Source organism: Argopecten irradians, chromosome 9 (assembly GCF_041381155.1).
Source record: "Argopecten irradians isolate NY chromosome 9, Ai_NY, whole genome shotgun sequence".
Taxonomy (NCBI): Eukaryota; Metazoa; Mollusca; class Bivalvia; order Pectinida; family Pectinidae; genus Argopecten; species Argopecten irradians.
In genome coordinates this window covers 29,304,955-29,514,888 of record NC_091142.1, presented here as the reverse complement: position 1 = coordinate 29,514,888, position 209,934 = coordinate 29,304,955, and the positions used below count along the sequence as shown (strand labels likewise).

The window sequence follows — 209,934 nt, the reverse complement described above, 5'->3', positions numbered from 1 at the left end:
ATGAACATTGCCCTTGAAAATTTCATTTTGTATTGCGTTTCGGGAAAGGCATTTCGCGAGAAATTGGGAACAATTTTTTGTCGGAGAAACAACTAAACGAATGAATGAATTGATTCATCTGCTTCTCTGTAATTATCGTTAAAGAACAATACATACTGTGTCGTGCAAGTTATGTAATGGCTAACTTGTAACGTGAAGTCCTGTGTTTCTCAGTTGTATTTACGCGGAGGCTTTAGATTAATTATTCTCTCAGTCATAACTATATACTGTATATAACGTCCTAATTACGCATAGGAAAATGAATAGTTATTAAAATGTTGAACTCCTACAGTCGTATTTTGAGAAATTGAACGTAACCATTTCTCCTTCGAGACGGACAACACACAGAATCAATGAAATGACACTTTTCGAGGAGCTGTGTCCCTGGTGGCAACAAGTCGTTTTGAAAATTATCCCTTAGTTTCAAAATGGATGCCCTTTGTGTCACATGCGAGAACAATGTATACGACAGTTATATCTGAGGCTTTCCGAGTGGGTATATATCCATTCTGAAGCAATTTTCGTCGTTTTCCTTAAAAATATAACATTTCTCTTGCAAACACGTGACATAACTATCAATAATATCCGCAACGGCAGAGAATAATGCAATATGTCCATTTGCTGTGGACTGACACTATATAACCTTACCAACCAAAAAGGGAGTTAATGAGATCATAATTCTCCAATAACTCCCGTTGGTGTAGTAATATATTTAACATATACTGTGACGTCGTTCTGAACTCGTTGTGCATTTTTGTGCGTACTTGCATGCTACCTGAAGAAAAACCCCAATTGTTCTATGTTCTTTGCAACAAAATTTGTTGTTATGTTCTAAAAATGTTGAATATCCTAAAGATTGAACATATTGATTAAAATGTTGAAAGTGTACTGATGATTTTATGTTTATTTTCGCTTATTTTTTAACGTCGGGGGTCTGATGACGTCGGAGGTACAAATGACGTCACAAGAAGAGGATCAACTGACGGGGGCAGCGGGGACTTTGATTTAAGGAATATATTTTTATTTTGTGTAAATTAGGGGTTATATAATTTACACGTTATATTACAAGTGTTACAAAAGGCCTGGTCGGTTGTACAGATAGCCAGATCGATGTGACTAGAGTTGATACAACCATCATGGCTCTCTGTAAACTGATCAGGCTCCGCCTACATGGATGCATTGCGTAATTTACTTAAAATATTAGCATTCATAGTTATGGACTAAATTGTAACTAATTCTTTATTCAGTTACCTTTGAAAATATGTAAATAAAGTAATATTCATTCACCCACTATGATGAAACGAGAATACTAAGTGAGCAAATAAACCAACAATATACAGTTGTTTCATGCCTTTGCAGTCAACAGTCAAAACTCTTTTCACGAGGTGTTGGGACCAACCCTATGAAATTTGTCCCGAGGCCGGAGACCGAGGGAAAGAGTTTTGGCTGTTGACTGAAAAGGCATGAAACAACTGTTTTGTTACCTTTTGCTATCTTAAATTTATCACAACATCTGTTGAGAAATACTTTCGCTGAAAGAATACCGGTGTTTGGTCCGGCGTGCAGGTGTTTATGACGTCAACAATTAATCATGACGTCAACAATATAAAGCGCATGCAAACGTTCCGTGCAGGTCAACAGTCAAACTATTGACCGGTCAATAGTATACAGTTGTACCGGCCTCTGGAAACAGTTCATCTGGTTGGTCCCAATACCTAGGAAACAAAACAGCTGTTTCATGCCTTTGCAGTCAACAGCCAAAACTCTTTTCCCGAGGTGTTGGGACCAACCCTATGAACTGTGTCCGGAGACCGAGGGGAAAGAGTTTTTACTGTTGAGTGAAAAGACATGAAACAATTTTTTTGTTACCTAAACCACAATATTCTTATCACTAAGCTTCTGGTGAGAAAGACTTTCGCCGAAAGAATATCGGTATTTGGGTCGATCCGGCGCGCCGGTGTTTATGACGTCAACAATAAACGCACGCAAACGTTCCGCCCCGGTCAACAGACAAACTATTGACCAGTCAATAGGCGAAATTACTTCACATTTATTTTGTTACAAGAACCGCAATCTTATACTTATCACTTGTCTTCTGATGACAAAGACTTTCACCGAAAGAATACCGGCATTTGGGTCGATTCGGCGCGCCGGTGTTTATGACGTCAACAATTAATTATGACGTCACAATAAACGCATGCAAACGTTCCGCGCCGGTCAAGAGTCAAACTATTGATCGGTCAATATATAGAGATGCTCCACCGCCAACAGAGCATAAATGATACTCATCATTTGAACAATATTTGGTGTTTAATCGTGTTTGTTTGTTTGTTTGTTTGTTTGTTTGATTTATTTACGTCCTATTAACAGCTATGGTCATGTAAGGACGGCCTCCCATGTATGCGGTGTGTTGCGTGTATGTTGTGCGAGGTGAGTGTACTGGGAGACTGCGGTATGTTCGTGTTGTGTATTCTTGTATAGTGGAACTGTTGCCCTTTTTATAGTGCTATATCACTGAAGCATGCCGCCGAAGACACCAAGCAACACACCCCACCCGGTCACATTATACTGACAACGGGCGAACCAGTCGTCCCACTTCCTGTATGCTGAACGCTAAGCAGGAGCAGAAACTACCACTTTTATAGACTTTGGTGTGTCTCGGCCAGGGGACAGAACCCAGAGCCTTCCTCACAGGGGCGAACGCTCAACTCAAGGCCAAAAGTGAGGCGGTGCCAAGGAAGGCGGAAGAAGAGAAAAGATAAGCTCCTAAATTAAGTCGCCTTTTACGATCATGCAATAGGGGCAGCAGGTACAATTCTAACGCCCTACCTGTATGTCAAGTTAACACAAAATTAATATGAAATAATTTCTTTTGCTTTTTGTGCATGCGCAATCAGTACTTCATTCCATATAGGGCATAGTGCCACGGATTTTTTTCGGGATGCAATTAATTATTATTTATGTTTTTAACTTGAAGTAAAATTAGAAGGTCAAATTTTTCAATGGCTTAATGGTGTCAAGTAAGTAACTTTTGTAACTGAAGAAAAATACTAAATCGTCTGCTCCTGTTTTGATAGTGAAAAAATACCATTTGTCAGCGGTGGAACATCTTTAACAGTCGATTTTAACATTTCTTTGGACCGCTGGACGGAACACTTCATTTATTGACATTTTTGTCAATAGATTTTACAAAATATAGAAATGATTGTACGCCTGAGTTCGCGGTGCGTGTTTTGGGAGACTGTGGTATGTTGTGTCTTCTTGTAGTGCTATATCACTGAAGCATTCCACCGAAGACACCAAGCACCACACCCCACGCGATTACATTGTACTGAAAACGGGCGAACCTGTCACCCTACTCCCTGTCTAAGATGCTGAGCGTTAAGCAGGAACAGAAGCTTCCACTTTTATAGACTTTGGTGTGTCTCGAGCTCGGCCCGGGAACAGAACCAATAGCCTACCTCACATGGGCGAGAGCTCGAACAGAAAGCCAAAATTGAGGCGGTGTCAAGTGTCGAAAGTAAGACGTTAGGAAGAACACATCCTCGATATTCCAGGGGTTCCGATCACTTACGATCTCTACATCACTGGACTATCTCATAGTGAAACTGAAGGCAGCTCAGAGTAAAAAATCTGAACCAATCACGGGCTAGCAAAAATTTCCTTTCAAGACTACGGAGAGAGCGATGCCCAACATTAAAGCCACACTTTAGTTAGGAAGAAGAGATAATATAAGATCTTAATCTATTCGCCTTTTACGATCATTTCAGAGTACATCATGTACGTCCTGCCACAGGGCTGAAATCAAGACGGGTTGGGTAAATGCAAATTTCATAACGACAGATGAAACCCACTTCATTATGTGCAGGGGCGGATTTAGGTTTTGAGGTTAGAGGGGGCGTGGGACAAAGCAAATCAGGCGAGGGGTCTGGGGGCCGCCTAGGCCCCCAGAAGCTCTCGAATAAATGGTGCAAAATCCTGCATTCTGAGGATTTCATGAACACATTTTCCAGAAAATAATTGAAGCCATTTAAGGATGTTTATTTATAGTTTTCGTGTCAAGTGTCATATTTTTTATTTGAAGTTTTGATTTATTTTTTTTACTTACAGAATTGCAACATCAAAATCTTAATATTTATATGGACATAAAGCGAAGAAGGGCGGGGGTCTGGGTGGGGGCCGCCTAGGCCCCCAGAAGCCCTCGAATAAATGTACACTTTTTCCAAAAAATAATTGAAGCCATGTAAAAATGTTCGTTTATTATTTTTGACGTCTAATGTCAGATTTTGAATATAAAGTTACAGAATTGCACTGCCTAAAATCAGAATATCTTTTCATAGAGGCACGAAGCAAAGAAAAGGATGGGGGTCTGGGGGCCGCCTAAAACGAATATACGTACCCGGCCTACTATGCCTTTAGGCCGGGTACGAATTGGTCCCTATGTATCGTAGTGGAGCACTGCCTCCGAAAATCACTCGGGCACAGTTTTTCATACTTTTTTGAAGGTTTTGAAGTAATAGGGAACAATTGTAGCTCTAAAGAAGACACAATTTTCAGTCTAAAAGTCTTTTGAGCTACAATATTGCAGCTAGGGGTCGCCTATTGAAGGTTATAGGACTAATGAAAGTGTATGTGAACTTTTTAACGATATAAGCTTTTATTTTTATACATTATCTGTCAGATTAGATAATTCATTTTCCCTAACTTACACACAATCTTCATAATTCGTGTATTGGACAACGAAAGAAAAGAAGGCTAGTGGTCTTGTCTATGGCCATACGGTGCCAGGAACCATTGCTATCATCCTGTTTTCTAATAGGGAGCCTTTTGTCATGTGCATTAATTTTTTTAACATCGTTTGCCTATCTTGTAACATTATCGTTAAGATATGTTTTTATTGAAACAAAAAACGAAGGCATCTGGCCATGGGGTGCAGCCAGACCGTAGAAGCTCTCATTTTCTGTCGCATTCCACTTTTTTCTTTACACACATTTTCTTAGGACAAATAAAATGCTTCTAGAAGCATTCGGCGTCAGTAGTGATCTTGTAACTGGCGTTTTGAAAGTACGCACACATTTGTGAATTGATAGTCGGATTTAATACAGGACTTTAATGCTGATTCAAAAATGTGAAATATATCATTTACAACCTGGAAAACGAAGGGCATGGTATATAGTCAACCAGCGAAGACTCATGGCCAGCTACAATTCCTTCCACCCACCCCCTCCCCCTTTTCTTTTATTGCTAAGGATATCGAGATATAACCTGTCAATATTGAATATTAATGACAATAAATTATCTAATATATTGGGATTTTATCGGGTTTTTTTTTTTTTTGAAAAAGTTAATACTTGAAGGGATTTACATTGTACCTTTTAAGCGATGGAGATAAAACCTTAACTTACACGAAAAAAAAATATAATTATTCCATTGTGCCTGGATACAAGTATGTTCATGCATGTATGTACCACAAAGTCGAATACATTTAGATTTTAAAATGATAACATCAAACGGTAAAGGTAGGAAATGGAGTTTTCTGTCTAATTCTCACTCTTTATCTAATTCCTTAATTTTTTCCCTTTCTCCCTCTTTTTTTTCTTTCTTCCTTCTTTTCCTTCCTTCCCCTCTTTCTTTTTCCCTTCTTTTTCCTTTTTCTTTTTTTTCTCTCTCCTATTTTAGGGGGGGCGTACGCCGGGTCCGCCCCCCCTTGGATCCGCGCCTGATGTGTTCCGTTAACTCTACTGTACAGTGAGAACAATTTTCTTATATAGACAAAGATGTAATTAATACTTCTAATAATCTACATCTTCTACAGGATTTATGACTCTTTATTAAAAAGTCATTTGAACTGAGACACAAGTCTCACCCATGCAGCAAAATTAAATAGGTAGATACATGTAGATAACAATAAATTCATCTAATTTTGAACGTTTCAGCGCTTAGAATGCATTCATGACCACGTTCGGAACTTATCGAGAATTACTAGAATTCAAGGAGATATCCGAGAATGACTGATGTGCAATACGCATGCGTAATGTATTTGCAATGCGAAACGAAAGTGGATTATGGTTCTCTAAGTAAAGCGGACTTATATTTTGACCTTTTAGGATGTTGGCGTTAGTCTGGCATTACTAGTTGGGTATGTACTCATATTTGAGTATTAAGTCGTTTTCCTGATCAATATTCTTGTTGCATGGTAATCATTTGAACTCGTATTTGCATGGACTATTTGACAGCGATCAGCAGGCAAGATTACACATAGTGACATACGAGGTGTACTACGCTTGTATCATAAATAACATATGACAGTCAGTTTTCGGTAGGTGTCTGTAGGCAATAGGGCTCTGGTAACTGTTTGTATGTAATACGATCTTCAATTTATGATTTATAAACCATGTATAAATAGTTTTCGCGAACTGTCGCAAAAACACTTGACAGATGTAAACATGTCACCACGCAAAGCACAGGGCCTCGTTACTAATGATGATATATATAAGATAGGTCACGTCTGTTTACATACATTACACGTGTAATGTATGTAAACAGACGTGACCTATCATCATTAGTAACGAGGCCCTGTGCGCCAAGGGAGGTACCGATGCAAATCGCCTGTTGTTAGAACAGATGCTGGAAAGGAACTTTCCATCGACCATAAATACATAATTTAGCACTACATTAGTCTATTATGATATATAAGGGTAGATTCACAAGAAAAAATACTTCTCAGCACCATCTATGTATGTTATATAGACCTGATTATGTATACATACATTGAATATTGATAAATGAATATTTACATTTACCTTTCCTCATTGCTATATAATTTTACCAATCAGGATATTGTTCTACATTTTCATTTACGCAGAAGTTGCCGCGCAAGAACACACACACTAGAATACTGGCATCTGCAAGTAGTATGAATCATTAAAAAATATCTGTACAAAAATTGCAGGTTACACACCAATAAACAACAAAAAATATAAATTATTTCTTAGTGTAAGATCAATGATTGTTTTCAACAGGAAGTGAAAATTCTTCTCAATATGACAAATTGTAAAAAAATGATGAAAAAACAATGATGCATGCATCACATTGAATTGCTGTTACATCATTATATAAGTGTTGTAAAAATAATAGAGACAATACAAAACTAAAAAAAATCATAGAGATGTTAAGGTATGTTGAATATGAAAAGGAAAGAGGAGACAAAATAATAAATAATTGTTAGGGACTAATATATATGTACCATTATAGCCTAAGCAATTTATAATTGAAAATCAATCTGTTTACACTTAACTGATTTAATTTGATCATCTGTGTCAAAATTTCCAACATTAGAAAATGCATATATAAATTACGATTGTAGGAGAGGAGAAAATGTAGCGGGCAGACCAGGATTTGAACCCGGGACCCTCAGAACACTAGCCGAATGCTATACCGACTGAGCTACCTGGTCACAGATGATCGATCCAGTCCAATCCCGCTACACTCCATCCTCCTTTCTCGAAGTCTTCGCCCTCTAAGACATACGAGACCCTTCCAAACAACACCACCGTTGGTTATTTAGTTGGGCACCAATTCTGTACAAGAGAGCAGAAAATGTAGCGGCTAAACCGGGATTCGAACCCGGGACCCTCCGAATGCTATACCGACTGAGCTACCTGGTCACCGTTGACTGACCCAGTCCAATCCCGCTACACGATTATTATCAACGTATAGACACAATTTTGCACAACCTGTATTTTTAGATGTTTTTTGACAATATATTCAACATTCTATTTTCTTCCTGAACACTGACCATCAGCTCCACAAGCTATAACCTTTAGTTACTTTTAACTTCACTATCAACTCCTAGTAAAGTCACATTTTATGTGCAAATTTTATATGTGGAACACATGTAATTGAATCAGCAGATTGTATGAATAACTAATTGCATCTACAGTGTAATAGTACTTCTAAATGTAATTTGAATCAGGTTTGGTGTCTTGAAGTCTTTAATACATATTGTCCATTTCCCAATTTCTTTTGTTTTCTAACAATGTTAGCACCTTTTAGATTTTGTTCAGATATACTGTGTTTGCCGTAATAAGAGCACAGGGCACTTAAATAATTGTGACAAAGGGGGGGCGCTTATTTAAATTCACCAAAATCTTTCCGTACTCATGTTACATGAATCTTTTACAGTGAACATGTACATGCCTTTTATCCTGTGAGACGCATTATTATGCTGTGATTCACATGTAAAAGACTGGCAAGTTCATGTAATATGGGATGCAATGCTGAAGTTAGAGGCATCACATGTTGTAAAATATATTGTTAAATTCAGAAGATGGGGGTAGAGGGGGGGCATTTTTACAACTTCAACTCTTCTTCAGAAAAGGGAAGGGGTGCTAATCATGGTAAATACAGTGATTACATTTGTATGTTTATGTTACTAGTGAAAAACAGGAGTTACCAGTGTTATTGCAAATTTCCATAAATATATTTTTAGGATATTCCTTTCCCAACAGTTCCACAGAGTCATGGAGGAGAGTTCTTCCCCAGTACCAGAGCATGATGATGCAGCTGATGATCGAAATTTAACAGTTCATGGCAGACAAGGAGATGTACAAGGGGCAACATCATCCAATATACACCATCCACAAACTGGTAAGTTTCATGTACAGTCCCAGCAATTTGATTAACAGAATTGTCCATATTTGGAATTTGTTGCCCAAGGAGACAATGAACTCTACTTCTGTAAATTGCTTCAAAACAAATCTAAATAAGGCATGGCATCATCACCCAATTAAATTCACATAGGAATAGTGACATTCAAAGTTATAGTAAAAAAAATCGGGTTGGTAGGTCGGGAGGATTTTTTTCCCCTCTAAAATAATGGCCGGAACCGGAGATTAAGATCCAAATCCCGCCTTTTAATTTTTAAATTTTTAAAGGGGGGAAAAAATTAGGGTCTGGGGTTAAAAATTCGGGTTGGTTGGGTAACCCTAAAAAGACATATATTCTTTATTTTTGACCTAAGGACTAAGCTAGATATGTTACATCATTCCTCTGAAAGGATAGTACTATATTCAACAGTTACAAAACCACACAAGATAGAAAAGAAGAGGTAGAATTTAATTTGTTACAGTGTTTTAATCATAAGTACACTGTTATACAATGTACAAATAAATTTATTAGTTCCTCTGCCTGTCTGTCCAGATGATAACTTGAGAACGAATCGATGAATTTTTATCAAACTTCACACAATGGAAGCAAATGAGAACATACAGCTTGGGATAGAATTTGGGGTCAAAAGGTCAACTACAAAGGTCAATGTATCTAAACAAACTAAAAATAATAGTTTCCGGACGCTAACTTAAGAACACGTCAGCATTATTTGTTCGAACTTCATAAAATGATAGCATAGGAGGTGACAGAGCTTGGAAATGAGTTTGGGGTCAAAAGGTTAACTACAAAAATCACTCTTACTAGAAATAGATTGTTTCATAAATTTTAGTTGCTGGACAATAATTTGAGAACACATTGATCAGCAGAATTTGTTCAAACTTCATACAATGATAGCATAACTAAGCAATAATAATAACTTGCCATAGATTAGAAAATGCAATTGACGGCAGTAGACGTGTGTTGCTGCAACACTAACTGTAAGCTTGTAAGAAGTCAATTTCTAAGTACGTGTTTGTGTACATTATACATTAGTGAAGAAGGAAGAACCATCAATACATCTCGGCATCAAGTGACACTTCGCTTTCAACGATGTGAATTCAGCAAATATTGAGTGAATGAGGCATATTGACAAGTTGTATGTAACTTTAACACAAGTAATCTTCTTGTTTGTTGTGCTCTAATGTCTGTTACAAGCTTCAACAGGTTAGCATTTTGTGAAAACTGTTCGTGAGTCAAATATTACATTTTGCCCTTAATTCTGTGAATGACTTTAGGACCTGAAGAAATCACTTTAGGACCTGAAGAAATCACGCTATTATTGTGTGGTGCTTAATGATGACTATAACCCTGAAGGCCTACAGGGTAGGGTCACAGGGACTTGGCACAAATTTCCAACCAACAGTCAATATATACATATCTTTGATACTATAATACATATATTTTGGTAGTTGGTTGGAAATTCATGCCAAGTCCCTGTGTACAGCTACAGGGCTGCCATATTATGGGAACATATCGGGTCTGTGATTTGGTTTTAGTTTTATTAGTTTAACGTCCTATTAACAGCCAGGCTCATTAAAGGACTTGCCAGGTTTGTTTGTGGAGGAAAGTCGGAGTACCCGGTGAAAAACCACTGACCTTGCAACTGCTTCACATGGGATTCAAATTCGCAACCTATTCACGGTGGCCAAGTGGTAATATGTCGGGACTCCTAACATCACATTTATTTGACAAGAGTGAAATGGTTTTTTTTTTTTTTTTCAGTGGTTAATATTGCGGAGATATCTAACCAAGTGTTTCAGAAATCCTCCAGTGTTAAGAAAGTTCAAATGACCTTCAACTTTGACCATGCAGAAAACATGGTATTTGGAGAAGGTGGCAGTATCATCAATGGGGCAGGTATGTTAGATGATATCGGTAGATTTTGAAAATAGATTACTCTATATTTAAATATGCCATCTGATAATTGTAATTCAACATTACATGGACTAAATATGCAAAACAATGAATTAAAGAAGCTCCACCGCCAACAGAGCATAAACATTAACCATTATTTGAACACTAAATGACATTTAATCTTGTATATATGTGTCTGATTAACATAAAAATACATGAAAAATAATCTAATTTTGCTTTTGATACATGTGCAATCGGTACTTCATTCCATAAAGGACTTAGTGCAATGGATTTTTTTCGGGACATAACTAATTTTTATCATCATTATGTTAAGGTAAAATAAGAACATCAAACTTTTCAATGATGCTAATGATTTAAAGTAAGTAACTTTTGTAACTGAAGAATAATACACATTCGTCTGTTCTTGTTTTTGATAGACTAAAAAATACTGCTCGTCAGCGGTGGAGCATCTTTAAGTTTTATTTCTTCAGTATGGAATTTATTTCAGAAACACAGATTTTAGAGTTCAGATAATTCTTCTGTTAATTTCACTTTTATTGAAGACTGATGAATTGAATCCACATGTATTGTATAATGTATTATACTAGTGAAGAACGATGTAATTTACCAATCCAGAATTATCTATCTAAATTCTTGTTGTTTAAAAATATTGGTCTGTCTATTATCAAATGGTCTTATGTGTTAGCTACTAGCTAGTTTGCCAATTTCATTGACCCATGTTGCTACTTGTATTCACAGAAAGAAAAAATGTGGATTTACCAAAACAGTGCTGCTTGATAGGTATGTGTAACAACCAGTATGTACCATTGTCCACTAAGCTATTTGTCGATTTGTCTTGCTTTTAGACTTTGTCCTTTGTGATGGCATATTTTACATAGATGTACTTTGAACATGGCTCGTACATGTTGTTATTAGTTTTTCTGGCAAAATTATCCCATTGATTTGGTTAATGGTATGATATTATAGCTCCATCTGAAATAATCTTAACCTTAAATGGGACTCGCACATAAAAAAACAACACTACAAAAGATAATTCCACACTGGGCTTCTTACGAAGAAGCATCAAAATAGGGTCAGCATCATTAGTTAAGGCCGAGGCATACAAGTCACTAGCACGCCAATCTCTAGAATATACATGTACAGTGTGGAACCCTTACAACCCTGAGTGGGGTTGTGGAGGAGGTTGAAGGGGTTGGGGTGGGGAAGGGAAGTACTTGATTTCATGATAAATGCATATCATATGATTTTGGTTTTGTTGGTTGGTTATTTTTATCTAAGGATTGTCTCCCTGTATACGGTGTGTTATGTTCGTGAATGCATGTTTTGTGAGGCAGTGGTATATTTTGGTGTTTAATGATAAATGTATTTACTATGTAATATTATGCACTCTATAGGAAATTTCAGTCTTTTCTGAACTTTTGAAAATAGCTGCAGTTTGTCTCTTGTTCAGCAGAATTAGAAGCTACTGGCAAGCTAGGATTAATCTTTATTAAATGTTTTTAGGGGTTTAATTTGGTACATCAATATTTGATTAGAAAGTTTTGATTGAAAGGTACACTGTGAATGTACAACTAAGTCATTCTTGTTGAAATTTGGCGGTTTTGAAGTAAATTTAATTTGTGTCATTTAAGAGTTTGTCATATAAAAGTTCTTTGTTTACTTTTGATGCATACAATTTTTAGCCCACCATCTCATGATGGTGGGCTATTCAAATCGTCTTTCGTTCGTGGTCCGTCCGTCCGTCTTAAAAATTCTTGTTACCACTTTTCTCAGAAAATACTTAAGGGGTCTTTTTCAAATTTGATATGTTGGTTCCCCTAGGGCCCTAGTTGTGCATATAACAATATGGGACCAATCTGTCAACAAGATGGCCGACCGGCCACCATCTTGGATTTGGATAGGTAGGGCCCTAGATGTGCATATTACATTTTGGGACCGATCGGTCAACAAGATGGCTGCCTGGTAGCCATCTTGAATTTTGATAGTTAGAGTTTGTTACCCCTATTTCTTTAAAAGTAATGAAGGGATCTCTCTAAAATTTCATATGTAGGTTCCCCTGCCGCCTTCTTGGATTTTGATAGTTACTGCTATTTCTCAAGAAAGCACTGAAGGGATATCTTTCAAATCCATAATTAGGTTCTCTCTGGACCCTAGTTGTGGATAGTACCTTTTGGGACTGATCGGTCAACAAGATGGCCTTGAAGTTTTCTACCTCTGTTTCTCAGAAAGTACTGAAGCGATCTGTCTCAAATTTTATATGTAGCATGTTTGAAAAAGTTTGAGAAGTAGGATAAAGATCCCTCTTTCCGTTGTCAGACATAGATAATTCTTTGGTGTGCGCCAAGATCCCTTTGGGATCTCTTGTTTTTACATGTTTATAATTTATTTGTAGATCAAACAAAAGCATGGGTTACAGACCAAAAAGAAAAACTTCCATATGTGCCTACCAAAGCCATCACAATTGCAAAAGAGAAAATTCTGAAGAACAAAGTCTTAATCATTAAAGGAAATTCAGGTGACGGCAAGACTCGGTTAGCTGTGGAACTCCTTCATTGGCTGATGAACAAAGGGGACATGAATGGCCCACAAAACGAGGTGACTAAATGTCCAGTTAAAGAACCTATTTCTCTCACAAAACTGATGGCGTGGGACAAAACAATCTCACTGAATTCTAGCTTAGCTATATTAATGGATGACATGTTTGGCTATGGCAGGGACGTTCAGAAGGAGATTGACTGGTGGAAAAAGCGGGAAAGTTTTATTTTGCCTTGCTTGCAAGGAAAAATGGAGGAAAGAGCCAACTGCTTGATCATCACGATGCGAAATGATGTCTTCAAGGAGCACAGATCTTTGTTCGATAGTCAGGGTTTATTCACTCAAGAAAATGTCATAGATTTGAGCTCTCCTGAATTACAGCTGGAGGTTGAAAAGAAAAATATTTTACAAATGTACACTGCTGCATTGAGAAATTTCCAACGGTTTTCTGAAGCAGAAATGATGGACATTTTAAGAATGTCTCCAGGCATTGGATTTCCTGAATGTTGTCGTGTGTTTGCCTCTTCTCCAGAATTACAACAGGAGAGAGTGAACTTCTTCAAACACCCACTGAAATACATGAGAGATGTGATCAAAAGAAAATTTCACGAGGAGCAACAAAGAGCGCTTCTCTATCTGTTTCTATCCCATGGACGATGTCCTGCAAAATGTCTTGATTTAGAAAATGAAAACATTGATAAAATTACAATCGAAAAAGTTTTTAGTATGTCAATGACGACAGAAAACCAAGGGAGTGTGCGGGGTCTTGGATCACAACTCAAATGCATTAGGAATGGCCTGGAATCTTTGTTCGGTTCATTTGTACGGAAGGAGAAAGGCATGTACTATTTTTTCCACGATTCTATCCATGATGCTGTAGCCTTACTTTATGGTGAGCTAACGCCACAGGGGTTTCTGAAGAATTGCAACACTGAGTGTTTACGTTACATAGTGACATCAGAAAACAGTGAAACATTGTGCAAGATGGTTGTCGAAGAGGACATTTACGACTGTGTGTATCAACGAATATTCCTGGAACTAAAAATAGGGGACTGGACAAAATACAGTGTTTTAGCCTCTCTTTCACCATGGAATGATGCTCAGTTTTTGTCAGGATTTTTCCAATGGCTTGATGAACAAACTGATGTGCCTGAAAATCACCGCTTTCAAAGAAAACCAGGAAGTGGTGACTGTGACAGTGCATTTGAACAAGAAGTGCCCGAAGATGAAAAAAATAGTTTCCTTGTTGTGGCTGCAAAGGTTAATGCTTGTAATTTACTGAAACGACTGGTTGACAGAAATTTTGCCTCTGCCAGGCAGCTGAAGGAAGCTTTGGAACAAGCACTTAGCTCAGGAAGTGAAGAGAGTGTAACTGCCCTACTGGATGTCGGGGTCATACCTGATGAAACGTCATGTTTCTCTGCAGTCGAAGGAGGAAAGATAAATCTCCTGCAGAAGTTAGATCACTATGGCATCATCCCAACATCACGGGCAGAAATTTCAAGGTCACGCTATCAGTTGGAGGATGTTAATGTGTTGCATGAAGCCTGCTTGTTTCAGAATAATGAAATGGTCAGTTTCTTATTGGAGACATATCCATCTCTGTTGCTGGAAGATGGTCGCTATAGTTACAGTAGCCTTCATTTCGTCGCTAGGACTGGAAACACTTCACTGTACAAGCAGGTTGAGCCACTTGTTTTACAAGGTTTCTCTGGACCAGACCTTCAGTACATCGAGTCTCTCTTAGATGATGATGGTAAAACTTTGCTTCATGTTGCTTGTGCCTCAGGAAGCTTAGAACTTTGTGAACATCTGTGCGTGAAATATTCCTCCCTTTTGTCCTCAAAAGACAAATACAGACGCCACAGTTTACATTTCTCAGCCATGTCTGGGAATTTGGAATGCTTCAAATACATATTAGCTCTCGCCTTGAAAGATAAGAGCAAGAAGGAATGCCAGAGTTACATGTCTGCCTTGGTGGACATTAAGTACTGGAGAACGGTGTTACACGTGGCTTGTGAATCCGGCTGTAGATATCTGTGTTCTTACATCTGTGTAGAACACCCTCACCTGGTGTCACAGACGGACAGAAATGGCCTCCATTGTCTTCATTTTGCAGCAGTGGCATCCGATGTAGCCTGCTTTGAAGCTTTGGCCAAGTTTGTTCTCTGCAACAAGTCCGAGTCTGAGAGTAGGAAATTTATGGAGAACCTGGTAACAAATGATCAAAGGACTGTTCTACAAATTGCTTGTCAGTCTGGGAATCGTGACCTCGCAGTGTATCTATGTAAGATGTACCCATCCTTGCTATCAGTTCGGGATAAAAATGGCCGCCACTGTCTACATTACACGACTGAGGCTGGTAATCTAGAATTCTACAAATACATTGAGTCTTTAGTCCTCGCAGGTATGAGTCACTCGGAGCGCAAGCATTTCATGGAGAGTGTCACTAGTCTATATAACGGCACAGTTCTTCATAGGGCCTGTTGGTTCGGCAGCAAAGACATTTGCATATATTTGTGTGAAAAATATCCATCGCTCTTGTCAATAAAAGACAAGTTTGGCATGCACTGTATCCATTACACAACGTTGTCGTGGAATCTAGACTGTTACAGGGCCATCGAGGCTTTAGTCATACAAGAGGAATCGAACAAGGGAAACAAAAACTATTTGGAAACCTTGGTAACAGATCGCGGCGTGTCTGTCATAGATTTGGTCAAGGGTGACGTTGAAGACTACAAGAAAGATTTACATGATTATGTGATGAATTCATCCAATTGTGTCTCGATTCCTAACAAGAGCAGTCCAACTAGTGTTAGAACTAGACGATTTTCATCTCTGGACTCAAAACCTAAAGAGAAACCTGTCTAGTGTTAAAACCAGATTATTTTCATCTCTAGGTTCTCCATAGTATCAAGATGTAAAGAGAAACCTGTCTAGTGTTAAAACTAGACGATTTTCATCTCTGGGTTCTCCATAGTATCAAGATGTAAAGAGAAACCTGTCTAGTGTTAAAACCAGACGATTTTCATCTCTGGGTTCTTCATAGTATCAAGATATAAAGAGAAACCTGTCTAGTGTTAAAACTAGACGATTTTCATCTCTAGGCTCTTCAAAGTATCAAAATGTTAAGAGAAACCCGTCTTGTTTTACAACTAGACACTTTTCATTTCTACATGAGCACTTCATATATAGTTTTGAAACGTAAAAAGCAAACGTCTAGCGTTAAATCAACACAATTTTATCATGGAGAGCAATTTGTACCTGTCAAGAACTAGACAATTTTCATCTTTGTGCACCTCATACATGTACAATCAAAATATATACAAAGAGCAACTCATTTAGTGTTAGAACAAGACAATGTCTTCCTACCTCTCACACTAGACAATAAATCACTACTGCCATAGTTTACTGCTCAGATTAATTATATCACTGCATTTGTTCTCCTATTTCATCATTGATTTTAACCTGTCTAGTACAAGTTTGTTTTCATTTCGGTGCTCCTCATAGTATCAAAACATTTAGAACAACCCTCGTAGTTGGCAGTTCAATATTTACATATTTCTTCCATAATGACTTACTGCCAAAAAGCTGATTCAGCTGATTGTTCAGTACTGTGTTTAAGGCTCTTTTTGATAAAGTGTTTGACATATGAAATATTGTTTGCACTACTAGACTTAGTATTAAACCATTAGTCTACCTGTAAAATTATAGGCACCTGACATGCACCTCTGATCTAGTGAGAAGTGTTATGGTAACATGAGCTTTATCAGCTCACTCTCCCTGTTATGTGGTCAATTTCAGGAAACCTGGATATTCATGGATTCAAAAGTTTCATAAAAGGTACATTTTTCCCAACAACTTTATTTTTATGAAACAAATCTGCAGATGTAGTTTTTCTACAAGTTTTTAAAATTTTATTTTGATATTTTTGTATGTGTTTGCTCAAATTTTATTCATGTATTCAGTCAAGTAGTGTATGTACTCTTGAGAAGTTTTATGCTTTATGATGTTTACTGCAAAACATAAATGTATGTTGTTTATTGGTCTCGGAGAACCAAAAATATCTATTTACATAAATATATAGATATATATAAATCTCTATATTATAAAATTGTAACTATATATATATATATGTACATTGTGTATGCAACAGCAGTTTAATATCAGAGTTACTTGCCTTTGTTTCACTCCATCTCATCTCACTATCAGTAATTGATGCACCTGATCTGGTTTTGGAAAAATAGAATATCCTACCCCTACTATATGAACACCTACTACATGAATATATAGTAGGCTACCCCTACTACTACCCCTACTATATGAACATATAGTAGGCTACCCTTACTACTACCCCTACTATATGAACATATAGTAGGCTACCCCTACTACTACCCCTACTATATGAACATATAGTAGGCTACCCTTACTACTTCCCCTACTATATGAACATATAGTAGGCTACCCTACTACTCCCTACTATATAACATATAGTAGGCTACCCCTACTACTACCCCTACTATATGAACATATAGTAGGCTACCCCTACTACCCCTACTATATGAACATATAGTAGGCTACCCCTACTACTACCCCTACTATATGAACATATAGTAGGCTACCCTTACTACTACACCCTACTATATGAACATATAGTAGGCTACCCTACTACTACCCCTACTATATGAACATATAGTAGGCTACCCTACTACTACCCCTACTATATGAACATATAGTAGGCTACCCTACCCTACCCTACTATATGAACATATAGCTACCCCTACTACATATAGTAGCTACCCTACACTACCCTACTATATGAACATATAGTAGGCTACCCTTACTACTACCCCTACTATATGAACATATAGTAGGCTACCCCTACCACTACCCCTACTATATGAACATATAGTAGGCTACCCTTACTACTTCCCCTACTATATGAACATATAGTAGGCTACCCCTACTACTTCCCCTACTGTATGAACATATAGTAGGCTACCCTACTACTACCCCTACTATATGAACATATAGTAGGCTACCCACACTACCCTACTATATGAACATATAGTAGGCTACCCTACCTACCTACTACATACCCCTACATATATGAACATATAGTAGGCTACCCTACTATCCCTACTAACATACTACCCTACTACTACCCTACTATATGAACATATAGTAGGCTACCCTACACCACTATGACATAGTAGGTACCCCTACTATATGAACATATAGTAGGCTACCCCTACTCTACCCCACTATATGAACATATAGTAGGCTACCCTACACTACCCCTACTATATGAACATATAGTAGGCTACCCCTACTACTACCCCTACTATATGAACATATAGTAGGCTACCCCTACACTACCCCTACTATATGAACATATAGTAGGCTACCCTACCACTACCCCTACTATATGAATTATAGTAGGCTACCCCTACTACTACCCCTACTATATGAACATATAGTAGGCTACCCTTACTACTACCCCTACTATATGAACATATAGTAGGCTACCCTTACTACTACCCCTACTATATGAACATATAGTAGGCTACCCTTACTACTACCCCTACTATATGAACATATAGTAGGCTACCCTTACTACTACCCCTACTATATGAACATATAGTAGGCTACCCTTACTACTACCCCTACTATATGAACATATAGAAGACTTCCCTTACTACTACCCCTACTATATGAACATATAGAAGACTTCCCTTACTACTACCCCTACTATATGAACATATAGAAGACTTTCCTTATGAACATATAGAAGACTTCCCTTACTACTACCCCTACTATATGAACATATAGAAGACTTCCCTTACTACTACCCCTACTATATGAACATATAGAAGACTTTCCTTACTACTACCCCTACTATACGAACATATTGTTGGGGTAGGTTATTATATTTTTATCAAACCAGAAGCAGACGCCTGTGATTGATGTAAGTGAAATTGAAGTGAAAGGAAATAACTCTGAAAGATCTCTCATGAGATTCTGAAAGAATTCAGCTGCTGCTGATGTAGATATTTTTTATATTCTATTGATATATTTTCCTATGCATTTTGTTGTAAGTGTTCATTGCAAATACTGTATACAATTAGGGGTGCTTCCACGGGAATTTTTAATAATGCACTTCTCTTATGATTACTGCCAGTTAGTGATAAAGTTTATCAGCATTTAACTTTAAACTTACTATTTAAGCATTAATTATCCCCCGCCCAACGAAGTTTGCGGGGGTATTTTCGTTGGGCGGGGGGTATACAAATGGGTTCCGTCCGTCCGTCCGTCCGTACGAATGGTTTCCGGAGCATAACTCTAAAACAGGTAGAGATATTTCCACGAAACTTCATACACACATTGTTCTTATGGTCTAGTAGTGCCTGTTGCTATTTTTAGGTTTTCATTTTTGCACTTTTTCCGTAACCATGGAAACATTGCTGAAAATATATTTTTGTAGCAGGTTCGTTTCCGGAGCATAACTCTAAAACCAGAAGAGATATTTCCACGAAACTTCATAGACACATTAGTCTTATGGTCTAGTAGTGCCTTTTGCTATTTTAAGGTTTCCACTTTTTGTACTTTTTTCTGTAACCATGGAAACATTGCTGAAAATGGCAGATTTTTGTGTAAGAATCGTTTCCGGAGCACAACTCTAAAACCAGCAGAAATATTTCTATGAAACTTCATAGACACATTGTTCTTATGGTCTAGTAGTGTCTTTGTTATTTTTAGGTTTTCACTTTTGTGCTTTTTTCTGTAACCATAGAAACATTGCTGAAAATATCATATTTTTGTAGCAGGTTCATTTCCGGAGCATAACTCTAAAACCAGCAGAGATATTTCCACGAAACTTCATAGACACATTCTTTTTATGGTCTAGTAGTACCTTTTGCTATTTTTAGGTTTTCATTTTTTGCACTTTTTCCGTTACCATGGAAACATTGCTGAAAATATCATGGTAAATGGCAAAACTCCACCCATCTTTGTGTATATAGTCTAATATAAATGTCAAGGCTGTATACCTGATTCAACAATTTCAGCCCCGCTCTATTTGAATTATACTCCATCTTTCTTTAGCTCAACTTCCTTTTTCCTGTTTTTTTTTCATACACATAAGTCTCCACAATCAAACTTGCTTCAGCTTTGATATCTCCATTGGCGGGGGATCTGAATGACTATGTCCTTGTTATATTTAGTTTACATCATCCTAATTATTATTGTCATCATCAATAATCTTCATTAATATTGAAAATGATGCTAATGAGGATAATCTCTTTTTAGCCCACATCATCAGATGAGATGGTGGGCTATTCAAATCGCTTTTTGTCCGTGGTCCGTCGTCCATCCGTTAACAATTCTTGTTATCGCTATTTCTCACAAAGGACTGTAGGGATCTGTCTCAAATTTCATTTGTAGGTTCCCCCAGGGACATAGTTATGTACATTGCGTTTTGGGACCGATCTGTCAACAAGATGGCCGCCAGGCAGCCATCTTGGACTTTGATAGTTAAAGTTTGTTATCGTTATTTCTCTGAAAGTACTGAAGGGATCTGACACAAATTTCATATGTAGGTTCCCCTAGGGACTAAGTTATGCATATTGCATTTTGAGACCGATCGGTCTACAAGATGGCCGCCAGGCAGCCATCTTGGTTTTTCATAGTTAAAGTTTGTTATTGTTATTTCTCAGAAAATACTGAAGGGATCTATCTTAAATTTCATATGTAGGTTCCCCAAGGGACCTAGTTAGGCATATTGCAATTTGGGACGATTGATCAACAAGATGGCCGCCAAGGAGCCATCTTGTATTTTGATAGTTGAAGTTTGTTACTGCTATTTCTCAGAAATTACTGAAGCGATCCGTCTCAAAGTTTATATGTAGTATGTTTGAAAAAGTTTGAAAAGTAGAGAAAAGATCCATCTTTCCATTGTCAGACATAGATAATTCTTTGGTGGGCGCCAGGATCCCTCTGGTATCTCTTGTTGTTAAGATATACCGGGCATATGAGGCCAAAAAATGTTTGTTTAGGGTTACATTGGCAAAAAAATAGGGTCGGTAGGTCGGGAGGAATTTTTTGTTAGTGTCTTTCACTCAAGAATAATTGCCGGAGTCTGAGATCGAAATCCCGACTTTTTATTTTTTTTTCGTAGAAAAGCGGGGGGAAATAGGGTCGGGGGGGGGGGGGGGGTAAAAAATTGGGTCGGTCGGGTAACCCAAACCAGACATATTTTTTTTTTTGCCTGATATTATCAACCATATTGGCATTAGATATATTTATGCTACTGAAATGTCATTGCAATTTACTTTGTTACTTACATATTTGTGCCATTGAACCTTGCTGTAGATTCTCAACTTTAGGGCATTAGTTATGATATTATATAGTGATCTGAACGTCAAAATTCCCCATCATCTGGCATCATGACTTATCTATTGTCAATTTGACATGTATTTGGACATACTTTAATTTAAATAGTCTGCACATGTGTTGAGTGATTTCTTTAGATACTGTATTTAACCCAATAAGCTCTGAGGGCACTGCAGGAATTGAAAAAATGATGTTAATATACCCAAATTGCTACACAAATTAAGCCATAAATCACTTTGCAAAAGAAAGAAATTAATGTAAGTCAAATTGGGGTCCCATAAAGGGGGAAAGGAGCATATAGGGATGAGAGCGCTTACTGGGTCGAATGCTGTAGAATACCTTTCAATTTGTGTTCTTAAAGATGCTCCACCGCCGACAGAGCATAAATGATATTCATCATTTGAACAATAATTGGTGTTTAATCGTGTATATATATGCCTAATTAACACAAAAACTAACATAAAATAATTTGTTTTGCCTTTGGTGCATGCGCAATCATTACTTCATTCTATATAAGATATAGTGCCACGGATTTTTTTCGGGATGCAATTAATTATTTTTCATATTTTAACTTGAAGTAAAATTAGAAGCTCAAACTTTTCAATGGTGGTAATGGTGTAAAGTAATTTTTTTAACTGAAGAAAAATACAAAATCGTCTGCTCCTGTTTTTGATAGTGTAAAAATAACATTTGTCAGCGGTGGAGCATCTTTAAAAAAAGATTTTATTACATTGTATACATTTCATATTATTATGCAGTAATTTTGAAATTCTTCAGGTGGTATAATAAAAGTCAAATTTCATTTGGTGCCAGAGTGGACGACATGGATTATGTATTTCCATGGTATATAAATTTCTATTTCTACTGTAATTGTTGATTTTTAGCAATTTTGGAAACATGTTGATCTTGTTAAGAAAATAAAGTTTATGATTATAATCAAGACGAATTGATTCATATCTCTTATAATTACTGTTTCAACCGCAATGTCATTTATAGCGACAAGAACCTGCCGTTACAGATTAAAATAACAATTTAAATGTGTAGCATCCAAGTGATACTTGAGGGATCTTGGCATCCACAACTGCCAGATCTTCATTATTCAAATGAAAGAGGGATTTTTTCTCTGCTTTATTCTTCTTTAGGTACCCGTTAAATGTTGAATAAAAAAATCTGTTACCTTTAAGTGATCGAGATCGGGTTATCTCAGTCGAGGGCTAAGATTTTGTAACATAATCCCAATCGAGGCGTTAGCCAAGGTTGGGATGTTACAAAATCTTAGCCCGTGTGTAAAGTGTAAGTCGAAATTATAGCCTCTGATTGTCCATGAATCAAATGTCGTTCCACGACAATTTCTTGTGATGGGCGCCTTTCCAATAGTCTTTTTTTATGTAATTATGTAGCTTAATAAAATTATTCCATTGTATGAACTTACCTCTGAAATAGATGTCTCCTCCTGGTTTGATGTCCTCATTTTTAGCCGTTGTCACTCCAAGTATGTGTCTACCCACAGCTACTGTCCCTACAATGTCTCTGTGCTGAATTTGTGATTCAGCCTCTTTCATAATCCTCTTTGATAACCATTTACGGCCTGTCCTAATAATTACCTTTGCATCTCTCACCTTGACATCCCGATTGTCTCTCAGCATGAGTAACTGTCTGACCGTACTTACATTGAACTTCATGAGATGTTTAAGGGAATTACAGCTTACTTCCAGATCTGTACAGTTCATTGCTGCTTTGTGGGACGGACAGCCATCTCCTAATGTCTTGTATTTCCTAGTAAGCTACTCCTGTCGATTATGTCCAGGCATTTCACATGCTGCTTCTAAATGTTGTTCACATTTACAGTATCGCTGAGTGAGTCGTCAATGTAATTTCCTAGGGACCTGGCTTCTCGTTATGTCTTGAATGTGTGACTTCAACCGGTCAAAGAAGCTTTGCGTGAGATATCGTGTCTTCTCATTCGATACCGTTCAAATGTAAATGGAACCATAAGCATTTGCTAGATCTAGCCAAATGACAGCAAACTTTCCTTTCTTCTTCTTTGCTTCTTTGATTTTCCACGTTCTACGTACTCTGACACGCCTGGGCCCCTCCATTAGGTACAGAGATGTCGATGTAATCGGACATTTACTTCGCCAATACTGCTAAACATTTCTTTCCTCGTCTCCAGAATATCCTCATGAACTTCCATGGTCGCTTCGTCAACGTCGGGCAATTTCCATTGACTCTGTAAGATATGCCACTGGGACCTGGGAGTTACGCAGTTCTTGCTTTCCTGATGTTCTGCTTCGTCTGGCCGAATGTTCTCCGGTTCCTCATCCCTCTTCGGATCGCTGTGCATACCGTGCAGATGCTTCTCGACCTCCTCCCTCTATGCTCCAGACCCTTTGCTGCCAAGCAGCTGTTATGTAAGTTAAAATAGTTTGGTTGTAAATCTTGCGCGTGCTCTATCTCTATTTTGTATCGTCTACTGCTGTCACCCCAAGTGTTTCAACCTTTCTCTGATATTTCTGTGAAGTTCTTGCTATTCATGTCATTCTTCTTTAGTTGCAAGTCTGGGTATTTTGCAAGCTGTCCCAGATCTTGTCTCATATCTGTTATTCCCTGCTGTCTCCTATCCTGTCTTCCTATCGACTCCTCCTGCCAAAGATGCGTTGAGGATTGCATCTACATCCACACCAGACTTCTCATGTTCCGCTTTGTTTCCACTTGACGGTATGTTGACTGATGGTTTCACGTCCTTTATCTGACACATGGACGTTGTGGTCACTATGGTTTGATTCCTCCTCAGTCTCATCAGGTTTCCCTGGGCGTTATATCTTCCGTTCATTTTCACTACTACAATATAATGTGATTGCTATGTCTCCCAGTTCTTGGTCGATCCGGTGTTTTATCCATTGTGTTGTGTCCTCTATCCGCGTCGTCCTAGTCACATCCGTCATCCACACTTTCCTAGTGGGGTTTACTAGACTTACTTATGGATCTTGGATGGTACTTGTGTCGCCAAAAGTACATCAAAAGAATCGAATTATGGTACACTAGCTGTAGTTAATTGTGTGGCTTTGAAGTCGGGCGTCTCTTTCTCTCATCTTCAAATGAAGTTTCTATACAGGTATGTACTTCATTTTTTTTCTCTATTGTTTTACTATGAGATAGTTCAGGGGTGGATAAATGCTATCAGTGATAGTAACCCCTAGAGCATCGAGGACTCGATCTAAACCTACATAGGTGTGCTCGGACTAGGGTGATCGATCAGGTCCTAGCCTGGAACCTATATTGCAACACTTGTTCTGGTAGTAATTTCTGTTCATACACATCTCATGTTACTGCTGTTGCCTTCTCCATTGCTCATCTCTCTTCTTCCACAGCCGCATTGATGCCACCTCGGTCTTAACATAGCATTTTTCCGAAATTAAAATTGCCAAAAACTGAATGTTTTGAAACATGATCGAAAAAGACTACTTTAATCAAGAAGTAGAAGTTGTGATCATTGAAATAATAAACAGAGGTAAATTTTTATATAAAACCATTCTTGGTAAAACTGTATTCTTTTTTTAACCGAAAGTCATTGGCGCTAATAATAACATAACGCTTAAAATAACAATTCTGAAACGCGACATGTATACAAATGTATATGAAACACTAAAGCATCTAGCGAGAAAATAGAAAGTAGTGATGGTCTATTGTTATTTTTTCGTCTTTCAAAAAGTTTAAGTATTTGTGTCCTATAATTTTACATACATGCAGAGACTTAGATATAATAGTATCTAAGTCTCTGATACATGTAATCTTATCATCATTAAGTGTATAAGATATTCCTTTTTAGTTTGGCCTGTTTGTTTTCTTTATGCTGTTAATAAGCACGGGGTCTACATATATTTTATATGCCAGAAATGCTAGTAATAGTTAGCTACAATAGTCCCTATTGATAAGGGCCGATATGATTATTATATCTGCATATTTAGTGTGGAAGTATCCGCTTTTTACCATTTAACTTAAAGAAACGTTATATCACACATGTAAAGTGAGAAAAACACTTCAAAGGCAACAGCTTTTAGACATATAGGCTTATATATTCATGTATTCGTTACAGCTGGGGGTAATCGAACCGCAAACAGGTGGTCCGCGATTGGTTCTATTTTAGCGACGTGGCCGTCTGTGTGGTTAGCACGCTCAGTGCCATAAACGCTACCGACTAAAACATTTACACGATCGATATTTGTTGAGGGACCACATCGACCATCGACGAAAAGATGGTGAACGGGAAGCTAGCAGCGGTGTTACTGCTGCCAATTTTCTTTGCATTATGTTTATCTGAAGGGGAATCAAAAACCAGGACAGCATATGTAGAGGTACTGTATCTAAAATTTACATGAGAAACGATCTTGGATCGCATTTAGGCCTACTTGTAAATGTTTGTAAGAATGTTGCATGCCCCACTACACTGCACGAAGTCCAACATCTGAACATATATACGCATACTTCAGTACAATACATGCTGTTCAGTAGGCTTTCAGTACATAGAGAAGGCCCTGTTCGAGATACAATAATACTTCAGTCTACTATACGACATGGATAGAATGGGTTGTCTGCGCAAAGCGCTAGTTCAGCAACAACGAGGAAGATCGTTTCCGCTATACAGTAATAACACAGGGACCCGATACATTCCCAACACCTTCACATTGTTCTTTGATAGTCTTATCACTGCTATATGACTGCTTAATTATCCGTGACACCACGGGGGTTTGTAATGATAACATTAATGAAAATAACAATAATCCAAACAAATGTTTCTGGTCAACAATATATTTATGAACCAAACTTGTGTAAATGTGTGCCAAGTTCCTGTGTGCTATTGATTACTTGAATGTGATTTTCTTTTATATTTCAGAGTTGCAGTGGATGACGTTTGAACCGTTTTCCTGCAGTTAAAAGATTTGTCTATGAATTTGTGGACAAAGGATTATAGTATCCTTTAAAATTTGGGTATTTTTAGATACCATCAAATTTAAAATAATACTTTTAATGTAATTATGTATTATGCTTAGCCATTCACTTCACGTTAACACATTTTTTTCTTTTTATATATCAAATACTAGTGTTTCAATCATTTCCTAAATGGAAACATAATAACTAATAGTCAAAGGGTGTTTGGTTTGTTGATCCTGACAACTATTCTCTTGTTAAGCTATGATGAGACTAGGTTTTCACAACAATTGAACATGTTATATTTAAAGATGTACCACTGCCGACAGAGCATAAATACTTCTAGTTGGAACAATATAATTGATTTTTATTAATGTTCATATGTTTGTCTAATTAATACATATAAAATCATTTCTTTTCTCTTTGTTGTTTGCACAATCAGTACCTTATTCCATAAAGGACATACTCCCACATAGTGCTTTTTTTTCGGGATACAAGTAATTAATTTAAATGCTTTTAATCTGAAGTAAAATTAGAACCTCAAGCTTTTCAATGGTGTTAAAAATGTAAAGTAATCAACTTTTGTTACTGAAGGAAAATGCTAATTTTTCTGCTTGTTTAGATAAAATTTACAATTTGTTGGAGATGTAGCACCATTAACCTTTAAGTAAATTGATTTATTGAAGTATTACTTATTCCTTAATGAAACTCTAGCACAGATGTCGAGTTCAAGAAGAAATCTGGAGCTCCGCCTGTGTTGATCATCTTGGAGGATGGCAACGAAGTAGAGGTATGAAAAATAATTACTTTGTAAATGGCATGTTAGTTTGGGCAATTCTAAAGCCCTTCTGGGATAAATGATCTTTTTTCATTTACCGTTAAGTTATTTTTATATTAGTCACATATCACACACTGTTTATTTAAAACACCATCTTAGTGTTAGCTTTGATTTCAGGTGCTAAAATCCATGGGTTCTGATCATGTAGGATCTTACACCCCTGGACTATCTCATAGTAAAACTGAATGCAACAGAACAGAATCTGTAACATAGTCATTTGATGTACATCAAAAGAGCCATATAACGGTACGCTGACGTTTACTGTGTGGCTTTTAAGTAGGGCGTTGCTCTCTCTGCAGTCTTCAAAAAAAATTTTGGCAGGCCTGTGATTGGTTCAGATTTGTTCCCCTGAGCTGCCTTCAGTTTTACTATGAGATAATACAGGGGTGTAGAGATCGTAAGTGATCAGAACCCCTGGGGTGTTGAGGACGTTTTAACTTATTACAGGTTCTTTTCTTGTAGGCAGATATATGATTGTGATGTCATTACTTTGTGAGCAAAACTCGAGTTGTTTTCTCTGAAAAGTTTCACATTTAAAATGCTATCTTGCATACTTATGATGTCAAAACATGTGTCATTTAATCACTTATTTTTTTTCCAGAAAATAAATCTGGAGCAGTATGACTTGGAAGGCTGCCATAAGCTCATGGAAGAAAAAGGTTTCAAGCGAAAGGTTGAAGTTAAAGAAGATTTATAAATACATAGAACCGGTTCATTTATTCAATACACACTACCTGCTCTGGTAGCACTGTTTTATTTTAACGGAAAATGTATTTTTAAAAATATGTAATATTCAAGATTTCCAGAGATATTGGTATTATGTTTAAGAAATCCATTAATAAGAAGTGTGTCTTTGTAATTTAGTCCTTTATGAAAACAAACCTTGAGAGCATACCTGACAAAAGTAGAATTAATTTGTTAAAAATATTAGGAAAAAAAGAGTGCCATGCATTTAATACACCATTCATGTAACTAATATTCAATCATGCAGTTTTTACTTCAAATATGTTTCGTTTCGAATCATGGAAAAATTTTATGAAACAAATGTGTTCTTGTTAAACAAATATTCCTTAACCTGACTAAAAGATCAATATATTAAATTTGTTTAAAATTCTAAAGTTTGATGGAGTGTGGAAGAAGATAATAAAAATAAAATATATGAATGAATAGGTCTGTTATCTTGTGATTGATAACTGAGGACTTTCATAATAATTTCCTTTGTAATGAAAACGACGATGAAATATTACCCTGGTACAATTACATGTATATTGGGTCATCATGAAAAAAAACTTTTGTCAATTTGAGTGACTCGAGATTATCTTTAAATACAATATAAGAAAATGGAATTAGTTGAAGCAGATGCACATATACATACTTTTAATACAACTGATAAGTAAAATTGAATTGCTATGAGTTGACTTATATTGTAGTTGTCCTCCACTGATTACTTCGATGACAGTATCAGTTTTGTCTTGTACATTCCTCATCTATATGAAATTAAAATTTTTACCAACATCTTACCAGTTATTTTAATAAGAGATTATAAGAATTTTTATGATATATACATGTATTTATAATTAATACGCAAGGTACATGTGCAATAAAAACAGGTTTTCTGACAGAAATATGCAGGTTTGACAATTGTTTGGTAAAAGGATGTGTGTGTGTGAAGTATGCTTGAGAACTAGACAGGTGAAACTATTTCTTATTTAACTGATATTTATTACTAAGATTAATGTAAAATGTTTTCATATCACCAAGATTCTTCAGACAACATGTTTAGTGAAGTTATCCATGTGGACAAGATTTTATGAAGTTAGAAACAAAAACTTCTGCTGTTTCTAATGGATGGTCAACACTTGATCCTCATGGTAGGACTAGCTGAAACATTGTTGTGTGTAGTCTCAGGGCAATGTGATATATATTTTATAAATAGAGAAACTCGAATAAAATTTGTGATAATAATTATTGTTGGTTTTTTTAGTCACCTGCCAATAAGGCAAGTGAGCATATGGTGCTGCGTGTCGTTCTTTTTCCAGCCTGTTAAAACTTTTCCTTTCAAATTACGACTTCTTAGAGGCCAAGAGACCCATGATTAGGCCTGTATTACCATATGCTAGGTCTAGAAATATTTTTAGGGGCGAAAATCAATGTAGCATACATGGATTAAGTGTAAACAAATGAAGTTTAATATAATTCAAAGTCACAAGGAACTGGCTTGTAAAATATAATTTATCTAAATTTATGGTCACGTGGGTTAAACGAGACATTTCCTTCACAAGTTGCTCACCTGCTACGTTGATCATCATAGTGTTTGCTACAGACCAAAGATAGAACCAGGCCTCTTTGTATACCAGTAAAGTAAAAGTTCCTTACAAAATTAACAAACTTGTGAATGAAGGTCAAGGTCATCAAACTCTGCATGTGACAGGCCTAAAATTAGGTCTCAGGGCTCAAATGAAGGTCAATGTCATCTGTTTGAACAAACCTGGAAGCACTTAATTCCAGCATATGCCCATTATAAGGTTTTTGGGCTCCATGAGTTTTGAATTGTTCAAAGAAAAATGTTGGCAAACAGGCAGATGCTGTACCACTTTCCCACCAATTAACAAGAGGCCCAGAGGGCCTGTATCGCTCACCTGGTTTGTAATGTAAAGTTATATTCTAAATACAGGTTCATTGTTTCTTTTCTGAAGGAATTTGAATATTAACATCAAATTTCCCTATTGGGCCCCACCCCTCCTGCCCCCAGGGAGTCAGAGCCAAAATTAATACAAGTTCTGTTCCCCTTCCCCCAAGGATGTTTGTGGCCAAATTTGGTTACAATCCATGAAGAACTCTAGGACAAGTAGCGATTTATAGGATTTACCTCTAATTCCCCTATTGGGCCCTGCCTCTCCTGCCCCCAAGGGGTCAGAGCCAAAATTTATATAGATTTTGTTCCCCTTCTCCCAAGGATGTTTGTGGCCAAATTTGGTTATAATCCATGCAGAACTTTAGGACAAGTAGCGATTTATAGGATTTACCTCTAATTCCCCTATTGGGCACCGCCCCTCCTGCCCCCGGAGGGTCAGAGCCAAAATTTATACAAGTTCTGTTCCCCTTCCCCCAAGGATGTTTGTGGCCAAATTTGGTTACAATCCATGCAGAACTCTAGGACAAGAAGCGATATATAGGATTTACCTCTAATTCCCCTATTGGGCCCTGCCTCTCCTGCCCCCAAGGGGTCAGAGCCAAAATTTATATAGATTTTGTTCCCCTTCTCCCAAGGATGTTTGTGGCCAAATTTGGTTATAATCCATGCAGAACTTTAGGACAAGTAGCGATTTATAGGATTTACCTCTAATTCCCCTATTGGGCACCGCCCCTCCTGCCCCCGGAGGGTCAGAGCCAAAATTTATACAAGTTCTGTTCCCCTTCCCCCAAGGAGGTTTGCGGCCAAATTTGGTTACAATCCATGCAGAACTCTAGGACAAGAAGCGATATATAGGATTTACCTCTAATTCCCCTATTGGGCCCTGCCTCTCCTGCCCCCAAGGGGTCAGAGCCAAAATTTATATAGATTTTGTTCCCCTTCTCCCAAGGATGTTTGTGGCCAAATTTGGTTATAATCCATGCAGAACTTTAGGACAAGTAGCGATTTATAGGATTTACCTCTAATTCCCCTATTGGGCACCGCCCCTCCTGCCCCCAAGGGGTCAGAGCCAAAATTTATATAGACTTTGTTCCCCTTCTCCCAAGGATGTTTGTGGCCAAATTTGGTTATATTCCATGCAGAACTTTAGGACAAGTAGCGATTTATAGGATTTACCTCTAATTCCCCTATTGGGCACCGCCCACTCCTGCCCACGGGGGGTCAGAGCCAAAATTTATACAGGTTCTGTTCCCCTTCCCCCAAGGATGTTTGTGGCCAAATTTGGTTACAATCCATGCAGAACTTTAGGACAAGTAGCGATTTATAGGATTTACCTCTAATTCCCCTATTGGGCACCGCCCCTCCTGCCCCCGGGGGGTCAGAGCCAAAATTTATACAAGTTCTGTTCCCCTTCCCCCAAGGATGTTTGTGGCCAAATTTGGTTATAATCCATGCAGAACTCTAGGACAAGTAGCGATTTATAGGATTTACCTCAAATTCCCCTATTGGGCCCCGCCCCTCCTGCCCCAGGGGGGTCAGAGCCAAAATTTATACAAATTCTGTTCCCCTTCTCCCAAAGATGTTTGTGGCCAAATTTGGTTATAATCCATGCAGAACTCTAGGACAAGTAGCGATTTATAGGATTTACCTTTAATTCCCCTATTGGGCCCCGCCCCTCCTGCCCCAGGGGGGTCAGGGTCACCATTTATGCAAAATCTGATCCCCTTGCCCTAAGGAAGATTCTGACCCAATTTGATTATAATCTAAGCAGAACTCTAGGACAAGTAGCGATTTATAGGATTTACCTCTATTTCCCCTATTGGGCCCTGCCCCTCCTGCCCCAGGGGGGTCAGGGTCATCATTTATGCAAAATCTGATCCACTTCTCCTAAGGAAGTTTCTGACCAAATTTGGTTATAATTTATGCAGAACTCTAGGACAAGTAGCGATTTAAAGGAAATGTTGACAGACGGACGACGGACGGACGCCGCGCCATGACATAAGCTCACCGGCCCTTTGGGCCAGGTGAGCTAATAAACCACTTCATTTTCACGTATACAATTTTTCCCATCCAAGTTATTTTCAGCACATTCGTGATCAAGAGCTCTTGCTGACAAACGTACATTCACATGTTAATTCACATTCAAGCTCTGGTGAAATAAGACCAAAATTTGAACATCGTAAAAATACAATGGTTTGAAGAAACCCGAGTAGTCTGAGATATGTAGATATTACGAAAGACAAGCTCTTTATATCTTAAAATGACATCATATTTTATGACGTCACAATGCAAGATTTCTATATTTTGGGTATGACATGATATTTTGGAATCTTACATCAACCTGGGATGACGTCACAATGTATAGTTTGGAATTTTCCGGTGGATAATGTATTGTATCGAGACAGGAAACAGCAGTTTCAGCCAACCAGGAGCGAGTGAACACACAGCCATATAATAATACATATATGATTATGCCAAAAAAAAAAAATGTCTGTTTAGGGTTACAAAAAAAATAGGGTCGGTAGGTTGGGGATTTTTTTTTAAGTGTCTTTCACTCTTAAGAAATGGCCAGAACTGGAGTCTGAGATCGCAATCCCGACTTTTCTTCTTTTTTTTTTTTTCGTAGAGAAGTGGAAAAAAACAAATCAGGGTCCAGGGTAAAAAATTAGGATTGGTCGGGTAACCATAAACAGACATGTTTTTTTTTGCCTTATATTTAGGTGACTTTGTTATCAATTTGGTCCTTCAAATCTGTTTTGATCAAGTGTAAAAATACCAGCATGTTTTGTGGATACAAAAACTATTTAACACAGAATGGAAAAACAATAATATTTATTTTTTCTTCTTTCCTCCACCTTTGCCTCCTTTCTTTTTTTGCATTTTCAATTCTTGTTTTTTCTTTTTCATGTCCTTTTTCATACGGCCATCTACCACTTTATATGGCCCCTGCACACCAGCTGGTCGACGAACCCTTTTACCAGACGCACCTTTCTTAGCTACCACATATGTCACCTCTTTTTTCTTCGCACTCAGCAGACCAGCTTTCTTATAAACCCTGTAACAAATGGACCACATGTTTCATTTCTACCTAGGAAATGTCATGGTAAATTAAGTTTTACTGATTATCTGAGGCAATAAGTGGATATTTTTCATTACTGTATATTGATATCGGTGGATTTCTTGTTTAAACACATAATTTTTTTGAGCGAATATGTATATCCTCCTTAAGCAGTTTAAAAGCGAGAAACTAATGACTTTGATCCTGTAATTGTTTCATTTCTCTTTGGTCAATTCCGTAGTAAAATCATGTCAGACAGTGATCTGAGGAAACAAGGGAACAATTCTGTTGTCAATTAAAGTTGTATGGTCTGTGACATGCTGTATTTTTTGGCATAGAAAAGTATGTAAAGTTTTCTACATATTTTTCTCTGCCTCTCTAAGCTTTAAACTTTCCATATTTACCGACTTTTGTAAAATTTGTACCAGTATTTGCAAAGTTATGAAACTAATTAATTTAGATATTGGTTTTTAACGTGTACACGTTTAAACTAGCTTGGAAGTCTCTGAACTGTTCCAATCTGTACGAGTATTGCTGGTGTTGGCCATGGATATGACTCGGGAGGTTCTGATCTATACGGGTATCGCCGATGTCGGTAACGTGATGCAGCTCGGTTTTCTGATATTATCCGAAAGTTTGAAACATGGCGTTGACTCTGGCGGTTCTTATAAAGCGTGTGATATTTCATGCGACATTTACCACTATGTCAATAATATATTGGTGCTTTTATGGATATAAACCATCACATGAAACCAGCTATACAAAGCTAAGCTACAGATTTATTTTTTATGTAGTAAGGGTAACTCTAGTATACTACATGTTTTAGCACTATTAGAAGCAATCATTTCTCTTTGAGAGAAATATTAACCTCCCTATAACTTACTGTTTGATCTGCTGCCACCGGTCCCTGTCTGTAATGTCTGCCGTGTCGGATATAACCTCTGCCTTCTTCCTCGCTCGATCTAGACGTCTCATTTCCTGTAAACAGATATCATTAAACACATTCACTAATAACATCAGTTTGAATAGGAAAGAACTCAACATTCTAGTGTATTGTTCATCCTAATATATTTATACTTATGCTCTCTTGATCTCACACAAATAAATTATTAAAGTGAACAGTCGGGCAAGGATGGCTAAAGTCGGTAAAAATGGTGTGAATGTATCCAGTATAATTTCTTATGAAATGGAAAAATAAAATCTCTCGTCAAAATCTGTCTGCGTACGAAGAATTTAATTTAAAGTATGGGAATTCTAAACCGTCCTCCCGGCTCACTATGTCCGTGGTTACATTTCCACGCAGCCTCGCTTTCAATGCTTTCAACTTTTCTTTACTTTAATGGTCAGAACTGGGAAACTAAGCAGAACTTGACCGTCGTATTGTGAGAACTTTTGGAAGGCCAATGAACGCATTTAGACTGGTTTTCTTTGCCCGACTATTCACTTTAAAGTAGCTGCGGCAGAAAAATTGATGTCCCTCTTTGGGTCAAACCCAAGACCTTGAAACACCAGTTTTACAACATCAATTGAGCTACCTGGTGGCCAACAATCCACAATGGTCCAGAACTTTTATTTATGTACCTGGTAATAAGTTAGGAGGACTCAAATTTCATTGTATCACAGCACTCTTATATAGTAGTGTTGCTGTAAATAAACTAATTTTTGGCTGCAACTTTATTTTTGATTTTCATGGCCAATAAATTTTTCACAGCAATTTAATTAGCAATTTATAGTTAAAATATTCTATTGTCCTTAAATGTTAATTTATTTTTTTGGCAGTGATTTATTTTCGCTAAATCTAATCACCTACATAATATGTAATTAAAAGTTTAAATGCATATGGAAATTAGTTGATTTACAGTAGTTGTTTCTGTATCTAAAGATTTCACAACAGGATCAACTACAAAATAATTCTTCATGGAAAATGAGTTTCTCAATACAAATGTTAATAACAATGGCACATTACCTTCTTCTTTTTCCTGGCTTTGGCCTGAGCTATCTTTTTGATAGGTCGGGCGTCTATGGACCTCATCTTCATCAAATACTCCTGGACATCCCCCTGTTAGAATGAAATCATCACAGATTGTAATTCAATCTAGAATGGGACAAAACGCTATTCTAGTAAACTATTAGCTAGGGCTGCAACGATACACCAGTACTCCGATACGATACGTATCACGATACATGCCTCTTGATATGATTATTTTCGATACGATACGTTTGTTCTCTGTCATCTTGCATTTCCAACAGTTCTTTTTTATAGATGCTTTAATAAGCCATATGTCAAAGAGACTAATTAAAAAGGGGAGCATTTTTTATGTTTGATGACAACAAAAACATCAATAACTCAAATTACAATATAAAAGGTTAAAAAAAAGAGAGAAAAAAGGTAAATACCTGTTGCCAATTAAACAAACAAAAATAAAACTATAGTTCATATATTTGTATAGCTTGACATATTTTTAAAACAATAATGAACTTATTTAAATTGATTGAACATGTTTCAAAATTGTAAATAATTATCATTATATTATGGACTTATTCTCATGAAAACTAGGCCAAAAGTACCGATAAAATTAAGTTTAAGAACAAACAAGAGGCCCATGGGCCTTAACGGTCATCTGACTCATGGCACAAAACAACAAAGTCACAGTATAAAGTATTGGTTAACGATTAATATAAACAATACAAGGAACTCCTTAGTTGAATATGTAAGTTTCTGAAAAAGGTAAATGTCATTTGTTGAACAAACTTGGTAGCCCTTCATCCAAATATGGTCGAAACCCATTCAAGGATTAATATAAGGAGGAGTCAGATTTTAAAGCCAAATTTCAGCAAAGCTCCCATTTTGGACCTCGGTCATACTATCCCCATGGGTCTTACCTCGGTCCTTTATAAAATATGATTGTCCTTACCTAAAGTTCTACCTTCTGAATCAATTAAAACCACTATAGACCAATTTTCATTGAGATTGGAGACTGAAACCTTAAAACAGGAAGTGGGCCAACGGCCATCTTGGAATATCAAAATCTTTACGAAAATGTTTGCATGTTGTTTGGCATCAATTAAAACCCCTATAGACCAATTTTCATTGAGAACGGAGACTGAAACCTTAAAACAGGAGTGGGCCAACGACCATCTTGGAATACCAAAATCTTTACGAAAATGTTTGCATGTTGTTCGGCATCAATTAAAACCCCCATAGACCAATTTTCATTGAGATCGGAGACTGAAACCTTAAAACAAGAGTGGGCCAACGGCCATCTTGGAATACCAAAATCTTTACGAAAATGTTTGCATGTTGTTCGGCATCAATTAAAACCCCTGTAGACCAATTTTCATTGAGATCGGAGACTGAAACCTTAAAACAGGAAGTGGGCCAGCGGCCATCTTGGAATACCAAAATCTTTACGAAAATGTTTGCATGTTGTTCGGCATCAATTAAAACCCCTATAGACCAATTTTCATTGAGATCGGAGACTGAAACCTTAAAACAGGAAGTGGGCCAGCGACCATCTTGGAATATCAAAATCTTTACAAAAAATGTTTGCATGTTGTTCGGCATCAATTAAAACCCCTATAGACCAATTTTCATTGAGATCGGAGACTGAAACCTTAAAACAGGAAGTGGGCCAGCTAAAATTAAGAAAATTTGCCCTTTTGGGGCCCCACCCCTCAGTTCCTAGGGTTCAGACCAGACTCATTTATATAAAATATAATGTGTTTCCCCAATGATGTTTCACACCAAATATGGATAAAATTCATCCAAGGATACCAAAGGAAGTCTCTCCATTGAAATAAAACATAAGGTTTTCTAATGTACTTTTACAGTGCAGCCCCACTCCTTTTTGCTGAAGGTGACAGGGCTCTGAAAAGTTTGGATTTAGAAAGAACTTTAACTCCATAGTTAAAGATACCTTTGAAACTGGTAATTCACGCTTTGTATGTTTAGCTTCGTCCTTCAAAAACCATTCGGGCAAATTTTCATCATCAAACATGTATCTGAAGAAAAAAAAAAATAAAATCAAGTAAAAATAAATAATCTATTCTCCACATTGGTTTATAAGAAAACATTTAGTAATTAAAAAATGCCAGTCTTTCAGCTGAAAGCAACTACTTCACATGGCCAGTCTCGGCCAACCAGGAAATACAGTTGTACTTAATTTCTGATAAATTTTTGATAAAGCCTAATTACATTCTAAATATTTCTGTGATGCATTTTCACAACCTTCTTGTACTAATTTTCAGCAATGAATCCAAGTTTCTTGACACATCAAAGTGAGACTAATTGAGAAGTGATGGAATGAGAAGGTCATTACCAAGTCTTCAATCTTTGAAAAAACTTTGACATTATTATCCTTATCTAAGACATCCATCGTCATTCATGTCTCGTTTCCATTTCTTTGAGGTAAAACTTTGACATTATAATCCTTACCAGTGATATCCACCGTCGATGATGTTTCGTTATTATTTCTTTAAGATAAAACTTTGACATTATAATCCTTACCTGTGATATCCACCGTCGATGATGTCTCGTTTGCGTTTCCGTGACTGAACCATAGCAGCCCCAATGGCCAGTCCAGTAGGATCTAGATAACCTAAACAATTAAATGGTAAAACCATCAAAGTTTTAATACATTTTCATACTGAAGAAGTAGAGATAAATCTTTACTGCAGTACAAATGTTTTGATCAGTGTTGTTCATACATAAAGCTTATCAATATTGCAAGGACGCTTCTTTCATGAAGTGATTGCAAAAATTTGATGTGTGAAATAATTAGAGGATAATATATACCTTTATAGCCTTAATGCAAAGTTGTTCTTCACCAAAATTTAATTTAAGTAAATTTTTGGTAAAACGTTCTGTAAGAAGGGGACTGACTACATCTGGTACAGAAACACAGTGTAGCTAATTATCCTTCTCTATAATATAGGCACAAGTTTTACTCTTACACACAAAAATGTGTCAAAGAAAAAGAACTAATGCCAGTTAAAGTGGTATCAAAATGAATGGAAAGACCAAATGCATGCCTTTCCTTATAACAGATAGTCTTACATCATATTACTGTATATGTACTGATTTTAGTGGTATTCTTATTTTACCACCTTTCGCTCTCACGCATATGTCATTGTGCTAATTCAAATACAGTACCAACCCTTGTCTGAGATGTCATTTTGTGTAGTGTTTGCACAAATCATATAAGATTGTGTTAAGAATTCAGGACCGTTTTGTTCAAAAGGTTTTTAAATAATGATCAATTAATTTCAATTTATCTTCAATTTCAGTTTTAAATGAAATCTTCCATTCTTTAAATGAGAAATGAAAAATTCTTTGATCATGTGATTAAGTTAATTATCTTTTGAACAACCAGGCCCTGAGCGTTATAATTTGAGTATGCTAATTTGATACATGTTCAGTAATACCTTTGATTTTTTTAAAGACAATTTTGACCAACAGCAAAATTAGCATCACATTACAACACTTTCTAAGAATGAAATACTAATCTGTGTTATTGTAAGTTATTTGTTTACCTGCAGGAACTTCCTCAAAGCCAGACGAGGAAGAGTTTTTCTGATTGGATGACTTTTTCATCTTGGCTGTATCAAAATCACTTTCATCACTGTCACTGTCACTTTCATCACTGTCATCATTTTCATCATCACTTTCATCATTTTTATCGTCTGTAACTTCTGAATCAGAATCCTGGTTTTCATCTACACCGCTATCATCTTCTTCTTCACTGTCGTCTTTTTTTACAGTCTTTTTTGTTTTCTTTTCTGTACTTTCTTCTTTTCTTCCTGAAATCAAATAATTTAAAGTTGAAATATTTTGTATTGATGTTGAAAGAAGAAAAATACTTTCAAAGAATTGCATATGGAAATGTTATACATATTTGGTATTCATAATGTTTTTGCAAAACATTTCACTTCAGAGAAGAACAGTTTCTTCTTAATGAATACCTGAAAACGATATTAAGCAACTTAAGTTTCCATTTATCTTTTTCATCCTGGGGTTATAAATATGCGTGTAAAAATACTTGAATGCATGGAGTATAAAGACTTGTAAATTGTGTACATCTAAACAAGACTGCTTGAAAATGTCTTTTTGTCTATGGTACACCAATTCTGGGGCCATGGCGGCCAAGTAGTTAAGATGTCCTGACACATAATCACTACAGTTGATTGGTGGTTTTTTTATGATGGCATTTCGGCTTTACTCCATTTCCTAAACCCAGCACATCACTATACAGTCATACCTGTATATAAAGACCACCCAAGGACAAGAGACAAATATCTATAAAGATCACCCAAGGACAAGAGAAAATTAGTCTCTATATACAGGTCAAATTGTGCTATAAATGGCTAATTGGGACCCTAAGAATGTGGTCATAATAAGCAGATAGTCGTTATACAGAGGTGATTGTTAAGGCAGGTTTCAGTGTATGTGAGCACTTCACCCATGATAGAGTTTGTCACCAAAAGATCAATTTACCTGTGATAGTTCCACCTCGTCGTTTGTAGTCCTCCATCATTTTCTCTATTTCTAAATCCTCATTGTCTTCATCGTCTAACCCCGCAAATGATTCCTACAGATGTAAAATTACAAAATCTAAAATTGAACAAATATTATCAAAACCATTTATCAAATAAATGATATAATTACTTAGTAATTTTTTAACATACAGGAAAACTTCAGTTTTATCAAATAATATGTAATCTGCCTTTTATCCACTGTATTTGCTACAGATTAATTATTATGTAATGTCACAAGAGTGATATGACAACTTGATCTGAATTAGACAAGGGTCGGTTTTGACAAGTTATACTGTACATAAAGTGAAAAGTTTGCACTTTGAATTGAAGAAATAAGCCTTCAATATCAGGTCATCAATGTTATTTCAAAAATCCAAACCTGGCTCTCCCTCTGCCGCATGTATTATAATAAGCAGAAAATTACCGCTGGATACACCAGTTGTATACATCAGGTTCTGTCTGGATCAATGCCTTCAGATCAAACTGGGATCCCAGTCATTCTACATAAAAGTGTAAACCAACTTCCTTTCACGGCCATTAATTATGTAATTACCATGTCAAAACAAGTTTGTAAAGATTAATATTCGCAGATTTAACAACTGAATGACAATTTCTACCAACATAAATGATGTCGATATTAATAATTCTGGGAGATCAACTTTTGCGAATTTACAAAATTCGCAAAATTCGCGAAAGTAAATTACTCATGAAAGAAAGTTGGTTTACAGTATACCAATATGAGCTGACGAGGCTGTTTATTGTCACCCATTATATTTGGATACAATAAGTAGTCATGTAGGCAGTAAACCAATAACAATAAGGATGCTATACCTTGTTGAACCAAGAGTTGAGTTTACGCTCCACCTGTGTTGAGGTTTTCTCCAGGCTTACTATCAGTGGATTAGCGTCCTTCTTAACCTGCTCATCATCTTCAAACTCCATATCCCTTTAATCAGTAGAAATCATATTTAAAACTTTTCCTTGTACATGTTTAAAATGAATATTTATTATCCATCTCTGCCACCAGAGACTATCAACCTATGATATTGCAGGTATGTTTATGTTATGAGTGAAAACGTGAAATTAAGTTGCCATGGAAATTAAGTCGCCATGGAAATTAAGTCAGTTTTAATACATTAAGTACTCACTCTTCCTCAGCATCATCCACATCGTCCACATCATCTAAATCCTCGAGATCAGGTTCTTCTAGGTTTTCATCATCCTCCGATGAAGAATACAATTCATCAAGATGATCATGACCATCTCGGTCATAGGTCTTTCGTTTCTGGTGTGGTGTTGTTTCCGAGTCTGCCTGTAGCTCTTCCAATACAAATTCATCAGCAAAATGGTTCTCACCTGCCTCCACTTTGTCTAGTTGCTGTTAAAAATAAGAGAATGAATTTATTGAGTAGAAACTAGCGTCAGTTTTTGCATCCATTTCAAACAAAAATGATAATATTCATAACGTAAACTACTTTATTTTCGTATAATTTTGCAAGAGAGCTGAAACGCTAATTAAAATGTTTAAAACATAATCACAAAATGTTAATGTACTACATTGCCATCAATGTTGAAATTAATGTAGTAGACATGAAATATGGTATTGTGTCTTTACATATTACAGAGTTAGCTCCCTTGCCGGTAGGTATCTATTGTGACGTCATTATTTTGTGAGCAAAATTCACGTTGTTTTCTCCGTAAAGTTTGACGTTACGCTGGCAAACACATGACGTCATAATCAATACCTAGCCGCAATTACAGAATATAAAACAGTGGTTTTCAGTAGTTTACAGAATATCTGATATAACTGTGCGAGAGCAGTGTGCCACTAGCCGGGCTCTTACCCCAGACTTACTAGTCCACCGCTCTACCGACTGAAATAAAGGGAAATTCCCTCTGGCGCGAAGCTAGAAGGCGACCGTATTATTGTGTACAATTCAAACCTGCTACAAAGATGTCAAATTCAACATGTGGGGATTTCAACTTGCAGACAATCTTCATAATTGATACTTGCACACTATGGGATGATTATCTGAGATTTGTATAGACCAAAGATTCCAGATAGTTTACTGCTTATATTTACATTATTAACCCATTTTGCATTAAAATTGTTTAAGTTTGACCAAGAAACCCGTTTATCAATGAAGATGTACTCAACAAGATGGAACAGTCATTTCGACGGTGATCAGTAGAAGTGTTTAGGGTGTCATTTACACTCACATAGAGTTCACACAATTTTTTATAACAAAATGTTCACTGACCGCCTTGTTTTTCATTTTGTTGAGATTGAAGAGTCCAACGTCGTCTGTGAAGTCATGTTTATCTCCGGGAATCACCATCTTCATGTCCATCTTCTGTCTTAGTCGTGCTTTCTCTCGGCGTACCTTCTTCAGTTTCCTGGAGAAAACATGGAGGTTGTATGGTTCAAAGGAATAAACTTACTTAAAACAAAAAGTTGGCCTCATAGATTGAATTTGGATTTATTTCCAGAAATTTTATTTGACTAGAACATCTTTATATCTGTTTACCACTCTGGGGAATCAATACATAAATTAGTATTTGATCTTTCGCTATTAAACATTTTAATACTATACTGATATCACTAACTTCATTTGAGTGGGATTGAGTAAACATTAATCTCAAAATCTTGGTTCTCACCTTATAACAATGTTAACTAATTAATATGACATCCTTTATTGCCTTAGACCATATTGTTACCTCTCAATTTATGACCTCAACAAGAAAATGACCTTCCACCTTTTTGAACAGGACATGACCTAAAATCTTAAGAACCCAAACCAGAATATGATCTCTTTCCTTCTAAGACCATATTACAACCTATGACCTTGAAACTTTGATTAGATTAGGAACCTCACCTTATTGATGACTTTGACCCAGTTTTGACATTTTATCTCTTTGATAACTTTGATCAGATTAAGATCTTCACCATTTTATTACATTGATAAGTTTATTATTCTCATGTTTTATGACCTTAATAAGATAATTATAATTCTCACCTTTTAAGGACCTTCCTCTCCTCATCCTTGGCTTTTGCCAGCTGAGCCTCAATCTGAGCTTCTTCGTCTTCACTCTCCTCCACAACCTCCTCTCTATAAATATAAGGAGAAGTCTGATGATTTCTCTCACATTAATGTTTCAGTAAATATATCCATAGGATCTTATATACATTTGTATGTGTTATGACATCACAATGGATTTCATGCCCGGCACAGCCAATAAAAATCAATAAAAGTTATATTACACCAGTGACATAATATCAGAATGCAAAATATATTACATGGGGAAAAGTCACTGGATATCAGGAGGTTCATGTGATAAAAAGATACATCTGCTGTAAGGACTGATCTGATTAATTCCCCAGCATTTGTGTTTTAATAAGGTATTAAAATATTGATGTAAAGTATTGTCCAAAATTGATATTTCATTGAATACTGATATACATAAAAGAGCATAGTACTTACTTTGTTTCCTTGCTTTTCTTAGATTCCTCCTCCTTCCCCAAACTTTTTCTAACTTGAGTTCGCCATCGGATCAGCGACCTGTACAAAAGCAAATGCATTACATATATACAACTGTATATCTATAAATGTCTTTAAGACAAACATTCCCCTGCCTCCCTATACCGAAGCAGTAGGGGATAAAATCTGACAGTTTGACCCGACTCATATAATCGTGTGTCTGGTTGAACGAGACTACAAGTTTTAACAGTCATTTGCTTATACAATGTACATGAATTTACATTTTCACTTCAGTCCCACTATGTAACCTTACCAAGCGCAGTTTGCATTCATATAGTCTATGAATTTCAAGCCCTTATTATGACGTCATTATCATTGTGACACCACAATTGTCGTTCCATCCAAGACGATAACAAATGATTAATTTATTATAGATGCAAAATCCTTTGGGATTTCATCATAAAATTGTAACCAAATGTAAATATAAGCATTGAATGTCTTTCAGTAGGCATTCATAACCAATATGAATGTCAACTGAAAGACTTTCAATGCTTAATTCAATTGCTAATTCTAGAATTTTTAATAAATTACACCATGTGAAAATGAGTCTTACCTGATATCCTTTTTGCCGAGCACCTTTAAGTCTCCGAGGCATTCTTTGATTTCCTTAGTTGTCTCTGGTAATTTAGAAATGTTGTCGTCATCTAATACTATCTGTAGAGGAAAAATACATACATGTACTAACAGTTTTGCTATTATTTCCATTACGGTAAACAACTTTTCAATATAACGGTGTATATATCAGAACAAGCAAATCAATAGTTAATAAAAGAAATAAGTCTAGTTGCTGTTAAGAATAAGAATAGGAGAAAGTTTTCAGTATTAATGTAAATATGTTTATGTTAGTTTTTTCCATGCATTTCAAACAAAAATGATGATATTCATATATTACAGATAATTTCAAATTCACCAAATTATGGAGATATCACTTTCTACTGTATCTACTGTATCGTTTGAGAGACAATCCTTGGTATACCTACAGCATTGGACTGGGCCATCAAGTCTAGATAGTTGTCACTATCAATGAAGTTTGATGCTTTTAGTGTGTGATACAGGGTATAGTCTCCTTCTGCATAACCGTCCCTCTGTCTGTTAGGAAAGATTTTATTTCATTAACACAATTTACACCATTTATTTAAAACCCAATGACGTTTCTAACACAGACCTTAACTCTTAAATTTTAATAATTTTTTTAAAGTTTTGATGTTTTTGTAGAGTCACAAAAGTTATTAGCTTACCGTTAATTCTACACTTAAAATCACTTCCAGAACAACTTTAAACAGATAAATTAAATCTTAATTTCCATTACGTAGGCAGTCTCATATTTTCCAGCTTCGTCCTAAATACTATGCAGTAGTTGACTATCATTACACCATGTGGCATATACCAGGTAGTTACAAGCTCTCTACTTATGGGTCGTGAGTTTGAGTCCATGCAGGGCAGATGCCATCTATTGACTGCTGGTTGGTACTTTTTTTTTAACAAGTACTATGACTTTCCTCTAAGGCTTTAACATATAAACCTAGCATATCCTGTAATGACTATGGCTGTTAATAGGATGCTAATCAATTCTTCAATGTCACATGGTTACATACTAACACTACACAGGTTGTCTCCCTTTGTTAGTACTTACCGTCTCTTTTTCTCTGGGTGTATCAGGTTAATCATCTGCTTGGGCTCCGAATCAACCTCCTTAAACACAAACTTGGGGTCTAAAAATTTGGGATCAATTTTGTCGGGAGCCAAGAACTTTTCACAAACGACAAAGATTTCTGCTGACTCATTACGGGATGCTTGTGGTTTGGTGGCATGAACCTTCTGAAAGAGTTGCTGAAACACCCATAATAGGGAGTTGTAGTCTTTGGATCTGAACACTTTTGTGACAAACCATCCACCTTTCTTCAGGAATTCTGTGGCCAGCTTAAGTGACTGTAGTGTGAGTTGAGCTATAAATGAAAATTATTGCCAAAATATTAATAATTTTTCATTTTTCAATTACCCTTCTCAATATTCTCCATCTAAACATATCAAAACAGACACAATGCTACTGTTTTAAACTTCCCTGTCATTTACAGTAAAAACACTTTTTTTTTTTTTATAATTTCTAACATAAATGCTAACATCAATTTTACAAACAAATTGATTGGAATTATGAATTAAAATTGGTCGTTGTAAAAATATTCTTATTGTTGCATACTTTACAGATTTTAAACAATTTACAACAGTTTTTTTCTAATATTTATCAAATAAAGAATAGTAATATCATTTTACCTTGTTGAAAGGCATCATGGAGCCAATTCTTTCCAACATTTCCTGCACCATCGTGAATCACAGAGTCAGCCTTCCAGGTCTGCAGTTCCTTCTTCAATGACTGTATCACATAATTATAATACATTCAAACAACACAAGAGCAATGAAAACACTTAATAAGCTACCCGTCTGAATTATTTCCTAGAGATTTTGAATTATGATATGGACCCATATAAGTACCAAATATTATGTTTTAATATCTGATAAAGTAATGGAGAGCCTAGGAAATCTAGGTCAAACGTAAAATGTAGGTCATAGTGTCCTAACTTTGGTTCAGAAAACACCGTCTCACCTAGATGGACCAATATACCTAGAATGAATTTTCAGTATCTTATAGAATAGGAGACACAGTGCAGAAAAGTCTTCAAAATAGCGGCTAAAGTTCAAAATATAGGTCACAGTAACCTGGCTTTGGTATGTGACAGTGTCTCATCTAGTCTCATCCAGGTGTGTCAAGTACCAATGCCTTAATAGTCTATGGAGCGGCCTACAGCTGCTAGGTATGTGGAAGGAACATGGTCATATAACTGAACCACTTTTTTCACTTGAATAATGTCAATGTCTTTACTTACCTGTCTACATTTTTCTGTTGTGATGTCTTCCACAAGGGTTTTACAGTTTCTGATTGGACGAATGGGCACCAAATCAACACCTGTAAAAAATAAAGCAATTGTTTAATTTTTGGCTTATTTCATACTTACCAACAGCAATTCTGTAATTGTAATTGTAGTAAAACGACCCATTTTTGAGCTTCATAGTGTTCTGGTTCATTTTTACGATCAAGAATTTTTTGATACAAAAATGTTGATACTTTTAAAACCCAACCATGAAGGATACTTCTAGATAAGTTTCAATTATTTCTGATTAGCAATTCAGATAGAAGAAAGCAACTGTTAAGTGAGAAGGAGTCGCTCTATGGTTTTCCAGAACAATGAATTCTTTTCTTCATCAAAATACTACAGAAATGATTCAAATTAGTATAATCTACTTATTGTATCCGACCCAATAAGTGACATCATAATCACCAGAAGGTTGGACTAATCGACAGTAAATCCTACTCTACCCACATCATTTCGAAATATCTAAGCCCTTGAATGCGGTATATATGTTTGTTACAATTGTGGTGTACCTACCAATGATAAGACTTGAGACGGGTGCATTTTCTGCCACTACCTGCAGCCAACCTCCTGGTGCAGCACACAAGTCTATGACCACTCGTGACTTCTGAAGGAACTCATACTTCCTGTTCAACTGGATAAGCTTGAAAGCAGACCTGGCTCTGTAACCTGTCAACAAAAAACAAAATCCTTGTAAAGATTCCATGTCATGAATGCTATTAGCCTATCTCCGGTGAAAGAATATGCAAGATATGTAAAAATTGTTACAAATTGAAGGCTAGAGAACCTCACATCTTTGTAAAAAATATTATTTGAGTCAAGTACTATAAAAATATCTTACAAATCAATACAAGAGGACCAGAGGGCCTGTATCGCTCACCTGGTTTGTAATGCCAAGTAATGTTCTGAATACAGGTTTATTGTTTCTTTTCTGAAGGAATTTGAATATTTACCTCTAAATCCCTTATTGGGCCCTACCCCTCCTGCCCCCAGGGGGTCAGAGCCAAAGTTTATACAAGTTCTGTTCCCCTTCTCCCAAGGATGTTTGAGGCCAAATTTGGTCACAATCCATGCAGAACTCTAGGACAAGTAGCGATTTATAGGATTTACCTCTATTACCCCTATTGGGCCCCGCCCCTCCTGCCCCCGGGGGGGGGGGTCAGCGCCAAAATTTATACAAGTTCTATTCCCCTTCCCCAAGGATGTTTCTGGCCAAATTTGGTCACAATCCATGCAGAACTCTAGAACAAGTAGCGATTCATAGGATTTACCTCTATTACCCCTATTGGGCCCCGCCCCTCCTGCCCCCGGGGGGGGTCAGAGCAGAAATTTATGCAAGTTCTGTTCCCCTTCCCCCAAGGATGTTTCTGGCCAAATTTGGTTACAATCCATGCAGAACTCGAGGACAAGTAGCGATTTATGGGATTTACCTTTATTTCCCCTATTGGGCCCCACCCCTCCTGCCCCCGGAGGGGTCAGAGCCAAAATTTATACAAGTTCTGTTCCCCTTCCCCCAAGAATGTTTGTGGCCAAATTTGGTTACAATCCATGCAGAACTATATGGCTAGTAGCGATTTATAGGATTTACCTTTATTTCCCCTATAGGGCCCTGCCCCTCCTGCCCCCGCGGGGTCAGAGCCAAAATTTATACAAGTTCTGTTCCCCTTCCCCCCCAGGATGTTTCTGGCCAAATTTGGTTACAATCCATGCAGAACTCTAGGACAAGTAGCGATTTATGGGATTTACCTTTATTTCCCCTATTGGGCCCCGCCCCTCCTGCCCCCAGGGGCTCAGAGCCAAAATTTATACCAGTTCTGTTCCCCTTCCCCCAAGGATGCTTGTGGCCAAATTTGGTTACAATCCATGCAGAACTCTATGACTAGTAGCGATTTAAAGGAAATGTTGACGGACAGACGGACGGACGACGGACGGACGCCGCGCCTTCGGGTGGCAGTGTACAGTAGATTTGAAAAATTCAGCAAAATTAAGTGCAGGTTTTAATTATGTACACACAGCTTTTTAACCTTAAATGACATCTATATCAAAGTATATATATTTTAAATCTACACAACATTTGCTATTGTTATGCAGAGTTCATTTTTGGACAAGTCTGCTTTTTGTGGTGTTGTGAGCCTGTAAAAACCATGGTAACCAAATTTGTTTTTTTGAAAAAATGCAAAAAATTGGGATTTTCAACCCAAAATTACACCCCCTCTAGGAGAATTTTTTTTCTTGAACACAGTTTAAAACCAAGCATCACTGCCGTGATAGTGGAACTGAGCCTATTTCGACATAGGTATATCATTAAACTTTTGAGCAACCTTACCTCGTACCCCGGCTATCAATTTCTGCTGCTACAGTATTGAGTTTTTCCATCTTAGACGCACATTCGGATATCCTCTAAACCACTAATCTCGAACCCATTTTGGGGAATTTCTTTATGCAAATGTGAAGCTTGCATATAATTCTCTAGATTGAATTCACCAATTTTAGGACATTTTATGCATATAATAAAACATGGGCTTTCTGCTTGATAAAAATCTCACCCATGGCCATTCGGTCTTACTGTACACTGCTACCTCGGGCCAGGTGAGCAAATAATGCTAGTAGATCTAAAGAGATTATTTATGTGTATACTATTTTTGCTGATATGTCATTTTGTTAGGCTTACTGACTGGAAAATCTGGTATACTAGATTTAATTCATATACAACATTTATTTTTTTGGAATCCAACTTGGATGCAGTTTGATTGATTGACCAATTATCATTTTGACGTAACACAGCCAAATTACCCCCCCCCCCCCCCCCCACCCCCCACCCCCCCACACACACACCTTTCCTAAATAAGTTATGCATTGACTGCTAATAAGTAATAAGATGTAAAAAGAAATAAGAAACGTGATTGTATTTTCATGATACATACCGGTTTCCTTTGCCAAATGGTAGAACTTATCCTTCCTCGACTTTCCTGTCTTCGATTTCTTTCCCATCTTGGACAATCGTCCACTTTACAAAACTTATTTTGATTTCAACATGCCCATGTGGTTCCCAATGTGCTATTGCGTAGTACGTCACTTCCGTCTTCACGAGGAATTCTAAAATAAAAACGTGATATTTTTCCGGAAAAAACCTGTTCATGATTGTCACTCTAGATTCGTAATACACACTAACTGAGTGGATCATTCGAACTGAATTTATTTGTAAAGAGAAGAAATTGCTTTTGTCATTCGGAAGAAATTTTTAGGTAATTAGAAGTGTTCTCGAAATTATTGGCAAATGGTCACCTTATATGGGAAGGGAAGTAACTCTACCATCAAACTTGAAACAAATACTATTATAATATTTACATTAGAATTAAAAATAATTGACCAAAACCCTACCGATAACACCGGTATTCGTTATTTTGTAAAAGACAATTAATAACGAAACGAAGAATCATTCATATCAACTCCTTTAATACATTAGGATTTTGTCCGTCTAAAATATACCGGACCTTGTTTAGTAAAGCCACATTAACTTCCGGTTAAGTTGACGAGCACCTGCTGAAGAAAAATTGTCGTCGTGTTTTCATCATGGACAGAGATGGTAATTTAATTAGCAGGATTATGCGAATTGTAGTAAACAACATACCTATATGCCTGTCAGTTATCTTAAAAATAGAGTAGTGATATGTCAATGCAGTCGTCTTTTTAAATTTAGCCGCTTGGTACTCAGATCTGGATTTTACATCATTGATAGGCCTACATGAAGTCTGTTAGAGGGTTATAAAAAAGCATTTTAAACGTAGCTGAATTGCATCTGTAGAGAATGAAATATAGTCTTGCTCGCAGTGTTAATTTAACTTACTTTCGGAATATCAGCAATATGTATTGTAGTGAGAACATTGGGGTCCAGATACTATTATTGCATCAGAAATAAAATACCATATTAACCCATGTTTATATAATTGGTAACTATATCCATTGAAATATGAACTGCCTGGTAGCTCAGAAGTCCGCATATTGTCCATCTGTCAAGGATAAGAAAGTATTTAAATCCTACTATCACCTTCAGGTTATAATTAATATGTTTCCTGATCATGGTCCCCTTTGAAAAATACCCATAGTCTGTAGATGCTGTAATATAAATTGGAATATGATATATGTGATCACATTCATAAATTGATTTTTTTGGTGCCAAAATTCATATGTTTGTTCAATCACAGGAGTTTGATGTTCTGTCAATAATATATAGTAAATACCCCTATATACTATATAATTTTGTTTTTATACAGTATATAGGGGTGTTTTTTTTTTATATATTTACAATATATATTATTGGCTGAACATCAAACTCCTGTGGTTCAATCTTAAAAGTATACAGATACCATTATAACTTACTGCTGTAGGTCATTGCACTTCACCCATTCCTTAAACCACCAATTGCAATATGAAAGTGCAATTTGAACCAAAGACCGATGAAGTAGATTGATGGAAAATAAATAGATAAGTTTTAAGTTTAAATCAGCCAATCAAATTTTGTCACGCAATAAATAATTCCATATTTTACATTAAACATGATGTATTTGGGATTTTATAGTTTTAATGACATTTGAAACATTTTCAAACTCTGAAAAGTCTGTTATTAGCCCTCTTTATAATGCTAAAATAACAAATAGCAATTTTTAGTGTAAATTCTTTTTTTTTTTTTTTTTTGGAATTCATCTTTTTTGCTCAAATTTGAAACAATTACATTCTATTGGTAAGGGGCTCATGCTTGACCTTAAAGAGTTCTTAGAAAAAGACTGGTAACAAGAAATAGACTAACCATTAACTTAGAAATATTGATTTTTCTGTCCAGGTATCCTGTCCTACTTCAGTGAACTAGTCCGTGCAGACCCGGACATGTCTGCTGCTGTGGCTGCCATCAAGACACTCTTACACTTCCTGGAGGTCAACAAAGGTGTGATGACCCTAACAACTAAAACACAATTGAAATACATCAAGGTTTTAGGACCAATACTTAACCTCTGACTACATGTCAATGTTGTTAGGATTGCTGTATATGCCAAGAGTGCTGTATATTGTTTAATAGTATGTACTTAGTGTGTAATAGGATGTGGGTTATCACTAGATATCAGATTATTTTTAGATGAAATTCTATTCCCTTGTTGGCTTGTTAGCTATACACCTGTAACAGTATTATAGAAATTCTAATTTTGTCGAATGATTTCCTTAGTCTGACTGTTTATAAGATGTAATTTCACACAGGAAATGTATATGTTTTTAACTGCAGTAGTTCCTTTTACAATGATTTCACAATCTTTACTTTATTTTCAAATATAAAAACAAAAAAGACATAAAATTAAAAAGGAATATAAACAACAGAAAGATGAATAAAAAGTGAATGTTTCAGAAGATAAATGGTGTGTATATTTTTACAGTGGACACATTGGCAGAAATGCGTGATCGTATGAAGGATGCCATACTGACCCTCACAGAAACTGATAGTAGTACAACCTCAATATCTTCTGCTGGAGAACTCTTCTTACGCTTCATCACACTCGCCAGTGTCACCACACTAGAACACTCCGTACGTTAAATCATCAAAAATAATAAGAGATGCAACTCTTGAGCCAGGCACTGAATGGTATATTCTAGGTTTATCTGGTGCAGATGATTGCCGACATGTTTCGGCCTTAGAGGCACAGGGCAAAATCAGGGCACAGCTTACATGATGTACAAATAGTAAAATATGATAGTTCTGTAAGTTAGTCAACATTTGGTTTGGTACAATCAAACAATATACATATAATTGGATCAAGAACAATTGATTTACAGTACATAGAAAAAAGTGAATAAAAATGATGTGATTTGTTTGTAACAGAGTACAGATACATGTATAATAATGTACAGTTAAACCTGCCTTATCGACTCTGTATAATGACCAACTGATTATTAAGACCACTTTTTGAGGGTCCCAAATGGCCATTTATAACACAATTTGACCTCTGTATATAGGTCACTTGGCTACAGAGACCACTTGTCCTTGTCACTTGTGTGGTCTTTATAGACAGGTTTTACTGTATTACCAATTTGGAAGGTAAATCATTTGGTATTTGTGCGAATTTAGAAGTCATTGATTATACAATGTAAATAATGAATTCTAGTAAAATGTAATAGGGCTTAATGCTTATAGATATGGTATCTTTATTTTATAGACAATGCAGGAATGTCAAAGAATTCTAGTCAAAAGAGGAAACCTGTTCCTGAAGAAAGTATCAGATTCTCGACAAAAGATAGCAAGACAAGCACATCCCTTTATACGAGATGGTGCAGTAAGTAATACAGATTTGATGACTCAGTTACTCCACATAGCATATGATATGAAACTTATATGATAACAATGGTAAATATTAAGTTCTGAAATAAACACATTTAACTCTGAGACATCTTTAATGTTTTTATAATACTATTTACTTTCAAATGACAAGATTCAACTCTTAATTCTATGTCAGAATAACACAAATGTTACATAATGTTAATACTGTATATGAATATCTTGTTTTGAACTTCTTCATTTTGTAGACAATCCTGACTCACTCCAAGTCCAGAGTGGTATTACAAGTGTTGAAGGAGGCAGCAGAGGCAAAGAAACGCTTCAATGTATATATCACAGAATCTCTACCTGACAATTCAGGGTAAAAACATTTCTTATACATAGTTAAGGTTATATGTAACCTAACAAAAGTTATCTCCCTTACACTACATCACTATCACAGAATCTCTACCTGACAATTCAGGGTAAAAACATTTCTTATACATAGTTAAAGTTATATGTAACCTAACAAAAGTTATCTCCCTTACACTACATACTTCCATAGAATCTCTACCTGACAATTCAGGATACAGTAAAAACATTTCTTATTCATAGTTAAGGTTATATGTAACTTAAGAAAAGTTATCTCCCTTCAGGTTACAATAAGATTCTTTTACATGCTAGCCAATACACTACATCACTATCACAGAATCTCTACCTGACAATTCAGGGTAAAAACATTTCTTATACATAGTTTAACCAGTGCCATTTAGCTGAAACTTACATGAAATGATCCTGACATGGTCCCTACAAAGTGTTGTTATTTTTCGGGTTGATCCGAAATCAAGATGGCCGCCACAGCCGCCATCTTGAAAACACATTTTGAACTTTTTCTCAAGTTCTACTGGTGCGATTTGGCTGAAACTTGCATGAAATGATCCCGACATGGTCTCGACATAAGTGTTGTTATTTTTTGGGTCGATCCAAAATCGAAGATGGCTACAATGACACTATATCTAATTAATTTCCTATATGTTAAGGCCTTGGGCTCTTGTTTGAAATAAAATTTGTTGAAAGAAATTGAAAATGATCCTGACATGGTCCTGACAATAAGATTCTTTACACCTATATAATTAATTTTACTAATGCCAAGGTAGTCAGATGACCGTTAAGGCCCTTTGGGCCTCTTGTTATTTTTTTTTCATAATTTTTATAATTTAGAATTCACATATTCTTTCTTGGAAAACTTAAGGTAAAGGAATTTGAATACATTATTTGGTTATTTCATTGTAAACGAAATATCTATCTTAACTTTTTGTCTTTGATAAAAGCATTTATTAAACATATGTATATTATGTATATACTTCCTCGCACAGAAGTTATCTCCATTCATAATGCATCATAGAATCTCTTTGATACCAGTCTTTGTTAAATTATTTCCAGGAATCCATTTCATAAATACAAAAGATAGTTAATTACTTTATGGTCAATTGTAAATTGTGAAAAAACAGGTTTTTATTGTTAAATATTCATAGAGATGTTGGCTTTTCCTTCCCTATATCTATTTGAATTAATTAATGGTAATGATATAGACTTTTTAACATATTTCTTTTCTCAACAGTCGTGAGGTATCAAAGGAGCTGATAGATATGGGTATTCCAACAACAGTGGTTCTAGACGCAGCTGTTGGGTAAGTATCGAGTATAGATCTCTAATGTAGTGGAACAAAGCATAAAATTCATCAATATTGGCAAATTTCATGCTACTGAATCAGACATCAGATGGCTTGTGAGCTACCAAATGTACCAATCTATATCATCAGTTGGCTATATTTTAGATAGCAGTTTGACCATTTTGTATTGCCTTGCCTGTAAGAGTAAATATTAAGTATACATTAGTGTAAAAAAACCTGTTTTTACACATTGAACCCAGACGAACATTCATTGCCATTGTGAAGATGATATGTAGCTTCGCTATGTTTATTAGGGTCCCGTAAACTCAATCTTTTTTACACTAATGGCTGCTTAAGATGATAAAGATGATAAATACCACTTACTTACCATTGAGACAATAAAAATGGTTGACAGTCCATCCCAAATACAGCTGCTTGATGACTTAGATTGATACCACTGAGCTATATTTGGCATAAATATCATTTAAATAGTATAATCTTTCTACATTTAGGCACTTGTTTTCTCAGTAATTATAGAAAGCAAAGTTTTGAATTTGAATTTAGAATTATTTAATGATAAAGCAAGTTAGAATTTATTTAATGATAATGATAAAGCAAGTTTGAGTTTAAGTGAACATAACATTTGAACTTGATTTGACAGATATGTGATGGAGAAGGTGGACATGGTTCTAGTTGGAGCAGAAGGCGTAGTGGAAAGTGGCGGTATCATCAATAAGGTACAGTAATAAAGGAGTCGTAAGGTCTGTAGTAGCGGAGTCACAGGGTCTTAACAAGTAGTGGTATTTAAATAGGAGAAATCTCCCCAGTGGTAGCATTCGAAGTTCTGACTTGGGATTCAAGAGATTGTAAACTTGCTTCCACAGTTACTAAATTTTGCTGTTTCTGTTTCAAATCAATTGTGCGGAAATTAATTGTGGATTCAAAATATCATTTAAAATGATATCTTTCAATATTTTTAAAGTAAATAATTTGCGGATATGAATGGGAATCATTCATGTATCACATGATACCCAATAACATTTGTTTCTATTGGTAGTGGGATGATGTCAAACGATGACATCCCACGCCAACGTTATTTCAGTGGGAAGATTACAAATAGTTACGTTCCATCACCACTGGAGACACTTGTCCCACACAAACGCTATCGAGTATCACATGGTACATGAATTAGTCCAATTGTTGCACTTTGATTACAAAAGACAGTTGGTAACTGAAAATCTGCAAACCCTAATTAAACTTAGTGTTGATTTACTAAGCATTCATGAATAGGTACCTAATGAAAATTTTGATCAAAACAAATAGATAACTTAAACAGGTTTTAGCTTTAGTTTTAAGCTTTAGTTAATGACGATATTTTCACAGAGATTTGTAAAGATATTATATAGCCAATTTATACTGTCATCAGATGATAGGCTTATCAAAGAGTCATTTATCTCTGGTTCTTATGGTGATTGGTATTCTATATTACAAGTGTTAAGCATTATTGCTTCGAAGACAAGAATAGGTCCTCAGTAATACATGCTAAATGTATTAAATTTTGAGACTTTAAAATAAAAAAGTTAAAGACTTCAAATTTAATTAGTATTTGGATTAATCTTAAGATTTTGCTGTAATTTCTCAGAAAATATTTTTACAGATACAGCCTTTTATAGAAATATTATTCCATTTTCAGATTGGTACATACACACTAGCGATTTCTGCGAAAGCTATGAACAAGCCAGTTTATGTGGTTGCAGAGAGTTTTAAATTCACCCGTCTTTTTCCGCTAAATCAATGTGATGTGCCTAATCAATTTAAGGTTGGTATATCTATGTGACACAGTAATCAGCAGTCGAAATGTTTTTTTTTTCTTTCCCTGGCTTGTGGATGACAAATGTAGATTACCTGTGTAAATTGTTCAGAAAATTTAATTGAAACAATAGGGTAACTTAATATTTTTCATGACTGCTTCATAAATACCTTCCTGATATCCAGGGGGCCAGGTAATCCTATAAGACTTTTTCATTTGCTGATATGAATGATAGGGATATATTAACCCAGTCACAAAATCTTGTAAAATCCTAGGCTTGTGATCCGAAGGTTAGAACATCCCTTTCCTTCATACCCACATAATTATCGCAAATTCTTTTCGCTCGTAAAATTCAATCGTGCACGAAAATGTTTTTATTTACAGTCACTGTAAATCATTTGTTTAGGTTTTGCTGCAATGTAATCTGAAGATTTCTCGCCAGATAATGTTGTCTTTAGACCGAAAGTTATACTTGATAATAGACTGGGTATGTTTTATTCCTTCTAAACTATGTTTAGATGTTGCTTCAAAAGTTGTGAACATTTGAGCACCATGTTATGTAAAACTTTTTCTTGTTGTACAGTACCATGCCAGTACCCTACGGACGACGTCAGACCTATCTAAGGAGCACCCCCTGGTGGACTACACACCTCCATCCTATATCACACTACTCTTCACAGACCTCGGAGTCCTCACTCCCTCCGCCATCTCAGACGAACTCATCAAACTCTACTGCTGATATAAAAAGTTTTCTCAAAGACATTTCCCACTCAGATTCTATGAACTCACAATAAAAATAGAAAGATTAAAGTTCATAGACATTATTTTTCAAAAACATTTCTTTTTTCGGTTAAAAAAAATATAAATTCATTGTTCAGTACTTGTATGTATTGAATTTTGACTCTTGTTGTTGAATTATAAATATGAAATAGAATAAATGTGCTTTTCTCATTTGATTCCGAAGAAATATTTATTGCTTGTTTTCATCGACATGTCAAATGTAAATAAAATTTAACAAAAATGGTACTTGGCAGTTGAAATAATTCATTTTATACAGTTTAAAAATGAGTTGGGAAAAATTTGGTTTAATATTTAAGAACAGCAAATTTTGCAGAATGGATGGAGTGTTTGTAAAGGTTGTTTAGTTTGAAATGGTATCTAGTCAAAACTAGTTTATCAACAAGTAGAAGATAGGCATATCCATTGCTACCTATAAAATCCAACTTGTACAAACTGACCTTCCCTTTGAACAGTGTAACTTGTACAAACTGACCTTCCCTTTGAACAGTGTAACTTGTACAAACTGACCTTCCCTTTGAACAGTGCAACTTGTACAAACTGACCTTTCCTTTGAACAGTGTAACTTTACCCAGGTCGTTTTGGGATCTTGAAATCCCTGTATTACGTGACATTTTCCTCCTTAATTTATAGTAATTAAAACTTGTATACAAGTAATCTGTAAACCTGACTTCACAGACTAATTGGCATCCAGTTGAGAAAAGTTGCACTGTAATCTCAAATACTCCAATAGGCACTGCATTCCGTTTCTTTTGATGTGTTCTGATAGTTACATTTCAACTAAATTTTCTTATGAATTGATCACACAATAATTATTTCTTTATGTATATGTGCCTATATTATACCAAAGATTAGCATTTAAACTCTATAGACAAAATTCCCTGTCTTTGTGATAGTCATCAGATGGTGGGCTATTCAAATCGCCTTTCGTCCGTGGTCCGTCGTCTGTCCGTCCGTCCTTCCGTCCGTCCGTCCGTCCTTCCGTCCGTCCGTCCGTCCGTTAACAATTCTTGTTACCGCTATTTCTCAGAAAGTACAGAAGGGATCTTTCTCAAATTTCACATGTAGGTTCCCCTAGGGCCCTAGTTGTGCATATTGCATTTTGGGACCAATCGGTCAACAAGATGGCCGACTGGCGGCCATCTTGGATTTTGATAGTTAAAGTTTGTTACCGCTATTTCTCAGAAAGTTTTGAAGGGATCTTTCTCAAATTTCACATGTAGGTTCCCCTAGGGCCCTAGTTGTGCATATTGCATTTTGGGACCAATCGGTCAACAAGATGGCCGACTGGCGGCCATCTTGGATTTTGATAGTTAAAGTTTGTTACCGCTATTTCTCAGAAAGTTTTGAAGGGATCTTTCTCAAATTTCATATGTTGGTTCTCCTAGGGCCCTAGTTGTGCATATTGCATTTTGGGACCAATTGGTCAACAAGATGGCCGACTGGCGGCCATCTTGGATTTTGATAGTTAAAGTTTGTTACCGCTATTTCTCAGAAAGTTTTGAAGGGATCTTTCTCAAATTTCATATGTTGGTTCTCCTAGGCCCTAGTTGTGCATATTGCATTTTGGGACCAATCAGTCAACAAGATGGCCGACCGACTGACGGCCATCTTGGATTTTGATAGTTAAAGTTTGTTAACACTATTTCCCAGAAAGTACTGAAGGAATCTTTCTCAAATTTCATATGTAGGTTCCCCTACGACCCTAGTTGTGCATATTGCATTTTGGGACAGATCGGTCAGCAAGATGATCGACAGGTAGCCATCTTGAATTTTGATAATTGAAGTTTGTTACTGCTACATATCTCAGAAAGTACTGAAAGGATCTTTCTCAAGGTTCATATATAGTATGTAGTAAAAGTTTGAAAAGCAGGGAAAAGATCCCTCTTTCTGTTGTCAGACATAGATTATTCTTTGGTGGGCGCCAAAATTCCCTGTCTTTGTGATAGTGATGGAAACTAAAGGTGGTTATGTCTGTAATCAGATCTTACTTAAACACAAATCCTTATTCTCACTCCACTTTGTAGAGCATCTGACAACATTTCATCAAAGGTCACATTCTGGTGACCTTTTATACTCTCATTATGTTAGTTCAAATGCGTGTTTGCACTCTGGCTACAATAAAATACACCACATTTCATAACAGCACCTGTATGCATTAAGTTATGTTGTGCTCTTTGGGCAAAATTACTACATTCTTGAAAATGATTCTGAAGCTCTTAACAAAGTTATCATCCCTGTCTGAACAGTCAGGAGAATGTGACCCAGATGGGGTGTTGTCAGATCCTCTGAAACTGGTTAGGAATTAGGGATTTTGATTGGTTCGTAATCTGAACAAAGGCTAACACAATTCTCAATCATACAGCACTATTTATTATTTCATAGATGTATTAAAGTGAGTGCATCTTCGGTACTGGTTTTCGGAGGATCACAGAAGAATACAAGCATCCAACAAATAATAATGTGATTTACATCTGTAAATCTATGATCACAATCATCAAATTACAGTTTCATATCGGTATACTTTAACAATAAGAACTACAGTGAAGCTGGTTATTTTAGTGGTGATAATATTTTCATGGGATATTGTCATACAATACATACCCTGAAAGAATGATCGCAAAAATTTGATAAAGCTGAAATTTAACATTTCTCATTTTCAGTTGAAATTGGGAAAATTTGACCCTGGTAAATATAACAGCAAACAGTAATTTGTTACTACATGTGTATAACATCAATGAAAACACTGAAATCTACCATAGAGTTAATGTAGTCTTAAATTATGTTCAACACAATCTTAGTTCTATAACAGATGGAAATGTGGCTAGTAAGTAAAATCTGGATGTTCAAGAGAGAGAGAGAGAGGGAGAGAGAAAGAGGGAGAGGAGCAAGAAGATATATTTATGTGGCAGGTAATTTATTCATTATTCAAAATGCACATGGAGTAACGGATATCTAAATTTCAAAACAAACATAACAGCATGCTTTTCCCCCCAAGGAATAGTGATAGAAATATACTATTGGTTGTAGAAGACAGATACACGGAAGTCCAGTAAAATAGTCTTATTAATAACATTGTCATAACAAGATCAACGAGGAAAACTTTAACATAATGTTCCTTAATTAACTCATTCACCCCTGAAGACGACTTGGACTCTTCTGATTCAAATGGTGGAACAGTTCATTATTAATATACAGGGTTGATGAGTTAGTATGTAGTAGAAACTGACTTACAGGAACATGTGATATAAGTATTGATTGATTTAAACATATTTTTATTGTTCAACATAACAACAGGGATAAGGCACAAGTTATCTCAACTTAGAAACGCCTTCTCCCAGAATTACATTGTGTATATACAGATCTACAATAATATACACTTTAACCAATTAGATTTTCTAGAGTTAGATATTTGATACATATTGTATTATAAAATCACCAAGGTAACAAACTTTTCGATGTTTGGCTGGATTTACAAATGAGTGGTAAAATAATTTTTAGGTACTGATATCAGTTATTGTTATTATTATTAATTAATGAGATTTTCAATCTTGCATACAGAACTTAACTTGATTTGCCTGCTTCTACTTCTCTAGTATAACTTCCCATACTCAATTTGAAACTCTTCTGCTTCTGGAAGTTCTTCCATCTATAAACTGGATTATTTTCTTAGAAGAGTGCAAATTGAGTTAACTTTGAGACTATGAAAAATACTTGTATTCTGCACTATACTTTCAGCACCTTGTTGATTGTTGCCTGAACAATCACACATTTTCAGCACTAAGCTGTACAAAAGATACATGACATGACATAACACGTCAAGGTCAATTCAAGATAACACATTATCAATAACAAAACAAGTACACAACACAGAAACAGAATCACATTGTGTTTGTCCTTGGCCCAATAATCAAATCGACTACAAAGGTTTTGTTAGAAGGCTCGTCACAAGGTTTTCCTTTCTTTGTGCATAGTGAGATAGAAGGCTTTCTTTTGGGCTCACAACTAAGCTTCTATATCATTGTTTATGGTGAGAGATACTGTTAAGAGCCATTTGTGACCCAGGACAAAGCTTCCGTAATGTAGATCTCATGTTGTCATTTAGAGTTCATGACTAAGCTTCTATTGCCTAGTGGTTCAAAAGAGCAAGAGCTTGTGGAGAGAGCTCATGTCTAAGATTATATTGCCTTGTGGGCTTTTGTGATAATGGGCTTTTTAGCCTTGTCTTATATGAAGAAGGCCCATGTTCTGGGGCTTGAGACTAAGCTTCCATTGCCTTGTGGATGGTGAGAGCCAGAGCTTGTGTTGAGGGCTCGGGACAAATCTCTATTGCCTGCAGGACATTGGCCATGGCTTCTTCATACTGACCAGACTTCAGGAGTGACCTACAGAAACCCAAAGAAAACATGTTCAGAGTCATCAGAATATACTGCTGTTTGAGGCCAGCAAAGCTCACCTTTGGCAGCTTACTAGCTTAACCATGTAATGAAATCCTCAAAACCCTGTGTTTTCCCCCCTTAAATATGATTGCCCATACCCATGGTATGTGATTCAATGTAAATGCATAAATCAAAGTGAGTTGTAAAGGAAGTACAATTTTACATTGGGCCTCAAAAATTTTCAATCAAGTACACATACACATAATAATCCTATATTAATGTAAAATTCGATGTAAGTAGCTATAGACTACAGTATTTCATAATTTGTACCAAAACCTTAGCCAACAACACCTCTGACATAGTAGTATGTCATAGTAAAACTGAAGGCTCTATGTGTGACAGCTGTGTATAAGACAGAGTAGTTAGGTCATTTTGTGGATATCAAACAGTGAAACACTTGTTTGTGTTTAAAGTTCAGTGTCACTCCATTATAATCTTCCAAAAAAATCTTTGTTGGCCTGTGATTGGTTTTTTTCTCTCCTAAAATGCATTCAGTTTTGCTACGACATTTAGTCCAGGGATGGAATTATTAACAGTTATATCAACCCCTGGAGAAACAACAACCTGAGGACCAAAACCGAAAACACACCTGCCTGACTGGACCAATTCCTTATACATGACCTTCATATCCTCTGAAAGACTGTCTAACGCTGAAATAGAATGAACAAGAATTACACATAACTATCCCACTTTGTGAATAATATTAGTCCATCTGATAAAAGACAAATAGGACAAAAAATTCTCTCTAAAATAGTAGGAACTATTATAGCGAGTAAACATAACATGTTGGTTATTTTTGCTATATACATGATTTTATTGGAATCTGTTAATTCAAAACACTAGGGAAATAATTGCTACATTATCATACCATCATCAGCTCTCAACTGATTATACTCAACATTAACAAGACGCCGTTAAAACTTTTATTGATCTGAATTATTACAAATAGCTTCAGTTAAACTTTGAACTTCATATCCTCAAACTTGAAAATCATGTTTGATTAAAAAATATTTTGATGGTCCGGTCAAAATTTTTATTATCCTCGGATTATTAAATGTTTTACCATAGTCCAGCCAACTTGGAATTCAGGTTTTAATGAACATTTACTATATATTTCATTACACCAAAGGACTGAGAATTCACCTGATTTTCTTTTCGAGTCTTTCCTTTCCTCTTCCTCACTCGTCTCAGCCTCTTCACTGTAGTCACTTTCATCCCTACTTTCATCTCCACTCTCATCATCATCTTCATCATTGATGAAACTATTCTTTTCATCATCCTCAGAGTTCTCTCCCTCCTCATCACTTTCATCATCTGATTCTAATGCCTTTATTCTTTTCCTAGGTTTCTTACTTTCAAAGTTTATATCATCCTCGTCTGAATGTTCCTCCTCCAAACTTTGAGGACTTGCTGTTTTATGAGACACACCTCTCCCTCTAACAGGTGAGTTTTCATCATCAGATTCAACAACTGGTCCTTTTTTACTCACAAGAGGAGAATTGTCTAGAGAACTTTCGTCCCCTTCTTCTTCATCAGATTCAACAATTGGTCCTTTTTTACTGACAAAGGGAGAATTTTCTAACGAACTTTCATCATCCTCTTCATCGTCAGATTTAACAATTGGTCCTTTTTTACTGACAAAGGGAGAATTTTCTAAAGAACTTTCATCATCAGATTTGTCTGCCTCTTCATCACCTAAGTCATCCACTACCTCTTCTTTGTCTAGTAATGGAGAATTTACTACTGCGTTACCATCATCACAGATACTATCAGACTCATTTCTCGGTTTACATGGGGACTCATCCTCATCAGAATCACCAACGACCTCATCCCGACCTACATAAGGAGAATTTTCTATCGTGTTTGACACATCCGGTGTCTGTCCAGTAATCTCCCCCTCTTCCTCGTCACTAGAATTCACTACCATTGTCATACACGCCCGTGGTATCTTGGCTGTATGAGAATCAGGTGAGTCTCCAACAAATGTCATATAGAGATTATCCCTGCCTGCTCCACCTCCATCTGATGACTGTGGAGACGCTTCATGCTCTGATGAACTAGGGGAATTGTTCTGTACATCCGGACTATCGGTGGACAACGCAGAGAAAATGGTAGTGTTTAATGATGAATGTTTCCGCACCTTTGGAGTATTTGATTCCGTCCTAAATAATGACGACAAAGGCTTGGGTTCCACTTTTACTATTGGCCGAGATGCATCTGGTGATATGAAAATCTCCTCATTGACAACGGGGCTGTACTTGCTAGACTTTGGTGTCCGTGACAACCAGGGACTGTGGGATACGCTCTTCCTCTTATCATTCCGTCTCTTCGGTGTCGTCATCGCCATGGTAACAGGGCTATTTTCTTGTGAATCGTCAAACATCACAGGCTCACGTTTAACATCGGTATCAACCTCCATTTTGACAGCTATAGGATCATCCTCAGGATTTTCTGGATCCTCTGTACATTCTTTGTCATCTGATTTTTGTGATTTCTCTATTGAAATTCCTTCACTGTCCGAGTCAATTTCCACGATATCGTGGTTCTCTTCTGGCGGTTCTGTTATCTACAAGTACATATAATACATATTTGGTCAGTTTCTATATATTTCCATTTGCTCGGGACTGTCACTATAAAACCTTATCAACAAAAAAGGGAACTTATGAGATTATAATTCTCCTATAATTCCTGTTAGTGTAGTCAACAACGTCATGATGTAATGATGCAATGCGTGTTTTTTTGGCATACTTGCATGCTACCTGAATAAAAAAAAACAATTGCTCTATGCTATTTGCAACAACTTGTGTAGTTATGATTTTAAAATGTTGAATATCCTAAAGATGGAACATATTGATTAAAATGTTGAAAGTGTACTGATAATTTTATGTATATTTCCATGGACTTTTTTTTTTTACCACGAATGACGTCGGAGGTACTTATGACGTCACAAGAAGAGGCTCCACTGATGGGGGCAGTGGGGACTTTGCTGGATAAGATGGTATATTTAGATTACTATATGAAAATTATGAAAATTGAAATATCAACATATCTATCATTGGTACCTTTGGCTATGCTAGAACACTCAATGTATGTTACACACCAATGCATGTCAAAAATATGAAAGATTATTTGGAAGATTAGTTCAATCTAAATATATCACTTCAATAATAGGTTTATAACGTGTATTATCATCATCAACAATCTCAACACTGTAGATAAACATTCTTTTGCGGCTACTAATTTTTAAGATCCCTATTTCAAAACAAGTTCGTGAAGATCAACATTTGCAAATTTAAAAATAAAAATTATTATCAATATAAATACTTTAGATATTCATTCACCGAAATAAACTTTTCCTAATTAACTTGGATCATAAAATTCGTGAAAGTAAATCACAAACGAAGGAAAGTTGATATACAGTATTATTATATGACTGATGCTTTTGCTGTCTTTTGATTGGCCGATACGCTTCTCAGAAGTATTCATCAACTACAATATCAACCCCGAAATCGGCAGCGAAAAGAGGTTTTCAGACTTAGTCCAGATACCTCTCGCGAGTCCAGTAACCTGTGTCAAAAATAGATCAAGGAAAACTCCCTTGAGATGTGACGTCATAATCACTTTTGACCCAAATATAGAGTAACCGGAGTTTCCCTCATTCAATGACATCGGGATAGTCTATTGTGACGTCATTATTATAGACGGCAACATATATGGCGGAAGGCAGCAAGTTTACTGCGTTCAACGGCGATCAACAGAAATGAACTGCAAATTTCAATTTATGGAAAACGTTCAAGAATGCCAGACGGGCTGCAGTTGATACAATATTCCGGTTCTATCAGTCTACACCGGTAGCAAGAAGCAAGAAGCGTTAGCAAGAAGCATTTGAATATTTACCATTAATACTACATGCAACTACTTTTGTAAACAGAAAGTTTTCAAATACCATCCTGTTTTTGTAGTTAATTTTTTTTGAAGAACCGGGTAAATATATGGAATGTCATACAATAAAAGAGTTATCGACCTATTTTCAGATGGATACAGTGAGTTATCAACCCTCCTGCCTCGGGATATATCACTTACTCAGGTTGATAAATCACCGTATCCACCTGAAAATGGGTCGATAATTGTATAACGTTACACCTAAGTAATAATATCTGTCTTCTTTTATACCTGTATTGACATGTCTCCTAATTTCTCTTCAATGTCCTTGACCTCAAGGTCATCTGTGGATTCATCTAGGACTATAGGATCATCACTCTCACCAGTACTATGGATGGACTTGTCAGGTGATTCAACCGTGGTCAAATCAACAGGCTCAGCTTTATCTAAAACACAAGGAATGGTCTATCAGAACTTAATATTCAGAGATTGTTTTCATAAACCATTTATACATGCTCTCCTTTATTGGTTTAACTCATTCACCCTAAAAATTCATAATGAACTATTCCAGCCTTTGAATCAGAGGAGGTCAAATGTGTCTCCAGTGGTGAATAAGTTAAATGTGAAGAACAGTTTCATCACCTAGTATAATTTCAACAGTTTGCATGTGTAAACATTTTGTAATGTTGATATTTTAATGATAGACATATCTTTTAGCGCCACATTTAGAAAAACTATTGCAAGTGGGAGAAATTTCTAGGGTAAAATCCAAATTTACAGTATTTGAATCAACGAGACAATCCCAAATCTAGACCACAATGACCTCATAATTCTATTGTACTAAACATTGTCTATATCTGATTCTGGTATAATACAAGTCGTATAGTATTGGGAAATCATGACAAATAAATCACTGTCAATCTGAACGAATATACATGTATATGAACAAGGAATTTGTAATTAACACTGTCTGAAAATGTGTAATTAAGTTGCTATGGAAATAAGTTGGTTTACAAGGACTACTGCAAATGTATTGGTCAGTTGCTTAACTAGATGATGACAGTATCCTTTGCTTGAATATCAAAATTCAGGAGTTAAAATAATAAAAATTTTAACTTTGGTAAAGAGTGACTCCTTCATGATGATGATGTTCCGATAACAGTTGTCAAATCTCGACGTTTAAAATCTAAAATGTATCAGATGTGTCTAAGTATAACTTTTAACCTACATTTCCTCTCAGGTTCTTCGTCTCCGGGGAGTGGATAGAATTGTCTTTCACTCGGCCCAAAGTTAAACTGGGGCAGTTCTCGCTGTATTGGTGCTGCTCTTGGATATTTTGAGAAACGTTCTTCCAAGGTTGATCCTTCACCAAGCTCAGACTCCATTTGTAGCAACTGTTGCGCTTTTTGAACCTTTAGAGAAAGAACAAATCTTAACAATAAATCATTACAAAAAAATATAATATTGTCAGAATGTTCCCCAAATCTTGCTGTATTGGATTCATCAATGCTGTCATATATAATATTACCTCCCCTTATCCTGTGTTGTATGTGATTATCTCCCCTTAATACATGTGTTATGTGATTATCTTCCCTCACCTGGTGGTTTAAAGGATGAAATAAAGATAGCATTCATTCATTATTTCTATCTCTCTTTACCCTCTTTAGTATATGATTTCCTCCCTTTACTCTGTGTTCTATTTGATTATATCTAGGGCTGCCGCGGTTAACCAGTATATTGGGGTATTGCAATGCACCACCAAAAACCATTGTACCGCCGCCATTTTCGAATACCTACATGTGTCAAAACAACACTGCAAGCTGATCAGCCCTTTGAAGTTTAAACACGATCGTACGCTTATTTTGTCAGGACAATTGTACATAAATTTGTTCATTAATTATGTTCAAAAGTGCAAATAATTGCAGACACTATCATGTTTAGTTATTGCATTATTAGGTTGCGATCGTCTGAAGCCTAGCTTTTTCACAAACAGACTCGTGTTTTTTAAAACAAGAACCTCACATTTGAACATTTTTGTTACTCAACAACACGGTTGAAATCGATGTAACACTACATAACATAGCGCTGTATGTTTGTATAATGTAAAGGGTGTTTTTATTATGGAATATATACAAAATAGACACCACATATGTTAAGGTAAAAATATTGCAAAACATATCACAATACAGCTGTTGTGTATCACAATATATCGTGGTACGCTTCTGCCGTATCGCGGCAGCCCTAATTATATCCCTTACCAAATGCTTTTTGTATTTAACTAACCCTACCCTGTACTGTATGTTACCTCCCTTTACTCCATGTTTTATATGATTATCTCCCTTCATGATGGTGTTTATCTCCCCTTACCCTGTGCTCTATGTAGTCATTGCCTCTGAGATGAGATTTGGACGGTGGTTCCTCCTGGTCCTCTAATTGATCATCCATAGACTCGCTAGCTTTGTTGAACATCAGGTCATGGTCACTGAGTCCAAACAGGTCTGCAACATTTATATAAATGCAAGTGCCTTGTGAGATGTCTTACTGACAGAGAGGAGGAAATCAATACAAGTGTCTTGTGAAATGTCTTAATGGCAGAGAGGAGGAAATCAATACAAATGTCTTCTGAATTGTCTTAATGGCAGAGAGGAAGAAAGCAATGCAAGTGTCTTGTGAAATGTCTTAATGGCAGAGAGGAAGAAAGCAATGCAAGTGTCTTGTGAAATGTCTTAATGGCAGAGAGGAAGAAAGCAATGCAAGTGTCTTGTGAAATGTCTTAGTGACAGAGAGGAGGAAAGCAATGCAAGTGTCTTGTGAAATGTCTTAGTGACAGAGAGGAGGAAAGCAATGCAAGTGTCTTGTGAAATGTCTTAGTGACAGAGAGGAGGAAAGCAATGCAAGTGTGTCTTGTGAAATGTCTTAGTGACAGAGAGGAGGAAAGCAATGCAAGTGTCTTGTGAAATGTCTTAGTGACAGAGAGGAGGAAAGCAATGCAAGTGTCTTGTGAAATGTCTTATGACAGAGCAATGCAAGTGTCTTGTGAAATGTCTTAGTGACAGAGAGGAGGAAAGCAATGCAAGTGTCTTGTGAAATATCTTAGTGACAGAGAGGAGGAAAGCAATGCAAGTGTCTTGTGAAATGTCTTAGTGACAGAGAGGAGGAAAGCAATGCAAGTGTCTTGTGAAATGTCTTAGTGACAGAGAGGAGGAAAGCAATGCAAGTGTCTTGTGAAATATCTTAGTGACAGAGAGGAGGAAAGCAATGCAAGTGTCTTGTGAAATGTCTTAATTGCAGAGAGGAGAAAAGCAATACAAGTGTCTTCTGAATTGCCAAAATACGGAGGGTTGACAAGTATGTAATGTGATATTATCAAAACAATATTCAGATTAAAATGTTATCATTAAAACCATTAAGACTTTGAATCCAGAAAACAAATCAGATCAGGAATAAAAAAAGTGTCTTGTGAAATGTCTTAATTGCAGAGAGGAGGAAAGCAATGCAAGTGTCTTGTGAAATGTCTTACTAACAGAGAGGAGGAAAGCAATACAAGTGTCTTGTGAAATGTCTTACTAACAGAGAGTAGGAAAGCAATGCAAGTGTCTTGTGAAATGTCTTAGTGACAGAGAGGAAGAAAGCAATGCAAGTGTCTTGTGAAATGTCTTACTGACAGAGAGAAGGAAAGCAATGCAAGTGTCTTGTGAGATGTCTTACTAACAGAGAGGAGGAAAGCAATGCAAGTGTCTTGTGAAATGTCTTACTGACAGAGAAGGAAAGCAATGCAAGTGTCTTGTGAAATATCTTAGTGACAGAGAGGAGGAAAGCAATGCAAGTGTCTTGTGAAATGTCTTAGTGACAGAGAGGAGGAAAGCAATGCAAGTGTCTTGTGAAATGTCTTAGGCAGAGAGGAGGAAAGCAATCAAGTGTCTTGTGAAATGTCTTAGTGACAGAGAGGAGGAAAGCAATGCAAGTGTCTTGTGAAATGTCTTAGTGACAGAGAGGAGAAGCAATGCAAGTGTCTTGTGAAATGTCTTATGACAGAGAGAGTGTCTTGTGAGGAAAGCAATGCAAGTGTCTTGTGAAATGTCTTAGTGACAGAGAGGAGGAAAGCAATGCAAGTGTCTTGTGAAATGTCTTAGTGACAGAGAGGAGGAAAGCAATGCAAGTGTCTTGTGAAATGTCTTAGTGACAGAGAGGAGGAAAGCAATGCAAGTGTCTTGTGAAATGTCTTAGTGACAGAGAGGAGGAAAGCAATGCAAGTGTCTTGTGAAATGTCTTAGTGACAGAGTGTAATGTTATATGAGTGCCTATGTAAGTGTCTTTACTCATTCATAGAGTTGAGGAAGGTGATGAAGGGGAAGGGGCAGAGTGAATAGGGCAGATGTGTCTTGATTTTCAAAATTTACTTACCCAGAGAGTGGAGGAATGCGATGTGTGTATCAAGTGAGGTGTCTGAGATACGACTTCCATGATGCATCTCCTGAAGTTGGACCTGAGTCTTGGAGTGGCGAGGATTGTCTAGGATGAAGAGTTCCTTCAACTCCTGTTTTGTGAAGTACCTGAAATGTAAACCCAATTTTTAAATTGCTATACAATATATAAATATTGCTGCATTATATATTGTTTGAATACCACAAGAGCAATATACCCAGAGCTTTTTCGTTTCCAAAATGATTTTGGAATTGAATGTGATGACATATTTTATAGAAAATTATACAATTAATTCAGAATGAGGCAAATAATTGAAAATAATTTTAAAATTCCACTGTGCTTGATTAGGGTACAAATTCTTCTACACAATTCTAATTAACTTATTTAGTACAAAGATTGATATAAAATTTCACATATGTCTCTTAATCTAACTCATCAAATTTTACCCAAGCCAGAGGAACAATGCACATATTCTAACACAAAATTGGGAAACTGTGGGTAAAGATGCTCCACCGTTGACAAATGGTATTTTTTCACTATCAAAAACAGGAGCAGACGATTTAGTATTTTTCTTCAGTTGCAAAAGTTACTTACTTTACACCATTACCACCATTGAAAAGTTTGAGCTTCTAATTTTACTTTAAGTTAAAAATATGAAAAATAATTAATTGCATCCCGAAAAAATTCTGTGTCACTATATCCTATATGGGATGAAGTAATAATTGTGCATGCACCAAAGGCAAAAGACATTATTTTATACTATTTTTTTGTGTTAATTAGACATATATATACACGATTAAACACCAATTATTGTTCAAATGATTAATATAATTTATGCTCTGTTGGCGGTGGAGCATCTTTACTTGTATGAAACATTTACACAATAAAGAGGTGAATCAATAAGACTAGTGACCTTGCTATGGAATTTACGCCTTTTTTTTTTTACTGTGGTAGTGTGTAACATTAAAGCACTGGCCGTGCACTTAAGTGCAGCAATGTAATTTGCTTCTATGAGAGAAATTCCCAAAAATTACTTATAATAATTATCTTATATAAAATCTCTGAAGGCTTCATACAAAATTTGTAATTCAAAGTTTTTTTTTTATTATTTGAGTTTTCTTCTCCCTCCTCCACAAAAAATGTGTGAAAACCATATGACAAACTTCTAAATTAAGAAAAAATACTAAGACATTTGTTAAAACAAATGGTGACAAAATATTCATTTAGAAAACAGTATAAAAAAAATAAAACAAGAGATCCAAGACGGATCTTGGCGCCCACCAAAGAATGATATATGTCTAACAATGGCAAGTGGGATCTTTTCTTTGCTTTTCAAACTTTTACTACATACTACACGTGAAATTTGAGAAAGACCCTTTCAGTACTTTCTGAGATATATAGCAGTAACAAACAATTATCAAAATCCAAGATGGCTTAATGTTGGTCCCAAATGCAATATGCAAAACTAAGGTCCTAGCGGAAATTACACATGAAAGTTCTGGGGGGCTTGGACCATATAATTCACAATTTTGGTTGACCTTTGGCCAGGGATGGTTTATGCAAAATTTCGACAAATTTGGTTCAGCAGCTTTGGAAAAGAATTCAAAAATGTTATTTGTTTATCGCCATATATATGACGGACGTCAGACATTGATATAAAAAAGGTGATTAGAATAAGATTGAACAAATTTAATATGCATTTATGGCCTCAGTTTCAGTGTCATATGAAGATTTACCTGAACCTACATATCACACTACCATTTGTGACATAAATGGTTTATCATACTGAAAATAATGAGCAATTGATTTAGAAAATATTTCTTAAATTTGTGATGAGTAAAGATTGTCGTATGATGCTTTGTCTGTCATTTTTGTACAATTGGAAGGGGAGATGACTCCATGTGAATGATGGGGCACATGCCCCATGGAAATACGGTCGTAATTATTTGATATGTTTCAATTAATCACAGACACTGTTATAAACATGAGGTATAATAATATTTGCTATACCATCGACAATTTTTTTTTTTTCCCACAAACACACATAGAGCGAAAATACCATTTGTCAGCAGTGGAGCATCTTTAATCATATACAAAACAGGTTGGTTTATAGTGGTTATTATAATTTAACTGTATGTCATTACAAACAGATTCTAAGCCTTATATTACAATGCCTTCCCCTTTTTTTCCCATCCTATGTTATTCCAACTCCATGCAGTAACATATATTCTCTGTACAATGCTATCATTTACAGACTCTTCCCCAGTCCACACCTTCACAACCAACAGATGGTAGAATTATCCCAGCTCAGGCCCCACATTGTCAGCATGCCTATCAACCAATCACTGACCACCTGGCTAGCTAATTAACATATCTCTGATATGTGTCACTAATTACATACATTATAGATGTCAATTAGCTGATCTATGGTCACAACAGACAAATACATTGTCTTAAATCCTAAACAGTCAAAAAAATAGGTCTGTTAGGATTGACTGAAAAAAATCTGGTTTAAACAATCACCTGTAATATTATTTTCAGAATTTTATTCTTTTTTTTTTTTTTTGATTTCCTCATAGACAAATTAAAGTTCAAAAGAAGATTAAAGGCAAAGATCAAATTAAAGAAATGGCATCCCCATGTCATGTCTGTTTATTTAAAAAAAACAACAACAACAACAACAAAAAAAACAACAAAAAACAAAAAAGGAAACTTATGAAATTCACTCAGGTAAATGCTAATATTTTTTTTACATATGCTTATTTAAAATATTTAATTAAATATCCTAACAAATGATAATACTAAAATGTCTTTATTAAATGCAGAAATTAATTTATATTCATTCTGATGATAATTCATGATGTATTATTTTAGTAACCTTCCAAAATATTATTTTCAAATTCAAAAAATTCTCCTTCACTCATTACATCTTAATAGTAAATTATCCTCAAACTTTTTTGATATACTCCATATTTGTTTTCTTAATTTGAATTCCATTTATTTTTCAATGGATAAATGTCTTGTTAAGTAAGTATTAAAACATGATTTTTGTAATTCCCACGAACGTAATTGTCTAAACGCCGTCTAAGCCGGGTATAGACATGAACAGTGGCTGGCTAATTATAATCTGATTACATCACCAGGAATTAAGAGTCAGGTAATCCCTTTAACTTAAGACCAGATTACAAAACGTTAGGCAAGCTACTTATCTCGAGAATTATCTCCCTTACATAACCTGTTAACCTATAGGCATCTGTAGATTTGTGTTTTAGTAAACATATTTGTCCTTGGATATTTTTTGGCACAAACACACAAAAAAGGAAAGCTTAAATAAATCTAATTACTTGATTTTTTTTCCATATTATCTATGAGTTTGAAATAAATTTCTTCTCTTTGATCAGCAGAGGAATATAACCTAGTCGTATATTTTAAATTGAACTAAAAAAAATATCAGAAACTTCTTAATATAAATTGTTCTTCTTGAAGACTTCTCCTTAATTAAAATTATTTACATAAAAACAATGTATAACAAAAACAATTTTATTGAAACTTTGCAATCCTGTTCAATGTACACAAAACAAACCTTTATCTGCCATGTACAATGTATTTTACTAGAAAAAAAAATCTAAGAAAAGGGAAATCTGGATGACAGAATAATTTTCAATTTATTATCATTCAAAATTTTTCATAGCGAATGAAAGTTTGTTGTTTGACAATTTACGTCAAAGGTCTTAATCAAACATCTATATGTCAGATGCCAACAAAATCCTTTATAGAAAAAAAATAAAGTTAACAAGGTGCTATAAAAATTAAAGTACCGTAGATGGCCACTTTTCTTGTGTAACAATTAAAACCCCAATAGCAAAATGTATAGTAATGCAGTTAGTTAAGCTTATATATTTGATATCAGAAACATTTGCATAAAATGCATCTAAGGATAGTAGAAGCTACAATGTTATTATAGACTTGTGGAGTTTAAGGTAAATCTGATACCAAGTTGATGTATCTTTGTAGACAGTAGATATAGTGCTTCACAATATATTTACCAAGCCAAGCATTGTCAGGTATGGCAAGCATGGGTAACAAGGGGAAATTAAGGGAACAAATTCGTTAAATGTTAAAAACAACAATAAATCTTCCCTTGTAGAATTTGGATAATTTAAAAATATGAATTACAATATCTAAAAAAAAATAAAAGAAATATTTTTTTCTAATTTTTGATGGCATAACATTACATTTTGTATCAGAAATTGGATACATTTTTTTGATAGTAAACAATTACCCCTGAGTAGCCCCCCAATCTCCTAAAGTAGACATGCTCTTGTTTTGACTGCCTTACTAATATAGCTGTAGGGGGTCCACACTGTATGCATAGAAACTGACCCCTAATAACTCTGGCCAGCTTGACCAATAACAAATACCCTGGGGATTAGAATCAGGGGTGGCCCAAGCTTGCATAGGGTGGCAGCACAAGCTCTGGTCCTATAAGCCAACACCAGCCTGGCAGGGTAGAGCCTTAATCAACCCCTTTGTTTCTTCAACTCCCTTTCACGGGTTTGGCTGATAGGGTTTAAGGGTGAAAAGTGGAGATCAGAGAGCTGAAAGTAAGAAGCTATTGTTCTTGGCATTCCTGGAACACAATGACACTAATTTACCAGTTTAAGAAGTAAAGAAGTTGTTGCTTGGACTTGTTGATGCCAGCCAAGCACCTAGAAAACAGAGGGACAGCAAAACCTTTCCACACAAAAGCCAGCACTCCTGTGGTAAGTCACACCACTACAACTCTACACAGAGGGAGCAGACTTTGACCACTTTACAAGCTAAAGGTAGGACACTTTAATTTCATCTATGATATAGTTTGTCTAAAACATATATCAAAGAAAAGAACTTTGAATTATATACTTTATATGCATCTGTCAACATAAATAATTTTTGAATTATAATGTTATTATAAACATCTGTTTCTTCTTTGTTATCAAGCAAATAGTTTTATTTATCTTTGAATATCAACTAAAATATTTCAAGGAAAATTTCTCTTTCACATTTTGAAATTGTTAACCTGATGAAAGTCTACTTTGAAACCCTCTATGAAGATATTAAAGGTTGATTTTTGCATATTTTGACCTGTTCTTTCTGATGGTATAGTCGGATTTTTTTCACATTTTGAATATTAAAGAATTTGGACTTGCTAAAATGGCCTAAATTGGGGGTTCAAAATCAGGAGTCTCTCCAAAATACGGAGGGTTGACAAGTATGTAATGTGATATTATCAAAACAATATTCAGCTTAAAATGTTATCATTAAAATCATTAAGACTTTGAATCCAGAAAACAAATCAGATCAGGAATACAAAAAATTATTCAAGGATTTTTTAAAAACAAATTATTTCTTACTTCCAATATTATATATTTTATTTTAAATAATGTTATTGTCATATGACATGTACCTAATATGTCTTAAAATGGTCTTCAAATTCTTGGTTAAAATCACAATTCATACAGATCAAGTAAATATTCTCAGTGAATAACCAACTTCTCAAACATTTTTGGAATTTCCTTCAATCATTATCTTTTGATCAACCTGTTAGAATTGATGTTAGTAAGAATGTATAACTAGGGGCAGTCTATTGACAAAGGTAAAGAAAACTAGATCAATTCATGTAAGAACATGTGAAAGGCCTAGGGCTCCTCTCCATGTGACATGCTTGTGATGTCTTTGTTACGACTAGGCCCCTTGTGTCCCTAAGAAAACACCTGTAGGTCTGCTATTTACCTAGATTATGTAACATGGCCCCTTGCGAGTGGGAGCTTAAGGGGCTGTCGCTAAAATGTTGAGAAACCATGTATAAATTTATATACAGTTCATTCTTGTGTTTCCCGCTATTAAACTTTTACATAGATTTAATTTAATGTTCAGATATATATAATTGAGTAATTGAATTGTATAGGTTAATGAAAAGTAGAATAACAAAATATCCTATGTTTTGCTTCAATTTCAACAATGTTCTGATACCTTAGTAGATCTAAGGAATTCCAATGATTTTATTGAAATTTGATTTAGGAAATTCTGATGCTTTTATTGGATCAATAAGTTTATGAGGCCATCAAATTATTTTAGGAATATAATTATTTATATAATACTCCAACCAGTTACACTGATATCTGCATGCTTTTGACATTGATGATCTGAGGTCAGCCGGTATAAAGATGGTGACTGATAAAATAGAAATTCTGCACCAACTTGATGCCAGGCTGATATCTGTTCTGCTTTCACCAACTGATGGAATTTAAATATATCAACTACAAAAGAACAGCAGATATGTAATACATTTTTTTTTCATAAAAGAAATTCAATAAATTTACTCTACAATTAAAGTTAATGATATATATCATATAACAAGAAAAAGATTTTAAATTGCCAAGTAAACAGCTTAACAATTATTCATGCCAAGAAATTACATTTAAAATTTGTTTTAGAATTTATGCATAAGGAAATGTAGATTCATATTTTTTAAAATAGAAAACTTGTAAGTTAAATAGTCAGTGTTGTGATTTCTGGGCAATAAATCTTCTTGATTATCTCCCCTTCTGGGGCCTCACTTCAGGACAAGGTTGACAAAGGAGATTGTGTAATCTATCTATAGGGACATAGGTAATTGGTTGTCATGGTTACAAACAGGTATGTAAACAACCGACCCAAATCACACCTTTTCCAAGTGAACAAATTACTGGCCATGTTAGCCTTCAGGGGAGACAACTGCCCACCAGTAAAAAACAAGTTTAGGGACAAAAGGCCGAGATAGTGGGTGATAAATTAATTACAGGTAAACCTGCATACCTGGTCATGTCTTTGTTAATTATGTATAGGTAGAGCACACCTGGACAGACTCCTTTATTACCAAAACAACATAGATAAGCTTTACATAGATCCTAAAGACAAATTCCTGGATTTGTTGTAAAGTCAATTTAGTAGTAGGTTTATTTGACAATGCAGGGACAATGAAGCTGTTTACAAAATGCCATTTTCTTGATAAAAATCTGATTCCGGAAAATTCCTGGACATTGTTGTTAGGCTTACTAGTCAGTAGTCACCTCTCCTAGGATAAGCAACCCGTTAACAAACTGGATTTGTTGGAACAACTCGATTTTCTGATCAGTTACATTTTGTTTGAGCATCGTACCAACATATCCTGGGCACTCACATCTGAGCTAAAGAAGTCGGATAAAATAACAGGTATGTAATACAAGGTTAAATTTAATTTTCTATATTTCAGTTGTTATTTTTACGCGAGTTTCCTTAATTCGCTTTTAAGTTTTGTTTTTGTGCTGTTTATTTTTAAATTAACAAACAATTAGACTAAATATTATGAAAGTCTCTGTATCTCGTTTGGTGAAGTTTATTTGATTGGATTACTGCACCAATGTGATGCCGGAGGGCTGTCATAGTAACAAAGACATCATGGAGTTATTCCTCGACATTTTTTAGACTATCAAGTTTATTATTTATTTCTTTTTGAAGCATTGACTTTACAGTTGTAGATTAGAATATGCAAAACAACTTTTTCTCTGCTGCTTTTAATTATTGTACATAAAATTCAACAAGGTCTTGCAATTTAAAATTTTTTTTGCACATAATGGTTGACGTACAGATCACACAACTGTACCCTTAATGAAAAAAATATTCCTAATTAGCCAGTTAAAACCCCTGGGATCTTCTTGTGTGCTGAACATAAAGAAATCTGCACCAATAAGATGCCAGGTGATTTTAAATGGCAAATCAGAGACAGAATCATCAAAACACTGTCTGACAGGGATAATTCTGTATCAGGATGTAAATGGTAAATAATATTGAATTTTATCCCATTTGTAACAAGTCAAAGGTCATGGACAGGTGCTGACCCCTGGTATCTGTAATGTGCATGTAATTACACAGAAAACAAGCACTTACAAATGCTGGGGGCTAACATCAGTGTAAAATACTGACTAACATCGTTCATTGCATCAGACAATTACCATATTACTTTTCAAGGATTATTTAGAGTGTTTATTTTCTACTTATTTGTCAGCAACTCTGCTTAAGTTCAATGCAAACCTCCTTTAATCACTTTAGTTGGACCATTGAAAACTTGAAAAGGGTGTTTGAGTTTTGGAATTAAGAATGGAATTAAACAGGGTCTGTGTGTAATATAAGTTCAAGAAGACACTTACAAAGTTCAAATTCGTGTGCCTTTTCTTTTTCTCTAAATATTTATTTTTTAAACATGTGAATTTTAAATATACTATCAATTCTGTCTCTCAGGTCTGATACTGTCTGTTGTTTCTCATTATTTGTAATGTGGTAGTGTAATAAATAAAACTAGCACTTACAAATGCTGGGGAATGTTGTCAGTTACAACAGAAGACCTGATTGGGGCAGGGGGAGGGTTGAAGGAGGGAGGCACACACAGCAAGGGTGTCAAGATACTTCCACAGTGATTCATTATAGCCCACCATATAAACACAGACAATGAGATAAGATTACATAGGCCCAGACATAACAGTTCCCTGCTGGGCCCTAGTATCAGATTTGGGCTTGTGTAACCTAGCAACAAGCACTTATTGATGCTGGGGTCTGTGTTGAGAACTCACCTTCTGCTGTCTTTACTTTATTAGACAAAATCTACTTTCAACTTCAAATGTTATATTTCAGTAAAATTTAGCAAATCCAATTTTCATCTTTTTCACTTCCCAGAAAATTCAATATAGTTTGGGCAAGTAAGGCCAAACAAAATTAATTCTTAGTTTCTCAGGCTTCGCCGCATCGACATTTAGCCCCCGCTAAAACGTTTTTATGCGCCATAACTTAAAAATTAAAATCGAGACCGCCGCATCGAACGCACCCCAAATTTCCATTCGAACTCGCCCGAAATTTCCATCCGGAAATTGGCTCCAATTTTAGTATGCACCTTTCATTTCCGGTAAAAAAATGGCTGCCGATGTCAGCATTTGCTCAAAACGGAATGTTTCCTCCCAGGATTATGTATTTTCAACTGGTTTTCTTTGGATATAGTGACGATTGAGATATTTAAAAGCTGTTCTTAAAGACTGAGTAAGAATTTACATTTTCTACACGTGTTTTCATTGATTTTCATGTCCTTCAAGTGAGAAAAAAATAAAATGTTATCTGCCGCATTTGTTTTCAGAGAAATAAAAAATAAAAAAATATTCCCGCTGCCCGCACTGACTTTTTAAAAAAGTGGCCTGAGAAACTAATAATTAATTTTTTTTGGCCTAATGCTGGTTTAGTAATTTTTTTGTCGAATTCCCTTACTATTTCTTACCAAATAAGTAATATTCAATATGGATTAAAAAGGCAATCAGTAGAGATATCCTTATTTAATGGACGTTGGGCCATATTTTTTCGATCCCTATATTAATTCTCTTGACTATCACAGTGCAGTGAGAGAAGACTCTGAGAATCTACATGGAATGAAAGACCCACCACCTTCCCAGGATGTGTAATGTTCTGGTGAGATTAGCCATACTAGCACTTACATATGCTGGGGACTTAATGGGTAACAAACGACAAGGGAAACCATTCATGTCACAGAATCTGTAACTATGGAAACCACTCATGTCACAGAATCTGAGACTATGGAAACCTCTCATGTCACGGAATCAGTAACTATGGAACTATGGAAACCACTCATGTCACAAAATCTGTAACTATGGAAACCACTCATGTCACGGAATCTGTAACTATGGAAACCCCTCATGTCACGGAATCAGTACACCATTTTTGTTTTCCCAATGAAGATTCTGTAAAGCAGATGAATTAGAATTTTTCTTCAGTTACAAAAGGGACTTGATCTACACTATTACCACCAGTCTTCTTATTTCACTTTAAGATAAAAATATAAATTGTGTCTCAAACAAGAGGCCCATGGGCCTTAACAGTCACCTTATATTTGATAGAAAGTAGTTATGTAATTTACAAGCCAACTGATGTCTTTTGTTCACAAAATAGGAACATACATCTAATAGGTCTAAATACAAAAATTCATTAAGCTTGGTGCATATTTACTCATATTACTGTGTTCACAAGGTTCAATAATTATTATTGCAAAGGGCAATAACTCCGTAAATAAGTTTGATTGAATCAAGCTTATTTTCAAACTTGTCAAGATATTTCCTATGATAGTCTATAAGCAAAGTTTCATTTAGCACGGATCATATTTATGATGAGTTATCATATTCACAAGATTCAATAGTTATAATTGCAATGGGCAATAATTCTGTAAGTTACTATCTAATTAGGTCAATTTTGGGAACTGTCCAAGATCTTTCCAATTTTAGTCTAAATACAAAGTTTCATGAAGCTAAGTGCATATTTATTCAAATAATCGTATTCACAAGGTCGGGTCCAATTACAATAATTAGTGCAAAGGCCAATAACTCCGTAAATTATCGTCGGATCAAGCTGATTTTCAAAATCCTCGGAGATATTTCTAATGTTAGTTTACATTCAAAATTTCATTAAGCTCGGTTTATATTTACTAAAGTTGTCGCGTTCCCAAGGTCCAATATTAATCATAATTGTGAAGGGCAATTGCTTCGTAAATTACTGTTGAATCCAGCTGTTTTTCAAACTCATCCAAGATCTTTCCAATGTAAGTCTACATACAAAGTTTCATTAAGCTCAGTTCATATTTATTAAAGTTATCACATTTACAAGGTCCAATAATAATTATTAGTGCAAAGGACAATAACTCCGTAAATTGCTGTCAAATCAAACTGATTCTCAACTCGTCCGAGATCTTTCCAATGTTAGTCTACATACAAAGTTTCATTAAGCTCAGATTATATTTACTAAAGTTATTGCGTTCACAAGGTCTAGTAGTAATTATTAGTACAAAGGGCAATAACACCGTAAATTGCTGTCAAATCAAACTGATTTTCGAACTCGTCCGAGATCTTTCCAATGTTTGTCTACAGACAAAGTTTCATTAAGCTAAGTTTATATTTACTAAAGTTATTGCGTTCACAAGGTCTAGTAGTAATTATTAGTGCAAAGGGCAATAACTCCATAACTTATGGTTGAATCACGCTGATTTTCAAACTCGGCTGAGATATTTCTTATGTTAGTCTACAAACAAAATTTCACTAAGCTCGCTTTATATTTACTATTAAGTTATCACATTCACAAGGTCCAACATTAATTATATGTGCAAAGGGCAATAACTCTGTAAATTACTCTTGAATCAAGCTGGTTTTTTTACGAATTCATCCGAGACCTTTCCAATGTTGGTCTACATACAAAATTTCATTAAGCTCGGTTTATATCTACTAAAGTTATCGCGTTCACAAGGAAATGTTAACAGACGGCGCACAAAAGAATATCACAATAGGTCACCATGACCTATGGTCAGGTGACCTAAAAAGTCCATGACACTATGTCTTTTAAATCATGGAATGAATTACTCATGGTACATTCTACAAGATAATAGATATAATTAATTGTGGAGAGGTTCAATTACCCCTTTGTAACTTGTGTAAAAAAGTTTTGTTGAGTAAGTATATAGTTGCTATGGATTTTTCATGTTATCCTTATGGATGTTTACATGTAAGGGATTTTCGGTGTTGTACAACTGTCATTGTGTGTTGCCCAGTGCTTATTCATTTGTAAGAGCCTTTACCAGTAGTTTATCAGGAACATTCTAGCTACATTTATGAGCATTTTGGGTTGTCCTTTATGGTTAACTATAAGGGTTTTTGGTGTTGGCCTGTAGTTTGTGATGGGTTATTTTGTGTTGCCCTATGCTTACCTGTAAGGGTTTTTGGCGTTGCCTGTAGTCTGTCGGGTGATGGAATCTTTAAACACCTGTCGTCTGTAGATTTTCTCCTCAACTGTTCCACATGTGATGAGGCGGTAGATGACCACATTCTTATCCTGTCCAATACGAAACACTCTATCTACAGCCTGAGCATCTGTCGCAGGATTCCAACTTGGATCAACTAAACAAGGAATATCACAATTAGAGAACAAGTTGGTCATATCTTCAGTTACTAAATTCTTATCATTATATGAAAATCTTTTCAAACACTTTTGATACTTTGATATTAAAGGCATAAAATGCTACTTATGTTATGACGGTATTAATACAATAATGAACAAGTACTGACAGAGTTATTATTCAAATCCTTTATGCTTCATCATAAAATGATGAAAAGTTTACAAAATGAGTGGTTTTTTTTTTGTTTTTTTTTTACATCTTTATCGGCACATCTTTTCTATTAAGCTGACATTTGCATGTAAAGAGATTACATGACTGTCATGCCATATATCAGATTGTGTTAGATACAAATCCTCTATATACTGACTTACATATGATTACACGGTCTGCTGCTGTTAGAGTCAGCCCCACACCACCAACCTGAAATAAGGTGAACAACATTAACATTAAATTAAATCAAAGCTGGATCAACTCAAAAATAAAACTGTAAGCCAATGACAAATTCTTCCTGCTATCCATTTTTGGGACCAGGGCAACCAGATTACATGTAATTTTTGAAAAGACAAAATATGATCACCAAATATGCAATGACTCATAATTTTTTTTCTTTCGTATTCATTTTATGCAACAAAAAGAAATCTGATATCTGGAAATATTTGTCATCCATTAAAACCCCTATGCAGCAATTTTCAGCTAAATCGGAAAATATCTAAATTTTTACCAATCTGAAGCCTATGCTATGTTTCCATGGTAACCTATGACACCATGTGATGTGTACAATAATAGGCATCTGCATGTTATATCACTTGACTAAGTTAACAAAATTGATCCAAAGACTATATATATAAATAAATTATTGACCTTTTTACAACCAGTGTGTAGTGACCTAGTTACCAAACTTTAAAGAGGACGAGATTGGGGGCGATGATAACTTCAATTTTCATTTCAACACAACATACAAAATATTAGTTGGCACAACATCTAAGAGGAATCAGGAACTTGGGAAAGTGAAAAAGAAATATTTACAGACAACAGAATTGGACCATAGACCAAAGTTAATGATCAAACCTGGGTGGTGAGTAAGAAAAGATTGTAACTGGTGTCGGTTTGAAACTTCTGGATTCTCTGGTCCCTCTCACAGATATGGGTCACTGTTCCATCCAGTCTCATTATCTTGTGGCCCTGTCAGCAAAAGTATTCAATACATTAACTACACATCAACTTAACATCACACCTTCTAAATGCATGTAATCAAAATCTTAAGAGAAGCTCAAGTGGACAAGGTGATGGTTTATTATGGATAAACATTCCACTTGATTTTAAAAAAATTATTACAAAATATTTATCTACACTACTAGACTTTCTAGTCTAGATGCATAATGCTAAAATGGGGGTTTTGAGATCTCAAAACGATGTGTTAAGTACAGTTTACCTTCAATTAGTCCCACCTTCTGGTGATTGTGACATCATCAAATTCACATCATAAGATGACGTCACAATCAGCAGAAGGTAAATTGTACTTTACCCACATTATTTTTTTATCTCTAAACCCCCGTTTTAGCATCTAAACTAGAAAGTTTAGCTGTGTAGATTAAATTTTTTTTGACAGTAAATCATACTTTATCCATGTCATTTTGGGATCTTGAAACCCCCGTATTAAAAATTGCCCTACCCTGTTTGTGGTGACCTTCTCTATTATATCCAGTATCTTGCGCGACTGTGAGAAGATCAGGGTGCGATGACCTTCGGCTTTCAGCTGTGTAAGTAGCTGGACGATGAAGATTAATTTTCCAGACTCATTGATCAAAATTTCGTCGTCAATGTTATGAATTTCTGTCGCAGCACTACTCAAACCTTCTTCTGATTCAAGCAGAGAACTGTCCATCCTTAAAATATTCAAATCCATAGAAAATGCAAATGTAATTGCTTTTATTAACTTAAAGTGTCATTCAACTGCCTATTTAAACAATCTTTTTATATCCAAATATTACTAAAAACCAAACTGAAAAATTCTGAATATGTTAAAGTGAGTATCCTTTAATCATTGTATCAGAACAAGCTAAGTAATGAAAAGTTGAGGACAAAAGAACTAAATCAAAGTACTGAAAGTACTAAATGGCTCGGTCTCGAAGATAGTAGGAATCTATTTATAAGGTCAACACTACTGTAGTTTTGTACAATAAGAAATAAATTTGGCTGGTGTTCCTTCCAGTTTGGACTTTTGAAGATTCCTTGGACACAAAGGTGTAAAATAAGAGACACATACTAAAATCTTGGAAGCCCATTCTAATATTTCCTATGATGTTATATGTCAAATGATTTTATAACACCTTTAGCATTTTCCTTGTTAATTTGATGTTAATGAAAATATCCATTCTGAATGGCTACTGTCATCAAGTTCCTGGTACCACAGTATCAGTTAACAAGTATTGTTTTGCAGCAGAGAAAGACAAGAGGCAAACTTTTCTATGTCAAAATGTCTTAAATATAGAATATGTCTGTCCTCTAGAAGACTTATCAATATCACCATGTGATTTTTGAATAAATTGGTCAATTGGTCTACTTTTAACAAGTTTTGTAATTATTCTTTTGTAAAACAGCAAGTTGATTGATATACTAAGTATCCGAACTTCAATTCAAACCGGATAACTTGTTAGCTCAGCATAGACCATGAAATTGTTTGTACACTTTCTTAACTTCAGGATTGTTTTACAAAATTACAAATGAATTTTTCTACAATTTTTTATTTTCAAATCCCCATACCTCTGATGAGTATAATAAAACTGTCATTACAAGTGAATCAAATATTTTCAGTTTAAGATGAACAGGAAGAGATACATTCCTTTATTTCTTATAAATAGCAAACACCGATTTAATTGTTTGTTCAGCAGGTTTATTTCCTTTCTTTAAAAACGCTACCATTAACATTATTTTCTGTACCTAGATATGTAAACAATTCTTATAAATCTAATTCTGTATTCCATAACATCAACTGGTGTTGTTGTACCGATTTACGTCTTGAGAATATCACAATTTTTATCATATGATATTAAGTTCTAATTTCCATGTTATGCAATATTGTTAAAATTCATGTAACATTTGTTGTAGACCATCAGATATTTCTGATATCATAACAGTGTTATTGGCAAATAATATGATAAAAAGTTTGGGATATATTTCAATATCATATACCGTAAAAACTGGTATAATTTGCGCAGGTACTTTTTAGGGCTGAAAATGCTTAAAAAATCTACTATCAGTATATTTAGCGCATCAAAAAATGGGGAAAAACAATGTCCAGGGAATCCCAAAACCGATGTATGAAGGTGACAATTTCAATGCAAAATATTCCCCATAAATGCTTGACAACTTGCACAAAAAATGTTGTATTTAGAAGAAATAACATATGAAAACCGCATTGTGTTTATTTTCTTTTATTTGCCACCGTAACCTGAAACTGAAATATCTAGCAGATGTCCAAAACATCGGCGGTCTGGTCCGCCGTACTCCGTGCACATGTCAATGTTTTAAGATATTACACATGAATAGTAATCAGGAATATTTGAAAAGAGTAGAATCAATTCACTTAAATTGGCACAATAAGTAATAAGTGTGTTTGAGATCATTAACAATCAACAGCAATCAGCTAGCAACAATCACAGTGTGCATAATTTGTCAAGATTTGTAAGACAAAATATTTTTTTCCACCAGGTAAGATTCTAAGTCATAAAGGTAGATTGAAAATAGGAAGGGAGATAAAATAACCAGATAAATATTTGTAGCGGGATCAGACTGGGTTGATTATCGGTGATCAGGTACATGTAGCTCAGTCGGAAGAGCTACATTTTCTTCTCTCCTGTTACAGAATTGGCACCCAACTAAATAACCAACGGCTGTGGTGTTTGAAAGGGTCTCGTATGTATTCAAAAAAGCAGGGAGGAGTGTAGCGGGACTGGACTGGGTCGATTATCGATGACCAGGTAGTTCAGTCGGTAGAGCACTCAGCTAGTGTTCGGAGAGTCCCGGGATCGAATCCCGGTCTTGCCGCTACATTTTCTCCTCTCCTGTTACATATGGTACCATACTGTGCATGTAGATATTCAAGGTAAATCAACAATGTTCGCTGATCTTGCAGAATTGCCTTACAGTGTTATAATGCATGTAGTAAATGTATGTCTCATTGGTGTGATTGATTTAAAGGCAGTTCATGTGGTGACCGAAAAAAAAGGTAAAATCAATACTTTCAGAGTGATCAGGGAACATTGATAGTCAAGGCGGGGAAAACATAAGACGACCTGTGTTATACAAATTAATGTTTAATTGATTTTCATTAAATTGTCTCGAAGGTGATGATTAGTGTGTTATGAACGATAAGCTTAATATGTTTTTGACAAAAAATATAAACAGCTAATGTCATATTGTGTTTTAAATTTAAATAATCTTTTATTTATTCATTTCATTTCAAGCATGTACATGTCATAGAATATAAACAAATATCAGGTATATGCTTAAATCATATCACAGTTAAATTCTTAATAAGGAATTTGAAGATGATGATAGTAATTATTTTCGGATTGAAAAGGATTACAATATTAAGCTTCCACAGTTGAAAATTACTTCTTTTTGTTCACACAATTCTTCTCCTAGACTGTTTCCAGTTGAAATGATACATGCATGCTGACATTCTGTAAAACATAAGGAAACAATAAATGTATTAACAGAGTAATTACTGAAAAGGCTAATATCATATAATTAAACATTTTACTCATAAATAGCAATACCAGCATAGAGGAAATATTATTGAAGTTTAATTCCCGCTGTTCTTCATTCCTCCTGTTCTTACAAATAAGAGTTTTGTCCTACATAAATTGATTGTAATATAGCAGTTGTTATATAATGTGCACAAAGAAGTATAAATATACACACGTATCATATGCATGGGTACAGCGGTAAATTAATAAGTTATACAGAAAATGATGGTGCTGATCATGAAAAGCGTAATGTCTATTTTGTTGAGTAAAAAGTTAAAAAAAAACTAACATTGTTCACACCCTAAGATGTAATCGCACTAAAAACAGTGATCATGTGGGCTTTTGTGTGATTGCATTTGTAAGACTGTGCCAGGTGGTAGAGATTAGTTCCGCTCGAGTGATCACACAATGCAAGTGAGAGTCGGGAATATGTTTATGTAAGTTTTAATTGCTAATCTCTGATGCTTGTTGGTAAAATATAACTCAGGATAATTGCTAAACAATTAACAGTTTTCTCTACATTTTTACAGATTGAAACAGCTTTTGAAGTGCCGTTTTACGGAAGAATTATGAAAAAGAAATCGACATTTTCATTGATCTAGTAGTTCAAAAAATATCACTTCGAGTTATATGAACATTCCATATATGATTTATGTCATTCGGCCAAAAATTTACTTTGTATTACCTAGTTTAATGAATATGCTGTATGTATATGATCAGAACGTCAAGCTCCTGTGGTGAAAATAACTAAAATGTTTTAAAAGTATGGTTTAATGGAAATCTCTGAACGTGCTTTAGTATATAGATATAATCTGATATTTATACATGTGCTTATGAAATTATCGATAATTATGGATGTGGTAAATATTCATACCTTATTAACTGCCGTTAGTTTTAAGATTACGCCACCTTGGACATTTACAAAATGTTCACCGTCTGTCACGTGCTATTTTATCAGTAGACCAAGTTTGTCCAAAATTTTGTTAGAGTTGTCTTTCTTCCATTGTAGTAAATCCATGTGCCATAACACAGCCGTGATAAATGCATCTTCATTTCGCCATGAAATGTATTTGCTCCGAGACAAATTTGATTCAAATTACAAAATTATGGTATCAATTTTGATGTTCGAGGTGAAATATTGATTTCATTTTTTCCGTTGCGGGATGACTGTCGCTAATAGGGAGTAAACGTCTGGGGGGAACCAGCTTCGGAGCGAAGCATTTTTGGGACGAAACGTCTTCATTCATTGTAAACACCATTTTGGGGACGAAAAGTCTAGATACTTTGTAAACAATTCAGGTGAAAATTTTCAAACAGAAGATCTTTTGGATAGTGTATATAGTAAGGATATGAAAGTTGTAATATACTATTCCTATTTCAACGTTACAGATATGCTTATTTCAGTAACTTTCATATTCAAAATTTGCTATTTAAAATTCCTGGTAAAATCAAAGTTGTTGAATACACTGCCGCTAGGAGCGCTAGTATCTGCGAGCAATTTCTAAGCCAATCATATTGAGGAAATTGACTGTAAGAGAATTTTGCAACCACGATCACAATGGCGAGGTGACCCTCGAATTAAAAAATGGAGGAAATTACTTCCACTCACATGGATGATTGATGATGATTTAAATACTTACGCTTCTTCTCCGTCCAGCCCTAACTGTGCACATGCTCGCTTAGACAGAAGACGTGGATGGTCAGTAATCTTCTTTAGGACAGTCAGAGCTACCAGTGGGGATTTCTTTGTCATCAGTAGCTACATGTCGACAATTTAAAGTTATATAAATTTTTATATACCTGTTATGTATTATTAAGTAGAGCTTTGTTAACACTTAACTATCTTCAACTGATAAAAAGAAAAGAGGGCTTATTGGCAAGAGGAGGCTTATTATTGGTAAATTACGGTACTATGGATATGTTCTAATTCTTTATTTCTTTTACAAGGATTGCAAACAGCCCTAGGGCCACTAGATGCTTACTACGGATATCACTGACAGTCCTCTTCAACTGAGTGCAGCTTATCTATTACAGTCCAATCTGTCTATAAAAGACCATCCTATGGATAGAGGAAATATAGTCTTTCTAGCCACATGGTTATTGTCCAGAGATTGAATCGTGTTAAAATTGGTTGTTTGGGACCTAGAAAAGTGGACGTTATTATGCAGGTGGGCTTCATACAGAGGTGGTCACTAAGACAGGTTTTACTGTTTTATTTTAATTGATAGTCCAATTGATCAATATTTATTGTGGTTGACCTCCTACATTGACCGAATAAAAATAACACGACAATTGACATGAGTGACTCACCTCTTTCACGGAGTCTAATGAGAGGAAATCCTGGTAGATCTGTTGCTGGGTTCGTGTTAGAAACAGCCACACAATGAAGTCATTTTTCCTTGTCATAGTCGGCATTCTGGAACAAAACATAAAGGTAAACAATTTGCAATACTGTATGAGATGAAAGTGTCATTCATTGAGTCAGCAAAATTTCAGTTACTTTGATTTGAGACTTTTACCATAAATATAGGAATATTTTTTGATATTAAAACAGACTACATAACTCACTAAAGTGAAATAAGAAATGATAAGTTCAGAAAATATGTAAATAATCTATCTTTTGTAAAGTTTTATAATCCTTATAAAATAGAAATATTGAAATATTCTATTTTTTGATTTTCAAAATACATCTGGAGTAATAATGTTCCAATCATTTCTCTTTCTCACAAAAATGCCTTTAATATTAAACATTGTTATTATAATGAATAAAAGAACTTTTAAAATATGTAATTAACTAATTCACCCCTGAAGACACATTTAGACTCTTCCAATCAAAGACTAGACCAGTCCATTATGAAATTTCAGGGGTGAATGAGCTAAAGAATTCACTATGAACTGCAGTGCAGCATGTCCTCCATACTTAATTTGTTTGCGCTCCTGGCCGCTTTCATCTTCTGAAGATTTATCATCAAGTGTTTTTTCTTTCTTTGCCACCTCTGCCTTTGTACGTCGGAGGAAATATGGCGCAATGATCTTCTTCAGACTGTCGGCCATCATCATTCCGAGTTTTCTCTCTCCAGCTGTTGCATCACGCTCTCTCGCCTGTACAGAACAGAAACATTTTCAAGTAGGGATAAATATCAACCTGAGGAATGTTTAATCTTCTAATTCAAAATTGTAATGAACACTAACAGATTTTGTTGTTCAACAATAAATTATGTTCACAGTAGTAAGCTATTGGACAAGTAGTGATGGCTCTGTGTGTTATTATATTTTTTATCTTTAATTTCGAGATAATGCAATGCCGTTTTAAGTGTAATTAAGTTCTATAGAAAAGACAACATAATCCATACAAACTCAAGCCAGAATCACAATTCTATTTGTAGTATAAGCTAGCGCCTTTAATAATTTTTATACTGTGTAGCTGGTTATGTACACATTTCAAAACTTAAACTTTGGAGTGAAAGAAAGTTCTATAGAAAAGACAACATAATCCATACAAACTCAAGCCAGAATCACAATTCTATTTGTAGTATAAGCTAGCGCCTTTAATAATTTTTATACTGTGTAGCTGGTTATGTACACATTTCAAAACTTAAACTTTGGAGTGAAAGAAAATTTGAGCGGATAAACATTTTCAGAATTTGCAATAAGTGCATATATGATACAACCATTTCTCAACATTTTGTGATCATAGAAATGTGCCACAAAATCGTGAAGATATCATTCCAGCCAAAATGTCTAACTAGCTATATGACATGCACATCTGTATACCATACCCTTGTAATAGGAGTATCATATTCCATCTTGAAAGTTCTAGCTGTTCCCAATAGTGTTCCTTTGTGAACAAAATCAAAAAGGGCCCATAACTCCTGATAAAATAAAATAAGCATTTAAATCAAAATTAAATGATATCTAGGTCTTCAACTCAAACATGAAAAATTTAGAAAATATTATACTTTTCTAAAAGGATTATGTTTTTTTTGTTAAACAAATTATTTTCTTAAAAAGGCATTAACATTTCATAGAAAGGCGTTAACAGTTATTGACCAGAATAAAATGAGCACCTTGAGATTATTTTGCACTGGTGTTCCTGTCAGTACGATCCTGTTCTTGGCGCCGATGGCATGCACTCCCTTAGTGGTCTTTGTAGGATTCTTTATCTTATGACCTTCATCTAGGATCATATAGTCCTAGAATAGAGAAATGTTCAAAATTCATCACACAATCATGTATTCCAAGAATACTGAAAAATCCAAAGAAATTTTGCATAACTTTCATGGCCTTTTTTATAGGTAGATAAGTATCAAAGATAGTAGAAAAAAATGGTAGTTTCTAACTCAATGATAAAAATAAAAATTAAGGCTACATTTCTTACCCATTGAAACTCCCTTCCTTCCTTTTGACCGAGTTGCTCGAAGCTAGTGACCACCAGTCCGTAAGAGGTCAGACAGACCCCTCCTCGTCTCTGGACCTTAGCTAGGGCACGCTCCTTCTCGCGTTTACTACTCCCATGGAACAATGTCACTCGTATACCAGGTGCCCTGTATCACACCACCAAAATGGTTTTAATTTATTAAGCTATTTCCCCAAATCATCAACACAGAATCCATCAAAGACAATAATTCTTTTGGATAGCTCTTACATTAACCAGATTAATAGTTTTTGGAAACATTTATGCAAGGTTTTAGTTCTATAATAGATAGAGACATTTGAACATATAGAGCGTACGATTTCACTAACATTAAACAATGTACTTACACATTACATAGACATTATATAGACATTACATTGACATTATATAGACATTACATTGACATTATATAGACATTACATTGACATTATATAGACATTACATTGACATTATATAGACATAACATTGACATTATATTGACATTTATTCATTGGAATAGGAATTGAATTTTCCCAATGATCAAAGAAAATCCATTTCTCGAAACCAGTCCTCAGTTATAATTAAGTTTTAAACAATCATATGCCGTTATTGTTTGAAAAATTGATTCAAATATGGATTCATTATCAATTTTGAACAACATGCATTTCATTCAGATATCTTTTATTTCATTTCTGCAACATTACGTGTGTACATACCAGAGAATAGCCCTTACCATTTTTTGAATTCCTTCTCCCAGTTACTGATTAAAGACACAGGCATTACGATGAGAACTGCGTGAACCTTGTCCATGTCAAACAATCCTGACAGGAACGCTATCATCTGTATGGTCTTTCCCAGACTGAAATGTGTACAGAAATCAACAACTGTAAAACTTCCACTTTTGTCTCTTAACATATTTTTCCAGGCATTTGACACTATTTTAATTCAATGGTACAATAACTACTTTCTTGTGGCTATATTTGCTTAGTTATCACTTGTACTATTAGGTAGGGTGATAGAATTATAACTTCTGTCCCTTATTTCATGATGCAATTTTCCCTTTCATTTCTAATACTGTTAAGATACTTATTTTAGCAGTAGTTTTATTTTAGCACTTTTCCTGCTTATTCGTGTATAGTGCTAAATTATGTAAAATGGTATTTCCCGTATTGAACAACCAAATTGTGCTCATTTATATCTGTGCCAATTAAAAAACATTTTTACGTATTTGCACTAAATTTTGAATGTTCTAAAATAAGTAAGTTTACAGAATTCTTCCCCAATACAATATATCCCTTGACAGTGTTATATTTTTCACACCAATTAGAAACATATTGGGTTCTGACAAATACCATGTTTTGACTTGTAGTTGCTTTTCTCATTTATACATATATATAAAATGTATTCTATTGGAAAAAAGAAGTCATCATTTTATTACCAAATTCAAGTCCTATACACTACATTTGATAGTTTTCTAAGGTTTAGCCAGGGTTATTTTACCATTTTACAAACAAGCCTTACCCCATGTCATCACCTAGGATACCGCCCTTGCGTTTTTTGTGTAATGACCAGAACCAGAGAACCCCAGCTTTCTGATGGTCATACAGTTTGTTATAGAGATCTTTGTACAGGTAGAATTCATTCCCTACCAACACCATCCCATTATCATCTTCCTCCTCAGACTCTTCCTCATCGCCATACTGTTCTAGGTAGGCCTGAAATCATAAAACATATCACCGTACTGTACTAGGTAGGCCTGAAATCATAAAACACATCACCGTACTGTTCTAGGTAGGCCTGAAATCATAAAACATGTCACCGTACTGTTCTAGGTAGGCCTGAAATCATAGAACACATCACCGTACTGTTCTAGGTAGGCCTGAAATCATAGAACACATCACCGTACTGTTCTAGGTAGGCCTGAAATCACAGAACATGTCACCGTACTGTTCTAGGTAGGCCTGAAATCATAAAACACATCACTCTACTGTTCTAGGTAGGCCTGAAATCACAGAACACATCGTCATACTGTACCAGGTAGGCCTGAAATCATAAAACATGTCACTGTACTGTTCTAGGTAGGCCTGAAATCACAGAACATGTCACTGTACTGTTCTAGGTAGGCCTGAAATCACAGAACATACCACCATACTGTTTTAGGTAGGCCTGAAATCATAGAACACATCTTCTACTGAGTTTTACACATTGTCATGTATGATCCTTTGTAGATTTGAAGTAATTAAGTTAGACTTGAATTCATCAAGTTAGATATAAGTTTTTTTTAGATCTGTAACATCTGTAGCATACCTCCATCTTTTGTATACGTCGGACCAGTTTGTCCTTGTGGTGGATCTTCAGTGCCCGCTTGTTCATTTCCAGAGCCATTCTAACCTGTCCATCAGCTGCCAGCTGTGAAGCTTTCGTGACCAGGCGATTAAATTTCACCTGCTCATCATGTGTCAATTCCTCTTCACTCATATGACGAGGCTTCACATTTTCTGTTCAGATGATGACAATGACAAGATCAGCACATTTATGAGAAAATGTATAATTTTTTTCTATCTCAAACAATACGAATAGAAATTTGGCATTTTTGAAATAACAGAATCCATATCATGAAGTTAATGTAGTGTCTCATTAAAAAAATAAAACACACCAACAATGAATGAGATATTCTTCATTATTCTTTCATATAATTTTTTTCAGAATTAATAGTTAAAAAGTATTCATTTGAGATTTTATTTTTACAGTACACATCTATTTCAAGAAAGCATGTGAATCGAAACATGTGCGCTCAGTCTAAAAAACATAAACAGCACCTAGTAGTTTCCTTTGTGTATCACCTACTAATATGTAAATGAAGCCCTTACCTGTAAATGCATATGGGGCTTAATTATTTTAGCATGAAAACATGTCAACTCCACTAAGCTGTCATTTAGATGTTTCTCAAAATAAAATATCCACACAAGTGAATTGAAATCCAAACAAAAATATATCCATATATCTCCACGTATAGTATAATTAAAAATGTAATTGTAATTAATTGCAATTAATTACATTTTTTCAAGTAATTGAAAGTAATTTGTAATTAAGAAATATTTCAATTACATGTAATTGTAATTGTAATTAATTACATTATAAAAATGTGTAATTAACAATTACATTTCAATTACTTTTCAATTACATTTATATATTTACTAATGTCTAAATAATTACCAAGATTAATGAATGTATGACATTTATTTGGCTATGTAGAAATTTAAACAGGTAACATATGTGAGACCTGTTTTACCTGTAGTTTACCCCTCAAGCAATATACAAGCTAGGTGTGAGGTGTGAAGTTGTGAACACAAAGCCTGTGATTACAACTCACAAAGGTCTTGCTTATATGACACCTGTTGATCACCTAATTAGCAAATCTAATGAAGGCAAAAATATTGATGATAGCTCAGATTTGTCTTCACTGCCCCTGCCAAGAAAATTTTAACAGAAGACTTTAGTGAAGATTGCAGAGAAATATTGTGACCCATTAAAGTTCTGGAAAGATTATTCTTGCAAATTTCTAAATTCGTCTTTTTTAGCTAGCAACTACTTAGCTATACCAGCCACTTCAGCTCCAGTAGAGAGATTGTTTAGTGTTAATTGCTGGCAAAGTATTCCGACCAGACAGATACAGACTGTCTGATGATGATTTTGAGATGCTAATGATGATAAAATGCAATAAAAAATATCAATACCTGGTACATAAAGCTGACGCATTTGACAATATTACTGCTAGGTCCAATAAAAATCTACAATCCAAACAAAAATATATCCATATATCTCCACGTATAGTATCATACTCTATGTGGTCGATTGGAAAAACATGCCGGTCACATGCACATGACCACCTGTTATATATAAACTACTAAGGACACACGTACACATGTACATGTAAACCTAGTGTATATTGATGTGTTTTATTAGCTTGTTAGACATATTTTGGGATCTAGCTGACAATATTACTTCAAAGAAACCTTGTCAGGTGAGTGCAGTGTTAAATTTCAGTTTGGTAATGTAATCTGCAGTATCAGGGCATCATGTGTGAGACAAGATATGTTTAGAATGATGTATGTGTGTCAGGTTCCGTGCTTTATATAGGGGGTTGGCCAGTAGAATGTAACTAAGCAGAGCAAAAACAAACTGGTTACCACTTCTTTGGATATAATTGCAAGATCAGCAAATAACTGGGGATCTTAGAAGCAAGTGATTTCTATAATAAATTGATGAAAGAAATTTATACACAAGTCAGAACCATTTTTTGTGTCTAATAATTTCATATCTACATAAAATGTTAATAATATAAAATAAATGTATTTCTTTTAAAAAATACAAAACCAAAAGCCATCGTTATTTGTGTACTATGTATGCATATAGCCACGTATCCCACTCTTAATCTGTCGTACGGCAAATTATGTTTCAAAATGCCAACCAAGGATCAATATCATCTACGTTCTTGGCATAAAAAAACTATGATAACAAATAGTTGTGAACATTTTAAGAACTAATATAATTGTTATTTTGTATATTGTGTGTTTTCTTCAACAAGTCTTTGCTTTCTGACTTACAGACGTGTGTAACAACCACATGCCCGTTCATGTCTAACTTCGTGCACAATGTCAAACACGTGTAAATGGCATGTGCCGTAGCCTTTATATCTTATACCACCGACGATAAATTCGAATAGATTCACATACATTTAAAATACTTATAAATTATCTCACTTTATTGTATCCGAAACTCAGAGCGATATATATTCTGCATGCGAGACCAGTAAGGTAATCGACAGCATACGTACATCTACCCAAACTCAAACTGCATGTTTAAAAGCGTGTGGCTAAAAATATATTGCATTACAACACTGAAGTTTGATCTCCTATAGAAAACCAATGAACCATTACATGACTGCATGTACCCTTGTGAAAGGTGTTCAGGTAAACTCCCGTGGCTATGACCTGGCAGCCGTCATTATGACAACACACACTAGTGTTATTCGTCATTTGGCAGTGTGTATTTTAAACATAGCTGTAGCTGGCCTTGGATTTTCTTGGCACATGGCAACAATTGTCCGGATTATTGCGGAATTTATTAACGAAAAATTACATTCCGTTCCCAAAATAGAGATTCGATTTCAGAATACGCATTTCCGGACTAGTGAGTATAAATAATGTTAAGGAAATCCGTTCCCTGACATTTCCGTCCGGATTGCGAGACCAGTAAGGTAATCGACAGCATACGTACCTCTACCAAACTCAAACTGCATGTTTAAAAGCGTGTGGCTAAAAATATATTGCATTACAACACTGAAGTTTGATCTCCTATAGAAAACCAATGAACCATTACATGACTGCATGTACCCTTGTGAAAGGTGTTCAGGTAAACTCCCGTGGCTATGACCTGGCAGCCGTCATTATGACAACACACACTAGTGTTATTCGTCATTTGGCAGTGTGTATTTTAAACATAGCTGTAGCTGGCCTTGGATTTTCTTGGCACATGGCAACAATTGTCCGGATTATTGCGGAATTTATTAACGAAAAATTACATTCCGTTCCCAAAATAGAGATTCGATTTCAGAATACGCATTTCCGGACTAGTGAGTATAAAGAATGTTAAGGAAATCCGTTCCCTGACATTTCCGTCTGGATTGTAAGTTTTCCGAACTATCAGCGTCCGTATTATTGCGGGTCCGCTGTATTACAGTATTGTTTCACATTTATTAATTTTACATTCCCAATATTCATGTTGATTGATCATCTAACTCCTGTAGATTTGTATACAAACCCTTCGTATCAGCATCTTCTATTGCACGAGATGACAGGCTATTTTTGAAATCGGGTTCATCTTTGAGCTTGATGCTATTCAATGTATTGCAAGCATCCTTCAGAGCGGTCTCCATTCTTCTTACAGCTGGGGTATCACTCACAATAAGAGTCTATAAATAATAAACACTGATAAAAGAATTATCAATCAACTATTCTGCAAAAGATAACGTATTACAACATAAACAATGCAGATCTAGCTATATAGAGGGACCTGATTTTCAAACTTTGACTAACAAACAATAAGATCGCAGCCTGTCAGCAAAATGTCATTAAGAGCCAGCACATTACAGCAGGACGACTACAAAAAGATTTACTAAGCCTGCTTTTCAGTAGGCCTAGATGTCAAAACTTTTTTTTTAATTTCATTTGAAAACTTTTTGATATCCGACCCTGACAAACGTGGATCTCGCAGTCCGTATAAGCAGTCAAATTATGAACGAGAGTAGACATGAAGGCATGTCGTTACTCATTTAATTGTGATATTGTTGCAGTCGACGCTGGTCGATGGGGTGGAAAGATGAACAGATGAATTTGCACGTTTGTCACATTTCCTCTAAGTTTTGATTTGTGCTGTTTTATCCAATTATGAAAACAGAGTATCGATAATGCAAAAATAGATTAACCTACCTTTGTCTTTGCGTATAACAAACAGATCAGAACAGCATAATATTGTGATTTTTTTCAGTCTTTGAAAATTCCGCCATTATTCTCATGATGTCATGTGGAATTTATCACCGAAAAGCTAGAAAGAAACCCTCTGTACGATTCAAACATCTGTGTGATCTTTCGTCATTCGAACTCTTCTGCGTATGAAGATACGATTAGCCTTCGACGAAAATAAAAGTGATGAGTGCTGAAATGCTGAGATAATCACATGAACTGCGAAGTTTCTTGTGACATTCTTAAGTGATAAACTAATGTTGTTCTTTTCACATATGATTTCTCATGTCCGATTCAATGATTTCTCAGTTTGAGATTACGGAGTCCAACGAAGTGGACTTCGAAAACTTTATCTTGGTGAGAGTAAAACATTACAGAGCCGATCACAAATATCGGTTCAGTTACAAACGAACATCAACTCAATGCCACACTACAGTGGACTTCGAAAAACTTCACTATCTTGGTGAGTTTGTCACCGAGTAAAAAGCATTACAGAGAAGCGATCGACATATATAAAAAAAAAAAAAAATCTATATCTGGGTTTTTGACGGCGTGGCATTTCTGGGCCTATCTTTTATATGATACCAAGGTGCTTTTATGAGGAAATCCACAGAAAATTGCACATCACATATTTTATGTTTGATTTTTTGTTGTTACTGTAAGAAATTGAAGCTTGGCGATTTATTGTTACTGTAAGAAATTGAAGCTTGGCGATTTAATTATTTCCTTATACAGTTATACGTGACATGCTATTTCACCACCTAGTTTATATTCAAACAGAACGAATTTGTTTGATTTAATTTGTCTGCGTTGGATCTTGTAACCGTTTGTGTAAAACTGACAGACATGTCGATACAGACTGGGGAAGAGAGCTACAAATTCATATTCCTGTTGTTATGTTGTCATATTCATGCAGGCACAAAATGTGAGAGGAGCAGAAAAATGAATGGCGAAAGTTTGGACATGGATCTTTAGCTCAGGTCTAGCATTCTACCAATTGAATAATGAATTTCTAGTGAAAAAAACCCAAACTTCATATGAAAAGATGTCAAAGGTCGGAAACATATATATGTTTCTGGAAAGGTGTAAAAAGAGCTAAGCTCTTTCGAAGCTCTGTTCCGGTAACATGTATATAAGCAGTTCTTCCAAAAATATTGAGATCAATGACCTGCATGCATGGATGGCTAAAATTTTTTGGTACTGCCGGTTTAACCTGTTCCGGTTGTGCGTTGCTCTGGTATTGCTCTCCCCAGTAAATATATACATTGTATTATTTAACTAATGCAAATGCATAACAGGAGTAATTAAACATTTTTTATCATTTTTTAAATGCTATGGAATGCAGTCAAAATATCCACCAAGCGAAGATGAGCACAAGGAATCATGATGTCACTTCATGTCGGCAAATGGCGGGAAATCATAGGATTTGCATACGCGGCACTCCAGGCCTTGCATGGTCACAGAGAAATCCAAATTTTTGAGTTCATTTCTTTAAGTTTATGCTAGACATTTATTATATCATATACTTAAGCTTCTTTAGTTTAAAGTACATTTTTATTTCTAGATTATGTCTACTACATGAAATAAAAAATAAAATAAACAAGTAGAGCTTCGCTCTTCCCATGCGGTGCAAGATTCATATTATCTTTTCCGCTACAACAATAACTATCAATTAAATTTTGTTAGCAGTTCAGAACCACTACTTTTTTATAACTGGTTGCCTACACTAGTAAGTGTAGCTGTCAGCTTAAAGGTTTGTGATATATATGTACTGGCAATAAATATGTGATGTCATATACCAGGACATGCATAAACCTGTGACCTCAAATATAAGATACATGTAAATGTATGATTTTAATGATAACTATATACAATTAAAAATCAACACAATGAGTGGAATGACTGGTTTAATTTGCTCATTATCAGTACACGTATAATATGAACGGGTGGGGTTTGTTTTATGTCTTTCAGCAGCATGCTTCTGTGATATAGCACTGTAAAATGTTCAAACAGTACAATTGTCACATTTAAAATGGGAAGGAATTTCACTATCATAAGGACACACAACACGTATACATGTATATCATAAAGCCTCCTAAAACATATAGATATTCACACATACAATGCATTGCAGCTTTAAAACTTGATGTTTTATTTTAAGTATCCATTAAAACAGATGTTAGTTTAATTGATGTTTCAGCTCCTGATTATTCCTTGGATGAAGAATTCCAGCAGAAGTCTAAGAAAACTTATGCTGAATCTTTATCCTGCTCCTTACAAGAGAGGAAGGACAACCCGCAAACAACAGAAGATTTGATCAAAGAGTGCCAAGGAAATAGAAAGTTCACAGAATATACAATAGAGACATATTATTATGGTATGCTAATTTAATAATTTTATAGCTTATTTAAATCTTTTTTGAATTATATTGTTGTAATGGCTCGGGACAAGTTGTGTTTCACAGGAGTTTGTTCAACTCTCTCTATTATATGATATATTTGGTAGTTTTTCTTCACAATGTCTTCATGATCTATCTGTAATGTTTCATATTAGTTTTTATCTCCATTCATAGAAGTAGGATAAGTACAAAGGTTTTTTGTGATATAGATTTGTTTTCAATGAATTATAAAAAAATATCAATAATAGACATATATGTCTTACAGAAGATATGGAGGAAAGCAAAGAAGAAAAGACTAATATGCACTATAACAGAACCAGTCAAGATCGTGATTCACCTAACATGCATAAACAAATGGAAAGAAAATCTTGCTCCAGAGAGCCAGAATTAACAAGATCTAGAGAAGGATCAGAGTCCTCTACAACGTCCATGGGAGGAGCTAACAAAATGGGGCCAAAGGAGGCATATTTCAGACCAATCCGGTCCTACATGGATGAAGGGCCGGGGCCAGCTCCCTCTCCGCCAAGGTCTTATGGAGAGGAGGGGCCAGGTCCAGCCCCTTCTCCGACCAGTGGTGGATCATCTCGGCCTAGTAGTGGTAGGAAAAGCCACAGTCCCTCGGCCCGTTACCCGGCAACCATACACTACTACTCTGGTAACCCTGCTGTGGAGTGTGTTAAAGGTGTACTACATCTGTATAAAGACAAGTGAGCTTCAGAATTTCTCTTTACGTTAACTTACTCATTCACCCCTGAAGACACATCCAGGTTCTTCTAAATCATAAACTAGACCAGTCCATTATGAAATTTCAGGGATAAATGATTAAACTCATGAAAATTTATCTTTGAAAATGAAATTTACCATGTATCAATTCAAGATATTCAATATTTGAATACAGCTACAGTCCAATCTTGTTACTTTGAAGTCTGCTGGACCACATTAACACTTCGAGTTGTATCCATTATTTGAGCTACTGTAAATTAAACCACTTTACTTTTGTGAGATACAAAATTTCGCATAATTTTGTGACATAGCATGAACACAAATTCTAATGCTTATCATAGTAAAATATTTGTAAAAGTGTATACATGTACTTGTAACAGAGCACATGATTTGATACAAAGACAATCACTGCCTCTGCCAGGATTCGAACTCGGGACCTGTGGGTTACTAGTCTGGACGCTCAACCGATCAAGCTAAAGAGAAGTTCTCCCTAGCTGAGCGGTATATTGCAGCTAGTATTCACCAGGGTTACGTACTTCCCTCTCAAGGACAGAACTCGTCCTCAAGTTTCCGGGGGTTAACAGCAATACCGATACCTGTGGGGCATGGCTGATTTTTTCCCGAGTCCCTACATGGGCACCAAAATGTAGCCGAGCACATGATTTAATACAAACATAATCACTGCCTCTGCCAGGATTCGAACTCGGGACCTCTGGGTTACTAGCTTTATATATATAGTCTGATGCTAAACCGATCTAGCTAAAGAGAAGTTCTCTCTAGCCGAGCGGTATATTGCAGCTAGTATTCACCAGCTTTAAAAGTGTATACATGAATATCATATGAATGTACTATTGTCAGTAAGAGCCCTTGATCATGAATTTATGTATCATGAATATGTTCAATGCGCAAAAAAAAGTGTTAAAAAATAGGTTTTGCTACATACTCCCCTCTCAAGGACAGAACTCGTCCTTGAGTTTCCAGGGGGTAACAGCGATACCTGTTAAAAAATAGGTTTTCTTGAAAGCATGTATGTGGTGAAAAGTTAAGTTGAGAGATAACAAATTTACTGAATAAAACAGAATTTTCAAGTTTTGTGAGTCTGTATTAACAGGGTTCTGCTTTATCTTGTTAGAACCTAGCTGATGGTGCAATATGAAAATGGTCCTTTTATAGATTACAGAAACTTTAATCAACTTCAGATTTAAAAGAAAATCTCTGATTCATTTCCTTATCATTAAACTTACTTCTGGTCATTATATATATATCAATGATAAGTAACCCTAAGATTATTTATTGCAGTAAGCCAACGCCTGTCAAGGGAGATCACCCACGAAGTGAGTTGATATGCATGCTGTCTGTTCCAGGGGCCTACACTGTCCATGATCTTCTCAAATTCACAGCTCCAGTCAGGTAAGGTTAAAGTTAAAGTGGGGGGGGGGGGGTACATCATGAAAAAGATCTTACCTGTAACATAAAGAAATTAATTATTAAAATATATGTTAAAATTTAAAATTATCATGATTTGATCTAAAAAGGAGAAAAACCTATTTTATTTTTTAGCGGTTTAAATTATCGCGATATGGATTTAAGGGTATATATAGTTTAACCAATTTTAAATATTTCACAATCCTAACAATGTCCCTCGAAATTGGGAAAATATCATACCTGTGAAAATATCCAGCAATACGGTAAACGTATATTTTTTTTTTTTTTTTTCCTATTTTGACTTTTCTTATTCCATATACATGTTCGGACATAAGTTATGGGATATAGTTACATAATTTAAAAAAAAATATGTTCTGATGCCCATTTTGCTCCATTTGTTTGTCATAAGATATTATTATACTAAATGTCTTTGAAATATGATGATGAATACAATGATAATTATAGATAGCAAATTTATTACTTTGTCCTCTGTTGTCAAAATAACCGGTATGCATTAAAATTTTATTGCACCAAATTAAGAATGTTTGCATTAATCAAATTATGATTAATTTGCAGTGAAGGAATAGAGTATATGAGAGTTATACGAGATCCAAGTCCAAACCAGTTTATGGTACTGGTCAAGTTCAGGAGTCAGGTCTGTATACAGTGTATCGTAAAAATTTGTGCACCACTGTCAATTACGCAGGTACTTTTTGGGAGTCCCAAAATCAATGTATGAAGGTGACAATTTTCAATGTTGAACATCCCTTAAAAATGCTTGAAAACAGGAAGAAGTGATGATGTTAAGAGGAAATAACAAAAATTAGAATTGCACAATGAAAGATTCTTTTAAGAGTCCATCTGTTAAATGTATATTGAAATAAACTTTACTTCTTCGTGTTGATTTACTAATTTTGATTCAATTTTAATGAAATTAATTATGGCTTGAATATGGAAATGTGCTTGAGTCAGAATATAACCAAAATGTGCTAAGGCTGTTAGTCCACAAATCTTAACCCCTCTGTCTGTGTAGCCCCATATTTGTTGTTTGAAGTTCTGAATGTGTTACACCTAAGTTGCTTGAATTGATGTAAAAAATTAAAATTTTGAAAAACAAAATGTCTATGTAAACATGTTGTGACAGATTCATACACTATTCACATTACTTAAGCATTTACTTTTGATAATCTTGAAATAAGTACTCTCATAACCATGAAACAGAATGATCTACTTTTGTCATTGTGTGTACCACTTAATATAGAGGGGCGTGGTATCTGAATGATGAAGATGTTCCAACATATTACAACAAGTCCTCTACCTCTTGGGTCACAATTTTGAATCCTATATCGGGCAGTTGCCAGGTACTTAATTCTGGTTGATGGTTTTTGTCCGTGTTCTCTGACTTTCCTTTACAATCATCTAAACCTGGCATGTCCTCATGTCCAAATGTTTTTGTTGACAGGACCAGGCAGATGAGTTTTTCACTACCTACAATAACTCCCCTTATAACTCCATAGAGCCTGATATCTGTCATCTGATCTACGTCGCCCGAGTCGAGACCATAAAGGATACAGAGGTAAGATATAGCTGAATTATACAGTGAACCACAATAATCTAAATGTTGATAGTCTGGAAAATTCACAATCTTGATAGAAATATTGGGAAATATATTTTATTATTGACTACATAATTTGAATATGACACCATGAAAAATTAGCATTCTGGACAGCTTTGGTTGAGAACACAAGTGTTTGGATTATCTAGGGTCCACTGTATTCCTTTATAAAAAGTTAATCTGATAGTTATTCATGAAATGTATTCAACTTTAATGGATCATCTTTAATATTCCAAGGGTTACTATCACTGTCGTAAATTCCACCCCTAGACTATGTCCCAACCCTAGACTATGTCCCACCCCTAGACTATGTCATAGAAAAACTGAAAGGATTACAATCAACCACAGTGTACCATTATTCTATGTCTTTGATGTCCATCAAAGGATTAACTACCTGTCACATCTGTGGATGCACACTGAGCCTTCAGTTTTGCTGTAACATAGTACAGGGGTAGATATAATGACCGTAATGATAATAACCTCTGGATTATCATGGACAGGATTGATTGAAATAATGTACATAATAATCGTGGTCCCGACAAAGTGTTGTCTTTTCAAAACAAAGCTAAAAGACACAATTTATTTGCTTAAAATCTGTACAAACTATAGAGATGTTATTTTTTTGACTTTATGATAAAGAAATGCTATGTGTAGTACTAAAAGGAAAATGAAAGTTTAAGAATCCAGTAAGAAACTCCATTAATCATTAGTGTCTAGTTTTCTATCTGTATTTTCCTTTTTTTGTGTACAGGGTGCATGTCTTCCTACACCTGGTATCACTGAACTGCCCTGCTGTCCTGTCTGCCTGGAGAGAATGGTAAGTATGTCGTAAATCATCTAGTGTGAGGCCAGAGCTCTTAAGATCCAATATGATATCGCATGTTGTTTGCCCTTTGGGTGAATGTAGCTGAAAAAAATGTTGAATTAACACAATCGACCTGCCGTGATGATGGTATGTTTAATCAGGTTGTATTGTATATAGAGGATTTTGCTTCGTGGCTATGTAATATGAAGTTTAGCTTTCAAGTGTCCAAATGGCATATTAAATTATTTGATGTCTAAATGAGTTTACCAGTAATTAATTTCATGTAACATGGCCTCCAGTATAAGATTCTATTTATTACATACATGTGACTCTTTCAATTTTGTTGCTCCATAAGAGTGGCAAAATCAGATTCAGACATTTCTGTCTATGGCAATAATCGTGCATCTTCATATTTAGATTGTGATGTCATATTACCTGTGACATCACAATAGTGTTATCACATTTGTGTCTTACGATATTTATGACATGACCTTGGTCTTTTTTGTTGTGACTATTATTTGAAGTATGTTGTTCAACCTGAAGATATTTGTCTTCGTTTTCTTATGTCAAAACCTGCTAATCAGTAATACATTTTAATTAACGAGGATGTGTTGACTATCATAGGACGAGTCTGTAGATGGGATCCTGACAATCCTCTGTAACCACGCCTTCCACACAAAGTGTTTAGAGCAGTGGGGAGACACAAGGTAAGTTTTACATCCTCAATGCTCCAGGGGTTACTATCATTCTCATTGTATCCACCCTGGACTACTTTTTACACAACTAGAGATCTACCATTCTCCATACTCCAGGGGTTACTATCATTCTCATTGTATCCACCCTGGACTACTTTTTACACTACTAGAGATCTACCATTCTCAATACTCCAGGGGTTACTATCATTCTCATTGTGTCCACCCTAGACTACTTTTTACACAACTACAGATCTACCATTCTCGATACTCCAGGGGTTACTATCATTCTCATTGTGTCCACCCTGGACTACTTTTTACACAACTACAGATCTACCATTCTTGATACTCCAGGGGTTACTATCATTCTCATTGTGTCCACCCTGGACTACTTTTTACACAACTAGAGATCTACCATTCTCGATACTCCAGGGGTTACTATCATTCCTATTGTATCCACACTGGACTACTTTTTACACAACTACAGATCTACCATTCTTGATACTCCAGGGGTTACTATCATTCTCATTGTGTCCACCTGGACTACTTTTTACACAACTAGAGATCTACCATTCTCGATACTCCAGGGGTTACTATCATTCCTATTGTATCCACACTGGACTACTTTTTACACAACTAGAGATCTACCATTCTCGATACTCCAGGGGTTACTATCATTCTCATTGTATCCACCCTGGACTACTTTTTACACAACTAGAGATCTACCATTCTCGATACTCCAGGGGTTACTATCATTCTCATTGTATCCACCCTGGACTACTTTTTACACAACTAGAGATCTACCATTCTCCATACTCCAGGGGTTACTATCATTCTCATTGTGTCCACCCTGGACTACTTTTTACACAACTAGAGATCTACCATTCTCCATACTCCAGGGGTTACTATCATTCTCATTGTATCCACCCTGGACTACTTTTTACACAACTAGAGATCTACCATTCTCGATACTCCAGGGGTTACTATCATTCTCATTGTATCCACCCTGGACTACTTTTTACACAACTAGAGATCTACCATTCTCGATACTCCAGGGGTTACTATCATTCTCATTGTATCCACCCTGGACTACTTTTTACACTACTAGAGATCTACCATTCTCGATACTCCAGGGGTTACTATCATTCTCATTGTATCCACCCTGGACTACTTTTTACACACATTCTAGAGACTACTTTTACCTATTCTCGATACTCCAGGGGTTACTATCATTCTCATTGTATCCACCCTGGACTACTTTTTACACAACTAGAGATCTACCATTCTTGATACTCCAGGGGTTACTATCATTCTCATTGTATCCACCCTGGACTACTTTTTACACAACTAGAGATCTACCATTCTCCATACTCCAGGGGTTACTATCATTCTCATTGTTCCACCCTGGACTTCTTTTTACACAACTACAGATCTCTCATCTCATTACTCCACGGTTTACACAACTAGAGATCTACCATTCTCGATACTCCAGGGGTTACTATCATTCTCATTGTATCCACCCTGGACTACTTTTTACACAACTAGAGATCTACCATTCTCGATACTCCAGGGGTTACTATCATTCTCATTGTATCCACCCTGGACTACTTTTTACACAACTAGAGATCTACCATTCTCGATACTCCAGGGGTTACTATCATTCTCATTGTATCCACCCTGGACTACTTTTTACACAACTAGAGATCTACCATTCTCAATACTCCAGGGGTTACTATCATTCTAGAGATCTACATCTTCATTCCAGGGTTACTATCTTCATTGTATCCACCCTGGACTACTTTTTACACAACTAGAGATCTACCATTCTCGATACTCCAGGGGTTACTATCATTCTCATTGTGTCCACCCCTGGACTACTTTTTACACAACAAGATCTACCATCTCAATACTCCAGGGTTACTATCATTCCATGTGTCCCCACTACTACACATAAATCTACCATCTCATACTCCAGGGGTTACTATCATTCTTTTGTATCCACCCTGGACTACTTTTTACACAACTAGAGATCTACCATCCTCCAGGGGTTACTACATCCATTGTTCCACCCTGGATACTTTTTATAGATCTATTCCTCATTGTATATCCACCCCCTGGACTACTTTTTACACAACTAGAGATCTACCATCCTCCATACTCCAGGGGTTACTATCATTCTCATTGTGTCCACCCCTGGACTACTTTTACACAACTAGAGATCTACCATCCTCTATACTCCAGGGGTTACTATCATTCCTATTGTATCCACCCTGGACTACTTTTTACACAACTAGAGATCTACCATCCTCTATACTCCAGGGGTTACTATCATTCCTATTGTATCCACCCTGGACTACTTTTTACACAACTAGAGATCTACCATCCTCTATACTCCAGGGGTTACTATCATTCTCATTGTATCCACCCTGGACTACTTTTTACACAACTAGAGATCTACCATTCTCGATACTCCAGGGGTTACTATCATTCTCATTGTATCCACCCTGGACTACTTTTTACACTACTAGAGATCTACCATTTTGATGCTCCGGGAGTTACTATCATTCTCATTTTAACCACCCCTGGACTACTCTCAATGTCTTTTCACATGACTAGAAATTTCTCATCCTCAATACTCCAGAGGTTACTATCATTCTCATTGTATCTGCTCCTGGATTATGTCATAGCAAAACTTGAAGCATTTCAAGAGGCAAAAAATTACCAAACACAGGCCTACAGGGAAAATTACATAGAGCTAAGCGCAAAATTCAAAGCCACACAGTGTACCATTATTTAATTCTTTTGATGTACCTCAAGGGAACAAACTATCTGTCACATCTGTTGTCACACACTGAGACTTCTGTTATTACATATTTCATGGCTTGATATATAACGACAGTGATGGTAATGCCTGGAGGTCATGGATTAAGATTTCAAGATGTGATATTTCAAATTTTAAATAGAACTTTGTACTGTGATTTCATCACTGAAGTTTTCTAGTTGTTAGATTGATTTATCAAGTAATAACAGAGATAAACATATTGACATTGTGCTGAATATTGATTATGTTTGAGAACATTGCAGTACATTTTCATTCAAAGGAGGTGTTGCATATAGGGTGAAAATCCGCCCACGATAAATTTTTGATTTTTGAATTTAAATTAGTTAATTGCGTTAATACACATATGTCTATAATACTTAAAACCCGATTGGACTATTATTATTACTACAGCGCCCCCTACATTAACACTGGTAAATTTAAAGCATATTGGGCCTTTTACCTGGCATAAGTCATAGTAAAAACACTGAAATCGCGTTTTCGTTGTGATTGAAAATACCACATAAAAATGCCTTTTTAACGACATATCACACTTGGTTGTATCCAATATCATCCTATCACAAATCGAACAATATCAAATATGACAGAAAATACGACTTTTTGAAGTTTTTTATTTTTCGTTTGAGCGACAGAATAAGTAAGGCACTACTCGAGTACCCTAAAATTTTGATGTTTAAAATTATATTCAGATTATCATCGTTTCACCATAAACAGCTCAAGTTGATGAATCACTGGATATGCCACGTTTTTTTAGATTAATTTCCCCTACCCCCTGTTTTTTTCCATAATATCAAAGTACTGAGAGTACACTGTCATATATTATCGACTTTACTGTAAGAGTAGAACGTGATGATGAGGTGTGTATTTCGACCAAACCTTGAAATTATCATCATAAACTCGTGTTTATAATATTTTTCGGAAATTCTACTTATCCGTTTTGAAGGGTGGGACACATAATACTGACAGTTGTGATTTAACATATACACAATGACATGTTGCATTCCAGAAACTGTATAAGCATTAAGGTAATAAAGATCAAATACGACAGTATGTGTCCTTTGCCCACGGTTAAAGGGAACAATCAGTGTTGCCATCGTCTCATGAAGGGCGTTAGAATTGCACCTGCTATACCAATTGCATGATCGTAAAAGGTGACAAAATTTGGTACCTTTTTTGCTGGCGTCAATCAGACATCAGACGAGGCTCTATGTCTCAGTTTACCTTTAGTAGCCTATAGGTATCGCGAAATAATACTAACAAAACATTTACCAGGTACTGATAATATAAGTATAAGCTTTTTTAGCCCACCATCATCAGATGGTGGGCTATTCAAATCGCCTTTCGTCCGTGGTCCGTCGTCCGTCCGTCCGTCCGTCCTTCCGTCCGTCCGTCCGTCCGTCCGTTAACAATTCTTGTTACCGCTATTTCTCTAAAAGTACTGAAGGGATCTTTCTCAAATTTCATATGTAGGTTCCCCTAGGACCCTAGTTGTGCATATTGTATTTTGGGACTGATCGGTCAACAAGATGGCCGCCAGGCAGCCATCTTGGATTTTGATAGTTAAAGTTTGTTACCGCTATTTCTCAGAAAGTACTGAAGGGATCTTTCTCAAATTTCATATGTAGGTTACCCTAGGACCCTAGTTGTGCATATTGCATTTTGGGACTGATCGGTCAACAAGATGGCCGACCAGCCGCCATCTTGGATTTTGATAGTTAAAGTTTGTTACGGCTAATTCTCAGAAAGTACTGAAGGGATCTTTCTCAAATTTCATATGTAGGTTCCCCTAGGACCCTAGTAGTGCATATTGCATTTTGGGACTGATCGGTCAACAAGATGGCCGCCAGGTAGCCATCTTGGATTTTGATAGTTAAAGTTTGTTACCGCTATTTCTCAGAAAGCACTGAAGGGATCTTTCTCAAATTTCATATGTAGGTTCCCCTAGGACCCTAGTTGTGCATATTGTATTTTGGGACTGATCGGTCATCAAGATGGCTGCCAGGCAGCCATCTTGGATTTTGATAGTTAAAGTTTGTTACCGCTATTTCTCATAAAGTATTGAAGGGATCTTTCTCAAATTTCATATGTAGGTTCCCGTAGGACCCTAGTTCTGCATATTACATTTTGGGACTGATCGGTCAACAAGATGGCCGCCAGGTAGCCATCTTGGATTTTGATAGTTAATGTTTGTTACCGCTATTTCTCAGAAAGCACTGAAGGGATCTTTCTCAAATTTCATATGTAGGTTCCCCTAGGACCCCAGTTGTGCATATTGCATTTTGGGACTGATCGGTCAACAAGATGGCCGCCAGGTAGCCATCTTGGATTTTGATAGTTAAAGTTTGTTACCGCTATTTCTCAGAAAACACTGAAGGGATCTTTCTCAAATTTCATATGTAGGTTCCCCTAGGACCCCAGTTGTGCATATTGCATTTTGGGACTGATCGGTCAACAAGATGGCCGACCGGTGGCCATCTTGGATTTTGATAGTTAAAGTTTGTTACCGCTATTTCTCAGAAAGTATTGAAGGGATTGTTCTCAAATATCATATGTAGGTTCCTCTAGGACCCTAGTTCTGCCTATTGCATTTTGCGACCACCATCTTGGATTTTGATAGTTTAAAGTTTGAAAAGTAGAAAAAAGAAGTGTAAGTTTGAAAAGCAGAGAAAAGATCCCTCTTTCATTTGTCAGACATAGATCAATCTTTGGTGGGCGCCAAGATCCCTCTGGGATCTCTTGTCTCATCCAACATCCTTCATGAAAGTGCATCCTTCAATGGCCATTGCTTTCTAGCAGCTTCATTTTGCTAGAGATTTTCGTCTAACTTCTTAGAACAAAAGGAGACCGTAATACGCATATCAATTAGTTTAAATCATAATATGTCGGTCAATGTTGATATTACTATTTAAAAAAAATACTATTGTTACTAAATTAATTCTGGGGAAAAATCTCTTGGTTCTGTCCTTTGGTGGGGCAACACCGTAGAATATATCAAATGACATACACCGGATGCCGTCCTTAAATGACTATAGCTGTAGTAGTACGTCAGTAAAAATCAGCGAATCAACCAGTTTGCTTTCGCGGTAGACCGATTCCTGCATTCTTGACTCTATAAAATCGTTTTTAATGTTTGTTTGATTAAATCAACGTCCTATTAACAGCCAGGGTCATGTAAGGACGGCATCCATGTATGCAGTGTCTCGCGTGTATGAAGTGCCTGGTATGTGATATGGGATACTGCATTATATTCATGTTGTGTCTTCTTCTATAGTGGAACTCTTGTCCTTTTCATAGTGCTATATCACTGAAACATGCCGCCGAAGACACCAAGCAACACATCCCACCCAGTCACATTATACTGATAACAGGCGAACCAGTCGTCCTACTCGCTTAATGCTGAACGCTAAGCAGGGTGTGTCTCGGCAAGGAGACAGAGCCCAGAGCCTACCTCACAATCGAAGACATAACGTGAGAAGGTGTCAAGGGTGACGTTAGGAAGTATAAAGTAAGTTAGGAAGAAGAGATGCTAAGATACGATTCTGAATTTGGTCGCCTTATAAGATCATGCAATAAGGACAGCGGGTACAATTCTAACGCCCATTAGTTCATTTTAATGTCATGAGGTCATCTAACCCGAAGGGTCAGGATGACCTATAGTCACCATGCTTCATCCATTATCGTGCGCTGTTTGCATTTCGTCCTTCGTAAACTTGTCACCCAAACGACTTCTTCTCAATATCCGAAAGGCCCAAAGAAACTGATATTAGGCATGTAGAATGCTGGAAGGACTACCAAGTTTGTGGAAATGAATTACCTTGACCTTCATTCAAGGTCACAGAAGTCAAAAAAGCTAAATCTTTAAACGATTTCTTGTGAATAACTAAGATGCCTAGATACCTGATAAGGCCTGTAGTATGCTGGCATGAAAGGCTACCAAGTTCATTTAAGGTTACAAGGGTCAAATAGGCTAAAAACTTTAAACGACTTATTGTGAATAACTAAGAGGCATTGGAATCTGATATTGGGACTGTAGAATGCTAGCATGAAGGACTACCAAGTTTGTTCAAATGAATGACCTTGACCTACATTATGGTTACATGGGTCAAATAGACTAAAATCTTTAAACGAGTTCCTGTGAATAATTAAGAGGACTAGAGACCTGGTATTGTACATGTAGCATGTTGGGATGAAGGGCAAATGTTCTTAAATCATCTTGCCCGATAGGTCAGGGTGACATAGTGATCGTACTTGGTGCGCCGTCCGTCGTGCATACACTTTTCATTCAAACGACTTCTTCTCAATAACTGAAAGGCATCGAAACATGATGTTAGACCTAACGTATTCTTGAATAAAGGGCTACAAAACTGTTTGTCAAATGAATGACCTTAACGTTAATTCAAGATCACAGGGTCCAAATTGGCAAACATAAACGACTTCTTGACAATAACTAAGACACCTTGCAGTATTCTGGAATAAAGAGTTTCAGACAGGTCTAATGTATGAAAATCTTAAAACAGCTTTTCAATAGGTGAAATGCCTAAAGAACTCAGATAGTGGGTCCGTACTACTCCACATAATTTGTTTACTTGACCTACTTTCATGGTAACATTTTTTTAAAAATATATCAGACACCAAGTACGTCTATTGAAGAGCTCCTAGCGTGCAATATCCAATGTGTTGCCCCCAAAAAGTTACTCAATTTCAGTCCACTGGATTCTTTTTTCATTACTGTATATAGTTTGACCATGTTTTATTGTGTGAATAATAGTCAGACATGAGGTGTTTGGCTTAAGAATGAAATCCTAGTTATCCATGACATGTTTATGACATATCAAAACAACGGTATATTCTTTTGAGAAATATCAAAGGTCAACATATAATATATTACACCGGTATACGTTTTGCTTAATGATGCATTTGCTTATCAATTTGTAAATAAACCCATGACGACAAAAATAGGAAATACTTCTGACAAGTGGTGTAGGAAATATATGTGATATTGACCTTATTTTGCTTGATTGTCTAGTCAAATATATGACCCTAAAATTAACATTTTGTGAATAGTCCTATATGATATATACGCAAAACTAGGTCAAAGGTCAATACATGTCAGTTCGACCGAACTTTGGTACACCAACTTACATGGGATACGTTTTACTCAAGTAATATTCATGATAGAGCCGAGAGAAGGACAGTTTTCGTTTTACATTTTTAAGTTTCAGTACTCTCAGTACTTTGATATTGGGTAAGAAATAAAGGGGGTAGACGTAAAAAAGTGCTAAAAAGTCGGCATATCCAGTGATTCATCGACACAATATTTTCATGCTTCAATGAATGATATATGAAGATATTTTTGATTGCTAAAATTTTAGGGTACTCGGGGTTTGTCATTGTTATCTAAGGAATTAATTAAAAACTAATGAAATGAAATTGCTCTATTTTCAAGAAAAAATAAGAGCAAAACAGGAAATTGCAAGAAAACCCCAACAGATATGATGAAGCATTGTATATCGTTAAAAAGATAATACAAAATGCTATGTTATTACACCAAAATAATTTATCTTTGGCTTTTGTATGCCTTAATATGATACATTAAAGGCGCACAAGTAGGAATCGGACGTAAAACTTATAAAAGGTGGCGCTGTATTCGCAAGATTAATCTATTCATGGAATAAGTACTGTTCCGATATGTATTATGTGCCGATTGATGTATTTGCACCAAAAAATTAAAAATCGATCGTGGGCGGCCATGCAACACCTCCTTTCACAAAAATAAAAATTCTTTGACTCATTTCGTAAATCGCATTTTATAACCATGCACTCACTTTTGATAAGATCTAATATATATGTGTATCTCTATATTAATTATGGTATACAGAATGAGTTTTCCTTTCCAGCTGTCCTGTATGCAGATATAGCCAGACTCCAGAGGAATCGGCCAACCATAGGTGTATGAAGTGTTCTTCACAAGAAGTAAGATTATCACTTTATATTCTCTCAGTATTACAAGCTGTTGGAGGAAATGCTAGATACATGTATAAGAGTTATTGATAGTTATTCTTATAGTTATGAATAAATATTTGTTTTGTTACCTGATTTTCTTACAAGTTGTCTGTACCTATACAACAAAAACATTTAGAATTGATCCTTGGAAAACATTATTTATTGGACTAAATTTGAATGACTTGAAGTTAAATTCATATAACCAGTATGATGGTTTGATTGTCACCATAGTGACATTTGCTGATGTAGTGTTAGAAAGTTTCAATCCTGACCTTAATGACCTTGACCTTGCTGTTACAGAGTCTGTGGATATGTCTGATTTGTGGTCACATCGGATGTGGACGATATGTTGGTCTCCATGCTTACAAGTCAGTATTCTCAATACCCTGGACTAATTCTCTGTATTTAGTACTGTTGTCTCATCTCATTTCTCTGTGGTCCATTGTCTTCCAATAAATTTCTCTTATTGTATTTCGCAAAAAAACATTATCATATGTTCAATAAGCTGGACATCATCAGGTCATTACCTGTATTTCCATGGCCTACCAACAAACGGAAGGCATATAGTGTTACCCAATGGCCATGGCTGTCACTTCTTATCCTATTTATATATGTAGATAGGGACAATTATATATCTTACTGATATTTTTAGTCTTTTTAGCTCCCTACTTTCGATAAAAAATTGTTATAACTAAAGATGAGTGGAGTGAAGAAGTAATCCTATCCATGTAGACAAAATTTCCGAGACAATCCCCCACATTATCACGACAAACAGAAAACAAACATAGTCCCAGGATATAGAATTAACATTACAAGATGACAAAGGAGACAAATATTCTATTCATGTAAAATGCTATAAACTTTTAGGCAAGTGCTGGTCGAATGCAGAAACTGGGGAGTTTTTGTCGTAGTTTTCAATTAAGGAATAAGAATAATGATCTTCATTTTTTCTTGACACAGACACTTTCAGGAGACACAACACACCTACTCCATGCAGCTTGGCCACAACCAAGTATGGGACTACGCTGGGGACAACTACGTCCATCGTCTGGTGCAGAGTAAGGGTGACGGAAAACTTGTCCAAGTAGGGGAAGGCGGGAGTAGTCAGGTCCAGGGGGAGAAACTTGATTCCCTGAGTTTAGAGGTTGGTGTTTGGCAGTATTTATTTGCCCAATATATATATAAATGCATGTAGAAAGGGGAGTCTTTATTTGGCCGCCAGATACAAAATCTGTTCAGTGTAGGAGCCTGTGTAATATCTGCTATTAAGTCAATGTCTAGCTCCAGGATCATGACTTAGGTATAGACTGAGCCATTCAGAATTGACCTAGACTTAAGTATAGACTTAGCCAATCAGAATCGATGTAACTTTTTGTAACATCATCTTTGATTGGCTAAGTCTAAACTTAAGACAGTTTTGGACTTCAAATTGTTTCATGATCCTGAGACCATGCTATAAAACTTAATATGGCCATGTCTGGTGAGCAATCAAGTCTATACTGTGAAATCATTAATTTTCGTAGGGGTTTAATTTTCGTGGATTTTGTTTTTTGACCAAAATCAAAGAATTTACATCCCCACGAAAATATATATACCTATACCAATGTCATGTAAGTTTATGCGTTCATTGTAGGATGATTATTACCTCACTACATGAGGTCTATTTCAGGGACAAGCATGACAAGTTCAAAGTTGGAAAATATTGTTCGAACAAAGATAGTTTTCAGAATTTCATAGACTTCATCTACATGAACAAACAAATAATTGATTGAGTATATCATGACTCCATCAATGTGACACGATAATTGTTTGTTGGACACATCTGTAAAAACACTGGCTGAGTACCGACTCTAGCTTGTGATTGTAAATGTGTTGTGTGGTAGAGCTTAGTTCCGCTTGAGAGAAACAATACAGGTGACAGTGTCAACTGTGTATTTTAACGGTAATGTGTAAGGTCTTCTCCACGAATTTAAGTGCCAACGAAATTGTAAAATTTTAGAATTCACGAAAATTGAGCACAACGAAAATAAATGATTTCACAGTAGATAAGTTCCTACTATAGTATGTTCATAAGCTAATTAAAGGGATTCAATATATACTGGTACATGTCCTACATAAAACTTTTAACATTTTGTTTGTTTTCAGTATACCTACTTACTTACAAGTCAGTTAGAGTCACAACGTTTCTATTTTGAAGAGAAGATGAATTTTGTGGAACAGGAGGCTCTTGAAAGGGTAAGACTTTCGGAAATAATAAACATCATTGAGTGGAAATTATATATGTAACAATATTAATCTATTCAAAGATACTACACTGCTGACGAATATTTTTTCTCTATCAAAAACAGAAGTAAGCATTAGCATTTTTTCTTCAGTTATAAATGTTACTTTACACCATTACCATCATTGAAAAGTTTGAGCTTCTGTTTTTACTTCAAGATAAAATTTTTCACTGATTGCTCATGCTCCAAAAGCAAAATAAACTATTTCATATGCATTTTTGTGTTAATTAGACACATATATACACGATTAAACATAAGTTATTGTTCAAATGATTATGTATAAGTATTGTTTATGCTCTGTCGGCAGAATAGCATCGTTAAATAAATATTATCTCAAAAACACAAATGACAAAGGAAGACAAATGTTCTGATCCACATAACAGGGGATGATATGTTGACAGAGTATAAACAGAGTATAGAATGGCACCAGTATCACTATTATGACTTTGGATCAAAATCTCAAAAGTTAACTTATATTTGAAACATTTTCGTGGCAATTCACTTTTGTGATTTCTCATTGTCTGTGAAATACGTGAGAGGACTATGTATGGTTTGGCCCCTTATGGGCCCCCAAATTTAGCAAATTTTCAACTTAGTGTTATGGAATTAAGCTGCTGTATCTGAAATAGTTAGTACATTTCTGATTCATCTAAGCGTATAATTTTCTATTATTATTGCTTTAGTTGCCATGGTAACCATTCAAAATATGTAGAAATTAAGCGAATGTGGAAACTTGGTCATTTTTTGCCAATTTTTTTTTGTAGTTTTTCTCTAAAGAAACAATAGAGCGCAATGTTAAAGTGAACAGTCGGGCAAGGATGGCTAAAGTCGGTAAAAATGGTGTGAATATATCCAGTATAACTCTTATGAAATGGAAAAATAAAATCTCTCTTCAAAATCTGTCTGCGTACGAAGAAATTAATTTAAAGTATGCGAATTCTAAAACGTCCTCCCGGCTCACTATGTTAGTGGTTACATTTCCACGCAGCCTCGCTTTCAATGCTTTCAACTTTTCTTTACTTTAATGGTCAGAACTGGGAAACTAAGCAGAACTTGACAGTCGTATTAATATGTGAGAACTTTTGGAAGGCCAATGAACGCATTTCGACTGGTTTTCTTTGACCGACTATTCACTTTAAACAAAGTCAATATTTACTGAGAATACATCGGCACTTAAGATACATCTTCAGGAGAAATATAAAGTTTGTTCAAGGATGCGCTCTATGATTTCTAGATGAAAAACTACAAAAAAGGCAAAAAAATGATCAAATTTTCACATTCACTTAATTTATGCATATCTCAGATGGTAACCATAGCAACAACAACTGCAATGATACATTACTATCATACTAATTGTATCAGAAATGTACACGAGATTTGAAATTAATCAATTTAATCATCAAAGAACAGGTTTGAAAATTAAACTGATTTTGGGCCCCAAAAGGGCCAAAACCATACATAGTCCTTTATTTCTCGTGGAAATCAGGTGGTTTTCAATTTGCAGATCTGCAATCCAATACATCATTGAGTCAATACACCTGTATTTGTATAATTGACTAGTGCATATATATTGTTTGAACAGAAGAATTGACTAGAAGAATAAACTTAACTTTTCAGATCCAGCAGCTTGAGAAGCGGCACCAGGAAAATTTCAATGAGTACCAACAGGTCCAACAAATGTTGTCAGAAACTCGCAAGGAAAAACAGGGGCTGGAGAAAAAGTCTTCAAATGTAAGATATTTAGTCAAGGAGAGATAAACACAAAACATACACTATAAGCATATCAACACGTCTTGTTGATTTATTTCCATTTTGTGAGGGATTAATGGTATTTTTTACTCCAAACGTAGATCCTATAGCTTACTTGATAGAACTTTGACCTAGTAAATTGTTTATCTCCTTCATCACACTTTTCACTGCTATATTTGCTATTAAGCACCAGTTACCAGGATTGCTGTTTGGTATGAACACCCTAAAAGGGATCCACTCTGATGTTTCATTTGATCTTGCACCATAGAAAACAAGTTTACCATGCTTTGTGGTCTACAATATTCGTCAGTGGAGTTTATACTTTAAGCTTGAGTAGATTTTGAATAATGTACAAAAGGTTAGATATTCAGATATTTTTATTGGGACTCTTAGCTCTATTGAAGACTGCTTTAAATTTCCATCTTACAGGTTCACATGTTTAGGGAGTTATAGACTTTTTATATGTTGTTATTTTATGTAATTTCACAGCTTCATAGCAGACTAACAAAGACCCTAAAGGAGTTACAGGAAGAGCGGGAAATGAATAAATGCTTACAGGAAAATCAGGGAGCCTGGCAGAAACGTGTGGAAATGCTGGAGGGTCAGGTCCGAACATTGTCTGTGGACAAGGAAAAGGTAGATTGGCATCAAATGGAGACTTATTGGGTATATGTGTGGGGTAGAAAGGGAAAAGATATGAGGAGAGGGGTAACAGTTTTAGGTTTTAGGGTTGGAGAAGGTAGGAAAGGAGTGTTTGAAGGACAGAAAGGAGGAAGACCATTGAGGTAATGGATGTGTTAATTAGAGAGGAATACAAGTCTGTGGGAGGCACAGTATACGATGCTTATTGGGGTTAGGGAGTTTGGGTTATAGGAGAAGTGTTAGAAGGTCATGTATAAGAGGATCTTTATGGTTAGGGATTCAGGGTTAGGGCTAAGGTAGTTAGGGGAAAGTGTAAGGGGACCCTGTGGTGGGCAAGGGACTTATAGGAGAGGTGTTAGAAGGGCATGTGTAAGAAGGTTGATGAGTTAAGGGAATGGGATAAGAGGTAGGTTAGTTAGGAGAGGTATGGTAGTGGGGTAGATACAAAAGGGGTGGATGTGTTTGGGGAGGGGTTATTGGGGTCAAAGGAGAAAAGTGTTCGGTGTTGGGATAGGGGTGGTAAGAGCAGGGGTTAAGATGTTAGGGGCAGAAGTGTTGTAAGGGATCGGGTAGAGAGCTGGGTTCTAAGGGAATTTTGCGATTAAACTACATACATGTTCGTGAAAGTTTCTCTCTGTGAATGTAAAAGTACACATTACCGATAGTAATAGACAATATTCCAGTCAATTTTCAAATCCATGAAAGTTAATCTTTGCAAAATTGTTTTGCCATTGGAATCAAGTAGTAGTCATGAATGAAAGTTGGTTTTCAGATGAGTATTCAGGAGTGTGTGGGATAGTTGTTTGGAGGCTTGGATGTGTAAGGAAATGTGTAATTTTTGTTTTCTTATTATGCCCCGCTTTCTCCGAAAATGGGGATATTAATTTGGGTTTGTCCGTTTGTTTGTCCGTCCGTCCGTCTGTAACACTTTGTTTCCGTGCAATAACTGTAACAAATGTAAACCGATTTTCTTTAAACTTGGTGACAAGGTTAAATGCCTTAAGGGCTCGGCCAATTTGATTGCGACTGTTGATTGACCTTATTTAGTGGAGTTATGGCCCTTTGAATCACTAAAAACATCATTTTCTGCCATTTCCATGCAATAAGTGTAACAAATGTAAACCGATTTTCTTCAAACTTAGCAACAAGATTAAATGCCTTAAGGACTCGGCCAAGTTCAATCGCCACTTGCGATTGACCTTATTTAGCAGAGTTATGGCCCTTTGATTTAATAAAAAAAAAGTCATTTTCTGCCATTTCCCTACAATAGCTCTAATAAATATTAATTAATTTTCTTCAAACTTGGTAACAAGGTCAAATGCCTTAAGGGCTTGGCCAAGTTTGATTGCCACGGCATGTTTCAACCAAGGTTAAACCTAACCTCAATAATGTTTACCAACAATATGTCCTGAAAGCGGGGGATGGAAATTCTGCGAATTTGCTTGTTATTATTGTTTATTTTTGTAATTTGAGAAGCTGGGGAGAATTTATGGTGTTAGTATCATGATTGTGATTATACAAATTCTTAGCAATTATTGTACAGGTAATCATTATTACTCTTCCTCTTCTAGGAGATCAAAGAACTGAGAGATCAGTTACGAGACGTGATGTTTTATCTGGAGGCACAGCAAAAACTGGCCTCGACCACAGCTGTATCACAGGAGGAGATACAAGAGGGCCATGTTGTTGTCGGGGCGACAGGATCAAATTCTTCCCCTTCACACAAAAGAGGTAGAAAGAAGGACAGATAACTGTGATTTAAGGCATAATTGTGATATTTGTGATAATGGAAAACATTCTTATTGACACTTAATGCTAGCTAGTTTAATTTTCACACTGCCTGATATATATGTCTAAACCTGTTCTTGTCTATGGATTGACAAATTAAGTTTGGGCATTGTTTTAAAAGCTTTTTACACCAAGACACAGAAATATTATTGATCTGAGGTAAAGAGAATGATAATGTGCTATATTGTAGCGGATGATAAAGACAAGTTGTTCATCTTAATACGCTATGTGTTCTAATGTGCATTAGGCAAGGTGCTTGTTATTATCTTGCCAAGCGAAAAAAGCAGAAATATTTCAGTGCTTTAAATACTTTAAAAAGAAAAGCCTTGTGTATAAGATAATGTTAATGTAGTTGTTGGTAGTGTATATAATTCAGTGTAATATGTTAAAACCGGATGTCATCAGGACCAGCATTTTGATCAGTATAGACTCGTTTCAGGATTATACAGGTTTTAATTACTACAGTAACTGTATAATTAAGAAGGAAAATGAGATACAGTTACGCTGAAGTAGACAGGGCCCCGATTAGACATTGGCCAGTTATGACAAATTACACTGGATATCTAAACAGTATTGTTTGTACGCAGATTGTAAAATAGCTCATCAGGAAAATCGAAACATTAAACAGTTTCTATGATAATTGAATCATATTTAATTTGTAGTTTTCTCAAACATTTCATTTTCTATCAAGAATTCTAAGCTGAAAATTGATGTATGTTAAAGTCCATGTGGCCTCAGTAATAATAGAATTTTCTGTATATGTCTTATTAGAATCAGTGTGTGTGCAATCTGGTAAAGAATAAGCCAATGGGAATATTAAGATACTTAGTGATTTCTACTTACAGAATAAGCCTAAGGGAGGTTTTGGAATACTGTTGAGAAATAACTAGTTATCTGGTTGATATAAGCTTAATTTCATAGTTGATCTTAAAATGCTAGTAATTTGTCTTCTAGTTTTATATTAGGTACTAAAATCAATGCTATAAACTTATATTGTATTTTACATTGATTGTAAAACAAATTATCCAACTTCGCAAATCACTTTCGATGGACCTTATGTAAGCACACAAGTGTGTTAGATTGGGAGGTAACAAAGAGCTTAGAGAAAACCAAGGTGATCGGGCAGCTGTCCTTTGACCTTTCTTTTTAAGTTCGTGCTTGGTGAAAGGTGGTTCAAACACTACACTACCCGATCACCCTAATGCTATGTATATGATATGGTACAAAGTTTGTTAATCTGAAAGTTTACAACCAAACTAATGAATGGAGATCTGATTAAAAAAAAACTTAGTACATTTGTATGTTTCTAAATCTGAATCATAATACATGTTACTATTTTGTTGAAGAGCTTAACGTTGTTGAATTTACCAAAGATGATGAATTAGTATGTTGATGTGAAGTGCTATTAATGTGTCTGAAGTTTGTGTGGAAGGTCTTGTACAGGGGCTAAATCAAGACAGATTTGTTTGTAAATACTGTATATTTATAGGTATTCTGTATTTGCATGTTGCTGAGTTATCTGCCCTTGTTGGTAGGAATTTTATATAATTATAAACATTTTTTAAGAACATCCAAAATGACATCAAATAAAGTAAACATGTAAATGCTAAACGTTCCTTTCTACTACGGGAAGCAATTAGCATTTTGCGTCTAAATAATGTCTTCTCTTCAAACAGGGACGCTTATCTTATTGTTTTAGAAATTGTTCAGACAATAACGTGTGTACTCGAGTGTGATGAGGTATATCGCTAAACAATCACCAGGTGTGAATTTAGGGTACACACGCCAATCCACCTGTCACAGCATCACGGGGGTTTGTGATTTCGGGCACCCTAATTGGCACGCGCGGGTAGTTGCTGGTATTTGACGCAGGTATGGTTTCCCGAAACATCAAAAATGTGTTGCCGATGTGTTTTTATAGTTGAGCAAAAATGAGCAAAAATTAGCTTGCGTATCTATATAACGTTTTTATAACATTAAAGGAAGTAATTTATTGTTTTTAGACGGAAAGAATATTGTTTGTTTTTGATTTCCACGTATTGTTCCTTCTTCATATCCAATCAAAATTCACGTGAAAATATAATTTCTCTATAAGATAATTGACTTGTGCTAATTTTTTCATACCACATATGACCATGGTTCGCGGGAGGAAAATTATTGTGTTTGTGAGTATAAAGTCATATATATCGGCAAAAACATTTTCACCTTTGCACAAAATCTATGACAAGAGTTATACCAACAATCAGGAGCGGATATCTCTGTAACAATGTTGTACTGACGGAATACTTAATATGGATGTGATATTTCTTCTATTATTGTTACATTGTTTGCATCACGCGTCTGGTAATATTGTCTGCCTTCTAATCTTGTTCCTTTTGTAGTTGATATATGCATTATTTTATTGGACAATCTTCTACTAAAACTGTCTGTTATTTCTACCTCCCTCTCCCTTTATCACCCAGACTTTGTGTTGTAGTTAAATATTAGTGTATCATTTAAGCTCACCTAGTCCAAATGTTGAGAGCTATCTTTTGAATCGGCCAACCCTATGTTAATTTAAGGCATAACACCCTTGGAAAACGAAGATGTATTGTATTACATGTTACCTTTGTGGCACATTCCAAACGGGGAAAAAAGGATGTGTGATTCAAATGAGAGATTTTTTTTACATTAATAAAAAGCATTATTTAAAGTATTGTTACATGACTGATAAACATGATTGTAGGTATGAAGTATAAGTATGAAAAGTAAGATTTCCTGATTTGTGCCAATAGTACACAGGTTAAAATATGTAGAGGCAAAGGATACCTCATTTTGTTATCGACTAGTTTCGCCTTCACTGAGGCTTCATCAGGCAAGTAAAGACGGGCCCACTTGATATTAAAAGATGAACCAATGAGGTCTCCTTTCCCAATCTCTCCCAGGGTTCATTGCGGTCCCCACATTCACTCCTGTCAACGAACTGGCTGTCTGTTGACCTCAGGTCAGGGTATATTACGTCAGTCACGGTATATTACATCATCATGATTGTTTAATACATTACGCCCCTTTATATATATATATTACGTCAAAGTCATTGTTGTATGTAAATTGTGACTTTTTACTTACAGGTAAATCTAGTGTTTCCACAGAAGAATCCATTACTGTTTGGTTTAATTTGAATGATCAAATTACATTATGTCAGAACTGACAGTCATTTACAGGAAAATGAAACAAAAGGAAACTTATAATATGTATTAAAGAATTTATATGCGTCCAAAATACGTTTTTTAAAGTGAACAGTCGGGCAAGGATGGCTAAAGTCGGTAAAAATGGTGTGAATGTATCCAGTATAATTTCTTATGAAATGGAAAAATAAAATCTCTCGTCAAAATCTGTCTGCGTACGAAGAAATTAATTTAAAGTATGGAAATTCTAAAACGTCCTCCCGGCTCACTATGTCCGTGGTTACATTTCCACGCAGCCTCGCTTTCAATGCTTTCAACTTTTCTTTACTTTAAAGGTCAGAACTGGGAAACTAAGCAGAACTTGACCGTCGTATTGATATGTGAGAACTTTTGGAAGGCCAATGAATGCATTTAGACTGGTTTTCTTTGCCCGACTATTCACTTTAAGAATCTTGAAATTTCACTGGGCCGTTTACAGAGGTGAATTGTAGGGACCGTAATGCACCCTGGGAGAGATTGCTCCTTTGCCTGTTATGATTGTACCTACTTATTTTGCTTAACTCTTTACTCCAATCATCCTACATATCACTGGATATCCAGCCTAGAGAACCAGGAACCCATTACCCCATCAACCAATAAAACTACCAGTGTTGACTCTATCCCCCACTTTTTTTTTTTGGTTGTATACAAGTTGTGATATCACAGATTACAGACCAATCACTGCGTTTCAAATGGGTGTTGGTAAGACAAACCTTTACCACAGTTTCGTTTCAAGGTAATTATTTTATTTGAGTGAGGTATAAAAGTGGTGTAGGTGGAATTGTAGTATCTGTAAGTGTTGTTCACAGTCTGGTTTTTTCCCTGTCTGTTACTTATTGATGTATTGAACTTTTATAAAATAAATAAAATGTCAAAGCTTCCATTGCTTTCATGAGTTATTATTTATCATATTGTAAACTACTGTAAACTAACTATTTTTACACTTTCGATTTACTTTTGCACATTTCAACCTGACTATAATTGCTAATGTTTATCTCCCTGAATCAAAATGATTATGTTGTCTCATATGGTAAGAAAATTTGTGTGAACTGGTTTTAAAATGAGAACCTAAAATTTCTTTGCTGTCAACAAAGGTTGATTTTACAGTATGTGAGGTTTTTTTGAGTTATCGAAATAGAGTAACCTCACGCCTTTTCCTCTTTAGACTACACAGAGTGGTTATTTAAAACTGCCTCAAATCAACTATACCTAATTCCCAGGTCCCTTTGTCATAAGATATACGACATACAGCTCAAATGAATTAACATCTGATTCCTGTCTTGTATAACTTGCACCTCCTTGTAAAAGAGACCTGTCACTCCGTATTTGATTCCCATGTCCCTGTGCTGTACAACTTTGATTTTCTCCCTTGTTTTAGAAATCAGACAGTCTGTATTTGATTCCTAATTCCCCATAATGAACAATACTGTTGATTGCCTCCCCCTGTTGAAGAAATTTGACAGTCTGTATTTGATTCCCATTTCCCCATACTGAACAATACTGTTGATTGCCTCCCCCTGTTGAAGAAATTTGACAGTCTGTATTTGATTCCCATGTCTCTGCTCTGTATACCTCTGTTTATTGCCTCCCCTTGTTAAAGAAATCTGACAATCTGAAATCAGACATTCTGTATTTGATCCCTATATCCCTGTGCTGAACAATTCTGTTGATTGCCTCCCCTTGTTAAAGAAATCTGACAGCTGCATTTTGTTCCTATGTCTCTGTGCTGTATACCTCTGTTTATTGCCTCCCCTTGTTAAAGAAATCTGACAATCTGTATTTTTGATCCCCTTGTCTCTGTTCTGTATACCTCTGTTGCTTGTCTCCCCTTGTAAAAAAGACTTGATAGTCTGTATCCCTTTGCTGTACATTTCTGTTGATTGTCTCCCCTTGTTATAGAGACCTGACAGTCTCTATTTGATCCCCTTGTCTCTGTGCTGTACTACTGGGTTGATTGTCTCCCCTTGTTCAAGAGACTTGACAGTTAGTATTTGATTCCCATGCCACTTTGCTGTACAATAGAGACCTGGCAATCTGTATTTGATCCCTTGTCCTTTTGCTGTACAACTATGTTGATTGTCTATGTCCCTGTGCTGAACATTTCTGTTGATTGTCTCCCCTTGTTAATGAGACTCTGCAGTCTGAACATATTTTCATGTCTGTGCTATACGACTCAGTAGATTGTCTCCCCTTGTTAAGGACACCCGGTAGTATATATGCGATTCCCATGTTCCTGTGCTATACAACTCCGTTGATTGTTGCTCCCTGTTAAAGAGACTCGACAGTCTGTGTATGATTTGGGTCGATGTTGATTCATTTACGTCGTAATTGCTTACTCTACTTTACAAATAACAAAAACGGTCAGTGACCAGTCTATAGTGGCTATAACAGCCTATTTAGCCCGGCCGGACATATATATTGATGTCGGGGATTACTGGTAACAAAAGCCTAACCCTGTCAGGGAGTTTGGGGGTCTGTACTCGGATTGAGACAAGCTATAACGATTCTGGTTGCTTCATGTCATGACAGCTTTGTTACCAGGGTTTTGTACATTGCTTGTTCTTTAGTTGTCCCTTACAGCAAAGTCACAGACAAACGGACAACTTTTACAAAATGCAAAAGCACACGTACTCCGCGCACAGATCACACACTCTCCGTGCACAGAACACATGCACATACTCTGCGCACAGAACACACATACTACGCGCGGAAACCACAAATACTCCGCGCCCAAAACCCACAAATTACGTGCACAGAACAAACATACTCCGCGCACAAAACACACATTTTTCGTGCACAGAACACCACACACTCCGCACGCAAAACACACATACTCCCGTCCGTGCACAGAACACACATACTCCGTGCATAACATACACTTTACTCCGGCCACAAAATATACATTCTACATGCACAGAACACACCAACTCCGCGCCCAAAACACACATTCTTAGTGCACAAAACACACACATTCCGCACCCAAAACACGCGCATTCTTCGTGCACAGAACACATATACTCTGCACACGAAACACACACTTACCACGGCCACAAAATATACATTCTACATGCACAGAACACACCAACTCCGCGCCCAAAACACATATTCTTGTGCACAGAACACATATACTCTGCGCATAAAACACACTTACCCCGGCCATAAAATATACATACTACATGCACAGAACACACCAACTCTGCGCCCAAAACACACACACTAATGTAATTTGCGCACACTTTTACTTTTTAAACATTCGTACTCTTCGCACACCTTTACACACGTCTTCAAAATATCTACACACACCTTTACAAAACATTGTACTCATGGCATCATCAAAAATATATCCTAATTTCATGCACTCTTCTACAAAACGCACACCTTTACAAAACACATAATGTAACCAAAACACATACTGCATGCACACATTTACAAAATTGAAAAAATCAGGCACACAGTCAACGTCAAACTACCAGAAGCCTCAACATCAGACACACAATCAACGTCAAACTAACAGGAGTCTTAACATCAGACACACAATCAACGTCAAACTAACAGGAGCCTCAACATCAGACACACAGTCAACGTCAAACTAACAGGAGCCTCAACATCAGGCACACAGTCAACGTCAAACTAACAGGAGCCTCAACATCAGGCACACAGTCAACGTCAAACTAACAGGAGCCTCAACATCAGACACACAGTCAACGTCAAACTAACAGGAGCCTCAACATCAGACACACAGTCAACGTCAAACTAACAGGAGCCTCAACATCAGACACACAGTTAACGTCAAACTAACAGGAGCCTCAACATCAGACACACAGTCAACGTCAAACTAACAGGAGCCTCAACATCAGGCACACAGTCAACGTCAAACTAACAGGAGCCTCAACATCAGACACACAGTCAACGTCAAACTAACAGGAGCCTCAACATCAGGCACACAGTCAACGTCAAACTAACAAGGAGCCTCAACATCAGCACACAGTAACGTCAAACTAACAGGAGTCTCAACATCAGGCACACAGTTAACGTCAAACTAACAGGTGTCTCAACATCAGACACACAGTCAACGTCAAACTAGCAGGAGTCTCAACATCAGGCACACAGTCAAACTAACGTCAACACTAACGCAAACTAAGGAGCCTCAACATCAGACACACAGTCAACGTCAAACTAACAGGAGCCTCAACATCAGGCACACAGTCAACGTCAAACTAACAGGAGCCTCAACATCAGGCACACAGTTAACGTCAAACTAACAGGAGCCTCAACATCAGGCACACAGTCAACGTCAAACTAACAGGAGCCTCAACATCAGGCACACAGTCAACGTCAAACTAACAGGAGCCTCAACATCAGGCACACAGTCAACGTCAAACTAACAGGAGCCTCAACATCAGGCACACAGTCAACGTCAAACTAACAGGAGCCTCAACATCAGGACACACACAGTTAACGTCAAACTAACAGGAGCCTCAACATCAGACACACAGTCAACGTCAAACTAACAGGAGCCTCAACATCAGGCACACAGTCAACGTCAAACTAACAGGAGCCTCAACATCAGACACACAATCAACGTCAAACTAACAGGAGCCTCAACATCAGACACACAGTCAACGTCAAACTAACAGGAGCCTCAACATCAGACACACAGTCAACGTCAAACTAACAGGAGCCTCAACATCAGGACACACAGTTAACGTCAAACTAACAGGAGCCTCAACATCAGACACACAGTTAACGTCAAACTAACAGGAGCCTCAACATCAGACACGTACACAGTTAACGTCAAACTAACAGGAGCCTCAACATCAGGCACACAGTTAACGTCAACTAACAGGTCAAATCAGACACACAGTCAACAAACTAACAGGAGCCTCAACATCAGGCACACAATCAAACGTCAAACTAACAGGAGCTCAAATCTAACACACAGTTAACGTCAAATAACAGGAGTCTCAACATCAGGCACACAATCAACGTCAAACTAACAGGTAGCCTCAACATCAGGCATACAGTCAACGTCACAACTAACAGGAGCCTCAACATCAGGCACACAATCAACGTCAAACTGACAGGAGCCATCAACATCAGGCACACAGTTAACGTCAAACTAACAGGAGCCTCAACATCAGACACACAGTCAACGTCAAACTAACAGGAGCCTCAACATCAGGCACACAATCAACGTCAAACTAACAGGAGCCTCAACATCAGGCACACAGTTAACGTCAAACTAACAGGAGCCTCAACATCAGGCACACAGTTAACGTCAAACTAACAGGAGCCTCAATATCAGACACACAACAGTTAACGTCAAACTAACAGGAGCCTCAACATCAGGCACACAGTCAACTTCAAACTAACAGGAGCCTCAACATCAGGCACACACATCAACGTCAAACTAACAGGAGCCTCAACATCAGGCACACAGTTAACGTCAAAACTAACAGGAGCCTCAACATCAGGCATACAGTCAACGTCAAACTAACAGGAGCCTCAACATCAGGCACACAGTTAACGTCAAACTGACAGGACCTCAACATCAGGCACACAGAAAACGTCAAAATAACAGGAGCCTCAACATCAGACACACAGTTAACGTCAAACTAACAGGAGCCTCAACATCAGACACACAGTTAACGTCAAACTAACAGGAGCCTCAACATCAGGCACACAGTTAATGTCAAACTAACAGGAGCCTCAACATCAGGCACACAATCAACGTCAAACTAACAGGAACCTCAACATCAGGCACACACTTAACGTCAAACTAACAGGAGCCTCAACATCAGGCACACAGTTAATGTCAAACTAACAGGAGCCTCAACATCAGGCACACAATCAACGTCAAACTACCTGGAGCCTTAACATCAGGCACACACAGTCAACGTCAAACTAACAGGAGTCTTAACATCAGACACACAGTCAACGTTAAACTAACAGGAGCCTCAACATCAGACACACAGTTAACGTCAAACTAACAGGAGCCTCAACATCAGACACACAGTTTACACCAAACTAACAGGTGCCCTCAACATCAGACACACAGTTTACACCAAACTAACAGGAGCCTCAACATCAGACACACAGTTTACACCAAACTAACAGGAGCCTCAACATCAGGCACACAGTTAACGTGAAACTAACAGGAGCCTCAACATCAGGCACACAGTCAACGTCAAACTAACAGGAGCCTCAACATCAGACACACAGTTAACGTCAAACTAACAGGAGCCTCAACATCAGACACACAGTTAACGTCAAACTAACAGGAGCCTCATCATCAGGCACACAGTCAACGTCAAACTAACAGGAGCCTCAACATCAGACACACAGTTAACGTCAAACTAACAGGAGCCTCAACATCAGGCACACAGTCAACGTCAAACTAACAGGAGCCTCAACATCAGGCACACAGTTAATGTCAAACTAACAGGAGCCTCAACATCAGGCACACAGTCAACGTCAAACTACCTGGAGCCTCAACATCAGGCACACAGTCAACGTCAAACTAACAGGAGTCTTAACATCAGACACACAGTCAACGTCAAACTAACAGGAGCCTCAACATCAGACACACAGTTAACGTCAAACTAACAGGCGCCTCAACATCAGACACACAGTTTACACTAAACCTAACAGGAGCCTCAACATCAGACACACAGTTTACACCAAACTAACAGGTGCCTCAACATCAGACACACAGTTTACACCAAACTAACAGGTGCCTCAACATCAGACACACAGTTTACACCAAACTAACAGGAGCCTCAACATCAGGCACACAGTTAACGTCAAACTAACAGGAGCCTCAACATCAGGCACACAGTCAACGTCAAACTAACAGGAGCCTCAACATCAGGCACACAGTTAACGTCAAACTTACAGGAGCCTCAACATCAGACACACAGTTAACGTCAAAACTAACAGGAGCCTCAACATCAGGCACACAGTTAACGTCAAACTAACAGGAGCCTCAACATCAGGCACACAGTTAACGTCAAACTAACAGGAGCCTCAACATCAGGCACACAGTCAACGTCAAACTAACAGGAGCCTCAACATCAGGCACACACTCAAACGTCAAACTAACAGGAGCCTCAACATCAGGCACACAGACAACGTCAAACTAACAGAAGCTCCTCAACATCAGGTACATAGTTATTGTCAAACTAACAGGAGCCTCAACATCAGACACACAGTCAACGTCAAACTAACAGGAGCCTCAACATCAGACACACAGTCAACATCAAACTAACAGGAGCCTCAACATCAGGCACACACTCAACGTCAAACTAACAGGAGCCTCAACATCAGGCACACAGTTAATGTCAAACTAACAGGAGCCTCAACATCAGGCACACAATCAACGTCAAACTAACCTGGAGCCTTAACATCAGGCACACAGTCAACGTCAAACTAACAGGAGTCTTAACATCAGACACACAGTCAACGTTAAAACTAACAGGAGCCTCAACATCAGGACACACAGTTAACGTCAAACTAACAGGAGCCTCAACATCAGACACACAGTTTACACCAAACTAACAGGTGCCCTCAACGTCAGACACACAGTTTACACCAAACTAACAGGAGCCTCAACATCAGACACACAGTTTACACCAAACTAACAGGAGCCTCAACATCAGGCACACAGTTAACGTCAAACTAACAGGAGCCTGAACATCAGGCACACAGTCAACGTCAAACTAACAGGAGCCTCAACATCAGACACACAGTTAACGTGAAACTAACAGGAGCCTCAACATCAGACACACAGTTAACGTCAAACTAACAGAGCCTCATCATCAGGCACACAGTCAACGTCAAACTAACAGGAGCCTCAACATCAGACACACAGTTAACGTCAAATATAACAGGAGCCTCAACATCAGGCACACACTCAACGTCAAACTAACAGGAGCCATCAACATCAGGCACACAGTTAATGTCAAACTAACAGGAGCCTCAACATCAGGCACACCAGTCAACGTCAAACTACCTGGAGCCTTAACATCAGGCACACAGTCAACGTCAAACTAACAGGAGTCTTAACATCAGACACACAGTCAACGTCATACTAACAGGAGCCTCAACATCAGACACACAGTTAACGTCAAACTAACAGGCGCCTCAACATCAGACACACAGTTTACACTAAACTAACAGGAGCCTCAACATCAGACACACAGTTTACACCAAACTAACAGGTGCCTCAACATCAGACACACAGTTTACACCAAACTAACAGGAGCCTCAACATCAGACACACAGTTTACACCAAACTAACAGGAGCCTCAACATCAGGCACACAGTTAACGTCAAACTAACAGGAGCCTGAACATCAGGCACACACAGTCAACGTCAAACTAACAGGAGCCTCAACATCAGACACACAGTTAACGTCAAACTAACAGGAGCCTCAACATCAGACACACAGTTAACGTCAAACTAACAGGAGCCTCAACATCAGGCACACAGTCAACGTCAAACTAACAGGAGCCTCAACATCAGGCACACAGTCAACGTCAAACTAACAGGAGCCTCAACATCAGGCACACAGTCAACGTCAAACTAACAGGAGCCTCAACATCAGGCACACACTCAACGTCAAACTAACAGGAGTCTTAAAATCAGACACACAGACAACGTCAAACTAACAGAAGCCTCAACATCAGGTACATAGTTATTGTCAAACTAACAGAAGCATCAACATCAGGCACACAGTCAACGTCAAACTAACAGGAGTCTTAACATCAGACACACAGTTAACGTCAAACAAACAGGAGCCTCAACATCAGACACGCAGTTAACGTCAAACTAACAAGAGTCTCAATAACAGAAATAGTGGAGACACCATGACTAAAGGAAATTTACCAACATTGGAGACCACAGGAGACACCAAACCACACAGTCTTTGATTCTAGGGGTAACTATCACTGTCGTCCTATCAACTCCTGGAGTATGTCATAGCAAATGAAGGCCCTGTAAAGGACAACAGATGACATAGTTAATTTGGACCGTAGATGCAATCGAATAATGGTACACTATGTGGTTGACACTATGGCTTTGAAGTTGAACGTTGTCACTGTAACCTGCAAACGAAGTCTCTGCAGGCTTGTCATTGGTAAGGTTTTTCTTCTGAAATGTCTTTCAGATTTACCAATGGAAAAGTCCATTGCTGGATATAACGAGAGTGATTAGTAATATAAACCCCGAAATATAGATGGAGCAACACAAACCTCAACAAAAGAATCACTTGTAACTCCACAACCATTATTATCAGCAGTGGAAACACTAAATTAGCAGAACTAATCACCAGGCGATATGTAGCGTGTACCAAGCCGATGTCGTAGCAACTGTCGTAGCATACATACCGTATTTGACCCAATAAGCGCCCAGGCCTCTTGGGGAAAAAGAAATAAATAAGGGAACTTTTGGACTAGCCTTTCATGAAGTCATTGTACAGAGTAAGCAATAAATCGTTTTGCAAAAGAAATCGATAAAGAAATCCACACTTTTTATATTTTCAGTCTGAATTTGATTCAAGGTAAATGAAATTGACGTCTAAATGGGGGAGAGGGACGCTTATAGGGAAGGGGGCGCTTATTGGGTCAAATACGATAATACAAAATGCAAAATCAGGTGCTGTACCCATATGGTCCTTCAATAGCTGAAACAACTAAAGCAAGAGCTGGTATGGTATTCTCTTGTAAAGGCAACACAAATAAGAAGACATATATAGGAATTGAAGAAACGGTATGAAAATAAATATCACGGAAATCAGAAGGAATCACTATCAGAAAAATGTTGTCCATAGCCAGAGAAAATAAGGGAATACCTAAATGATCGGAAGGAGGGCAATAAGGTAAAGTAGTTGTTTGATACTTCATTGACAATTTGGGATGGTTCCACGTTGACGTATCAACTTACAAACTGTCAATTGCGCTCTATCTTCAGAGTTCTGACCCTTCAACGGAAAAAGAAGACAAATGTAGATTTCCGTGACATGATCCTGGCATCATTTTCATCTTTACGTATGCATGTTTGTAAAAAAAGAAATGTTAGGATATGGATAATAGCTATGTCCGCACTTCTTCAGTATTTTGAAAATTTTAACCATATCGCCAATGCCTTGTGATATTTCGCCACAGGATCACATTTGAAAACGGTTACAAACGAAAATGCCACACCGGCCTTAGATATAATCAACATTGATAATTTCTTTTAAATATTTCGTTGTTTATATATTTTGTACCGAAAAAAAATATGATTTAAATGCAGAATGCATACATGTAAATTGATAGTTTGGAACTTAAATAAGCGTAGCTTGCTATTAATAAAATCTTGTTGATTTAATTGGTCTGTTTATCATCTTGAAAATAAAAGAATTGTCAAATAATGTGTTTATTTTCCTACTTCCTATATGTTGTTTGCATTTAGATTTAATTGAACTGAATTGTTTCCTACTTTCATCTTTTGTGGGATGATAAGGCAAAAAAAATGTCTGTTCAGGGTTACCCCACCCACCGACCCTTTTTTTTGACAATATAACCCTAAACAGACATTTTTTGGCCTTACACATCATCGATCATTTCACATCAGTAAAGAATCTTGTATTTCGATTGGTTAAAACGACGTCACATGATATACATCATATATATATATAGTAATATTGATCGTCGGAAACCCTCGAGTCACCACTCCATCGTCACAAACGATGGAACATTGACTCGTAGCCACTCCATCGTCACAAACGATGAAACATTGACTCGTGGCCACTCCATCGTCACAAATGATGGAACATTGACTCGTGGCCACTCCATCGCCACAAACGATAAAAACATTGACTCGTGGCAACTCCATCGTCACAAACAATAGAACATTGGCTCGTGGCCACTCCATCGTCACAAACGATGGAACATTGACTCGTGGCCACTCCATCGTCACAAACGATAAAACATTGACTCGTGGCAACTCCATCGTCACAAACAATAGAACATTGGCTCGTGGCCACTCCATCGTCACAAACGATGGAACATTGACTCGTGGCCACTCCATCGTCACAAACGATGAAACATTGACTCGTGGCCACTCCATCGTCACAAACGATGGAACATTGACTCGTGGCCACTCCATCGTCACAAACGATAAAACATTGACTCGTGGCAACTCCATCGTCACAAACAATGGAACATTGGCTCGTGGCCACTCCATCGTCACAAACGATAGAACATTGGCTCGTGGCCACTCCATCGTCTCAAACGATAGAAACATTGACTCGTGGCCACTCCATCGTCACAAACGATGGTACATTGACTCGTGGCCACTCCATCGTCACAAACAATGGAACATTGACTCGTGGCCACTCCATCGTCACAAAAATATGGAACATTGACTCGTGGCCACTCCATCGTCACAAACAATGGAACATTGACTCGTGGCCACTCCATCGTCACAAACGATAAAACATTGACTCGTGGCAACTCCATCGTCACAAACAATGGAACATTGGCTCGTGGCCACTCCATCGTCACAAACGATAGAACATTGGCTCGTGGCCATTCCATCGTCACAAACGATAGAACATTGGCTCGTGGCCACTCCATCGTCACAAACGTGTGGGATTGGACGATAGAGTTATCGTTCTTTGCATCTAACGTGACCAGCAATATGATACACTGGTTGCCTGCCGTAGTTTTTCTACTCTCCGTTAGGCTTCACAGCCTATCGGAAAGTACTAAGGCAGGCAATCTAGCAACATGACGGCACGAAATCTCCTAGAGTGCATTGCGGTTACCCTTCATCGCAATGCACTCTGGGAGAAATTGCAAAACTGGTTCAATTTGGTTGGAATCGAGGAGTGTGATTTTCAGTTCAGCTCTGATTATCACAAAGAATCGGCAAGTGTTCATTTTGATTCTTTGAAATAAATGGACCCTAACAAAATAATTAGTTATTCGATGTATGAAAGTGGCCGTTCATGTCAAAAAAACTACATGTTTAACACGTTTACATTTAACGCGTTAAATGTAAAAAACGTTTTAACGCGTTAAATATTTTTTTTTATGTTTAACGCGTTAAAAGTTGTACTTCTTGTTTAAACGCGTTAAACTTTCATTTTTAATACAACGCGTGTAGCGTTTGTTTTATTGCTATCCGGTTTGTAGGACTTGCCCTACAATGATATCTAATGGTGACCTCTTGAACCATTTCATTCATAAACTCCCATTCATAAATTCCCTATTCATTGAATAATAATCCTTTGGACCAATCAGTAGTCATGGGAAGACTGCCTTCTGATTGGTAGAATACACAGAGTGTGTATAGAATACACAGAGTGTTATATAATACACAGCACTATCTAGGTCAACTCCCTGACTGATGTGCCTGCTGGTGACTCCTCTGTCCAACTTACATGTTGGACTTACTATCTAAGGCTTATAGACCTGAAAGTACCTGAGAGTTATAAAGTAAACTAATCAGATGTTCTTTCTGTGTACCATAAATAATGTTTATAAATGATTGTTAAAACAGATCTTAGGTAAAGGCTTATAAGCTGCCCTCATGTGTGCATGGTGTACCAAAATAAGGATGCATTTTTAATGAAGACTTTTTTGTTTTCTTTTGTAATTTGATTTCATGTAGGAACTTTAATTAAGAAAAATGTCATACAAAACATTTGTATTTTCTGTGATCAGTTGAATGTTCTTAAAATAATTGATATCAAAGTCTTTCTAATATGGTTTATATATTTTGATTTTGGAAATTCATTTGAATTCATTCTATTTGTCTGTTTCTACTGCGTTGTATTTGCAGTACGTTGAGTACTTTGATTATTTTATCGTTCCGACCAATCAAAATTAACGTTGTTAAATCCAAAAGAATAAAAAATGGCGGACGCAAGTTTGTCTCTTGATGTTAACCTTACCTCTGTATTAAATCATCTCGCGACGACTGGGGATCGGGTCGACTGGAAACGGGACCGGTGTTACCAACACATTGTTCCAGTACACGGCACCTATGATATGTGATGGGGTCAAGAACATGGGTAACGTCAAGCACATCGGTGACGTCAAGCACATGTGTAACGTCAAGCATATAGGTAACGTCAAACACATGGGTGACGTCAAGCACATTGGTAACGTCAAGCACATGGGTAACGTCAAGCACATGGGTGACGTCAAGTACATGGGTAACGTCAAGCACATGGGTGACGTCAAGCACATGGGTAACGTCAAGCACATGGGTAACGTCAAACACATGGGTGACGGGTCAAGCACATGGGTAACGTCAAACACATGGATGACGTCAAGTACATGGGTGACGTCAAGTACATGGGTAACGTCAAGCATATGGGTAACGTCAAGCACATGGGTGACGTAAACACATGGGTGACGTCAAGCACATGGGTGACGTCAAGCACATGGGTGACGTCAAGCACATCGATAACGTCAAACACATTTTACCTCGTCTGTGTGCAGACACAAGAATATTTCTGATTGGTCGTCAATTTTAACGCGTTTAATGTTAACGTGATAGAATAATCATTGACGTGATAAAAAACATTTTAACGCGTTAAATGCTAAAAAGAAACATTTTACGTGAGAAATGCAGTTTTAACGCGTTAAAAGTGTGATTAACGCGTTAAATGATAACGCGTTAAAATTTGTCGTTTTTGACATGAACGGCCTTTCATATCAATGAAACATAATGAAGTATACTTGAGTGAGTTCAGAACTATTGATTTGTAGTGCGATATCACAAGGAGACGCGCATGCCTATGATGTGTATTCGTGCAGTAACATACTGTCACCCAGAAAGGTGGATGTATTTCAACGACCTTAAATGTTCTAGGAAAACTGTTTTGCTACGTCAACGGTTATTTCCTGCGCACAGGTCATGCATCAGGAAAGCCTTGCCATTTCACTGTATGAGGGGTTAAATTGGGAAAATCTCTCCCTACATATTGGTTGTGTATAAAGCTTGACAACAAAACGGAGTTGGAACCGAATAGATGTGTTTGTGTTGTATACAGAGAATCAAGACAAGTAGCGCGAGTTTCCCAATCCAACCACTCGTACATAACATTGGAACAAGTAATCACTAAGCAAACAGGAAATAATCAGTAAATTATATCCGCTTTCTTCTAACGAAGAATCATTGTGATAAAGTCTTCAAATGGTTGCAATTTTGAAAAAACAATAGTAGCACGTGTTACGTTCACAGTTCCTAATACATTTCAAGTCTAAATGACCCATATACATTACAAACCGGAACCGGAAGTTGATACACTTTACCGTTAAATAATAAACGAAGTACTTTCAGCATCGTTATTATTTTCCTTTGTGACCTATTTTTCCTCGTTTTTGATGTCTTTTAAATATAGATACTACTCGTAGCATCAGTCTTTCGGGGACCCGGAATTATTGGCAATTTGGCGTGTTGTGTAGAACTAGTTTCAAAGAAAATCTCCCGTCGAAGGCTGCTCAGAACGTTGGTTTGTAAATATAAATTGTCACGATAAATTTAACTGTTGATTTCTAACATTAATCTGACACCCATTTTGAAGACTTAGGACCACACCAACCCATTTTTGAAGAAGGGAGAGATTTAAAGATTAGTGGACGGATGAAGAAATGGAAGATGGGCTTGATGTGAGTGGGTGGATTGACCGATGGATGGGTGGTTTAGGGAGGGAGAGAGATAGATAGAGTAGTGGTGGAGGTAGCCTGGAGGTCCTACCCATAATTCCTAGCAGTGGGTTAGAAATTATGGGTATGGCCTCCAGGCTATGGATGGAGGGAGAAACGGATAATGGAATGGAATTGGTGTGTGGGTGGACAATCGGAACTCCTCGGGAAATAACAATTACCATTTGAAAAACCCGATGAGTTCAGGATAGTTGTGGGTGGATTGATAGATGGGGTTTTATTAGAAAAGGGGAAAAGTGCATCGTCTGTATAACGCGAGTGTGATTTGATTATACAATACGGAGGTGTTTATTGGTAGATCAAGACTCTACTTAGGAATACCGAAATCTAAATACCACAAAATGGCATTTAATACTTAAAATATAGTTTGATACTCCTCACTCCCCTGTTGATACTAGAGTTGATACACCGATACTTACGGCCATTGTTCTGGTTTATCGACACACAACAACACGTACATTGTCACAAAAACGGATACTTTGTGTAAAACAATGGTCAATTTCTCCTTAAAACTCCTGATACTCTCCCGTGTGAATTATAATCAATGTACACTCCACATTATACCACAGTTACCACATGGATCTGAGAAGAAATAGTTACAATGTATATCAATTTGGACCAACTAGAGTGCCCATGGACCATTTTTAGACGTTTTAGGGGTCTTCATAAAAAATCGGTAAAATCATATTCTACATAGTATTCATGATATATTATAATATCTACATGTTGATCTAGACCCCTAAAACTTCTAAAATAAATTGATATACATTGTAAACTCAAACTAAATCTCAGATCCCTGCGATAGGGACATGACAATTAGAGTTACAATTTACATAATTGGACTTACTCTGGTATCGTGCTAGGGATGATTGGTAAAATATGGTCAATATAGCAACCATACATAAACTGTATGTAGGTATGGTTTTTTTTACCAATTTTGATCTAGACCCCTAAAACGTATACTATCATCTATGGACACAAGGATACATCCAAGTGGTTCACATAACTAACTGACTACCCTGGCACTGAAAAAAGAGTCTTGTTAATTCCAAATGTGGACTCTCACGGCCATCTTGGACTTATCAGACCTTGGCAACACTTGGCCAGTGTAGTAATAGTAGTGTTATACCTATGACGATGTTTTGTATTAAAGTTATGTCCCTTGCCCCTGCTCCCTTGTACGAGAACCCCGGAATAAAGATATGGGCGCACAAGGTTGCTAGAAACGTGTTTACGTTATCTTTAGTTATAATAATCCTGCCTATCGTCGTCGATGTGTTTTCCGACGGTACAGGAAACCATTACATGGTGTCAGAAGACTACGAACCATGGCTCTTTCCGGAATAACACCACCGTCAATGGACTGGGACTCAAACAATTTGCCGGAAGCGTGGAAAAAGTTTGAACAACACGTGAGTTTGATTTTCACTGGGCCACTCAGCGGTAAGAATGAAGAATCCAAGATTTCATATCTATTACTTTGGGTAGGCCAGAAGGGCCGATATATATATATAATACTTGGACACTAACTGCTGAAGAGAGAAAAAAGATATACATTTTCTATAAGAAATTTGGCGAATACGTGCAACCCAAACAAAACCCTGTTTTCGCGCGGTACAAATTTAACAACGTAACTCAAGGTCAGCTATCATTTGACCAGTTTACGACTAAGTTAAAACTTTTGTCAACAGAGTGCTCCTTTGCAGATCAAAATATCTGTGATGAACTTATTCGTGACAGAATAGGTTTTGGAGTTAATTCTCCAAAAGTGAGAGAAGATTTCATCAAATTGGGTGACAAACTAACTTTATCAAAAGCCATTGAAATTGGTCAGACTTATGAATATGCTCAAGAGCAGCTAAAAACAATGTCTGAATCATCAAGCAGTGCAATACATGGTGTATATTCATCATCTCGTAAAGATAAACGTGAAACAACGCCAGCACACACAAACAGCCCTAGAAGGGATCAACGTAACCAGAACAACTGAAAGAAAAAAAAACATTGGAATAGACCGAAAACACAGAGTGAACAGCAACGCGAATGTAGAAACTGTGGAAGAGGACACGCGCGTACAGAGACATGTCCTGCCAAAGGGAGACAGTGCCTGAAATGTAAAAAATTCAATCACTTTGCCAATAAGTGTAGGTCTGTAAGTGAAATCAATGTAGATGGTGATGAGTCTGCTGAATCTTCAGATTTCTATGTTGACACTATTACTTCTGATACTAAATCAGACCAAGCATTTGTGGTAGTCAAGGTAGGCCCCAACCAGTGTCCCATAAAGTTTAAACTAGACACAGGTGCTCAGGTAAATGTCTTGCCTAAGGGTGATTTTGATAAAATTTCCCCTACCCCAACCCTTGCGAAACCTACAAAGCGTTTGTCCGCATATGGCGGAAGCCCATTACAGAGTTTAGGGCAATGTGTATTAAAATGTCAGTACAAGGATCGTTCAATCTTGTCGTGTTTTCAAGTTGTTGATGTACAATCTACCCCAATTTTTGGTTTTAACTCATGTTTAGACCTTAAACTTATCAAGCTTGTGTATTCACTAGAGAATAAAGATGAACCTGTCCAACCCAATACACCCCAACCAAGTAGCCATTATAACAAACCACTTGACAAGTCTCGAGTGCTTTCTGAATACAGTGACGTATTCAAAGGTATCGGTTGTTTACCAGGCGAACACGAAACCGTATTGATTCTAAGGCAACGCCTGTGGTGCACCCACCGCGTAAAGTTCCTTTCGCGCTCCGCGATAAATTCAAAAAGGAACTAAACCGAATGGAATCGTCTGAGGTCATAGCCAAAGTTAACGAGCCGACTCCGTGGGTCAACTCGATCGTTGTAGTAGAAAAAACCTCAGGCAAACTTCGAGTATGCCTAGACCCACAGGACCTGAATCGAGCTATCACGCGTCCTCATTACCCGATGAAGACTCTAGAGCAGATCTTACCTGATCTCACAGGTGCAAAGTATTTCACGAAACTAGATGCTCGATCCGGCTATTGGGCTATAAAGCTTAGTACTCCGTCGTCTTTCCTTACCACATTTAACACCCCATACGGACGATACCGATTTTTGAGAATGCCCTTTGGTGTTAAATCCGCCCAAGACGTTTTTCAGCGTGTCATAGACGAGAGTTATGAAGGCTAAGATGGTGTCGCAGCCATAGTAGATGATATTCAAGTGTATGGTAAGACTGTAGAAGAGCATGACGCCAACCTCCGCGCCGTTCTAGAACGCTCTCGTAAGGTCGGAATAAAGCTTAACGATGACAAGCTTGAGGTTAGACAGATTGAAGTTCAGTATTTTGGTCATTTGTTGACGTCCGAAGGACTCAAACCTGATCCTGCCAAAATCGAGTCGATCAGGAACATGGAGCCTACTCGCGACAAAGCTGAATTGGAGACTATACTTGGCATGGTCAATTACCTAGCTAAATTTGCACCAAATTTGTCAGAAGTCACAAATCCGCTACGTCAGCTACTACCAAAAAATGTAGAGTTTGTTTGGGACGATGCCCAAAACAAGGCTTTTGAAGAAGTCAAGGAGTTGATTACTAAGACTCCAGGTCCCGTTTTGACCTATTATGATGCTAATGAGCCTGTAACGCTACAGGTTGACGCCTCCAAATATGGTCTAGGTGCTACCATTTTGCAGAAAGGGAGACCCGTCGCGTTCACTTCCAAGTCGCTTACGCCTACTGAGGTGAATTACGCCCAAATAGAAAAAGAGATGTATGCCATACTCTTCGGATGCAAACGTTTTCACCAATATATTTACGGAAGACTAGTGGATGTGGAATCGGACCACAAACCACTGGAGTCCATTTTTAAGAAGCCGCTAGGTGTCGCGCCGGCTAGACTTCAGCGCATGATGCTACAACTTCAAAAGTATGACTTAGCAGTCCGACATGTTCCTGGAAAGGATATTCCCGTCGCGGATACTCTATCGCGGAAATTTCTACCTAATACATACCCAAGCCTTTCAGAAGGCATGGAGGTTCATGTGCATATGGTTATGTTGAACCTATCGGTCAGTAGCAGCCGTCTTAGCGAGATCAAACGCGTATGTGATTCAGATCCTCAGATGAAAACGCTCTCCAAGATAATAAGTAATGGTTGGCCGGACAGAAGGAAGGACTGTCCAGAGTCTGTCATGGAATTTTGGAATTATCGCGATGAACTTACCACAGTAGATGGTTTGTTGTTCAAAGGTCAAAAGATGATTATACCGAAAGAGATGAGATCTACCATGCTTGAAATAATACATGCTGGACACATGGGTGTTGAAAAATGCCGTAGTATTGCTAGAGATGTATTGTTTTAGCCAAATATAAACAAAGATATTTCTGATATGGTGCTCAATTGTGACACTTGTGCATCAATGCGCAATTCGAATCCAAAAGAACCGCTCTTGTCTCGCGAACTGCCATCTCGACCATGGCAAACTGTAGCAACAGATTTATTCTCATGGAATGACCAAGACTTTGTAGTCGTAGTCGATTATTATAGTCGTTTTTTCGAAGTCAGCAAACTCTCCAGTACAAAGAGTTGTACTGTGATCGCAAAGATGAAGGAGATATTCAGTCGATTTGGTATACCAGATTTAGTCATTTCCGACAATGGTCCACAGTATTCGTCTGAGAAATTCTCCGAATTCGCGAAGTCCTGGGACTTCGACCACCAAATTTCGAGCCCTTTATATCCGAAAGCCAACGGTTTAGCCGAAAAGACTGTACAAACCGTCAAACGGATGTTCTCCAAAGCACGGTCTGATGGGAAAGATCCACTATTATCTATCCTAGAATACCGTACGACACCCTTGGATTCAGGGTTCTCCCCTTCACAGTTGCTTATGGGTCGCCGCCTACGATCCATTCTACCGTCTACACCTACACAGCTCAAACCGATGTTTGTCGATCATGCAAAGTTTCAGAAAACGCATCAAATGATGAAGGAACGTCAGAAACTACAGTATGACAAAGGTTCGAAACCTTTATCTGATCTCGATATAGGAGAAGCTGTTCGAATCAAACGCCATACTCATTGGGAACCTGCTACTGTGATCAAACAGAACGACGCTCGTTCATATACAGTAGGCACACCTGATCGTGGTGTTTACCGTCGTAGCCGACAACACCTCCTTAAGACCAATGAGAAAACCGTAGTTAAGTTTTCTACTGAGACACCAAGCGTAGCTGATACTTCTAAAATCCAGAACCCAATTTCCGATGACCCTAAACCTGAAACACTCCCTAAATCAGATCCTATAGAACCCTCAAAAACTCCAAACACCCATTTGGAATCCAAATCCCCCATGCGACCTACACAGAAACCGGAAGATTCAGCTCTCCAATACGTTACGCGATCTGATCGCACTGTTATTAAAAAGGTGCTTGAATCTATGTGAAAGGAAAAAGACAGTTAGATCAGTGATGTGAATTTATTGACAGTATCCATCTTCGCATGGAAATGAACTGAACTGTTCCAAGGATTTTATTAATTTTATGTTCCGAAATACCAATAAGGTACCAAATACGTGTGAAAATATTTTATTTTCTGCAATTCCAGTTGAATGATAGACAATTAATTTTGTTTGTACTATGAACTTTATTACATGAGTGTTGAGTTCAATTGATTGATATATTGAATTGATTGATGTATGTAACTACAGTGAATTTCATATTCAGTAATGCGGATTTTATGTATATCAAATGTTTATTTCCATCAAATACTATTCACAATTTCACCATAAGATTTAATAAATAGTTTCAGCAAAGAATAGTTATAAGTGACAATGGGCAATGAACTTTAATGATGATACCACTGATTATGATATCATGGACATTGAGTGAAATGGACATCGTTCTTAAGGAGGGAGATGTAGTAATAGTAGTGTTATACCTATGACGATGTTTTGTATAAGAGTTATGTCCCTTGCCCCTGCTCCCTTGTACAAGAACCCCGGAATAAAGAGATGGACGCACAAGGTTGCTAGAAACGTGTTTACGTTATCTTTAGTTATAATAATCCTGCCTATCGTCGTCGATGTGCTGTCCGACGGTACAGGAAACCATTACAGTCAGGACCATCTTAGGATGGACATTCTAGGCAAGTTCACCAGTGGAGCTTTAGAGAAAGTTTGAAATAGGTATTATCCTGAAAAACTGCGAATGCATAATCACGTTTTCAAAATGGTCGCCGTAGCTCCCATGACAACGCTTTTTTCGGTGCCAGGAAAAATAGATTTGTTGACAGTTCTTCCTTTGATTTCATCTCTAACAAACGAACTGGAAATCCTGTTTGAAATAGGTATTTTAAGATGGCGATTATATCAACTATCTTGGATTTGGGAAGACCGACTAAACATTCTATAGCCCCTCATACAAAAAAAAAAAAAACCCAAAAAAAACCAACAACTTTTTATCATGAATGCTGTATTTGACATGGAGTGTTTGAAAACCTAACATGAAATTAGATTTAGAGGCGAACTGTTGACAATATAACCTAGTTATATGTCCCACAAACACGTTTCTCTATGTTCCAATTGAACTATAATTCAATTTCAGATGGTTTCAGCTGTGTATTTCAGTTGCTATGGCGGAGAATGGCGGAGACTTTTCTTCTCAAACCCCTAGGCATTTGACTTGAAAATTTTTTTAGACTTATATGAGAATTTTAGTTTTTCGTCCAGTAGAGTTTATAGAACTTAACATGGAAGTCTTGGCATTAACAGGAATTAATTGGGTAGAAAGAACAACAGGGACTTGGCATGAGTCAGTTCCAACCAACAGAAAGGACACAAGGTACATGTGAACGTAGGTGTCAGTTCTCACTAACGTTACCCGGGAGAAGGTTTCGTTCTGTATATAGACCGGAAATATCGACAGTGAAAAACAGTTGGCTATAAGAATTAATTCCCTCCCACGTTTAAACGCCTAGCCACTCTTCATTTTGTCAAGCCCTTTTCGAATTATGACATAAACTGAAAAGAAGATGCTCCACATTATCAAAATTTTCTATTCCGTACGATATCACATTGGATAATTATCGATACAGAAAATAAACTAAACATTAGATTTTAATAAAGGACTAAACAACCGTAATTTAAGCATTCGTAATTATGGCCAGATACTTATACTAAAACTAATTTTCGACACACTATAAACTCAAACAAATATAATGTTTCCCTGTATCCGGTGGTTTGGTTAAACACTGCTTCAAAATGCCAGACAAAGAAGCTGACAATAATTTTAACTGTGTCATATTTCATATCCTAGCCACGATGTCATTACGGATATATGTCCTGTGCGATATTGTTTGATCTATTGTTACCAAGGAAACACGCTGATTACCACGAAAACACGCTGCTATTAACATCCCCGATAATGACTGGTGTTTGGTAAATTTCGTTAAAAAAATTCAGTCTCATATAAAGGAGTTCTGCTATACTTTGTTCAGAACGTTTAATAAAACGTTTTTATTACAAAAAAACCAACCTCATTATAAAAGTGACATAAACTATAGGTGTCGGTTCCTCATTACAACCTATCATTAGGTAAAGCTAGTTAAAGAGGACACATAATCGTGACTCCGTGAGGACAGAGGCCGCTTTTAATCCCCTTTGTCGGTCAGGGTATTTATCACTCTGAAACTGACCTTATATAATCGGAAACACAAGTTACCAATGGCGGAGGATTAACTATGGTAGCTAGACCCCTTATATAAGTGATCTACGTAAATTAGCAAAATTTATATTTGAGGCCATGAAAATACGATCCCGCCTCCAATAATTTCAGTACAGTTATATTAATGTTGTATACTTAACCTGTAAGTTATGTAGCCTTTATATAATACACATTTTGATTTCAATGTATAGTACATTTGTATCTTGTCTATGATATTGTACTAATTACTATGTGATTGTATATATATGAATATGTGCGTATTTTGCACAATTCCAATAAGTTGTAAACTGAAGGAAAATAAAGAATTGAATTGAATATATAAATTATTCCCTTCCTTTACAAAATAAATAAATAAGGCGAGGTATTATCTTGCCCTTGGGTCATAATTGACACAACAGGGTCTTCAATGAAGCCATTAATAACTTTAATATTCATTTAAATTCTAATTTTAGCAGAAGTTGCTAGCCCTTTGAGCAAAATAGCAAACACGCTAGTTTGGGTGATATTCAGACCATAGTTTATTGCGCATTACATAATCATAAAATGTATATATATAACTATACAGTTATTTTTAAAGATCAAACTTAAACTATGATCCTCAAAATCACCCAAACCACGACAGCCATCCTTGCCTTGAATCTTGACATCCAGTCAAAAACACTACTTGTGGAGCATCGCCCATTGGTTCTATCACGCCGTATTTTTAGTTGAAATTTATTCTAGCTAAATATGGTCAATAAATTGAAAGTTAAATTTTATTTTAAATATAACTATGTTCAGAAAATAAACGTTTCTCAAATAATTCTCAAATTCTGTAAGAGTAAGAATTGTGTAATTCCAAAACCAGTTTGGCAGTAAGCTGTAAACAGTTCTACATATTTACCTCAGAATATTCATTCTACATTTAAATGTCTTGATATTTTTTTTTTAACTTAAGATCCACCGCCGACAGAGCATAAATGATATTCATCATTTGAACAATAATTGGTGTTTAATCGTTATATATATGTCTAATTAACACATAAAACAACATAAAATAATTTATTCCGCCTTTGGTGCATGCGCAATCAGTACCTCATTCTATATAGGATATAGTGCTACGGAATTTTTTCGGGACACAATTAATTATTTTTCATATCTTTAACTTGAAGTAAAATAAGAAGCTAAACTTTTCAATGTTGGTAATAGTGCAAAGTAAGTAACTTTTGTAACTGAAGAAAAATACTAAATCGTCTGCTCCTAATTTTGATAGTGAAAAAATACCATTTGTCGGCGGTGGAGCATCTTTAACATTCCTAATAGAGAATATTTCAACACACTGTCTGAAAATTAGCATTTGATTTATTTTAATTAATTTGTTCAAAAGGTGATAATAAGTGTAGTATTAACAGTGCAATAACTTCAAAAGCGACACTACGAAATAATCAATGTCGTTTTAAATTCCCATTAAAAAAATTGAAAGCCATTTGGGAAACGTGGTGAGCCTTTTCCATTTGAAATTCTTTTTACGTGGAGACTGGTTGATGTTAGTATAATTGTACTTGTTGGAGTTGTGTTTTTGTTGTACTGTCATCGTATCTTTGTTCAATAAAATATTAAACCAAAATATTAAACCATATTTTTATACCAAATGCTTTATCATAGACAATTTCAAGTTGCTGAACTTCGTTTAATACGATATGGATGAAACTAATATAAGCTCTTTGCTATATAACTCAAGTTTGAAACTCAATGGAAATGTCACAAGCATTTTCTGAATGTAACAGCTGATATGAAGCAACCAGGATGATCTGAACAAGAACCTAGTTGTATGAACTGAGAGTCGTCTACAGAAATAGAGTATACATGTATATGTTTTTGATGAACGTGATATATCTACAATAAGATTTTTAATTTGTAGCAAGTTCGATAGATTTTTTTTTCGCTGGGGGCGGATTACCAACGCACCGGAGGAGTGACAGATCATTCAGAGAAACCCGAAACACAGACTCCTTTAATTAGATTCGTTAAAACTTTGAAGCAGTTACTAATTGAAATATGTTTCAAATATCGACATCATTACCATAAACAAATCAAAATATTTTCTTCTTGTACCCTCTCTCTCCCCCCAAATAAAAAAACCAACAACCAACAACAACAACCACAACAACAAAAACTGATGCTGTCATCGATCAAAAGTAAATAAATATACCTTCCCCCCCCCCCTCGCATAGAGAGATCATGTCATGGTAACGACCGTGACATACTTAAAGAGGATTGGCACACGGCAGACGCTCGATTCAAGTATAATCGCGAGACAGATACGTCAGCATCGCCTGCCATTTAATCAGTACTGGATTATTGATACAGTTGTAAATGTCGTCGGCTGATAATGTTTGACTTGGAAAACGTCACAAATGGACATCGGTCAAGTAACACTATGATGTTAATACGAGTAAAGTAGAAGTTCGTTTCGCCAATTGATCTGAGCAGCGCGGTATTGTATTAGGAAGGTTGCAGCGTGCCAAGAATAGCATCCTTAATGTAGAAAGTCGCCAAAAATACGAACCGAAAAGCGGATGGTAGAATCAGGATTCATGTCATTTAAATTATGGATTGATTCCGAAATGTTGTATAGAATTCGTTACACAAGCGACCATTTGTCACAACATTCAGTATATAAATGTGTATTATGAAGTTAGTTTACTTGAGATATTCGGAATAACTTTTTTATTTTATAATATAGATTACTCACTTGCTTATTTGGGAGTATCGTAAAAGAATTGTTACGGCGTTGTTTTGCTGAACATCTTATCAACAACAGGGCTATTTATTTAGGGACGATCTGATATGTATGCGTCGGGGGAGCTTGTGAGAAATTGTATTTTGAGAAACAATAGATTATTCCTTATGTAACTTTTTGTGATACCGATATTAGCTACCTATACTATAAGGCTACCTTTGTGAAACATTTTACCGGGGATAACCCTGACGTGTTTACATTATATTGGCAAGGTAACGACGAGATTAAGATCCCAGATTTACTCGCCTGTTACGATCATGTAGTGGGACAGCATATACAATTCTAACATCATATATTTAATGTAGGTGTTGATTGAGATTCTCATGAACCTGTAAAATCGGAATATGCTTAGTTGATAGATGATACTATTTTTTAATATGGCCTAATTTCTCCGTCACCCAGGCCATGGGACTCTGGAATGTAACCATCTTAGGTAAGTCAAGTCAAGATCCAAATGCAGTACTTCACATCAATCTCAAATAAAAGGAAAGTTTTCAGCAAAATCAACTAGATGTTACCTACTTCTTCATTTTGTTATCTGTTTTCTGAACTGAAGTTCACAAATCCTTTGTTAACACCATGAGCCTAGAAAAAAATCGGCTGATCTAAATAGCAAACATTATGCAGCTGACCTTTAGGCATCGTTATGCAAAATGTTTTGTCTATCACTGAATGGCCGTAAGACGTCCAAAATTGATACAGAAATGGTTAGTGATGTCGATAATATATTAGTCAAAACCACTTAGTTGAATAACAACAAATATAATACAAATGTTACGTTTTATGCATAGGTCGAATTGCCAGAAAATAGAATACAAAAAATCGCTCCTACAATTATCTCTTCTAGAGTGAAATGCTGTACTAAAACTCAATGACATGGATGCGATATTATTAAAATATCAACCTGTTTTCAGCTGGATACGGTGTTTTATCAACCGGAGGAAGTAGTATAACACGAATTTGAAATTTCTATATTTTGGTACGACCTAGAGAAGTCCGCTAAACCTGCCTATATTATTACGCTTTTTCATTTCTTTTGCCTAAGATAAAAACTATATATTAGGGGAAAAAGCCCAATAACATAGGCATGTTTAGCGGACTAGACCTAGAGGTTCTAAAACTTTATATAAAATTGGAATTAAAAAAAAAAAAAAAAAAAAAACGTGCATATTGTTGGGTCGATTAGTCCCTGTAGTATGTTTTGTGTTAAAGAGAGAGGGAGAGGAGCCCTGAGACACAGGAAATAATGTGCAGGTGTTATACCAACATTAACTCATCAAGAAAATGGATTGAATGATTCTTGGATTGGATGATTAATGTTACCCATCAGGTTGTAGCCTACAGTCAATATCCGTTCTATGGTAAACTCGTCACATGTTTATTGACAGCTTTTGGAGAAACTAATAAGTGTTGCCTCGAGTATAATAAAAATAACAATTATAGGATTTTATCAGAAATTTTATTTCCAGACCGGCTCTCAACATTTTTTTTCGAAATCTGCAGCGAAAAAAAATCGAAAGCAGATTGTTGAAGAGGAGTTGTTTTCATGTTCTAAAGAACGAGAGACATTGCTTGGATCTGGTGATGATTTAGAGAAAATAGAGGAATATCGGTTTTATTTCAAGAAGTTATGCAAGCAGTGTTAGCTATACATATTTAGCATAAATCCGAAATTAAACAAAAGAAAACACAGGTAGCTGTATTGTTACCTTTTGGATTGTTTTTTTTGGGTTGATAGAAACATAAACATCTTTTGATTCAGCAGTACTTCATTTTAAGTAAATTGATGGAGAGGTTGACCTTGTCTATGGCATTGATTTCTCGACTTTTATTTTTAACATACATATAATTAAACCTATATTTAAAATACATCAAAGGGACAAAGTAAATGTCAATATGAATAAATACTGTTTAAACTTAAATACCAATATACATTATGGTTTGTTGACCAAATGGGGTTGATGGGTGTTGTAGTTGTATAGGGGTATCGTTTATAGAAGGTTTGACTCTACAAACCTCGGAAGTTACTATCATAAATACAGTGGAACTCGGTTAATACGAACTCGAAGAGACCGAGATAAAACTTCGAGTTATCCGAGTGTGCGAATTAAGTAACATTATGTACTGTATTCTCTTGCTCCTCACTTATCTTCAATCTCGTCTGATTTTTTCTCGATTTGTACATTAATTATTTGTAAATACTAATGATACCTTGTTTAAAAAATAATAAAATCACGGTTAAATCAATGAATTGCTGCGGTACCGGTCAAGATTGAAACAGATAATGTACACTTGTATAGTCAAACCTGTCTATAATGACCACCGAAGGACCGGCAAAAATGGTTTTAATAGCAAAATCGTCTTTATACACACGTCAAATTGTGTTGCAATTCACCATTTGAGACCCATGAGAAAGTGGTCTTATTAACCAAGTGTCTTTATACAGAGGTGGTCGCTAAGTTAAGTTTGACTGTATATTGTTTGTTTCATGTGTCTTTGGTTAACAGCTAGCCATTTAGCCATTTTCTTAATGTTCAAGTAACATTTTACCTTTTCTGGTTTCAACATTGAGAATTTTGGATCATTGTTAATTCACTGAGGACAAATTGTCTGAAAGGCGCAGCATATAATCACATGGAATACAAAATAAATAAAAAAAAGAAAAATGACAAAATAAAAATGAAATAAAATAAAATAAGATATCTGTTCTGTTTCCTTTACACAACTTGCTGCCATGCTCTCATTAAAAAGAGTGATACATGTCGGAGAAAATTATACCATATTGTTGAAGATATTAACTAGCTGCGGAAACATGCATTTTATCACAATTAGCATCGGATAATCGATTCTATCGCCAAATTTGATATGGGCACTTCATCTTGAATGAAGGAGATCGTCGTAACGATCCCTTTGTGGCCGACAAATCTGTTTTAATTTTGTCGTTCTGAATTTGCAAGCAATTAACCTGAACAGCATGCAAATCTTCACGACGTAGGGATTTAATTGAAGCCAACGACCACCATTGGAGTCGTATTTAGTGATTAGTGTGGGAAGGAAACAAACGTAATGGTTTATTATATTCAAGGTATCACTTTAGATACTAGTAAAATTCCACTTTCTAAATTGAATTTTATTGCACATGCTTAATCTATTTAGTGATTAAGTTATAAAGTATGATTACGTAGTTCTATCTCGTGTAGTTTACTGCAGCTATTTTTCAATAGGCGTTTGATCCATTTTCAGTACGTTATCTCTTGTTATCAGTGCTAAACATATCCTCATGCATCGTTACAGTTATATGTGCGCTATCTGGGTGAAAAATTTGACATGCTATTCTTCAGTAATCTATTAAAAAACATCAGATTTGACGAATGAAGTTGTGAAAATCATTCAAAAGCACGGACAAACATGCATGATGCCGTACAACCACAAGTTACAATACATAATTTATGCATCTTTAGATGAAACCATACCTGCAAAATCACTGATATCACTCAAAACGTGAAATGAAATGATAGGCCAAAACTTGGCTTCATGGTTTGATCGTGTGTACCTCTTCTTTTGGTCTGTAGACGTAAATATCATGATTTTTGGCATTACTAAAATTCATTATTTGAACTCTTATTTGACTATGCATTATAAGTATTGTAATTATCAAAATGTTGGTACGTTTTAGTAATGAATAACATATTAAAAACTCTTCTTGATTCGTGAGTATGAAAATTACGGCAGATATAACTTTAACACAATGCCAGGTTACGTTTGAATATCCCACTAAAGCTAAACAGTACTTGCTCAATAAAGTCACACATACCTGATAATGAATACAGAGATGAGAGAATACTGGCGTGGTGTCGCCACAGCACTAAGATCGCCCACATCACATCTGAAAACGAAATGTCTTCATGAGATCACATTGGTTGGTTAATGGTTGATTTTGCTTTTTAAGGAGTTTCACAGGACATGTCATATGATTTGAGTTCTTTCCAGATATTCGTAAAATCAAATAAAAAACAAGGCATATTTTCAACTGAGATACCTTCATTTATGTACAATTTCAATTATTTCTACGCTTTTGGAAACAAGATGTAGATAAAGAATATAGATTCAAAGCATCGAGTTTACAACTTGTTATAACCAATTCAACATCTCTGACACTAGTCTGACTTAAAATTAAAACTCAAGAGTAGTTAACATTTTCCCCCATAATATTATCTTGCTTTAGAAATAACAATAGTCCGGTACCATTGGGCGTAAAAAAGGCTTCGGTGTGCATTTCGTGAAGAAATATCAAGGCATATGCCATTTTGTTAAGAACAACCGTGGACATCTAAAAAACAATGCATTGTTCCTTGGAGTCGCGACCAGTGGTCAGTATGACGTCATAAAAATGGCCGATGACCCCAATATCCGTATCACAGAAGAACGAAAATAAAATGTATTTTCTGGTTACATTTATCATAAATATAATTTTAACTTGTTTTATATAGTCAATAATTGTATGGTGTTACTCGTATGCATACAGTTTTAAGATATATCCCGACATTTATTGCATTTTTTGAATAATAACGCCCGACTCCTTGCTAAAAATGAGGTGAAGGTAATGTATTTCCACTATATTCAAAAGATAAAGCACTTTATGATGATTTTAATTTATTATATAGACCACTGATAACTTCCAAACATATCAAAATCATAAAAAAACATGTTGGAAATAAAACCGATTTTTAGATATTTTTTGTTTGAAGTAGATATTATCGAGCTTTATTGTTTCCGGATCCGATGGCCATTTTCTTTAAGTCATTTTCGTACCATCCTAGACTTCCGGTCAAGTTGTTAGCGGTCTACGTTTGGACAAATATGACAATTTTATGTGGTTTTGATAGTTTCTATTAATACATATCTTGTTCTACTGTTACAACAATGTATAAGCAACGAACATTCATGAGTAGAATACGAAATTCCATTTCTGACAAGGCGTTCAGAATACAGGAATCTAAATAAGAGGCTCGTCACAAATCTGTTACCTACTGGAAAATCACGTTTGATGCTCTCAATAATAGCATTTATATTTGAAAAACATTTTTTGTAGTATCGAAGTGTATGTTCATATGCTTAAATATATATTATGGACATGGCGTCAAATTCTTATAATATGACTGCTGAACGTATGGGATTGACGCTAACTAACTGTTATATTTGTGATTTTACAAGTCGCAAAATGAATTTGAATATTAAGAGCTATAATCTATCAAGCATATAGAATAGCTAAGGAAACTATGTGCATGATATTTATGAGCAGCAAGGAAAACAGAGAAATAAGTAAAGAATTCAACCATTAATTGCCTTTTTATATTTTAAGGTGTTTAAGAACATTTTTACAGCTTCATTTTAACGAGTGTATTAAAACAAATGTCTTTTGTACTCGCTTGTAATAGATTCACAATAAACTCCAAATTAAATTACAGAATATATCATTCACCTCTAGGCAACACTCGATTCTGGAAATTACCACTTTTTGGTGGGTGTATTTCGTCTCTTGTCCTATATTCAATAACCCTTATCTGCCCTTACGAATTCTTATCGAGATCAGTTGTATGGAGTCGCTTACAAACAGTTACTGCTGGGCATATCAGCTTGGATTTGTTAACAAAGACAATAGTCATAAAAAATATGTCACATCTACTCTATACTTGGCTGATATTACTGCTGGACCTATCAGCTGTGTTGTCATCTCAAACATTTATTGTATTTTCATTTTTTTGTATCATTGACACACACTGTTTTTATTGTTAGAGATTTATTAGAGGACATGTCAATAAAAGGCCAGAACTTGGCAGCACTGTATAAAACATACCGGCTTTCTCACCTCTTCCTCTCGCCATTACATCTGGTTTTCATGTGCGATGTGATGCCATTGATATTAAATCTCAGTATTGGAACCAAATTCATACATACATATGTTTACCAAATAAATGGCCCATAAGAGCAGTACGTTTTATTATGTGTTTAAATTATAAGTACTTAACTTATAAAAAATAAGAATCGAACAATAAACTGAATATCATAACATGTGAACGAACACGAATAGCATCTATACATTGTATAAACATACAACATTTTAAGAGGCCGAAATCGCACAAACAAATGAAAATAGTTGTTGCAGATTTTACCTTGTAAATCCAACCTTCATATGTTTTAAATCTAAAACTGAAATAAGAACTGAACATTATAAACGTGTCTGTTCTGCAACTGATTTCTTATTTAAAAATCCTACTCAATAAAATATCGGTAACCACTTGGTTTGATTACCGTTAACGTCATATCAACAGCTTTGGATGTTAAATTTTAAGTTATTTCTACGTTTTGGGAAACAAGATGTAACAGAAATGATAAATGGCAGAGCAGATAAGAATAACAACTTATACACAGAATTATGTTAACAACTTGTTATCTCAAACATCTCTGGCGGAAATAAAGTCACTCAGATTTATCATTGAAACTCGAAAATTATGTACAGAATATTTATGATGTTGCTTCAAAAATAACAAAGACGACTAGTAACTGTGGATTTCTCACTTTTATCATGTCCTTTTTATGTTTTAACACGTTCGATAATACATATCATGTACTTTATTTTATAGTTGTAATGGAACGAATGTAATAAAACAAATGTCTAAAGTACAGGACTGATATATGTTTACAATGAACTTCACACTAAACTATAGAACACATCCTTCATTTTTCATCCTTTCAATTTTGTTCGACCATTAAAGAGTTCACTTGAATCATTCTTTGAACTGAAATCCAAACTTACCATAATAAAACACAAATATTGATTGGATGGTATGTAACGTAATCGTCGTTGGCACCTTGAAGCGGTATAGCTTTAATCATGTCGTTGAAGTGCTACTGAACTGGGGCTATTAACGCCTCCTATCATATAAAGTTAGGTCTTCAGCAGTTCTGAAATGATAAGCAGTTGTGTAATAAAACAACAATCATCGACGAGTTCCTCGTTCCCAGTGAATTGTAGTACTCGTGATATCATTATCATTGACAAATTCCTCAGCAGTGAAATAGTTGTGTTGGTGATATCAATGGAGAGTCCTGGAACTAATAAACAGTAGTAATATTGTTTGGACCAGTCATGAAAGGATAAAACATTTGTTTTGTTTCCGTATGCATCACTGCCGAATAACATCTCTGTGGTATTTAAGCATCATTTACGTGTTTCTGAATGGCTTTTGATTTGGTTTATTAGTTTTATCGTCCATTTACAGCTAAGATTATTTCAGGACAGCCCCCCTGTGTACAATGTGTTGTGTATTTTTATACCTGTGTGTTTTAGTTAGCTGTTGTAAATTACAGCGGTGTCTTTTTGTAATAGTGGGTTATGGCCCTTTTTATAGTGCTGTCTCGCTGGAGCTTACCGTCAACGACATCCGTCCGGTCACATTACACTGAAAACAGTCGAACCAATCGTCCCACTCCCTTGATGCTGACAGGTTATGAGGAGCAGATGATTTTTATTCGTTTTGAAACATTATGACGAATTTTAATCCTGAATAGCATAGGTGCAAGACCCGAATTGTATTTATAGCCATATTTGAACACTGTTGACATATTTTATATGTGTAATACACGATAACAGGTTTTGAATTTAAGTATTATTTTGGTTTGATACATGAAGACAATACTGACAAACCAAAGATTTAGACTTTGTCTTTACTCTCAGCAGAATTGTTCGACTGGAAGACAAAATTGTGATGTAGATATATTCCGTATTTGCAAATTACAGAATTATCTGCCCTTGCTGTTATGTATTGATTGTGACGTCATGTATTTGCGAACGTAAGGCCAACTTTTGAGAAAAAACGAAATTTCACTGATAAAATGACGTCACAATAAGGTACCTTCCCCCAAGGGAGGTAACTCTGTAATATGCATATTAATCAAAATGAAGCAATTCGAAGTGCAGAGTTTCAAGGTTGATCTGTAATGTTAGCAGCAGACCGCGTTGTACATGACACTGGTAATTGATTGCTTACTGAAAGCACACCAAGAGATAAGATTTTCCGGAATGTTGGCTGTCGTCTGCTTCAGTGATGATACAACCGCCATTTAATCGTAATGTCGAGCCGATTTAACTAACACCTCGTATTGCAGTGCTCAAATCAATAAATAGAAAAGCGTTGTGTACGTGGTCAAAATTTCTCCTTCAGTGGTGTCTCAAAATCCCATTTGATTGAGAGTAAGTTAGAACCAAACTGAGACTAAGATCCCCTTTCTTGTGTTTAAGACTTAACCGTCTAGGCCCGTTAGTCCAAATATTAAACAGTATTAAGTTCTATAGTTCGGAGGCCAATTATTCTGAAAGACACATCAGTTCAAATCCAACAATTAATGTAAATACTCGATTGTCCAGAGGTTCGTTAGTCCGTATGTCTAACGGTTCGGAGTGACCTCTCGACTACCATCAAATGGTTCTTGCTCATCATGAATATAGCGGGTAGTAATTTTAAAACTACAATCACGGGACAAAATATTTTTGCTTATATTAGTAAGAAAGCAAAGATCAGTGCAATAAGGCGTTATTGATGATAAATAAACTTAATCATATATGTTTTCAATGTAACGTATATTCATTTTCAAAAAAGTACAAAAATAATATATAGATTTAAAATATAAAATGAATCGTGTTAGCCATATACGGAGGATGCTTACATGTTAACAGTTTATCTAAGTTCTCCTACTTTGTATGTTTATTCTTTCTCACACAATTAGATATAAGCGGCTTATGTCAAGGTCATCAATACGATGGCTGGGTAATGATGATAAATGATTTAGAGGAACATTCTTCCTAAGAGGGAGACGTCAACATGAAGTTCATTCAATTGTATGGCGGGCGTTAACAAAAGGTGAATATGAACGGTGGCGGAGAAGGCTCTGAATATGTACACAATCCCATAGACTTGTCACCGACGTGGTGATATTAAAGATACTGTTATTAAATAAATATAGACGCGTCTGGCCGTGTAATTTGATAAATATTTACGTCGAAATTGTTACATACATCCATGGTTATTTTCAATAAAGGACTGTAACAGAACTTTATCTATTTATTACCATCGTGAAAGTAAATTTGATAAAATTCTGCAGAGGCAATATGACAGTTTATATCACTTATCGCCTTCAAATTGGATTCCATGCTCTGTGATGGTTTGAAATATTGTCAAGGACGTACGTTGTTAACTTCTGCTGCTGTCTGTTCTAGAAATAACCATTTAATAAGGTAAGTACACGTTTGACTACTACGACAAAATCCCTCTCTTTATATTTCGACGCATTACTGTATATTGTCAAAAAACATTTCGTTTTACTGTACCGTTATTATACATAGCCATTACGAAGATTCTCGTTCACTGGTTGACCAATTTCTTTGAGAATCATCTCTAGCGCACTCTATTATCGATCAATCGAAACCGTTTATTACGATTTTAAAGAAGGCCAGTAGATATGCAAAAGGGTCAGAGTTGATACGTTTGAGAAAGTTTTTTTTACCTTTATCAGTATGGCAAACATCTGTCGCTGATAAAGTATAAAACAATCATCCTAATATTCCAGGATACCTGAATTTAAATACCATTTACTTTTGCATGTAGCGTATGCAACATCAAGTTCGCTAGCCAAGGGTATTAGTCTGATTCTCTTTCTACTACCCTTGGCATATCTCACTTCAGAACGGCTGGTCCCGCACTGCGCCACCTGCTGGATCACCGCAGTTGCGCCCATTCCATTTACGTAATATGTAACCCATCAAAAAGCTCGTATCATTGTTGTATGGTTGAAAAAATGGCAGCGCCCTATGAAACACGTTTGTTGTTTGCGACGGAATAAATATACCAAAGATGAACATGTGTGTGAGTCTGTTTATTAGTAAGTTCGGACACAAGTTTTTGTGTTTCATGCAGACGTTCTGCAATGTGCAATTTTGTAATGAGATCGCAATATATCTTTTAATTGTTTAATTTATGAAACATAAACCACACACGTAATTTCCAATCTGTTTGGAGAGCAATGTCTCCAAGACGTTCATTTAGCTGGTATAAAACATCTAATTGATGAAATATATAGTAATATAACTTCGCTAGGAGTTGATGTTGAAAGGCATGACATGTCTGATGCCTCATTATACAAATGTAGGCCACTATACTATCGCTTCAGTTCAGTTTTGTTGACATATCAAAGCTGCGTTTTCATTGGTCGCCTGAACCTAGCCGCATCCAATCAGAATTTGAAAGCAAAACACCTGTTCTGAAGTGTGATATGCCAAGTGTAGCAGGAAGAGAATCGGTCTTAATACCCTTGGCTAGCGAAGTTCATGCAACATAGACTGACAAAAGCGAGCTTTTCTCTTATGAGAAAACTCTTGTCAAATATTGCATTCATTCATTCAGTAAATTATCAAAGGTATGATACCTAGGACTTTTTATGAAAAAATGTTAAAAAGAAAAGAAAACTATCACCAGCCCATGCCGATAAATATAATATTTATAGAAGTTACCTGATGACATTTTTGTAGCCTAAAACAGATTGGATTACTCTTCCAATACAAGTTTTATTGATGTTTTGCTGTAGGATCTTTACAAATCTGTCGCAGTTCATTTACTACGCAATAGCTCTTTGTGATAAAATCAACGGACAATCTGTCATATTTACTTTATTGTGTAATGCATCACCAGGGGAAACATCACTCTTCACTAGAATTTGATCAGAGTCTCTAGAGGTCTGTTTCAGATTGTAATAACAATTTTAAATGTCCCCTAACGATCATGAACAATATACCCTGAATCTGTTGTCCCAATCTCTCCCAGGGTTCATTGCGGTCTCCACATTCAGAAGACCACAATGAACTCTGGGAAGGATTCACCGAAAAGTAGTATCTAAGTATCATCAGTTTCTGTGTCATTTCTTTGCATGAATTCCATTTTCCCAAACATTAAAGTTCTCTACGTTATCAATCTATCTCATCTATTTTTATGACAGAAAATACAATCAAATTTTGCAAACCGCATTTGAATTCGTGTAACAAATTCTCACAAAATTTTGCAAATAAAATTTATTTCATATCCCGATAAAAGAAAAGAAAAAAAATCACACCGATGCTTATAATAATTTTGTCAGAATTCCTGTTAAAACGAAACATGGGTAAATGTACGATTCCATTTTTTTCTATGGGATTGTGATTCCAACGATCAATACACATTTTTTTCTATGGGATTGTGATGTAACGATAACATCAGACCTTCGCGCAATTCTCGGATTTTTTCTTCAGAGAAACAAAATCGGTCAATCAAAAATTAGGATTTAGTATGAAAACAAAGAAAATAGTATTAACTTGTTACAAATAATACTTAAGCTGGTCTTTACCGAGTTCTGTAAAATAGCGCAACAAACAGAATAGTAACAATCACGGTCTATATAAATTAAAATAGAAACACATTATCGAAATGGTGTCTGCGCACAAACTAAATACATGTATTTAAACAACTCATTCCCATAAAACGTGGTCCGAAATGCCTTTGGCAATTAAACATGTTGGCTTTGGATGTTTTAATAACGGAACACGTTTAACAATAATCTAGAAAGAAAAAGACATCTGTCAATTTTCCTTCGATTATTTATCTTGTGTGACTAATGGATAAAGTATTGCGAACGTTATATTTTCTTTGACAAGGTATCAAACAATTGTATTTATTCATCTTCAGTCCTGTCACAAAAAACTATAAGAAGGATTTGAATGAACATGGGGGCCACCATATTGAAATACATGGTGACATTTTAATCTAATATTAAATCTATAAATTTCAACATATACATTGCATTGCCATAGCATAACAAACCCTTATAACACATAAGGAAATTTATAACACATAAGAAAATCAAATACAAAAAAAAAAAAACAATTACACAAAATAAAACCAAAAGCTTGCCTGGGGGCTGCCAAATTCCACCAAAAAACCCGCAAGTGAAATATGCAGATTTCCCCCACGTAGCTGCCTGCTGGCAAATAGCCACACTTTGGTTTCCTCCAAAGAGGATGGCCTTGTATTCTACCTAACGGATGGTGTAATTAAATGTCACTACACCTACATTAACATACTTATCTATCTTATCTATATACGGATACTTAGATCAGAATAGAATCCCCAAATTAACTGCCACAAATCGGGTTTATAAGGCGTATAAATGTACAAAAACGTTCTCTGTTTTAGGCGATGGCGGGCGACGGTGTAGCTAGTGTGAACTAAAGACTTTTACCGGAAATTAAATGTCACATTAGACTAGTTTCGTGCTGCTACAAGACTAGTGTTAAAGATTTATATTATACATACGCATGAAGGTTATCGCCAACTGGTGTAAACGACAAAACTGATTCATTTGTGTCGAACTCCATCCCAGTCATAGAGCTGAATATCTGGATTCGATATATAGATTACTATATTAAATTATAGGACCGTTGCATCCTCCCATGCGAAAAATTACATTTCTGGTCATATGTCAAGCTGATCTCTCTCCGTCGACAGGCGGTAGAATCACATCTCTGACCTTAAAACAAAAATGTTTGTATTACTAATATTTAAATAAGACGTTAACACAGATGACGTTAACCTTGTCGACTTTCACAATAATCTAACTTTTACAGCAATGCCGTTGTCTTCACAAACGTTTACTTCACTTACGTTTTCATCACAAGCATTTTATTCATTGACGTTTTTCATCACAAGCGTTCTATTCATTGATGTTTTTTATCACAAGCGTTCTATTCATTGATGTTTTTCATCACAAGCGTTCTATTCATTGACGTTTTTTATCACAAGCGTTCTATTCATTGATGTTTTTTATCACAAGCGTTCTATTCATTGACGTTTTTCATCACAAGCGTTCTATTCATTGATGTTTTTCATCACAAGCGTTCTATTTACTGATGTTTTTCATCACAAACGTTTACGTCACTGAAGCTTTCATCACAAGCTTTTAAGTCACTGCCATTTTCATTCGAAACGTTAACACTGACGTTAACTGGCATTAATTTCTCTGACATTTATTTACATCACAAAGAGTTTCATCAAGACGTTTAATTAAATCACTGCCACTAAAAAGTATACTTAATATCGTTTACGTTACTAATTACGTTTCATCACTATTATCATTTTGATTTTTCCTAATTTGTTTTCAGCGACGTTTGTTATTTCTTTGAATTGGATTTATTTTGATTTTGTTGGTTTTTAAAAAAAAAAAAACTTTATGTAAACATGCAAACACTTTGAAATATTATGATGATGGTGCACCTTTTATCATGTAGTTATTGGAGATGTTTGCTTGAAAAAAGTTGATAGTTTATAAACGTAACAGACAAACAAGATTAGTAACAATAGGTTTACTTTGTTTCTACGAGGAGAAAAGGAAGCTTATATTGATTAGACAGAGCACGTTGTGTTCTTTTGTTCCTCTAACCCTGTAACAAATACCGTGTGTCAGCATACAACATCAGGATACAGATTATATCCGACATCCGTGAAATGTAACCAAACCAAGTATTCGATTTCGTAATTCTCTTAAGGAATTTGAAACAAAAGACACAATGCACCTTTAAAATTCAGCATGAGATAAAAGTGGGATATGTTGCTTGGTTGAGTAAATCAACCTTTCAATACCCAAGGTCATTTACGGACAACTTCCCGTGTTTGCTGTGCGTTGTGTGTGTATTGTGGGAGACAACTTCCCGTGTTTGCTGTGCGTTGTGTGTGTATTGTGGGAGACAACTTCCCGTGTTTGCTGTGCGTTGTGTGTGTATTGTGGGAGACAACTTCCCGTGTTTGCTGTGCGTTGTGTGAGACAACTTGTGTGTGTGTGTTGTGGGAGACAACTTCCCGTGTTTGCTGTGCGTTGTGTGTGTATTGTGGGAGACAACTTCCCGTGTTTGCTGTGCGTTGTGTGTGTATTGTGGGAGACAACTTCCCGTGTTTGCTGTGCGTTGTGTGTGTATTGTGGGAGACAACTTCCCGTGTTTGCTGTGCGTTGTGTGTGTATTGTGCGTTGTGTGTGTGTATTGTGGGAGACAACTTCCCGTGTTTGCTGTGCGTTGTGTGTGTATTGTGGGAGACAACTTCCCGTGTTTGCTGTGCGTTGTGTGTGTATTGTGGGAGACAACTTCCCGTGTTTGCTGTGCGTTGTGTGTGTATTGTGTGATTGTGGGAGACAACTTCCCGTGTTTGCTGTGCGTTGTGTGTGTATTGTGGGAGACTACAGTGTGTTTTGGTTACGCCTGTTTGTAATTATGAAGCTTTATATTTTATAGTCCTATATCACCGAACATCACATCAGTCACATTACACTGACAAAGGACAAACCAGTCGTCTCACTCCCTTTAGTCTAAATGCTTATCAGGAGCATAAACTATAACTTTTATCGAAATGTCACTAAACCTTGACATACTGTGCCTGTCGTGACTACTTCTCGGGGCGATTTATTTTCACTTTTCAAAAAGGTTTTACTGTACCTTCGCAATTAACTTCAACGATTTTATTATATTTATTTAGTTTATTCTATTTATTTAGTTTTTATCTATTTATTAAATTCTATATGTTTATGATATTTCTACGCTTTTCACACCTTTTTCGTCAGTGATATATGAATGGCCTGCTGAATAAAACCAAACCAAAGTTTTATGGCAAAAACCTTTAATCAATAACAACCTTTCGGCGTCAACCGCTGTCTCCTAGTTCAAAAACATGGCATCAACAAAAAATCCTAACGCTAGCAGATAAGTCAGAGTTGGAGAAAACCTTATATCTCTATCATTTATCACTTATTCCATTAAACAAGGGAAGTATGCAACTTTTATCTTTCAAAATTTCTGTCGACAATTTTTTTGCAATAACAAAATAAATCTCCGAGAAAATAAACCTATTCACTGTTTCTTAGGGTAAGAACTGCCTGCCTGTAGGACGCACTTAACTAGGATCTAATACAAGGTTTAGTTCTTTCTACCAGTTTCTGAGGTTTTAGATTAATAACGCTGATCTTATTGGGTTTTTTTCTAGATAGAACTTTTCTAGTATTCCTGTCATATATGTATATATATATAATATTGTGCAGTTTGACGAATGTGATCTTAATGAAAATCTGATATCTTAAAATAGGTTATGTGTCTTTATTCCTGCGGCATCTTTTTCCGTACAAATTCTCGGTACATTCAGCTTTTAATACTGCCTTTCCTAGTAAAAGTAGAACATGCCACATGTACTTATATTGATCCCCTGACTCTGGCTATCTGTTGTAAACACACGGGGACAAATCTATTCCATAACATATGAGATAAGATATCATAACATAGATATGCATAAAAGTGCAGGAAGCAAGAAACCCAATGAAAAATTCATCAAATAAGCTTCGTCCTTAAAACGTTTGCTATCAAATGTTTCTGACATGAACTATATGCTGAAAGCTTTTGGATTTACAGAGAATTCTAGGGTACATGCTGATAGCTAGAGACAGGCAGATGCAAACTGGATGATAATAGTAATATAAAATCAAAGTACTCAAAGTACTGCAAATACAACGCAGCAGAAATAGAAAAATAGAATGAAATCAAATCAATTTCCAAAATCAAAATATATAAACCATATTATAAAGACTTTAATATCAAATATTTCAAGAACATTCAACTGATCATAGAAAATACATATGTTTTGTTTGACATATTTCTTTATTAAAGTTCCTACATGAAAATTACAAAGAAAACAAATCTTCATTAAAATGAGTTTTTTTTTTTTATAATTTTTTTATTTTTCAAATTTTGTACATGTATATAACATTAACAACGAGACAACACCCACACATCACACTATACACACAAACACACACACACTCACACATACACACATACAACTCACATACCCTGATACATACATACACCCTCACACTTTCTTACTAGAATATTTAAATCATACATGATGTGTTTAGTATAATTACATATAATTTTTGTCTTTTTGTTTTTATTTTCATTCCCTCCACACACACTTTTATTCATGGGGGAGACAAGATGTTACATTTACAGGAGAGAAGTTAGGAAAGGAAAGAACAGTCAGAAACGGGATGGATGGGAGGGGAAAAGGAGATAGGAAAGGGATGGGTTGGAGGGTAAGAAGTGGGGAGAGGTGGGGAATATGTGTTGCCAATAATGAAATGGAATAATTAACAAGAGATTATTCATTAAAGAATTATAATTATATATTGAATAAATGTGACAATAATCTGGAACAGACAACAGTGTACCAGTATCATATACTTGTACTGTACGTAAATCATATATAAGAAATATCAATGTAAGTACTGGTGTAAATAGTAACAGCTAATGAAATAATGTTTGCAAGTATAATTATTGACTGCTAACAACGAAGGAAGAAGGGGGAAAAAGGAAGATCTACCTATGTCAGGTATCATCAGACAATGTCTAATTCAGGTCTAATGTAATTAATTTTTGCCATTTCTTAAAATGAGTTTTTATCCTTAATATACTCTTGTTTCTTATGTTGCACATACACTTATTTTGCTTAAACCATGCACATATGAGGGCAGCCTTATAAGTTATTTTGCCTTTACCTCAGATCTGCATTTAACATTTATTTAAAAATATTTTTTAAAGTACACAAAAAGGGCATATGATTAGTTTACTTTAAAACTCTTATGTCTATAAGCCTTAGATAGTAAGTTCAATTTGAATTATCATTAACAGAGATTATGTAAGTTGGACAGAGGAGTCACCAGCAGGCAACAGTTGACCTAGATGGGCTGTGTATTATATAACACTCTGTGTATTCTATACACACTCTGTGTATTCTACCAATCAGAAGGCAGTCTTCCCATGACTACTGATTGGTCCAAAGGAATATTATTCAATGAATAGGGAATTTATGAATGGAAGCTTAGGAATGAAATGGTTCAAGAGGTCACCACTAGATGTCATTGTAGGGCAAGTCCTCCTACTCAGTCCTACACATCAATAGTAAACCGGATAGCATTTATACAAACGCTAGTCGCGTTGTATTAAAAAGCGACTTATTAGGCTTATTAGGCCTAAACGACAAAAATACAAAACGTCAACTTCATAGTCGACTCAAAGAGTAAATATAAAGAAGGTTATATACGTATCTTAGCATTATCTTAGCAGAACGTTTATGAACGAAAGGTCAAAACAACTATTTTAGAGGAAGGGATGAATTCTAATGGATACATTTATATTATATTGTAAAAAAGGATCAGGCAAAATTTATTACAAACCCTCTTCTATTGACTGACCTTGTCAATACTGATAGGCATTATCAATATATTTAAGTGCGTATCTGGAAATACTCGATCAGCATATAGCTGGCTACCACATAATATATATTTTTAATTTACCTCAGTATTGAGTTTTTTTCGAGATGAGTTTCATTCTGAATGAACACATTTGTGATTCAATTCATCACATACCTACAACGGCTTACATTTGTGATTCAATTCATCACATACCTACAAAGGCTTACATTAAAAAAAAACTCATCGTCAGAATGTGTTGCAAAAATCCAGTGAAGGTTGCCATTTTGTCACGATATACTCAAATCCTCATAACCACGTCTTTGACGTTAATTCCTCAAATCAAAATGAAATAAAAACGCAGTTATATTACACAAGCTACATGTGCAAAAATATCACACAGGCAACAAGTCACTGGAAATCTAGCGAATTATGTGAAAAGTAAATAGTGTTTTCACAGAAAATATGAGACTATCGACATGAAATCATCGAATGATTTCCTGCTACAAACAATATAGGGTGAGCTGTTTTATGCATTTTGTAATTTTAATTTGCTGTATAAAACTCTGTGGAAAACCATATGAAACTCCCAACGACTTTCGGATAATGATAGGTGACAGGATTCTTCGCTACATCAGTATCTAGCGAGTGAAGGTTGAGTTGTTTTATGCATTCTTGTAATTGGAAACTCAATTCGTTATATAAAATTCACATGGGCACTATAACCTTTTCAGCTATAAAATGTATAATAAGCACGTCTATTGCTATCTGTATTCATCGCTGGACAAAGATTGAAAAATATAAGTCAAAAATTACGAAACGAGTGTTTAAGAATGGCAATATAGATCCTCATGGCAAACGAACAATTCCTCCAAGAGTCGTTAACCGGCGATGAAGAAATTGAGACCAACCACATAATAATATCATTCCGCGACAGAAATTGCTGAATGTTTGGTTAGCATACTGTGCGAGACAAGACAATTCATGCTGAATTATTCTGATGCAAAACATCATATTTTCACCAATATTTACAGAAAATATCTGTTGCTGTAATATTAAAGAAAACAAAAGCATAAATGTTTTCGAAGTTATTGTATAATTGTGGTTACCATAGAAACATCTTTTGTACTATACACCAAGCTTTGGGTGTTTCAGACCAATCAAGCATCAATGGTTAGGTGTATTGTTCAGCATAGTGACTTTGCCCTCAGTAGAAAACGCCGAAACTGCATATTGGAACAAGCGTCCTGTACTGCTTTGTTAGGTTAGAGATTGGGTTGGGACGCAAATAAAAGCTAGACAATCTGATCTTCGGTGGGTAATTAAGCCGAGGGAACCATCTTGAATTTCTATAATGAATATACAGAAAAGAAAATTGGATTTCTGTGTAAAGTAGCTGTATACCATATATGTTCCAATTACTTGGTAACAATTACCGAGGAACGTTCGTGTTTGCGTTATTTGGACGATTAAATGATGTAAACATTCCTAGTTATAGTAATACAGATGTCATCTTGAAGATAAATCTTTCACTGTAACTACTGTTTCTAAATGACCTGTGGTTAAAAAAAATAAAAATAAAAATGAACAAAAAAGGTTTAAATAGATTCATGTATTAAAAAAAAACTGCGCTTATAAATTGATAAATGTTTTTGCTGAGGTACTGATTGCAAATTAAAGAATATTGCATTGGTTTACAGGGATTATATATATAGTAGGACTGTAACGCGTAAGATGACTTTGTCAGGTATGCAGGTTATGTTAGCTTGTTTAATGCCGAAAAACACATTGCATTAGGATAAGTTCTACCATTATCAATCTGAATTGGAATAATCTGTCGTTGTTTTCAATTTAGATTCTATGTAAATTGTTCTCCTCTCTGGACATAATTATCATTTATGCCTCGTTTGGACACATAGACTAACAGTTGATTCTTTATGACTCAATATCATAATCAAACCTTCAATATTAAACCATGCATATGACCAGAAGAAAATCTGCCTAACAAATTCCTAAGAGATGATAATTTTTAAATCAATTTCTTCGTTTAATGGTTTTCACCTCATTTAAAACTCAATTTCTAAATTCGTTGATGCAAATCAGTGAAGGACCTGGCAGAAGAAAATAATTATATGAATTAACGGCAAGCTGTCGTTTTCGGGTTTCCTCTAAAGTGTATTCCAGAGCCATTGATGAACGAATTCCTAGAAACAGCTAGAAAAAAAAGAACCACACGACATGTTCTCCATTCATATGGTATAAATATCCTTTATGATAATTAATTGTTGTTGATTTTTCCCCAGACATTAATCACCATTATCAACAGCGGGGCTCAATATGTTTAAATACAGGAGCTGTTTCATATCAAAATGTCTTTAAATTATGATTAGCACCCGCTGTCAGCAAAAGTTAATATTATTGGTGGCCCGCTGTCACTATACAACTAAATTATGATTTCAGATTGGAATTTGTTTATTAAAGTGTAACATATTGATACACACACAGAAAAACTAATTTTACTTTACATCATAAAATTGCATAAATATCCAGCCATAACTAGCTTAAGAGACATTATTTGTTACAATTTGACTTTTTCAAGACAAATAAAACCAAACTTTGTCTTCGTTAGTACATCAAACATATATTTTTGCGACAACAAACATGATACGCATTATGAATGGTCAAAAGCCTTACATTACGATTGGTAAGTATAACATTGAAATTTGATTGTTCCCATATCTTAGCTTGTGATTGGCCAATAATAAAGGTTAATTCTAATTGAAGCTTTGTCAATATGCCATGGATTTGAATAATAATTGGTTAACAGTGAGCCTTTAAGATGTCATTTCGATTTGTCATCTCTCTTTTTCTCTCAGAAAATATTAAGCCAACGTATTAACAAATCAAAAAGCGAGAATACATCTGTTCATGTTATTTTACATAATGTGGTGATACAGTCCCTATTACTATTTGTTATGTGATGTTTTATGTTTGACAAACATAGATGTTACTTTAAAATCTCATTTTGTAACCAAGAGAGAATTAGGATTTCAAATATGACATTCCTAAACGGTCTACATTTGTTTCGTAATATATGCCATGACCCATTGATAAACATTGGATGAGTATAACAAAACATAACCAAATTATTGACCTTGGGTTGAAATTAACCAAGAATTATTTAAAAAAAATATAATTACAGTTTTACACCTATGCCAGTATTATCACCCTGTATGATACGAGGGTACTAAGCTAGTATTTGAGTTACCTTGACTTATATATGGATGTATATTCATCATATACAGATTAATTAATGTTAATTAGATTTCTGGTATAAAGTACACGTGATAGCGGCCCTGTCATCGACCTTCATGAAATCCTCTTTACCATGACTGAGTTAATCGTAACCACTATACAAAATGTCTGTTATTTGTGGTAATACTGATGTTGTTCCATGAATTAGGAGTGACATTTAATTGTCCAGGTTATGTTATTTAAGGCCTACACATCATTACATCATGTCATAAATTGGACAAGAATTCGTATGTGTTAAGGGTTTGTCCTTGAGTGGTTGTGTAATGTTAAACAAGAATTCAGACGTATAATATGTGTTTGAATTCTTCGTCAACTTTATATGCTCAGTTTCCTACGTAAGCATAAACAAAGCTATTATATTTCAATGTATTTATAAATGTATTTATGTATGACATTTTTATTGTGTAAAAGATACTAAATCGTTTTTTCTTATTCTCTACGTTTCAATCTTATCTCTGCTTATCTTACACTCTTAGGATTCCGAAATTTGATTTTGTAATATTTAAGTTTAATTTCTCCACACAAGAAATACGTACAAAACTGAAACATTAAGATATAGTGTTTTTTTTTTATTTGTTTCGCTCTTGTATGGCTTCGTTCTGATTCGCATGAGTAAATATTTGTAACATTTTTCAAAAAATGACTTTAGATGAAAAATGAAGATGGTTTCACATCGTCCCCTTACACCATTGCATGAATATATATATATATTTTTTGCAGTAAAGAGACAATTTAATACATACGTCATATATTGTACCTTAAATTTAGTCGCCTATTAATCGTATCACTTCTGAACGATAAACATTAGAACCATAAAACATTTAAACATTGAGGAAACAAATCTGTTCATAAATTCTATTAGGAATGATTCCTGTCTGATATTCTACATGACGCTTTTATCCTGCCAGATACAATATATTTGCATCAGAAAGATCTCAATGCTTTATGTTGGTCCTATTTGGCTGAGATAGAGAACGACAGCGTTTGACTGATGGGACACCATTTATCAAGGTCTCGCGTATGTTTATAAGTAGCCCAGAACAAGAGCTCTCCCAGAAGATACATTTCTATGGGTCGGTTTCAGCTCGCCTAGGAAAACGCACTCATCTACATGCATAACTCAATCAAAGCAATGTATTTCCATCCGCAGTATCGTGTACAATACTTTCAGAAAAAATAACACGGGCTTATTATTGTGATATATCTATCTAAGATTACATCCTCTCTCATCCATATAGAGGCTTAGCTGTTGACGCTGACCTATATCGAATCCCATTGGGTCATGGCTTGATGTACGTATTGCCATTCCATACGACTATTTATTTCGGTTTATACAGAAAACAGTGGGTTGGGTATTTTAATTGTAATATCATTAGTGCTACGTTACTTCCCCTTTTGGTTTAGTTTATAATATCTAGGTGTTACTAACAGCCAGGGTCATTTTAGAGCGACATCTCGTGGATACAGTTTGTTGCGTTTGTGAGGAGCATGTTCTGGGAGACTGCGGTATATTTGTGTTGTGTCTTCTTATATAGTGGAACTCTTGCCCATTTTTTGTATTGCTATATCACTGAAGCATGTTCCCAGAAGACACCAAACAACATACCCAACCCGGTCACATAATACCGACAATGGGCGAACCAGTCAATCGTCCCACTCCCTTATTGCTAAGCGCTGAGCAGGAACGGAAATTACCACTTTTATATATTATCATGTGTCTCGGTCAGAGGACAGAACCATGATCCTTCCTCACAAGGACGAGGGCTCAACCGAAGGTTAAAAGTGAGCTGATGTCAAGGCAGAGGTTTGGAAGTAGAAAGTAAGTTAAGAAGAAGGGAAAAGATAAGAACCTAAATTAAGTCGCCACTAGGGGCAGCAGGTACAATTCTAACGCCCCGCCTATAGGGCGTTTACGTCCCCCGTTTGTGTTTAACCCATACCATACCATACCATATCTTTGAAAAAAAATTATGACGAAGTTTAGAGATCAGAATTTACATCAAAAGTTATACATATTTTATTTGGAACCACATTGACTCAATGTTCTACATCCAATCATTTCAAATCTTATTTCTCAATTGGTGTGGTCCATATTTTGAAGAATTTGATTCCAAAGCTTCACATACTAGATACCGATTTGATACTGAGTATATGGCTTTGCAGTTTAAGCTTTTAAAAATGCGACCCGTCAGTGCTAGAATTATTCAATTGTTGCTAGGCATTTCTGAGGAAAGACAACAAATCGTTTTATAGATTATTGCTTTTGATTCCTTTCGACTGCCGTCAGATGGCGCCACAACATCATCGAGGGAAGCGAACAGTAATCCCAAAATGTCATTCAACACATGAAAAATCTATCCTGCTTACTTCCTAGATGTCATGCTCTTAAAAAAATAATGGCGATGACTTTTCATCTAAGGTTGGTTTGGTTCATTGTGTTACTATCATAACCAAAACATATGACAACGAATTTAATGAAAATTAATCCTAATTCTATCATGTTAGGTTATGGGACTTTTGAGAATGTAGTTTTCTTTCCCTCTTCGTGAGTCTACATTTTTTTTGTCGGTCATACTTTTAAATACGTCATCATTATCCTTTGCTTATTAATCAGCATTAGAAATTAAAAAAAATAAAATGAAATGAAAATATGAAATGATCAATGATGTATTGATATTATTGTGACATTGTCTAAACCGATACGGTATCCAACGATTTCTTGATTAAAAATGGCGACTAATATTGATAAGGAATCCACCACACGGTATGATTAACAAAATGACCACTCATAAAGAAAATGGAGAATGGCTTATCAATTAGTGAATTGCCGTTCCCTTTTAGCACTAGGACCTATGCTAGTGCTATGATAAGTATAATGTGTCTGTGTTGTTATTAGTAAAATACCTCATCAATCTAACGATGGACTATTGTTTACGGATACTACTGTCAAGTAATTTTACTAATGGATGTTTTTCTTATTCATCCAAAACAAATCATCATAAAGTGAAAAGAAAGCATTAATATAAAAGTACATTTTACAGAAATCAAACCATCCAATAAAATTATTTATTTTGCAAGGGAGGTGGGGGTAAATTATATTGAGCAGTTCATTGACTTTGATGTCGTAATGACCTATGCACACCAAGTTTCGTGTTACAAAATATCGATGTTTGTGTTGCATTCATTTTACTTAACTACTGGTCAAATGTTGTCCAGACATTGGTCGCTTAACTAAATGTCCACTTAGCCGGTCGTCTGGGTCGAAATCTGGTCAATGGTGCGGACATAAGATATACGAGCAGAGCTGCAAATGGCTATCAGGCCAGAACGAAGTAATGTATTGGTATATGATATAGCAAACATGATACTGTAACATAAAACAGAAAAACAATATTTGTGACGTCAAAAATGACAGTATGGCGTATTGTTCTGCAAATAGATCAAAGGACTTGCATGCCCTATTGCATGGTCAAACAATGATATTTCTTTTATAGAGTGTTATTTCTTACATATAGTTGATTGATTGAAACCATCTCTAAGACTGAAACAGATTTACGGCCAAGCATTGATCTACCGAATAAAAAGATATGATAGTGGACGGTTTCCCCTGTGCATAATGTGTTGTCGAAAGTTACTACGTATCTGTTTTGGGAGACAGCCGTAGGTTCCAGATATGTTATATGTAATTGGAGAACTAGTTTTTATTTTCTATATTTTCGAACGCATTCAAGTATTAGCCGTGGTGGAATGAGGAAAACAAAACATAAGGATTAATTCGTGTTGATATTGAGGCATGAAGAGTGGCATGGTATTCATTATATCACCTATATATCGTTTTTATAATTGATTCATCGAATGACATGTAATAACAACCAAACGAAGGACTTTTTTTATTTGTATAAGAATGCACGTATTGTAAACAGGTACAATTTTAACACACTACCTGCAGACAGTTGAAGACGCAAATTGTTCACATCACATTCACACTCATTCGCGTACTCATACACGATCAACCGTCCTTGTAATAACAGAAGAAAACAAACCGAGTTTAAAACAGTTACATGAAGAGAAACTGTTTGAACAACAAGTTGCCGAAATAAAGCTGAATGGGTAGTTGTATGTTTTCGAACAGTGAAAAATATCACCATAGATACTTCATTGAGCATTCGTGAAACCAAATGAACTTCACTTTAGAAACTTAAAATGTATATGCTTCAATACACACCATTCAATAATGCGTTTTTCAGTGGCAGGTATCTATAACATCTTTTACCAACTAGTTTTAACAGTTTTCTAAACAAACGAAGTAATATCCCTTTGAATTTCAAATTAATTAGCACACTAAATACACCGCCTAGCCTATCCCTTATTGGAAACATTCTCAGAATACGTTTCCAGAAATCGTTAGCATCCGTCGCGAACCATTGCGTTCGTACCCTTTAACTACAATATATCTCTTCATTATCAAAGTCTCACGGGAATAGAGACACTGGAATAACCGTACTTATAGCTTGGTTTTAATGCATTTTCCCCTCATAAGTACCATTACGTATTGGCGCGTGACAGCGTGTAACGATGAGTGTAAACAAACCATCAAATTAACGGAATGCCTTTCGTCACAGTTTCGTGTGTTAGTCACGACTTCCGGTCTGTGTTGTGCCTAACGTTTTGCGTTTTGCGATGGAGTTGATTCTTGTATTGACTTGCACCAACTTGGCAGTTTTGATTCGAAGCGCGGACGTTAAACCTATAACAGAAATATCATCATGATCGAGTCGTACATCTAGAAAAGCGATACTTGATGTATGTGTCTAGATTAATGTTTTCGCTTACAACGGTTCATTCTGGAATCAATGCTTGTCATTAGACTTATATGTTATTGATCAGTTACAACATTTGTATATTGGCTTTTCTGTCCCATGGCCGATGTAGGACGATCTCTTTATACATATTAGATCTCGTTCAGCATCTGTAAAAGACCGTGGTTCCCCTAAAATCAACATACATTTGCCTCCAGTATGCATCTTACACAGTAGTCGTCCTGTAATGACATTGATAGTTAAATCACTGATCTTTCGAACAAATGTCTAATGCTTACATAATTACATATCTATTAACCTGATGAGGGAATTTATATAAAATTGAAAAAAAAATAATAATAATAATAAAAAATAAAAAAAAAAACCAAAAAAAGTCATTCATGGACAAAAACAACCTGCGGTCCTTTTGTGTTAAAGTAGATTCTGATCTTAGAGAACATTGAGTAACTAATCGACGTTGTACAAGTCCGCGATCAATTATTATGGTGTGTTGCTATCACAGTGATTTGAGGATTCAAAAACAGATATTGCCGTTTTAAGAACATGAAACTTGTTGGAAAACGGATTTTACTAAAGGCAAATCTCCGACATATGTTTAGGTTCATAATCGCCATTCGCATCGTTTAGGATGTAGAAAAACAAATACAATTTACTCTTCTGCTAAATGGACCGACATTTTCTAAAAACTTTCTGCGTGTAGATATATTTATAAATGCAAATCATCGATTGCGTGTCTCCTTATTTTTGACAGGACACGAAGAGAAACGTTTGATCTCTGCGTGACTAAATATCGGAGGTCAATATCCATCTTTGATCGTTGCATGTCGTTTGTTGACACAGATACAGGAAGCTGTCTAATAAACAAATAGGATGACGGTTTATGTATCGCGTGGCAAACGGTCTTTAGGTGCCATCACCGCACGTACTTATCCGCAAATAAAATTCACACTTTCATTCCTTAACGAGAGATCCGTCCGTAATGACCATCTGACCATTGACTCCTGGGAACGGCGGTTTTACAAACGCCATATTTTATTCCGGCCGAAATAAACAGGAAAAGCAGATTTGTATTAACATATTATGCACAACATCCATAACTCAGACTGACCGCTCTATATCTGTCATATTCAATTCGTAATTTACATAGAATACTGTCGATTAACAATTTTCTCTCCTATCTGTTGATGTCCGAAAAGCATGCCCTGTCAGCAGTCGGCGGCTGTTTATCCGTCCGGAAATATTAAGATAGATGCGACTTGTCATATTAGTTATACCTCTGAGGTTTCCTGTTATCGCCCCTCGCCATTTAACGAGACACTGAGAACTAATTTGATATTGGAGGAAACTCGATAGAGTGGGGATGGTAATATTGGCATCCTATCTCTGTCATATGTATTTCTGTTGGTGTCGAACACTTTAACGTTTTGGTCCAGCATATATACGAATATCATCGTGACTGTCCAATATTTCTGGTTCATGCCCAGCGGAAGCGGAGTAGGACCTGCTATAGATTGTCAATGCTAATATGCATGGATGGCAATTTGGTTCATAGATTTCCCCCCAAAATGACACCATTCAGTGAATTCTAGACATGGTTTCAGAAAACCGAGTGACACACAGGAAGAGCAAGATGCAATTTTCGTGGTGTTTCATGTGTAGAATTATCCTTAAACCTATATTTTAATACAAAATTTTGCTCTTTTAGTACATTGTCATATTGCCAGCCGTTGTTGGTTCAACCTATCAGACGACGTTTGCTTACAAAACCACTGTAAAATTCTACCAATTTATATTTAATAAAATTGTAGTCTCGCTCAACCAGCCAGAGTCTTCATATTGGTTTTTGAAGTCAAAACGAGACTTATCGCGATAAGACCAAAGCATTTGATTGGCTAACGGGTATACATCCTAATCAAAATTGCTGCGCCCATACAGCTGCTTCTGTTGTAAATTCCTACAATTTAGTTAATAAATGTTGGGTATTCAAAACAACAAAATCCTTACTGAATATATAATCAATTTTTGAGAGTGATTTTTTCCAGAAATTTATTTTCCTTCTATATACATGTTGTATTTGTAGTATTTGTAAATAACACATGGTGTAGTCTGCTTTCACTTGTTCTGCAACCATTATGTTTCCTTACAATGGTAAATCGGAGCACAGTACTTCGCTCTCGCGCAAGAAAATGTTCAATATCACAGCAGATCTGTTTACAATCGTTTAAAATAACGACAGAGACTAGGCAGAAAATTGTTCACGCTAGTTTTCTGCCTTTAACTACTTATATCATGCATATTCGATAATTCAATCAAACATATTCCCTTTTGTTGATTTTAGCATGTCAACGTGAACGTTAACAATGGACCTACATATTAAGGTCATACTGAAAGTAGTCCCGTCAAATATGGAACAAAATCACATAGCAATCGTATTAACGGATACAGCTCAAATTCATCCTGTAATAGATATCGGTCAGTGTTCGCTGCAATTACAGGATAAAACAGATATAATGGACCCCAAACCATTTATATGAGCGATTTACAAAATAAATTTGGCTTCCTTTTACAAGTAGACAAAAGTAAATCAGGGTTAGAGCTATAGTCTGACGTCACAATCGTGGCTGTAATATCACCAGAGTTCGTTTATTGGTTCCGTGCTAGCTGTATCGAGAACTATGTGATGGATTGAAGTAAGACGGGTTTTGCATATTGACGATCGTATACGCTAAAGAAATTGGGACTGATTTTCGAAAGAAGATGGAGAGCCAACTGCCTTGGGAATTTGTTTTTAATTGCTTTCACTCATTGTAATAGTTTCTGTCAGTGAAAGGCGATTACTAATGACAATATCAATTTGGAAGTCAGATGTTAATGTTGAACAAACACTACCCAAATATATGAAATCACAAAAATGAAAGTAAAATAATACACATGTTTAAGCTAGATGGGACAGGTCGTTCATAGGAAATACTATCTAAGCAAACCGTTTGACTGTGTTCGTTGTCAGTAAACAAAACATGCACATGGAGAAAACCAGTTATTTTATTGGCTAGAAAATTTAAAAAGATAAGATAGTAATTGCTATAAAATGTATCAATAAGTTTACTTTGAAGAATGGTATGGCCCTGTTCACTCTTCAACACTGTATGTATTGAAGCAAAAAGAACTATCGTGATATTCACAAAGAAATGTCATTTTAGATCTTCATCACTATTTCCTTAAGAGTTCGGGACAGCCAGGCGATATGCTTCAAGTGATGTGTATGGTATATTTCCTAAAGCTAACACTTTGTAGTTTAAGCTATGTCGTAATGATAAGTATTAAGTCCAACATTTCATGTTATTTTTTTTAATTTGAAACGTATTTTTTTTGTAACAATGAATTGAGTATTATATTAAACATTGTATTAATAATTCTCTCAAAGTCACACATTTCTTATAAAGCAAGGTCGGATATAAAACACAATTGACCTATGGTCAAATATCGATTGAATATCTTGGAAATAAACTGGACATCAGTAATGATAATTACAGTGTATGTAGCTAACCTTTATCAATACAAAGGGAACGCAGTAAGTGTGAAGCTTGGCATCGAATTTCACTGTATATTGGCCTGAACAATCGGATAGAAGGAAATCTATTAAGTGAGACCAGTCAGGCATTTTGATGCGATGGTCATTTTGCGAACTTGAATTTTTGTGTTTTTACATTGATGAAGATTCTATTGAAAGCCAAAGTATTCCGGAAAAACCCCTACGCTCTATGATCCATATCTGACCAATGCGTCTGTGTAACAAGACTCAACAAATTAATATGTTGTTTTCATGAAGCTTCACGAAATCATTGATGATAGATGAATATGGTGACCCTATTTCTACAAGTTTTGTTGCGTTTAAATACTTTATAAGTAATATGTTGCAAGAATATGCCAGCAAATCCGTTTCGACATTGCGAATATTATTTGCTGATAAAAGTGATAGCACTGATTCAAATTATGTTCAAATAAAGGGAATGGTTTGTATATTCTTCACTGAACAATACAGAACGAGAAATAAATATTGGTAGATAAAATATATACGAGCATATTCTTGATACTCCAGGGGTTACTCTCACTGTCGTCATATACAACCTCTGAGTGGTAAACCCAAGGCTCTATCTGGGATCAGGTACTTTGGTCCTTTGATGTACATAAAAAGAATCGTATAACGGTACATTGTGGTTGACTTTGTGGCTTTGAAGTTTGGCCTCGCTCTATGTAATCTTCAAAAGAAGTTTCTGCAGGCATATAATTTGTAAGGCTTTTTCTCCTGAACTGCGTTCAGTTTTAATATGATATAATCCAGTGATGGATATAACAACAGTGAAAGTAACCCTTTGAATATGGTGAATGCAACGCGATGTGCTTTAGTTGGAATCACACATATGCACAAAGTTTTTATGGACAGGAATACACGATAGTGATATCTTCACCGCTATAAAGAAAGGAATGCTTACATAATATATTTGATGAGAAAAAAGAACAGAATGAAATTTAATATCAACCTTATATGATATCTAAGATTTTGACTAGAATTTAAACTTGAAAAGACAAAAGCTAAATTGATAGCAAAGCAAAGTTCGAATAACGAATAACTGTCTAACTTTACTTTTGCCGGATACGTTAGACAGTTAACGATGCTCCACCGCTGACAAATGGTATTTTTTCACTATCAAAAACAGGAGCAGACGATTAAATATTTTTCTTCAGTTACAAAAGTTACTTACTTTATACCATTACCACCGTTAAATGTTTGAGCTTCTAATTTTAATTCAAATTAAAAATATGAAAAATAATTAATTGCATCCCGAAAAAATTCCGTAGCACTATATCCTATATGGAATTAACTACTGATTGCGCATGTACCAAAGGCAAAATAAAATATTTTATATTATTTTTTGTTTTAATTAGGCACATATATACACGATTAAACACCAATTTTTGTTCAAATGAAGAATATCATTTATTCTCTGTCAGCGGTGGAGCATCTTTAAGTAAAGACAGACATTTCTGCACGTATGCAACAGTTGTATGCAACTGTGTTACTGATTTAAAAGTGATTTGCATGACAACATTCACACACATTTAATTGACGCGTAAATAGAGTGTCGGGTAACAAATTACTACTTGTAAACATTTCGAAATGACATAAGCATGTCTGGGTTTTATCCATCCTATTGTACTTACGTACGCTCATATATCAATTGTCGTAAGTAACTCTTCGCCTCTTTAAGCCTATTCGTTATTCAAACGTCACCTGTTTTGACGGATGCAGAGAAATTAAATATAATCATTTTTTGGTAATTCCTTGGGATGGCTATACTTTTTTTCGGAGATTTCATGTAAGTATTGAAAGCACAGATCTTTATAAATCATCTTAGAGTTTTACTTTCGATCATAACTGATTTTACTCATACCAAATCGTCGCATAACGAATAACAGTCTAACTTTACTTTGCTTAAATAGATAAGAAAACAATTTTAAATAAAATTAGTTAGATAAAAAAATGTAACAAAAGTTCAACATCGAATCTTCAATGGAGCTATAGTTCCGATATAACCCGGGACCTTTAACATTGATCTGTGAGAACATTGTCTCCTTATCACCGGTTTGTAATGTACATGCTGTACATGTTCATAGCTCACTCAAGGGAGTCGTAGTTGAAAAAATAATCTGTTCAAAGTTTTATCTCCCCAAGATACCAGTTTGATGTTTTTGGAAATGTCACAATGCTATCGCCTACCAATATATTCAGGTTTTCTTCAAAGTACATTTCTTTATATCTAAACTCTCGTTTCGCGACATTTTGCGTGATATCATGTTTATTGCAGTTTTTTTTAATATCGATCAGTGGCCGACTTGTTCAAATGATATGGATGCTTTCTGAAGGCCAAGTCATTGTTAACATTTATTGTATAAAAAAACAACAAAAACTTATATTTATCATAATAAAACGATTAAATGTATTCTATTGGATACACGTCTAGGTTTTGCTATTTTGAGAAAAAAATCATTGCGGACAAGCCGACAATCGCTTAATGTGGAGATTTCCATTCTTATCTGTAAAATAAGGAGCTTTTAAACATAAAAAATGTTTGAGTTCAACTATAATAAAACTAACCATATAAAACAGTAAAGCCAGTTTCAATGCACAAAAAGTACATGTTGGAGATTTCAAGTTAGTGCTTACTTATGCCTAAAACAACAACATTCCCTTCTTCTTTAGGCGTCAGGACGTTACTTGATGTACTTGATATTGTTCGGTGAAGTGAATGAAATTGTATTGACATGAGTTTGATTGATAGGATTGTAGATGGGGTTAAATGTACTTTTTACCGTCACAACGTCGTGGTGAATTTTGTTTGTGCATGAAATATAAGTTGTAATATAAATAGTACGTTTCTGGTCCAAATATAGAATTCTATATCTTTTATTGATTATGATAATGCAAGTATTTAGGTGTATATGCACTGTGCGTTACAAATTAGTTCTTGGATTGTTGAATAATCCGAACAAATTATGATGAATATTTCAAATTTTGAAAATTTTAATCACAACGTTGATTCATTTATTGTACATTGTCACCACATGTGTCGCACAGACTAGAGATGTATACAGTATCAGCGAACTTTTAACATCAGTTCTAAGTTAAACTTTTTCAATGTGTCACCGATGCCTTGATAAAATGGTTGATACCATTTTACACATCAGTTGCTCCTACGAACTGACTGTCGGAAAAAACATGATTTTCTATGTTTAGTTCTCAAACAATTTGGTGCAGACTGTTTCCATTCGATGGAAACTATGGAAGATGATTTTTTTCTGAGGGTCATTCCTCAGTGTGAAATTCCCAGATGATCACCATATGGGTAAAGTACACTCTTCCTCTACTGTGCTGACTACATCAGAAAGGCATTTAGTGATTTTTCAATTACCAAATCGCGTGTTCTGGGCTCACTCAATTGAGCTGGGACGAGTTATCTAAATGTCAACTATTTTGTATACATCTTTTTCATGACAATACTGTATTTTGTCAAATACTCAATAATATTTTAACCGAGGATAGAATATCCCTATCCTTCATATCTACATATGAATGTATTGTTTCTCTTACACCTCGACGTTTTATTGCAATTTTATAACTAGGATATCCCGCCGTGACGTCACAAGGCTGAATTGCATTAGTACCTATGTAATACATTCTCAGGAAACATGAGCGCATTGCATCAGACCAGCCAGTTTTACACACTGTAATGACAATCTCTGACCACAGTTCAATCTTCTGGCCTAAACTACTTGATTAGCCGGAGATACTACTTGATTAGCCGGAGAGACTCCTTGATTAGCCGGAGAGACTCCTTGATTAGCCGGAGAGACTCCCTATTTTATGCCTGAATCAACCGTAAATCCCGTTCATCAGCTCCACGATCACACATAAGGTGTTAAATAAGGAGATAAGACTTCATACCAGTGTAGTCAGGGAACCCACCGTAATCACCAGTGGTCGGTCTAGACTGAAATACACTCACCAGTCACGTGGCTCGGTACTCTCCAGTCCCAACACTTTATATTGACTAAGAGTTGAATTTAAATGCGACGTTCATTAGTCGTGTTTAGATAAGGTAACCATAGATGACCGGATGGAACGATGGATCAATTAACTGCATGCATCATCTGTTGTCGCACACACAGTCTTCATTTTGTTACGACAAAATCTATGGGTATGTATAACTACAAAGATAGTAAACCCTAGAAAATCGAAGATGCACATATTTCAGACAAATGTTAACATCGACAGATTTCGTCTAAAAAGCAGTAAAATGTTCTTGTGAAATGATATTAAAAAGCGAAACATTGTGCTTTAGCAGATATATAGAAATTTTCACGGTGAACTATACGGACAAATTTCAGAAAAACAATTTGCTAAAAAATATGAAAAGGTATTAAATGAATGGTTTGAATATTTTTACCATACAATTGAATTTCATTCCAAACAACTTGCCATATTGTATTCTTCACTCACAAACTCATAAAATAAAGCATAAATTCTCTATTCGTACATTATTTCAAAAGTCATCTGAAAAATCACTTGTTTTGAATTTTGATATTAATCTTTATCACAAAGACTAGTAATTTAAGACTTCCGGCGCGTAACCATGGTTACAGAAATGCATTGATATATCATCCCCGCTGTAGATTAGTCCCACCACAGGGACATCCATACCTAATATTTGACTAGACATCTGATCAGCAACAAAATGTAAACCTACACTCAATCTACCGTATTGCAATATATTGCAACATGCCGGGCAGCTAATACGTTTATTACTACTAAGACATCCACAACCATATCAATGACCACAGGAGCCTAACATGTGGTTTTATCCTTTATTTATACCAAGGTGTCTTCTTATCTTTTAATAATTTAAGTCAAGAATTCAGCCCTATCGCTTCAGTGAACTAACTGACAAAAGAAATTTTGATGACAGTAAAATGTTAATTGAAGCACGCCAGAATAACAATAATAATGACAAAAAAACTTTCAAAATAATCATAGATCCAGTTTAATGAAGCCTGCTGCCTTCAATGATATTTTTTGAAAAGCTGAAAGCCAATATTATGATTTGGTTCTGATAGCCATTAAGAAAAGATGATAAACACCTTCAAATATAACGAAAACCGATAATAATAGAAACACCATGTCGGTTGAAAAAAGAAACAGATATGAAAAAACATATATCATATATGCTTTGGGATGCATGTGTAAATTAGACTGCGAATAGAACCGCACGTCCAGGAAGAATTTGCCGTCTCTAATTCAATGACGAATACTAACACCATTATATTAAGGAGCATATTCGGTAGCGGTGATGACCGTCGGACATCGAGCAAAAGTTCCAGGGTTGTCTCTGCTACTGCGGATCAATGATTATTCCCAATGAACGTAGAAAACAATGATTTATTATCCAACTCTTTATTATAAACAAAAAAACAAAAAACAAAAAACAAAAACAACAAGAAGAAACCCCCCCCCCCCCCAAAAAACAAAACAAAACAAACAACCCCAACGCCCCCCCCCCCCCTCAAAAAAAACTCCAACCCCAAATAGAAAAAAAAAAAAGAAACAACCAAACAAACATATCAAGAATATATCAGGAACAGTGCTAATATATTTTATAGCTTAATTAACAACAATGAAGTGATTAGGTCAACTGTGACTCGAAATGAGGGGAAATTTCTACGCAAGATGTTTGGCGCATGTAAGCAACAGTTGTATGCAACTGTGTTGATTTAAAAGTGAGTTGCATGAAAACATTCACACACACTTAATTGACGCGTAAATAGAGTGTCAGGTAACAAATTACTACTTGTAAACATTTCGAAATGACATAAGCATGTCTGGGTTTTATCCATCCTATTGTACTTACGTACGCTCATATATCAATTGTCGTAAGTAACTCTTCGCCTCTTTAAGCCTACATGTTGAAGTGGTGTCTGGCTTGGTTCTGTCTATCTTCTCTCTACATTACTTTGTCTGATGGCTGACAGTAACTGGGTTTGATGGAGTATTGTAAGGTGTTGTAAGGCATTATATAGATACAATGTCTTCTCTCTACTTGTAATTTCTCTGTATGTCTTCAAGTAATACTCTTATTACATCTACGACGACATAAAAACATACCTTTTCTTAACGAAGACAAGTTTTTTTTTAGAAAAATCAGATTAAATGACCACGCTTAAGGTCTTTGAGATGGTAAACACTTAAAAGAATAGTCGACATGTTCGCTTATATAAATGTTGTGCATCTCTTTCCATAGAAAGCAATGTCTGTTATTTGAATTATATAAAATTGATATAAATTTCTCACATACCTCACAGGATTATCCCGCGTTTGCCAGGGCAAAGATTACTTGGTCTTTTACCGGGGTAGGGAAAAGATATCTCACACGCGCTTGACAATGACGTCATCAATACATACGGATCCTATTGTCGAGGACGTCATTAATCGTCGAAGCTATAAGCATAATTCCTTATCTGATTATTTTAAAAATATGGGATACAAATAATCAAACATGGGTCTGTCAAGTGGACAGTAATATCTCAACCCTCGTGAAAGATTTTGGCCACCAAACCTCGGGTTGACCAGCAAAAATATTTTACTCGGGTTGAGATATCCCTTTTCACTTGACAGACCCGTGTAAGATTATATTAATTTTCTCTTTGAAAACTGTTTCTGTTTTTCGAATAATATCAGAAATTTATTGCAACTTTTGAGTAATTTCGTTCTCATTATTAAAGAGTCTTTAGTACGCTTGAGTTGATTCTTATCCTATACATACATATACATGTAGAATATACATACAATAAAATTTGAAAAAAAAAACAATAAAATTTGAAAAAAAAAATCGATTTTATGCATAATTACATTAATGTGCAATTTGATCGATGTAGATATTGTAATGACTTAAAAGTGCAATAAAATTGAAAATGGAATTCCTTTTGTCTTTTCTGTCATCACACTTGATAGTGCTCGTGAGTGACATTAAATCGTATACTGTTCCTGTTCTCTTTATATTTGATTAGAAACTGAATATGTATAACAGAATGCGCCAGGTTGCGGGTTTTTTAGAATGGCAGAAATGTCACAGCATCAATTCAACTTTAGACCAGATTTCCAGCTATGGGGTAAATAATCTTTGTTTGACTTTATTCATACTTAACCAGACACTTCCAAACCATTGAAGAAGAGTCAACTTCAATGTATCTCTCCAATCATCATAGTCCCCAGAATATACACAAGCCATTTTTGTAAAAGTTAGTGGGGAGGTCGTCTGTGAATGTCTATATGTTATCCCCCTATACCGACCACCATGTTAAGTTAGTGGGGAGGTCGTCTGTGAATGTCTATATGTTATCCCCCTATACCGACCACCATGTTAAGTTAGTGGGGAGGTCGTCTGTGAATGTCTATATGTTATCCCCCTATACCGACCACCATGTTAAGTTAGTGGGGAGGTCGTCTGTGAATGTCTATATGTTATCCCCCTATACCGACCACCATGTTAAGTTAGTGGGGAGGTCGTCTGTGAATGTCTATATGTTATCCCCCTGTACCGACCACCATGTTAAGTTAGTGGGGAGGTCGTCTGTGAATGTCTATATGTTATCCCCCTGTACCGACCACCATGTTAAGTTAGTGGGGAGGTCGTCTGTGAATGTCTATATGTTATCCCCCTATACCGACCACCATGTTAAGTTAGTGGGGAGGTCGTCTGTGAATGTCTATATGTTATCTCCCTGTACCGACCACCATGTTAAGTTAGTGGGGAGGTCGTCTGTGAATGTCTATATGTTATCCCCCTATACCGACCACCATGTTAAGTTAGTGGGGAGGTCGTCTGTGAATGTCTATATGTTATCCCCCTATACCGACCACCATGTTAAGTTAGTGGGGAGGTCGTCTGTGAATGTCTATATGTTATCCCCCTATACCGACCACCATGTTAAGTTAGTGGGGAGGTCGTCTGTGAATGTCTATATGTTATCCCCCTATACCGACCACCATGTTAAGTTAGTGGGGAGGTCGTCTGTGAATGTCTATATGTTATCCCCCTATACCGAACCACCATGTTAAGTTAGTGGGGAGGTCGTCTGTGAATGTCTATATGTTATCCCCCTATACCGACCACCATGTTAAGTTAGTGGGGAGGTCGTCTGTGAATGTCTATATGTTATCCCCCTATACCGACCACCATGTTAAGTTAGTGGGGAGGTCGTCTGTGAATGTCTATATGTTATCCCCCTATACCGACCACCATGTTAAGTTAGTGGGGAGGTCGTCTGTGAATGTCTATATGTTATCCCCCTATACCGACCACCATGTTAAGTTAGTGGGGAGGTCGTCTGTGAATGTCTATATGTTATCCCCCTATACCGACCACCATGTTAAGTTAGTGGGGAGGTCGTCTGTGAATGTCTATATGTTATCCCCCTATACCGACCACCATGTTAAGTTAGTGGGGAGGTCGTCTGTGAATGTCTATATGTTATCTCCCTGTACCGACCACCATGTTAAGTTAGTGGGGAGGTCGTCTGTGAATGTCTATATGTTATCCCCCTATACCGACCACCATGTTAAGTTAGTGGGGAGGTCGTCTGTGAATGTCTATATGTTATCCCCCTATACCGACCACCATGTTAAGTTAGTGGGGAGGTCGTCTGTGAATGTCTATATGTTATCCCCCTATACCGACCACCATGTTAAGTTAGTGGGGAGGTCGTCTGTGAATGTCTATATGTTATCCCCCTATACCGACCACCATGTTAAGTTAGTGGGGAGGTCGTCTGTGAATGTCTATATGTTATCCCCCTATACCGACCACCATGTTAAGTTAGTGGGGAGGTCGTCTGTGAATGTCTATATGTTATCCCCCTATACCGACCACCATGTTAAGTTAGTGGGGAGGTCGTCTGTGAATGTCTATATGTTATCCCCCTATACCGACCACCATGTTAAGTTAGTGGGGAGGTCGTCTGTGAATGTCTATATGTTATCCCCCTATACCGACCACCATGTTAAGTTAGTGGGGAGGTCGTCTGTGAATGTCTATATGTTATCCCCCTATACCGACCACCATGTTAAGTTAGTGGGGAGGTCGTCTGTGAATGTCTATATGTTATCCCCCTATACCGACCACCATGTTAAGTTAGTGGGGAGGTCGTCTGTGAATGTCTATATGTTATCCCCCTATACCGACCACCATGTTTAAGTTAGTGGGGAGGTCGTCTGTGAATGTCTATATGTTATCCCCCTATACCGACCACCATGTTAAGTTAGTGGGGAGGTCGTCTGTGAATGTCTATATGTTATCCCCCTATACCGACCACCATGTTAAGTTAGTGGGGAGGTCGTCTGTGAATGTCTATATGTTATCCCCCTATACCGACCACCATGTTAAGTTAGTGGGGAGGTCGTCTGTGAATGTCTATATGTTATCCCCCTATACCGACCACCATGTTAAGTTAGTGGGGAGGTCGTCTGTGAATGTCTATATGTTATCCCCCTATACCGACCACCATGTTAAGTTAGTGGGGAGGTCGTCTGTGAATGTCTATATGTTATCCCCCTATACCGACCACCATGTTAAGTTAGTGGGGAGGTCGTCTGTGAATGTCTATATGTTATCCCCCTATACCGACCACCATGTTAAGTTAGTGGGGAGGTCGTCTGTGAATGTCTATATGTTATCCCCCTGTACCGACCACCATGTTAAGTTAGTGGGGAGGTCGTCTGTGAATGTCTATATGTTATCCCCCTATACCGACCACCATGTTAAGTTAGTGGGGAGGTCGTCTGTGAATGTCTATATGTTATCCCCCTATACCGACCACCATGTTAAGTTAGTGGGGAGGTCGTCTGTGAATGTCTATATGTTATCCCCCTATACCGACCACCATGTTAAGTTAGTGGGGAGGTCGTCTGTGAATGTCTATATGTTATCCCCCTATACCGACCACCATGTTAAGTTAGTGGGGAGGTCGTCTGTGAATGTCTATATGTTATCCCCCTATACCGACCACCATGTTAAGTTAGTGGGGAGGTCGTCTGTGAATGTCTATATGTTATCCCCCTATACCGACCACCATGTTAAGTTAGTGGGGAGGTCGTCTGTGAATGTCTATATGTTATCCCCCTATACCGACCACCATGTTAAGTTAGTGGGGAGGTCGTCTGTGAATGTCTATATGTTATCCCCCTATACCGACCACCATGTTAAGTTAGTGGGGAGGTCGTCTGTGAATGTCTATATGTTATCCCCCTGTACCGACCACCATGTTAAGTTAGTGGGGAGGTCGTCTGTGAATGTCTATATGTTATCCCCCTATACCGACCACCATGTTAAGTTAGTGGGGAGGTCGTCTGTGAATGTCTATATGTTATCCCCCTATACCGACCACCATGTTAAGTTAGTGGGGAGGTCGTCTGTGAATGTCTATATGTATCCCCTTACGACCACATGTTAAGTTGTGATGTCTATATGTTATCCCCCTATACCGACCACCATGTTAAGTTAGTGGGGAGGTCGTCTGTGAATGTCTATATGTTATCCCCCTATACCGACCACCATGTTAAGTTAGTGGGGAGGTCGTCTGTGAATGTCTATATGTTATCCCCCTATACCGACCACCATGTTAAGTTAGTGGGGAGGTCGTCTGTGAATGTCTATATGTTATCCCCCTGTACCGACCACCATGTTAAGTTAGTGGGGAGGTCGTCTGTGAATGTCTATATGTTATCCCCCTATACCGACCACCATGTTAAGTTAGTGGGGAGGTCGTCTGTGAATGTCTATATGTTATCCCCCTATACCGACCACCATGTTAAGTTAGTGGGGAGGTCGTCTGTGAATGTCTATATGTTATCCCCCTATACCGACCACCATGTTAAGTTAGTGGGGAGGTCGTCTGTGAATGTCTATATGTTATCCCCCTATACCGACCACCATGTTAAGTTAGTGGGGAGGTCGTCTGTGAATGTCTATATGTTATCCCCCTATACCGACCACCATGTTAAGTTAGTGGGGAGGTCGTCTGTGAATGTCTATATGTTATCCCCCTATACCGACCACCATGTTAAGTTAGTGGGGAGGTCGTCTGTGAATGTCTATATGTTATCCCCCTATACCGACCACCATGTTAAGTTAGTGGGGAGGTCGTCTGTGAATGTCTATATGTTATCCCCCTATACCGACCACCATGTTAAGTTAGTGGGGAGGTCGTCTGTGAATGTCTATATGTTATCCCCCTGTACCGACCACCATGTTAAGTTAGTGGGGAGGTCGTCTGTGAATGTCTATATGTTATCCCCCTGTACCGACCACCATGTTAAGTTAGTGGGGAGGTCGTCTGTGAATGTCTATATGTTATCCCCCTATACCGACCACCATGTTAAGTTAGTGGGGAGGTCGTCTGTGAATGTCTATATGTTATCCCCCTGTACCGACCACCATGTTAAGTTAGTGGGGAGGTCGTCTGTGAATGTCTATATGTTATCCCCCTATACCGACCACCATGTTAAGTTAGTGGGGAGGTCGTCTGTGAATGTCTATATGTTATCCCCCTATACCGACCACCATGTTAAGTTAGTGGGGAGGTCGTCTGTGTGAATGTCTATATGTTATCCCCCTATACCGACCACCATGTTAAGTTAGTGGGGAGGTCGTCTGTGAATGTCTATATGTTATCCCCCTATACCGACCACCATGTTAAGTTAGTGGGGAGGTCGTCTGTGAATGTCTATATGTTATCCCCCTATACCGACCACCATGTTAAGTTAGTGGGGAGGTCGTCTGTGAATGTCTATATGTTATCCCCCTATACCGACCACCATGTTAAGTTAGTGGGGAGGTCGTCTGTGAATGTCTATATGTTATCCCCCTATACCGACCACCATGTTAAGTTAGTGGGGAGGTCGTCTGTGAATGTCTATATGTTATCCCCCTATACCGACCACCATGTTAAGTTAGTGGGGAGGTCGTCTGTGAATGTCTATATGTTATCCCCCTATACCGACCACCATGTTAAGTTAGTGGGGAGGTCGTCTGTGAATGTCTATATGTTATCCCCCTGTACCGACCACCATGTTAAGTTAGTGGGGAGGTCGTCTGTGAATGTCTATATGTTATCCCCCTATACCGACCACCATGTTAAGTTAGTGGGGAGGTCGTCTGTGAATGTCTATATGTTATCCCCCTATACCGACCACCATGTTAAGTTAGTGGGGAGGTCGTCTGTGAATGTCTATATGTTATCCCCCTATACCGACCACCATGTTAAGTTAGTGGGGAGGTCGTCTGTGAATGTCTATATGTTATCCCCCTATACCGACCACCATGTTAAGTTAGTGGGGAGGTCGTCTGTGAATGTCTATATGTTATCCCCCTATACCGACCACCATGTTAAGTTAGTGGGGAGGTCGTCTGTGAATGTCTATATGTTATCCCCCTATACCGACCACCATGTTAAGTTAGTGGGGAGGTCGTCTGTGAATGTCTATATGTTATCCCCCTATACCGACCACCATGTTAAGTTAGTGGGGAGGTCGTCTGTGAATGTCTATATGTTATCCCCCTGTACCGACCACCATGTTAAGTTAGTGGGGAGGTCGTCTGTGAATGTCTATATGTTATCCCCCTATACCGACCACCATGTTAAGTTAGTGGGGAGGTCGTCTGTGAATGTCTATATGTTATCCCCCTATACCGACCACCATGTTAAGTTAGTGGGGAGGTCGTCTGTGAATGTCTATATGTTATCCCCCTATACCGACCACCATGTTAAGTTAGTGGGGAGGTCGTCTGTGAATGTCTATATGTTATCCCCCTATACCGACCACCATGTTAAGTTAGTGGGGAGGTCGTCTGTGAATGTCTATATGTTATCCCCCTATACCGACCACCATGTTAAGTTAGTGGGGAGGTCGTCTGTGAATGTCTATATGTTATCCCCCTATACCGACCACCATGTTAAGTTAGTGGGGAGGTCGTCTGTGAATGTCTATATGTTATCCCCCTATACCGACCACCATGTTAAGTTAGTGGGGAGGTCGTCTGTGAATGTCTATATGTTATCCCCCTATACCGACCACCATGTTAAGTTAGTGGGGAGGTCGTCTGTGAATGTCTATATGTTATCCCCCTATACCGACCACCATGTTAAGTTAGTGGGGAGGTCGTCTGTGAATGTCTATATGTTATCCCCCTATACCGACCACCATGTTAAGTTAGTGGGGAGGTCGTCTGTGAATGTCTATATGTTATCCCCCTATACGACCACCATGTTAAGTTAGTGGGGAGGTCGTCTGTGAATGTCTATATGTTATCCCCCTATACCGACCACCATGTTAAGTTAGTGGGGAGGTCGTCTGTGAATGTCTATATGTTATCCCCCTATACCGACCACCATGTTAAGTTAGTGGGGAGGTCGTCTGTGAATGTCTATATGTTATCCCCTATACCTATACCGACCACCATGTTAAGTTAGTGGGGAGGTCGTCTGTGAATGTCTATATGTTATCCCCCTATACCGACCACCACCATGTTAAGTTAGTGGGGAGGTCGTCTGTGAATGTCTATATGTTATCCCCCTATACCGACCACCATGTTAAGTTAGTGGGGAGGTCGTCTGTGAATGTCTATATGTTATCCCCCTATACCGACCACCATGTTAAGTTAGTGGGGAGGTCGTCTGTGAATGTCTATATGTTATCCCCCTATACCGACCACCATGTTAAGTTAGTGGGGAGGTCGTCTGTGAATGTCTATATGTTATCCCCCTATACCGACCACCATGTTAAGTTAGTGGGGAGGTCGTCTGTGAATGTCTATATGTTATCCCCCTATACCGACCACCATGTTAAGTTAGTGGGGAGGTCGTCTGTGAATGTCTATATGTTATCCCCCTATACCGACCACCATGTTAAGTTAGTGGGGAGGTCGTCTGTGAATGTCTATATGTTATCCCCCTATACCGACCACCATGTTAAGTTAGTGGGGAGGTCGTCTGTGAATGTCTATATGTTATCCCCCTATACCGACCACCATGTTAAGTTAGTGGGGAGGTCGTCTGTGAATGTCTATATGTTATCCCCCTATACCGACCACCATGTTAAGTTAGTGGGGAGGTCGTCTGTGAATGTCTATATGTTATCCCCCTATACCGACCACCATGTTAAGTTAGTGGGGAGGTCGTCTGTGAATGTCTATATGTTATCCCCCTATACCGACCACCATGTTAAGTTAGTGGGGAGGTCGTCTGTGAATGTCTATATGTTATCCCCCTATACCGACCACCATGTTAAGTTAGTGGGGAGGTCGTCTGTGAATGTCTATATGTTATCCCCCTATACCGACCACCATGTTAAGTTAGTGGGGAGGTCGTCTGTGAATGTCTATATGTTATCCCCCTATACCGACCACCATGTTAAGTTAGTGGGGAGGTCGTCTGTGAATGTCTATATGTTATCCCCCTATACCGACCACCATGTTAAGTTAGTGGGGAGGTCGTCTGTGAATGTCTATATGTTATCCCCCTATACCGACCACCATGTTAAGTTAGTGGGGAGGTCGTCTGTGAATGTCTATATGTTATCCCCCTATACCGACCACCATGTTAAGTTAGTGGGGAGGTCGTCTGTGAATGTCTATATGTTATCCCCCTATACCGACCACCATGTTAAGTTAGTGGGGAGGTCGTCTGTGAATGTCTATATGTTATCCCCCTATACCGACCACCATGTTAAGTTAGTGGGGAGGTCGTCTGTGAATGTCTATATGTTATCCCCCTATACCGACCACCATGTTAAGTTAGTGGGGAGGTCGTCTGTGAATGTCTATATGTTATCCCCCTATACCGACCACCATGTTAAGTTAGTGGGGAGGTCGTCTGTGAATGTCTATATGTTATCCCCCTATACCGACCACCATGTTAAGTTAGTGGGGAGGTCGTCTGTGAATGTCTATATGTTATCCCCCTATACCGACCACCATGTTAAGTTAGTGGGGAGGTCGTCTGTGAATGTCTATATGTTATCCCCCTATACCGACCACCATGTTAAGTTAGTGGGGAGGTCGTCTGTGAATGTCTATATGTTATCCCCCTATACCGACCACCATGTTAAGTTAGTGGGGAGGTCGTCTGTGAATGTCTATATGTTATCCCCCTATACCGACCACCATGTTAAGTTAGTGGGGAGGTCGTCTGTGAATGTCTATATGTTATCCCCCTGTACCGACCACCATGTTAAGTTAGTGGGGAGGTCGTCTGTGAATGTCTATATGTTATCCCCCTATACCGACCACCATGTTAAGTTAGTGGGGAGGTCGTCTGTGAATGTCTATATGTTATCTTCCTGTACCGACCACCATGTTAAGTTAGTGGGGAGGTCGTCTGTGAATGTCTATATGTTATCCCCCTTACCGACCACCATGTTAAGTTAGTGGGGAGGTCGTCTGTGAATGTCTATATGTTATCCCCTTACCGACCACCATGTTAAGTTAGTGGGGAGGTCGTCTGTGAATGTCTATATGTTATCCCCCTATACCGACCACCATGTTAAGTTAGTGGGGAGGTCGTCTGTGAATGTCTATATGTTATCCCCCTGTACCGACCACCATGTTAAGTTAGTGGGGAGGTCGTCTGTGAATGTCTATATGTTATCCCCCTGTACCGACCACCATGTTAAGTTAGTGGGGAGGTCGTCTGTGAATGTCTATATGTTATCCCCCTATACCGACCACCATGTTAAGTTAGTGGGGAGGTCGTCTGTGAATGTCTATATGTTATCCCCCTATACCGACCACCATGTTAAGTTAGTGGGGAGGTCGTCTGTGAATGTCTATATGTTATCCCCCTATACCGACCACCATGTTAAGTTAGTGGGGAGGTCGTCTGTGAATGTCTATATGTTATCCCCCTATACCGACCACCATGTTAAGTTAGTGGGGAGGTCGTCTGTGAATGTCTATATGTTATCCCCCTATACCGACCACCATGTTAAGTTAGTGGGGAGGTCGTCTGTGAATGTCTATATGTTATCCCCCTATACCGACCACCATGTTAAGTTAGTGGGGAGGTCGTCTGTGAATGTCTATATGTTATCCCCCTATACCGACCACCATGTTAAGTTAGTGGGGAGGTCGTCTGTGAATGTCTATATGTTATCCCCCTATACCGACCACCATGTTAAGTTAGTGGGGAGGTCGTCTGTGAATGTCTATATGTTATCCCCCTATACCGACCACCATGTTAAGTTAGTGGGGAGGTCGTCTGTGAATGTCTATATGTTATCCCCCTATACCGACCACCATGTTAAGTTAGTGGGGAGGTCGTCTGTGAATGTCTATATGTTATCCCCCTATACCGACCACCATGTTAAGTTAGTGGGGAGGTCGTCTGTGAATGTCTATATGTTATCCCCCTATACCGACCACCATGTTAAGTTAGTGGGGAGGTCGTCTGTGAATGTCTATATGTTATCCCCCTATACCGACCACCATGTTAAGTTAGTGGGGAGGTCGTCTGTGAATGTCTATATGTTATCCCCCTATACCGACCACCATGTTAAGTTAGTGGGGAGGTCGTCTGTGAATGTCTATATGTTATCCCCCTGTACCGACCACCATGTTAAGTTAGTGGGGAGGTCGTCTGTGAATGTCTATATGTTATCCCCCTATACCGACCACCATGTTAAGTTAGTGGGGAGGTCGTCTGTGAATGTCTATATGTTATCCCCCTATACCGACCACCATGTTAAGTTAGTGGGGAGGTCGTCTGTGAATGTCTATATGTTATCCCCCTATACCGACCACCATGTTAAGTTAGTGGGGAGGTCGTCTGTGAATGTCTATATGTTATCCCCCTATACCGACCACCATGTTAAGTTAGTGGGGAGGTCGTCTGTGAATGTCTATATGTTATCCCCCTATACCGACCACCATGTTAAGTTAGTGGGGAGGTCGTCTGTGAATGTCTATATGTTATCCCCCTATACCGACCACCATGTTAAGTTAGTGGGGAGGTCGTCTGTGAATGTCTATATGTTATCCCCCTATACCGACCACCATGTTAAGTTAGTGGGGAGGTCGTCTGTGAATGTCTATATGTTATCCCCCTATACCGACCACCATGTTAAGTTAGTGGGGAGGTCGTCTGTGAATGTCTATATGTTATCCCCCTATACCGACCACCATGTTAAGTTAGTGGGGAGGTCGTCTGTGAATGTCTATATGTTATCCCCCTATACCGACCACCATGTTAAGTTAGTGGGGAGGTCGTCTGTGAATGTCTATATGTTATCCCCCTATACCGACCACCATGTTAAGTTAGTGGGGAGGTCGTCTGTGAATGTCTATATGTTATCCCCCTATACCGACCACCATGTTAAGTTAGTGGGGAGGTCGTCTGTGAATGTCTATATGTTATCCCCCTATACCGACCACCATGTTAAGTTAGTGGGGAGGTCGTCTGTGAATGTCTATATGTTATCCCCCTATACCGACCACCATGTTAAGTTAGTGGGGAGGTCGTCTGTGAATGTCTATATGTTATCCCCCTATACCGACCACCATGTTAAGTTAGTGGGGAGGTCGTCTGTGAATGTCTATATGTTATCCCCCTATACCGACCACCATGTTAAGTTAGTGGGGAGGTCGTCTGTGAATGTCTATATGTTATCCCCCTATACCGACCACCATGTTAAGTTAGTGGGGAGGTCGTCTGTGAATGTCTATATGTTATCCCCCTATACCGACCACCATGTTAAGTTAGTGGGGAGGTCGTCTGTGAATGTCTATATGTTATCCCCCTATACCGACCACCATGTTAAGTTAGTGGGGAGGTCGTCTGTGAATGTCTATATGTTATCCCCCTATACCGACCACCATGTTAAGTTAGTGGGGAGGTCGTCTGTGAATGTCTATATGTTATCCCCCTGTACCGACCACCATGTTAAGTTAGTGGGGAGGTCGTCTGTGAATGTCTATATGTTATCCCCCTATACCGACCACCATGTTAAAGTTAGTGGGGAGGTCGTCTGTGAATGTCTATATGTTATCCCCCTATACCGACCACCATGTTAAGTTAGTGGGGAGGTCGTCTGTGAATGTCTATATGTTATCCCCCTATACCGACCACCATGTTAAGTTAGTGGGGAGGTCGTCTGTGAATGTCTATATGTTATCCCCCTATACCGACCACCATGTTAAGTTAGTGGGGAGGTCGTCTGTGAATGTCTATATGTTATCCCCCTATACCGACCACCATGTTAAGTTAGTGGGGAGGTCGTCTGTGAATGTCTATATGTTATCCCCCTATACCGACCACCATGTTAAGTTAGTGGGGAGGTCGTCTGTGAATGTCTATATGTTATCCCCCTATACCGACCACCATGTTAAGTTAGTGGGGAGGTCGTCTGTGAATGTCTATATGTTATCCCCCTATACCGACCACCATGTTAAGTTAGTGGGGAGGTCGTCTGTGAATGTCTATATGTTATCCCCCTATACCGACCACCATGTTAAGTTAGTGGGGAGGTCGTCTGTGAATGTCTATATGTTATCCCCCTATACCGACCACCATGTTAAGTTAGTGGGGAGGTCGTCTGTGAATGTCTATATGTTATCCCCCTATACCGACCACCATGTTAAGTTAGTGGGGAGGTCGTCTGTGAATGTCTATATGTTATCCCCCTATACCGACCACCATGTTAAGTTAGTGGGGAGGTCGTCTGTGAATGTCTATATGTTATCCCCCTATACCGACCACCATGTTAAGTTAGTGGGGAGGTCGTCTGTGAATGTCTATATGTTATCCCCCTGTACCGACCACCATGTTAAGTTAGTGGGGAGGTCGTCTGTGAATGTCTATATGTTATCCCCCTATACCGACCACCATGTTAAGTTAGTGGGGGAGGTCGTCTGTGAATGTCTATATGTTATCCCCCTATACCGACCACCATGTTAAGTTAGTGGGGAGGTCGTCTGTGAATGTCTATATGTTATCCCCCTATACCGACCACCATGTTAAGTTAGTGGGGAGGTCGTCTGTGAATGTCTATATGTTATCCCCCTATACCGACCACCATGTTAAGTTAGTGGGGAGGTCGTCTGTGAATGTCTATATGTTATCCCCCTATACCGACCACCATGTTAAGTTAGTGGGGAGGTCGTCTGTGAATGTCTATATGTTATCCCCCTATACCGACCACCATGTTAAGTTAGTGGGGAGGTCGTCTGTGAATGTCTATATGTTATCCCCCTATACCGACCACCATGTTAAGTTAGTGGGGAGGTCGTCTGTGAATGTCTATATGTTATCCCCCTGTACCGACCACCATGTTAAGTTAGTGGGGAGGTCGTCTGTGAATGTCTATATGTTATCCCCCTTTACCGACCACCATGTTAAGTTAGTGGGGAGGTCGTCTGTGAATGTCTATATGTTATCCCCCTATACCGACCACCATGTTAAGTTAGTGGGGAGGTCGTCTGTGAATGTCTATATGTTATCCCCCTATACCGACCACCATGTTAAGTTAGTGGGGAGGTCGTCTGTGAATGTCTATATGTTATCCCCCTATACCGACCACCATGTTAAGTTAGTGGGGAGGTCGTCTGTGAATGTCTATATGTTATCCCCCTGTACCGACCACCATGTTAAGTTAGTGGGGAGGTCGTCTGTGAATGTCTATATGTTATCCCCCTGTACCGACCACCATGTTAAGTTAGTGGGGAGGTCGTCTGTGAATGTCTATATGTTATCCCCCTATACCGACCACCATGTTAAGTTAGTGGGGAGGTCGTCTGTGAATGTCTATATGTTATCCCCCTATACCGACCACCATGTTAAGTTTGTGGGGAGGTCGTCTGTGAATGTCTATATGTTATCCCCCTATACCGACCACCATGTTAAGTTAGTGGGGAGGTCGTCTGTGAATGTCTATATGTTATCCCCCTATACCGACCACCATGTTAAGTTAGTGGGGAGGTCGTCTGTGAATGTCTATATGTTATCCCCCTATACCGACCACCATGTTAAGTTAGTGGGGAGGTCGTCTGTGAATGTCTATATGTTATCCCCCTATACCGACCACCATGTTAAGTTAGTGGGGAGGTCGTCTGTGAATGTCTATATGTTATCCCCCTGTACCGACCACCATGTTAAGTTAGTGGGGAGGTCGTCTGTGAATGTCTATATGTTATCCCCCTATACCGACCACCATGTTAAGTTAGTGGGGAGGTCGTCTGTGAATGTCTATATGTTATCCCCCTATACCGACCACCATGTTAAGTTAGTGGGGAGGTCGTCTGTGAATGTCTATATGTTATCCCCCTTACCGACCACCATGTTAAGTTAGTGGGGAGGTCGTCTGTGAATGTCTATATGTTATCCCCCTGTACCGACCACCATGTTAAGTTAGTGGGGAGGTCGTCTGTGAATGTCTATATGTTATCCCCCTATACCGACCACCATGTTAAGTTAGTGGGGAGGTCGTCTGTGAATGTCTATATGTTATCCCCCTGTACCGACCACCATGTTAAGTTAGTGGGGAGGTCGTCTGTGAATGTCTATATGTTATCCCCCTATACCGACCACCATGTTAAGTTAGTGGGGAGGTCGTCTGTGAATGTCTATATGTTATCCCCCTGTACCGACCACCATGTTAATTGGTTTCCTTTTAAAATTGCCCTCATCGTTTTAGTATAGCGGTACCAATTCGCAGCGACCATGACATAAAGCGAATATTCCAGTGCATTATATCATAAAAGTGTGTGTCGTTATTTATTTTTTAACATACTAGTGACCTAATTTAAATGGAAACGAGATTTGTTCTATTGCTTTTCACGCACCAGAATTACAATAATTATAATTTATGGTTTTTTTTTCTTAAGTAATCTTTTACACCTACTTCCAAAGTCATTTTCCTGCCCTGCAGGTTGGTAATTTAAATTGTACGTATTGTTTCCATAGTATGATCGTAAAAAGCGACTAAATCTATATATTATTTTTTTTCTCTAACGGATTCTTTTTAACTCTTGACAGTGTCTTATTTTTGACAATGAGTTGAATGTTCGTTATGTGAGGAAGGCCCTGGGTTCTGTCCCCTGGCCGAGACACACCAGAGTCTATAAAAGTAGATAGTTTTTAAAGGCAATAGGGAAGACTGGTTTACCCGTTGTCAGTATAATGTGACCGGGTGGGGTGTGTAAATTGGTGTCTTTGGTGGCATGCTTCAGGGGGATAGCACTACTAAAAGGACAAGAGTTCCTCTATTACAAGGAACCACAGCACGAACATACCACATCCCCAAAACATTGCTTTTATACACACACACACACAAATTCACAAATTCATATACACACGAAAAAAAAAAAAAAAAACAGGGTAGACCTTCCTTAAATTCTGTTGTTAATAACATCTTTATTTTTAGTTAATCCCCCCGACAGGTAATACATTGAGATGTGATAGTCAGGTACATAGCTTTCTATCACTCTTGGCTTACGTTCCTTTAGCGATGTTTGTTGTAAACCAACCGACCAACCTCAAAGGAGCGACCGACAGAGACCAAATGTATATTGGCCAGTCTCACCGACCTATTCACACTATTGACCCAACCAACCGACCTTCTTAAACGACCGACCGACTGACCCAAACATCTACTGACCCATCCATGTTAATTCAGGAATTATATTTACGTCATGTAGTTTAAAATTTTTTTTAAAATTTCCAAATAGAATAAATCCTGTTAAACTATAAAGCTGTATAAATACATGATATGTAAACCAAGAATATAAAACAAAGCACGTCAATATCATTTTGATACAACTATAGGCAAACAGTCCCCCAAACTCTTAGTCAAGTTTTACTTCGAGCAATAATGACAGGTTGTTGGTCTATTAACGTAAACGATATTCCATAACAAGTGCCGCAACGATGAGAAAGAGCGACAGAAATGGTCTATGATGTTCTTACCGGTTTGTTTTACATCGTCGATAATGGAACAAAGAACGAACCAAAGCCCATCTCAAATCCCAGGGGAGGCTTGCTCGCCAGCCATTCTGTTCGCAACATAGACATGTTGTCATTTATAAGCTGTAAATCATTTATACCATTATAGAAGACCGGTCATTAGTCAAATGAACATTTAGTAGAATGTCTCAATTGTTCTCACGTTGAATTGGTCTACTTAATGGAAATATTAATTTCCATATTACCTATTTATATCCATGTATTTGTAAGACAAATACCTATATAAACAAAACGATAGAACGACAGTATAATATTACATCTAGCTTTTTGCATCAAACTATCTACATGAACAACCCTGCTAACACAATTGTGATTATTTTCTTATAATTCTTTTATTATATATATTCATATGCTTCATATTTTCTTCATCAGTGAGGTAGTATGATATAAAGTCAGGAGTTTCATATTATGTGGAGGCACATAACGGATATACCGCAGCCTCCCTAAACGTACACACATGAGAGACCCTGACTGCTAATGGGACGTTAATCTAATGCACCGAATCAAACTTTATACGGAGCCTGATCCTTACCTTCAGTTGAGAAAGTAACCAGCGATGAGGAGGTTTGGCTCTGTAAACTGACAAAAATATTGCAACGATCTAATTTGATTTGATAAACGTGTTGTTGAAAGCCGCTAAATAAATATTGTTACGTTAGACTTACGTCAGAATTAGGCTAAAAAGAGGCTAATTAATGAAACATAAGAAGTTTATGGTAGTAGCCCTATAGATATTTTCAGTCGAAAATCGTGATCCCGAAATACTAAGGGTAGCCGAATATAGTTCAATCAAACCGAAATTCGACTGAATGTTTCGTGAATCAATAAAGTACAATCAATAACGCAATCACTGGCAAACGTGATGCCTCGAAAATGTATAATTATTACGGATTCCATTAAGGGATACTTCAGCGTTTTTTTTTAAATCGGAGACCATATATTATAGTAACCCGAGGCCATCGATTGAAAAATTGAAGTACCTCCCTAGGCCATCGATTGAAAAATTGAAGTACCTCCCTCTCGTGGTATTAGTTTCGATTAAAACGCCATCATAGTCGTTACCATATCGGTGTTGAGGACAAAGGAGGGATTACGTCCGGTGAGATGATAGTAACGCAAGCTTTTATCTTAAAGATGCTCAACTGCTGACAAATAGTATTTTTCTCTAACTTTTTTTCTAAAAACATGAGCAGACGAATTAGCATTTTCTTTAGTTACAAAAGTTACACCATTACCACCATTGAAAAGTTTAAGCTTCATTTAATTCAATATAAAAATATGAAAAATAGCTAATTGCGCCCCGGAAGATTTCCGTGGCATTATGTCCTATATGGAATTAATAACTGATTGTGCATGCACCAAAAGCAAATATATTATTTTATATGTATTTTTGTGTTAATTAGATACATATAAGCACGATTATACACCAATTATTGTTCAAATGGTGGGTATCGTTTATGGTCTCTCGGCGTATCCAATACAACCAGTTATTGTCAATTTCATAAGTGTAGATTTCGCTTTACATGAAATAAAATGTCGGCAAGCAAATAGACATCAACTAATATTTCAATTATGAGAAATACAAGTATTAATGAAGAGCAAAGGTAAAAAAGTGACAAATAAAACGATTTCTTCGGATCCGTTTGATTTCATTTTGTAAATAAAATAATAAAGCTGATTTGGACATTGATGTACCCGCACATGTATCAAGTTACAATTACCGGTTTCTATGGACATTTATTTATATTATGAGTGAGGAACAATGTTAATTAGGCGCCTTAAACAGCTGATCTATTACTGAAATGGCGTCACAGAGTTTTACTTGACCGACATATTTGTTAATCGTGGTAATCTCGATGACATTCTTCTCAAACAATTAAGCAAGGACGACCATATCATGTTTAGCAGCTGACAAAATGAGAAGCATTGGGTCTAGAGTTTAATCATTGAAGCAATAAATCGTCTCTCAATTCCCTCATCAAATGTCAATAAAGCTGCGGATGCATTTCAGACCAAGCCCTATTTGTGAGTCGTTTTCATCTTATCTAAACTAAGTGGAAACAGACGCAGGGACATTGAGGCTATTGCATAAGGATTTAACAAAAATCGAATGCAAGGCTTCAATTTGCTAAAAAGAATTGAATTGAAGAAAATGATTAATTTCTTTTTATGCTGTTTTTCATGAATTTTATTACATGCTTAAGGAAATAATAGAAAAAATAGCACTTAAACAAAAAAGACGAGGGCATTCATTGGTTTCAGATATTGAATTCTTTTGTTTTTAAAGATTAAAGCATATAATGAAAGTCTCATATCCATATAAATACTACATTATCTTATGTTTAAGCGAGCAGAGAATTTCTAAACTGAAATCTGTAGAGTAATATTATATCTAAAAGACATAACTTACAAATCATGTAGCAATCAAATGATCACTATGTGTAACCCAGCAAGAACACTTAGTAATATCCTTGGGCAAAGCATTTTCTCCGATCGTTTTATTCAATTTTATTTCTGTACTTCAAAATATAAAGCCTTATAGCAATAGGGAATTCATTGAAGGACAAACTGTTTTAACCAATCTGCAAATTTTAACTACATCTGATACTTATTGTGGTGACAGATGAGTATCTTAACCTGTATAGACAAGATGACAGTGATTTTATGAGACGCTTCTGTCGAACAAGGTATCAAACAACACGAGGTAAATAGGAAAGTAGAAGTATCGAAACCGGAGGTTTATTTCAAATAACAACGGTCAATACCTTGTTACCGGTTTGGTTATGAATTGTTCCATTAGAAAAAAAGTAAAACGAACGTATGCTAAGTTTAATTGTATATGCAGCGGAATTGGACTTGGTCGATCACCGGCGCCCAACATGGCGCCCAACAAAATACCCATGGTGGCATAAGGGCTTCGAATGTCTTCAAGTGTAAAAGTATGAGAATGAGGGAGGAGTGTAGCGGGATTGGAATGGGTCAATCGGCGGTGACTAGGTAGCTGAATCGGTAATCCATCCAGCTAGTGTTCAGAGGTCCCGAGTTTGAACCTGGGATTGTCGCTACATTCTTTCCTCTCCGGATACCAAATTGAATTCAAACAATGCGAGTATGATTAGCAGGGATATGCGAACTTGTCATTTGGTGGTTTTGAGCCGATGTCTTATAGAAAGAAGGGATGAATGTGGTAGAATTAGACTGAATTGATCATCGGTGACCAGGTACACTGTAGAACAATCGGTAGATCATCTGACTAATATTCGGTGGTCCCGGGTTCGATCTCGGGTCTGGCCGCTGCAGTGTCTCATCTCGTGCTTCATACATATTATATAATCTGTATATCGTCATCGAAATGGCAGTTGTAAGTTCTGTGTTTGTGAATTGCTTTACTGCTTTTGACATGTATTTTATGTGAAAATTAAAGGGTATTACCGGTATTAAGTCATACCTATGTATGTAAACCTACATTTGCAATTATCGATTTAACCTGTGTGCCAAGTTCTTGAAGTCTTTATGCTTTGTTAGAGCTACGCTATTGATGTAATTTTATTGTATTCATTGAAGGATGTTTGGGGATATCAGAGAAAAAGATGTTTATAAAGTTACATCAAACGGAAATGCAAGATTCAGAACAATTTTCATTTTGGTATGTCAATTAACAATATATAAGCAAATGAATCTGGGTAAAAAATGAGTCGTCGATAGTTTCGTCAATCGAAAAAGACAAGGGTCAAAAGTTACTTTTACAAGATCGATAACGAGTAAGGCCACCGTCTGTGGTTATTCAAGATTGGTATCGGCGTAGCATAGATCCCGTTAGATTTGTGAAAATTGCATGTGGAATGATGTACCGAAGCCGCCTGGAAAGCATCGAGGGTTCACCAATGATTACCTAAAATTCTATACTGGTAACTACCGACACTTTTCATGCAGAATAAATATGTACAGTTTCTTTTTACCATTAGTATATGTATAAATTTGTCATCCTCCACACGCCAATTTGTCCCACGGATGCCGGGACTCAATCAATTAATATATACATGCAATACATTCATAGATGCATTTTACTGATATAAGCTAGGCTTTAGCTTCGCGTTGTAAATGCTATAGACCCACTGCCTATGGAAACATGCTAGATGCATCCCATTTTAATCAAATACATATAATTCATTCTGTTTCCATGTTTTTGATAACAAGCTTAACCTCGATATGCCCTTGACAGCATCGAATCCATTTCTTGCCAAGATGTATCACATCTAATCAGCGAGGAATATACAGCTTTAGAGTGGCTTTTTATGCTCGATATGAACGCCAAATAGATTGCCGAGCCTAATTAGTAACCGGTCTATGAAGGATATGTCTGGAAAGTGCTCCTACCATGTGATGCGTATTCTAGCAGGCGGAGTTCTGTTGGGGGTAAAGCTTCCAACGGTTGGCATGGTCAACTGTCTACGAAAAGTTCAGAATTTAAAAATGCATTTGATATGTTTCTTAAAAAAAATCTACGATTTCTGCCAGTTATTGTCGACATTGCAAGTTTGATGTAGAAATTTAGGGTACAGAAGTGAAAAAAATAAGTAAATAAAAACAACAAAATGCTAAGAAAATAAGAAAAATAAAACGCTTCAACATGTATGCTACATTGCATAAAAATGATATCTAACTGAGACGGGTTTTAACTTCTTTTTCAATATTTCTATTTCTCTATTTCTTTTTGAATACATGACATGTTGGTAACTTGATACATTGCTGGTAAAAATGAATGAAGTATTTGTTACCGATGCGCTGTAGAATAGTTTAATTGATAGTATGTCAGACAAAGCTATCGTTATCTAATTCACACCATTTCAAAATATCAGCTACTTTAAATTCATTGAAAAATTATTAAAGTTATATAAACCAATTAAGATATGAATTCAAATATGATCAATGATACATAATAGGTTAAAGATGCTCCACCGCTGACAAATGGTATTTTACACTATCAAAAACAGGAGCAAACGATTTCGTATTTTTCTAAAATTCCGTAGCACTATATCCTATATGGAATGAAGTAATGATTGCGCATGCACCAAAGGCGAAATAAATTATTTCATGTTATTTTTGTGTTAATTAGGCATTTTCATCAGTTAACGTTATTGCATTAAGTGTTTGAAGACACTGGCAGGATATAAGCGTATTAGTAATAGAGTATTAAGTTCGATAAATTTAGTTACATTTTCAGATCCAATGGGTTGACAATACTATTGTGTTATCCGACTAAACTGGAAGTAGGGACACAAAGCATACAATTGCTGTGACCAAAATGGCATGTTTGTCGCCGAGACAATCACTTCTAGCCTAAGATGTATGATCTGTATATATTAATTACACATCGTTTTTTTCCTAGAAAGAAATTTATAAACACATAAGTCAATAGACAAAAGGCAATCTCATTATTCATTACCGACACGACCCGGACAAGGGCATGCTGGACGTTGTTAGTGCACGAAGGGTTATTCAAAGACATTTTTACACTTTTCCGAGATTTTCTACCGAGTGTTAAACTGGCCACCAGTATTAAAACATCACTAAAAGGCTTGAATATTTTTGTCTCTACTATAAGTATAAAACTCTGCAGAGAAAAGTTTATCAACTTAGGATTTGGTGGTCAGTGTGACCGGGTATTCTCTATTTACAAATTACAGATTTATCTGCCCTTGCGGGTAGGCATTGATTGTGACGTCACGTGCTTACGAGCGTAACGTTAACGTCATACTTTTCGGAGAAAACGACGTCACAATGAATACCTACCGACAAGAAAGCTTTTTTTTCTGTAATATGTAAAGAGTGAATATTTGAAGGCTGGTTCGTTGTTTGATTATCTTTATCGTCAACTGCTTTGGTCAATGCTTGACAGTTTTCGCTCTTATATATACAATGCACCTCCTGGTGGATTCGACCTTTTTGTAATGCTGTCATATCTGAATATAAGAAGAGATTACGGTTTTTGAAAGAAGGTAAATAATTTCAAAAAAGATAACGAAATTAAGATGCAACCTATCTGGACATTCTGCGAAACACAACCTTCCGTGAATAATGTCAAATATATCGAACTTATGGAAAGTCGAAGCATTTGAAGCATCTAATTACCGTTCATCTTTTGATTTTGCTTGGATACATTTAGTAGTTTGTTGTGAGGCGGAGCATTTTGTTCGTTGGTAGATTGCTTGCATTTAGTTATTTGTTTTAGTTCTCAGCTATTTCATTACTTAGGTTGCGAAGTGGTTTCTTGATTCTCAAGCCAAATAAAAACTATTTTTTATTTGTAAGCCAATTTTCGGCTGTTATTTCGTTATTTAAATAGTTCTTTTGATCAACAATTTTCGCTGCATCACAGGAAATTTATAATTTAACTTTCTCAATAAGTTTACAATAAATCCTGGAAGAAATCTATGAAATGATTGAGGCAATTTCAATTTCTGCCTTTACTTTTCCAGGCTACATAACATTGAATATATTTAAGCGAAGGAAAGTTGACCAAACTTTTCAGCTGTTTGAGATATTTAAGGAAAGAGGGTATTTGAAATACAATTCATTCCACACAATTCTGTATGAAAATAGTAAAATCTATCAGTTATGGTATTTAGATTTAGTTTAGCGGAGAAATTCCTCCCTCGTAAAATTGATTTGAACTGTTTAAGATTGATGTACAGTTAAATACATTATACAATGTTTTTGACAGCCAACAATGATAAATTAAAGTGCTACGAATAGAAAGCAGATTTACAAGTTTTTTTTATAAATCATGAAATCCCATAATACAGCGAGTCCCTTGTTAAGATTATAGATGAAGGATGAGTTTGATTTGCATAAACCCAATACCATGAATGAATGTCTGATCTGAATTCATGCATCATCTCCTAAATAGGGGAGAACATGATGGAGTGATTCCTGGTTGGTCTGGCCGAGATTGCGGAAGCTTCTTGGTGGCAGTGTTGGTACAGTTTTCTGATATCTATGAATTCTTTCTGTCATTTTAAACACATATGTTACGACATTGATATATTCTGTATTTGCATATTACAGAGTTGTATGCCCTTGTGCGTGGGTATTGATTGTGACGTCAGATGTTTGCGAGCGTAACGTCTTAACTTTCGGAGAAAACGACGTTAATTGCGCTCACAAAATAAAGACGTAAAATTCGACATCGACGCCTACTCCCATGGGAGCTAACTCTTGAATATGCAAAATGGAATGCTCATGTGTTGACTTCACAACATAGATATCTTGACACAAATACGCCACATTAAAACATTCACACAACAGAAAATACATAGTATGTACTGTTGTCGATTGGTCGTTATGGTGAAGCTATATCGTAAACGTTATATTTTTTCTATCAACTATAATGTGATGGCAGAAGAGCATAACAATACAATATTAAATGTTACACTTATAAGTTTAAGTAATGAAAACGTGTTTACAATTAGTATTATAACGATTAAGAAAATTACTAGAACATGAATGAGAACACAGAAAAAGTAGTATCTTGGATGGTGCAGACTAAGTATAGCGGTGAGATGGCTTGGCCTTTAATAGTTTATGTAATATCCTCACTGCCTTTCATATGATTTTCCTATATTTTAGCACATAATAATTGAAAGTATTATATACCAAATTTCTTTCGTGGCTACTAAATTTCGCAATTTCAGTTTCAAAACTATTACGCGGAGTTTAATTTTCGTGGAATGAAATTTTATTAGAATTTCTTTTCAATAACATTTATTGGCGGAGATAAACATTCGCGAATTCACGAAGGGAAGATGGTTTACTGGTATTTATTCTGTATTTTAAGAGTCTATATAGAAGTATGTGTATCACTATATAGATAAGCCGACGGCGGTAATGTAATAAAGAGAAGGACTTGAAACTATCGTCGGCCCTTTCTTTAATACCGTCACCTTAGGCTAAAGATAAGTTGGTAGCTGATAGAAGGTGATGGTGGATAAAATTTTACTATCAGAAGGGACATCTTCCATCTTTGACCGGGCAGTTGTAATTACCGACAGTTTCCATTTATAGATCTAAGGTCGATGTGTACTTGTACTCCTAAGATTGACTGAATCTTCTTTTGTTAGCGCACACAAAGGAAGGCTCCCCAGATCTGGCACCAATTTATCACAGGAGCGCTAAGGCGCTGTTATTAGCAAAGTCTGTAACATGTGCGTGTAAAAATCTGATTTGGAGAACAAAACAGATTCGGATGCTGTATTTGTTCGATGCTATGTCCTCAATCAGGTAAGTCGGTTACATTTAGCATCACGATGTTTTTTCATAGCGTATCGATTTCAGATATCAGGGCTCAGTTTCATGAACATCGCTTAATATAAAGAAATTATTTCACTAGCTTAAATTGCCCATAGGAGAGCATTATAGAAGTTAAGTAACGTTCTTTAACTTAAGATTTTCTCCTGACCTTTTGTAATGTTTCCTATGGTAAATTTTAAGTTAAGTTCGTGAAACAGGGCCCAGGGTTTATATATTTAACGTCAACGCTTTACATAAGGTGAACAAAACCATTTGGCACTGTCTATCGATATAAACTACATACTAAATCAAAGGAAAATGATCTTACATAGAAGCATATTAACATCAATAGTAGTTCATTGGTTACCAATGTCATCCGTATTTTAAGACTATAATTGCAATCAAGTGAACCTATAAATGTACATTAAAATGTATTTCGGTTTTCATGGTTTCCTTTCCAAATCAATAGGAGATCAACTTAAGAGAAATTTAAGTTGTTATGGTCTAGATAGTTAATTGTGGAGATAAACATTCACGAATTTATCTCGATCACGAAAGTAACCTTTGTTAGCCGTATCCTTATTTAAGAATATAAATTCAATCATGGCAGATAGACTTACAGAAAAGTTGAAAAATTCGTTTATCATTGATAATTGCGCATACTATTGTTTTAACACATTACAACATGACGAATAAAATGACGAGATACCATGGCACATGATATCACGTTATAGACATTATATAGAACACTTTGTTAAAACGAAGTATTGCATTATCTTTCCGAAATGATTTTTGTTTTTTTAAACGAGAATTTAGTAGTGTATCAAAGTCATTAGCTTTACGTTAAAAGTACATCTAACACCAACTTCTGAACAATTAAATCAAAATAAATCAAATGTTAATTTTCATAAAGCGGGTCGTATTATGTTTCACGCCGTCGTTCGGATTACTGAGCGTTAATTGACTATTGTTTGCCAGACGGCAAAATAGCGAAATGAATCTTCACTGGTGACATAGATAACGTAGGAAAACTTGTATTAGTATGATGTTGGTACCTTATGTTTGACCATCGATATACGTTTTCTTACGTTATACAATATAATGTTATTGTTTTTAAGTAACTTTTTATTTTGTTTCTGAATGGTAGTGGGCCTATCAATGTACATTAAAATGTATTAAACTTTTTACGGTTATCTAAATTTCAGTGTTTACTTTCCAAATCAATTGGAGATTAACTTTAGAGATATATTAATTGTAATGGCATAGATAATTATTTGTGGAGATAAACTTTCGTGAATTTATCTTTATCACGAAAGAAAACTTTGTTTGCCGTATGTGGTAAAAAGATTAATAAGATAATTGGTGGAAACAGGGAAACATATTAGGATAGATGTTTCATAGTTTGAGTCTGAGTTAAGCTTGTACTTCTTATGCATTTTTCATACAATTAATAAAACAACCGCCGATTCTTGTAGTAGGCTTTCTGTGTTGAAACGGATTTTAGGTTTTAGGGAAGTGGTATAATAATGACATTCCATGCAAACAGGAAAGGCGTTACACTAACCCAGAACGCGGTTCGGTAATAGCTCTTGTTATAGACTACAAACACTTGTCAGATAATGAAACTGTATGTTGACTGTAAAAAATCAATTCTCCTGAAGTATGAAGATGACTTTGTGTTAACGTTTTGACGACACATAATGTATCCTCGAGAGTTAGATAAAGGATATCAGTTATTGGTACTATCGATTAATAATACACTTATATTTCACTACCGACTCCAAGTATTGACTCTTTTTTTAATGAAGTGTTTTCCGGTTTTGATGGTTGCCTTATATTTGTAGAAGAATAGGGAAATACACCTATGATTCCTGTCGAGTGCCCCGACTAGGAATCGAACCCGGGTCTCCATCACATGATGCTTCACACAAAAGGATGACGTTATTCAAAGAAACTAATGAGATAACAATCAATGCGTTCTCATTAGAGCAAGAAAAGCTGCACTTTCTAAAAACGAACTAGGTTGCAAAACTCTCTTCTGATCTTATATTGCATTGCTGTTTCTGTAGATGATAATGCGTCTATTGGACTATTTCTTCATAGCGGTTTCGTGTTGAATAAAATTTGATAGAAAAAGCATAATACTAATACTCCAAATCAATGCA

The 209,934-nt window shown here is 36.6% G+C and overlaps 5 protein-coding genes and 1 long non-coding RNA gene across 11 annotated transcripts; 4 read left to right on the top strand and 2 right to left on the bottom strand.

Moving 5' to 3' along the window:
• Window positions 1-6,050: 6,050 nt before the first annotated feature.
• Window positions 6,051-17,620, top strand: LOC138332015 (uncharacterized). 6 transcript variants are annotated; one of them, XM_069279933.1, is made up of 6 exons: window positions 6,051-6,178; window positions 7,406-7,752; window positions 8,550-8,688; window positions 10,471-10,605; window positions 11,362-11,403; window positions 13,016-17,620. In XM_069279933.1, the coding sequence occupies exons 3-6, from the start codon at window positions 8,562-8,564 to the stop codon at window positions 16,027-16,029; spliced, it is 3,318 nt and encodes a 1,105-aa protein (XP_069136034.1). In that variant the 5' UTR covers window positions 6,051-6,178; window positions 7,406-7,752; window positions 8,550-8,561; the 3' UTR covers window positions 16,030-17,620. The 6 variants fall into 6 exon arrangements, with proteins under 6 accessions (XP_069136034.1, XP_069136035.1, XP_069136037.1 ...); XM_069279934.1 differs by having other exon boundaries at window positions 8,531-8,688; XM_069279936.1 differs by lacking the exon at window positions 7,406-7,752 and having other exon boundaries at window positions 6,070-6,178.
• A 6,325-nt stretch (window positions 17,621-23,945) lies between these two features.
• LOC138332014 (uncharacterized) lies at window positions 23,946-29,281 on the top strand. Its single transcript, XR_011209756.1, has 5 exons — window positions 23,946-23,960; window positions 25,646-25,904; window positions 26,444-26,520; window positions 27,193-27,268; window positions 27,918-29,281. It is a non-coding gene; the product is annotated as an uncharacterized lncRNA (long non-coding RNA).
• Window positions 29,282-32,766: 3,485 nt separating this feature from the next.
• LOC138332012 (pre-rRNA 2'-O-ribose RNA methyltransferase FTSJ3-like) lies at window positions 32,767-49,109 on the bottom strand. The gene is made up of 19 exons (XM_069279928.1): window positions 48,934-49,109; window positions 46,526-46,678; window positions 45,965-46,044; window positions 45,354-45,453; window positions 44,716-45,028; window positions 44,063-44,171; window positions 43,636-43,736; window positions 43,026-43,103; window positions 42,561-42,653; window positions 41,805-41,940; window positions 40,692-40,921; window positions 40,375-40,489; window positions 39,503-39,596; window positions 38,542-38,808; window positions 37,517-37,607; window positions 36,927-37,011; window positions 34,976-35,068; window positions 33,893-33,987; window positions 32,767-33,006 (listed from the first exon to the last, which is right to left on the bottom strand). The coding sequence occupies exons 1-19, from the start codon at window positions 48,998-49,000 to the stop codon at window positions 32,784-32,786; spliced, it is 2,523 nt and encodes an 840-aa protein (XP_069136029.1). The 5' UTR covers window positions 49,001-49,109; the 3' UTR covers window positions 32,767-32,783.
• A 376-nt stretch (window positions 49,110-49,485) lies between these two features.
• LOC138332013 (translation initiation factor eIF2B subunit alpha-like) lies at window positions 49,486-56,830 on the top strand. Its single transcript, XM_069279930.1, has 9 exons — window positions 49,486-49,595; window positions 50,850-50,951; window positions 51,433-51,581; window positions 52,210-52,326; window positions 52,577-52,689; window positions 53,929-53,997; window positions 54,641-54,716; window positions 55,673-55,798; window positions 56,373-56,830. Exons 1-9 carry the CDS (start codon window positions 49,583-49,585, stop codon window positions 56,526-56,528), a joined length of 921 nt encoding a protein of 306 aa, XP_069136031.1. The 5' UTR covers window positions 49,486-49,582; the 3' UTR covers window positions 56,529-56,830.
• A 2,107-nt stretch (window positions 56,831-58,937) lies between these two features.
• Window positions 58,938-97,063, bottom strand: LOC138332011 (DNA excision repair protein ERCC-6-like). Its single transcript, XM_069279927.1, has 22 exons — window positions 96,961-97,063; window positions 96,293-96,443; window positions 92,777-92,967; window positions 91,991-92,184; window positions 91,203-91,328; window positions 90,455-90,620; window positions 90,144-90,269; window positions 89,856-89,948; window positions 88,997-89,178; window positions 88,387-88,492; window positions 87,717-87,835; window positions 82,998-83,211; window positions 82,394-82,507; window positions 81,697-81,745; window positions 81,137-81,326; window positions 69,313-69,461; window positions 67,276-67,406; window positions 66,137-66,320; window positions 65,200-65,354; window positions 62,170-63,592; window positions 61,616-61,676; window positions 58,938-60,972 (listed from the first exon to the last, which is right to left on the bottom strand). The coding sequence occupies exons 2-22, from the start codon at window positions 96,405-96,407 to the stop codon at window positions 60,849-60,851; spliced, it is 4,212 nt and encodes a 1,403-aa protein (XP_069136028.1). The 5' UTR covers window positions 96,408-96,443; window positions 96,961-97,063; the 3' UTR covers window positions 58,938-60,848.
• Window positions 97,064-97,290: 227 nt separating this feature from the next.
• LOC138330686 (BRCA1-associated protein-like) lies at window positions 97,291-124,041 on the top strand. The gene is made up of 16 exons (XM_069278228.1): window positions 97,291-97,340; window positions 97,443-97,456; window positions 99,194-99,370; window positions 99,657-100,098; window positions 101,414-101,524; window positions 102,116-102,194; window positions 103,002-103,115; window positions 103,906-103,971; window positions 104,584-104,666; window positions 113,388-113,463; window positions 113,794-113,861; window positions 114,454-114,637; window positions 115,639-115,728; window positions 117,393-117,506; window positions 118,014-118,160; window positions 119,738-124,041. The coding sequence occupies exons 1-16, from the start codon at window positions 97,291-97,293 to the stop codon at window positions 119,915-119,917; spliced, it is 1,995 nt and encodes a 664-aa protein (XP_069134329.1). The 3' UTR covers window positions 119,918-124,041.
• The last annotated feature ends 85,893 nt before the right edge of the window (window positions 124,042-209,934 follow it).

Bases quoted from the DNA above. Each gene is read 5' to 3' on its own strand.
- LOC138332015 (XM_069279931.1), top strand. The intron at 8,689-10,470 runs GTAAGTTTCATG...TTTTTTTTTCAG, and splicing joins TATACACCATCCACAAACTG to TGGTTAATATTGCGGAGATA. The intron at 10,606-11,361 runs GTATGTTAGATG...TTGTATTCACAG, and splicing joins CAGTATCATCAATGGGGCAG to AAAGAAAAAATGTGGATTTA.
- LOC138332012 (XM_069279928.1), bottom strand. From the start codon at position 49,000: ATGGGAAAGAAATCGAAGACAGGAAAGTCGAGGAAGGATAAGTTCTAC. The intron at 39,597-40,374 runs GTATAGCATCCT...TTACATCTGTAG, and splicing joins TCAACTCTTGGTTCAACAAG to GAATCATTTGCGGGGTTAGA. The intron at 38,809-39,502 runs GTAAATTGATCT...ATTTGATTTCAG, and splicing joins ACGAGGTGGAACTATCACAG to GAAGAAAAGAAGAAAGTACA.
- LOC138332013 (XM_069279930.1), top strand. The intron at 52,690-53,928 runs GTAAAAACATTT...TTTTCTCAACAG, and splicing joins TCTCTACCTGACAATTCAGG to TCGTGAGGTATCAAAGGAGC. The intron at 55,799-56,372 runs GTTGGTATATCT...CTTGTTGTACAG, and splicing joins ATGTGCCTAATCAATTTAAG to TACCATGCCAGTACCCTACG.
- LOC138332011 (XM_069279927.1), bottom strand. From the start codon at position 96,407: ATGGAGACCGCTCTGAAGGATGCTTGCAATACATTGAATAGCATCAAG. The intron at 89,949-90,143 runs GTGCTCATTTTA...TTATTTTATCAG, and splicing joins CAGTGCAAAATAATCTCAAG to GAGTTATGGGCCCTTTTTGA. The intron at 61,677-62,169 runs GTGAATTCTCAG...ATTCTATTTCAG, and splicing joins AGACTCGAAAAGAAAATCAG to CGTTAGACAGTCTTTCAGAG.
- LOC138330686 (XM_069278228.1), top strand. From the start codon at position 97,291: ATGATTTCTCAGTTTGAGATTACGGAGTCCAACGAAGTGGACTTCGAA. The intron at 102,195-103,001 runs GTCTGTATACAG...TTTTGTTGACAG, and splicing joins TGGTCAAGTTCAGGAGTCAG to GACCAGGCAGATGAGTTTTT. The intron at 115,729-117,392 runs GTAAGACTTTCG...TTAACTTTTCAG, and splicing joins AACAGGAGGCTCTTGAAAGG to ATCCAGCAGCTTGAGAAGCG.